Source organism: Ptiloglossa arizonensis, chromosome 8 (genome assembly GCF_051014685.1).
Source record: "Ptiloglossa arizonensis isolate GNS036 chromosome 8, iyPtiAriz1_principal, whole genome shotgun sequence".
NCBI classification, from domain to species: Eukaryota; Metazoa; Arthropoda; class Insecta; order Hymenoptera; family Colletidae; genus Ptiloglossa; species Ptiloglossa arizonensis.
In genome coordinates this window covers 5450830-5730439 of record NC_135055.1, presented here as the reverse complement: position 1 = coordinate 5730439, position 279610 = coordinate 5450830, and the positions used below count along the sequence as shown (strand labels likewise).

At 41.0% G+C, this 279610-nt stretch overlaps 3 protein-coding genes and 1 long non-coding RNA gene across 14 annotated transcripts; 2 read left to right on the top strand and 2 right to left on the bottom strand.

The window, feature by feature from the left end:
• Positions 1 to 36714: 36714 nt before the first annotated feature.
• Positions 36715 to 95287, bottom strand: LOC143150554 (uncharacterized). 4 transcript variants are annotated; one of them, XR_012993098.1, is made up of 4 exons: positions 95020 to 95207; positions 82859 to 83023; positions 63360 to 64914; positions 54720 to 57172 (listed from the first exon to the last, which is right to left on the bottom strand). It is a non-coding gene; the product is annotated as an uncharacterized LOC143150554 (long non-coding RNA). The 4 variants fall into 4 exon arrangements; XR_012993100.1 differs by lacking the exons at positions 54720 to 57172; positions 63360 to 64914 and adding an exon at positions 36715 to 37038 and having other exon boundaries at positions 82811 to 83023; positions 95020 to 95287; XR_012993097.1 differs by lacking the exon at positions 63360 to 64914 and having other exon boundaries at positions 54721 to 57172; positions 95020 to 95198.
• On the top strand, positions 42589 to 129362 carry LOC143150551 (sodium-coupled monocarboxylate transporter 1). 7 transcript variants are annotated; one of them, XM_076318921.1, is made up of 7 exons: positions 42589 to 42815; positions 49637 to 49807; positions 107470 to 107867; positions 112455 to 112629; positions 114763 to 114914; positions 116041 to 116181; positions 125297 to 129362. In XM_076318921.1, the coding sequence occupies exons 3-7, from the start codon at positions 107509 to 107511 to the stop codon at positions 126441 to 126443; spliced, it is 1974 nt and encodes a 657-aa protein (XP_076175036.1). In that variant the 5' UTR covers positions 42589 to 42815; positions 49637 to 49807; positions 107470 to 107508; the 3' UTR covers positions 126444 to 129362. The 7 variants fall into 7 exon arrangements, with proteins under 7 accessions (XP_076175036.1, XP_076175034.1, XP_076175033.1 ...); XM_076318919.1 differs by lacking the exon at positions 42589 to 42815 and adding an exon at positions 43745 to 43793 and having other exon boundaries at positions 107465 to 107867; XM_076318918.1 differs by lacking the exon at positions 42589 to 42815 and adding an exon at positions 43745 to 43802 and having other exon boundaries at positions 107465 to 107867.
• LOC143150552 (uncharacterized) lies at positions 77585 to 81369 on the bottom strand. Its single transcript, XM_076318925.1, has 2 exons — positions 78042 to 81369; positions 77585 to 77969 (listed from the first exon to the last, which is right to left on the bottom strand). The coding sequence occupies exon 1, from the start codon at positions 81353 to 81355 to the stop codon at positions 80963 to 80965; it is 393 nt and encodes a 130-aa protein (XP_076175040.1). The 5' UTR covers positions 81356 to 81369; the 3' UTR covers positions 77585 to 77969; positions 78042 to 80962.
• Positions 129363 to 132557: 3195 nt separating the features above from the next.
• On the top strand, positions 132558 to 158930 carry LOC143150351 (putative aminopeptidase W07G4.4). 2 transcript variants are annotated; one of them, XM_076318545.1, is made up of 7 exons: positions 132558 to 132744; positions 134888 to 135169; positions 141471 to 141579; positions 149367 to 149514; positions 154654 to 155006; positions 155601 to 155879; positions 156625 to 157163. In XM_076318545.1, exons 2-7 carry the CDS (start codon positions 134892 to 134894, stop codon positions 157030 to 157032), a joined length of 1575 nt encoding a protein of 524 aa, XP_076174660.1. In that variant the 5' UTR covers positions 132558 to 132744; positions 134888 to 134891; the 3' UTR covers positions 157033 to 157163. The 2 variants fall into 2 exon arrangements, with proteins under 2 accessions (XP_076174660.1, XP_076174661.1); XM_076318546.1 differs by lacking the exon at positions 132558 to 132744 and adding an exon at positions 157624 to 158930 and having other exon boundaries at positions 134316 to 135169; positions 156625 to 156864.
• The last annotated feature ends 120680 nt before the right edge of the window (positions 158931 to 279610 follow it).

Genomic DNA, 279610 nt, shown 5'->3' with positions numbered 1-279610 from the left:
GTTCCAGGTGCTCGATCGCTTAGATTCGTGGTCCCAAAGGGATTCAGTTGCTACCTGTCTACACGGGAGTATTTTCAACAAATTACGTTTCCAAGTTACACGAGTTTTCAGCGTTGAAAGTCGAGCGTTTCGACGAGAGTAACAATTGCGGTATGGATTGCAAATATTAGAGAGGTCGTGGAACTTTTTCAGTAGGTACCACTTATGTGATTCGAGTGACAGTTTGTTAAGTTTCTCGCGAAACGAATACCGATGAGAGCAAATAAAATAGAAATTCTCGAAAATGAACGATTTCGATAGAATGAATCAAAGGTGAGAATAAAAAATGAATACAGAGTTTACTTACGGTAGAATTTATGAATAAATAAGTGAAACTCTCGGGAAAGATTCTTCTGCAACTTGAGAACGTATTTAACGACAAATGTTCTCTTCTGGTCAACATTTCTCACGAAAATATAAATAACTTATCACTTGCGCGTCTTTCGCTCGAAATAAACACATAAAGAAAATTTCTAACGCGAGAGAATAGAAACAATTTAAACGTCCCATTAATATACATATCTTCGTTTTCGAATTTCGATAAATTATCAAGGCCAGTGAATTTTTCATTTCCTCGAAGAAGGGCTCCGAAAGATTGTGGAAGACTCTGCTGTAAATAGCAAAAGAAAAAAAAAAGAAAAAGAAAACATAGATTTCTCAGTCTCGAGTTTAACTCGAACTCCCATCTTCTTTAATCCGATTCAAAAGGGAAACCTTCGTCTCGGTAAATATTATTTCAGAGCGGATGTTTCGCACTTCACGGTCTACTATTTTCCCGACAAAACTCTCTTCCGCGCAAGAAGCGTCGGTTCGGAAATTATATGCGCAACTTCGACGACTCGAGAACCTCCTAAATGAGTCGAGAAGTTCGTTTCACCCCCTCGTCCTTCGGAAAGACGAGAACGCAATATTACCAACGCAGATTCGTTGTTTCGAGTTTCACTTTGGAAAGTTGCGATCGTTTGATGTCCTCGAAGAAACACGTCCGATGACTTTGCGATCTACAGCGTCTTACCACTGCTTCTTCGACCCTTCGACCGCCCTCTCGCTTCGGGGGGAAAAAAAAGAAAAAAAAAAGGGGGAAGAAATTACGTGACGGAACGCCGAAGAAGTACGAGTGCCGCTTGCCAAGACACGAGTCGAACATGGCCGAAGGTATAATTGAAAGTAGCGCGGGCGGCAATTTCCGACCCAGGGGATGAATAATTCAAAATAAGGGAGACGCGTGGAAAAAGGAGACCGTTGTTCCCGCGGAAAATAATTCAATCGGAATATATTACCGAGCTGGGCGGAGGATTAGTTCGCGGGAGTGTCGAGCGGGATACACCGGCGCGTTTGGAATTAACTTTGTAGTCAGGTTTTTCTTTAAGCGGAGAGGACTTGACAGGGGAAGGGTTAATAAGTAAGCATTTCTTCCTACAGAAGCGACTCGCAACACCTAATTTGCTTGTACGAGTCCCGGGACAAGGTTCGCTGGATAATACTGTCAGCAACCTTGGACAATTTCCCGAGTGTTTTTAATATCTGGTAAGGTATACGGTAGAATGTACAGGGTGTGTTTTATCTCAACAGGGTGGAATATCTCGCGAAGAAAAAAAATCAGAAAACACGCCACGAATGTTGTTTGGTACAGAGGCCGGTGGATAAATTATTTATATCGTAAATGTCCAACTTCGTACCGAACAATCTTTTTGAGAACATACTTACGAGATCAAAGTGACACTTTGTAGAAATACTTATAAGAATGAAACATAGAGGAAGAAGGAAGTGGGATTAATTTATTGAGGAATTGTTTATGGAAATTGGTCAAACTTGAGTGTCCATATCACACCAAACTATCGTAAAGAAATCTTTCATTAACTAGGTCGATATAAACAGATTTTTCCAAAAAAATGTTAATATCGTTAAAAAATCGTATCGTATTAGTGCATTGGTTTATTAATGAATTGCTTATGGAAATTGGTCAAACTTGAATGTGCATAACACTAAAGTATCGAGAAGGAATCTTTGATTAACTAGGTCGATATAAACAGATTTTTCCACTAAAATTTTAATATTGTTAAAAAATCGTATCGTATTAGTGCATTGGTTTATTAATGAATTGCTTATGGAAATTGGTAAAATTTCTGTGTCTCCATATCACACCAAACTATCGAATAAGAAATCGTCTACATAAAAACTCGAGTAACTAATTAACCAGTTGGGTAAAAAGCGATTTTCCCACGAAAATTATAATATCGTTGAAAAATGAAGGACGTAACTGTCGCGTCAATTGCCGTTAAACGCTTCGGTGCGTAAAAAAAAGGTAAAGTTATAATCGTCGATCACGACGTAAAAAGATTTCCCTCCAAAAAGTCCCTGCTGCATCGTACGCGACCGGTATTCAATGCTCCAAAACTCGTAACGTCTTCCTTCCCGCCACACTGCAATGAAAACCCGGGGACAGTTCTCGAAAATTCCGGCGGAGAGAAATCTGTGTCATAAAAATGGCTCAAAGGAAGCGGAACTGGGATCTCAAAATTTTCCACCGGTGGCGATCGCAGCCGTCTCTCGGCATCCATAAGGCAGACGTCGCAGCGTCGGTTCCTTTGACGGCGTCGCGTCAACGTGGCCATCCCCTCTCCCCTAGCCCAAGTACTCACCCCCCACCCTCGAGCGCGCCGACCGTCAGAGCTCCTCCAGCCCCGCAAGCTGCTCTCATTCTCTCCGTCTGTCTCTTTGCCGAAAGTTTGCCGTTGGTAAGTTTGGGATATTGTCGTAACTCTGACGTGCAGGCCTCTTCCACGTCGAAACGGCTGCGTATTTGTGAGCCCCGTGTACGTGTACCAGCATTGTTCCCATCCGGAGGACATGCACTACGCTCCGCGGAGAAACTAGTTACGAACTCCTTCGTTTCGGCCTCAGTGTCTCTGCGTTGAGATACGGGCCCTGGCTATTCCACCACTCCGGATTCGAGTGGCATTGTCCGTCAATCGGGACGAGACTACGATGTCAACGATGATCCCACCGATGATTCGATCGGTGTAACGCGCGGATACTCCGAGCGCAAGCTACTGTGCGCAACTGAGAAGATTACCTGCGGTTGAGATTGCCTTGGATCGGAGCTACCAGGTTCCAGATGGTTCGAGACCGAGTGAAAGTTCCTGGACACTGTCCATATTCACTTTACACGTGGTACGGTATCTTATTTTTCCTAGATTCTGTAGGAAGTAAATTTTGTATTCATTTTTTTACCATTTATGATTAATTCTATAGAAATTTTCCATTTTCGAGAATTTGTATTTTATCCGTTCACATCGGTATTTCTTTTGCGAGGAATTTGAAAAAGTGTCGTTCGAATCGTGTAGGTCCTCTTGATTCAGGAGTCATCTTCCCATTTCCCAACTGTACATGCTAGAACGGTATATTTCAAATTTGTTCGATCATGGTGAAATTGACCCAAACAGGACTAAAGGGGCCTAGGTTTTGTCCTTGAGAGTGTGGTCAGAGATGAAAAATTATGGACTAGAAATATTTGGAAAATTGGTGTTAAATATAGGGTGAGCCTTCAATCTAGAACTTTATATTCATCTGTATAAAATTGCTTAAATCAGAATTAAAGTGCAAGTGGACGAAACTGTAGCTCGATGTGCAAATTATCGAGAAAACGACCCAGTCAGGTTTGACACACTCCACTCAGTTACATCGCACTGATCAATTGTTTAATATTACTTAGATCACGTGGAGATGAAAAATTGTCGATCCTTGTAAAAATTAAGCAAGAACTTCTAGTTACGTCGGTTTGGCGCGATGTATCGACAGGAAACCCACGTGACCCTCTATGGAGCTGTGTAATGTACTTTGAGAGAGGCTGGATTTGAATATCGCGCTCAAAACTGAGGCTGACTATTGAATCGGTCACGAGGACTGTGGTTTTCCAATATATCACGCGGTTTAGGGCAGGACCTTGCTGCACGAATTAACATTAGATTTATCAACCAGTCAAAATAACAGATTTCAATTGATTTTACAAAGAAATTTACTTTAAATTTCATAGCATATTTTCAAAAGACGTTACGATTGTTTCAATTCAATACACATAATCAATTTCATAAGTTCCTCGTTTTCCTCGATCATCGATTTTCCTGAGATACATATGAGGAATACCTCAGTATACTGGAATCTATTGGTAGTTCTAGTGTTGAGTATACGACAACCGTGACGTTCCTTGCATTCGGAGATCACTTTATTAGCTGCAAAGTTCTTAACTGGGGTTCTTGGTAAATTCTATATAGTTGTGAACACATTCCAATCAGGTGTCCATTTATAAAGATGTATATAAATTTTCACGAATAGCATTGTCACGATAGAGAGTAGCTGGATAATACGGTGGGGAGAAGTTTGATTTTTTAAATCGGGTTAAATGATTTTTAGGCTTCGATGCTCGACAACTGGTAACACCTTAACCTCGTCTAATATAGAACTATACGTTCAGTTTTCAAATTACTTGAACTACCATAAAATAAAATTAACCACTTAAATTGTGAATAATTCATGACTCAATTCTCCACCGATATTTCGGAGAAAATAGTTAGTCTATAAAAAAATTCACGATAGCCTGAAAATATCTAGTCTAAAGGAATATTAAATTATAGACCTTGAGTACCTTATTCCCCGGACCGTATATTCTAATAACGGGGTCGGTATACACTGACCCAAATGTTATCAGCGTGTAACATTCTATCATTACTGAACGTCTTTATTACAAAAATGTGGGGAGTATATACACGAATACGACCGAAGTAAACCTGCAGGAAGCTAGGTGCAGCTGAAACCGCTGTCATAAAAACCTAACCTCGACTATGAAAACCTAACTTCAAGCTTCCGGCCCGAACCCTCGGAAGAATATTCCGAGGGAACGCGAGCAACCAATTTATCTTTCGAGAATTTTAAACAAGCACGTCGTATCAGCCAGAACGTCATAAACCTCGTGCAACTGTTATCCGAGCACATTATTCCGCGGGGGTAATAATATTAATGTAAATCAAGGCAGTAATTTCAAATGTCTTGAGAAATTTACCGCGGAAATTTATATCGTAACCAGCGTGGAAACATTTGGTACGTATGCTGAAACGAAACATTAAGTCGACGTTGGGTTACCAGAGGAATTTCGATGTTTAAACGGGGCGTTTCGCAGACACGTAGCTCGCGTGGGGATTTTATTTCTCGCCTACCAGAGGGCTGGGGAAACGGAGGGAGTTTGCTGGGAAACAGCGCGCGGGAATACTTGCACACGGAGACGCAACGCGTATTGACTTTGCCCGCCGCGCGTAATTTGTTCGCTGGTACGTGTTTCGAGATTCACGCGCGACTCACCTCGAGCTGGTCTACGGTTTTCGAACACGTGCTCACGTTTTGGGGGTTAATCGGTGCAACGAAACTCACCGGATGCACGAGACCACACCACTTTCTGCTGGAACCGAGATGTGTTTCAATACTTTCAATACGATACATTTCGGATTGCAACTGACGTCCCTGCACGAAACCCTGTGGCGTCACTTGCAACTCTTGGGCCCACGTGTTGAAATAATGATACCTTTCCGCGTTAAAATTAATTCCTCTTCCCGAGTCTCGTTCTTCGTTAGGACACGATAAAGTTGCGCGTTTGTACAAACAACATTTGTAGAGCAATATTCATTAGATCGAACAGAATTTTAAATTAATTACACGATTCTGTTCTCGACGTCTTAACGATACATTTAGAATTCTTCCTACTAAATTTCGTTTATCATTAGGAAATGATAAGTAAAATGGTCTTCTAATTTTCGAAGGAAAGTAACCAACGAGATTTGTAGGGAAATATTTATTAAGTGGAGAGAAATGCTTGGCTATAGTTCGTTGAGATCTCAAAGGCACCTGATGCTCGAATTGTACACATGTTGCAAACGATGGCAACAAGTAGAGCTTACTAATATCAAACGTATTAGTGTCAAAGTTACATCGAGGCTTGTTTGATATCCAAACGTAGTGAGAATTGATACATATCACTATTAACGAGACTGTCAGTGGATTGGTTCCATCGCTACCAACAGTGTTTCGCGAGTTCGCCCCTGGATTTCGATATCACGTCGGATGCAAATGTTTCCATCGACCGACAAAAGGAAAATTTCTCTCTCTCTCGTGCGCGCACGCGTATCAGAGAATTTTCCTCCTAACAAGAACTGCCTGCACCCTCGGACTGCGAAGTAGCTCACCCGATAAAGCCGCGTTTACGAGGTCCGCGGGAAGAATGATTTCTATGAAGTCGCGGGTTCGCGTTATTTATTGAGCCGGCGAAGAAAAAGAAACGAAGAAAGGAGTGGTCGTCCCCGTACACTGCAATAAATTTCGTCGTTTACGGTCCCTTTTACGACCACCGCTACCGTAAAATTGCCCCATTAAAATTAGCCCAGAGGTTTGCTTAGAATTAACTTACGCGACCCCTATCGGCTCTCGGTCGAATCGAGTGCATGGAATAAAAATCTCCCATTGGAAGGGTCGACAAACCGGCGCTACGGGGTTCGCGTGCACGGACGGTAGCGCCATCGTTCGCGTCCGTGCACGCGAACCCCGTAGCGCCATGACTGAATTATTTACGGGCCACGTGCACGTTGACGGTCAGTTTAGCATTGTGGGAAAGAATTTAAGAATCCTCGCTAGTCTTCCAGATCCAGGAAGTAAATAAAATTATCGTCATATTTTTCGACGATCATCGTTTCGAATTATAATAAAATATTCCTGGTGTTATTCAGTGTCGACTTTAGAACGTTAAAAGATTCTCCATTTTACGGAGAAATAGGTTAGTGAATAGATTAGTTCGTTTGAATGAAATTAGAGTAAATTAAGGGAATTAGAATTAATCATTTCGAAGATAAATTTCCTTCTGAACAGTACTCTTAATTCGGTAGAGAATTGATCGATTATCTTCGACCATAACTCCATTAGCCTCTTTGTAATCCAGTCCATGAATTTTTAAAGTTTCCCCCTCGAATGTTACCGAAATAGGTGACAGTGAATGTTTCCGGTTCCGCTGTCGAACGAATTTGATTACGTTTTTATATAAATTTTGTACTGCAGCAGAATTCGTTGAGTGACACTTTTGCGTCGCGTCGAAGCTTGTGCCCTCCCCTGTTTTCAATTGCGTCAATTTTAGCTGCGGAAGCTTACAAATTTTTTAAATATACCTCACCATATTGCGAACGTAGAAATAAGAGAGAAAGATGAAATACTCGGTAGTTGTCGGCCATATTAACTTCTAGCTACGAGCTTGTAATCTCTGGCGAGAAAAAAGAACGTGGTCCTTTGAAAAAGTTGTTAGCTTTTATCATTTTCCATGAGATACGTAAAGAATTCCACGAACAACCAGCGAAACAATTGTCAGCCGTGTACACGGTCTCCGTCGAGACAAAATTTCCATCGTGACGCGAATCCACGCTCAACGAAGACAAGAAAGTAATCGCGCGAGCTCTTTAAGATCGTCTGACTGTCTAGTCATTATACATGAATGACTAATTCAGCGCAAAGAGGAAATGCCTCGCGTAAGAATGACGTCTGGCGTCCCTATTACGTGTTGTTACGATAACAGCCGCGGCAGCGATAAGAGGATGAATACGCAATCCGCGACGCGTGTCTCCGATCGAGCTGCGTAAATTCTCCGTCGTCTGTCTGTCCCCTCTCATTCGCTGTCTTCGAGTTTCCGGCTGATCAGCCGCTTGACTGTTGTCACGCCTTGCTCTACTTAAAACTGTCTTCTGATCAGACCTACTTCCACTTGTAGACGCATCCGCATCAGCTGGCCCTTCAAGATCATCGATGTGCTACTCCCACTGTGACAAAATTACGCCTCGCTCTTGTACGAATTATTTACTTACGTGTTTTTATAAAAGATATGAACGAACAACTTTCGTATATTAAATATAAGACTTGAAGAATAAACTGGACTGTTCTGATCTTTAGGTAATGAAAATTCTATCAAATATGGTAGACATCGTTACTATTAATATATGTCTATATTTTTCTTGTCATATTCGTAATAAATATTCTAGTATATATATAGTTATATGCATACCATAATATTTATTAGGAATATAACAAGCAAAATATAAACATACATTAATAGTAACGATGTCTCTTATAGTTGATAGAATTTCCTTTATCTGAAGATCAAAACATAGAGTCATTAAATAAACACGAATAAACTGTGTTATACGTAAAGTTTACTAATGAAACAAACACTGTCTCTTATAGAGAAGTAATCATTGAAACTCTTGCAGTCGGCGATTGGATGTTAGGATTCCCGGTTACCGAAAATTTGAGGTTAGAAAATTCTAAAAATTCATCTGGAATTCGAATGTGCTCCGCGAGTAACGTGTTATTGTTCCACCTTAAGGCTTTTTCACGTTTATCCAACGATGCGACACAATATCGATCGATTCGTTGAAATTTTCAGTACAACGAAAAATTGCTCGGTGTATTCCCGCGCGGATCGAGGAAACGGTAAATAAACTGCACGATGAGAGAAAACGCATGCGCAGTGGCCACTCGTTAATTTCCTGTTTGCAGAAGGTCCATCGGGACCATTGGCGGACGAAACTACACCATCAGGTAGTCGCTATCATGGTCAATGTTGCGGCGCTTTAACATAACGAATGTTTAAAAGTCAGCAACGAAAACGCGCACCGAATCGAAACCAATTTCTAATTTGACTCTTTCGTTGAAAAAATTTCTAATTTGACCCTTTCGTTGAAAAAATTCACTCGTAACGAACGCTTTTACCCGTATAAGAGATCGGAATTGAAACTTCGCGCAAAATTAAATTTGAAACCGTTTAAAAGCGTACATTTATATTTTAACCATTTTTGTTTAATTTAAATGGTTGTCGTGCCAAAAAATGACCATATAAAAATTAGAGAACTCTCCCATCGGTCTTGTCCGTGATTTATTTAATACTACTTAATGATACATTTAATGAAGTGGAGGGAATTCGTGTTTTTCATAAGTTTGAAATGTTGTGGAAAATATTTTTTTATTCCAAAGTTTGAGAAACACTGAAATAGATTAACACAAGCTGCTGCGATGGAACCGCAGAACATTTGGAGGAGAGTTCGTGAACTCCATTTTGGTCCCCGCAGGAAGTTGTTTCAGCCTTCCTCCCTCCTCCCTTTCCCCTCGCGAGCCCTCCTACGTTCGATTTAAATCGATCCCAATCCCTGCGGATATACGCGAAATGGTTGTTTATGGGATACCCCGGGTTCAAGAATTCTCAGCAACCAACTCTCCCTACCCACCTTTACTTCCCTATGTGTCTGGGTACCCCCAGCGACCGAAGAACCACGATTTTCCAAGAGCTCTTCTCTGGTTTGTTCCACGCAGGAATTTCGAGGAACATGCACGAAATTCCGGGAACCCGGTTGCAGGAAGTTTGAATTTCCCCCCGTTTTACTTACCGCGAGACTAGACCTGCTGAGTTTTGATTTGGAAATTTTGAATTGGAATTAATTTTCGACCGATATGATAGTCACTTTAAAATCGGCGAAATTAAAAATTCTCCTTACGGGAGGAGAGGATTATGAAATAATATATTTTGGAAATTTTCTCGTTTTATAATGCTTTTGAAAAATTTAGTCCAACTTTGATGAGATTCGAACCCGCGACCTTTAAAACCGCAGGAGAGAACACTACTCGCTGGACCAATAAGACTTGCTGACAGAGTTCGGTAGTAATTGATTATCTCGCGAGAATTTTGAATAATTGACGAATAAAATTAAAGCGTAATTACAGTAAACATTAATCGATTAATCGTCACAGAAATTTCTCTATAGTTATAGTCAAAATTTGCAATTTGCAACCGTAGATAAATGATATTAAGTTGAATTATATTTCAATGAAATATAAATTTAACTATCGCTAACTTTTATTAACATTTTATTAGTAGCTATCGATTCGACCACAATCAAACGTGTAATTCTTTCGTGATTAACGAATAATGAGTCACTCGCGTCCGATAATTACATTGGCTTGATTACCCATGTTACTCATTGCTCGTAATTATTGATTACTTGGCAATCATAATGATTGATCACTGACTTGATTGCACGGTAATCATGATCTAAAACTAATAGTATCTCAACCCTCCACAGACGTTGTAATTTAGCAGCTTACCTGGAGTAAGGTACCCACAATGAATCTTTTAGAATCAACCTACTTTCAAAATTGCTTCAGTGCTTCAAAAATTGTATTGAATTTTTTACCAGTTCATCGGGGTTCCCCAAACTCAATTTTATCTACTCACAGTTTTCTAGTTTCAGATTTTTCAGAGTCTTCGAGATTCAATAACAAAAGTTTCAATAACCCTCGGCAGAACCGAGTGGAATATATTCCACTTCTGGTAATTTTTCGGCGTTAAAACTCTTTGAAAATTTGGAATGATTAACAACAATATTCCCAACCGATCCAAGAGCTAAAAGCCCGCGATCCAACTCGAGATCCATGCACGGAACGCGACGCCAGCCGTCTGGTATTCCAGCTCGCGGAAGATCCAGGTCACCGGAAACAATACTTTAAACCGATAGTATCGTTAACTTCCTGCGTCGCGGGAACGACTCGTATACGATCGTCGAAAAAAGTATGGTCGACGAGTCAGCAACCCCTGGCTCTTCCAGAGGATGCTCGAGGAACGGGTCCCTTCGGTGACTTTTGGCCGAAAAATCGAACACGATTTACTCAATTCCTCTGACCTAAGTGTATCCGCCGAGACGGAGAGCGAAAGGGTACGCGAGATCCGAGCGGAAATTCAAGAAGCTTTTTAAACGCGACTAGGACAACCCACCGAGCGAGTGGGCAGGGGGTACGCGGGGGTCTCGAGAGTGGCAGACGCGCGACAGTCGCACGACCCCTTTTCCACGTGTTGCTCGCCCCTTCGTCGTTCTGGTGCACTGGTGGAGTGCCGCTAACGAGGACCCCGCCCTTGTGACGTCACATTGCCCTGCGCTTGCGTGTGCGTGGCCGTGTGCACGTACGCACACTTGTCCGCGACACGCATACATGTTTCGGGGTCGTGCGCGTCGCACTCTCAGCCTCTGGCTCAGTTTCATGTGGTCGTTTCCCCTTTCTTCTCGTACAACTCTTTCCCAGATCTTGGCTCGGTGTTCGTTGCTCTTTTTACTATGTTCGCCTATTGTCTGCCGTTGGCGTTCTTGAATGCGTCATCAGTACCAGGGCTGGAACTATTTGAATAATTCAATACTGGAACGTTGCGCGACTATTAGAACGCTGCGGGAACATTTCAGAGTATTTGAGTATCATTATCGGGATATTTGAGTATTCGAATATTCGAGTACTCCAGTACTTGACTGTTCGGATACTCGAGTGTACCAATACTTGAGTATTCAAATACTCGAGTGTTCCGATATTGGAGTATTCAGATACCCGAGTGTTCAAAAACTTGAGTATTCAAATACTTGAGAATACAAATACTCGAGTGTTCCAATACTTGAGTATTCAAATACTCGAGTGTTCCGATATTGGAGTATTCAGATACCCGAGTGTTCCAAAACTTGAGTTTTCAAATACTTGAGAATTCAAATACTCGAGTGTTCTAATACTTGAGTATTCAAATACTTGAGAATTCAAATACTCGAGTGTTCCAATACGTGAGTATTCAAATACTCGAGTGTTCCAATACTTAAGTATTCAAATACTTGAGAATTCAAATACTCGAGTGTTCCAATACTCGAGTGTTCCAATACTTGAGTATTCAAATACTCGAGTGTTTCAATATTGGAGTATTCAGATACCCGAGTGTTCCAATACTTGAGTATTCAATTACTTGAGAATTCAAATACTCAAGTGTTCCAATACTTGAGTATTTAAATACGCGAGTTTTCCAATATTTGAGTATTGTATTACTTGAAAGTTCCAATATATGAGTGTTAGAGCACTTGTAACTTCTCATATTTGAATATTATTATATTTGAGCATCCTACTACTTGAACATCCAAATACATGAGTATCTCAATACATGGGTATTACAATACTTGAGTATCCCATAACTTCAGTATACCAATACTTGATACCATCGATACATTTCTACATCTTCATACGTGTCGTTAGAATGTATATACAAAGACCATCGAAAATGACGTCACGGTAGCCTAAACATCGCCGACGTGCACACCGTATTCTACAAGGCGGTAACGAACACGTTAAACGCGTTTAGTTTGCCAGGCTACAATTACTTACACTTTCCCGCTTCCTTTCGCGGATTCCATTAGCCGGTTAAAACTTTGCATATACTTCCGATACACCCCGTGGAGCGGGTTTCATAATAACACCGCGATTACGTCATACTCGAATGAGTTTCGCGAACAAGGAGTACTCGGATGGAACTGAGACTATCGTACTATAGTAACCCGGGTACTGCTCGGCCAGATCGTGTCAATCTTAGGGTGAAAAAAAGAATTGGGTTGGAAGGGATTAATAACGCAGAAGGTATGCAAAGTATGCTATGTAAGTGTACTGTACCCAGAACAGTGGGTGATTCTGGGACGTCATCCCTATGAACGACCCAGCCGACGTTCCAACGTCAACTCGTCATCCCCCTGTATTCTCATCTCAAGTAGCCACCCTCGTCTCGAGATCGTTTCCAACTGTGTCATGCACAACCCCCCGGCCCTTATTACCTCACTTTCCCTTCGGTCCTGTCTCCCCAGCAGGTCCTACGCCTTCGAAACCAACGCCGTTTATTTGTCTCTGCTCCCCGCCACTCTGGCCATCGCACTCTGTCCCTTTCTCTCGCTCGTAACACGTAACGTGTGCACTGTTCAGTGGCGCAGGCACCGGTGGACGCGAGAAAGAACCGACGGGTGATGCACGCAGGGGGATTGGCAAGGTATAGGAGAGAACCGAGGGGAGGGAGGTGAAGATAAATGGGGGAAAAAAAACGAGAAGGCGCACGAACAGGGAGCGAAGACCGTGGAAGAAGAAGAAGAAGAAGAAGGCACGGTAAGAGGAAGTGGAAGGCCAGTGGAACGTTCGGGGGCGGGTGGAGAGAAGGGTGTATCGACCCCTACCAGATTCTTTCCCAGGCGGAACGTGGAAAGGGTCAGGAGAGGGGGTATGATGCAGGAGCGCGGTTGTGATGGTGAATCGGTGCTAGGGGATGCGGTGACGTCATGGATGCGCGCAAAGAAAGGAGGAAACGGGCCACGGGGACGAGTGGCGGGGGCGGGGGGCGTTGGGGTGGGGGGAGAGAGTTGAACTTCGCAGACTAGGCCGACGCACACGCGCGTACCCCGCTTACGTAGACGGCGTGTATCCTCCCGGCGTCCCGTCGACGCGACTCTCGAACCTCGAATCCCTCCTCCCCCCCTCCTATCGATTCTCGTCACTCCTCCCGCCACCCTTATCGCGGATATACCACCGTATCGGCCGTCCGCGAACCAGAGATCCCGTGACTGCTTTTTCATGATTGAAACAACCGGCTCGATTTCGAGAGATTCTCGCGGACATCGCTACGGATAAAACTCTGATGACCGATAATGGGAGAGATCAGCGCGACCGCGCGCGAGATCGACGATGAAAGAGGAAAATCGATCGAATACGGTGAGGCGTTCGGTGCTCGCTGAAGGATTCGAAGGAGGGGGGGTTAACCGCGATTTCTCGTCAATTTTTCGCGGATCTGGATCGTTTTCTCCGAACGGACGGTGCGCGATCGAGAATCTCCAATTTTTATGCAACTCGGCGCTTATTGAAAAATATCGAATGTGTGTATCTTTCGGTTGCACGAATGTATCTGGTTAAATTTCGCAGAAAGTAACGTCGAGTGTGGAAGAAGCGTCGAACGTGGAAAGAATTTTCGTTTCTTAGGATAACGCAACATCGAAGGAAGCGACACTGTGAGCGGATCGGATCGCTTCTTCACACGTGGAACCGAGCGAGTTGTTATTCGACATTTTTCGTTTAAAATTACCGGGGGTATTAAATATAAAGTGACAAATTGTTCTCGACTCACGTTCAGCCCTCGATACGGAATTACTTCCATAACGGAGGGAATTTTTATTTCCTCGTTAATTTGGCCTACAAAGGAGACAATTGATAAGAAGTGGGGAGTGCATTATTTTCTGGAGGAAAGCGTCTCGACGATGACTCTCGGAGTTCTCTTAACTACCATCGCTGCCTCACGTCGTGGTAATTCAATCCTTTCGACGAAGAAACTTCCTCGGGACCTTCTTGGAAGTATCGCGATTTCGGAGTCGCGTCTGAAAATGCACTTTCGCGGACGCATTTCCGTCTGTATAAATGCATTTCGGCTTCTTCGCACTCAGCTGCCTCCCCCCCCCCCCCCCACCCTTCATACCCTGGAGTCATACAAATATTCATTTAAATTGCAGAGAGGAAAGAATAACGTTTATTATTTCTCGAGAACGCTTTCAACGGATCAGTTATAATTAGAGGGGCAACTCATTGCCCACACGACCGAGAACAAACGTAGTCTCCGTGGTGGCGCGAAATAGACAACATCAGTGCATTAATTGTTTCTACGAAGCGTCACTGGAAAGCACGGAAGATCGTTGATAAACGTGGATTAAACACGATCATGGGAAACTAGCGAGGGGTTTAAGTGTGCCACAAGTAGAATTGCAACCTGATGAAATACACTCGTATCGTATCTGAGTACTAATGAGAAGAAAACAGAGTACCTCGAAATCCGAAATTTTGAGGTTAGAATTGCGAGGTTAGGTTCGAGTGAGTACCAAAAAGAGAAAAAGACAGAGTATCTTGAAATGTGAAATGTTGAGATTGCAAATGTGAGGTTAGGTTCGAAGACTGTTTCCAATTGTGGTATTACTATTACAAAATTATACAATTACGCTATAGTAATCGAACTTTTGAAGTGTATGTTGGAACTTTATTTTTAGGTGATAATTGTGAGATTATGTTCGAAGACTGTCATCAGCTGTAGCATGCTTTTACGAAATTATATAATTACCTATTCTGTAGTAATTGAACCCTAATGGAATATAATCGAATCTTATTCTTTGAGATTATGATTGTAATGTTTGGTTTAAAGACAGGAGCTCTCCTTTACGAAATAATACAATTACGTTGTATTCTTGCAAAGTACCCACATTGTAACTTTATATTTTGAGGTTACAATTTTGAAATCCACAATTTTGACAAATACTCAATTACCGCGATACAAAATTTATACTTTATTTCGAATTTACGTGATAAAACCGTTATAGGTTAAGTATCTGGAAAATGATAGCAGCAATTACAAGCAGACGGAAAACCTAACCGTACAATTGCAACCAATATTGCAGCAAGTTGCTATTGAGTTAATCTCCCAAATAGTTCGCACACAACATTTCATTGGGTGTGTAGTTCGATTGCTATCGATTCAGTGTTTCGAGAAAATTTCAATGCATTTGTAAATGCAAAGCTACTCACCCGTGTTATTTAATATTTTCAAACGTATCGGAAACTTCTCTGTCACCGTATGGAAGGATATAAAAAATCTCTAAAATTCGGGGACGAAATTTTTTTTCCATATCCCTCGAGATCAAAATTCACAATTCTATTCAGGGTGTGTTTCTATCCCTCCAAAGGGATCCCTCTTTATTCTCCGTTACCAAAAAACAATCACCTTATCAGCACCACTGGAACCATATATCCGCGAAGTTTCGAAGTTTCTCGAATTTTCATATTTCATTGATCGATCATGTTTAACGGTTGCATCGATCGAGCTCGATCCCACCACTACGGAGAAACTCGATTCTCGACGAGATTTCGAGTCGTCGTCGCGGCGCGTGATTTCGCGAAATCGATTCGCCACAGTGACGCAAGGCGGGCCGCGCGCGATGCCTCTCTTTACGTTACGCGCGTAGCTCTCTCTCTCTCTCTCTTTGTGTGTGTGTGTGTGTTTGAGTGTACTTTATGCGCGTGTGTATACCTTGTGCGCGCGTGGAAACGACGGAAGCGTTTCTCGATTAGCTTCTTTTCGCGGTAGCACGTCTATCCTCGCGAGTTCTTCCTCGCCTATCGTTCTCGGTTACTGACAGCCAGTAAAAACGCGGCCAACAGACACACTCCCCGACAACCGGAACTGGAAAATTCGCGAACAGCTGCAGCCGTGCACGGGAAATTACCTCTGTCGGAAACGAAACTCGTCTAACGCTGTCCGGTAAGAAACTTAGCGATATTTTAACACATGGGCCGCCATGTGCATGCACGCACCTACGCCACTGCACCGGGCATGGGACGTTTCGATGAGTTGTGCGGTAAGTTATGGGACGCGAGGAGTCGATTGTACAACCTAAAACAATGAACAAAGTTCGCATAAACGCGCAAATGGGTGTGAATAATGTATGTTAGAAATTTTGCTCGAACAAATGATTTTTATTGTTTGGAAATTGCTATAATTTCGTGTTGCAAATTGAATACCTTCTCGTTGTTGGATCATTGGATTACTTTTCAAAGTGGAAGACAGGTGTTACACCAGTTTCCTTGATTACTATAGTGAACTTGTTTTCAAATTTTCCTACGCATTTGTAACGTACGTCCTTTAGACACTCGTTTATATGTAATACTTGCCTTTGTTTATCGGATACAACGAATTTTGTGTTATTCGACTCCCATTAAAGAAGCTATTTAGATAAAGTGGAGCTGACTCCTCGAGTGTTACGAAAATTTACAGACTCGTCTAACGGTCACATGAAAAACATCAAGTATTGTTTGTAAACAGAGCAATTTCTTGCTTACGAGGTACAGTGGTTTACTCCTGTTTACAGAAAGAGGATCCTCACTGTTTACAACATTTCTTGTATCTCGTAAACGAAAACACATAGGATGTATGTTCGTATAAACTTTCTTTTATTGTTTTTAGACGTACATTCGACACCGGAAGTGTGTTGTTTCCTAGGAACACTTGGTGAGAATATTCTTAGCTTGCTCGTGAATTTTCCACAATTCTGGCGACCACGTGGGACTATTCATATTCCCGCCTTTTTTGTCCTTGATAGCCCAGTGACGTCCACGATAGACTGCGACCATGATTAACATTTTTCGGTATCGATTCGCTCCGCCTTTGCGACGAGAGTTTATATTTAAACTAAAAATTGACATAGTCGGGCCAGAAACTAGTTTGCAAACCTCGAGCTATCGAACTATCAAAGAGGTATCATTAGCTCCATTTTGGTCCTAACTTGACCCGTGCCAGTTAATTCAACTACCACTTAAAATGCAAACTTTTCGAATTATTTGAATTTCTCACGATCACTTGGAAAATATCCCACCGTACGTACATGGACATCAAAAGGATGGGTCATTTTTTTAGTTCGAATACAAAGTTCCAATATGTGTATTACACATACTATGAAAGAGTATGTATAATACTGTTGGTGAGATTCTTTGAAAGAAGTACTTGAATCTATTAATCTGCAAAAAATCCGATAGAGAATATTTCATCACGGATATTTAACGAACACGTGTCGCGCAGATGCTTCGACGACGATAATGGCGGCGCGTCTTCCTGTTGGCGGTTGCAGAAGCCGCGCCAAGTTATTTCGAGCCCCTTTGGCGGGCAAAGTTCAGCGAGCGATACGCGCACATCCTTCGAAGCTGCGACAATTTGTCTGCTGTCGTTCGGGGACGTCGTAAAATGCACAGAGTGTTCGAAAGTAATCGATGCATCGTGTATCAACGTAGCAGGGAGCTACGTGAGTCGTCGAAATTCGCGAAAATTTTCTCTGACCACCGTGCAAGATTTTTTCTTTATTTTTCTTCTTTTTTTTCTTCCATCGTAAATTATACTTTCGAGCGCGAGCTCGATCCGAAAACTTTTCAAGCCGGTATTTGCCACGTTTTTCGAACACGCTCGTTGGATTTCCAGACGTAATTCGTGCGCGAGTGTCAAGTTTTGAAAAATGATGTCCGAGTCACCGAAACATTAGTCACACGTGTATGCATCACGCGGCTGTCAACGTTGTTAAATGACCGGGTACACTTAATCGCCGCAGGTAACGTTGAGGAGATCCTCTAACTTCGCGGAAGGAAAATATCTGCAGATTCACGGTTTCGTTCGACGCTCGAGGTGGATTATGCAGCGGAGTACGAATTGCAACAACCGTGGCAAAAGTTATCTGCATTTATCGAAAACGTACCGAATGGAAGTGTTCACTTTTTAATCGAAACATCGACCAGAAATATTTCCATCCGTTAGAACTCATTTTCTATGAAAATTCGTATTAATATTCGGCGACAGACACGCATTTCCTGTCACAATAACCGGGGTTTGTATTTTGCAGATAGATGTAAATATTTATCGTCGGGTTAATATTTTGTTCGAATAAGCTCACCTCTTGACATTCTACTCCTTTCAGAAATTTATTTATTCTACGATGATCCAGTAATTGAAAATTATTGCATTTTAAATTTTTTAGACGATACTGTACAGTTTTCTTCAGATTCTTCTTTTTTCTGGATTCCATCGATCCATGATCAATATAATCACAATCTTTTTGCATAGCCAACGCCTAACGATTTATTCCATTTAACAGTTATATTTTCATACGTTTATTTTGAAGTATTCCATTCCACGATTCGAGTTTCGATTTTTATTTCGTATCTAACGACATAATAAAAAATTGTCTACTTTTTATTCTTTACTCCAAATTTTTATCTAGATAATTTTATCCATTTTCGAAGCCACGATATACCGAGGTTAAATCTAATCGTTGTATTTCAAACAAGGTTCTTTACCCCTTTCGTGAAAAATGTAAGGGGGACACCTCTTTGACGAGTCAAAAGAATTGAATTCTTTTCTCTTATTTTCTTAAAGTTTGAAGTGTATAGAATGTTATGTCAAAAAGATGTTTCGAAATTCAAACATTTAGCGAAATTTCTGCAACTACACATCCGACTTATTTCAAATTTTATACAGATATTCTGCATAGAGTACCCTATAATGTATCGTACGATTTTTTGTAATATATTAATTATTTAATTTTTTATAATCGTATATATTGTTTTTCCTTCGAACTTTGACCATTTCTACAATTATTAAAATTTTCGAAAAATCTTACGTTATATTTTAGATAATAGTCTCTAGTTTACGAATTGCACAACATTTTTTTATTTCAGACCTCCCAATTCTTGTCAACTGTGGCGACCAACGAACAATGTTTCACCAGTAGGAGTTCTGGGAATAACGAATAACTTCGCCATTTTGTACGATTTTTACTTAACGCAAAATTGTAAAACGAAGCTGAAAGTTATATTTATATTCTCCGAGAAAGGCTATATTTTTTATTTAGTAACTACTTGTAAAAGAATTCGCAAAGTTTACCCATTTTTTAACGTCTCGGAGTGGTGTCCCTCCTTAAGAAAATAATTAAGCATGTCCGCGATCAATGTCGCCGTGGATCAAGGTATTGGGAAAGGGGTCACTGAACTCGGAATTAAATGGTCGATCGAATCGGTAACACGAAATGGATCCGTTCTCGCATATCGATCGTGCTTGCACACAAGAAATTGAATTGCTAATTCGGGCAATTATTCGCTCCGGTTTGTTGGTCACGTAAAATTTGAAACAGAGTAGGTGAATATTCTTCGATAATATAAAATAACTGTACTGAGCAAATTATTATATATTTCGTTTTATTTACTTTCAACATATACAAGTAAAAATAAAATATAGGCGATAATATGAGAAATTAAAAATCCATGATTGTCTCCACTTACAGAAACTATTATCTAAACCTGATCCTTAAAGTTTATAAACACTGCCTCTCACTAAGTCATCTGATGGTTACAAATTACAGGATACCGTAATTCTCCAAGTCATCGTGTCTCTGGAAATAATCCAATTCATCGATAATATATTACTCTTAATATTATTAATACTATTGTTTAAATATTATTATTTTGAATCACGTATAGAATCTTTAAAGTCTGATTTCATTCATACGACCAAGAAGACAAATTACGGTAAACTCGATTTTAATAATTATGATCTAACCCAGACCTAACTTTCAAAAATTCTTTGGCCTCGTAAAGTGTAATAATTATATTCCAACTACGCAACTTGAAAAGGAAATACATAATCGTGGCTCTGAAATACTTGGAATCAAGTATTTATATATATATTGGAAAATTGTAAATTAATACAAATTCGTGATTTATTATATTATCATATTTTCTCGTACAGTATATTACTTCGTATGCTCCGCATATTCTGTTGTATATTCCATAGAGATTTTCTCTGAACGCGAATAAAAAAGTATATGGTAAATCCCACGGTACAGTTCTCCCGGTGCTAAAAAATATTCGCGTACCCGGTCAAGTTTACCGCTAATTGGGAGGGAGAAAAAAAATCAGTACCAGAATACATAAAATTCAAACAGTCGGTGCGGACTCGTCGCCAGGTCGCCAATAAATTCGCCCTGCTTCGATCTCGAATCGAATCGAGATGAGGGGGATGGTAAAAAAAAAAGAAGAAGGAAATAAAACGAAAACAAATAGCTTCGCAGCGAATTCTCCGCTAAGCTACCATAAAAAGTTTATCGCGCGATGTGGCCTCCGCGGCGTAGATTTTTACATCGTCGAACGTTTTACGAGATTTTTACGCGAAGGTGTTTCGAGAGAAGAAACGGACGCGTTTTCACGGTTCCCCCGACGCGCGATACCTCTCAAAAATTAACGCTTCCGGTTGCGCGAACGAGCAAGCGAGCAAGCGAGCGCGCGCGCGCGCGCGCGCACGCCATCGACGTTGAAACGCGCGCCTGTAAATAGAGAGAACGCCGTTACCTAATTATCCGTAAAGTTTATCCATCGATCATGCCTGCTCACCCGTCATAAGCAGCACTCGAGGAGCCTCTCGTCCCGGTTTCCAAATTTAGAAAAAATTCTCGTCGACCACTTTCAAGAGCGAGCCACGCGCGTGTATTCTTTTTCACTTTCCAACCTGTAACGGAGGCGAGTATTGCGACGACGAAAAATAAGGAAACGTCTCGTTCGGGAAAACACGTTTCGCGACAGCTTGACCACGTTTCAACTGTCGAAAAGAAATTTCTTTCTTTGAATACTGGGTCGTTTTGTAAGTTTTGTCGTCTTTGTAAAAAAGATACTATGGTATTTCGACTTTGAACAATTTTTAATAGACGAATTAGTCGACAAATCTACACGAAACTTTGCACATGTTCATCGAATGGTAGTACCATCTTTAGAAAAATAAAACAACGAACTTAATATCTCAATTTCTTATCGAACGAGAAAATTTATTTAACGACCTATTGTATGTATCACAGGGATAGAGAAACGTTGATTCTGGTTTGAAAAAATCGTGGTATCGTTAGTAAGTAGAACACGAGCAATTTTGAGTAATTTTTCATCGATCGCGAAGTCTGACTTGCAATTCTTACTAAGATTGATTTTTCTTTCCATTTAAAATACATGTGTTGCGTTAATATTGCGTCTAAACGGTTTAGTATATCTGAATTGTTATCGTGAGATTTCTTTAAATTTTGAACAAAATCAATCTATATTTAATCATAGCTCTTGAGAGATTTTTAGTTTTTTTTTTATATGTACTCTTCATTTTTAAACGATTTTTAAATCGCTTGAAATATATCTTAAAGGAGGTTAAATTCTTCGCAAGGAATTTAAATATACTTTTTCCCTAGCTTCTCTGAGAAATTACACCTTTTGTGGTAAACAATTATAATGTATGCGTCTCTGTTAATTTTCTCGATAACTTCGGTCAAAAGCGTTCTCACCCACGAGTTCTCGAATTCCGTTTCGAGAACCCTTCTACCATTCGAAGATCTTCCGTTTAAAGGAACTTGCGAAACTTTATGCGAAATTAGAACCGAGCTTAATGGCTGCTCTTGCCGTGAAACTTTCTGGCCTCTACTTATAGACGTTTATCGCCGTTTCCCGTGGACCGATGCGTTCAAATATTCAAGGAAGCCGCGAAACTCCCCCCCTCCGATCGTTTTGTACAATAAAAATTACCCAAACATGGGAAAAGAGCAACAGCCTTGATGGAACCGTAAATAACCCTGCAGCAAGACAAGTTCGAGCTGAAATATCGATGGGCGAGTGTAAATTCTTAATGTCGCGAAGACTATGAAAAACTTATGACGAGGATATTTGCGACTATGCGAAGGACCCTCTCGAAAGAAACTGTCAAGGATATGTGCTGAAACGGCACACCAAAAATATATAATTATACAATATTTTCAAACACGGAAAGTAGTTTATATAATTGTGCACGATTCTGTAGAATTGGTATAAATAATACTTTTTCCACCGAGAATTTGAAATACTGAAACTGCGATCCAAAACTATGCCAATAGAATATCCAAGAGTGTCAAGTATGCCGTTTTCAGACATTATTTCTCCGTAGTGAAGGAAATTCAATATCGGTAAATTTTCAATGGAGCAATAGACACTTCCCTTTTCAGTGAATTCCAAATATTGAAAAGAAAATTCACCGGGCTGCAATTACATTACCCAGTATATATCGCGTCGGGAGATTTTCCCAAAATACTGGTCGTCGCGTAAGAGAAATATATTCGAGAAAAGTTGATTATTCAAGCGAGCTCGAAATAGGTGAGTGCACTACGTTCTTGGTTACCAAGCGTAGAGCCGAGTTTCAAATCCTCGATGGGTCCCAAAATTTGAATTTACTTTAAACATACATTTTCTTTAAAAAAAAGTTGCACAATTTGTGTATCCATCGAAAAACAAAATAATTAATCCTCATGAAGAAAATTATTAACAGTTAGAAATGGGAAAAAATTATGTCTGGATAAAAGAAAAAGAAAAATAGTCTTAGAAGGTCTTTTAAAACGTGCACAAAACTGAAGCATGCATAGAAATGCAAACATATTCCGTGTATAAAATTAATTAATTAGCTATTGAGAAAACAAACGATATTTCCTTGTAAGACAACAATACACTCCACCGATTTTTCTAAACAATTTGTCTACACAAAGAACGTCCGTAGATTAGACAATGAACTCATAGCTGTGTAACTAACACTCTTGGTTACCACGCAGTGCGCCCGAGTTCGAATCTCGATGGGTCCTAAATTAATTGGTCGAATATAATTTCATTCGAAAAAAAAATAATAAATCTACACTTTTAAAAACCAAAACAATTCTCGAAGAGCCCCTTTAATTAAAAATGCCTTAAAATTTGAATTTTAGAATTGTGTTCGAATATAATTTCACTCGAAAAAAGAATAATAAATCTATACTTAAAAACCAAAATAATTCTCGAAGAGCCTTTAATAATAAAATGCCTTAAAATTTGAATTTCAGAATTGTGTTCGGATAAAAAAGAAGAAAGGTGTGTAGTAGTTGTGAATGAAATACGATCACTAAACGCGAATGAAAAAATGCACCACGCATGACATATAATACCCGTTATTGTAAGGAAGAAAAAAGGGGTCAGTTCTGGGTCAAGGGAAATGTTTTGGTACCACACACAAGTAAAAAAGTAGTAGAATGAATTGGACTAAAATTTTTGACGCAAATATTCTCTCTACAGCTCTACAGCTCTCTACCTTGTGTGCTACTTAAATTGATATATTTTTCTACTCTATGATATATAATATATCAATTCACTATTATGGAGACAGACATTTCGGTCTGGGTTAGGTCTGGGTTAGTATTTTCCGAAATACTACTTTGTTTAAAGAAAACCCTCGGAGAACGTAAATCATTAATATGAGCTCGATGATCGCTTGCACAGCATCCTTGACTTCGACTCTCAGTTGATCCAAAATTGATTCGAATATATTTTCATTCCAGAAAAAATAACCTACTACTAGAATTCGTCCAAAAACAGACAACTTAAAGTAGACTGGTCCTAAAAAAATTGCATCCAACCAAAAAAAGAAAAGTTATAGAGATATGCTGTAAAATGTGATCACCAAAGAATGAAAAACGTAGATAGTTTAAATCCGTCACTTACGATGACAGAGCATACGTTCTATATGCAATGATTTACCTATTGAGAAGGCAGCAAAGAACCATCACCTGTCACGATGCAAATTGTTTAAATTCATGCGATACTGGAACCTTTCGACGTCTAATGACGCACCCGGGCACAATGCATCGACCCGATCCCAGGCACGTACGTCATAAATCTTGATGCATTGCGTGTACACCGATGGCAACGCTGCGCATCTGAGGCAAACAACTATTCTCATGGGGAAAATAACTATAATCGAAGTAATTTACCTACCCCGCCCACTGTAGCAGTTTAATACCGCCGTGGAATCAATGGTCGCACACACACGATTACTCTGCAATGCTGATATTTCACTCGAACGCGATTCGCGTCGTCTACCTCGCTCGAGTTTCTATAAACGATGCTGCAATTGATTCTTCCCATGCGTCGCGTCGGCGACTCGCGAATATCGATTACAAAATATCGATTTTCGCGTCCAATATTTTTCAATGCACGAAAAAAAAAAAGATTTTAGAAACCAACAAAAGCATTACGATTTCTGTGATTGAACCGATCAGACATTAATGTTTTCGTGACATCGATCTTTCGTGACACTCTACACGAAGAACAATTTTGCAGATGTTCCAACGAAAATGGAAATGAATATGTCAGGCAATGTTCGAGGGCGAATGTAAATCTTTCAATGCTGGGTTGCATTATTAACAATTCTTCAGCCGTGCGCTGACCACGGATGATTGCATTATTAACAACTTTCCCAACCTAGCTACAGCTTGCAGTGGCATTAGTATTATTGCGTCCGTTTCTTTTCTTTCTTGATACCGAGTACCACGGAGCGTACTGTGGAACGTTTGGAATATTTAAAAAAATTCTGATCCCCGAATCTGAATTGCACTCAAGTGCAATCTTCGCTCCTCGGTGTACGTAGCTGTAAGCCACGATTCAGAGATAAAATAGTAGACGGTTAAAATTTGAACCCAACTCGATCCAAATTGTCAGATGGTACTCTGTTCGGAGTTTTTCCTTTTCTAAGAAAATAATTAATCGCGTATTAGCGGAATCGCGCGACTATCTTGAAATTTCACCGAGCCTCACAGAGGAGTCATCCTTTCACGCGGACGCTCTTCACCCTTTGTTGGCGGAACGCGTGGCCGGCACGCGGATATCCATCGGTATCCGGTAAACATCACCGGTGTCCGACACAGACGTTTATTATACGGCCGAACGAGTGGCCCGAATGGATGCCAATTTTCTGTACGGATGCGAATCGGAGAACCTTGTTTGCCCACCACGCCGGAGAGAAAGGACGTCCGCCTCTGCCCGTGATATCTCCACTACCTCCAAGAGATTACCATCCATAAATCAGGGAGGTGAATTTTTTTTCCCCCACCGCCTCCTCACCCCCTCGTTTCGTGGCTCACTCATCGTTTTCTCTTTGCGAGCGCGAACGAGCGTATAGCTCGAAGTTGATGCAACTTACCGCCAAGATGTATACGTTCAAAATAATGCGCCATAAATCCGAGGTAAAGTTTAATGTACCATTATCCCACGACCTGGGGGCGTTGAGGGGAGGGGAGTGTAACGCTCGCAGTAAATCAGCTTTTCGTCCGAGTATGCACGCGGGAAAACGAATCTAGGTCGACTTGCGTTTTGTCATCGTTAACGGTGTCGTTCTAGCCTCGTCAAAGTCGCTTTTAATGTCCATTGACGATTTTCGGGGAGGGAATGTAATAGATAATTGAACAATTGGTAAATATACGATGTATTTACAAATTCCGGTTCGACCTTGGGCCATGGGTCCTCGATAAAAGAATCTGATGGAGAGATTTCATCAAGAGTGATAACTTTTACCCCTGATTCAAGTAACGCGATCATCAATCAAGCTGTTTATGCTTATGCAGCGCGAACAACCTGTCGACGTAGATATTGATCTTAATTCTACGTGAAAATCGCCACCTACCCCGCTTTCAAGGCGGTACCCGGTCATAACTACCCTATTCTTTACGCGACGACACGAGTGCTTACCGTGGTGGTGAGCATTCGTAATCCTTTTCCCGCGTGCACATACGGACGAGCCGGAAATTACGATGTAATCCTATTTTTGCACGCGTAACGTGTTAATCTTTACCGGGCACGGGGGACTCGTTGCAATAAAGTATCCCCGTTCCTATTGGAATTCTCACTCGTATTCCGCGCGTGTCGTAAATCAGCCCCGCGGACACTTTGGATTGCTCGTTTGGCCGCGCGCGGCTATACGTCGTTTGCTTTGAAAAAGTTACGCTGTTTTCCCTTGCTCGGCTGCAATGATTGAACGCCGGCAACTGACGAAAATTGACCTTCGGATACGGGCCAATAACGGCTCCCTGTACGACGATATTTCGACTTTTCCTACCCTTTCCACTTTTACAATCTTGCAAGATTGGCAAAGAACATTTTGAAAAATTTCATTAACGGGATTTGTGAACACTCTCTTTGAATTTTTCCGTTTGAAATATACCTTAAACGAATTTTAGAGAGAATTAAATTCTATCTAAAGAAGTTAAATAAACTTATTTTTTATCTTTTCTGGTGAAGGAGAAATCCATAATTCCTAAGTGGGGCAGTGGAAAAACGATAGTTACCTTGGAGAATCGTTTTCGTAGAATTAAAGCACTCTCTCTCTTGGAAAGTATTATGCCATACATCTCTCTGCGAAAATTTTTTACGAAATAGAATTCACTCACTCTGGGTCGAACCGAAGTAATCAGATAAATGTCACGTGGTCTTTGTAGATCCTGTAACCTCTCTACAGAAATTGGTCTTGTAGTTTCTATCGTGATTGGTCTCGTACAGTCAGCGCCTGTGGCGGCATATGCCACAGTTGGCTTTCACGAGGAATCCCTATTCTACCACAGATCCTGGATTAGCGAGCTGTCCCTTCATGATGAGTTACCCAGTTTTGCACGTACTTGAACCTGTTTGGCAACTGTATCGAGGAATCTTCCAACTGGAACGAAATATCCTGAAAAATTTATCAGGAAGAGTTAAAGTACTCAGTACCTAGTCCTGTACATCAGAATTCAGAATACTTGTAATCTTAATATAATAGAATACATCAAGTTTCTAACTTAAATTTACTACAGGAATAGAATAATTTTAAAAGCAGGTTACAAAAAGGCTGAACACTTCGATTGGTGCAATTGCATTTATTTATTTTTCATAAAATGTGGAAAAATTAACAAGTGCGGAGCTTAGAGCAAGTGCCCTGTCTACCCAGTGCTAAGTTCAGTGGCACCAATATATAATACTATCCCAAAAAGCTTTGACCTTGAATATCTCCCAAACTATTTATCGACTACGCCTAAAACCATGTATCATTGTCTTCAGTATTTCAGGCACTACCACTGTGCAAAATCCCGCCAAAGAGTGAACATTACACTTGGGCATATGCCCATGTGCCAGGTGCTAAGAGCAATACTGCCCTCAGAAATCTTCAATATCAAATATCTCTGTAAATGTTCACTGTGTACGTCTAAAACCATGTATCATTGACTTCAGTATTTCAAGCTCTACCACTGTGCGAAAACCCGCCAAAAAGTGAACATTACACTTGGGCATATGCCCATGTGCCAGGTGCTAAGAGCAATACTGCCCTCAGAAATCTTCAATATCAAATATCTCTGTAAATGTTCACTGTGTACGTCTAACACCATGTATCATTGACTTCAGTATTTCAGGCACTACCACTGTGCAAAATCCTGCCAAAGAGTGAACATTACACTTGGGCATATGCCCATGTGCCAGGTGCTAAGAGCAATACTGCCCTCAGAAATCTTCAATATCAAATATCTCTGTAAATGTTCACTGTGTACGTCTAAAACCATGTATCATTGGCTTCAGTATTTCAGGCACTACCACTGTGCAAAATCCCACCAAACAGTGAACATTACACTTGGGCATATGCCCATGTGCCAGGTGCTCAGGGTAATACTGTCCTCAGAAATCTTCAATATCAAATATCTCTGTAAATGTTCACTGTGTGCGCCCAAAACCATATATCATTGGCTTCAGTATTTCAGGCACTACTACTGTGCAAAATCCCGCCAAAAAGTGAACATTACACTTGGGCATATGCCCATGTGCCAGGTGCTAAGAGCAATACTGCCCTCAGAAATCTTCAATATCAAATATCTCTGTAAATGTTCACTGTGTACGTCTAACACCATGTATCATTGACTTCAGTATTTCAGGCACTACCACTGTGCAAAATCCTGCCAAAGAGTGAACATTACACTTGGGCATATGCCCATGTGCCAGGTGCTGAGAGCAATACTGCCCTCAGAAATCTTCAATATCAAATATCTCTGTAAATGTTCACTGTGTACGTCTAACACCATGTATCATTGGCTTCAGTATTTCAGGCACTACCACTGTGCGAAAACCCGCCAAAAAGTGAACATTAGACTTGGATATATCTGCTCATTTGTCCGATGTTAAGAGCGGTAATGTTTATAATAGCATTCTTTTAGCCAAACCTGTCCTCGTTAATCGTAATTACGGTGACCCTATTTTAAAAAGAACAGTCCATTTGTGTCCAGTATGTTTTTCACCGTCCTGAGCACTTAACAGTTAGCGCGCGAGAGAGGACAGTGAATTTCACGCGAAATTCTGCAGCGTCGCAGTATTTGAACAGCTCGGAACACGTCGTTGGTCGAGTAAAATCAAAGGTCCGATGAATAATCGAGGGGACCGTGTATTCGACGCCCGAGCCCGACGTTTCCTCTCGGGGTGAAATTTCCAATAAACATTCTGGCAACGTCGGGAAGCCACGGTTCCTCTTTTCTTCGGAGTCGAGAGTTCAGCCTTTAATAGGATTACTTACTGTCTCTACATACATTCGAGCGGCCCCTCGATTCACGACGAGAGCTTCCCTCCGAAGTGGTACAATTATTACACGGAAACACGGATTAGCGGCCGGTTCGACAATGGAGGAGCTAGTTTAACGAACTACTCGAACTACCGAGGCTTGGGAACTTTCCATCGTGGTGTCTATAAAGGCATCGATTCATAATGCAGCCGAGGTTGCGATTGTGCCGCGAGAAGGTGTCTCGAATTAATTCATAATGCTTCGCGTTAGAAAGAATCGTCCCCGGGACAATGAGAGACTGGTCGGAAACAAGAAAAAGGTATGATCACCACCTCCGTGTTTTCTACTGGTGTTTATAATTTTAGATCAGTTCAGTTTCTTTACTCCGAAGATGAAAATAATAATCGAAACTTGTGCGTGACTGTTATTCATTTGTGACAAGCTATGAAAGATTGTCCCTTGCCACGTTTACTATCACGTGACATATATGTGCAACATTTTATATTTTATGTCTCTGTAAACAAATCTATGATGTACAGGCTCGGTGACACATTATGCAGAAAGGTGATTTGATCGATACATTTTATGAATCTGGATTGGATCGAGTAATATTACGGTAGGTCCCGCTTTCAAGTCACAAAATCAGGACTTGAAAACGGGCTATTTGGGAAAACCAAGTTTTCCGAGAGGATGAAATGTCGTAAGAGCTTCAGATTTTGCTCGATTATGTAGAAATATAATATCTACGATGCACCGATTCGTTTTTCTTAAATAAACTAAGCGAAATAATTTTTAAGCGTAAAAAACGGCCAAAGTAATATAAATTTAGTACCGTTTCTTCGAACTTGTGTCCGAAAATCCAAAACGCAATTATTTTCAAATCCGCCCAAATTTACCATAGCTACAAGTCTATAGTTCAAGAATACAATTAATTTTTTTATTTCCATTAAACCGTTACAAAGTTATGCTGTCAGTTAGTCTATCGTGTTTATCTGAGAGGTCTGTTTCTAGCGACACCTATCTTTAAATTAGAACAAAATTTGCAACCTTCCTTTCCTCTATATTGCCTTCGAAACGTATACTATTACTACACCAACTAACGATTTAATTACGATGAATACATTTTCTACAAAAAATTCACAAATATTGCCCCTTTTCCACCCTCATAGTCGAGTAACCCCTTAATATCTCTTGTATTTTGTCTTTAACATCGTTGTATGTCTTTCTAGCGAATGATTTTCCAACAAAAAGTAAACAGAGAATGTCTAGAGGTTAGAAACAGTGGAACAAGTGTGACAGGTTGCGAACAAGAAATTAGAAATGGGAGAGCAGGGGTAATGTTGAAAGAGGAGTAGAGACGAGCAGAGACGATGTTCTCCTATACCACGTGACACGAAGGGATTCGTGAGGTTGTAAATTACGTCGGTAACAGACCCCACTCGATACGTTTACCAGGACGATATATAGGGTGGTGCCCTAAGTTTCAGTCCTGCCAATTATGATGTAATACCAGCTACAGGGAACACCTTCTTTCGTGGAGATTTATCCAGTTTCCGTGAAAAGAAAGAAAGCTTCCCGATGAACGTTTCTCAGTGAACCATAGGTAACACCTTTTATGGCACGTACATGTTTAATCGTAACCTAAGTTCGCATTTCAGACGGAATCGTTGGCTGTCGGGGAAACAATACGCGCTTACATTCCATTGGCAACATATACGACATTAAATTACAGAATCGAGTAATTGTGCAGGTCACTGATGTATAGTAACGCTAGACCAGAATCGATAATTGAAATTTTCGACGTCCCGTGAAATTGACTGTTACGGTTGAGTCAGTGGCTTGGAAAACCGAGGAAAATTTGATAAAAGAAAGGAAATAGATGAATCTTCGACGAGTGATTCAATTTTTTAACATTGGATGGGTCGGTCAGAGGAGACCATTTATTGTTCGATACTTTTGATTTTACTTTTGAAGTCGTTTTTAGGAAAATGTGGTTGGGTTTGGTTTCGAAGCATAGATGGTGCTTTCGAGTGTGTACAGGAATATTATTATTATTATTATCATTTTCATTTCTCACATTTGTGGGTTCTACTATAGGAGGGGATTTGTTCCCTATCATATACATACTTATTCTTCACTGTTCTAGTGTTTTCCTGACTATTGTTGCTGTTTCCAATACTGCGTTTTGTATGTTTGTGTGTTCTTGCGAGTGTAGGCCCATTGTTGATAAATGTTTTATGAATTTTGTTAATGCCTATTGTATATATTACTGTGGATACTACTGTAACTATTTGTCGATTCCATACTGTTTTTATTTCGTTCGTTAGTGATACGTATTTTGTATTTTTTCCCTTGTTCTCTTTATATTATGTTGTTCTCTTTGTATTAAGTATTCTTTTTTATTTTTGTCAATTATCGTAATGTTTAGTCTATTACATACGACAGTTTTATTTAATGCAATGTTGTGTCCCAGAGTAGGGTTGCATTCTTCATTTTCTTTTATATATTTAAGTACAAAAGACACCCCTAAGGGGTACTTGTGGTACGGTACACAGTTTACATTGTATCGGAAGTTTAATACTATTAATATTATATTTATAATACACAGTAATTATAGCGTCCAAGATAAAAGAAACTAAATCTTTACACCCACGTTCTAGAGATAAATCAGTTAAACAGTAAATCGCTCGTTTCAACCAGCGTCGAAATATATAATATCTCAAATAAGAAAAGAGATTCTTCGTAAACTCACGATAAGAGCGATAAGCTCTAATTCTTGTACGAATAAGAAATTTCGTAAATCATAAAGCACATTACAAACGATTTACGTCTCAATGTTCCGAGTCGTCTTCCACATTAAAAAGAACCGCGGCTTCGAAGCTAATCTACGGGAATTCCATTAAACGAAAATCAAATTTAAACATTCCTAACTCGAGTCGTCTGCCAAGATGTGATTCGCAACACGACCAACGATCCGACACCGCTAACCTCGTGTTGCACAAAAACGTTCAAAATTTCCTGGAAATTCGAAATGCGTGGTAATCTAATCACCAACTGGGAATCCCATTGTTTCTTCCACCCCCTCCAGCGATCACTTTGCAAATGGTACGAAGCGACGTGAATTATTTCGGACCAGCATGGTCCGTCTTGAATCACTTACCGTACCATAAACCGACTCCGGGCGCTTTCCAAAGCGCCACTCACCCTCCCTTGAAATACCGAGCCACCGGGCGAGAAAAACAACGAGCTGCTTCGGTGGGGCCAGCATCCAATTCTCACGCGGGTAGCTGTCGCTGGCACGTGCGAGATTCGGTGACGGTGGAGACAATTCCGTTTAAACCTTGCCCTGATATGCGCGTCGGAATGTGTGCCAGGAATTAATCTTTGCTTTCGGTCGGGAACAGCTCGAGCAACGGGCGAGTGTACGACGGGGAGGATAGTACGGGGGATAGTTGGATGCCACGGCAAGCGAATCGAAAACAGTGACAATTGTAGGGAAACAGGAAGCGAGCGGCGGGGGGAAGGAGGGGGGGGGGGGGGGAGTCCACGCGCGAAACACCGAAATTCAACGGCATGCACGGCTGCATACATTTGAATTAAACGCGAATGTAAACGCGCCGTAAGTTCGTGTACGGTGCTTGCTGATTCGCCGAGGGAAAGTGTCTACCTCTTTGCGGGAATGGGGAAGGTCGTAGCGGAAGCGTGTGGCAAGGGGATGGGAGGTGAGGCGGTGGAGGAGGAATGAACGGTTTGAAACGTCTCCCTCGTGTGTTTGCCAGACTACTGTTCCGAGTGGCTCTTTTATTGTAACAAATTTATCGCGTTCAATTGCTTTTGTTCGTAACGAATTTATCACGATGAATCGTTTTCGCTTGAGAAATATTTACCGATAGAACAATTGCTTTCGTTAGATGAAATTAATGGTAAATTGTCTCTGTTAGACGATAGATTAGAATCGTATTCGTGGTGAATTTTTTTGGAAGAAATTGTCTATCGGAGGAAATTTATTGCGATTAATTCGTTGTCTTCTCGATGTTGAATCGATGAATGTTTGGTGAATAACATCGGTGAATATTTGACTTGTTTCATTTTGCTCCGCTGGTGTCGAATCATATTTTTTCTAGATTATACATATTTATTGGACATTAGAGCATCGTTGAATAAATATGTAGAATATTTTCGGTAACTCGAAACCCGAAGTTTGTTGTCCTGTATTATTCAGGTGGTTTGTAACGAAACGTAATAAGGAACGAAATTTCAATCGAGAGCAACAACGACGGAAGAAATATCTAAAATTGTACTCGCAAGTGGGAAAAAAGAACAGAACGAGAAATTGTGGATTAAACTTTTCGTCGTAATAATTGAAATTGAAAATAATGAAAAGTTGCCGCGGTCAACATTGATAAACGTCCGTGTGAAAATAATGCAATATTTTAAACGTAGCAATATGCATGCTAGAATGAAAATACACAAAGTCTCTTGTTTGCGGGCAAACAAGAAGAATTAATGAAAAAGTATAAAAATCGATAGACAGAGTGTACAGAGTATACACTTGGTGCCTGGGAAAATTTGACGAATTTATCGACATTGCGGACCTGTACTCGTCGTAATCGAAGACCAATAGATTGTTGTGTCGTCGATATTGTCGCAGATCAAACATAACCTATCGACCCTTTTTCTCTTTCGACACTGGTCCTCGTCCAGTCCATCCGAAAATCGATTCCCCCGGCAGGAGTCCATACCCTCGGGCACGGAATTCGCTGAACACCGTGTACGTGCACATAACTCATTGGTCTTGAAGTTCGCGCACCTGTAGGCGACGATGTCTCTCACGTGCGCGGATTGTACGTTGCTTGATTACGCGAGAACGCACTGTCTCCTCGGACATAACTCATCCTGATACGTGCGCGTATCCGTGTGACAGGGTCTGACGTCAAACGAGCGTCTTAATCTGCCGCGTCTACGCATGTTTCGCGCACGAGGATCCGGAAATCGTCACCAAAATCTAAGAAAAAGAACCGAGAGCAAAGAAAAGGCGAACCGCTGATTTATAGCGGGGGATTTCAGTAGTCTGGCCAAATATTATTTAGCGTTGCCGGTTCACGTTCCGGTCACGTTCCAGCGCAGCGAGTAACCGACTGGAATCGGTCGGTGACTGCGTGCCCATTGTAAATCACGTTCTTAAGGTTCGCGGAAACCGTCTAGCGGAAATTGATCGGGCTAAATATCTTTTCGAAATCCTGAAGAATTTCTAAGCTACCGTGATGGAGGGCATTGTCAACCTTTACGTCTTCCTGTTTCCGAGGGCCTCGTGAGAGGTCATATATCACAACTGCACGATTAAGAATGGTACCTTCGTTTGACATAAGTAGCTTGTTGACTGTCAGTTTTCCATATTTGAGAATATCCACAACGTTTCTTCAAATCGTAAGTATTCTTCAATTCGAAAGTAGAGATACTCGATAGTTTATCGATGTACCTTGTATTTTATGGCACCGCTAACGATAGTAACGTTACTCGAAAGTTTAGAAATATTAGGGTCGATCCATCACCAGTGACCACCATTGCATTCGACGTGTTAAACGATATTGTCCAACCTGAACATGTGCTTGCATATATTTAGTTCGACTCGAAGATTCTTCTGTGACGAAGAACACAGTTGCTCGACGAAATTCCTCGAAACAAAAATTACATATAATTTGGAATATAACTTTCTTAGTTCAATATTTCGTACATGTTTACATTTGCCGAGATATAATATACGAACGCGACGTCTTGTCATTTTTCACGGCACAATATGACGCGAGTTATTGTGCTAAATTTATGGCGACTGAGAGTCGCATTTTGAGTGCAAAGGATTAACCTCAAATGCCTCGACCTTGTTTCGTTTGGGCCCTGCTCGCTAATAATTGGGGGAGAGGGATACTGTTTCAAACTCAAACGAACTCTCCCGTCGAATATGTTTCGTATTGACCCCGGACAAAGAAAAAATATTTTACCGTGCAAGATTAATTAGAATGTATAATCCGTGCCTGAAAAGAATGCAGCTACTGACGTTATGTTCGGACGATGGACACAGAGGCATTCTTTTTGGGCACTCACGGTACTTTAGAAGGATTAACTTGTATTGTATACTTCTTAAGATACTCTAACTTTCATACAGGTCGAGAACAACATTTACTCCAACAAAACAAAATTTTACTTCACAAATTTAAATAGAACCAACATCTGCATTCTTCTCGGGCACGGATTGTAGATTCTAAGTAATCTTAATCCCCACTTTAATTTCCATGACGAGTTGCCATAATCTTCCATTGGAGGTGGACAAAATTCACTCCCAAGTAAATTTCTTTCTTCATAGAAATTTTCTTCTAAATTTATAGGGGGGATCTTCCAAAAAAAGTTTGCAATTCCCACTTTAATATCCATGACGAGTTACTATAATTTTCTATTGGAGATGGACAAAATTCACTCCCAAGTAAATTTCTTTCTTCATAGAAATTTTCTCCTAAATCTGGGGGGGGGGGGGGGATCTTCTATAGGGGGACATCTTCCAAAAAAAGTTTGCAATCCCCACTTTAATTTCCATGACGAGTTGCCATAATCTTCTATTGGAGGTGGACAAAATTCACTCCCAAGTAAATTTCTTTCTTCATAGAAATTTTCTTCTAAATTTAAGGGGGGGATCTTCCAAAAAAAGTTTGCAATCCCCACTTTAATTTCCATGACGAGTTGCCATAATCTTCTATTGGAGGTGGACAAAATTCACTCCCAAGTAAATTTCTTTCTTCATAGAAATTTTCTCCTAAATTTATAGGGGAGGGGGGGGGGGATCTTCCAAAAAAAGTTTGCAATCCCCACTTTAATTTCCATGACGAGTTACCATAATCTTCTATTGGAGATGGATAAAATTCATCCTCAGAAAAATTTCTTTCTTCATAGAAATTTTCTCGTAAATTTGGAGGGGGTGGGTGGGGGGAGGTGAATCTTCCAAGAAAGTTTGCAATCCATTCCACGGGCTCTACGAACGGAATCTTGGCCGAATCAGTAAGCAAATCAGAATCTGAAACGAAGATCAAACGAAGCGGAAGCTCGTGCGTCAGTTTCGAGTAAAAAATTGCGCGTCACGCGGTTTGAACGGCGCGTTTGTTTACGAGACCTTTATCGGCCGCTCGAGATGAATCACTTTACGCGCGGCTCTGTCGGGAGCCGTCGAGGCTGAGCCTGGAGTGCACGCGATTACGTAAGCGAGGGGCGCGGAACCGGGCGGTGCGAAGACGCGTACGTGACGCTGCAGGCGTCGTCACGCTCGAGAACAGGCGGAACGCGATTAACTGAGGCTCAGGCTGCCTTCTCGGAACGATGTAGAGCCATGGAAATTCGCACTCACTGAGAGAAAGATTAGTTACGCGTGGAAATAAAACTACGAGCTCATCCGTTCGTAGTTAAGAAATATCGAAGACCATTGGGGCGCGTTCCTTGGGTCCTTTCCGACCCATTGACTCCCTACCATACACCTCATTCTTCCGTAGTTAAAGCTACGGTGACAAATGCCCCTATATTTCTTTAGACCTTTCGTTGTATTATAAAGTTAAATTTCCATACGTTCTCAGTATTACGTATACAGTTTACCGAGTCTGAATTAACGCTTGAGTATGTATAGCGATGTGAGAGAAATGTCGACATGAACGTAAAGGATCTCATGGGGGAATCGAGATTTATGAAGTTGAGGAATTGGGAGCAATGAAGTGGTATTAATTATCTTGATAAGGAAGAGTAAATTAAGGCACGGTGCTCCTTGAAATGTCAATTTATTGGTAATACACTCGGAAAGATACAAAGAGAAATATGAAAATTGATATTCTGCATCATTGTATGTAGTGCGAGGCTCGCTGGCTGTTGCTCCATCTCTCTCACTCTCAATGAGCTCCGTTCACTTTCTCCGTTAGACGATTCACACTCGACTTACTACATCTTGAAAACTGCTATATTCAGAGTAGATTTATCTAATTATTTTTCTTTATTAGTGTATCGACACATATGTCGACACCAAGAACGAACACGTGAAGTTCTTCAAAATCAATGTACAGGGTGTTCAACGATGAGATAGTATAAAAATGCAACAAAACTTTCATCATCATTTTCTACGTAGAATCTTACTGTAAGGAAAAAACAAATCATTTACCTTCAATTTTTTGAGATCATACCGAGATTATTTCATGTTTTTTAAACGATGTACTATATTTTTGTACAAAATCAAATTATAATATCAAGTTATTATAATACGCAAAGATCTCGAGCATTCAGTAGTATAACGAATTGTAAATACAAGAATATACAGTCAAAAATATATAAAGAAATGTATGGCGATACAACTTAATATTAACTGGAATAAAACTTAAAGGAAAATAGGCAGTCCTCGAAACTACAATAATATCAGTCATTGGCTAACGACATCTGACACGCCTGACATTATCGTTGCATTCGTTCCAATATTTTTTATCCGGTACTGTGCAGAAAAGAAACAGGTTCACCATATGTCTTTAAAATGTCTTTGAATTTTAAGTAAATGTTAAACCCTGAACATTCTTTCATACATATATCCCACACTATTGTGACAGTGGGAATTCTGTCTAAATATTGTACGATTTAAAATATTTAAAACAATGAAAAGATACAATTAGTAAGAAAAGTGTGTAGAGTTTAAAATGCATTAAACAACGAAGCAATATACTTAATTTCGAACGTTACGTATTCGTTTCCAGTCAGAAAGGCAGATCATAATGAATTTTGTACGCGACTTGAATGGAAAATTCAGCGCGAGGCTGGTTTCGTGTTTTCAAACTAGTCGCTCCCACACACAGCGTGACATCTCCCTTAAAGCGCCCTGTACGTCTCGTCGAGAACTGAAACGAGATCTCGTGAAAAAACCGAAATTTGCTCCGAGTCCCGAGGACGTCGTTCAATCATTCATCGCTCCTCTGGCCTTCAGATTCGCAGCGGATTCCGCGTGGTCGATACCGCGTCCCCCTCGATATCCCTAATGTTTCGGGGCGCGGAATTATTAATCAGTCGGACTAAGCTGGTATTAAATACCCGTGGCACATCCGGATCCTCCCTCCACCACCCCCTGGTGGTGGCCTGGCCCTCCCCCTCCCTCCCACTGGGCGGAGGAATCGATACCGCGAGCCAGCGACCGCAACGATTACCGGCCATGCGGGACATCTATTATCGGAGCGCAACAAACGACGCGACTCGCTCGCGATCAGGACGTGATCCTGACGGATCGTCCCCACGAGGAAACGACGCGTAGACTCCTCCCCCGCTGCCCCCACCACCACCCTACGAAGACTCCGTCGCGAGCGAACAACGAACATCGAAAGATCAACCGCCTTCGACTCGTTGCTCGCGCTCACGGGTGATCGATGAAAGGCTGGTCCACGTGAGCGATCGCGAAATTGGGCTAACGACGTCCTTCCATCGGTTAATCGAAGCAAACTTTCCGCGACTGCAGCTACGTCGATTGGCAAACGAAGCGAGAGAACGAATCGCTGGACTTATGGATTTCTTACGGAAGGAGCTTCTTCCAGCCAGACCGTTTTTAGGCAACAGTGAACCTGTTGTTGACGGACCCTGATAGAGAGATCGTGACTCAGCTTCGCCCCTTTCGTAGGAACGTTCCAGGTGGACGTGGAGTGATAGAGGGTGTTTTGCTCGTAAACGGGAAGCAATGGTGAACGAGGAAGAATCGACTTGGAGAGGGCTCGAGTAGTTTCATTGTTTGGGTAAAGTTTCCTGGAAGGAAGCTGGCAATTGATAGCGTTTAAGTCGAGTCGGGTAAACAACCGAATCCGTGATTAGTGACCGAAACGATAGAGAGTATTGTATGCTTTCTTTATTTTTTTTTTATTTTATGTATATTTTTCAGCTTAGATTGCAACCGGGGGGGGGGGGGAGATTTTCTGGCTCGAGTTGCTTCTGTAATGATTTTCTTGTATCTTGTCTCTCGGAGTAAGCGAATGTCTACTTTTTGTGTATGATATTCGTGTACTTTGCGCGATATAGAGATTAAATTTACAGGAAAAATAAAGAAACTATTGTATAAGAAAAAGGAACAGAAAATTTAGATATTTTAAAAATATCCTTCTAACGTCGAATATCTAAAAAGTGGATGGGAAAAAGTTTATGTTCGTGAGCATATCTTCTGAACTTGCTTCCAAAATATTTCTGGACCTAAAAATAAATCGAAAATGTGAAATAACGTTGTTTAATACGAAAAGTTTCAGAGGAAAACGACGTTGAATATTAACGAGGTAACCACGAGTGTCACTGATAAGTCTCGACGTTACAGATCCCCCTGCTGGTTTTAATCGTGTTTATAATTTCGTTTAAACACAATTAATAATAAACAGAATAATATTCGTACTTATGAATTACCACTTCCAAACATTACGTAAAAATAATAGTGAATCGAGCGCACGCCCCGAAAAAAGTTCAAGGCCAGCTTTCTTGGGAACGAAGCCACGTAAAAGAAAACGATATTCCAAGTTTTCTATTTATTTTTCAACGATGAATCACTCACACGTCGTTATACCGCTCGGTAATGAACATATCGCGTAAACAATACTATTTCTGATAAATGCAGGTGACTGTAATAATCATCCCCCCACTTTTCGATTATGTTCTCAGAGGAGATTATTCGTGTTAGCGACAGCTGTCTTGCAACTAGGATAAGCACTTGAATTCTTTGTTATCCACAGTGATCGTGTTCAGGTAGGGAAATTATAGACACCGCTGACAATGAAAACGTTTACACCTGTGCGGATGCAAGTTTCAAGAAGATACTCGGCCTTGATAATGCTATTGTATTCATAAAATGGTTACGTGCGACCGATAATTGTGTTTCAACAAGTGTATTTACTGGCGCCCGTAGGCTTTTCAATTGTCGTACTGCATTGCAGTGTTACAATGGCGATGTTTTGTGCAAAGAAAAATGCATCGTCGGAACGATTATCATCCCGGTATATGACATGCATTTTTTTCTTCCATTTAAATTCATTTCCAACCGTAATGCACTTCGATAGATCCATAGAATATTTCAATCAATAGTATCGATGAAAATATTATTAAATATTGACATTTGACAATAATAACGTCTTTATTGCTCCACGCAGCAAAAAAAAAAAAAAAAAAAAATACGTACACAAAGTATTTAAATCATATTTCCGCTTTTAATATGGCCAATAAAATCGTTAAATGAGTAAACAAAAAAGTAAACGTACCATTTCGATGAATTTATTATATTGACTCTGTCGTCGATTTCGTTGGTTGATTTTCAATTTTTCAAAAATGTGTCCGTTTATCAATTTCAACGCTTGTCGAGAGACTCGAGAACGGAATCGAAACGTCGTCTAGATTTCGCCGTTTGCGCTGATAACGTATACTCGCACCTGACTACATCACAATGTTTTTCGTTCCCGTTGATCGGGAGTCGCGTTAATGCAAAGCGCGAGCGAATAAAATTAGCAGGAAATTTCTGCCTGGAAACGTGTTACCGTGGGCCGCCGAACGATGTCGCGTGTACGAGTTAATTAATCGGTCGGTGAAAATGGAAAGCAGCCTCATTTATTCGAGACATTCCCGGAAACTACATTTTTCTTTTTTCCCTACCACCCACACACTCTCCCTCCGCCCGCCCCGTTACACAATGCGAGCTCGCCTTCGATTTTTCATTCGACGCGTCCTCGTTTCACGCGGGGAGGGGGCGAGCGAGGAGGGGAACAGGGGGCGGGGCGGAGGGGGTCGCACAATGCTCGCGCGACGAACGTATCGTTTTACCCATTTTCACGTGAAGCCGTCGCGCGATCGTTACGCGCGCGAAAAAAGCTTCGTCGCGCTAAAAATCGCGCAAAAGGCACGGACATTCGATTACAGGTGTTTGGTTTCATCGTAGCCGCAATTCATTGCGAGCAGCGTGTCCGTTATCCGGTTTCCCTTTATCCTGCGAGATCGGACTGTTGTTCCCTCGTGATTCCAAAAACCTCACGGTTGCCCAGAAACCGGAGACAATGTCGTATTAATTCATCGCGGTGATATCTTTATCTCGGGTGCAGATGCCCGAGTGGATCTTTCCTCTTCCGGACCCCGTGTCAACGAAACTCTGTCATCGAATCCTTACTCGTTGCCCGGAATCTAAATCTTGCAGTTTAAAATCTTGCAAATGGATTCAGTGAAATGGTTATTCTATCCCTATAGCTGTATTATTAAAAACGGGAGGCTTGGGTAAGTTAGATGTCGTGTAAAGGATGAGGAATGGTACAGTCGGACAGCAGGTGGTTCTACATAAGAAGGTATATTGAAAGGAGAGAGCTTTTTTTCTCGGACGAGGGCTGGGAATACTTGTCGAACCTTGCCGTATTCGAGTATTCGAACAGTTGAACGATTCGAATTCTGGACGTGTAACAATTCGCATTCTACTCGGATACTGATTTTAATACTTTATCAATTCTTCGGTAATTCAAGCGTTAGGGAAATATAAGTCGAATAGTACTTAGACACGTAGATCAAGTATTGGACGAGTACAATTCGAATGTTACCCAAATACTTGGCTATTTGAATACTATTCTAATACTCGACTGTTCAAATACTCGAATATTCCAATACTCGACCGTACGAACATTTGACGATTCTAATACTCAACTGTTCGAGTAATACTCGACTGTTCGAATACTTGACTATTGGAATACTATTCTAATACTCGAGTCTTCGAGTACTTGACTGTTCGAATACTTGACTATTGGAATACTATTCTAATACTCAAGACTTCGAGTACTTGACTGTTCGAATACTTGACTATTGGAATACTATTCTAATACTCGAGTCTTCGAGTATTTGACTGTTCGAATACTTGACTATTGGAATACTATTCTAATACTCGAGTCTTCGAATACTTGACTGTTCGAATACTATCTTAATACTCTACTGTTCAAATACTTTACTATTCGAGTACTGTTATAATACTCGACTATTCGAATACCATTCAAATACTTGACTGTTCGATTGCTCCATACGCCGATAGGTATTTGAATATTCGTACTACTTGAATAATGCAATGCGAACTACAAATCAATTTCAGAACAGGTTCTAAAATATATTCAAATACTCGAATACTCGAGCAATGATATTCGAATACTCCAATATTCGAATAATCACATTCGAATACTCAAGTACTGGAATAATCACATTCGAATACTCAAGTACTGGAATAATCACATTCGAATACTCAAGTACTGGAATAATCACATTCGAATACTCAAGTACTGGAATAATAATATCGAAATATTCCATTATTCGAGTAATGATATTCGAATTTCCCCGGTACTCGAACACACGAATACTCGGATACCGAATGATTCGTAAGATTCCCGGTCCTATCGGCGGTCACGAAAGACCAGAGGCGTGCCAGAAGAGAGTTTCCCGCGCGGTCTCCATCGGGTCTTTATTTTTAACTTCCCGCGGTGGAAACAATACACGCCGGGAGCATGTGCTCGCCGCGATCACTGCCAATAGTATTGCACCGTGGCTAGCCTGTCAACGTTATACCTACAGCGGTCCGGCGTAACGCGGATGTTTCTGCTTTTTAAATATACCAGCCGAACTCTCCTGTCTTCCCAGTATTACGTCGTCGACTGACCACGGCGCACGTCTTGCAATTCCGCGACGGGATATCGTACACGACCGCGGCCACAAGACGAATACCAACCAAGAGTGCCTCGCTGCGTTCTATCGATCGTGCCTTGTTTCCTATCGTACCCCTGGTGCGTCCCGACGTCCCTCACTCTTTCTCTCTCTCTCTCTCTCTTCTCTCTCTCTTCTCTCTTTCTCTCTTCGTGACCAGTCGTCTCTGTAATCGGTCCGGAGTTATCAATCTTCTCTGGTACGTAATTTCTGTTTCGTCGATTGGAAACCCAACCGACCCAGGGTATAACGGGACCGCGGGTACTCGAGTCACGAGACCACCTTGGATTTCGACGCGCTCGGCGAGACGTATGATGCGACTGTTATGTCAGTGGTGGTGGCGTGGTGCGTGTGCGGGTAGGGGGGTGGGGTGGGGGGTTCGTGCATCGTCGTGAAACTTCACGAGCATCGAGTCAGCCGTTGAACCGTGACAATGAAAGAAGTCAGACAGTGGACAGACGATGACGGTTCGGTTCGATTCGGTTAGGGTCGGGACGAATCGAATTGAATCGTGCTTCCGTGTATCGGGCTTCGTGGAACCACTGACGTGGCCCAGCTGTAAAAACATTCACTGGCTCGAGTCCACGTGACGTTCCAATGACTCGTAAATATACCGGTGGGTCGACGCGATTGCGGTGGTGGGGGGTTCCTCTTGTCGCGTTTGTAATTTCGAAGGTGTCGCGCTCTCTCTCTCTCGCTCTCGCTCTCGCGCGTGCTCATCGATGGTAGAAGGAGACGGTTACGAGCGGCGCGGTGACGCGTTACTCGCGCGGATTGAGCGGTTTATCGGGCAGGTCGCTTCGTAAATTACCCGCCGGCGTAGCGATCGATAATGGATCCCTTTCTCCGATTCGAGGCGTCGTCGGGAGCTCGGTGCAAAGTGGGCCTCGGCTAACCGGCGATTAATATCCGTCAAATTCGTCCGGGGCTTTTCTTCCAGCGGAAAATTTTCCGTCGATAGACTCCGCTCGGAGAGCCGCGGAATTTCGCTCGCCGGGGTATTCGTCGAATATAGAGTGACCAGTCTCGGGAACTGTGGATTATTCGCGGCAAATGACGGGGATTATTCAAATTTTTGGCGACCCGGACCTGGGATATCGGGCAACTATTCGAACATCTTGAGCAACTCCCCTCGCTCGAAGAATGGTGATCGTTCGGGGGATTCCGGAGGTCTTAGGTTCGATGGGTAATCGATAAAAGTTTTTACGATTTCGGAACGTGTACGGGTATCTTGCGCGTTTACGATTTCATTTTATACAGGTTTCAATGCAATTCGATCGAATTCGGTTACGAATTAATTTCAAGTCGAATGAAGCGTATTTAGTTCGGTACTCGTTTCTCGATTGATTCAATTAAATTCGATACTCGATATATATTTCATTAAGTAGTCGATTCGAGTCAATTCTATGTCATCAAGTATTCGATTCAGTCAATTCTATTATATTTCGTCGAGTATTCGATTCAGTCAATTCTACTTTGTTAAATATTCGATTCAAGTCAATTCTATTCCATCAAGTATTCGATTCAAGTCAATTCTACTTTATTAAATATTTGATTCAAGTCTATTCTATTCCATCAAGTATTCGATTCAGTCAATTCTATTTCATCAAGTATTCGATTCAGTCAATTCTACTTCGTTAAATATTCGATTTAAGTTGATTCTATGCCATCAAGTATTCGATTCAAGTCAATTCTACTTTATTAAATATTCGATTCAAGTCAATTCTATTTCATCAAGTATTCGATTCAAGTAAATTCTACTTTTTTAAATATTTGATTCAAATCAATTCTATTCCATCAAGTATTCGATTCAAGTCAATTCTACTTTATCAATTATTCGATTCAAATCAATTCTATTCCTTTACATATTCGATTCAAATCGGTTTTATTTCATTAAGTACTCAATTCAAGTACTCAATCGAATTTCATTTTGTGGTTTAACTCAATTCTGTTTTGGATCGAATTGCATTTGGTTTTCAACTGCAGCCCACTTGGACTCCAATTCGATTCAACTATGTGTCGATTTCAATTCGATTCAATATTACTAATTTTTCAATTCAAATCGAGCTAACAAAATTCAATTATAATTGAATTTCTATTTAATTCCACTCTATCCAATTACATTTCCACTCAGCTTTCAATTTAGTTCGATTTGTGTATTCAATTCAATTCATTTACAAATTGAATTCAACTTCTGCTTCGACTTGTTCGGTTGTTAATTGATCACAATTGACTTCATTCCTATTTAATTTTTACGTTGACACAACTTTTGAGTTCAATTTCGGTCTTCGATTTTGTTAAATATTCTATTCGGTTTCGAATACCGTTTACTCGAAACGCGAAAACTGCGGAAACAACGAGTAAAAATGAACTAGGAACGAACTAAACATACGATCTTCGAGAAAAAGGTCAGCCGCGTCCCATAAATCAAGCGTGTGATATTGAATAACAAATTAATTCTAGATCTCCTTGCTCCGTAGAAGAAAAATATTGCTCCCTGACCCATGACACGTGTCTTGATTCCCGCGGAACGGAGCAACGACGACTCGAGATTTTTTTTGCGATCGCGATCGAATAATCGAGCTGCAGAAATGATCGGGTTCTCTAAAACGAGTTACTCCACGTCTCGAATTTCAAACACCTGGACACCCACGCTAAAGAAATCCGTCTCACACGCTCGATGACATCCGTTTCTTCTTCTCGAGGTTCCGCAAAAACTGTCTCGACTGTTCCCATTAGCCTAATTACGCTGTTTGGTGCCATTACAGGGATTGCAGTGACGATAAACGGAGGGTATACGGTTCAAATTTTTGCTAATAATTAGAGATTGCAATATAGGAAAATTGGCGGAAAGTTTGTTATTAATGTTTACCAAGGAATAACAAATAACGGTAACGTATCGGTAAACCGGCACTGATTAACAATTTTACCAATTTATCCGTAATTAAAGTAACGGTTAATTTGTAAATTTTCTAAAATTCTTATAACGGTATTCTCAACACGTATTTACTTTGTCCTCGATACAATTCAGAAAAGTCAAGCTTAAAAAATATTAAATTTTCTTTGTACTGTAAGTAACAAAAGGAATCGTTTACGTGTTACATATATAATTAATTTTCAATCATGGTACTACAACGACCTTGAATAACGGTATATTTTTAAATCTCCTTACTATTTCTTACCCATCGAAACGCGTTTAATTATTTTCAAATTATTAAAAAAGTTTCCGTTATATTCGTTTTACGTAAACTCGTATACTCTTATTGTCATTCGCATCGACAATCGAACACGATACACAATGAACGATCGAAGCACAACCGATCGAAATTACTCCCATTAATTAAGAAAAATTGGCCAGCGCTTTTGCTATTTATTCTCGAATTAATTTTCTGTAATATCAAGGTAGTCATAAATTTGCAATCCGTGGTTGTTGCCCGTCCGAGCAATCGTTCCCAGCAATTCACCTCGGCAGGTTCCTCTTTGCCCCCTCTATAGTTCCCATCCCGACGCGACGGATTTCCCAACGTCGAATGGATTTCGGTGGATGGAAATGGGATTTTTTCGCAGTCAGTCTGGGTAAAAGGTTCTTTGTTGCCTTTGAAAATAACCACGAGCCGCGATTGAAAGCGTTTCCCGATAAACACGCTTCCGGTCACGCCGATTCTTGGGGCCGCGTGCGCCTGCGCACGTGCGAGACTGTTTATTGCGATGCAACTCGATCGAGCTAACGAACCAGTCGAGCACGTCTGTCGAGCGAATTAACGAGTACGAGTCCAGTTTCATCCTTCTCCTCTATCCACCGAATAGTCGATCGTCTCTCCATCGCTCCGTTTCTCTATCTCTTCGATGCCTCCTCCACCTCCGAACCTCCCACCACAACCTTCGGCCCCCTGTCATCGCGTCGTCTCTTTTTCGCGCGTCTACTCCTTTTTGTTCCAATTCTGTTCCGTGCGTTCCGTTCGCCCACGCGCCGAACACGGGCTGACGCAACCCTTCTAATCTCTCCGAAATTTTTCTACAAAGAAAGTGAATCTCGATTTTTGGCGCGATCGATCCCCTTCTTTGGAAATTATCAAAAGTGTTCATGGTTTTTTTTTTTTCTCCGTCGTAATTAATATTTCGATCAGGATTGATACGTTGTGTTCGATCTTCAGTTTTTTTTCTTTTGTTAATTTTGCGATATAAAATGCATTGCGTAATGTAGCACTTTGTAAAGTATTGCGATATTTTGCGGAGTATTGTAATATTTTGCAAAGTTGAGTGTTGCAATAATTTGTAAAAGCGGAGTATTGGAATAATTTGCAAAGCGGAGTATTGTAATTCTTTGCAAAAAGGAGTATTGTAATACTTTGTAAAGCAGAGTATTGTAATACTTTGCAAAAAGGGGTATTGTAATACTTTGCAAAAAGGGGTATTGTAATACTTTGCAAAGCGGAGTATTGTAATACTTTGCAAAAAGGAGTATTGTAATACTTTGTAAAGCGGAGTATTGTAATACTTTGCAAAAAGGAGTATTGTAATACTTTGTAAAGCAGAGTATTGTAATACTTTGTAAAGCAGAGTATTGTAATACTTTGTAAAGCAGAGTATTGTAATACTTTGTAAAGCAGAGTATTGTAATACTTTGTAAAGCAGAGTATTGTAATACTTTGTAAAGCAGAGTATTGTAATACTTTGTAAAGCAGAGTATTGTAATACTTTGTAAAGCAGAGTATTGTAATACTTTGTAAAGCAGAGTATTGTAATACTTTGTAAAGCAGAGTATTGTAATACTTTGTAAAGCAGAGTATTGTAATACTTTGTAAAGCAGAGTATTGTAATACTTTGTAAAGCAGAGTATTGTAATACTTTGTAAAGCAGAGTATTGTAATACTTTGCAAAAAGGGGTATTGTAATACTTTGTAAAACGGAGTATTGTAATACTTTGTAAAACGGAGTATTGTAATACTTTGCAAAGCGCAGTATTGTAATACTTTGCAAAAAGGAGTATTGTAATACTTTGCAAAAAGGAGTATTGTATTACTTTGTAAAGTGGAGTATTGTAATACTTTGTAAAGCGGAATATTGTAATAATTTGTAAAAGCCAATTATTCCAATAATTTTCAAAGCGGAGTATTGTAATATTTTGTAAAAAGGAGTATTGTAATACTTTGTAAAGTGGAGTATTGTAATACTTTGTAAAGCGGAATATTGTAATAATTCGTAAAAGCCAATTATTCCAATAATTTTCAAAGCGGAGTATTGTAATATTTTGTAAAAAGGAGTATTGTAATACTTTGTAAAGTGGAGTATTGTAATACTTTGTAAAGCGGAATATTGTAATAATTTGTAAAAGCCAATTATTCCAATAATTTTCAAAGCGGAGTATTGTAATACTTTGCAAAGCAGAGTATAATATAAAGTACGTATTACAATGCTTTGTAATTTCTAAAGTAAAATATTACAATGTTTTGTAATTTTTAAAGTAAAATATTCCATGCTTTGTAATTTTTAAAGTAAAATATTACAACGCTTTGTAATTTTTAAAGTAAAATACTACAATGCTTTTTAAAGCGAAGTACTTCTTTTAACGTTTGTAGCATCAAAGTCTTGTAATGCTTTGTATTGTGCAATTGTTTTATTGTTACTGAGTTGAGCAGTAGATTATACGACGAAAAATATTTTATTACCATTAATGGTCTACTTGGATACTGCAGTATATTTTTGGAAACGTTTCAAGAATCCGGTTCCAGCATAAGTTGACATTATGATGAAATAAATTTACATATTTGTCCAATTATTTATGTATATTGAGGAGCAAAGAAAAAGACACATTTATTTTTGAATAATTGAATCATTTCTTAACAACGGGAATTGTAGATTATACGTTGGTTATAATGTGCGTAATTGTAACAACTTGTACATTTATTACATATGATTCCCTTTGGTTTATCGTCAGCTTCCTTGAGGTTTTTATTAGCAAAGGTTATAGCCTTCATTCTTTGTTAGCCAACAAACATAAAAGTTATTGCATTCTACAATGGTCTTAATCAGACAGGCCAAGTTAGGTTAGGTTGTAGAACTCTTCTTCTACTTACAGCCTGTTTTATTTTCTTGCTCCTTAATACGACGAATAACGACCTTAAACAAATAAAATAAAAATCCACACATCGATAAAGTATCTCTGTTGCTATCTAACTCGTTTATTACATTAACGTACCGTAAAAAACAAATTTCTCTTCGTCTACAGAAGTTGCCAAACACGTAGATTATTGTTTGGCAATCCTCAAATCTGACAAACAATCTAATCAGTCTTAAGTTTCATCGTAAGAATAAATAAATTCCCCCGTCAAAGATTTCTGGCAGTATGCATTCTTACGACGAAAATTACCAACGATTACATTGTTTCTCATTGTTAGAGAGAACTGAAATAAATAAAATAAAAATCCATAAATCGATAAAGTATCTCTATTCCCATCTAACTCATTTGTTACAGTAAAGTGTAATCATTTATTACCGTGTAGAATCATTTCTCTCCGGCTGCAGAAGTTGGCAAACACGTGGACCATTGTTTGGCAACTCTGAAATACCAAGAAACAATCTAATCGAAGCTAACGAATAAATTCCCCGTGACAGGTCTCTAGTTGAATTTTATATATTCCCTATTCGTATAAGCGATTCTCAAGGTTCCTCGAGCGAGGAAAACACAACGTGTATGATAAACGCGAACGTTCCTGACCTCTGATAAACACACCTGTTCAGTCCTCCTTGGAATTCGAGCCCAGTAGCTCGTTGTTGTACACTCCGATAATTAACTTGTCAACTCGCGACGGGGGGTCGAGCATCGTTCGTATTGACGCGCAATTCGGGCATTTCGTGGAAAAACAAGGCAAGTGGGAAGCTACGACGACCACCAGTCGGTATATTCGAATCGTAGAGGCAACACGCATGGCGCGGTGCGGCCGGTCGTCGTCTCGGCTTCTTTTCGCGATTCACGATCGATCGAACGTGTCACCGGGGCTCCTCGATTTCTTTGTGCAGGGACCTGGAAGGTCGACGAAAGACACCCGTGGCGTGAAGTTTCTAGCTGCTGCGCTCGCAAGTTCGCGAGGGCCTGCCAGTCGAACGGATGCTGGACACGCGGCGCGTTCGGGAATGAAAGGATCGAGAGCACGGTGACACCATTGAACTTGGATCGAGGGGACCCGAAAGGTAAGTGTATCCTTTCCTAACCGCGAGCGATGTGTACCTTGTTCGTTGAAAGTTCAATTCACTCGTTGGTCAACGATTTTTATACAAGGTAGGTTTCGATCCTTAGTGAACCAAGATTCGATTGTTCGTGAATCGACAGGTGCAATTGTTCGCTTTAAACGTTAAATTCTGGCTTGTTTGTTTCGCGTCGGGTACACGTACGTATATCGGGATAAGTGTATTATTATTTATGGTAATAAGCATTTCGAGCTTGGGTTAAGTACACATTGTGGGTTAGTCTTCTTTTCTAGATTCAGAATAATTTATACTTTGGATTGGGATTGGGATTAATATTTTATTTTAATTTAGGTACACATCGCGTGGAATTCTTTCTTTTAGATTTGGAATAATTTATATCGTGAATTAGCCTAGGTTCATACTGCGTTCTAGCTACTTACATTTAGGGTAATTTATATTTTAGGTTAGTTTAGGTGCACATTGTATGCAATTCTTATATCGTGAATAATTTATATCGTGAATTAGCTTAGGTCCATACTGTGTTCTCGCCATTTACATTCAGGATAATTTATATTTTAGGTTAGTTTAGGTGCACATCGTGTGCAGTTCTTTCTTTTAGATTTGGAATAATTTATATCGTGAATTAGCCTAGGTTCATACTGCGTTCTAGCTACTTACATTTAGGGTAATTTATATTTTAGGTTAGTTTAGGTGCACATTGTATGCAATTCTTATATCGTGAATAATTTATATCGTGAATTAGCTTAGGTCCATATTGTGTTCTCGCCATTTACATTTAGGATAATTTATATTTTAGGTTAGTTTAGGTGCACATCGTGTGCAGTTCTTTCTTTTAGATTTGGAATAATTTATATCGTGAATTAGCCTAGGTTCATACTGCGTTCTAGCTACTTACATTTAGGGTAATTTATATTTTAGGTTAGTTTAGGTGCACATTGTATGCAATTCTTATATCGTGAATAATTTATATCGTGAATTAGCTTAGGTCCATACTGCGTTCTAGCTATTTACATTTAGGATAATTTATATTTTAGGTTAGTTTAGGTGCACGTCGTGTAGAATTCTTTCTTTTAGATTTGGAATAATTTATATCATGAATTAGCTTAGGTCCATATTGTGTTCTCGCCATTTACATTCAGGATAATTTATATATTAGGTTAGTTTAGGTGCACATTGTATGCAATTCTTATATCGTGAATAATTTTCATCGTGAATTAGCTTAGGTCCATACTGCGTTCTAGCCATTTACATTTAGGATAATTTATATTTTAGGTTAGTTTAGGTGCACATTATGTGCAATTCTTTCTTTTAGATTTGTAATAATTTATATCGTGAATTACCTTAGGTCCATACTGCGTTCTAGCCATTTACATTTAAGATAATTTATATTTTAGATTAGTTTAGGCGCACATTATGTGCAATTCTACCCACATACATGTATGATAATTTATACTTTGTGTTAGGTTAGGTTCACATTGGGTATAATTCTTCTCTTTTAGATTTATTATAATTTCTAACGTGAAAGATCTAAACCCAAGATCGAAACGTTTATTATTATAAATAATACAATACTCGTATCGAATATTTTCCTACTGTATTTGGTTATCTAACCCCAAACTTGAACAGTAACGATCTTTATCATTTCCGTTCATGATTTTTCGTTTTTCGAGACAAAAGTTTGATTTTTGATACACAAACCCATTGAAATGTTTGAAACATTATAACCTCCAGTTCCAATTCCTGCGTTGGTCCGTTTGGCGGTTACAAGTTTAGATAAATTTATCACATTGCGAGCGAATGATTGAACAGCCACTGTATAGAAACTTTCGGACGTCGATCGATGGCTATTACCAAAGACCTTTTATCGCTCGAAAAGCAATTTTAAATATCCATACATTTGGCCAATCACAAACTTTCTCGACCGAAGGTCATTAGAATGTCACTACACGTAGGTCGTTGAACTCGTCCGATAGTTTGAATCCCCCAAAAGTTATGAATATTTTCAACGAAATAAATTCAACGGAATTCCCCTTTTTTTTATCCGGAATTTTCCCCGGGGAATTCGCAAACTGAAAATTCGTAAAAACGATAAAATTACAATCTATCCTTGAAAGCATTAATATGTTTCCTTTTTTTTATTTTCGCATACATATTGTCTCTGAAAAGTGTCAAGTTTGTAAATAAAAAAAAACTTTTCAACGAAATAAATTCAACGGAATTCCCCTTTTTTCTATCCGGAATTTTCCTCGGGGAATTCGCAAACTGAAAATTCGTAAAAACGATAAAATTACAATCTATCCTTGAAAGCATTAATATGTTTCCTTTTTTTTATTTTCGCATACATATTGTCTCTAAAAACTGTCAAGTTTGTAAATAAAAAAAAACTTTTCAACGAAATAAATTCAACGGAATTCCCCTTTTTTCTATCCGGAATTTTCCTCGGGGAATTCGCAAACTGAAAATTTGTAAAAACGATAGAATTACAAACTATCCTTGAAAGCATTAATATATATATTTTTCTTTTTATTTTCGCAAACATATTGTTTCTAAAAACTGTCAAGTTTGTAAATAAAAAAAAAAAGAAATTTAATCAATTCCGATGTCCGTCGTGGATAACTAATTTACAAATTTTTGAATAATTTAACTTGGAAAAGGAACAATTGCACCGGTTCTGTTATAATTTCCGTCGATGCCCTCTCGCGTTTCCGTATTAAACCGGGCCGGCTATTTAAATTCGGAACGCTCGATTTTCACGAGGAAACGCTGATCGGTTTCCATCCCGGGATTCTTCCGCGTGCGCCCAGCTATTTCCGTGCGCGCATTACTCGCGTACACGCGTGTACGCGTGCACGCCCGCCTCTTCGGGACGAAACGAACGTACCTACGGATCTCATTATACTCGCAGATTCGTTCGATTGGTAGATACGAATTCCGGGTAGGAAACGCTCGGATATTAACCATTAGCATCGAGAACGCGATCAACCGTCGCGATTATTAGCATCGCGTGATTTTCTATTGTGGACACTGAAATTCCTCTGAAAATGTGGGATATTGTGTCTCGAGGAGCCAACACTCCATCTTCGTCATTTTTTCACCCAAAAATCCGCCCTTCGTGTTCGAATGACTCTTCGAATCGTCACGACGAGTGTCTGCAAGAATAAATGTGACCGCGCGATGACTAATAATATTATAATAATACATATCGCGTTTCGAGTGCACCCCGCTTTCGAATCATGAAAACTATCAGTTTCTTCGAAAGTGGAATGTTTGTTAATTGATGGTTGAAGTAACTTACCTATTAATTAGTATTACAGAACCGTTATTTTTATTATTCTTCACCGGAAGAATTCTTTGGTGAGAAATATGAGATAGTGTTAGTTGTTAAATTAAAGCACCGGGGAACAAATATAAATAGTAGTAGTCATCGATATTAATACGCGACAAAATTCGTCTAAGTTGAGTCGTGAAGAAGATTGATAGCGTCGTTATTAATAAATTTATACATTCGTACGTAACGAAGATAGTAATGAAAAGATACAAACCTTTATTTTGCAACAATAAACCTCGATAGAAATCAAGAAACAGACAACGTTGACTGTAAACAAGGACGACGACGATTTTGTTACTTGAATCGGGGGTAAAAATTGTCACTTGATAGCGGGGAGTTACTGTACACTGAAGAAACGGTCAATCGTTTCTTTTAGGATCAGGGTTAAACAAACGGAAAGCAGTTCTTAAGAATATCTTCCTGGTGATTCAATTGCGTCGAAAATTTGGTGGGTTTTAATTTTAGAGTTATGATTCTGTCAGAAGAGATGAAAGAGCAATAAATGTCGAAGAAGGCCAATTTTATTACGCTCGGTATCTAACCGTAAGACATTCGTTGAAATTTATCGTCGAATTATTGAAGACAGATTTTCAGAGTCAACATTCGTGAAAACAAAAGTGTTCTTTGAAATCATCTTTTACGTTATAATGTATTCATTACCACGTGATAAAGTTACACCCAACAAATCTTCCAAGTAATTTTTCTCGAAAACAAAGTTCAAGTTTTTTCTCACGTTTTTCGTTTTATTTATTTTTTTTATTTTTTGGCACGAATTACTCACATCCCAGTTGTATCGTCAATAAACTGCAGTGAAATTTAGGTTAAGTTTCCAGTGACCTCATCTCTTACATACATGTATTTCCTATTTTATTTTTTTTTTATAATACCAAGGTTGGGTTTTATTTTGTTCTTGTAAGCGTTCGAGATTACGTAATCGAGACAATTATTTCTCAATGACAGCATTTGGGACTATTAAATTGCATCATCCTCTTTAGATATATAATAGCTTTTACATTAGATCGAAACACAAAGACTATAATTGCAACGAATAATTATTTAATTTGTATTTATATTCGTTCATTTTAATTATGTTTTTAAATTCGAACAACTTTTGTATCACATAAACAGTAAACATTTCTTTACTTCAAAAAATTAAATATTGTAGATAGGCTGTCTGCAAATGTGATGAGGTTATAAATTAACCTTAATTCAAATTGTGCCCCTCCACGAAAAAATAGCATACCTTGTGTATAAAATTTAACATTGAATAGACACTTTTTCCATATTTAAACAATTTTAATCTCCATTCAGATTATTTTACGAGATTCCTATATTTATTCTAATATTGGTATTATATTTATTATCTTTGGTATATAGAACTCTTTCGTACGAAGATATCAAATACTATTATTCGTTGAGGAATAAAAATATAGCCCGGAAGATCTTGGAAAAAATTTTTATTTAGAAACTAGGCAAAATTCTTTAGTCACTTATATTCTTTAAAACAAGATACATCGAATCTACCATAGAATTGCTTCTCGAATGAAAAATTCTTACATTTATTCTAATATGGTCACTATATTTATTTTCCTTGGTATATCTAATTCTTTCTTTCAATGGAACAAGATACATCGAATCTACCATAGGATTGCTTCTCGAATGAAAAATTCTTACATTTATTTTAATACGATCATTATATTTATTTTCCTTGGTATATCTAATTCTTTCTTTCAATGGAACAAGATACATCGAATCTACCATAGGATTGCTTCTCGAATGAAAAATTCTTACATTTATTCTAATACGGTCATTATATTTATTTTCCTTGGTATATCTAATTCTTTCTTTCAATGGAACAAGATACATCGAATCTACCATAGGATTGCTTCTAGAATGAAAAATTCTCACATTTATTCTAATACGGTCATTATATTTATTTTCCTTGGTATATCTAATTCTTTCTTTCAATGGAACAAGACACGTCGATTCTACCATAGAATAACAGAGGGGCAAAAACTGCCCCCCAGAAAGGTGTGGAATCCAGTTTCGCCAGAAAGTTGTCGCGTTGTCCTGCCCAAAACGGCCGATAAAATTGTGCAGCCTCGGTTAGCTCGAGTTCAAGATCGTCGCCAAACGAACCGACGAGTCTGCGTTCCGAGTGTAAAAATAGTTATCGATATAATATGCTCGAGAAATAGACGGTCGAGTTTGAAACTTCTGTCCTTCGCGCGTCACTTGTTTACCGCTCCGCGGAGGCGCGTTCCACCTATTGGAAAACAGGTTTGCGTGGAAACGAACTTCCCGGCGACGACGCTGCGTATAGCGCTGTCCCACTCCCGTGGGACAAATCGGCTCGTTTGTTCCCATGAACCGCGGCAACAGGCGTGTTTGAGAGCGTTTTGTACCTGCTGCGAGGCGTTTGACCGAGATGTCTCATGGTTCCTCCCCATGGTGCCCGAAGATCTTGACGATTTCGCTTAATTCGAAGCCAACTTGGCAGCCATGTTCTCTTCGTTACGAGTCATTGTCTCGGTGGAATAGTTTGTTGATGTCTGTGACGAGTAGCGACGGGCTCGAGTCGCGTCGTTTCGAACCAGAGACGAGTCCATTTTTTAAACAATAGGCAAGATGAACTATTTACTCTCTTACACGACGAATAAAAATTGAAAGTTCAATTGGGAAGTGAAATACTCCGCATTGAGGAAATAGAAATTTGACCTGTACGCTGGTTTTAATCGACTTTTATTCCAATCGAATTTCACCTGTCTCTACTTCGAATGCATGACGTGAGTCTTGAATAATTTTGAATAATGTAAGAAAGAAGTTCCTAAAAGTCACGAACGAAGGAAAATATTAATATTCGTAAAGTTCTATGATTGTTTGAATGTAATCGTACTCGTATCTATAGTATCAATAGTATCAATAGATAGTTATACTAAAATTTTAATGGTTGCATGTAAACGAAGTAAAGTGCTCTCTAAATATCGAAGACTCTCGAGATATTCAAGACATTTATAATTTTCTAAGATACTTTGAATTGTAATTCATCAATTCTTGAAAATATCCCGAAAATTAATCATTTCTTGCCACGATTCCTTAACAATCTTTCACGTAGAATGAACGGAAGAATAAAACCGTGCTGCAAAAGATATGCATTTCTGTTTAAAGGAAGTATGCAATTCTCAATTGCACATGCACAGTTGAATTTGAAAAGAAATCTAAGGTCCCACAAATGCAGTTCTTTCCTTTGATATTTTTTCGTAAACGCATTAACAACGGAGTCTTGACCTGAAACAGTTGCGCGAACCACCCAGTATGTACACACAAGTACACACGATCGAACAAAAAAGATAGTCCTTCGAAATGACCAACAATAATACCGCAGATGTTCGAGGAGAATCCCTAAGTTATTACACATTTTTCCCTAGAAAATACCACACTGAAAATTCTTTCCTTGGAGCCCGTATACCCCGTACCGTTTAGTTGGAAATTTCACGGTACAACAAATATTAATAAAAAGAATTCTTATAACGCAATCCGGGCCAGATTTCATCTTCTGGAACGCAGCCTCGTTAATATCTATACTTTCCGAAGCAGGCTTTTTTCTCGGCAAGTTTCAGCCGCCGTAAACGCCCGAAAGAACGAAGGTGCGGATCCTTGCTCTCGCCACCCTACCCCCCGTTCCTCTCGAACCCCGAAAGTTTTCGCAATAATCGTCCATAAAAAGGTGGGCATCAGACGCCATCAGAAAGTCCTTAACGCGCGGCTGGAAAGAACGCTGTTACACCCACGTGGCTTCCCTCTACCTCTTCTTTGTTTCGTGCCAAGAAAGACATCCTCGCGGTCCTTTTTTCGGGAGGTACCGGGACGCCGGGTTCTTACGACGACCTGTCCCGCCAGACTGAATTTTCGCATTATAAAATTCCCACGATGCGGACAAAACGATTCGGGCAATTGTCTTTGTCTCCGGTTCGAAAATTTCCAACGAATATAATGGGTAGGAAAAAGTTGTATACTTGCTGGAAAATCAAAGATTAGAACTGTTACGACACTGTCGATTGTAAACGTTGGTTAAGGGAGACACAATTCCGAGAGGTCAGAAAGTGGGTCAATTTTGCGAATTTTTTGGCTAAGTAGTTACTATGTAAAAAATGTAGCCTTTTTCGGAGAATGTAAAGATAAGTTTCAGGTGCGTTTTACAATTTTGCGAATGTAAATATCGTACAAAATGGCGAAGTTATTCGCTATTTTCGGAACCCCTTCTGGTGAAACATTGTTCGTTGGCCGCCACGGTTGACAAGAATTGGGAGGTTTGAATTAAAAAAATGTTGTGCAATCGTAAAGTAGAAAATATTATCTAAAATGTAGTATAGGAATTTTCGAAAATTTTAATAATTGTAAAAATGGGCGAAGTTTGAAGAAAAAAGAATCATTTTTATAAGAAAAAATGACTTTAAACGTTTATAAAAGATTAAATAATTAACGTATTAAAAAAATCATACGCTGTATTGTAGAATATTCTATGCAGAATATTTCTATAAAATTTGAAGTAAATCGAATTTGTAGTTTCGGAGATTTCGTGTCGGCCAGATTGAAAAATATAGTTTTGAGGAAACCGTAAAACAAGTTTATTTAACGCTGCGACTTCGCTAAATGTTTGAATTTCGAAATATCTTTTTGACATAAAACTCCTAACACTTTAAATTTTAAGAAAATAAGAAAAAAAATTCCGTTCTTCTTACTTTTTTATAAAGAAAAATTTATCTCCGTGTGTAGATAATTTAAGATTATTATAGTTATAATATAGATACTTTGATACAATGTCGGTACAATTTATAGTACAATGATTTTTACATTTTTCTGTCGGTACAATTTATAGTATTGAAATATGACAGTTCCTAATTTTTTTTCAAAGAGCCTCCAACCTAGAAGAAAGAAAATTTGTCCTATAAATAAGTGACAGGCTTGAAACGACACAAGAAAAATGTACTAAAGTTGTTAAATATTTACGATGGTTTATTTTGACATAGATTAATAATTTTCTCTACTACCCCCAATTGTACTGTCAAATTTTTCCTATTTTGGAAAACATTTTTACTCTCACAATGACTACTCTTTCCAACTCTGCCAAATGATTGTTCCTCCAAGTAAATAAATCACAGTTGACCTTCACATTCCCTTTATACCACATTCCAAAATCCAACCAATAAACCATATTAAACACTTCTGAATACTGCACAACTCTCGTCAACGATACTTTTTTCCATTTCGTGAAATAGCAAATTAATTCAAGTAAAGTGTTTGTAGAATTGAATTCAGAGTCCCATAATTTTCGAATCACCCCATGGTTTCTACAGGATAACGCTTTCGAGATCTCCAAGAAAATGTAAAAAGAACACATCGTCTTTTTAGCTCTGAGCTAGCCAGAGCCTCTTTAAGTCATTTTAAAAATTACTTCTTGCGTAACGAAGTTCTCCAATCGCGAGCTAACCGTATCTCCTTGTGTTTCATTCGGTGAGCGCGGAATTTGAAAAGAATTTTGTCCCTTGAAGCGAGTTTCTTCACCCTCGTACCCTTTATTCGCTGTGTTCCGAGTGATTAATCGTTCGTGTAGGTTCCGAGTGTTTTCGGACGTTTTCATAGTTAGTTAATTCTGCTATTGTCCTGCGCTTTTTACACGCGGAACAGCAGCGCGTTTTATTTAGTCGTTTAATTAGAACACTCGCTTGTTTCTCGTCCGACGAAAAGAGGGCTACGTCAACTTTGGAGCAAAGAGCTTCGACACCGGGGGGGGGGGGGGGGGGGTTATTTATTAAAACAGGGAAGCACACTTCGCCGTCATCTCTGAGTTACGAGAGTTGACGGATCAGAACAACGCCGGCGATTTTAGCGAGGGACATGTACACTAGTTTCGCGAGGACGAAAGGGCGCAAAACGTCTGGTCTTAACTTTTTAGCAACTTTGTTGAGAAAGTTCTCGAAATAGTTGGAGGATCATCTACTTGGATGAGTTTCCCGCCCGGGATATTCGACGCTTTAAAAGCTTTACTATACTAAATACAGAATATTTCTTTCGTATCTGACCTAAATTCCCTTGACGTATTTAAAAAGTGGTGTAACAAACGACATTCTAAATGTAGGACTCCGATCGTATATGTATAATATGATATTCGTATATATTGCAAGATTCAAATGCTAGGAATATAAATACTTCAATTGGTACGAATACAATTTCAATATTTGTGTATTCGCGTGCTGCGAATATATTTCGAATATTTGAGTATTCGAATGCTACAAATATACTTCGAATACTTGAGTATTCGACTGCTACGAATATATTTCGAATACTTGAGTATTCGAATGTTACAAATATACTTCGAATACTTGAGTATTCGACTGCTACAAATATATAATACTTCGAATACTTGAGTATTCGACTGCTACGAATATGCTTCGAATACTTGAGTATTCGAATGCTACGAATATATTTTGAATACTTGAGTATTCGAATGTTACAAATATACTTCCAATACTTGAGTATTTGACTGCTACGAATATATTTCGAATACTTGAGTATTCGAATGCTACGAACATATTTCGAATACTTGAGTATCCGACTGCTACGAATATTCTTCGAATACTGGAATATTCGAATGTTACAAATATACTTCGAATACTTGAGTATTCGAATGTTACAAATATACTTCGAATACTTGAGTATTCGACTGCTACGAATATACTTCGAATACTTGATTATTCGAATGCTACGAATATACTTCGAATACTTGAGTATTCGAATGCTACGAATATACTTCGAATACTTGAGTATTCGAATGCTACGAACATATTTCGAATACTTGAGTATTCGACTGCTACGAATATACTTCGAATACTTGAATATTCGAATGTTACAAATATACTTCGAATACTTGAGTATTCGACTGCTACGAATATACTTCGAATACTTGATTATTCGAATACTACGAACATATTTCGAATACTTGAGTATTCGACTGCTACGAATATACTTCGAACACTTGAGTATTCAAATGCTACGAACATATTTCGAATACTTGAGTATTCGAATGCTACGAATATACTTCAAATACTTGAGTATTCGAATGCTACGAACATATTTCGAATACTTGAGTATTTGACTGAAATGAATATACTTCGAACATTTAAGTACTCGAATACTTGATTCATAATCCAAATTGAACTATTCAAATACGAGTATCTAGACACTCGATCAATGCACGAAATATACAAAGTATTCAAATTATTTTCACCGAAGTGTTCGAATTTTCGAATGCAGAAAAAATCGCCAATTATTCTCAGTCCTGTCTGAATTCATAACCTCCAAACTTATAGTAAATGTAACAATATTTTGGCCGCTCGTTTCATTCTACCGTATCCAAGAATTTTATTCGCGACAACGAAACAAACTACAAGTTCATGATAGCAAAGAAAATTTCTCAAAGTACCTTCGTTTCGATAAACAGTCTTCGCAAATAATTCTTATTTGCTTTGATTGTCTGCCAGTAGTCACTTCTGTAAATACTTATCGAACAGACCTGTGTTTTCCTTATCGTCCATCGAGTAGTTTATATTATTCCCCCTTAATATATTTTTCTTGCGTATTTGTACGCCAGATAAATCGATAAAATGTACACGAAATTTGCAATAACGGTCTATTTAAATTGTATCGTACAGAGAGAATTCACACCTAACGAGTTTATTTTGCTAAACAAAGAGATCCAGGCGTGATAATCGTATTAATTATATGACATTACATTCATTAATTACGCTTGTTTATTTCCATTATTCAACTGCCCATAAAGTCGATTATTTAATTATCGGATAATCGATGTTGAAACGTTATTTGAATTCCACGTTATTTATCAGCGAAAAGAAATCCTTGCGTTTCATTGAAAGGAAATCTTGTGCAAATAACACGTAATATTGTCAGGATTTGAATTAATATACGATAGATTTTTAACAAATACAGTACAAACTTCACGAGCTGTATGTAATTCGCTTCACGAATTGTCTATGTATGTCGATAACTATATAAGACTTTGCAGCTCTTATTTGTAAAATAAACAAAGTCCACGGGAAAGTGTACAAAAGCACCGAAGCGGAAAATCGACGTGCACGAACAATAAAAGCGGACCACCTATTGGAACTTGCGTTCGCATCAGAAACGGGTTCCAATCTTAATCCGCTAAATTTGCATTGTAAAATTCGCACCGTTGAATTTTCACCTCGCTCGACCAAACGCGGAGTCCTCGCGAAAGTTCCCGGCGTTTGCACCCCGAAACTACCCCCCGTTATCGAACCGTCAACCCCTCGAGTGCCCTACGCGCCCGTACGATCGCGGGAAATCTACGCGAGGCCAACGATTAGGCAAGCGGAGCGCGACGAGCCACTTTGCCCGCCATCTTTCCTAGCACCCGCTGCTAACTTTGACCGGCTCGAAACTTTTTAATTAATCCTCCGGCTTGTTGGCTAACTCAGGTCCCCTGGGGACACGAACGGTCACCAGGGACGAATTTTACGTGTCGTGAACACGCGTGATTTCTGCTCGGTAGTTTCACGCTATCATCGAGATTTACCGCAGGAGTGGTGACGGGAGGGGTGGGGGCGCCACGATCGTTCATCGCGGTGGGTTAAGTCGGCCATTTAAAAAAAAAAACGCCCGGACCGATGTGACCGGGGAAGTCTCCCTCAATTTTCTCGAAGATTTGTACGAGGAGAGTTTCTTTCATTTGAACATAGCTCTGGTAGATATTAGATAGGCGTAAATTGGATTTATGGTCGAAGAGAATTTGTCTCTGAACCGATACGACTGGAATAAATATTTATTTCTCTTTGAGAGGCGAGACACAGGAAGAGAAAATGGCCAGAGAGTCGACGTAGAAACTATAGCGTTGTTTATAAAACCCGATCTCAAACCGACATAACCGGACAATGTTACTTAATTTTCTCGTAAATTTACTAGCCGGTTTACAACCTTTGCTCATAAATTTACTTCATAATACTTTGTAATACACTCAAGATAGTAGATTCATAATTAATGAGAATTTTATCTTCAAACCGATGTGACTTTTATTTTTCTTCTATTTAACGTCTTTATTACCAAAAGCATTTGTGTCATTACATATGTATAAAGTAAACATTTACTGTGCACGGTAAAATACAAAGAGATAGTCCTCTTTTCGAACCTAACTTCAAACCGATGAAACTGGAGCAGTTCCGTTTAATTTTCTCAAAAATGTTCTCGCGCCAACATACATAGCCAGACAGCTGAATTATATTGATAACGTTGGATTCGCGATCGCAACGAATTTTGTCCGCGAACCGATGTGACTGGAAACCAATACACCGCGAGTTCAATTTTCTCTCGACTTAACCCTGAGTTGAAATCAGCTCAGAGGTTGACAATAAGCGAGGCCAGTTCGCGATCTTACAGACGGGAGCGGTATTTATGGGTCTTGTTCGAGAAACTGAAACAATAGAATTTGAAAAAGGGATGATCGTTGAGGGGAGGGGAGGGATTTATCATGCGTAGCAACGCTCTCGTTACGCACAGGTTACGAGTCTGTGAAGAGGTGTATTATTGTTTACTTTTCTATCGTGCATACACTGTGTTCGTTTCTGACAGTATTGTCGGTGCGCGAATTGATTCGCAAAACGCACAGCTACGTAAACAGGCGCGGCGGTGTTTGCATTCTCGAGAACGGCGGGAATTTTTCTGTTGTTCTTGACTTCTAACATTCGTGTTCGAGGGCATAAACTTCCGTAACGATAAACAGTTCGTTACCTAATCGGAAATACCGTTCGAAAATAACAGCTCGTAGAGGAAGGGGCAGTGAATTCGGTGCGCGTATGCAACGATCGATGAAGAAGCACACAACCGGTGCGTGCATCAAACGGTAAATTTTTCAATCCATTAGACCACTCGCCCGGAAAACTGAATCCCGTCAGGGTTTCGAGAATTATCCACGACTCCTTTCTCCACCACGATAAAGACGTTTAATTGCGCAAACGAGAATGGACGTGAATTAAATGAAAGTTTCAGACGTCAACGGTCTTAGAATACCATTAAGAAGTTTAATTAAGTCGGGCTGAAACGAATTTCCGTCGCGGAATAGTTAAGTCACGTTTATTCTACGCAACGGATCATCTATTTTCGTTTCATAATTACCCGGTTTCGAGTTTCATCCCGCTAGTCCGTTGGAGGAAGATTCTTGCTCCATCGAGCTGACTCGACTTTCTTCGTTACCTGGTATACCATCTCGCGGAAAAATATTGTCTTTGATCGGATGTTCGAAGCATTCTGTACTTCGATCGAAGCGTTTTATGAAACATTCTAAGCACGCGCGGTATCACGAGTGGATCCTTGAAAGTTCCTGCGTGTAGACCCCAGAGATCCGTGCGCGTGGACCCCGGAGATCCGTGCGCGTGGACCCCAATTAGGCGCCCTCGCAATTTTGTATTCTTCACCGTTGATTCGTTGATTGAACCCTGTCGATATTAACTCTTGGCGACCGAATCGTCCAATTTGAATCTCGACGTTAAGTAACATTAGATTTCCAGCCACGTCGCGAGAATGTTTTCATTTCCCGTATCGGGTGGGATACTTTCAACGGGGCCGCTTAATTACGATTACGAAACTTGTTACCGAAAACGGGCCACCGAGCCTTTCCCCACTCGTTTCATAAAACGTTCACAGTTGCCTCTCGCGCGGCGAACGATCCATCAACGAGTCAGAAAGCTGCGAAATTGATGGTCGACGTGGCGGTGGGGGCGTTCCATGACTCCTTTTTTCCATTCGGGAGCGGTGGGTCCTGCGGTGGAAATTTATTTCGCCGTCGATCGATCCGCGCGGCTATATGCAAATCACGGATTCATCTATTCCGTGTACAACGAACGCGCGATGCCTTCAGCGATCGATGGACTCTCTCGTCGAGCCGTGGATCGCGCACGGCGATCTACGAAAGGGAAACAAAGAAGCGGCGATAACCTTGCGCCTCGGAGAACTCCAATTACACGTTCAGCGCGGCACGCGACGGAACGCTGGTCGCTTCGAGCGGATTTCATCGCGAGTTGCGCAACACTCCGTATCTGACCATTCAGCCCACTGTTATTTCTCGACAGAGCGGAATAGAGCGATTAGAATATGAATAGTTTGCACCTGGTCGTTTTGCGGTTGTCGTCGCAACGAGCTGAAAGGATTTTTGTCAATTCCTCCTGGTGCTTCTTATTCAGAGGTTCCCTCGTTAAAAGTTGACACGGCGGTTCATTTAAAGAGGAACCTTCGCGGCGAAAGAAACAGCTGCTATTTGGAAATTTTCGCCGACGATACGGAATGTCCAATATAAATATTTCGTACTTGCATTAAAAATGTATACTTTGAATGATAATTTTCTCGATTTTCATCGAAAAATGTTAATCCATGTAGAAAATATGATCGTTGCTCGAACTTCTTAGTCGTCACTTGCTATATATAATTCTTCGTTATTACACTTGTTGTAATTGTTTCGATACTGTGGCGTAACAAGGATCGCAGATACTATGATTGTTCGATGTGTCTCTGCTACGAATATGTTCGTTGGGGATATTTTCATTCCTTCGCTTTTTCCAAAAGTGGCATCGACAGGCACTTTTACCTAATTTAGAAATATTCTGGCGCCGGGAACTTGGGGACATCGCTGAAGTCTAGACTACCTTGATGGATCACGACTGTCTGACGCGTGTGCCTGCGAAGAAGATATACTGCTGAAAACAATTAGGGGATCACGCTTTGGAGGCAATTCCCCCAAACGAGTCAAATAACAGGGATGAAAGAGGCATCGTACCATTGGTACGATAACAATCTGACTAAATGTCGTCACTAACTGAAAAACAAAATACTTTATTCTGGCTAATCTGGTATGAAAATATGACGTCCGTAGCTAATACAAATATCAGAAAATTAGTATTATATTAAGTACCAGATGCTAGATTAAAATCGATACAAGATACAAAATGATATAATTGTTTGGACTGATTACAATGTCTAATTTATTAACTTTAAGCGATACGATTGTTCAAACAATTCCGTTCAGTGTCCATTGTTAATTGTCCGAAAGACACCGAATAACCAAATCTAAAATTGAATCCACGATCGAAGAGAATTTTGTCTTCGAACGAATACGACTGGAATTTTCATTCGACTTGATCCTTCATCGGAATCGGTCCAGGACTGACGATGATTGTAATATTTGCTAATCCACAATTTTACACTTACGAGGCACCATTTGTCATTTCCGGTGATGAAAAATGACAGGGAAGGTGTTAGAAGACGAACATTGTCATCTCGTTGACTTATTTCCAACTAATCCGGAGCGAAAAAAGTTTGAGAGACACTGCTCCAATAAAGAAAGGTTACTTTGTCTTTCTTTTGTTAATAAGAGTCTTTAAGATAATATGGTAGGATCTTTTCTGGGGAGATTAGATTATCATATTTAATTATTTAAGACTTAACTCATTATCGAAGCATCGCAATAAGGATATTGATTGACTCTACTGTACCGTTCTATTCGTACTTGTAATTAGTTAAATAAAATGTAGAATTCGCGTGTGAAAAGTATACTTAAAACGACATCTATGGCTTACAGTATACTAATAGCGTAAATCTGCGAACGACTTAGTACTTAAGGGGGGCCAGACTCAACGAATACGATCGCTTGACCTTCAGATGCATTCTTTTGGCGCGCGAACAATACATTTCGTCTACTCTTTCGAATTTGGCAAGTAGCCTCAATAGTTGAGCGTTCGCTACGCTATATCGTCGTTATTACCGAATACGTTACAATATTGTGCAACATTTATAATTAATAAATGGAAAAATGATCGACTATTTCCTCTTCGAGGCCCCCTGCCACCCTTCTCGTTCCCCCTCTATTATCGAAGGCAACGTCTCCCTCGACTCGGGTCACGTAATACGATAATTTGCAACGAGATGTTGATAACAATACGCCGATCCTGTTCAGCGATAACGCGCGGGTTCACGTGCGCGGCGAATCGTTCTTCACGCGCTATCGACACGATACTTTATCGGTCGTCGAAGTCACAAATAATAGCGAACTCTCGAGCACACGTATCGTCGCTCTGACGTAAAACAAGTCTCCCGTTTATCTCGCGTTGAGCGATCGCTTCAGACGCGGCAGCGAGCGCTGCTGCAAAATACATACTTCGAAAAGTGAAATCTTGTTACCGCACTCGTCAGCAGCTATTCAAGCGAGCCCCGTCGCCTCGCTATTTTTCGACTCGCGTCGTCTCCTCGCGTCAGAATTTCCTATCGGGATCACTGAACCTCTGACCGTCATGAAACAAGCCCCTGATGCGGATTAACGTCTGATTGAACCCTTTGATTAGCGAAGAGAGCTACAAATCTTTAAAGAGGACCGCGATCGAATTTATTTTATCTTCAAATTATATTTTCAATTTTGCTCGATTATTTGAAATTACAGTGGTAGATTTACGGTCGTGTTTTTGTTAATTTAGAAGGAAAAAAAATTAGAAGGAAAAGAAATTATATCTCACGAAATAGGAATTCGAAAGATCGATAGAATTATAGGGAAAGTGCAGAGAATGGAAAGTAGTGGGGTCAGTGGGAATCTGCGTTCCATCGAGATAAATTGGCCGCTCAAGGTCACTGAGTAACCACCCCCACCACGCTGTTTATCTTCTACGCTAAGTACGAATCGTTTCTGAAGCGATTCATGGTAAAGAAAGTGGCCAGGTGAATTTAATTCGACTTTGGTAACCACGTCTGTAATTCAATTGACCAGACGTGAAGTGAAATTACTCTTCGAAATACGTTGACGTTGTTTGGTGATTCAATTTTATTCAAATTATCATAGAACTTACAGTAATGCGAAATTATCCGAGGTTCAACTGTATTTGCACTTTCATATTTGCGTAACGAGGAGGACGGTCAATAATAGTAATAATTACCATTAACGGAATCACTGACATTGAATGTAGTCCAAACAAGTCATTTGTTATTCGCGAATATTCGTGATCGACTTCGAACAATCAAAATATAACGATCTACGCGCAAGGGAAAACTATATGCCAATTTGCATGAGAAATTAACGAAGCGAAAAAATTAATTTGTTTAACTAGTTCGAAGTGTGAAATAAAGTTAAAGGGAAACTATAAAATACTTACTACGATTGCGTTCAAAGTCTTCGAATTTCAACGCTACAAGCTTGGCTCTTAATCATTTTTATTAATTGGTTCTCCCTTGTGAATAAATAAATTCTGTCCAAACGCTTGGAACGGAAACACTGAAAATAGTGAAAAAAGGAGGGGAAATAATTCCTACTCCGTTGGGAGTGAGGGTGGCCAGATTTAGCGTTCCTCCGGAATTTCGTGGTGTACCGTAGCGAATTCGGGACGGCAGCGGCCGATCCAGCGCGATAACAACGGCCGCGACTTATCTCACGCTTCTCCGCAAATTACAGCGTGGCTCGCGGCTTCTCGGCCCGGGGCTGATTAGATCTAGGCGGAGGCCGGAGAGTGGCTATTTCACGAGGAACTCGCTAATTTCGGAGTTAATACCGCATGCGGCGGAGCCCTGTTCGATCGGCAGGATGGAGTTCGTGGGACGGGTGGCACGGTTCCCGCTTACGTGAACCCTCCATTTAAGGAGGGGGTCCCCTAATCCAGAATCCTAAAAAGGGCGTTTCCTTCGAAATTTTTTTACTCAGAAATAATTTGTTACAATCTTCTCGAACTTTCCATATTTCTTTGTATATATATATTTCGCGAAAACGTATATTTTTTCATTAAGGTGTATGAATTAAAGTGACCTCTTTGTTAAGAAAACGCTTTCATTTAGAATTTTAAAAAGGACGTTTTTTTTTTAAATTTTTTACTCAGAAATAATTTTTTACCATCTTCTCGAACTTTCCATATTTCTTTGTATATATATATTTCGCGAAAATGTATATTTTTCATGCAGGTGTATGAATTAAAGTGACCTCTTCGTTAAAAAAACGTTCTAATCTAGAATTTTAAAAGGGGTGTTTTCTTCTGAATTTTTTACTCAAAGACTATTGGTAACATTTTTCTTAAACTTTGCATACTTGTTTGTACATATATTTCGCAAAAAAGTATATTTTTTCATGCAGGTGTATGAATTAAAGTGACCTCTTCGTTAAAAAAAACGCCCTAATTTAGAATTTTAAAAGGGGTATTTTCTTCTGAATTTTTTTACTCAAAGGCTATTGGTAACATTTTTCTCAAACTTTGCATACTTGTTTGTAAATATATTTCCCGAAAACGTATATTTTTACATGGAGGTGTACGAATTAAAGTGACCTCTTCGTTAAGAAAACGCTTTAATTTAGAATTTTAAAAAGGACTTTTTTTTTTTAAATTTTTACTCAGAAATAATTTTTTACCATCTTCTCGAACTTTCCATATTTCTTTGTATATATATATATTTCGCGAAAACGTATATTTTTTCATGGAGGTGTACGAATTAAAGTGACCTCTTCATTAAGAAAACACTTTAATTTAGAATTTTAAAAAGGACGTTTTTTTTTTAAATCTTTTACTCAGAAATAATTTTTTACCATCTTCTCAAACTTTACATATTTCTTTGTATATATATATTTCGCGAAAACGTATATTTTTTCATAGAGGTGTATGAATTAAAGTGACCTCTTCCTTAAGAAAACGCTTTAATCTAGAATTTTAAAAGGGATGTTTCCTTCTGAATTTTTTACTCAAAGACTATTGGTAACATTTTTCTCAAACTTTGCATACTTGTTCGTACATATATTTCGCGAAAATGTATATTTTCTCATGGAAATATATAAATTAAAGTCACCTCTTCGTTAAGAAAACCCCCTAATTTAGAATTTTAGAAAAGGGGCGTTTTCTTCTGAATTTTTTACTCGGAAATAATTGGTAACAATCTTCTCAAACTTTACAAATGCATAATTAATAATTGTAATAATTAAATCGTTCTAAACGAATTTAATTTACAAATTATAATTGTAATAATTATGCATTTGTAAAGTTTGAGAAAATTGTTACCAATTATTTCCGAGTAAAAAATTCAGAAGGAAACGCCCCTTTTCTAAAATTCTAAATTACGAGGTTTTCTTAAGTAAAAATATCATTTCGTTCTTAAATGCACAATTTGGAAGACTCGAAGACGCTCGTGTAAAATTGTTACCGTAACGAGTGCTATGGTATTCAATGTCACTGTTTTGAAAATCGTCAGTTTTCGTCCCTTGAAATCGACCTCGCGCGTCAGTCATATCGAGTCAGTCCCAAGGGGAAGTCGAGCTAGGAAACTCGCGGTTCGGTTCGAGTGCGGTCGTTATCTTCCACTGGCTTTTAAACGTCGCTTGCACGTCATCCGCGCGGCCCGATCGGTGAATCATTCCGTTTATTTTTATTGCCGAGAAGGCTGATAATCGCTTTAACCGACTGACGTCCTTTTCGGACGAGCTGTTGCGTGTAGGACTCGGATTGTGCGGATTGTGGAACACTGTGATAACAGATTCGCGCTCGAAAGTGGGGGTAACGAAGGTGGAAGAGTCATCAATGAGAATTTTTTGCTGTTCATTAGTGATTGTATAAAAAGAATAATTTCACGAGGAAGAATTTTTGTAATATTTTTAGAGCACTCTGGAAAATATTGTGTATTTAAAAATTTTAAGTTAGTAAATAATTACTAAAAAAAAACGTTCGGGCACTATGATCTGCGATTCCTTTAAAAGCAATTTTATTACTCTATGATGACTTCTAGTTTTTTGGTTACGACATAATATTATTGAATCGCTTGGAAAAGTGAGTCATTACTTGAACGAAGAGCTCTCCGAAGCCAAGGATTAAACTACATAGTAAGTAAATTGTAGTTTTAATTATAGAGTTATAGTTTTGATCCAATAATACCCAGAAAGCAAAGTTAATTTATTACCATGACGCAAACAAGTATAAGATACATTTTTGTATGCAGTGCAAGATCGATATAATTTAACGACGTGAAGTAAATTGACAAGGAAACATCAAACTTGTCAAACTGACAAGTTTTCTGATAATATCTCGTTAATAGAAATTTCAGAAAATATTTGTATCGTTATTAAAATTTATTTGAATGAATTTATATGCTAGGATAATTTTCGAGACACGAAGTTGAATCGTAAATGAATAAAGTAAATTTGTAATTAAAAAAGTATTTTATTTGGCAACAATTGAGTTAATTTTACTAACATTGAACAAAAGCGTTATATTAATTCAACTAGTTTCGTCCTGCATTATTATAACCTTCGACGAACAATAGATATTTGTAAAAGCACACAATGCTGTTGCATGATAACGTTTTCAAAAATATTTCTATACCGCGTATACAAATATTAATTAAATGTGACTGGCCTACACGTGTAACGTTCAGTGTTACATATAGTTTCAACCGACCAATATTATCAATACAATTTAACAACACAGTGCAGCTGTCAGTCGTATACAATTTAATGTTGTAACCTCACATGGGAAAACTTTTTCCATGAAAGAATAATCTTTCGGTTCGAATGAAGTATTCTTGAATAAAAATCGAAGAAAATACACAAGAATATAAAAATAAACCACGCACGCGTAAAAAGTGTTATTTCGAAGCTTATTCTCGGTAATAAATTAATTTCAACCGGGCATGTTTCTTTTCCCCGGTCGAGGTGGCTGTTATACTCATTGCGCTTATGTCACTTACTCGAATCCATTCGTTTCTTACTTCTCGCGTTCAATATTCCAGAAAATGTTCAATCCTTCGACTGAACCGACTCGACAGCTGCTCGAGATTCTTTTCGAAAATACCAGTGTATAATTTCGAAGCTCGGTGAGCTTGAAAAGATCGATCAATCTTTCTGAAAACTGTGCCCCGGACAAGGAGGTGTTACCGCAGATGTAGCCTCAAATAACAGATAAATTATATAATTCCTACACTGCCCCGATCTCCATACAAAAGCGCCCCTCCAATCTCCGCCCCGAAATAAAACTCCTAGCGCTTAATATTCTCCCAGGTGTCCTGAAGGATCTGAAATTCAGATGGATTCGTTCCCTTAAAGACGCGAACTGTCCAAACAAACCCGCTCGGAATTAGCACGTTAAACGAAAGCGTGGAAAGTTTCGGTCAGAGAATCCCGGACTTCGAGCGGACGTGGTTCGATTAAGGCGTTCAGGTGGTCGAGATCGGAACACGACGTTTCACGTGACTGTGTAATTACACTGATTTTTCGTCCGAAATAACAATAATAAAAAGTCTTCGTCGCGCCAATGTGATACACGTTAAGACGAAAGAAAGAAAGTTCAAGTATCGTGGTGACGCGTGAGAATTAAAGGGATTGCGCGCGGTCCGGAGAGAATCTGAAGTATTTCGGATAAACGAGAGAGCAAAGTGTGAAAGAGGAGCGATTGAGATAGCGCCAGACTGGGAAATTTTCGGCGTACGTGATCAGACGCATGGAACGAGAGAGATTAAGAATTAGAATGAAAGGGAACGAATGCGTGCAAGGATATAAGATGCGAAAGATGAGTGTTTAGGGTAGTTATTGTTGGAAAATCGAAGCGTGTCGTGTGGTGTAAAATAAGAATAGTCTAGTTAGCGTAGTAGGCGTAGTCGACGTAGTTAACACAGGTATTAATTGTGTGCTTTGTTAATGTTTTTTTCCTATTACAAGATTATTTTTCCTAACTTTATTCACCCTTATTTTATAACCACCGGTATTAGATGATTTCTACAGTATTGAGCGAAGAAATAAAAGTACAATTAAATATACAACTATAAGGTGTTATTTAACCTAATCTTGAGCACGATTACGAAATTTTAGTTTCGATTATGATATTTTGTTAGATTGTAAACAATGAGTAAAATTCGTGGACGAAAAAAGAAATTCCACTTGAAAATATTGACGTTTTAACTATTTTTAATGTTACAGAGCAAGTTTTGTAATTTAATAATTTTGTGCTGGTTTCTGAGACGCCTTGGAAATACCAAATTTTAGATTCGTGTCTTTCCTTGTTTCCTTGAAATGAAACTGTTGAATGTTACTATTAAGAAATATTGATTCAGCGCTTCGAATCAGAATAATCTAAATGTTGAATTAATCTATTCCCCGTGTTGTTTTCTACAACAGTGTTTGAAAGAATAATGGAGTCTGGTATGAAAGCTCGTATTGCGTAAAAAATGACAGTAAATCTGAATTTGTGTTTGCCAAACGCGATGGAAGTGACATTGCGTCTTGACGGTGTTTCGTAATTAATGCCAAATATTTGCTCGAATGTAAATAGTCGGGTAGCTTTATTGCCGTGACCTCTTTACAATGCCTAGATTAATATTTGATCTGAAAAAATGTCACTTTCTGGATGGTGGTGCTTACATAGCCATTGATATTTATTAGCGTCTTTGCTTAAATGACATTTAAGGTTATTTTGAGGTTATGTTGCAACGTGTGTGTGTGTGTATCCTGTTTGTATTGAGCAACACGATGTGATAAATAATCGAAAAGCAATAATCAAAGTTTTAATACAACAACCATTCGTTACAATCAACAATTCGTTTTAAAGTATTTCTTACCCAGACGGAGAACAATCTTTGAATTTTTCGTGTGTTCCTTTCAAAATATTGAAAAAATTGATTTGTTTAAATCCCGAAGAAATTGTATAATATTGTTTGCCGTATTAATTGAAACAGAAATCTACCACAGCGGTGTTAATGAAAAATGTACAGTCTGCATTATCAAAGTATGACCTTGGAAAAACCAAATTCTTTTACCAAATCCTTATTCAATTATTAAACCGGGAAAATGCTTGCAATAATCTGGACGAAAGAGTGTACTTGATGACATCGAGTGTCGAGTGGTTTGCGACAACAAAGTAGCAACACATCGATGATTTTCGATGCCTCTAAGTGATCTCGAAACGTTTGTGACGCCATTAGATGTTTATGAAATGTCCTCGACGTCCTCGATTGATCTTCGAATGACCTCGACGCCTTCATATGGACTCGATAGGTGTCTTAACATCCCTGGTCCATCTCGAGACATCTTCGATACCTCTGGACAAACTCGAAATAACTCCGTCACCTTCAAGTGACCTTGGAAAGTCTTCGATGCCGGCAGATTATCTAGAAATAACCACGACACCTTCGAATGAATTTGAAATCTCCCCCACGTCTCGAAATGTACCCGAAGGGTTCTCGACGCCCCCGCAGACAAATCCACACCCCCTCCCCTCCAGCTTCCCGAAATTCTGGTAACGTCGTAAACACAGATCGGTCAGGGTTAGCCAACAACGAAATCGTTCGGATGATCCGGAGGAAATTGAGAAAAGCAGAAGGAAAGGTCAGGATGATGAAATCGTTTCGTCGAGAGGCCGTCGCTCGTCAAGTTGCGGCGTAAAACGAACGTAAATCAACGAAGATCGTTATTAAAGGTGGACAGAAGGGTGAGACGTATATCATCGTCCAATTTGGTCCCGACCCTTTATATTCTTTTGTCGTTCGTGGCGCCGCGACGTTGTACACGGCGCGGTCCATTTTTATCAATCCGCATGATTTACTCTTGAAATAACTGTAATGCAGAGAAATGAATGCCACGAGGAACTTGCGAACGGGGGGAAGGGGGACGCGCGTTGAAACCGCGTTCTTAGGGAGTTCCATCCAGCTATACTTCGCGAAACGTAACGAGGAATCCATTTGTTTCGTTTTGTGTTTATTCTCGAGGTCCTCTCACCCCATGCGAGACCCACACTTTCGTGGATTCGAACACTTGAAAAAGTTGAAACGAGTCACGGATAATTCGTATTACAGCGACACGACGTGTTTGGTTGCGCGAGAGACTCGGTACTGCTCGGAATAGTCGTAACAATTGCCACGGCGTGAATTGAGATTAATTATTACACGTGGAGAGAGTAAACTTGAGGGAGCACTCGGATAATGTCAGAGAAAAACATCGATGTTTTTGCGGTTGTATAATAAAAAATACACCGAGTAAGCAAAATATATGAAAACGTAACAATGGCATGCTTGTTTATACTGTGGCTCGTTTAGTTCCTCTTCCTTGTAATTGCGTAACATTTGTGTCAGGTTATTTTGTTTAATTTGTATTTCTGTCTGTGACGTATATTAGGTTGTTCGGAAAGTCATTTCGTTTTTTTTTTTTTTTTTTTTTTTGATGAGAATGAAACACGATTTTTTTAAAGCGTATAAACATTTTATTGAATTGTATATTCTCTATTTTGGAAAACGAAATCACTTTCCGAACAAGTCAATTTTTTTTTTCATATTAGATACTCGTTTATAATAATTGAGTTATCGTATCGTGCTTAGAAGGACAAGTATTTGTCTACGAGAAAGGTTTATTTCTAGAAGAATTGAAATGATGGTTCACAGACATTTGAATCATACTGTATAATTCAAACTCGTGCACTTGTTCCAAAAGTAACCAGCTGTCTGCTTTGACACACCGTAATTGCGAAACCGAACCTGTGTCGTGCAACATACTAAGAACTGAGGGATTTAATGGCATTCGACAAGATGAGCGACGATGATTAGATCAGAGAAACCACTAAGTTTCGCGGGACTGTGACTCGTCAATGCGTCCGAAACTTGCGGCCAAGTGCTCGTTAGCTCATCTCCTAATGACGAATCTACTTCGGGAATTTAGTCCCGCGAGCCAGTTGTCAGGAAGTCGACGTGTCTTCGCAGGAAACGCGTCAGCGAATTAGGATCGATTTCGGAGAATGGTAATTTGTTTGACGAGTTGCATTGTAACCTAGAGCTGGAACTATTCAAATAATGTAGTAGTCGAATACATTAATTGGCATTCAAATACTACGAATAAGTTTGGAATGTTTGAGTATTCGATTGCCACCATTTGAATATTACTAATCAAATACTTGAGTATTCTTCTTGAGTAATAATATTCAAATAATGATATTCAAGGAGAATACTCAAATATTTGAGTATTATTATTGAGTAATAATATTCAAATAATGATATTCAAAGGGAATACTCAACTATTTGAGTATTATTATTGAGTAATAATATTCAAATAATGATATTCAAGGGGAATACTCAAATATTCGAGTATTATTATTGAGCATTCAAGTAGTTCAAGAAGAATACTCAAGCATTCGAATAGCATTATTCAAGAAGAATACTCAGGCATTTGAATAGCGTTATTCAAGAAGAATACTCAGGAATTCGAATACCGTTATTCAAGAAAAATACTCAGGTATTCGAACAGCATTATTCAAGAAGAATACTCAAGCATTCGAATAGCATTATTCAAGAAGAATACTCAGGTATTCGAATAGCATTATTCAAGAAGAATACTCAGGCATTTGAATAGCATTATTCAAGAAGAATACTCAGGAATTCGAATACCGTTATTCAAGAAAAATACTCAGGTATTCGAACAGCATTATTCAAGAAGAATACTCAAGCATTCGAATAGCATTATTCAAGAAGAATACTCAGGTATTCGAATAGCATTATTCAAGAAGAATACTCAGTCATTTGAATAGCATTATTCAAGAAGAATACTCAGGAATTCGAATACCGTTATTCAAGAAAAATACTCAGGTATTCGAACAGCATTATTCAAGAAGAATACTTAGGAATTCGAATAGCGTTATTCGAGGCAAATACTCAGGTATTCGAATAACACTATTCAAGAATACTCAGGAATTCGAATAGCATTATTGAAATTGAATTCTCGAGTATTCAAGTATTATTGTTGAATAAAAATACTCGAGTATTTGAATATTATTATACAAAACTAATACTTAAACATTCAGATAGTACTCGAATAGAATTCGAATAATGTGTATTCACTCACGTATTCGAACATTCGCGTACAAAAAAAATTCACGAACCAGTTTCAGCCACAGTGTTGACGTGAATCGCTTGTTACCAGGGGTCTGTGTAACACGTGTTGCTTATCGATCGATCACCGGCAACAATGACGTGCGCGTAGATCAGAAAGCTACAGATAGTGGTCGTTTCGTGGTCATTGGGACGAAGATTACGAGTTCGTTCTATCTGTGAAACATCAAAGAAATTTAGGATAACGGACACCTACAGGTGAAGTTCCTCGTTGTATATGTATTTGCGCGCGGAACGATAGAAATTTAGAACACGAGATTGATAGACCGATAGATTAGAAATACTTGTGGATAAAGAGATGAATCTAAATGGAATGGGTCTGAAATACGTAGACTCGTGATAGGTTGATAGAAACTTATACATTTGACTGATATTTATGGATACGAGGATAGAAATTTTAGAACAATTGGATAAATTATTATAAAATTTTCAAATGTTGGCTATTGGACCAGTATTAGAAAAATTAGTGTCAAAATAAATTAGTTCCAATACTAATTAAGATTAGATTTTAGGTTTTATAAAAATACTTTCAACTACACTTCGCCTTCTTGCGCATTCACGTATTTACTTCAGTTATATTTTATCTATATAGAAATTTTTATATACAATACTTCCACATTTCCGTACATATTGATTTTTACAAGCAGTATTATAACGTTCTCAACTTTTAAATTTATATCATTTTCGGTACAACGAAAAATACAAACAATTAATTCATAATTAATAAAAACAGTGTAATATCAATAAAGTAACGTAAAGGTAACAACATTTAGAAATATATTATTTTTATGAAACAAATATTGTAGTATGCATAGTCTGAAAAAGCATTATTTAATATGCACGTTTCGACCCTCAATTTGGGTTTTCAATTATACAAAAGTACGGGATTCTCAAATATACAGGGTGTTTTAAAACAACTCAAAGTATGCAAATTTCTCGATAGAAAAAAAAATCGAAAAGCCTTTGATATTTTGTAATCTGAGGCTTCGTCTTCAAGACTTGAAGTAATTAAAATTTAATTATGTGATTCCCGGTGATTCTATTTATATCTCAGAAAAACGCGCCCATGACATTGACACACGTAAAAATCTTAATTGCTTATTATCTCAAAAGCTTGAGATTACAAAATGGAGAAGATCTCTTCAATTTATTTCACGTGACATGTTTTGCACGTGGATTGTCCCGTTCTTTTGAAACAACCAGCATGTTCATGAACGTACTTCCATACACGTATGATGAAGACAAATAATATTAATAAAATTATTGAAACGCAAGAATATCGATTTTTTCCTAGTTTTGGGATCACTTCAAAAATACATCTTCTACAATAATATATATATATATATACATAAATTGCAAAATACTTTTGTACAAGAAGGAGAAACACACCAATTATTGCGAATTATAACGATACTTTCTACATTGAATAAAACAATTCGAATTAAAAAAAGAAGAAATCTGTGTCACACCCAAGTTAATAACTGAAATTAATAGATAACAGTACAGTATTGAAGAAATAATAAACACCAATGTGTACGAAAATTATTATTCGTGTAGAGCAAGCTTGGATACAAATTATTGTACAACTATCGATGTTCACATCGGTGACGATACTACATTCGGAAATTTAAACAATAAAACATGCATCAAGTACATGAAGTGTCGTCCCACTTGACTCGAGAACTTCAAGTGTCTCTCTCCATTATTGTTTACGATACGGAGAAAATAGGATTATACACCGATGACCTTGGCAGCTGACCTTGAGGAAAAATTTTTCACATTGTCCTCTTCGAACCAAATATTTTTCTCGTTTCTCCGTGTCGTCAACAGCAACGGGGATACTTAAAACGCCGAAGCTAAGCACACCTAGAATTTATTTCGAAATATCAAACATTTCCCCCGCGACGTCCCCGCCATCGTTAAATAAGAATTTCTCACTCGTCACTTTTCGAGTAAATCCGATTGCTCCGGTATCTGCGCAAATGAAAAATCGTTAACGTTCGCGGGCTCGTCGGTCAACATACTAATTTCTTCGCGGGGAATCGTGGTCCCTAGTCGTGCAAAACTAATCCGACTAGTTACGAAACGGTAAAAGACGACGATGATTTCCGTACAAACGCGAATTCTTTACGATTACACTCGTTTACAAGATTTTGACACTGTTTGCGAACACGCTATTTGCCAGTATAGAGGAAGAGTGGGTACTGTCGTGCAGCAAGGTTTTATTTGACTTACTCGCGCCCGGTTGTTTGCCACCGCGAGATTTATTGCCACCTATGAGAACCGATTGTTGACGGTATAATGAATTAACGTGTGTATTTGCTCGTGGATGAATTGGTTAAACACTGTGATCAGCAGTCTACCATAATACGTCAAACTTGCATAATATTAAACCACAAATGCGGCCGGTCTGAGCAGACACGGGGCACGAAAACTTTCCACTGGGCGGCCATTTCTACTTACATCGCGACATTCCTCGAACACCACGTGCGCCGGAATCTAGGAATTGTTCTTTATTTTTTGTTACAAAGTGTATTTGTACGTACGATGTCTCGTCCGGAGCGTAAAATACGAGTCGATTGTATAATTACGAGTGCAACTTTTATCGAAGAAACGCAATTTTTATCGATAATTGTTTACCTTTTTTTTTTATTCGTTTGCTTTATTCTCTCGTTCTCGATAAAAATTCTGCACGTTTCTAGTTTATTGGCCAGAGCTAAAAATATAGGATTTCTTTGTGTATTTACTCACGGATCTGTCGGTTTCAAATTTTTGACACACTTTAATTCTTTAAATATTTATATTGATTACAGTCACGTGGCAATCAGCTGCTGGTGGTTTCTGAGATAAAATTGGAAAAGATTCTACTTTCGTGTGATTTTTCACTCCAAGCTGATTCCTGATAAAACGAATTGGAAAAGATACGGTGTTGGTTATTTCTGGAGAAGAAAAATATTCTTAGAAAGGTTTTTTTAATCAGAGGTGGCCCATTGTACGGTACAAATAATTTTGTTTGCGGTTGAAGCGATAGTCCAGGTAAAATGGACTCCCTGTACATTTGTGTATACGTGTTTCACATTCCTATTTTTGAGCTGAATAATTATTAGCAAAGGATGAAACATGATCGTTTGAATCGTTTCGAAGTACACATATTTATTGCAACCTTTTGACACGGGCAGTGAAAGTTTCTTATTCAGCGAAAAATACAAAAGTCATCGACGTTACGATGAGATACGCGAGTACCATTCTTAGAAGATCGAAGGCGTTCCGTTTCACGTGACTTCGCTCTCGCGCAATAAATCAATATTGTGCGCTTCTCGTCGATTTTAAATTGCAAATTCACCACGAGCACAGATAAGACTTACCGGCTACCGAGAAACCGCGCAAGACGCAACGTGGATTGTTAACAACATCCAAGAGAGTCGCGAGTTTCAGCTTAACAAATAACAAAACACGAAAAGTTGTACAAATGTCATCTGGTCCTCGAAACTTGCGTCGTAAATCAACGTAGTTCGTTCGAACGATCAAATAACGCAGCTGTCGAAAGCAGTAACAGGAGCAACGATCTTGAAGAGCAGAGTGCCCGTTTACGACGTAAAAGTATAATACTTTTAGACGAAAAAATTTGGCGTATGAGATCTCGTTTAATTTCTTCTTCATTGGACCAGATAGTGAAACGTTTTACAGGTATCTTTTTACGTAGAATTTAATTCCACGTAAGATTTATCTTAAACGGTTTCCAAAATTTCTACAAATACCGAATATATATTAGAAGAATCATCAAGAGATAACCATTATCGTCCTGATTGTGCTCAAAATTGAATCAGATTTTCAAAGGAAAATAAGAAACTTAAATATAAAGTTTTCTTAAAATCCATCGAGTCGTTTAAACGTAATCGTGATCAGAAACATATATACTTCCATCGACATTCCTCTCGAGTGTTCATAGTATATATATATATATATGGGTAATCGAATCATTATGAACACTTAAAAATTACGTCTCTTTTGTTTGCGTTGGTGTTATATCCTCAATAACGGTAAAGTATACGGTTTCTTTTGTTCTTCTCACGTATATATGTACAAATCACAAGTATATATTTGTTTTTCTTAATGAAACAAAAGTATCAGTTTAAATGCATTTTCATTCATGTCCGAACTTCAACTACGCGTAGTAGTTTCAAAGTGTTTGTAATTATTTTATCGCTCACTGCGCGTACATAAGAGAACGTCGTTAACAGACGAAACGCGAACCGGGGGTGCTTCAAATCTTATCTATCCGTAAAAAAAAAAAAAATTTAATTCGAAATTCTTCTCGATTGCTACGTTCAGTTTTTTCTCGGAACAGAAAGCAAATAAGTCGGTAAACAAGATTGCCTCAATGACTACATGGTCTGAAATTCATCGTGCAAATTATGCAACGAAGCTACCGTACACGAATGTCTTCGCGCATGGCAAACAAATATTTGCAGCGACGCGCAGGTCGACACGTTCGTGGTTCCTCGCAAAATGTTAGTTACACGAGCTACGCTCGATGGGTACCGCGTCGCATAATTTTACAATTCTAATGATACAACGGCACAGGTTTTCCCGGAACCATCATCGTGAATCCAATGAAGATCCGCGATGATCTTCACTTTATCATCCGGTGAAATCTTGACGGGTAAAAACGGGGATTGACGTGATTTAAAATGAAAAGAAACACGTGAGGCGCCTCCATCGATCGTTATCGCGCAAATGATTATCGCGACCACGGAAACAGAAACGGTTAATCCGCTCGCGATCGACGGTTGTGTTCTAACTCACCGAGTGAAAAACTTGGCGTGTCCCGTGAGGCGATATTACGGATTCAAATGCATTTATATGCGGTCGACGATCATTGCACGAATGCAACTGTCGACGCGCGTCAGGTGTTGCGGGAACAGATTGATTCGATTATCGGCGGACGATTGAATCGCGAGAAATTCGAGAGCGCTGGTTAAGTGGCTGATTTCTTCTATTGGCTTTCGGGAATTTACTCTATGACGCGGTATAATGGAAACATCCGTCGAGGCATTTGGTATTTCCACGTGTATGTACAGTCCGCGAGCAAAAATAATGCATCTGGTGATATCAACATATGGCGCCATTGTGACTGTAGAAAAGAACAGCCGAATATTTGACCTTACTGAATCTATAAGTCGAGATGTTTGATATCTACACGTGTATGTACAGTTCGCGAGCAAAAATAATGCATCTGGTGATATCAACATATGGCGCCATTGTGACTGTAGAAAAGAACAGCCGTATATTTGACCTTACTGAAACTATGAGACGAGATGTTTGATATCTACACGTGTATGTACAGTCCGCGAGCAAAAATAATGCATCTGGTGATACTTACATATGGCACCATTGTGACTGTAGAAAAGAGTAACCGAGCAGTTAGCCTTATTGAAACTATGAGTCGAGATATTTAGTATTTCTATGCGTATCTACAGACCGTGTGCAGAAAAAATGCATCTGGTGATACCTATATATATCGTCGTTGTGACTGTAGAAAAGAACAGCTGAATATTTGACCTTACTGAAACTATGAGTCAAGGTATTTAGTATTTCCATGCGTATGTACAGTCCGCGAGCAAAAATGATGCATCTGGTGATATCAACATATGGCGCCATTGTGACTGTAGAAAAGAACAGCCGAATATTTGGCCTTACTGAAACTATGAATGGAGATATTTGATATTTCCACGTGTATGTACAGTCCGCGAGCAAAAATAATGCATCTGTTGATACTTACATATGGCACCATTGTGACTGTAGAAAAGAGTAACCGAACAGTTAGCCTTATTGAAACTATGAGTCGAGATATTTAGTATTTCTATGCGTATCTACAGACCGCGTGCAGAAAAAGTGCATCTGGTAATACCTATATATATCGTCGTTGTGACTGTAGAAAAGAACAGCTGAATATTTGGCCTTACTGAAACTATGAGTCAAGGTATTTGGTATTTCCATGCGTATGTACAGTCCGCGTGTAGAAAGAACGCATCTGGTGATACCTATATATGATGCCATTGTGACTGCAGAAAAGAACAGTTGAGTATTTGGCCTTACTGAAACTATGAGTCGAGGGATTTGGTATTTCTATGCATATCTACAGTCCGCGTGCAGAAAAAATGCATCTGGTGATACCTATGTATGGCGCCATTGTAACTGTAAAAAAGAATAGCTGAGCATTTAGCTAGTTATTTGATATTTCCATGCGTTTATACAGTCCATGCGTGGAAAGAATGCATTTGGCAATACCCGTACATGGCGCCACTGTGGCTGTACAAAGAAAACTAATCGAACGTCTGGTGATACTAAAAATGTAGGTCGAGGCGTTTAGTATTTCCACAAATATATACAGTTCACATGCAGAAAGAATGCATTTTGTAATACCCATGTATAGTGCCACTGTGGCTGTACGAAAAAGACTTGTTGAACCTCTGGTGATACTAAAAATGTGTTAGTGCTTCCACGAATATATATAGTCCGCGACAAATGTGCTTGATTATCAGATGCATGCTTTCAGTGTGCGAACTATATATACAAGCTTGATTTAACCGAAACATATTGTAGTCCTGACGAGTACCAGAAATAACAGAGTAAAATAGTAATCTACTTAAATCGACACTCAACATTTATATATATGTAGCAATTATTTAAATGGTCAGATTTACCAGATTGCAAAGTATCAGTTTCACAAGCACATTGCACATAGCACGTACCCTACGTTCAACTTTTCATCTACGCGCCGGGTCCAATTTTTCATTTTCATCTCACGTCACAAGGATACACTTCATTTCATCTGTTAGACGCAGCGAAGCAACGTAATTTTCTTCCGCCTCGAGGAAAATATTTGTAGCCGAAGACAGCTGATAAGATCTGGAAACCTAATTGCAAAAGAGAAAGTATTAAAAACTGTAAAAATAATCAAGCAGAAATTCGTACTACTGATACAATTGCCCAAGTTCAAATTCTGATTCAAGTAGTGAAAAATATTCGATATTTCTTTCTTTTTATTCATAATGTTGAAAAGATCTAACGTACCAAAAACAATTAATAAAAATTCTGTATATATCTAAATTCGTGCTTTATTTATGCTCTCCTAGAAATCTGTTAAGTATCGTTAAAATTGATCCTTTAAATTAATACTTCGAAATGGTACAAAGATAAACTTACTTCTAATATCACATCCTCTTCAGACATCAACTGCCGAAATACACTATTATGATTAATGGTATTAATAAATAATTGATAACTATGTTCGTGGATATTCTCGAAATTCTACGAACCGTAATTAAACGCGGCTAATTATAAAGGCAAAATCTCGTGGCTCGAAACGATTAATTGCACGACCAAAGGACTCGGTTATCGACCAAAGTAAATGATGCAAAATACGATCTCCATGCGCAACCTCGATAAATTGAGTCGCAAAAATAATCCATGCGCACCGACAAATTAATTGTCGATACGGTATACTCTCGCGCAATCTATGTGGTCGAGAGAAGAAAAAAAGTCACCGCGCATAATTAACAACGTCATCGGTTGGATAGAACTTCCAGCTCTTTCTAGAAACGATTCGAAATTACACGCGCCTACGGGGGTCGTGTAATTCGCAAAGATGCAAATGAAGAGAACAGGTTCGAACAATGCTTGGAAATCGTGTCCACGTTCGATACGAGTTAGAGTAAAATTGAAGAATTAAGAGTCGAAACAAGCTCGAACTTTTCTGGCCCGATTCGACCACTGTCGGTACCCCCGGTGCATCTGGGGGACAGCCAAGTGCAGTGTGACGCAGTGATGCGCAATGACGTGCCGTGGTGCATCGTAAGGATTAGAGGAGGTTAGCCAACTGTGGGGAAGATTTGAAGAAAGAGGCAGTGATCGTGTTTCTCTGTTTTCTTCGTGGAAAAAGTATACGTTGTGATTAAATTATCGGTCGACGTATTAATAATGCACAATTGGAAGGTTACACCATTGTGAAATCATATTTGGGAATACGAGAAACGTGTTTGTGGAATATCGACCTTTTGGAGTAAGTTGAAAGCCCTCTTCAAGGATAGTTTAACGTACGAACTAAAAATTAACACGAGTGTGAGAGAAAGTTAGAGGGTATATTATAAATTCATGTTGTAAGTGGGTAAGTAACGGGAAATAGAGATGAATAAATATTACTTACTTAGCTACCGTTTTAATTTATGACATGTGTTATAACTGAAGTTTTGGTTGTATTTATTATTATTTTAGTACAAAATTCGAGTAAAAAAAAAAAATGGTTAATATATTTTTAGAATATTTTACAGTGCTATCTATATGTATTTAAATTCAAGTTTTCTAGTTTCTACCAAAAGTATCATTATAATAATTTAGAGTTACTTTAAGACGAGTATCGTTTTATGTAGACACAGAATGAAAGTTATCGGTTAAAAAGTCGGTACAATTGCTCTCTTGAATATTGCACTTGTGGATAGAGTCAGATAGAAAGTTATATCTCCGTAAACAATTCTGCAACTTCCTGCACCATTTGTTTCTATCTGCAACCGAAGAAGAGATACGACTTGTCCCAGTTGTCTGACTCACCCTGTTTACTACAGTAACCCTAGATTGATAATGCATACAAATGAGATATTAGTGTTAAACCCTTCTAAAGTTTACTTACGTTCATTGAATATATATTTTCACATGTGTTTTAAGAAAAATTTTTAAAATACGTCCTGTGACATGAGAAACATAAAATTTCATTTTTTATATAGTTTTATTTTTCATCAAACAATGTTTTGCGTAAAAATATTTATTTTATTTTTTTTTCAAATCAAAAAATTAAAAAAAGTATATACAAATATTTACATAATTCGTGCGCTGTAATTATATTCGGAGACGAAATGTTTCACGGTCAAGAAAATTTGGGAAACGTGATCTGTACTATTTTAAGTATATTACACTCGATTATAGCCCGCACTCGAGCATATTTCGCGCATATACATCATCTAAAATGCTTAGCAGTGCAAAGAGTGCCTGTTATTACGTTACACTTGCTCAATCGACGAAAATAAACGCCTCGTTCTGGCAACGATATCGTCACGTTACAAGTCGAAACACGAAGTCACTGCATTCGCTAGTGAGTGCATACATTTATTGTCCACATTCAGTAAAACAGTACATTTCGTAAAAATTTCGTCGAAATAGCAGAAAGAATGTCATTGGTCCGTTGAGTCTTTGGTCAGGAAACGAGAACAATGGAAACATTCGACAAATGTTTCATAAACCCGATTGTACACCTTCTATTGGAAAATATTAACATTCATAATATTCTCCTAACAAGCTTTAAAAATAATGAGAATAAAAATACGAATCTTCTACAATATTACCTATTATTGGTATTAAATCGAAGGATAAATTGGTAATTTTTAATTTATTATAATCATATCTTTTCTATTCTTATAAAAATATTTGTAACGAAGAGAACACAGACTGAAATTAAAAGTCTTATACCATGCAAATTTTGTTAAGTCATTACGAATTTGAATATATTTACATAAAAAAACTATAACTCCAACTAGCATTGCATTAGAAAATTGTTGTACATGTTACAGCCTTCAAGTCTACTATAATACATAAATAATAATTTTCATACATTCTATCGTATCTGTATCTATTCGGGTCATGAACCCGGCCGTTTCAATCCTCTCAGAGTCACATGGTTTTGTTTACTCCGAGTGTCCCGTATCGCTGGACAAAGTATAGAATACTTTCACTAAAGTATATAACATTCACTGATAACTTCATACATTTTCTGGTCATATAATAAACATTCCAAGTTTCAGTCTACATTTCCTAAATTCCCTAGTAAATGTACACATTCCTTAAAAACCCTAGCAAATGTACACATTCTCTAGAACCCCTAGTAAGTGTTTACAGTTCCTAAAATCCCTAGTAAATTTACACATTCCCTGAAAACCCTAGCAAATGTACGTATTCCCTAAAATCCCTAATACTTGTACACATTCTCTAGAACCCCTAGTAAATGTATACAGTCCCTAAAATCCCTAGTAATTTTACACATTCCCCAAAATCCCTAGCAAATGTACACATTCCTTAAAATCCCTCGTAACATTACACATTCCCTAGAACCCCTAGTAAATGTATACAGTTTCTAAAATCCCTAGTAAATGTACACATTCCTTAAAAACCCTAGCAAATGTACACATTCTCTAGAACCCCTAGTAAGTGCATACAGTCCCTAAAATCCCTAGTAATTTTACACGTTCCCTGAAAACCATAGCAAATGTACACACTCCTTAAAAACCCTAGCAAATGTACACATTCTCTAGAACCCCTAGTAAGTGTTTACAGTCCCTAAAATCCCTAGTAAATTTACACATTCCCTGAAAACCCTAGCAAATGTACGTATTCCCTAAAATCCCTAATACTTGTACACATTCTCTAGAACCCCTAGTAAATATATACAGTCCCTAAAATCCCTAGTAATTTTACACATTCCCTAAAATCCCTAGCAAATGTACACATTCCTTAAAATCCCTCGTAACATTACACATTCCCTAGAACCCCTAGTAAAGGTGCACGTTCTTTAAAATCCCCAGTAAATGTATACAATTTTATCGAGTGACCTCGTACACTGTCTGGTCGAATAGCGAGCATCACATGTTGCAATGCACACATTCCTTAAAATCCCTATAAGTGTATACATTCGTTACTTACGCCACGTTAGACCCATTAAATAGGGGATTCGCGGTTCTAGGCACCGAGAATCGATTCTGCTCGTTTCGCAGAAATCGTCGTTCACGGTAGCGTGTCGGCTACCAGCGCGGAGGTCATCGATTGTCCAATGAATTTCATTAGCCTGTGACGCAAAACTACGCTGCAAACGACACGACTCGAATTTTCTGGCCGTTTAGAAGACCCATTATGAGCCATATCGGTAAAAAGGAACGACGTTGGTAAATACACACTATCGGCCAACAACGAACAAAATCGTTAATTGGTTGGTCAGTGTTTATCACAGCAGGGTTTCGACTTCTCGATTAATGCGAACTCAAATCCCGTGATTGATAAAAGCAAGTGACGCAACGAGATCCTCGATCTCGCACAGACACGATGGTGCTCGAATAATATTCTTATCAGCGTTAATGAAGTCTCTAATTAAACCGATATGTTTGTTTGCCGCGAAGATGTTTCATCAACAGATGCAACTCTCTACATCGAGTTCCGTTGCATCCGACTTTGACGATTTTTTAGTAATTATTACTTGTTATTTATTGAAAATTAATCGAAAGCTTCGTGATTGAACGAGCGTAGTTTAAAAGGTTCTTCGAAAGACCATTTATTTATGTTTCGGTCTTCTTCAGTGCACAGAAGTCCAGTCGTCTTGCATAAATGATAATCAGAGGGAACATGCAAGCGTGGGAAGAACTATTATAAAGGAATTTAAAGAACAAAACAAATTAAATGTAGTTGGATATTTCAACTCAGTTTTTCTTTTAATTCCTTTATATTAATTCTCACACTCTTACACTGTATTCGTAACAATCTTGATTAAACGATACGGCGTAATTTGAACAAATGTAACTGTTCTTATTAATTTTTTCAAGAAGTTCAATTATAGTAAATTATCTTTTTCGTTGAAATTTCTTTGCATTAGCTTTTATTCTCATTTATACAGGATAACTGAGACTTTGTGTATCAAAGATGACAAATAAATAAGTGATTGAAACCTTTAAAGCAAAAGATCAAACTACTTCTACTTGTTCAACCACGAAATTATTTATTTTGGACAACTTTTACGAAGAAAAATTTTCCGAAAGTTTGTTTAAACCTTTCCCTCGAAATCGAGAATATCGACGTTACGCTTTTGTCGATTGTCACCAACTCTGTAAATTTCCAACACTTAAGCTCCCAATTAAGAAATGGTCGGTTAATTTCCGGCAATACGTCGTTTCCACTTTGTGACGCGCGACAAGCTAATTCAAAGAGTATTTTCAGGTACTAGATAGAAATTGGTCATAGTCCACGTAGAACGATTCGCGTCGAGACGTATTTTTCCACTCGTTTATAATCCCCGTGGCGGTGATAATTACATTATTCTAACACGAATATTGTTCATTTATAAGGTAAACGAGGGAATTGCTCCGTGGGAGTCATTTACAGACCGATGTTTGCTTTCTTATCCGCGCAACATCTGTTGAAAGCCTCGTTACGAGTCGTTTGTTTTTCCCCGTTTTTTACAAAGTTTGTAACGCCGCCATAAACTTATTCTTCGACGCAAGATAGTCGGAACACCCGATAGATTTATTGCATCGGCGTCTCTACTCAAAGTTAATGCAAACGATAAGTGATTTAACTTGTTTGCAGAGAGTTAAACGTTGAATGTTGTAACTACACGGTGTAGTCTAGACTCATCTAGTTTATTACTATTGTTTCGGAGAAACTTCTTTCAAAAGTATTACTATCTGTTTTCTACGAAGCGTGAATTTTAGCTGAAAAATTTCGGGTATTGCATTCCTCGCTGATAAGACAAGATTGGAGAACAATTTTGTACAATCATGCTTCGTCATCGTAGTGTTCACAAAGAAGCTTAGTGCGAATCAAAGACTATGCAACACTTTGTGCGAAATGTATCAATTTTCATAATTATCACACTTTCTAATTAAAGTTACACGAAAAAGAATAATTCATTCAACTTCTTTCCAAAGAAATTCTAGAATATCGAACAATAATAATATAGATCAATGTGACAGTTGATATTCAGAAGTAAAATTGCTTCATTTTGGAAAATAATATAAAACATTCCCTCAAGAGATAATACACTGGGAAGTACAATATAAAATAAGCTACTTTTGCTAGAAATTTTAGTTCCCTCTTCTAGAAAAGTTATATCACATTTTAAGAAGTTACATCGAACCTACGATTGTTCACATTTATTGTCCTTCTAAAAGAACTAAATCGATACTACAATTCAATTCGCTGCACTCGAGAAGCATTTACCCAAAAAAAATTGCAAAACTTGAAACTCCAACGTTACTTCTTGTAAAATGTAAAAAGCCCTCAATATTTAAACATAGATACAAAATTATACGTACGTGTAACCAAATCGATACTATAATTCAACTCACTGCACTTGAAAAGCGATTAACTAAAAAAAATTGCACAACTTATAATTCCAACGTTACTTCTTCTAAAATGTAAAAGTTCCCCCAATGTTGAAACAGAGATACGAAATTTTGTAAAATATAAAAAATTCCTCAATATTGAAGCAGAGACAGAAAATTACACGTACGTGTAACTACACCGATGCAAGAAAAATATTCCGAGTGAATATTTGAAAGGTTACATCAAACCTATGATTGTTCACATCCATTGTCCTCCTCATAAAACCGAACTAAATCGATACTACAATTCAACTCACTGCTCTCGAAATGCATTTAACCAAAAAAGATTACAAAACTTGAAGCTTGAACGTAGTTCTCGTAAAATGTCAAAAGTTCCCTCAATATTGAAACAGAAACACCAAATTTTGTAAAATATAAAAATCCCCTCAATATTGAAACGGAGGCACATCGTTACACATACGTGTAACTAAATCAATACTGCACTCGAGATGCATTTAACCAAAAAAGATTACAAAACTTGAAGCTTCAACGTAATTCTCGTAAAATGTCAAAAATTCCCTTAATATTGAAACAGAAACACAAAATTTTCTAAGATATAAAAATCAACTCAATATTGAAACGGAGGCACAACATTACACGTACGTCATACGTTACAACTAAATCAATACTACAATTCAACTCACTGCACTCGAGATGCATTTAATTCGATAAAAGTTAAAACTCCAACGTTGCTTCGTATAAAATGGAAAAGTGCCTTAAATGTTGAAACATGGACACAAAATTTTCTAAGATATAAAAATCTCCTCAATATTGAAACGGAGCCACAACATTACACGTACGTCATACGTTACAACTAAATCAATACTACAATTCGACTCACTGCACTCGAGATGCATTTAATTCGATAAAAGTTAAAACTCCAACGTTGCTTCTTATAAAATAAAAAATTCCCCTAAATGTTGAAACATGGATACAAAATTACACACACGTGAAACTCGCCCTTAGCAAAAACAGATTCCGAGTGCGGAGGATTGAAGGGTTCCCTGACGCAAATTCTCGAAATAATGATCGATTCGGTTATCGAAAATGCTTTGAATATACACGTACGTCGACGAAACTTGCTAAATCGCGGCCGTGGCACCGGGCGAAAAAAAGGCCTAACCTCATACAATATACATACAATTCAGCGAGCAAAGCTTCGAGAGTGTATGCTTTATTATTAATCTTCGCGGGGCCAATTACAAACACCCGTTATCGCGCGTGCGCGTCACGCGAGGATTTTTCTGTCGTAAGAGAGAGAGGCAGTGTTGTCAGACGTTGACGTTACGTGCCAGAAGGCTCGCAGACCTCCGCGGATAAGCTAAGAACGATCGAAGTAGTCTTCTCGTATTTTCGAGCGATTCAATGAATCTACTTGAAGCAAAACAGACGAGACATACCACGAGAAACGATGTCTCCGATGAAGCGTGGCGCTTCTTACCTGGGCCCCTTGTCAGATTGTAAATCGACAGAAGTGAAGGGGGAAGAGATCGGTCTACGATGAAAATTTCATGAAACGCGAATCCGTGTCACGTGCACCGCCGATCGAGAGATTGGGTGCCAGGGTCGTTGAAGCATTTTGTAATTTAGCTTCGTAGTTTGTAGGTTCGGACGATTTTTCATAGTTTATTGACCGAACTTTTTTGGCCAGACCCCCCTCGGAGTACACACCAGTGCACTCTTGTATTGTATGCAGTTAACCCTTACGTGCATAGTTCTTTTTCCAAAAGTCACAGATAAAATGGTAGACAATTATTGTGTATTCCTTGCAACGAGTCGATATTAATTGTAACTGAGAAATAAATCGAAATTGACAAAAATTGTTCTTAGAAGCACGTCTTGGTACCTACTTAATAACGTGTATATAAACGAGAAATAAATATGTCGCAATTTTGAAATCGTATGCATTTAGAGGTTAAGAAAACAGAATCTGTCCCTTTTTATATTTACGAAAAATTCCTGAGAGTTGATTCCACTGTTGAAACAATGAATGAACTTGTTTATTGAAATGTAGTGTGTACCGCGGTGAATCTAGCGAGTGTTTGTTGCTAAATAAATTAAAGAGATGGATATTTCGAACCAGAGTATTTGAACTCGAAAATAAATTTAAAAAATGTATACTTCGACCTAGATTCTTTTTAAAATACGTTTAATATGTAACGTAAAAAGAATTTGGAACGATTATTACACGAAGAATCTTTGTTAAATGCACAGATCTTTTCCTCGATAAAAGTTTCAGAATCACCTCCATCACTGTTTATGTTTATTCAGCGCGAGCGACCTGCCGCCACGTGCGGCCGACGATCTCAGTCGAGAGTGATAAGGCACGCACGCGGGATCGAATCATCTACCAGTGAAAATAAAAATTTTTACATTTGTTATTGTATGTTCACGAGTATTATCAACGGATTACCGGTGTTTACCTGATAAGAATGAATCCAAACAGGATCTGTTTATTTATTTGCGTAATCGTGCGTAATCGAAAGATTTTTCGTGAATTAAAAATAATCCGAAATAGGTAGTGTTTGGACTCGATTTCATCGAGGAAACCTCGTCGATCTATTGGTAATAGTCTCGTAATGAACTAATGGAAATTACACAAATTATCGTTATTTTTTATTGCAAGTCACGTTGCTTTCAAGTTACCTGCGACTCTCAGCTTCGAATTAAGATCATAAATGTTTTTTAAAATGTACAGATGTACGTGTAACATATAAACACCAATATAATTGCGGTTGTACAATCACTTTTATATTTTTTAATCACTGACCAAAGATTTGTATTAATGTACACGTATGAAAAATAGATTATTGTAATGAATTTACCTGGATGTGGTTTAAATTATAATTTTATTCGCATTCTTTACGCTAAATGTAAATGTAAAGAAATTTGCAACTCGAGGAACTGGTAGTGAGAGATAAATTGTACAGGGTGTTGGTAAAGTAGCTTCAAGGTACAGTTGCTCATTAATGAAATATTGACACTCGATTATAAGCTGCTTACAAGTTCAATGACCCTTATGCGACTGTGACGCAATGGTACTTTCCTAACACTGTATATACATAATGGAATCAGAGTGCGTACCGTGTTACAAATGTTTGTGACAGTTGTTGAGAGAAATTATCGAACAGGGCCATGTTAAGGTTAGGTAGGTTTTCCGTAAACAGAACAATAATAATTTTCGTATCTGATAAATAATTTATGTATATATGTTTGTGTGTGTATATATATATATATATATATATATATATATATATTACAATTAAAACATAAACTGCAATGAATGTATACATTTACAGACTGAAGACTTTAGTGAAAACTAATCGGAACTTAATCCTACTCGAAGCAAACTCACTAGTGAATATATAATTTACAATAACCCAAGTTCACCGGTGCATCTCTGTAAATTCACCAAGTGCACTATTCCACCGTAACATATAAATATTTATACCCCCATTTAAAACCGATAAATTTGTACACCAAACCCGAACCAAGCACACGAGTGCAATATACATGCACTCGTTAAGTACACAATTTGACTGTGACGTATAAATATTTATACTCCCAATTGGTGGAAATAAATTCTCACGTCGCACTTTTTCCGTTAAATAATGAAAACGATCGATACGTACAAACCGGTGGACACCGTAGCCACCGTGAAATCGAGTAATTAAAAAAGAAAGTAGCAGACCATTTTCCAGCCATGCGTCGGTTTGTATGTGTGTTACGTGTTCATAATATTTGTCGAGTAGATCGCTCACGGTGATCACGAGCGTTTCAGATGCTGAAACATTACTCGTTACGTAACATGATTTTAACTGACACTGTTCGCTGTACTCTCTCCCTAGCAGATAACGTTTTCGGAAATAAACTTCGATAAATTCGGGCCGCGAGCCGGGTTACTGCGAAACTCGTGTCGTTATCGGAGCGAAAATTTTCCCCTTTTTTTTTTTCCATTCTATCGGAGGAACGCAACGGTTTGAAAACCGACGCTGCCAGAAAAGCTTCAATTAAATTTGCAAGCAATCGCCGCTCAGAACTACAACATTCGGCCGAGCGTGGTGGCGAAAAATAGGAATGTTTAAAAGCGAAATACTGTAAATCGCAACGATCCGTTTCGCGGTATCGAAGTTCACCGCGTCGAGAGGGTGGGTCTCATTGGACCCCCTTCTATTGTTCCCGTTTCGTTTCCACTTCAACGGATATCCACTTCGTTCGAGCAAAAAAATTCGTCCGCGAATCAGCGAACCGTGGAACCACAAGTCGAGCTTATCGGTAGCCGCGGAGGAGTAGCAACAATTTTGAAATCGTGAATGTTAACTCGAGGGTACTTCCGTAGAGAGATCACGAGGGCTCGAAGGAGTTTGGAAAATATTTCGAAAATTCTCCACGGCCGGGGAAAATTTCCACGAGTTTCCGCGAGACCAAATATTTTCATCCGATTCGATGGAGGATCGAAGTCGCGCGGGAAAATTTCCATACGCGGAAATTTCCAGCGAATCGGGTCTAACTAGATTCCTGTACAAAATTTAAGTCCGATACTCGTGAACTGGAAGATCGAATCGAGTGTGAGAATGATCAGTGCAAGAGTATTATTATTTTTAGTAAACGAATTGAAGTTAAGCCTTTGGTACGAGTGTTTGCGAAGCTGGGATGGAAATTATGCTAATATTAGCGCGAAATTGTTTAGATACACTGAAGAATTGTGTCACGAGGAAGCCAGTGTTTATATATGACAGATATTATATACAACTTTTGTGAAAATATTTTTTTTAATAGCTCAAGTTCTTCGTGAGATGCTCCACTGTCTTCGAATTAAACAAACAGCCTGTATAAACATTTTTTGCAGAAGAAGACATTATTGAGCACTCTACTATTGTTATCATAAATAACAAAAGACTTTAAATACCGTCTTCAGATACGAAGAGAAACGAATTTTTGGTAATCTTGCATAAAGGTGTACACTTCATCGATTCTTAGGAAGTTTAAATATTTTCAGAACTTGAACGTTTCAAAAACTCGTAAATTAGAACCTGATAGTGGTTATTTTGTAGAAAAAAATTGAATTTTACAACGTATTTAAATTATACTCGAATCGATAAGATTTGAAGGCCCTTTTATGCACAATTACCCTCGATTATACTACATTGAAAATTTATGCATTCATTAACGTACTACGTTTCGATCATTGTTTCCAGTCCTTTTCAAATACACTTGTATAGAACAAAAAAAAAAAAAAAAAAAAGATTAGGAATTAATGATGTAGATTAAAACACTAGACCAAACCATAAGACGATAGTACTATATTCTGATATTACAGTGCTAAACAAATGGAAATCTTTTTCATAGTTTTACTATTTTTATCGAACTAATAATTTTTTTTTCTTCGTAAAATATTTAATTACCTCGACAATAGTATATTATTTCTATGTATCCTTAAAGATGATTGAGAAAACAATGTTCGAGAGGTCTAGAAACATGCTTACTAATAATTCTTTTTTCTTCGTAAAATATTTAATTACCACGACAATATTATATTATTTCTATTTATCCTTAAAGATGATTGAGAAAACAACGATCGAGTAGTCTAGAAACATGCTTACTAATAATTTTTTTTTCTTCGTAAAATATTTAATTATCTCGACAATATTATATTATTTCTATTTATCCTTAAAGATGATTGAGAAAACAACGATCGAGAGGTCTAGAAACATGCTTACTTGTTCGAAGTAATGACGGATCGAATTATTAAGTACACGTTCACACTTGTGCGAGCTGTTGTGCACCCATCGCCACGTCTACGGTCCACGGTCTAAGAACTCTTTGTTCGCGTTAGAAATTACTTTTGAGTACTCTGCACGCTACACTGCAGAAATTCCACGGTGAAGCTGGTTACGATACGTCCTTGGGTGGGTCGATAAAAATTTCATTGGTCGGTCTGGCTGATCGGAATCACGCGTCGCGAATAAATTTGCACGCGGCCGCCGTACCCGTCAGCAATGAATCGCAATAAACATCCAGGCGCGTCGAAACGGGCAGCGGAGTCATCGATTAAATTTGCGGCCCGCCAATTGTTTGTCTTGTGACTACCGTTCTCGTGATCGACCGGCTTCCGTGAACCCGAAACACGTGCTCGCGGGCACGTCAGCGTGGACCGAGTGGAAATGAACGTTTGCGCAGTCCCTGGGGTCTTTTACACCCACAGCTTATAATAGTAATAGATCCCGTTTCGCAATCCAAACTCAAAATAAATAGTCCAGCGTTTGGAAAGTATGTGTCGTAATATCCAAAGAAATTTCTAACCTCGAAACAGTGAAACAGTCCAAAGTTTCAGAAACGACACTTTGCGATGCAAGTAAGCAAAAAGATCTAACCTCAAAATAGGGAACCAGTCCAATGTGTCGATAATGCACTTTGTTCGAGAACAATAATTGTTCAAATTTCATATCCAAACGAATGATAAAATCTAACCTCAAAATAATGAAATAATCCGAAGCTTCGATAATTCGGTTTACTCGAGAGAAATAACAGTCGATATTTCATATTAAAAGTTTTTGATAATACGCTTTCGTACGAGAATAATACTAGTCTAAAATTCACGTTCAATGGAATTTCAAGATATAATTTCGTATTACTAGAATAGTCCAAAACTTCGATAACGTACCTTGCTCGGGAACAACAATACTCAAAATTAAACATCCAAAGGAAAATTCTTTTTTCTTTAAGGGTAGGATTGTAATTAAAAAAACTTTCATATATATGTACTGTGCAGATTTGAAGAGAATGCTTCTGAATGAAATTCAGATTTAGTGATAAAAGAATTTGGTGGAAGGTTCTTTCACTGTTCACATGTATGCATATTATCGATTAATTGCATTGCTATCATAGGAACGCAACTTATGGACGAAAGTCAGATGCATTCTTTATAGCTCGGCACAGTACATTCTCAGATTCAGGAGAAATTCTTTTTCGTATCTTTCAATAAGCAAAATGTTTCGAAATCTTTCTCAATTACAATACTTTCCTTTATGAAAATACGAATATACGTATCTCGAATTGTTCTTTCAATTTATAACCTCCCTGAGGAATCTTAAAACATGTTGACATTTGAAATTTACCTTCCAGACTAAAGACAATACCTGATACAACATAGTCTATGGACATAATCTAGAAATTTTGTCTAAATTGTTACACGATTAGTATAATGTACACATTGTGAGCCCAGATAGTTTGGTAAACCTAACGACACTCGGGAGAAAATGTTAAGCGAATTCAAAGATTGGGAAGTTGTATACACAATCGTTGAGACTGTATACACGTCGCATACATAAATTTGTCTTATCTCCTAAAGCACGCGTGATATTTAGAGGTTAGATTTTGTAACAGTACTCACAGCTGAGCCTCTTACCGAGCATAATCCATTTACATCTTATTTCTATATTTATCCATATTTCGAGATATTCTATACATAATGAACGCTAAAAGCGTCTCGATGTTCTGGAAGATTAAAACGCGGATCGAAGCCGTGATTCTTGGGTCTGGAAAGACACGATATCGCGATCGATCATTTTCAACGGAACGAACGTTCCGTGAGAAATGTGTCTCGTCATCCGTGGTTCTTAATGGGTCTTAATCGGTGGCCAACTGAGCCAATATTTGCCGAATGAACACGGTACGCGCGCGTAATCTTCCGGTCTGTTCACCCATGGCCCCTGACACTTGTGATAAGAATAGTGGAAAGTTACCCCGCTAACGATCCCGTCCAAATAATCCTATTAGTCGGTAATCCGAACGGAAATCTGGAATATTTTAACGGTGACGGGAAAACAACAACAAATTTGTACTCCAAGCACGTTTTATCGCCGATGATAAATTGGACGATCTCTTTTTCTCTCTCTCTCTCTCTCTCCCACTCTCTGTCCGTGAATCGTATAGTTTTCAGTATATCACGTGATGCGAAAGAGACAGCGGTCACGTGCTCGAGCTCTCTCTTTTCATCACGCCGCGTGCTTCCTGGCGTCTACCTCCTCGGGACCTATCGTTTTTGCTCGAGGACGTTCGGGAAAAGTGGAGGGGGATAATTAAAAAGAATGGGAGGGAAAGGTATGGGCGCCATCGGTGCATCAGCGTCGTCGAATTAATCTTCGTGTTTGTTGTTTTCTTACTATTTCTCGGAAGACGTACTCATCCTCCTATCCAAGTAATAGACTCGTTCGAAGAATCTAACGCCGTCAAAGAAGCTCGGGATTCTCGATGATCGGAGACATTTGGGAAATTGAGAATCTCGGGTGATTATTAATTTATATTCTCTTCGTGATTGAATGGAAAATGATTACGGAACATTGTGTAACTATTTTGGAGCTAGAAGCGGAATGTGCTGATTTAAAAGGAAACAAGTAACGAAAAAGTGTCAAGATCTAACCTGAAAATAGTGAATCAGTTCAATGTGTCGATATTGGGCTCCATTCGAGAACAATAATCGTCCTAATTTCATGTCTGAACGAATTATAAAATCTAACCTCAAAATAATGAAATAAACATACGTATGGCTTGGTTGGCGATCGTCTATTTGTAACAGTCGGTAGAATAATTATGTCTTTTTTTTATTATTTAGACCTAGAATAATTATGTCTTTTTTTTATTATTTAGACCTAGAATAATTATGTCTTTTATTTATTATTTTTTATAAGAGAGTTCAAGAAACAATTTTTGAACAGTATATGAGTTTTCGTTACTGTTATAAATATTTACAACTACCGTTATGATAATATTCTTACTGAAAAAAGAATTTTTCCATGCTTGTTAGAAATACGTTCTTTATTTTTGGTTCGAATGTGACAAGCAATGTACTACGATCTTTAAAAATTTCCAAATTATTGGGTTTCATGAAGATAAGACATATGGGAAAATTAGGGAAATAAGTAAAAATATGAAAGTTAGGAAAATTTGGAAATTGTAGGATACTCGTGGAATCGGGTGATTTAGGAAGGATTGAACATTTTCAAAAATTAGGAAAGCGAAGAGGAACATAAATCGTTAAGAAATCATGAAGATTGTAGAAAAGTAGGATATCTAGGAGATGCAGGGAGATGGTAAGAAAATGGAGAAAATCTTCGAAATTTACACTTTCCATTTTCTATTCGGGAGAAAACAGTTTCGTGCGATTCTTGCGGGCAAATTTGAAATAATCCAAGGAGTTTCGCAAACGCGATGCATTTCCAGCGTTCCGGCGTTTTTACGCCACCACGATCAAAGATCGCACGAATACGCTACTAGCGCCGATACACGCCGATAGTCGTCGGGAAACGTTTCGCTCGACTTGGTGGCCGGTGAAGTCCGATGAGCTGGTCGAGTTCCGACAGGGCGGCTCTGAGAACATTTCGTTGCGATTTGCACGCTCGAGCAAATTGCTTTTGATCTAATCCTGATGCGCGCGCATTCCATACGAGCCTCGCCGTTTGCGTACCTTTGAACCTCCCTCTCGAAAATGACTTTCGTGGGGTAAAAAAATCATAGTACTCTTCCTAAAAAAAAAGAAAAAAGAATTTTGTGAAATTGGGAATATAAGGAACGATCGAAATTGGTAGAAAATCGTTAAAATAAAGCAGATTGGGAATCTGTGAAAGTGTCAACGAATATAGAATTGTAGGAATTGTAGGAAATTGGAAAAATGATGTACAGTTGACAAATGAAAAAAGTGAAGTAATGAAGTAGATTTCAAAATTTTCTAACACTCCGGATCTCACTTGCAGTTCGTCTGTCCGTTATTTATAATTTTCTTAAAGTCAATTCATCGATTTAACTTCTCGGGACGTTTATGATCTAGAGTTCCTGCGAGCGAATAAATAACTTCTTGGTACGAGTGGTTTCAAGGTACGACGATGTAACTATCGGTTACACAAATCACAATTATATTCTCGAATCATTTTTAAAACAAACTTGTTCTTTGATTATACTGTATTCCTAGAAGGAGAATGTCGTACGTATTCTATAAGCATAATCTTGCCTCTACGTCACAGTTAATTGTTGGTTCAGTACTCAATTATATCTGACTAAGCGGTTTTTCAAAGCTTTACACATATTCTTTTCCTAACTGGCTGGTTATTTACAACTATAATAACGGTTATGATTGTCGTGTACATAGACTCATGTCAAATTTCATTAAAATCGGTAAGGTTCGGTACGTATACCGTTTGCAAGAAGAAAGTTCACGAGTGTCTACATGCCCACTCTAGTTCATAGTCAATTCCCCCATCATTGTTGCTATTGCCTGTCGATCTTCGTCGCGTCCTCGACCAACAGTAACAATAATGGTATAGGATCCTAGTAGACCAGTAGTTCAGTCTTCTTAGTCTTCTTCTCACGAACGAACAATATTGACATACCTCTTGCTAGAAACTTCGAACACATCTTAAACTTGCCAGAGGATGTATCAAATCAATTTCGAGATAAAGCAACCCAAACGAGAATGCTATCTCGGTTCAAGATTATTCGTTTTCTAAGTCGTCGTTCATTACTCTCGGAAGCTTGAAGGAGTTCTTAGACAGGTTTGTAGAAATCGGTTTGTCTGCAAAGTAACCTAAGAAAAATGACATCAGAATTATCGCGCATCAGCCATTCTACTTTTCTCATCTCTTACTTCAGTCTCTTGTTTCAACCGCACGTTACTTGGCGCGGCCAGAAACAATGCGAGTCGTACAATGCGGTACGTTGACGAAAGATTCACATGGGTGGCGACGTTTTTAGCGAGGAAGCAGCCAATGAGACGACCAACCGCGGCGCTGGTAAATGCGACCGGAGGCTCATGCTCATTGTGACGTGCACTTTGGAACAATGAGACGATGGCCTTCCCTCCTTTGCGGACATTTATCTCTTCCTACCTCGCCCCCTTTCGCCCTTCGACACCTCCCTCGTGTAAAATTTTTCTTGCACCCTTTGTTCCACGCCTCTTACATTTGACACGGAGACAAGGGACCAGAAACTTCGCGCTCGCTCCGATAGCGCGCCACTTTGCCGCGAATCGGTCTGCGAAGTTTTTTGTCTCACGGCGAGCGAGCTTTTTTCGTTCACGCGTTTATACAAGGTGAGCCACTCGAAACGGCCGATCCGAGCAACTCCTTCAATTTTTTCAAAATGGAAAAATCGGTACAAGAGTTGTCCAGTTTCGAGGACGCGTCATTTTTTGATCAGTGAACGCGTCGTGGCCATTCCAAGGTCGTCGATTTTTTTCTTTCGGTGGAATTGTATGTAGATATATTTTGATTTGCCTTCCAATGGAGGCAATATATCGATTGATTTTTGGAATCCGGTAATTCTTGATCAGAAACTGAACCAGCCCAGGTGTTTCTATTGAACTATTGTCGTGTACTGTTGGACTATTTTGTTGTATATGTTGAATTAGAGAGTGATAAAATTTTAAGCACTTTTATAGAGGTATTATACATACCTGTACATTACTAGAGGTTGTTATAGCTTTGAGATTGAGATCAAACAAGGCACACTTTTGTGGGAACTTTTTTTTTATTGCTCTTGTATCTCCAATCTATCATTAAAGTATGTTACGTATGTTACTAGGCACTCTGTATGAAGTCAGTGTATTGTTCGCGCTCCGAAAGAATGCGTTGGGTGTAGTACAGATTCGGTGATCTCAAATTCGATCAGGATATTTATGAAATAGATTTCTTATCGAAGAATTGTACGAAAATATAATTTAAAGACGCGAAGAAGGATTTTCTCAGCGTCATGCAACTCATTTAGAGCCATTCTTCACACGTGCTTTCACTACATATAGCGTAAACTATATGCCAGAAAAGTGAGTACTGATGCCAAAATGAATATGGAGTGTTTCCAAATACTTGTACCTGTTTCAGCAGCACATATACTAAAATTGGAACGATACAGAAATACTTCTCTACGGTATAAATTTTCTCTAGCATCGTAAATCCCGGTCAGATGCATTCTTCAGACCTGCCTTCAGTACATATAGCGCAAACTCATCAGGAGAGTGAGTACCGATGCCAAAAAGAATATGAAGTGTTTCCAAATACTTCTCTACAGTACAAATTTTCTCTAGCATCGTGAATCCCGGTCAGATGCATTCTTCAGACCTGCCTTCAGTACATATAACGTAAACTCATCAGGAGAGTGAGTACCGATGCCAAAAAGAATATGAAGTGTTTCCAAATACTTCTCTACAGTACAAATTTTCTCTAGCATCGTGAATCCCGGTCAGATGCATTCTTCAGACCTGCCTTCAGTACATATAGCGCAAACTCATCAGGAGAGTGAGTACCGATGACAAAAAGAATATGAAGTGTTTCCAAATACTTCTCTACGGTACAAATTTTCTCTAGCATCGTGAATCCCAGTCAGATGCATTCTTCAGACCTGCCTTCAGTACATATAGCGCAAACTCATCAGGAGAGTGAGTACCGATGCCAAAAAGAATATGAAGTGTTTCCAAATAGTTCTCTACGGTACAAATTTTCTCTAGCATCGTGAATCCCGGTCAGATGCATTCTTCAGACCTGCCTTCAGTACATATAGCGCAAACTCATCAGGAGAGTGAGTACCGATGCCAAAAAGAATATGAAGTGTTTCCAAATACTTCTCTACAGTACAAATTTTCTCTAGCATCGTGAATCCCGGTCAGATGCATTCTTCAGACCTGCCTTCAGTACATATAACGTAAACTAATCGGAAGAGCAAGTTCTTCTAAGTTGAGAACAATGTAGATCATTTCCAAGTACTTCTTCGTAGTACATAACCTTGTATAAATGAAACAATCGGTAACGTGTCTCGACGAATACGATTGGTGGACCGTTCAGACGCACACTCTCGGCGCGCGAACAGTAGCACGGGCCAGACGGTCGCGAATTAGTGTTTTTCAAGGTAATTTCCACGCGTCGGCGTCGCGTTGATGGTCGCTAAGTATAAGGCAGGCGTCCAGTTCCTCTGTGGGTGAATCTCGAGCTCTTGATACCCGACAACGAACGAAGGAAATTGACTTCAGGCGCCATGCGTTTTCACCGTGCCTGCGTCTTCTCCGCACAAGCGGCTCGTTTCATTCCCTGTGATTTCACGTGAACACCGACCAACGGCTGAGATCAAGACGAAAAAATTAAAGCCTTTCTCTTCGAGCTCCATAGAAGTTTCAAGGTTTTGGTCCAACGATTTTCAAAGACGATGGTCGAGTTTCCGTGGAAAAATTGCAGGCTTGGAGTTAGGTCCTGATCCTTCTCATCTTCCATGGGGGGAAAGCTCCAGGCGTTTCTCGTGATCGCTCGAAACGATGTCTTTCTCGATGATTCATCCGACGTTCAGCGACTGAGAATTAATTACCATGCTAAACGAGTTTCGATAGGCACGCAGAAAACAAGTGGTTCGCGTGTCACGTGCCACTGGCGATATTTGCCGCGCTATTTATGAGGCCGATGTATCAGCTGAACTGGAGCAGATGAATCCAGTTACGGTATCGATGTTTGCATAATTCGTCACGTCTTGGGGATCGTCGTATCTGCGTCGCAGGGGGTGGAGGACGAGTTACGAGAAACTGTTGAAAGAAAATTATGCCTTTTTGCATATATCGGCCCTTTTTTTCTTCTTTTTTCAAACGCACTATGTACCGGTGTCGTACTCGAAACGATTTTTTACGCGAAATTTATTTCCTTCAATTTCATTCGAATGTTATGCAATTTTTGCAGACAGTAAACATCAATTTTTGACAGGGAAAAGTATTTAGTTATTAATGGGTTAATTTACATAGAGTGATGCGCAAAAATTCATTCGTGGAATGAATCAACTGTTTAAATATTATATTTCTCGGGAGTGGGAATTTTTTAATGTTTCTGGAATTTTGTAAAATTCTTAGGAATCAATTTTTCGTATTAAGTGCGGTAATTGTTTTTTTAAGTGTCAGACGATAGTAGGGGTTAAATGTGAACAAAATTTTATTCGAACGATAGAAGACGAATGAACAAAATTTATAACGTGACGGACATTCAATTAAACAAATTGTAATTTTATTCTATAATTAAAATTTTAATCTATACTCAACTAGTAACAAATACAAATTGTTTTATCCTTTATTCGTTCTTCGAAATTTTCATCTGTGTAATAATAATTATGCTTATACTTTATTGCATACAAACACGATTTTCTTACGAACGGTCGTTCATCATCATTTGTGCACTTCTCCTAAGAAATTCACATAGCGAATGAAGTCAGCATTCTGTTTAATATTCATTGATATAAATTAAATTTACATGCACGCATTATTCCAATGTGCAAAACAATGTCTAAGAAAGAAATTGTTGTTTTTTTTCAAATGCACATTACCTTGTTTCCTCAAGGTCAGACTTCAAAAATTTCAAGGTCATCAGCAATTTTTCAAACGAGATAATATATTTTGATAGCTCGACATGTTAACTGACAACGCAGTACTTCCAGATATGCATTAACCTTCAAATTACCTTCCAAGATACCGCGTATTTAAACAAATTATGGCGACCTTGAAATTCCAGAAAACATAATCTCTCGTTATCAAAAATTTTCATTATCGTAACATTTGTTTTTTTCGTAACAAAAATTCATTCGTAAACACAGTTTCTCGTACAAAGATACGAGATTATTGATCGCTGATGTAAAAATTCTAAGATTACCGTAAACAGTTACACCAACAAATATATCGCACAGTGACCCAGTTCTCTATCTGCGATAATACCCTCTGCCTCGTTAAGACGCTAAACAGATGAACCGAGATGCAAAAGTATTCTCAACTCTCCAAAAATTCAGCTTCCTCCGATAACTGTACCCTCGACTTATCTCCAACAGCGAGAAACTTCTCGCAAAAATGAAAACAGCTGTTCTCGCTTATCGAAGTTCGGGAAATAAGCGACGAGTCGTCTCTGCAGATTCAAGGAGTTTGTCTAAAATTCTCAGTCGAAACAAAATCAACAGTTTCCAAATTTCCTTAAGGTTCCAAGCCTCAAAATTATAATCTAAACGTGTCACGATGAACATCGTAAAATTGACAAATTCTAAATACTCCTAAACAAACTCCCTAACATATTCGAACACCGTTCATGTTTTCGGAACAATATTTTTCAAACTCGATCGTTCGATCGTTCACAATGAAAATCAACTAGTTATCTCCAATTATATTTTTACCATTAAAAAGAAAATTCGAAATCAAATTTTCCCTTTCAAAGCGTTGTAATTTTTTAATTATCGATGCTCTTCGTTCTCTTCGCGCGACAAATAGCCGTACTTATACGGATTAAGAATCTGTTTCATTTTTTCTTTTCTGATAACCAAAGCCACAGTTATCGCATTCTCCGTGAAGGCAAATATTTTGTCGATCCTCTTGTGCAACGTTACATAACTTCACCAAAATCGATCGTTTCCATATGAAAAGATTCTCCCAGATTTTCCAAACACGTACGATTAAACGTACCTACAGAATTTCAAACCGATACGTCGACTAATTCCCTCTGATAAAAGATTCTCAAATATTATCCAATGTTTATCGGGAAACGCAGCCCGTGCTGTTACGCGCGTGTCTACTATAAAGTCTACATTATAGATTCGCGGAAATTCTTCGTTTCGCGTACGAAATATCCACTGTTCGACGGGGCAACGGTTTCCAAACACTCGTTCGGTCAATCAGCCGAGCGAAATGGGTGAAACGTAGCAAGGTAAATAGCCGCAATTGATTTCGCATTGTAACTGCGGAAACGAGGAGGGCCGAGTTGGAGGATGCACGTGCGTGCATGCAGGTATATCGTTGAGGACAGCAACAGTGGAGTGGAAAATTTTCGAACACCCCTCCCCCTTGTTCCCCCTTGGACGGTAATCGCCTGCCTGGCCGAATTTCGGAAATGACCCGTGACGAAACAAAAGGGGTGGGGGACGAGCCCGAAGGATTTCAGCCCTGGGTCGCTGACTCAAATCCGAATTCGATGGATTAATCTTGGAAAGTTTATTGCACTGGTATCGTTCGATCGTGTCGATCATTTTATCATCGAAATAATCAATGACAGAGAAGAAACCATTTTAGTGATTTTATAATTTTCTTTTAACAGTATTCTTAGAAATACTTTATAAATACTTACGTTTTGAGAAAAAGTGAAAAATTTGTTGAGAATTTTTTATGAATGTTTCTACACCTTAATTCAATTTTATAGATAGGAATAAAGTGTGGGAGGTAAACGAGGGAGAGGGCTGTTCGATGAACAGGAAATGTATATTATAAACAATTATCTAGGGAGAAAACAAGCACTCGACAGAAATATATAGTTAAGAAGGGAAATTAACATATCAACGTCAATCGGCTTTAAAATTTAAATATCGTTGTACGTAATTTATAATGCCTGTAAACTGTCAACGAGGTTTGCTTGTTGTTGAATGTTAAACATGTGACTCACGGTAATTATATCGAAGGAATAAATTCGAAAGAGAAGATTATAAACGATTGTTCACTGTACAGAAACTTAAATTATTAGGCATATTGACTAATTTCGATAAAAGAATTTCATCTCTTGGCTTCGAGCCTCCATTGCTGTACAACAAATTTTGGAAATTCTCAACTTAGATTATCCGCGAGTAATTAACGAGGCTATGGACACACTGGTCTTCCAGTTTTTTTTTCTAGAAGAAAACTTCTGAGAAAGAAGTCTCCCAGAAAGGACGTAAAAAAGGCTATCCGGTAGATTGACTAATTTTAAGAAATCATTTTCCACCCCCCCCCCCCCCCCCTTGGTATCTCCTCCGCTCTATCATAAATTAAAAGAAAGGCACCCGATCTAGTCTCTTCTCTACCATAAATAAAAAAGGAGAACTCCATGTGGTTTCTTTTCTACCATAAGTAAAAAAAAGAACTCCATCTAGTCTTTTCTCTACTATAAATAAAAAAAAGAACTCCATCGAGTCACTTCTCTACCATAAGAAAAAAAAAAGAACTCCATCTAGTCTCTTCTCTACCATAAGTAAAAAAAAGAACTCCATCTAGTCTCTTTACTCTATCATAAGTAAAAGAAAAGAACTCCATCTAGTCTTTTACTCTATCATACGTAAAAAAGAAGAACTCCATCTAGTGTTTTCTCTACTATAAATAAAAAAAAGAACTCCATCTAGTCACTTCTCTACCATAAGAAAAAAAAAGAACTGCGTCTAGTCTTTTCTCTATTATAAATAAAAGAGAAGAACTCCATCTAGTCTCTTCTCTACCATAAGTAAAAAAAAGAACTCCATGTAGTTTCTTTACTCTATCATAAGTAAAAGAAAAGAACTTCATCTAGTCTCTCCTCTACCGTAAATAAAAAAAAGAACTCCATCTAGTCTCTCTACTCCATCATAAGTAAAGAAGAAAGACTCCATCTAGTCTTCTCTCTACCATAGAAAAAAAAGAACTCCATCTGGTCTCTTTACTCTATCATAAGTAAAAAAAAAAGAACTCCATCTAGTCTCTTCTCTATCGTAAATAAAAAGGAACGCTCCACAGCCTCGCGTTTATTATTGCAAAGAAATCACGGTTGATCGTTCGAATCCGTTCGTGAGTTGGCGAGAACCCGCAACGAAATCGTCGCTCCGTACCGTGGAGATGCTACGGGCGTCCGCGCGCGAATAACCGCGACGACCGCAACGGAGCGGCGATAAACAATAGCGCGATAGTAGATAAGGAAAAGCTCGACACCGGGCGCGTTCTTCTCGGTTCTAGTCCCTACCACTCTCACCCCTGGTGTCCCCTACCCCCACCACATCGTGCCGTTCACGGAAGATAGTCAGCGCACGGTGTCCTTGTCACTCACGCCGCGGTGATCGTCCCGTCTCGCTTCGAGTCTAGAGCATAATAACGTGAAGTGGTTAACGGTCGGCGTTAGTCAGTACCCGTGCCGTCGCGCCGATCGCGTCGCATCGATCGTATCGAGAGGGCCGCGAAAATTGCGTAACCAGTCAACCAGTCCCGCACGAGAGCGGAAACGTGCGCGTGCGCAAAAGAAAAGCTCTGTACGTGATCGACGATCTCTCGATCCCGCGTGAACCGCCGACTCTCCAGCCAGATATCTCTCTCTCTCCAAGGGGGTGGTTGGCTTCAGAATCGCGAACTCTTTCGCGTCGCCACCTCTAATTAACATCGACACCCTCCGTTTTCTCGGTACCACGAAGGACAGAAGGGACCAGACGGTTACGGCACCTCGGGAGAGTCCAGGATGACGATTAAAGCGTCGTCCATGGTGACGGACTACCTGGTGTTCGTCGGATGCATCATCGTCTCGTTCGTCATCCCCCTATGGGGGAAGCTGCGAGGCACGCGCAAGGAGACCACCAAGGCCGACTATGTGTTCGCCACCGGAACTGTGTCCATGGGGGCGATGATGCTCTCCATCGCTAGAGGCACACTAGGGGTAAGGTCGTTCCTGGGTTATCCATCGGAGCTCTACTACAGGGGCAGCGCCATGTGGGAGACCATATACGGCATGGTACTCGCGTACCCCATCGTGTGCTTCGTCTTCGTTCCTGTTTACTACAGCCTTGGCATTACGTCCGTCTATCAGTACCTAGACATGAGGTAATTATCTAGTGGAAATAACGTTGGTCCTTTAGCTTGTTTCGGGGGTTGTCGACGCTAGGATAATCAGGGAGGGGGGTTGGGCATGCGTTCGAGACACGAGAAAATATTCCAGTCTTGTTCGAATACGCTGGTAGATTTCGACGTGGGGTTTTCGAAACGGGGAATTTTTGGCACTTTTTTCGCTTGGGGGAAAATAAAATGACGGATGTGTAATTTTAACGCTGAAGAATTACAAACGTATTTTTCTTCCCCTCGTTTGGAGCGGAAATTGAGGAAGAAAAATACGACTGTAATTGTTTCTCAAACGTCTAATGAAAATGTTTCTTTTCGTGTATTATCGATTGTATCGAACGGGGAAACATTTAGAGTCTTTGTTCGTGAAATTTTTTTACCGAGAAAATACGTCGGGGAAATGGAGATTTTAATTTCGAACGAATTAAGCAGAAGTGTGTTTCGCACGCTTAATGTGCAATTTAATACGGTAATATTACGTATCAATAGTATGTAATTTCTTTTGGAAAAGATTTTTCGATATGTCGTTTCGTTTGTGTAATTTTATTTAGCGAGCTTTACAGGTGGTTTACTTCGGTCTTATGTAACTTTATACGCTCGTTTTTTTTATTAGATGTGAATTTGTATCCTGTTGAAAAGTTATTTTTGCAGATATATTTTTGTTGGATTTTTGGTTAAAATTAACTCTTTTTTCGAATCGAAAAGTTTACGAAGAAATAAACTATATTTTGAATACTACCGTGTGCTAGTAGCGAGAGCAAATTTGCCGTTCATCCTCGTTTTTGATCTAATCTAGACGCTCCAACACGTTGACTGAACAAATTTTCACACATAAATTGCTCGGGTGAAAAATGAATACGTCTCTTCGTTAATTATTTAAGCCGTAAAATTCAATATCGTTTTTGAACAAACGAAATATTTAAACAGTAAATTTAACAGTTTTGACCAGAATTTTGATGCTCTTCCAATTAGTGAAATATAGTATATTTTCTACGAGGTAAGTAATGGAAAACGAGGCACATATGGAACATAAAACATTAAAAAAAAAAATCAAAAAATATACCATAGTAGAAATTAGTCAAATATCATTCCAAAAAGGAAAGAAATTTTAACGTCATATTTAGCAGAGCAAAACGCAGTATAATTTGTCTTTATGTATCTATTATTTATATTGTATTTAAGACAAAAGATATTTTATTTTACTGAAAATGACCGAATGCGTAAATTTAATGTTTAAATAAATTATTCGTTCGAAAAGAATAATAAAATTCACGATTTGTATAACCAACGACGACTTGTGTTATTATATCAGGTAATTTCATAAGTCTTTGCGTATTTAACTGGCGAACTTCTGACCGAATGTGAGCATACATAAACATAATTTAACAAGTTGAAATTATATGACGTTCATCACTGCTTCTTACTTAGTGTTCTGTCAGTCGCTAAAATCAGTCTAAGCAGGATGATTAATATTTTTCAGTCAAAAACTAACGTAAAGAAAAATTCATATTGCGCGTACACAATTCCTCGAATTTTATTGAATTTTATCAAGATAACTCATTAATTGAAATGTGCAATAAACGAATTTCTGAAAATAAACCGATCGACTTTTGCGAAGCAAACGTGTGTAAATCACTTCGGTAGCAGGAAAGAAACATGAAAGTACTATACATCATTAATTTATGACTCATTAATGTTTTTTTGCCTATATCTTAATATTTTCCTCGAATACAACTTACGTAGATAAAAATACTTAGAGACTTCTAAGGTGACTGAGCACTTTTAGACCAGTAGCTCTACTTTGATCACTAGATTGATCAAAGTTAAAGAAATCGTTTGTACTATATTTAAACCATATTGGATAATTAGTCAAGTCCGTGAATAATTTATTAAAGACCACGACGTTTAGGTTTCTATCGGTAAAAATAATCGATACAAATTTAAAAGTATTATTACAATATTTATAGAAAGAAAGACTTTGAAATTGTGTTGAAACTCGTATTAAGAAATATATAGACGAAGGAATTGTCATTACTTAGTTGGCAAGTTACTTATAAAATGAAATAAAAAATATTTCTTGAAATCAAACAAAATACAAGTACTTGTTAAGATAAGGACATTGTACTATAATACACATGGAAATCTTTAATAAGTTGTATGTAAGCTTCACTAGTTACATAATATGGTTTAGTTTGATCAATTTGACAAAAAGTATCTATGGAGGCTATGATTTCTACTTATTCGTATTTTAATAGTATGTCTACAATATGACGTCACAGTAGCCGAAACATTAGTTTCATGCATATATGCATGACATGACAGTCAACGTGTTAAGGAGTTACGTCAGATTGGCTGGACTGAAAAATAAAGTAGTCTTTGAATTTTTTTTTTTACACACAAATGTATATTTTATGCAATATTTATTCGTTATTCAACAGTGTATATTCTGAGCTACAAATTTGCTAAATTTTACTTGAAGTATGTTATCCGTATAAACGTTGCGAGCAACTCGCAAACAGTTCAATATTCAACTTGCAAGTGTAATCGTAAAATAAAGATAAAATAATTTCCCTATGTTTAACGATACGATTTCTTTTAAACGTTCTAAGTAATTGATCGTGTTTTTTACACGAGTCAGGAATATTTCAATAAAATTGAATATACATACCTTTAAACGGTAGATAAACATTTCATAAAATCGCGTAACACATTTTTAAAAATAATTTTCCAAAGTTATATAATATTTTATAATCTGTCATCCTGAACGTATCGACTTCGTGGCGCGAAAAATAAATTCTCGTAGAAAAAGAAAGTAGAACGTCTAACAGGTGTACCTACTCTTTGATCACGCGTCGCGACGACGTCTCATTATAATTTGCCAGTAAAATTGATAAGTATTGGTTTTTTCTTTGTTTTTCTCGTTTTAATGGCGTGAAGCTTGGCCGAACCTGAACCCATCTTCTTTAACACAATTTTTCGTTTCTGGCTATCATTGAATCCTAATAACTGTACGACACTAGAATTTTTTAAATAATATTTATCGATAATTTCGAAACGTTCATTTTATCTTGTTATGTTTAAAAAACACAAATCCCTGATCTGATGCAATCTACAACATTTGTCGTTAATACAGAATGTAATGTAGAGTCACATCTGTCGAGTCTGTTATCTTATTTCAATCTGAATATATTATACGAAGTTTGATCGATACTATAATTACATGCAAATTAATGAAACAGTACACGGTACAGTTCGCATTCTCTGACATAATTTACCACACAAATTGCTTTCAAACTTTCCGTCTTTAAAATCCATCGAAAATCCGATTAATATCAGTACGAAAGAAAAGAAAAAAAATTAATGGACAAACGTAACAAATTTTATTTCCTCTTAAAATAAAAATTTCTTCTCATTCTTTGATTTTTTTCCCAAGCTTTATAATTTTCTATTTCCAAAATATCGGAAACTAATTCGAGCCGAAGGAAATCCTAATATCGTTCGTTCCCAGAGCGGAATACCGAACGAAATATCAACTTTCGCGAGGAAAGGAATCCCCCCACCATCGCTACATGTTTTTCTATCGAAATGACGACACGTGGCGGTTCACGAAAAAATTTACATTTGCCACGTACACGGTGCTCGAGCTGGTCGATACGGTTCGGTTCTCGAAAATCGAAACTGTTTTCCATTTTCCGTTCGCCACCCAAACCCGCCATAAATCGAGCCAAGCTTCGCGTTGGGACGTTATGTTTGCGCAGCACCCCCCCCCCCCCCTGATGAGGAGATTGGTTCGTACCGATGCGTCGCAATGGAAAAATTAACAAAAAGAATTTCGTCCACATATTGGATATGTCCATCTTAATTTTCATTCTAAATTATTACCAACTTTAGTGATTTATGAGTTTTTTTATATTTATTTTTCGATTAACATTTTTCGAACAATATTTATTTCGATCTTTCGACTCCTTGGGCCTCACTCAGAACAGATAAAGTATATTGTTAATAGTAAATTATACAGACACTTAGTAGATACAATAGTATCGGTATACGATAAAGCTACAACATATGGCTAATTATGTAATTATTCTCATTTATCAGAACCAATTTTCCAAGTTAACAAAATAATACGTAATTTCGCGCTTTGTGTATTTTTACCACTGTATAAATACTTTCCTTTTTTTAAATATTTTAACTATATTTTCTTTTAATTTTTTTATTTCGAAGGGCCATTCACAACTGTTTGCGTAAAATATTAATTTTCTTTTTTGTTGAAAATAATAGTTGCACCCGTTTGAAAATGTAGGTGCAAAAGGAATTCGAGATCGATCGTCGGAGTATTATTACTTTCTTTTCGAAATAAAATAATAAAAGAATTCCCATGTATCAATGGATTAAGATGACCGGTACTCAGTGTTCAATTGAGACAGGCAATTGACTCGGGTTATTTAAAAAAATGTCGCACTTTCGAAAATTGAATGGGGCTTCGATTCCGCGCGAGCCTTGAGATCATCTTCACGCTTAACGATTATGTCCGGTTGGAGCAGACCTCTTGTAATTATGCTAATTTCCCAGGTTCAAGTCGAAGCTAGTCAGATGTCTTGCGAGCTTCTCCTACGTGATACGCAGCCTGCTGAACTTGGCCGTCACGATATTCACGCCGTGTGTCGCTCTGAAGGCTGTGATCGGGCTGCCATACTGGGCCAGCATCATCGGGATCACCACGATCTCGGTCATCTTCTCCGTGATGGTACGTACGGCATTGAAAAGATATATTCCCTCGCGGAAATCGAATCGCATCGTCTGCATCGGGAAACTTGTTCCACGAGCGTCCCAGACGTTGACGCACGCGACAATTTTCGTAGCGTGTCGTCGAAACGACGGAAAATCTTTTCTCTCTGTTCCATGGAACGCTTGAAAACTCGTGAAGCTTCGAATTCGTGACGTGAGAAATTTAAAAAAGATTAAACGTGTAAACACTGGAACTGTCATTTTCCAAAGTCGCGCGAAATAAACATTAAAATGGTTTCATCGGAGATAATAAATATTTACCAGTATTCCAGGAACACGTTTTCATAGAAACTCGATTATTTACATCTCGACAATTATCGGGTATCTACGTTTAATATTGCACACATTGTGACTAGGATCCTGTCTTTTATCATCCCGCAAACGCGTGTTAAAATCGGAGAGTAACAGTTAAGATATTTGTTTCATATAGGGCAAGTTATATATATAAATTTAATTATTTATATCTGGACAATTATCGAGTATCTACACTTAATATTGCACACATTGTAACTAGGATCTTGTCTTCTATCAAACGTGCGTTAAAATCGGAGAGTAACAGTTGAGACATTTATTTCATATAGAGTAAATTTCATATAAACTTAATTATTTGTATGTCGATAATTATCGGGTATCTACGCTTAAAATTGTACACATTGTGACTGGGACCATGTCTTCTATCATCCTGCAAACGCGCATTAAAATCGGAGAGTAACAGTTGAGACATTTATTTCATATAGAATAAACTTAATTATTTGTATGTCGATAATTATCGGGTATATACACTTAAAATTGTACACATTGTGACTGGGACCATGTTTTCTATCATCCTGCAAACGCGGGTTAAAATCGGAGAGTAACAGTTGAGACATTTATTTCATATAGAATAAACTTAATTATTTGTATGTCGATAATTATCGGGTATCTACGCTTAAAATTGTACACATTGTAATTAGGACTCTGTCTTCTATCATCCTGCAAACGCGCGTTAAAATCGGAGAGTAACAGTTGAGACATTTATTTCATATAGAATAAATTTCATATAAACTTAATTATTTGTATGTCGATAATTATTGGGTATATACACTTAAAATTGTACACATTGTGACTGGGACCCTGTCTTCTATCATCCTGCAAATGCGCGTTAAAATGAAAGGGGTAAGTCGGTGTTCCATTCTTTGCAAGTTCTTATCGAAGAGTGGAGAATCTAATCGATAGCACCCGATTAACGCTGTAATTTCGCGCGCCGTGACGAGACGGAGAAAGCTTTCTCGGGTTTGAAACTTTTAAATCGTCCTCACGAGGTCCACCACATTTACAGGGCATCAATTATTCAGAATTTGAGAGAGCAGGCTGTTTGCCCGTTCGAAGCACACTTCCGGCCGAAAGGATCGTAAACACGACACGCGTGATCGTAAAGTTTCTCGTAAAGAGAGGGTAGGGGAACACGACGCCTGAAAGCGGCGCCATTAATTCGCGCGCGTCGCGGCAAGGTCATGTTTTAATTCGTCGTCAAATCGGTGTTTACGCGCGTCATCGAGAGTGGTTATCAATCGCTGTAATCCAATTAGGATCGAGTTACTTGTAATAGGATTTTGTTAGATTGATCCTATCAGGTGCGTTGTAAATTACTTTCCGATCGAGCTTTCCCTTCTATCAAATTGTATTATAAACACAGTGACAACAGAAGTGAATTCTGTCAAAATGCACGAAAATTTCTCAAGAGTTTTGAAATATTTGAACGTTTTTATTATTTTCTTTTTGCGTATTATACACGAATTGAAATACCTCATAAGAATCAATTATATTCCATATAATGTATAGAAAATCGATATTTGAATTATAAATGATTTGTGAAGTACTTCATTTGTAAAAAATTACATTGTAGTTACATTGCAGTGTAAACACCAATGGTAGTAAAAACTTCCGCATTGTATGAAATAATCTTACAAAGAAATCTCAAAAGAAGAGATTAGAAAATAAATGATATAAATTTAGTGACTCGACTTCAATTCAGTTACACGTTGAAAATGTTTCGATTGTTTATTTAGTAGATCGAGGATAAGTGGAAAAAATTATCGTTTCTCGTTTTCAGGGGGGACTCAAAGCAGCCATTCTCTCAGATGTCATTCAAGGTGTGACGATGATGATGGTCTCGTTGGTGATAATCATTCGCGGAGCAACTGATATCGGTCCCGATAAAGTTTTGAACGTGACGTACGAGCGCGGTCGATTGGAGTTTTTCAAGTAAGTGTAAACATTCAAATCGAGCTTACGAAACCCGAGATTCGATGTTCACGAATATCGATCCATTCGAAGCTGGAGGTCATTTCGTTCAAATTGAATACAAATACTCCGTTTCGTGTACTTGCTAAGTATTTGTTATTCGATTGCATTGAATTTACTGTGTTTCGTATTCCTCTAGTGTTTTTAAATACGTCAATACGTTGACTGCCATGTTGTGCACATTTAAGTGGAGGGAAATATAGTTTTCATTTTAATTATTTTTTATTTAACCATTTCATTCGCCGTATTATAAAAGATACTGGATAAAGTTCAAGAACATTGCATTCCGTACAAACAAGGTGAAAGGGTAAGGGTCAGCGAATATGGTTGGTCTACAACTTAACCTAATTGAGCTTGAAAGATAATAAATACGATAGCACGTCCAAACTTACTAACGTATTAGTAATAAATAATACGAAAATATACGTAATAAATAGTACGAAATAAATAATACAGTGGTTCATAAATAATATTCATGGTTATAAAAAGGTTTTAAATTGAACACACATATATATCAAATTCTATTTCTCGATCGTAAAAATATGCTGGGTCGAAAGTATAAATTATGAACAAATCGAGATCGATAAAAATTGAACGAAATCGGTTTGCTAGTCGACGTGTTAAAGCAAATACTTCATTATTCCGCTTGATTACTCGATTATCCTGCGCCGTGGAATAGGGGGATGTAAGTTGAGTTTAAATGTAGGAATACCGTGCTGTAAACGGGGTTACTTTGCACTTCAAGGCGACCCAGTCGTTCCGTCATTTAGCTACGGAAAACCAGGCGGCAGTAGTAATAAAATTACCCTGACATTCATCACGTCGTTCCAATTCAAAACACCGTTCGTATGAGGGAACAAAGGAGGAGGAACAAAGTAACCCCGATTTACGGCGCGGAAATGAATGAGGTACCTGTAGATTAGCCTCGATCTACATTTACTTCGAAACTTCGTGAATGGATAACGCGGTGCCACCTTTCTCTTCGGAGTGCTTCCTGTATCGGGGGCACCTCAAGAAGAACAGTTGCGAACTCTCAAGAAAATCGTCCCAAATTCTCGCGACTAATTGGCCCGATATTTGCTTTCAGTATGGATCTGGATCCCACACTACGAGTGACAACTGTGTCGGCAACGTTGGGTCAGCTGTTCATGAGCTTGTCCATCTTCGGTTGTCAGCAGAACTTCGTGCAGAGGTACTGCAGCATGACTAGTCAACGGAAAGTCATTAAGTGAGTACAAATTTGGCTAAACACAGTTATCTCTGTACAACTGATACGAAATTGAGCTCACTAGTTTATTCCCTCCAGTAACGAAAATTAATATTTTTATACTTATTATTCTACCGTCGTGAGAGCGACACCGATCAATTGGTGGCATTCTTGCGATTAAAATGAGTCCAAACACGACTACAATCGGAGTATTTTTAATTATATCTAATTGGAAAATTTTCGAAATTTTGGTTTTGATTCGAGTAAGATGCGATTAAAAGTAGTGCGATTGTGGTCGTGTTTGGACTCATTTTAATCAGGAAAATATCGCTAATGTGTTGGTTGTTCTCTCGTGAAGATATCACGAGATGTAAATTTTAATGTTAATTAAAAACACTCAAAATTCGATTTTATCTCAATTATCGCAAGATTTCTATATTCTCCGATCACTGATTTTTGAAGCAGTCTTAATTAAGATTACATGGAGGCTTTAGGATTTATAAAGTGTACACTACTCGCTATACTGTGAGTGAGAATTATATAAACAATATGGGCTGTAAAACGTAGTGAGGGCTTTAGATTTTCTTTGGTACTCGACGTGCAAACAATTGATCGATCTTTCGATATTTTTCCTTTGATGTTCACGAAAGCTATTTCAGGTATACTTTATCTTAATATCACAGAAAGTTGAATATTCTTTTGATGATCCTCGACTTTGCTCGAGTCGCTTGATGGGCATATTTTACTCGGAAAAATAAGAAACTATTTTACTGCCTGTGGTACCGTAATCGCTGGAGTTAAAAACCGATATTATTACCTGGATAACTGTTTTACTTTTATTAGCAGCATTTGTATAATAAATAAAACATTTCGTTTCTACCTGCTAGAAAAAAAAAGTCCTCATCCGTTGTTACAGGAAATATTCGTGTATAATGCCGAGAGTATGTTGAATAACGAAAAGTGCAGTTTGAACGAATGTGAGGAACAGCTAATGTGTATTACAAGCGTGCAGGTTATAACACACGGTGGCAAAGTATTGGAAAACGAAAGAAATGAAACATTTTTGTGTAGAAGATAAACAATACTCCGCTCCATATTTTATAACCTACACACACATAATACATATTAACTGTTCCCCACAATCGTTCCAACTGCACTTTTCGTTATTCAACATACTCTCTGCATTCTATGCGAATATTTTCTGTAACATCCGATGAGGGCCTTCCTTTTTAAATAAAAGGCAGCGAAACAAAATGTTCCGTTTGTTATACAAATATCGTCGAGAAGAATATCGTTTTCAATGATATTGTAATAATAATAGCGCGTATTGAGTGGAGGAAGAAAGGAATGCATAGTATTGAAGATAAGTATACGTTACAAAGGCAAGGTACATTTATATTCTATTATTGACCTAATCTCAAAAGAGTATAATAGGAATAAAGTAGCGTACGATAAGAGAAGAAAAAGGAAAAGGTATGAATAAAAAGTATGAATACGAAGGTTAACTAGTTCATCATTACAAGACGAGGGGAAAAAATGTCTGCTATTGATCTAACCTCAAAAAGAGTGACAAAAGAATAAAATAAAATCTGTGTAAAAAATTTTTCTACGAAGATCAACGAATTAAACATTTCAACAAGGTTATGAACAAATTTATTGACATAGTAAGAGAGAAAGAGGAAATTGCTTTAGATATAATTCCATTCTGTTTGTTTATAATATGTGATCGATGTTAGTAATCAAAAATCGTTCGCAACTCCAGCACGATTAGTTTTTCGACCCATGTCGACTATAAACATTTCTCACACCGTTCAACGGGAACCGAGTGCACTATCGCGTACACTGGCGTATACATTAGCAGTAAAATTGCAAAATTCTTCGAGGAACCGGGCGTTTATCCGAAATCTGCACCGTCCTATCCGCAATTTCGCCCGAAATTACACGGCTTTCGGGACCCGGCTGTGAATACAGAAATTTCCAGAACCACGGTCTCCCCTCGTACGGCTTCGAAGCACGCACCCCATTAGCATTTTACGCGTCAGATATGTAAACAAGTATCGCGGAGATAAACCGACGCGTTACGACGTGCAAAGATTAGCCCCGGAACACGCACGAGAAAACGCCCATTTCGGGAAGGTTTATAGGCAGGTAACAAAACCGGAGAACAGACCCCTCAATTTATACACGAAACCGGACAATCGTTTGACACAATTACGATATCAACGTTGCTCCCCTTTCTCGACCCTATTGGACAGTCTGGTACTTTCGCTCGAGTATCGAGAATTTTCTCGTTTCTTCGTTCCGTGAAGGAATAATTGAACGAGAATGGCGAGTAGTGGGCATGTATCTTGTCTAATGTAATTTGATTCGAATATCAGTATTCGAGTAATGCTCGAGTTCCAGTATTCAAGTCTCGTGTACTTGAATATTATCATTTGAATCTTACGTGAATCTTACGATTCGAATATCAGTATTTGAATATTGTTAATCGAATAGAAAAGTGTTCCTGTACTTGCGGTAAAATTCTATACACGCACTAGTAAATACTGGAACTACTTGTTGAATCGCACAATTCAAATGCTAGTTCAGAAGACCGCGTTACGCGCCTAATATTCGAATAGTCGAGTACTCTAATTACGTTCGAGTAATCGGCTACTCGAATTATATTCAAATAGTCAAATAATCGAATTATATGCGAATAGTCAATACTCGAATTATATTCGAATAGTCGAGTACTCGAATTTTATTCGAATATTCAAATAATCGAATTATATGCGAATAGTCAGTATTCGAATTATATTCGAATAGTCGAGTACTCGAATTTTATTCGAATATTCAAATAATCGAATTATATGCGAATAGTCAGTACTCGAATTATATTCGAATAGTCGAGTACTCGAATTTTATTCGAATAGTCGAGTACTCGAATTTTATTCGAATATTCAAATAATCGAATTATATGCTAATAGTCGAGCACTCGAATTATATTCGAATAGTCGAGTACTCGAATTTCATTCGAATATTCAAATACTGAAATGATACTCGAATAGTCGAGTATTCGAATACCATTCGATCTGTACTCCCCCGGTACATTCGAACCCTCGAAGTGTCCAGAATATTCAAATACAAAATATCCGACAATCCGCCTTAACCCTACTTTAAACTACACCAACCCTCTGCGCATCTAAACCCTCGTTAAAAGTATTCTACAATTCCATTCTCTCATCGAATTTCGCAACGAAACTTCAGGGACGCATTTTGAAACAGTCGATTGTTCGAAAACTGTATCGAGAAGTTTTCCATTCCATCGACCACCTACACGCCATGACTATCCGCCCTTCAACTGTCACGTTCCCGAGAATAAAGAAAGTCGTCGGTCAGATGTCGCGCGGCCCGTAAAAACGGGAACGCGTCTCGCATTCTCGAGTGTCCCGTATTTGGAATCGGGGCTTCGAGTTGTATCTCGAGAAGTAAGGGGCATGTGGAGGAGAGGGTCGTGACGAAAGTTTGCGAATCACTTAGTCCCCATGTATACACGGAATAGACTGTTTCCCCTTGAGGTAGACAGACATGATGAAATCCTTCCGGGGGTGACCCTCGAACGAAATTCGGACCCTCTGTGTCCCCCACCCCACCCGTCATCGATCGTCGGTATCTCCTCTCGAATTCGTTTCATTTTCTTCACCGAGTTTTCGCGCTTCTCCTCGTTGCAGAAGAGTCAATTGTTCCCGCGTGACTCGAGTAGTCAGTTGACAGAGAGTACAGTGGGGGGCTGCCGCGCGTTTCAATTAAAAGGTCAACCGTGCAGGGAGTTCTCGGTCGTAGTGAGTGAGTCATCGTCACGCTGCTCGAGACGCAGAATTTTTGCCTGCCACTTGTTATCTTATCGGTTATTATTATGATCCGGTGGCATGCGTCGCGTGACGGTGCATGATAACCAGTCACTCGGCGTTATGCAAATCGTTACACTTATCGGGCCCGTTATTTTCATTTCTGATTGGTCCGTAATCGCTCCCTGCCAACCCCCCTCGATGCTGGTCGGTGTTTATCGAAAACGCGGACAAACAGTTCGTTTCGCGATCACGTATCGATCGGCAGGAGGGTTGGTTCGGAGTTAAAAAAAAACTTTTCATTTTCCCCGGGTCCCGAATGCATACAATCTTCGTAAATATATTAATTTACGATGTGTACATTTTTCGAAATATCTGACTAAAATTTTCAAATTCCCACAGATACTGAGTGGATTTTTCATGAATATACTAATTCATGGTGTGTGAATGTTTATAAATTTTGAAAATCCTCCGAACAAATACGATTTTTATGAATATATTACTTCGGGCAGTTGTGAGAGATAAATTCGAAAAAATATCCTCGGATAAAGTTTTGATTTTTTCCTTGGATTCTGGATAGAGAACATTTTATTTACAGGGGAATCTAGAGTTTTGAGATTGTTGATCGATCGTATAACGAACGTTCCCCCGACGAATGAAACCTGAGAAAGACTCGGAATCTTCGTAAATATATAATATTAATTTACGATGTGTACATTTTTCGAAATATCTGACTAAAATTTTCAAATTCCCACAGATACTGAGTGGATTTTTCACGAATATACTAATTTATGGTTGTGAATGTTTATAAATTTTGAAAATCCTCCGAACAAATACGATTTTTATGAATATATTACCTCGGGCAGTTGTGAGAGATAAATTCGAAAAAATATCCTCGGATAAAGTTTTGATTTTTTCCTTGGGTTCTGGATAGAGAACATTTTATCTACAGGGGAATCTAGAGTTTTGAGATTGTTGATCGATCGTACAACGAACGTTCTCCCGACGAATGAACCCTGAGAAAGACTCGGAATCTTCGTAAATATATTAATTTACGATGTGTACATTTTTCGAAATATCTGACTAAAATTTTCAAATTCCCACAGATACTGAGTGGATTTTTCATGAATATACTAATTCATGGTGTGTGAATGTTTATAAATTTTGAAAATCTTCCGAACAAATACGATTTTTATGAATACATTACTTCGGGCAGTTGTGAGAGATAAATTTGAAAAAATATCCTCGGATAAAGTTTTGATTTTTTCCCTGGGTTCTGGATAGAGAACATTTTATCTACAGGGGAATCTAGAGTTTTGAGATTGTTGATCGATCGTACAACGAACGTTCCCCCGACGAATGAACCCTGAGAAAGACTCGGAATCTTCGTAAATATATTAATTTACGATGTGTACATTTTTCGAAATATCTGACTAAAATTTTCAAATTCCCACAGATACTGAGTGGATTTTTCATGAATATACTAATTCATGGTGTGTGAATGTTTATAAATTTTGAAAATCTTCCGAACAAATACGATTTTTATGAATACATTACTTCGGGCAGTTGTGAGAGATAAATTTGAAAAAATATCCTCGGATAAAGTTTTGATTTTTTCCCTGGGTTCTGGATAGAGAACATTTTATCTACAGGGGAATCTAGAGTTTTGAGATTGTTGATCGATCGTACAACGAACGTTCCCCCGACGAATGAACCCTGAGAAAGACTCGGAAACGATTCGCGTTTACCGAGGTTGCGTGAACGAAAACGTTGATAACGAGTTTATGACCGATCGCGTCGGTACTCGACCTTCCTTAGATCGCAAACGTTGGAAATGTGAACAGGGAGTAGCATGTCCTTTGGATCGAACCTAACTATCGCGTTCCATCAACTGAACTTGAGGGCTGTTTGACGCGGCAGATGAATCTTTCATTTTCATCAAAGTTAATGGCTGTTTACTCGGCGTTAGGTGGTTCTAAAAAGTAAAACGACCACTTTGTGTTTTCAACAAAATTTTGAAGTTTCTCAAGGTTCTGAATAGACCAAGTTTACATAAATATATAATTCGAGCAAGTTGGTGTACACGGTTTGAAAACTATCTAAATAAAATTCTAAAGTTCCTCCACCTTTTCAATAGAGAAAATTGGTCTACAGGAGAGGCTTGAATTTGAAGATTTAGTTTAGTCAATGGTTTACTTTTCAGAATGTTGTTACTGTAATCCAATCTACAAGAGAGACTTGAATTTTAAAATTTAATTTAGTTAGTAGTTTACTTTCCAAAATGTTGTTATTGTAACCCAATCTACAAGAGAGACTTGAATATTTTAATTTAATTTAGCTAATAGTTTACTATTCAAAATGTTGTTACTGTAACCCAATTTACAAGAGAGACTTGAACTTCAAGATTCAGTTTAGTTAGCGGTTTAATTTTCAAAATGTTGTTATTGAAACTCAATGTTATCGTACACTTTGTTTCACAATTAATTCGTCTTCCACTTTTAAATTATCGAGCTCCCTGCAATTTATGTACGTCGCGGGAAAAGTGCAGCTATTAAGTTCCTTCCCCTCCTTCCCTTGCAGTACATAACTGTAAAGTATTAAACAATTTTAAAAGCTGCAGTGTAAAACGTATTCGATGTTCAGCGCGCGCGAGAGTACCGACTCTTTTCATTCGATATCGCGGTGAATTGCACGATTGTCGTGGTAACGAAGCATTGGAGCTCGTTTTTCACCAGTGAACACCTGCGGTGAAAAGGCAAACGCTCTCGTCGAAAATGATTGGCGAAGTTACGTCCGGTCATGACGCGCGATGAAACGAGAAAATTCGAAACGAAGGAAACTCTCCCATATGCCCGCGAGCCGATTATACGTACTTCCGCGGTTTTGGAATTTCGAGCTCGTGAATGACAGAAATTAACAGAAACTCGTCATTCATTCGTGGTTGCAAATTAAAAAAAAAAAAAATGAAAACTCACCAAATAGAAAGTTCGAAACATTTTGGGCCCGAAACAGCTCATTGTTCGTTCGATTGTTTCTTTATTAAGAATGATAAAAAAAACAAATACTTGGACTATTTTACACAAAGTTTTAGTCCCTCCCAGATTGATTTGAAAGCTTTTCTCGTATTTTTATAAATAACAATTCTATATAATAAAGACGGAAAAAGGTACAAGAGGTAACGATCATTATGCACGAGTCGATTTGACTCGAAATTTAATCAGATATACTAATCACGAAGAAAAATATAAATATAATGTTCCGTTGATATCTTCTCAGCCATTTCGACGTTATCGTGTCAACAGACGTACACATATCTACATAGATACATTTACGAAACGATATATTCTTTTAAATAGTCGAAACGTGACCAGCAGATCATAAAACGTATTTTTCCGGAATTTCTTGGCGATTGGAACGCTTCTCTTGTAAGCCCGATAGTAAAAATCTCGCGGCCACGTGGAGGCGTCGCCATTATTCGTGGTTTGAAAGTCTTCGGAATGGAGAATAAAAATAACGATCGAATACAATTTATTTTGCCAATTCGAATGAAATATCGACGCCGCAGAGCCCCGCGGAAATTTTCCCGCGCGGACGTTTATTAGAGTGTAAATCCGAAAAATGTCGCAACACGGTGTCACGACAAAAACGTTCGGACAAATGAATTTTTATTAGAATATAATCGCGGCACGTCGCGATAAAAATGTCCCAACGAATGGATTTTTATTAGACTATAGTATAATCGCGGAAACGCCGCGTGTCGAGCCACGCCGGAATGGCCGCATTTTGTCATCGTACCGCGAGTTTATTGCACGGCTTGGAAAGACACGCGTGTCGAAACATTTTCAGATAAAATTTTCATCGGGAAAATGTGGCGATAGAAAACGGAACGTTTCGCTGTACTCTTCGTTGCGCAAAACTCTCGATCGTTGCATCACGATCTGGAAATCTGAGATACTCGAATGATTGATCGAGAAGTGGACTTTCAATGCCGCTAGGATTTTATTTCACCGGTGAAAACAGTTACGAGTCGTTTTTAACAAAAATCCCTCTTAAATAGTTCACTGAGTAGAATTATCAACGCGTAGAATTACGTAGACAATTCGCTAAGAACGGTTCACTGAGTAGAATTTTGACAAAAGTGCTCATCGGAGTTACAAATTCCAATTAGAGCGGATAAAAAGAAGTACTCGATAATAAAAATTTCAACGGGCATAGAAATTGTAAGAAATAAAAATATTATTATCTAACAAGAAAAAATAATTCGTGCTCCAAGAGGCTGATATTATATACAGTGCTCAATGCAAATTGAATTGTCCGTTCAAGGTTACCGAAGAGTTACCCTCGTTTCTCTGTTTTTTTTTTGTATTTCCTTGCAAACTATCAGACACGCGTTCTCCGTAGTAACAAACCTTCTAAAAACGATACTAAAATTATTATTACATTGTTCCTGGGGAGCCCACGAAGACGTGCTTACGACCCAAGGCTTATTGTTATCCTGGTTTTGCATAAAGATTTTTCTATCTTGAAATGTTTTCCAATTCGCGAATTTTTGTTCCGCACTTCCCGGAACCACATAATCAATGAGTCCTTCCCCGTAACAGAGGGGACGGGGTTAAATGGCACGCTGCCAAACTTTTATCGATAGATACTCGGCCCTGGCTAAGGTCAACACTCATCTCGTATAAGGAACTGGCATACGGTTCGCGTTGATAAAATCTACTCGCCTCGAGAGTTCGTCCGATTTCTTACACGAAAATAAACATCGATCGACGAGTGGTAGATATGAATTAATTAAATCGCTATACGATCCGTGAATATCTCTCACTTAAAAACGGTCCTATAGTCGATCAAGAGGATTAGCGATTGATGTCCGGAAAAGGAATGGACAATATATGAGATTTTTTTTTAAGAGAACCACTCGATCTATTGAACCAAAATTTTCTGCGTCTGTTAATATACTTACGAAAACACTGTATGAATTTTTTGGTGCAGTTTACTTTAATAATAAACGAGTAGTTAACAATATCCCAGAGCCGTGTTGAAAATATCATCCTAATCGGTGACTATCTTATCTAGTGGGCGTTCGAGTCAAAATTAGATTCAAATTAGATTCGATTAGAATCGAAAGATACTGTTTATTATTTCACATGAGAGTAGTCTTTGCTTCGACTGGGAGAAGTATAGTAATGTTATAAAAAAAATTCGTAACGGTACCGCTAGATAAAAATAGTAGATGATTCAAGAAATAATCGTTAAAGAACTGAGCATCTTTCAAATATTCTAATCGAGACGTTCATTAATTGCAGAACGATGCTGGCCAATATGCCGATCATTTTCATCCTGTTCTCCCTCTCCTGGGTGGTGGGGATGTCGATCTTCGCAAACTACGCGGACTGTGACCCCCTCTCTCTGGGCTACATCTCCAAGTTCGACGAGATCGTGCCTTTCTACGTGGAGGACAAGTTCCTGAACGTGCCGGGTCTTCTCGGTTTGGTGATGGCGACTTTGTTCAACAGCGCGTTAACACTGGCAGTTTCGAACCTGAACTCTCTGGCCACGGTCACGTTCGAAGACTTTCTCGGTCAGATACCTTCGCTGAGAGACTTGAAAGATAAACAACAGCTACACTTCATCAAGCTGATCAGCGTTATCTACGGAGTGCTGATAGTGGGCGTGAGCTTCTTGGTGGCGATGCTGTCCGGAGTGATCGAGTCGTCGATGTTGATGACGTCAGCCACATCGGGCCCGTTATTGGGCGTCTTCCTATTGGCCATGCTGGTACCGTGTGCTAACTGGAAGGGGGCTGCCACTGGGATGATCTTCAGCCACGTGACAACGCTGTGGATCACCTTTGGGCATCTCACGGTCAACACCAAAGTGGAGACGTTGCCACTGTCCACGGAGAACTGTCAAAACGACACATTCTCACCGTGGATCACCCAACCGGGGCACCTGGCCTTCGAAGACCCCTATATAAACGTGAATCAAAGCCAGGATCACCTGGTGGTCGAAGCCATGGGCGAGACGTCCGCCATGAGCGGCCTAGAGTACCTCTACAGAGTGTCCTACATGTACTACGCGTTGATAGGCAGCATGTCCACGGTAATCGTGGGTATTATCGTGAGCCTGATCACCGCTGATCCGAAACGAGACATGTACGAGGAGCATCTGCTTCATCCGCTGGCGGTGAAGATGTCGAGATTCTTCCCAGGGAGGCGGAGACTGTACGCGAGTAGCACGCGGCTAAGGAACGAGCGGAACACGGCCAACGCGACCTCCTCCTCCTCGGTGACCTCGATCGCGAACGGTGTGGAAAAGACCTCCACTCTCCAGGGAATCGTGGATGATAATGGGAAGCTTTTCATCGACAACGGTTACATCGAGAAACTCAATGCTCTTAAGGCTGTCTCGTTGGAAGTGACCAACGAGGTCAACAAAGGTACCAGGCTCTGAGCCGACACCTGGTCGTCGTTAATTCACGAAGGTGACAAGGTGAACGGTGATTTAGAGATTCTTCTGTTCAGTAGTTCGGGCCGTGGACTATCGATCGACTGAACTTTGTTAATTACTTACGATTTGGTGAGTGTCAGCAGGCTGAGAGAGCAATTCGATCTCTAGGACCTGTAGAATGAGGAATGACCAAGGAGTGCCCTTAGCTTTAGTTTCCTATAGAGTCAAGATATTTTTAGATAGCGGTACAATCTTTTTTCACGATTTTACCAACACGATACTCGATCATGTACAGGATGTGAAGAATCCAACGGTCACGGATCTCAGAGACGAATCTATCATCGACGAACGAGTACTTAAGATTCTAGATCACGGTTTTTCGATTCTTCAAAGTATTCTACTCTACCAGTAAAATATTCAAAAGGAACTATATATCGCGAACAAATTGTTTTCTCAGGGTAGTTCGTGTAGAATAGCTTGGAACATTATACGGTTCCTTCCGAAAGTTTTATCCTTCCATCGAGTAGAATACGTAGAAGCGATGCAAACCAATGACCCAGAATTTTAATACAGGCCATAGACGTAACGATTTATTGTACAGTGGTGCGTCTAGTTCCAACGATGGTCGCGTGGTAGCGCTACGCGTTCATCCAACATGGCCGCCGTACACAGACGGTTGTACTCCACTTTAGAGTTTCCTAATAATCGTATCAACGATAGCGGTACAAATTACTAGCTCGAAGAATCGTTACACATCCTATAGGAAGGAAAGAAGTTTTACATTATTTTTTTTTTTATAAATCCAATCTCGAAATTTGCAACGGTTACATATTTTTTTATATTTTAGTCAACACGTTTGTTACACGAGCGTAGGGGCACAGATTCGTGGATACAGAACGAAGCAAAGAAAGAACATTGAGATTACGTACGAACCTAACCTCAAATCTGTTCTCACCGTGTACCATTCTTTTCTTCCACAGCCTGTATACCGTTGAATCGCTCTGTAGATCTTGTCCCGCGTATACAGCCAAATCCATGCGGTTACTTTAATTCGTTATAGAAAGTATATCGTTAGACACGTTCGAGCACAATGTTACAGGGTAGACGCTAGTACAAAGTCAGGCTCGAGGCCTCATCGAGCTGCTTGAGGAATGACACGTGCGCGTGCATACGATGCTAGAACGATATACAGACACATATACGTATACTTACACAGAGTAATTGCGCCAAGTACAATAGATTCCAGGAAGGATGCGTTCTAAGAATTAACCTTGCTTGACTCGGTCAGTTATCTGGGATTGTTTCCCAGAAAGATAGTTAAAACACGAAAATAATTAGTTGAAGCGTATCGGTATTTCTAATAATAAACGTTTCTCCAGTTTCACCTTCTTCGATACGATTTATCATAAATCTAAACAAGAATTGTTTGCATTCACAGAATTGCATTCACCTCGAGAGGTCAAAAGTGAACTCATATTAGGTATAAAATTTCGAAACGATTATCGTCGTAAACATTGATACGCTCATACTGACCGTTTTCGTGGTTTAATTGGTTATCCAATACACAAGCATCAATTGTAATTTTATTATTGCTTCCCGGAGCTGTATAGATACACGGTGGCATTTATCGGCGCGCGCAACAGTGCACTGCGCTGCGCCGCAACTACCGCTGATTCAATCCCCACCACTCTCTCTCGTTTCCTCTTCCTTCGACTTCCTTTTATTCGTCTGGGCAACGAGACTGACGGCCACTTCGATCGACGAACTTCGTACGCGGAGCACTTAAAGTAAACGTAGTTTCGAGTCCACGGAACTTGGCCCTAACGTTTGCGAGCCCGTTTATATTTTCGTTTTCGCAAATTTGCCATACGGATACTGTACGTTATACGTACACGCGCGTGAAATACTCATTGTTTAAAGTCGGGGGCGGGACCATGGGGGACTTCCGGCAGGGCTGAGAGGATTTCTGGTGGGGTGGACTCCCAGCGAAATTATCGGATCTGATCGTGAATAATTTTATTTTATTTTTATCGATTGAACAGTCGCTTAAGAAAAAGGTAAATTACGACGAACGATAATCGTGGACGGTCGATGACTCCGGCACGAAACTCGGGGAGACGAATTTGGTATTTTGGATCTGTTATTTTCAAAATTGTCACGTTTCGACGTTTCTCACAAATGCTAGACTATTCGCAAAATTAATAACAAGATCGCCGCGACGATTGATATTATTTACGATTCGTCCCGATATCTTCGCACCCCCCCTCGAGATACCGATAGGAAATGAAATAAGTAATAAAATTTGCACGAGGATCGAATCGAGAAATGTTCCAGTAACACTGATTTCCCCTTTTTATTGGACGGAATAAATGTTCGCGCGCGTTTGAAAGCGTTTGATGAATCGGATACGAAAAGGATTGACATTTGAATTAAGGTCACCTCGGGGCACGGAGGGAGGGGGGACGGAGATTCTCGACGCGACATGCGCAGTCCTCTAAAGGAACCGCCTCTGCGTGTTAGCGTGTAATGAAAGTATTAAATCGTGATAGGGTTTGCGAGGAATCAAGAGGATGTTAATGCGTTCGTCGCGCAGAGTTTAGGTTCATAATGTCAGAGTTTCTCGCGACGTACGAATCGCTGAACGAATGCAAAAGATGACTGGAACGTGTACGCGTGTGTCTCGCGTGTGTGCCCACCGCCCCGCCCCCAAACCCCCTTACGCTAACGGCGGGGCACCGTTCTCACGATGTTAATAAGTTTTATATGTACTTCGTAGACTAGGCATTATTTTTATAACGATAGCGTGTAGCGGCGTTAACGACGTAGATCGCGTATGGATCTGTATAAGATACTGTGAATATTTATTTTTGTTCTTTTTTTGCATACAAATATATAACGTTTTATAAGTGTTCTGTTGAAGAATTCCGGCTACTTGTTCTTTTTACCACCCGTCGAGTAACTTTTGCGAATAAATTTCACGGTGCGCGGGATCTTTTCAATTTCGCGCCGGTGGCTAGTCATCTCGGTCGATAACGAGGTCCCGCTTGGTCGGTAATACTAACGCGACTCGAGAATAGGGGTGAGTATACTTATTTGTACTTTCTCGAATTTATTCTTATTCGAATGTAATTCAACAAATCGTGTGCATCGATCGAGTAGTTTGGTAGTCAGAATGTTTGAATGGTGTCACGTGGACTACATTTATAAATTACGTTTCTTAAGTTTGTCGTCACGTGGACTATATTTATAAATTAAATTCTTTAAGGTTTATCGTTCTTTTTCAAATTTTATCTTCGTTTAATAGAGTCGAACGATTGTGTTCGAGTACTCAAGTATTCGAATATATGAACAACGGTGTTCGAGTACTCAAGTATTCGAATATATGAACAACGGTGTTCGAGTACTCAAGTATTCGAATATATGAACAACGGTGTTCGAGTACTCAAGTATTCGAATATATGAACAACGGTGTTCGAGTACTCAAGTATTCGAATATATGAACAACGGTGTTCGAGTACTCAAGTATTCGAATATATGAACAACGGTGTTCGAGTACTCAAGTATTCGAATATATGAACAACGGTGTTCGAGTACTCAAGTATTCGAATATATGAACAACGGTGTTCGAGTACTCAAGTATTCGAATACTCGAATACCAACATTCGAATACTTAAACGTTCGTCATTCTTTAGACATCTAAATTAAAGATCTGTTACACCTTATCGCGTACATTAAATCGCTCGACTAATGGTCGAGTATTCAAATACCTCGGCGTGTAATTACATTCTCGTTACGGATTCGCACATTAGATATCGTTATCACCTATCCTCGCCACGTGCATTTCATATACGTTTCACACGGTATAACAGAGACCCCTGCGATCGAATTTCTTCGAAGATTGTTGTAGTGAATTTTATGCAGAAAAAACATCGATTAAAAATCAACGTCTATTCGTCGAGGGGGGAAACCAACCACGAACTCGCATCAATCTCGCGCGCTTTATATCGGAGAACCATCGCCTGAAGTTCGCCAGAAAGTTTCTCACCGCAAATCTATCGGGCGCGTTGGTACCGATAAATTTCAACTTGCAAATTTAGTGTCGCGATTGAAGGATCGAATTCAAGGTGGTTTACCAGGAGATCGACGTTCCTTGAACTCCTGAAAACCAGCCATCCGTTAGATCGACCAATCTGGTCATGTTATCGTCCCTCGCAGGTGTCACGCGAATAATACTTATCCGAATCACGAAATACTTAATAATGTAACTTCCGTGTCGTTTATTCATGAAAAAAATTAGCCATAAACATTTGAACGACTGAGATTCGGGCATAAAAATTATTACAATATTACCTGGACCACCACCCATAGTGACGTCTAAATTTTGACCTTTATTGTTTTAATTCGTAGCTTTCGACCTTCGGTGTAACAATTCTTGTTCAAAACAGTGATTCGCGACGTAGTAAAATTTTGAATAATGAAAGTGTACAAATAGTCGATCCGTTAGTTATCGTGGATAATTTAGAGTACAAATATTTTACTTGCACTCTGCGTGTTTACAGTTATGTTTAAATTATCGATTGAACAAAGATCGGAACATTTTGTCGACGATTTGAATAAAATTACGAATAGTAGAAGTAAAATATTGAAAATTGTAAAAAGAAGAAAACATTGAACAAAGCTCCGTAAAAAATTGGCAAAATTTGAATCGATCGAAATCCAGTCGTTGAATTAAACATTCCATGTGTTGCATCATTGTGTATTTATTCCTTCGAACGATCGTGGCCGGAAACGGAAGGGCAACGCTATCGAGGTGCGATTATCAGTCCTACCTGAAGCATGGGGCGAAGAGGGTCGATTCGTCGCTGCTCTGTTTACCTCCGTTCAAGTCCACGTTTCGACAGTTCGAGACGGAGACATTCGTGTTACTCGACGTCGAGGATCGTCGCCGCGCTCGCCACGGTTTCTCTATCGCGATCCACGGAGATCACAGCTGTGATACGCTCTCGCGGAGTGGTCCAGCGGCGATAGGAGTACAGGTTGATTCTAAGAAGCAGAGACGAGTCTCTTGGCGCGGCATCGATGCCACAGTGTGGTCCATTATGGCGGTGGAATCGAGGTAAACGTGTGGGAACAGCGAACGATTCACGTGGATGAGTGTGCGCGTGGGTAGTGATGGGTTCGAGCAGTATCGAATCACTTGTTTCGTACGAACAAGAAGTTTCATACTTTAGTGATCTTTGACAAAGCAACTGGTGTACTTCAATGGTTTGAAAATATTCGAGCCAAAGATTCGATTATTTTCGGTAGTGATGGGTTCGAGCAGTATCGAATCACTTGTTTCGTACGAACAAGAAGTTTCATACTTTGGTAATCTTTGACAAAGCAACTGGTGTACTTGAATGATTTGAAAATATTCGAGCCAAAGATTCGAATGCCCATCACTATGTTAAAATGTTCGTCAATGATAATACTTTGAATTTATTTTAATCGGGGTGTAGGAACAACAATACTTTAAATTTGGTTTCATTTGGTTTTATTTGGGTGTTTATAAGTATACAATAGCTTCGATACTGAGTTACATAATTCAAATTACGTACATTTAAAATATTCTATCTTATATTACGGGTTGATGAATATCTTTCTCAAACAAGGACCGTAAGCAGGTAATCGAAACATGTCTGAGGAAAATGCGTTTGAACTTATGATCCTATAATGCATGTGTACTGTTATATAGACGCCTGAGAATATGGCCCCTGAACGAATAGAACCCGCCACAACCCAAACGCAATCTTCTCACTTGCGTATTATACATACCAAACCGCATATTATTATAGCCAACGTCTCAATCGCTTCTCCTGATACGGACAAACAGTTTTAGCATACACAGGCGTTATTCGATACCTTAAATTGTGATATCACTCATGCTGGACAAAATATTTCGAGATTAAGGAAATCGTATAGTGTCTCCCGTCAGAACAGGGTTATAGTTACATCCAGTTTCATAAGACCAAGACATGATTGAAGTTTTCGTGTTTTCTTACTTGACGAAGACTCCCCGGATGGGAAATCTTACTCGCGATTGACGGTGAAGACAAAAATGTTTTAAATGCAGCGAACGGAGGCGCGATTTAATGTCTTTGCCCTCGGGACCGATCCACCTGGCAAACTTGCACCACGCAAAAGGACGTCGCGACCCCCTTGGGTGAGAGGATGTTCACGGGCCGCGAAAATGTCCCAGGAAAACTTTCTTTCAACGTCGCCGTGGATGTCTCCTACCTCGTCACGTGGGATTCGTTCCGCGAAGGTAGATGGGAATTCTTTTGAGAAGCTAAGCATTCCCGCGAAATTTCCTCGGAGTAGTTCACACGGAAACAGAATCGTCAATTTCTGCTGGCGAAAGTTTCAGAGAATTGATCGTACTGTAGTCCTCTTGCGTTCGTCGAAAAACGATCGATCAAAGCTAACAATTAAACGTTTCGGACACGGTAGTTCCCGCTTTCGTGTAAGAAAAACTTGGTTTCGCTTGAAAACGGGGTAGGTAGCGATGTCGAGCAGTGGTCAAGCGTTCCTAGTACTGTTTTACAAGGAAAGTGAGTGTATTAGAAGGTGAGATAGCATAGTAGTGAATGAATTTCGTATTATCCGGTTGACAACAAATGCAGAACAACGCTTTTTATATTATTCATTGTGTCTTTTTGGGAATATTATCAATCGCTCTTTACTGTTTGTAAATTGTCCCCGTTTTTTTTAAATATTGTAATATGGTCATTCTTATTATTATTATTGGTCAATTGGCGTGGTTTTCTCGATAAAAATGTGCCCAAACACGACCCTGTTCAAACGCTCACGTATTTACAAAATTCAGAAACGACTGAGTTTTTTGTGTAATTCAAAGTAATTCGAATTAGGCCATGTTTGGACTCGTTTTCATTAGGGAAACTTCATCAATTCGTGGGTAGTACGATCTTGAAGATACCATGAAAAATATAAATAATTTAATTTGCATTATTCGATTCCAACAATTCCGTTGCTCGAATCCGAGGTTGTAAAAATGATCTTCTAGAAGACAGAAATCACTGCAGAGTTACACGATCGAAATTTTCTTATATTGTTAATATTATTATTATTATTATTGTTATTATTATTATTAATATTATTATTATTATTCAAAAGTGACGTTGTGTGTAGACTATACCACAACGTCTGGTGATATAGGTAATTAAACCCATTCCGTTCGTTGATGCAAATGGGCTAAAGAGTATCAGGTTTTTCGAGGGAGAACGTGGTATGGAGGATTCGAAAAGTTGGAGGATATGTACCAAAAGTGACGATCGCCCAGAGTTCCCAAGTGACGCAAGAAGTGCACGACTGGAAACGTGTTTCGTGGTAAATCTTTGGGCGATCCTTTCAGCCGAACACTCACTTAGCGAACTGAACCACGAGCTACCACCATCCCCCCTTCCTCGCCCCTTAGATCGCTCGAGAAATACGTGGGATTTATGTTCCGCGAAATTCGTGTCGAATCGTCGAAGTTGGGTGAAAGATATCGTTTTAACGTCGATGTCGATCGTTCTGCCGACTTTCTACCTCCGTTTTTGTTCCCTGGTCGTGTCAATGTTCTGTCGAAAAACGAGAAGTTGCGAAATGCTCTTTGCACGGTAACTCAGCTGCCCTTCTACTTTGACGACGAGTCGATACTCCTCTACGATCTCCACTTTAATTCTAATTTATACCTTTCAACCGAATCAAACTTCTCGAAACCTTTTTGCCTGGTTCAATCAACCGGGCCATCGACCTGCTAGGTATCTACCTTCTATGTAATTCAAACGCTGCAAAATCTGAAATAAAAATGGTCTAAAGAGAACGGAAATAAAATCAGGTGCAAAGGTACGTGGAGTAAATCTCAGTTCTTTGGATTAACTGTACGGGTCGAAATGTTTACTTAAGAAGGGTGTACTGCTCCGCTCGATCGACCTAGTCAAGGGAATCACAGTCTCAAAGATAGCTAGTACAGTTATAGGGCTCGAATCTTTTAAACAGTTGCGAAGGTGTAGAGAGTGGATCGCAGTTCTACAAAATTAGTTATGAAATTTAAAGCTTCGACCTAAAACTCTGTAGTACGATTCCACTGATTTGCCCATGTTACACGACACCTCGTTCCAAGCCTAATATTGCATGTATCTGTAGTCTAACTGGGCTGAGACACCAGAGATCGTGACGTTATACTCTGCTAAATGAAATTCAAACCACACGGTAAATCCTATCGCGCGAAGGGTTAATCTCCTTACATCTTGCAGGAGAACTACGTACCATGACTCCTGTGCCTCCAATTATCTGGTTCAACGAAGTCATCCGGAAGAAGAGCGGAAGTCTATAGCGATTCCACGCATGGACGAATAGTTGTTTCAGCGGACAATCGGATTAACGTGTATCGTGTACCGTTTCAGATGGATGCCATGTCAGCTGAAAATCGAGCTGAACATCTGCAGCTGCGACTACGATGGTATAATCCTGGTGTCCGGCTGTGCTCCCGGCTTCGACGAGCCAGAACCCTTCAAAACCGTGCTGTACGCCGCTGCACAGATCGATTCCGCTCTGGGCGTGATCGGCGCGGTTTTGCCCATCAATCTACCAGCGAAAAGACTCATTTACAGTCCAACTGGTCCGCTTAACATGGATTACCATGACGTACGGAGCTTCTCCGAAGCGGCCACCAAGGGCATCCAAAGGTACTTTTCAATTGACGTGTTCCATTGAGAATTCCAATCTAGTATCGACGCCTATGGGCGTTGAGTTTTCTTGCGATCATTTTATTGTGGAGAAAGGATTCCGTGCAAGCACCATTTTTATTGCAGTACTGAGAGAATTAAAAAGAATATTGTGGTTATAGTTGCGACGCAGAATTGCACATTGTATGGTATCGACGCCTATGAGTGTCAAATCTTCTTGCGATCATTTTTTTTGGACAAAGGATTCTGTGCAAGCACCATTTTTATTGCAGTACTGAGACAATTAAAAAGATTATTGTGGTTATAGTTGCGACGCAGAATTGCACATTGTATGGTATCGACGCCTATGAGTGTCAAATCTTCTTGCGATCATTTTTTTTGGACAAAGGATTCTATGCAAGCACCATTTTTATTGCAGTACTGAGACAATTAAAAAGATTATTGTGGTTATAGTTGCGACGCAGAATTGCACATTGTATGATATCGACGCCTATGAGTGTCAAATCTTCTTGCGATCATTTTTTTTGGACAAAGGATTCTATGCAAGCACCATTTTTATTGCAGTACTGAACAAATTAAAAAGTATATTATAATTGCAACGCAGAATTGCACATTGTATGGTATCGACGCCTATGAGTGTCAAATCTTTTTGCGATCATTTTTTTTGGACAAAGGATTCTGTTCAAACACCATTTTTATTGCAGTACTGAGAGAATTAAAAAGATTATTGTGGTTATAATTGCGACGCAGAATTGCACGTTGTATAGTATCGACGCCTATGAGTGTCAAATTTTCTTGCGATCATTTTTTTTGGACAAAGAATTCTGTTCAAGGACCATTTTTATTGCAGTACTGAGAAAATTAAAAAGTATATTATAATTGCGACGCAGAATTGCACGTTGTATAGTATCGACGCCTATGGTTGTTGAATTTTCTTGCGATAATTTTATGTGAACAAAGGATTCTGTATAAGGGCCATCTGTATCGCAATAACAAGAGAAGTAAGAAGTATATTGTGCAGATTAAGTTATAGTCGCGATGCAGAATTGTACATTTATGGTTGTCGACGCCTATGCGTGTTGAATTTTCTTGCGATAATTTCTTTCGGACAAAGAACACTGTGACCATTTTTATTGCAATAATGAGAAAGGTAAGGAGTATATTGTGCAAATTGAGGTTATAGTCGCGAGGAAAAGGTGATAAGTTATAGTAAACGTTTGTTTAGTTTTCTTACGATCATTTCTGTTGAATACGTTTAATGGTGCATCTTCTTGCATCGATAAGAGGATCAAGAGATTCGGTTATACGCGCGAGACACGTCCCGTTGTAATACATTAATAAATAGTTTCGCAAATTCAACAACTCTACTCTAAAATTTCAAATTTCTACAAGGAAAATTTACATCCATTTGTTCCATTTCTTTATTATTCTTATTTTTCATAGATATATAGCTACAGAGTCTGTTCCTAATACAAACGGGCAAAGAATACATTCTACTTGTTACAAATATATACGACACTATTGAAATTACAATCTAATTAGCAACATGTTCTCAATTTTAAAACCACTCTATATATTGATCATACACCACCCTTAAATTTAACTGGAAATGCACATTTGTGTCCCTTCGTCCTGTAATTAATGATAAAACATACCAACGACTCAATAATAAAACTTTCACTTCGTTCGTAATTCAAACTCTTTCGTTCTCGGTGTAAATAACATATTAAATATACCGAGTGGTCAGGAAATAGTCACGAAACGTTCAAAGAATTCACCAGCCACGGCCTCTTGTTTATTCATGCAATCAACGAAAAGGTCCGATCAATCCCCGCCTCAGGAACTTTAAACAAATCCGCGACAGATTAGCCGAAGCTAATTCGCGCGCAATTGCTTATTAATTGCGCAGCTTAATTGGCGGAGAGGAGGGGATCAGCGTGTTGGATTATTAGACGAAACTGGGGATTACTTGTTCGCCGAATAACGAAGGAGATTTCACCCGATAACGCGGTTAGCTTCGCCTCGAATGTTTGCTCTCCGTAAAAGGGCGTCATCGTGCCCCCTCCCCCGCATGGAAGGGCGTATTGGGGGTTCGTAATCACATTCAGCAACAAACCGACGTCTAACGAGTCGCGAGAGAGAGCGATATTTCGAGGAAATCACGCCTTGATTCGTCCAAACTGCGCATCCCCACTCTTCGTCGGTCTGTTGCGGGAAGAGTGGGGAGAAGGTAGCATTAACCGCACTATTTAATCCGAGCATCGTGTTATCGTTCAGTTTCGACCTGTTCTCTGCGCGAACAACTCGGTGGTTACCTTTTCCCCCCCTCCCGTTTGCGACGCCTATGATCGATGTCCGCCGAAGAGGAGATAAATCGAGGCGTTGAATATTTATAAGAACATACACGGAATAGTTAACCCCGAATCGTGGAAGGGTTGACCGTGCTCAGGGCCGCCTGAATGATTCATAGGAGCTATCGGTTTTTAACCGGAGATCGAGCGTGTCTATTTATAATCGCACGCCCGCGGGAGGGGCAAGGTTGATCCGGGGAGAGCCCGGTAATAAATTCGGAATGGAGTCGCGCGAAAACCAACGGATGAATATTTATCCGTGATTAGGCCACGCGGTTTGCCGCACGAACTGTTTAACCCGAGACACGGAATAATTATGGAATCTTTTGATCCGTGCACGTGGAAACACTGAACCAAAATTCTTCTCATCGACTGGTACTCGTTTTTTTTTATTTAACACACCGTAAGGAATATTAAATAAATTATAAAATATACTTCGCCATCTGAATCTAAATACTCATGTTCTGGAGGTGATAACAACCCTCGATGTTGGTCTAGACGATCAACGAATTGCAATTTTATTTTTTCAGTCGTAAATTTTTAGATTAGTATTATTCCAGCTGTTTATCAAAGAGATTAGTATTTCCGAGCACGTGGAAACACTGAGCCAAAATTCTTTTCATCGACTGGTGCTTATTTTTCTTATTTAACACACCGTAAGGAATGTCAAATAAATTATAAAATATACTTCGCCATCTGAATCTAAATACTCATGTTCTGGAGGTGATAACAACCCTCGATGTTGGTCTAGACGATCAACGAATTGCAATTTTATTTTTTCAGTCGTAAATTTTTAGATTAGTATTATTCCAGCTGTTTATCAAAGAGATTAGTATTTCCGAGCACGTGGAAACACTGAGCCAAAATTCTTTTCATCGACTGGTGCTTATTTTTCTTATTTAACACACCGTAAGGAATGTCAAATAAATTATAAAATATACTTCGCCATCTGAATCTAAATACTCATGTTCTGGAGGTGATAACAACCCTCGATGTTGGTCTAGACGATCAACGAATTGCAATTTTATTTTTTCAGTCGTAAATTTTTGGATTAGTATTATTCCAGCTGTTTATCAAAGAGATTAGTATTTCCGAGCACGTGGAAACACTGAGCCAAAATTCTTTTCATCGACTGGTGCTTATTTTCCTTATTTAACACACCGTAAGGAATGTCAAATAAATTATAAAATATACTTCGCCACCTGACTCGAAATATTCGTGTCCAGGGGTGGTAACTACCCCCGAAATTGATCGAGACGATCGACTGATACCCATTCTTTAATTTAACACATGGTAAAAAAAATTAAAATAAATTATAAAGTATATTTCGTCACGTGAATCTAAATATTCACGTTTAGGAGGTGATAACTACCCACGAAGTTGGTCGAGACGATCGAATGGTACTCATTCTTTAATTTAACACACCGTAAGTGTGTTAAAATAAAATGTAGTATATACTTCACCATCTTAATCTACAGATTCGTATCCAGGGGATGATAACTATCCTCGAAGTTGATCAAAACCATCGACTGGATCTCATTGTTTACTTAATACACCGTAAAGAAAATTGAAATAAAATATAAAATATCCTGACTCTACATATTCGTGTCCAGGGGGTGCAAACTTCCCTAGAAGTTGATGGAGACGATTGACAAACTGTAATTTCTTCAGCCGTGAATTTTTGGATTAGTATTGCAGTAATGCGTGAGAATGAAAGGAATTGCGCGCGATCCGGAGAAAATCCGAAGTATTTGAATTAGACTAGCGAGTGAAGTGTTTTCGAGGCGTGAAAGAAGAGCAATCGAGATGGCGCCAGAGTGGGAAATTTTGAGCGAGCGTGACCAGATGCATGGAATGAGAGAGATTAACGATTGGAATGAAAGGGAATGAATGCGTATGAGACTATAAGGTGTGAAAGAAGAGTGTTTAAGGGTAGTCATTGTTGGAAAATTGTCGAAGCGTGTTGCGTCGCGTAAAATAAAAACAGCGTAGTCAGTGTAGTTATTATTTCTGTGCTTTGTCAATGTTTCGCTCCTACCGCTAACTCATTCGAACCACGCGTATCCTAGAACTTTATTCACCTTAATTTTCTAACCACCGGTATTAGATCATTCCTACAGTATTATTCCAGCTCTTTATCCACTGAAAGGTACACTATTTTTAAGTCTAATTTCATAGCTGGTCCTCGTACGCGCGAAGGGTGAAGAATTCCGCGCGACTCGCGTGTCCGATTCACGGGAAATTCGGTTGAAAAATGAAATTCCGCGAGCGGGTGTGGGGAGTGGATGGGGAGAGGCGTTCTGCTGTCGTGATCTTGCACGGGATTCCACGCGTATGTCGACGACACTCGCTGCTACGTTGACAGCCGCAATACCGCCCGCGAAATGAAGAGGAAAGAATAAGTTTCCGCTGTTCCGCGATGCCGCGTCACTTCTTTCTCGATATTGGTTGCGTCTTCTGATTCCGCGACTCGACTCTGAGCGATGGGGAGGAGTGACATCTGGTATTGTTGGTCGTCTAACCGTCGAATAAAGTATCCTGGAGAAGACAGTGTCTTTAGGGAGAAGACTGGCTTGTAAGTTTCCGTCGAGGATTGGATATTGTTTTATTTATAGCGCGTGTTTTTATAGGAAATGGACGTTCAGCGTTACAACCATTTGTGGAACGCCTCGGGACGATGGTTAATATTACTCTAGGTCTTTCGATCGTACGAAACATGTGGGTCGAACAGGTTGAGTGTTCGTCGAATAACAAGAGAAATAGAAACAACGACAATGATAAAAACAAGTACGAGTACAGCAATGTTTAGAATGAAAATGACGAATAGAGAAACAAGAATGAGAATACAATGAGAATTTTTTAGGGATTTCGGGGTTGGTTGGGTGAATAGAGTCAGGATTCAAAAGGGAATTTGGATATTTGTAATTTGAGTTAATGTGTTGGTAAGAAAAACAATAACTACGTAAATACGTAAACGTCGTAAAAAGTGACATAAAACGTGTGTTCGACGAGGGCTGTTTCCCAAAACGCACTTGGATCTAAAATCTGAACAAAAAGGCTTCTTAAGGCTAAAGTAAATCAAAGCTTACTTCATACTCGTATATTTATTAAAAATTACAGCATAAAAAATGTCAAGTACATTGCGAACGACGATAAGATCGCTGCTACACTGACAACTACGAGGACAACCATCGCGACGATAAAAACAATAATATATCACTTTAATTCAAGTTTGAACGTCATGATATCCCGTAGCTCACGGTTAGAAGCTCGTGCTTTCATTTTGCGATATCTTCTTGAGGAACAGGATCCCCGAGGCTCTGTTTGCCCAGGTTCTCGCAATTAAAATTGTTGAGGTCATGCAAGGACTGCAACCTACCACGGACCTTTGACGACGTTAATTGCAATACCAGCGAAATGTCGGAAACATTTCGCAAAATGATACCGGGGTTACACACACACACCACGTAACGGTAGTATCACACTTCGATGACGCAAAACAGTTCATCATTCTCGTTCACTGTTCGCGCGAAGTGAATTCCAAATGTTTCGTTTTTTTTTTTTGTTTTTTTTTTCCGTACAACGTAATTGATGGTTCGGTAATCCGGAATGCTAATACCAGCCTCGTTCCCTCGACAAAGATTGATTTCGTTTCCCGAATTGATGGATATCGAGATCGATCGTAATTTTCGCATAATTGACATTGACATCGCCATTGATGTACCGGGGTTTCATTTTTGCGTACGAAGGATGCCCTTGGCAGGTAAATTATACACATAACGGATGACACCGGTGTTTCGATGTCATAATCAGCCCATCGGGACCCCGTTACTCGATTATCCCCTCTCGATCTCCCGTTATACCTTGAAATTCAATTTCGTTGAATTTTTGTCAGCGAGAGACACCTACGAGTAAACGTCAGCCAACTAACCAAGAACTCCTATCGACAGGGCACTGAAAGCTGGCGTCAGGTGTCCGTTGCTCGCGCTTCTGCCGGACATCCGCTTCGAGAACGTCGAACTCGTCACGCTGCTCGGAGCACTGGAGGGTCTCTACGTGGTGAGTGTCCAACTTAGATTTTCAACACGCGGTAGCCCCAATTATATTCAAAACGAAACAGTTATCGGATATACATGGATTCCTGGGACATTGCTAGTCAGAGTTTCAACCGAGTTCTCTATTATCCCTAAACATCGTAAAGTCTCTGAAGCACGAACGACAACGCAACCGGACGATGGGAACGAAGAGTGTCTCCTATTGTCCACCGGTCCTCGGTTAGAGTTAAAAGTAAAGGGTTAGCTGAGCGGAGATTCCGCAGATCGAACACTCCGGGCTCCGTGGGTATATGGAACGGATGTAGATTAGCGAACGTCAACGTCGCTGATAAACGCGCGGCGTTCAATTGTAGGCAACACAGCTGGTTAAAGCGTTTCCCAGATAGTCGGTCGAATTGCGGTCGCTGACGCAACATTTAAACCAATCAAACGGTGACAACGCGGGTCCAGAGAGCGCCACTAGGCTGCGCCAGGCTAGGCTACATTTGGGGAATGGAGAGGCGGTTGGTGTCCCGGAAAGGAATTTCAGTCTCAATGTGCCTGGACTCGGGCCTGGCAGGTGTGATCGGCTGGCCAGAGTGGTTCCCGCCTAATCGACCTAAATCCTGAGAGCACCGTGTCTTCGGTCGAATCGCCAGCGGTGTCTTAATCTATAACTAATGACGTCAACGTGCTCCCGAATCACCTCGTACCATCCATTACGTAAAATAGTAATACACATTGCAAACTTTTTGGTCAAGCTGGTCAGTTCAATAAACGATCCTAACGAACGAGTGGCGAACACTTTGGTAGTCACTTTGTTACCATTGAATCGTTAGGTCTGGGTTAGGTCTGGGTTTGGTTTCATTAACCAATGAATAGCTACCAAATGGTCGGTGTTAATCGTCAAGTGGTAACCAATTCAGCGAGAAACCTCGATCCTCCTTTTGTTTTCATCTACGGGGTAAGACACGTAAGAGTCACGGAAAGCCAATCGTACACTCGTGGTAAGATACCCGTGATAAATTGATTATTCCTTAAACAAATTTCGAAAGCTGCGAAAATGGTAATTTAATCCCCACCTCTATAATTTGACGTGGACTGGGTCATATTTCAATGTCACAAAAATCCTTGGGAGAGGCTGCAAGAGGTGATCGATTCAACTTGGGTAGGAGCTCTTGAAAGCTGATCGAGTAGCTTTTGATAAGAGGTTGTTCCGTGGCAAATTGATTATTTCTTAAACAAATTCGGAACTTGCAAAATGGTGACTCCGGTCCCCTTAATTTTACGCGGGCTGTGTCATATTTCAATTTCGCAAAAATCTTCGAGAGAGATTGCAAGAAGTGATCGATTCAGCGATGGTAACTGTGCTACCCTTCATCAGTATCGATTACGGGGCCCTCGGAGTTACTTTCAAAGGGATGATGTAGAAATTTATCTACTTCATTTATACGACACTTTCGTCACAAAGGATCCTGGTGAGTTCGAGGGAAAATAGCTTGTAACGCTTGTAACAATTTTTCTTAATTTAATGTATCGCAAGAAAAGAATATCGCGCAAATTTCGAGGCGAATGACTGTAAAGTTTCATTGCATCCTGTTGGAGTGTGAAAAGTGACACAAAATGATGCTTTTAAAAATTGAATTTTAAAAAAATTGGGCAAAACGTTCATTTATTTTTTTTTTATTTCACATTTCCAGTATTTTAGCTGACCTGGACTAGGTGTTACCATTCCTCCTTGACAAATTCCTTCTCGAAACTCCTCAGTCTTCTGGTCGTAAGGTTTTCACGGTGGAAGTAGGTCATCGGGACGAACGAAATCCCGCGCGCGCACAGCGCGGTTCGACGACATTTTGAGTAAACAGCGGCGCGTGACAGGTATCAGCGGCGGAACGCGCGGTCAACAGAGCTATTAAACAACACCTGTCAGCTGCATAGCCGCCACGACCTGCGGCTGATGGATAAGTGTGTCTTACGAGCGGAGACCTGGCCGACTCCGACTGCCCATTGTTCATCGATGTCTTCGCAGCTGCGCTCTGACACGGTCCATTTCAAGTTGATGCCCGCCAGATCCTAATAATCGAGATTGCAATTGAGAATCAATGGTGACATTCTCAGGAAAGATATATACGACATTGGTCAAACGTAGAATCGTAATATCTTGTTCTAGAAATTAGCAAGGAGACCTAGAATGGCACAGATGAGGTCATTAAATGGGACGAGGATGCAGAATAGGTATTTATAAAGTATTGGTGTCGATCTAGTAAAAGTACGAATCAGTGTATATATTGATCTAATAGGAGTCCAAGTTAGCGTAGATGTCGATCTAACAAAAGAACAAGTTAGCGTAGATATTGGTCCAATAAGAGTCCAAATTGGTGTAGTTGTTCATTTACTAGGAGTCCAAGTTAATGTAGATATTCAAGAGTCCGAGTTGGTGTAGTTGTCGATCTAATAAGAGTCCAAGTTGGGGTGTTCTGATACTTTTAGAGGAGCAAAAATTTGTTTTCGTGGAGTTTATCATGCATATCGAACGTACTTCTGAATCTAGAATTGTAAAATTGACGATGGGGTTGGACAGGTGCGACGGTTCATTCTGTAACCTGTAAGAAGTTCGAGAAACCTGATAAAGAGATGGAGGTAGTTAAAGTTTGATGTTGTAAGTTACAACTTGTAACAGCATCTTAGCTGCACCTTGCCTCTTACGCTTTTCAGTCATATTTCATCTTTATATGCATTTGTGCATATACTTCCACACATTCGTAGCAAAATGATTTAATAATAATAATAATATCGATATTTCTAAAAAACTCTTAATTTGCATCGTCTACTTATGACTCAATGGCGATACAATTCTTGTACATGGAGTGGATTTTTAAGAAACATTTTTTATACACAAGTACGTAGATTCCAGTTGTTGGTTTCGTATGTTAGCGAACTTCTTCCTTGATAGTTCTGAGAGAAATCCTCTTACCAGGAGACAACACCACTTACTACCACCACCAAGTCCCTATTATCATTTAGGAATACAACGTCGAATCGCTTGCCATACTCTAAACATACTTTCCTCGGATAAAAATGCAATTAGTCCCACAACACTCGATACCTGAAACACCCAACATGGTCATCAGATTGTTCAGTCTCGCTCTTCCTCCCTCAAGACCAAATACAACCTAGAATCCAGTTATAAATTCATCCATGGCAGGCCATCGATAATATAATAGCTTATAATCCGATTCAGCGAAATGGGATCAATCACAGACAATTAAATCCACGAGAAACAACCAGTGCACCGAAAAAATAGAAAGCGTAATTACTCTAAACATACTTTCCTCGGATATAAATGCAATTAGTCCCACGACACTCGATACCTGAAACACCCAACATGGTCATCAGATTGTTCAGTCTCGCTCTTCCTCCCTCAAGACCAAATACAACCTAGAATCCAGTTATAAATTCATCCATGGCAGGCCATCGATAATATAATAGCTTATAATCCCATTCAGCGAAGTGGGATCAATCACAGACGATTAAATCCACGAGAAACAACCAGTGCACCGAAAAAATAGAAAGCGGGTACATAAACAACTCCAGTAATCCCAACTACCCTCGCACACTTCGATGACCCCGGAGAGAATAGAGGTTTCGGTCAGAATGGAGTGCTTTAAATTCAGACTTCCGTCTGAATTGGAGAACAACGAGAACTTCCGTCTCGTCTTCGCGCTTCCAAAGCCACCAACATTGCCGACAAATAGCGTCACAGATATAGATCTCCACACCCCTAAAATTTCTACCTCCGTCGTACCTAATAAAGGGATTAAAATGCCTCTATCGCGGAAAGCATCGAGCTCCCTTCACGGGAAGATCAGCGATTTCTCAATAAACTTCCCCCACCCTCCCTCCCGCGCTTCCGGTGAACGTACATCCTATGCATCCCTCCTCCCACCCCGAACCGGGTCCGAAGAACATTCCACGGGACTTTCATCCCTTATCTTCGACACGAAGCTCGTCTCCGCGTGCTTCGGGGCTGTAACTTTAAGCTGTGCCCCCGCTTCCTTCGATGCACGAGAAGGATCACGGGAGGAAGGCGCGCGTGCATTTTCCACGATGAACAGCATCGTAAGAGAGAGGAGGGGGCAGTGGGGGGGTTGCAGGGCGTACCGTCTTGCCAAGAGTAGCGGGATGCCGCGCGTTCCTAAATCCTGACGGCCGGCGGGGCGACCTAATTAGCGAAATACTCGAAGCCCCCCTCCCCCGAAACCCCCGGGCCCCCCGTACCCCCACTAGCTGAGACTGAGACGTTGACGTCGGTGCTCGTTCCTTCTTTCCTCGGGCCGCGTTTCGCTCCGTCGCTCTGCGCCCCTCCCCTCCACTCCTCCCTCGGTCCACGCCCCGCGGCTCTGACGGGCCTCGCGAATGCGGGCCATCGTTTTCCAAATACCGGAAGACGCCCTCGGAATTCCGACGCCGCGTAATCGGAACGCCGTTGCGAGCGTCGCCTCTTCGTTCCCCATCGTACGTCCCGACCGAGCTTCCGTTCTCTCTGTCGCTTTCTTCCATCACTTTTCTACCCCCGCCCCCCCCCCCCTACAACCCACTACTTTCGGTGCAGGGGACACCGATCGTGTCCCCCTTTCTATCTCGTGCTGCTTTCACGATGGATTTCCCCCTCTTTAAGGGAAGTTTGGAAAAAGTAGCGACGGAAACCGAAGACAAACGTTGTTGAGACATCATTTCAGGGAGGCTCGGAGGTGTCTTCCATTGTTTTGCCTTGGGAAATGTTGGTTCGGTAGTTCTCTAGTGACTCTGATTTTTTTTATTTTATTATTCCGAAAGAGAACGCGGAATTAAGTACGGAAAGGAATTTGGAGAAAAATAATGCAATTTCACAATAAATATGAAACATACTTTTAAATAGAAAAGACAGTAATGGAGCAGTTCCAAGCACGACGAGGGAAAGATAACCGTGTGACAATCTGAGAGACAGTACTGTACCAGAAACTAAATCTTGATTGTGGTTCTGGAATTTTCGTATAATTTTTAGCGCGAGGTCTTGCCTCGCGATGCTGTCGCAATTTCTGTTTCTCGAGTTGTCACAGATCAATCTCTAAACTTGTGACAACGTCCGATAAATATACAGTACTCTATTCGAGACTTTTGAAAGGTACTAGGCAAGTTCCTCGAAACTATCGGAACTCTTGAGTTTTTTAGACACCTTCGCAGGGTGAAAAAGAGAATTGAGTGTCCATCATTCATGAAACTGATTCCTGGGAATATCACTGTCTATTGCCCTTCTTTTTATTTCTTCCGAACCTTCTGAATGGATGTTGCGCGGAATATTGTTTCGCTTCTCGTTTTGCTACTCCACTACCTGGTCGCGTTATTATCGAGGGAGACGCGCATTCACCGACGTTTCGTTCAATGTTCGTCGAGACAGAGCCAGCCTGGATGTCTGGGGCTAGGCTCTTGGTTACGTCGGCAATAATCGGCGGAGATATTGGTTTCCCGAGGACCACGATGTTGTGGGTACTTCCAGTTGCGCTCGCGGAAAGCTGCGTTATTACTGCGATTAACGAGCCTTATTCGTTCAACGAGTGTTCAGTGAAATTACAAGGAAATTTTGGTTTCAGTATTTTCCGGTTTATTCGCTCCAACAGATATACAAACGATTTCAAAACATCTAAACTTAACGTCTCGTTGATCATTAATTAAAATACCGTGTACTCTTCGGCAGCGGTTATCGATGCTATACAAGGTGCTAACGAAAGACCTTCCCCTCGGGATCAAATCTTCGTGTTAATACAAATCGAAAAGTCCTTTTCCATTTTGCAATCCGAGGTTTCGTTGTCGAGATACGAGCGAATACACCTTTTACTACCCGCGCGCGCGCGCGTGTTAATATGCGCGTGCGCGTCCGCGCGATCAGCTGACCGACAAAAATGGCGCACGCCGAGAGACCCGACGGAGTAAACTTTCACTTCGCGTATCTCAGTAACGGAGCGTTGGATTTAAAAACGGCAAAGGACTTTTCGATTCCTTTTTCTACAAAGAATTAATCCTGAAAAGAATTCTACTTAATACCCTGTTTATCTGTAACGTTAGCTGTAAAAAATAATTATTCCGAGTATCTTGGAATTTTTATAGAATTCCGTGTGTAGTCGTTCGTCTCCCCGCTAAACTGGAACATTAAAGACTTTTTATTAGCGCAGGCATTGAACTGTCGCAAAATGTTCCTCCTCGCGATTCCAGGCTTTCACGTTATATCGTCGCTCTGTATACGGCGCTGAACTATTCACCTACTTCGAAATAATAGCTATCGAGGCACCGGGTATCTATACTGCGCCTGCGATACGAGCGACGAATACATTAACGCGGAACTATGCCCGGCGTTCGGATAACGAAGATGTGCTGAAATCGAGAAACGCGGGGCGTCTTCGATGCTCGAAGCTGCGTTCCACCGGACGAAAAAATAAACGCCGAAAGGGGAGGGGGAGAAGGAAGAATGAACAGGAAGCGAAATGTAACGCTGACGCGACACTGAAATCCCCTACATTTATTGGGGATATATTCCCTGATTACAGGGCAAATAAAAAGTAACGCGTGGACAAACGACGAGCCAGCTGAATTATTAAGGGAATTAATTCGGACGAAGACATTCGAATGAAACATACATCAGCTGGTGATCCCGTAAGCGGATTATCCGCTTTAATATTTTCTGTACGCTGGAACAAAGTCGCTAAGAAGCTACGTCGAGAACTCGACTTGGTCTGAAACGTGGGCGATACGTGGGAAAAGCAGCGAAAACTTGGTCTCCCAGGTTCGTGAAATATTCCAGCGGAACCGATGTCTTCCTTGATGTCCTTCGTAGTTTTCTCTTGTTCCCGCGGGGTTAGGTTTGAACGTACGTTCACATTTACCCGGTGACAGATGCCTTTCGTGGAATCGATTTTTCTGGTTTAGTTAACAGCGGTACGTGGACAACGTTTCTTTCCATATAATAGAGAAAATAAAATGGCAGATACCTGATAGCGTTATCAGGTTGTTTCGTAAAACGTGGCTATTATCTTCAGGATTAATTCGCTGTACAAAGACGATCGATCAATGGTCGCGTAAGTGTTTACGACGCGCAATGAATGTGGATTTGAAGATGTAGTTATATTTTATGGAACAACCTGTACTTTGCCCAAATGAACTCAAGACTTTGAAAGTAATATCTAAAAGTCTCGTTATACGAAAACGTTTGTCTCACACTCAGATTTATTCAAGTATTGAATACCTCTCTGAAACGAAGTTCACATTTCACGAACTAACCTGTAGTTCCCTGAAAGAACTCCGGTACTCGATTACTGATATTACACTTTCTCTTCTCGCTACTTATTCGTTACTTTCACTCATTTCCTCGACCCTTCAATCATTCTCCTTCATCTCTGAAGATGCGAGATAAAAGTATCTCAAACAGGTTCGTGCAACCACATGTCTAAGTATCGAATACTTCCTCGAAACGAAGATTACATTTTCCAAATCAACCTATAGTTCCCCGAAAAGACCCTCTGCACTCTCATACCGATATTTTCTGTTACTTTCACTCGTCTTCACGACTTTACATCCCCTAGTGCCCAGTGTCCAGCCACTGAAGGTACGATGTATAGGTGGTTTGATAAATTTGATTAACGTCTAAATAAATGAAATTAATTCAACGCTCACATCTTATGAATCGAGCTGTAGTTCGAGCCGAAAGACCTCCAGCAGACGATTACCAATATTCCCCGTTACTTTCGCTCGGCCTTGAATCTCCCTCCTTCGTGTGTACAGCCACTGGAGGTGCGAGAGATATGCCCGGACCGTTGCTACAAGGCGTGCCAGCTGGCCATCTGGAGCCCGATCTGCAGCAAGAAGCTTCAGGGAATCGTGAAGCTGGCCTCGGCGCTCGAGAGCGGGAGATACGTCGCCAGGGATATCGGTAAGTCCTTCCACTGGCCCGACGGCCGAGATTCCTGTTGCTTTATCGAGCGGAATCGGCGAAGAATAGACCGTGGAACTTCCGTTTCGCGGACACCGCCGGCGTCGGATGGAACTAGGACACGTGGAAACGAGAAAACTCGCCACGACTCGCGGCTGGTCGAGCGTAAAGCTCGACACCTCGCCACGTCTGGCTTTCGATGAAATGGTCCTTGCGACCGTGGTGGTCCTTAACACGGCCACTCGAAAGTTTGATTCGGAAGGAGGGGGGAGGGGGCGATGTTACCCACGACCTTTTCGACGCAACTTCCCTCCGAGCGTTGTCCCGGAAAGTGGTTTGTTTCGCAACTCGCGGGTCAGTCGACGTTGGCCCGACGGTGGCTGTTTTACAGCGTCTATATTTGTCTCGATTCGGATACGAACTTCCCGAGAAGCAGCACGTAAGTGGCAAAGAAACAATCCCCGCTACGTGGAAACTTTGCTGTTACTCGAAACCGGGATATTTATTACGAAAACTGACCCGGAGAACTCGCGTGTCGACCCCATTGAGTTGGAAGTTTTTTTTTTCTTTTTTTTTTTTTTTTTCTTCTTTCGCACGATTCGAAGGTAAAAATAAATCGTACAAGTATTATCGGGAACGCGGTATTTTCATTTTGATATTTTCCAGGTATTTTTATATTCCACGAAATAAAATATTCGAGTAGCGATATTTTTCCGAATTTGAAATGTTGGTCGAGGGTTGGATAATTATAGAAATTTCAAGGATGGGACTGGTAACGAATCGAGGTGTTTTTGAATTAAGGCTTTTTATCTCAATCGCATTGGCGATTGGTGTTTCATAAGGTAAATTTGAAAATAATTCCACGTTTCGAGTTATAAAATAATGAGATACTTTTGGAAGTATTTAAAGGGAAATTATTGGTCTGTTTATTTGCGATATTGCACGCTTGAAATAAACAATTAAAATTGCTCGTCGATTATTTTTCTCATATTTCATATTATTTGTATCCCCGTTTGTTTTCGAGAAAATCAAATAAATATGTTATTCATAATTTTGATGCCAGTTTTCATCCCTAAAATATAAATTTCAACTCACAAGGAAACATACGTGTTCAATGTTTTTCAATAAATATTGTCCAGCTGTTTAGAAAATTTAGAAGTTGTCACTCTTTGCAACCAATAATATTATAAAACGATCGATAAGTACAATTCTAGGATTTCGAATATAAGAAAAGCACAATAAATATAAACATATATATATATAGTTACTCAAAAATATCCACCCACTTTATAAGTGTAACATATTTTACTTATTTAATTAATGTTATATTTAGAATCTTTTCTTTTTTTATTATGCAACATTTATTCTACTCGTATTATATAATTTTTAACGTTCACAAGATATTCTTATCTCTACCTTCATCTTCAATTTTTTTTCTTTTTCTTTTCTCCTCTCTTATTATATAATTCTTAAAGTTAGATCAGATATTTTTATTTCTACCTTCATTTATTAAGTTTCCATTTTCCTTTTTCCCATTCTTGTTATATAATTCACAAGGTTAGATTAGGTATTTTTATTTCTATCCTCATCCCTTAATTTTCCCTTTTCCTTCCCTCCCCTCAATACTGTATTCCTATTTAGACAATCTTGACGCAATACTTATTATTTTTATACAGTAGACTCTCGTATAACGCGAATTCCTATAACGAGACAAAGATATATATTTTCACATAACGCGATTCTCCGTACAACGCACCGAATAACAAAACACAGGAATTACCTAATTTAAAAATTAAATCTGTTTCACTCGAGCATTGGATTGTTCCCTTCATTTATACACAAATTTGTACAATTACAATTCTTTTAAATTTCAAACGAAATAAAAGACTTTTTCACATACATTGACAATACACTTCCTTAATCAATTTTCCATATATGCTATTTATTTTTAAAATAACGTTCTCTTTGGTAAAATAAAATTCGTCGTAACAATAGTCAATTTCAAATATATTACATTACATTGCACGCGTTACACGAGAAAAATTCCTATAACTCGAATTCCTACAATACTGCACGCGTTAACCGCGTTACACGAGAGTCTGCTATATTTCGTAAAATACGCATTTCGCTGTGTCAACACTCGCAACGAACAAATGTATATAATTCACTCGGCAGGGTAATCGAGCCGCGGTAATTATTCCATTTTTTTCGTCATCGAGCCAGGCAGCTTCCGCATTCGTCGTACATGCGCCAACTGTCAGAATCCGCTGGCAAAATAGCCAGATAATTGGTACATTGTAACTGTTCCGTTTCCTGAAAAGGACGTTTAAACAGATTTTTCCCGCGTGTCTTTTGTTCCAGTCCGGCCACCGTGGAATTTCGTGTCTCGCATAATTTCGCGACAGACGATTCTCCACGAAGTTGTCGTCCGAATTCTTTTCCTCGGAGGCGGACAGTTTGACATTTCCGCGCGTTCTGCGAGCAATATGGGGAATGTAAATTTCAGCTCGACTACGGGTAGCACGTTCTCCTCAAGAATCTCGGGCGTTTAATTAAGCGGGGAAAAAGTTGCGTACAGTATGCATTTCCTTGTTTCCACGACCAATGCGCTTTCCGCACCGTTTATGAAATACGCGGCCGTAATATTCCGCGCGGAACGCGCGAGACAATTAACGATCGTTCGCTGTGTTCGTTAACGGAAATTTCGAATATTCCGTTACTGCAGTTATTCGTTTCAATGTACAGCTAATGAAGGTACTGTATTTTCGATTCATTTTCTGATCAAAATAGTCGTAGAATCGAATACACTTTATTCGCGAAACTGAGAATTTTTTTTCAGTAACATTTACGGTTGGTGTACTACGTACAGACGAGTAGAAATGTTCTTTCGATCGGTGAAAAATTTTCTTTGTTAAATCGACGCAATTGTACTGATCGCGAGCGCGAAGATTACATTTGTACAGTACGCGCGTGAGAAGATTGCACGCAGAGCACTCGTCGGCCGCGTATACTGTGTATACGGGTAGTTTTTGTGTCCCAGGGACAGTAATTTCGTTCCTGACGCTCGAGAATATGATAAAAAATATATTTCACGCGTAAATAGGTTAATTCCAGAGGGAAAGTAATATTAATTCAAGATTCAAGAGTTTCGGTGCAAATTAAACTACGAACCTCGTTTAAAAGTGTGAATGGGGGAAGTGGGGATCTTAAGAGAGTGGTATTGTACATCTTTCCGGACCTTTTGTTCATCTAAAACGGCGTTAAAAATAATTAAAGCGTGAAATGTTACGACACTGATCCTTTCTACCGGGACGCACGAGAGAGGCGGAAAATTAAAGGGGAAACGTCCGTTTGTGGTCAGACACGTGTTCCAGCCAGGACAAAAAAGGATTGTGTTTCTCCAGAATTTTTTACACAGGGACGGTCTCCAAGACCAGAACGTGAATCTGCCAGCGACTCTAATTAGTTTTAATATGATACTGAAGGTTCTCTTTATGCAACGGAATTCAAAAATAAAACCACGGTACGGGGAAACGCTGCTCGCAGATGAATCGGTGGTTTCGCGTAAATTCGAATTCTCGCGTCAGATTCTTAACCGAAAGCGTCGTATCGTCGCTATCACTTCGATGTATAAACGTAGATGAGTGATTAAGGAAAATTTCGAAAATTTTTTTCTAGAGAAAAATCAATTTTCTTTCATTTTAATTTCACGCGAGAAGATGTCTAACATTTTTTTTTTTCCATCTTCTCTAAGAACGGACAAACTAAACTAAAGTGTTTTATTCGCTGTACAATTGAAACATATTTTGTTCGTGGAAAGTATTACTTGTACGTATTCGTTTCTGTTAATTCTTATTTTGTTCGGAATGAGAGAATATAGGGTAGAATTGCACGGACATTCAAGGAAGAATGTACCGTGTGGGTCATTGGAGAAGTTTCGAAGCGTGAAGAACGCTGAGCCGCGTTTTATTTTCCAACGTGTCCTGCTCTCAATTGAATGCGCTTCTACAGTTCTTCTTGCTACGTCGCGGCCACCGTTCGATAAAAATTTCCGCCCAGTGGCCGAGAAAATGGCGGAAAAAAAATTATCGATTCTGTATCTGGGCGCAGATGACCGTTGAATTCCGTTGTTTGCTACGACATGAGAGAATACGACGACAATCGACATCGTTAACGATGACTTGAGTTCCCATTTCTTGCAATTAGAATGACTCAGTTTATCGTGGTTCTTAGGATAATGGTATTGGAAACATTCATTGTCCATAATTACGGTTACTCAATCTTTTCTACCTGTTACTATAACAATAAGTCGTCATCGTATTTCCAACAATTATAATTACCGAATCTTTCCCTTATATTTTTCACGAAAACGTTGACACGAACTTTGGTTTCTCAAAATTTCGATAACTGTAGTTTCTTAATTGGATGGGACGAAAATAATTGACATTTTAAACTCGCGTAGTTACAGAAACCAATGTATATTATTCAACGACGATGATACAATACACTTTTTACAATTAGTAATACAATGGCGCTTCTTAAAGTAATATAATAGAATGCGTTTCTTAGAATAATGTAATAGAATGCGTTTCTTAGAATAATATAATGTAATGCCCTTCTTAGAATAATATAATATAATACACTTCTTACAATTTAGAATGCAATAAGGTTCTCACAATTAATAATACAATTAACGTCTTCCAACTAATAATACAATACATTTCTGACAATCAATAATGCAGTACTAAGATAAATAGCAATAATTTCGATTATTATTTCATTATTATCATTCATAATTATTATTCATTATAATCATATTGATATATAATATATATCATTCTAAGTATTAATCGTTTCATTATTATTATCTCATTACATTACCAAACACTTTATTTTCTTTTCCATACTGATAATTCGACGATTTGTTCTTTTGCTCATAACGATCATTCAACCTTCCCGTAATAACAACTCATCTTTGCATCTCCAACGATAACAAACGATTAATCCATCCCCACGTACACTTTCGATAAATCAATTTCCCGTGTTTCCCACGATACTCGTAACTCAACCTTGCATTCCATTTCCCAACGATAACCGAACCCTCCTGTTTCCTATAATTGCCTTGATCTCTATTGGTAGGTGGCGCAGACCCCGAGAGGATGGCGCCACCGAGGGTCGAGGAGTACCTGGCCGAGCTCTTCTGCGGCTCGAACGTGACGATGCAGGTGGTCTCCGATCAGGACACCCTGCTGCAAGAGTACCCTCTGTTCGCGTGCGTGAACCGGGCAGCCTCGATGATACCCCGTCACGCTGGCCGAATTATCTTCCTGACCTACGAACCGCCTAATCCAGCCTGCGTTCTGGAGACGGTGATGCTCGTGGGAAAGGGTGTCACTTACGACACCGGCGGCGTCGACCTCAAAATCGAGGGTGAAATGTTCGGCATGTCGAGGGACAAATGTGGGGCGGCAGCGTGCGCTGGATTCATGCAGGTACTTCAATATCATAAACGTCGTCGATCATCGTCGATGCCGTAATACCGAGTGCGAAGCGTTCCACGACATCGCTATTTCGTCGATAGACCCAGCCAGTATCGGATACGCGTTAACGATCATCGTGATGCATATTTTTAACCGAAATCGAGCCTTTCGTTTCTCGAAAAGATTCCCGATCTTGATCCACGCGAATCTGGTCGATGATCTCTGTGATCGAACACAAGTGTTCAAAGTGTATCGAGTGTTGTAACTGCAAACGTGTTGCAGCTTCATTCGAGCCAAGGGTAACTTGGTTACACTTGCCAAGTGATAGTTACCTAGGAAGCAGTGTGCATTGTCACGCGTCAACTATCCCGTTGAAAGTTAAGCTACCTGGGGCGCACAGTTAACGTCACAGTTGACACCGGTAATTCGGATCACGCGCGAAACAATGTGTCCCCGGGCTACGCCAACAACGGAATCGGATGCAGGCTGGGTGAACTGGAGAAAAGAAACGATCTCAAGACGCCATAGTCGACGGAGTACCTCGGGAGCGCGCGGTTAATCGTCTCCGTGTCCTAGCTGCTAAGAAAGGAACTCCCGTTCTCGCAGGTGGTGAATTTACTGCAACCGCCCACGGTTAAGGCAGTGGCGGCTTTGTGCGTGGTGAGGAACAGTATCGGTGAGAATTCTTACGTCTCGGACGAGGTGATCACAGCGAAATCCGGGGTCAGGGTACGTGTCGGGAATACGGACGCGGAGGGCAGGATGGCGATGGCCGATGCCCTATGTCACATCAAAGAAATGGCCCTGTGCTCGGTTAATCCCCACATCTTCACCGTCTCGACGCTCACCAGTCACGCGGCGATGACCGTGGGACGAGGGTACTCGGTAGGTTCATTCGTCTCTGCTGGTATCACTTGGTTTGCCTGTGAAAACATTTATCTAGGAGCTTATTGATCATTTTCATGATTCGTGGCGATGAACACCGGCTGGGCTTGGTCCTGGTGAGATCGCGTCGAGCTCCGGGGGTAAAAGCGAGCCAAGAGTAAATCTTGCGGGTGTCAGAAACCGGAGTACAGGGATCAGAGTATTTTAAATCGAACCCTCCGGTAGACGTAGCTGCGGGGAGGGGGGATGTAGATAATTCTGTTTGTGGTCTCCGGATCAATGCGATGAAAAGCTTCTAGATTCATGACACGCAATAGCTCTACTCGATGATAGAAGGTGTGAAGAGAACACTTGTCAAGGTTTTTAAAGGCGACTCTATTTTCTCTGTTTTACGTTTCAACTGACAAACCTTCACCGACAGAGATACCTGGATTCAATCCGATTACATCTTAATTACATCTTAATGCACAATTTCCTATATTTGTTAATCGTACGATACGTGGTAGACCGACTTTGACCTGACTCTTAACTGCACTCTTCACTGGACTCGACACGATCCAATTTTTATATTTATCATTAGGACAGACACCGCATACTCCCTATTCCTGTATTCACTAGATCCAAATTGACGAAATACACATCTTAAACCAATTAATTACCGATCCTTAATCGTACTCCTTAATTCTAATCCTCAATTGCGCTCTTCACTGGCCACGTGATTCGATACTCGATTTATCGTTTACAGATCGCCATGGACAACGCGGTCGCGCGGCTAGTCAGCAACGCGGAGAAGCTTCAGGCATCCGGGGAGACGATGGGCGATCCATTCGAGATATCAAGGATACGTAGAGAAGATTTCCGGTTACACGAAGGTCTAACCGAGGGCGACGATGTTTTCCAAGCAACGAACAAGCTGACGACTCGAATAAATAGGGGACATCAAGGCCCATCCGCGTTTTTGATCCTGGCGTCCGGTCTGGACTCTGTACGCAATTATTTAGACATTTTTTTCACGGAGTGTTTGACTCGTTGCTCTTGTGCAAACGACGATAACCGGGTAGCACCGAATTGGAAACACCAGCGAATCGTCACTTGGACGTTGCGGGTAGTGCTGGCGAGATTCCCGCTCCGCCAACAGGTGCTCCAGTTCTGACGCTCGCCAAAAACGACTCCTCCGCGACGCGGAGGAGTCGTGGAACCTTGAATTCGTGTTCGAACGTAGCTTCGTTCCTGGCTTTCGTGACGACGTTTCGACCTGGCCACATCTTCCACGTCAATATCGGAATAAATATCTAACGATCCCAATCACTTTCTTCGTCATAGATATAGATCTCCATTTTTATCCTGACCTATCGGCAGAACCTGGTACAACAATACGGATGCCCTTCGACTCAATTTGTCGTTCCGTGAATTCAATTTCACTATCTCACGCGATGTCCCCGTCCATCGTATTGGACCGTAAGAACCTAGGATAAACGCGATAGCCAAACAGAGTTATATAGCCACCCTGTTAGATTCCACGCGGGTCAACATATTTTTTCCCCCCATGAGAAGACGATGAATTTTTTATAGGCGATCAGCTTAGCACAAGTACCGTGAGAAAACATTAATGGCAGATTAAAAAGCTTTTCCATTACAATGACGTTTAAATGCACTCGTTTCCTCGTGCCTCTCGTTCTCTCCCTCTCTCTCTCTCTCTTTCTCCTTCCTGTCCTGTTTCTCATCCCCCTCGTATCGATTTCAGCACGGAGCCTGTAGCTGTTCCCCCTTAAAATACACGCACATCGACATGTACGGACATCTGCCGAAGCCTCATCATCTACCCTACAGCGGCAACCCAGTCCTGGCATTGTCCTACTGCTACCTAATTCAAGGCAAGTGTCTGACAGTCCGAAACGACCTACCCTTCGAGATGCAGTACGTCTACGAGGTGGACTGCAAGCCTGTGTGTCTGCAACCCTGTCAACCATGCCCACCTTGCCCAGTCCCATGTGAGGTGAAACTCCCCTGTGGTCCTGAACCCTGCAACACCTGTTGTTTACCAAACTGTCATCAACCACCTCCCTATCCAACCTGTGTTATGCCGCCAAACTGTCAACCATGTGGTGGTGAACTCATAACCGGCAACGAACCCATATGCAAGCCCAACGTTCAGAAGAACGTGTGCAACTGAATATATTTTGTAGGGTGGTATACTGACAATAAAGTACCATGAATGACACTTTTCTAGGATTTGGTTGCAATTGTTTCCTAGTCTTTGCTAGAGATCTGCGTACCGAGTAGTGTGATTTTTAAAAGAGGTGAAAAATTTGCCTGTGTAATGCATGGTTAGATATCTTTGTTATTTTCTACTTTTGAACGAACAACTTAAACCCTTGGGTAACTTGAAAGACGGCTGTGAAAGGGGGAATCTGTAACTCTTGCTTACCAACAGTTGCGGAGTTAGTAACCGGTAGTTTTACCGATAGCCAGTGTTTACATCAGATGACAAACGATATATAGAACAAATTCTGACCGATAACTCGTGAGATTATAGAGTTAGAGACAAGGTTTAGAAGTGGGTCAATGCTGTTTCCTATCACACGATTTTGGGACCCAAGAATCCTATTACCACTGTAGTACCATTTTATTCGGCTCAGCTGTCCGATACTATCTCCTGGATATCGTTACAAAAATATTATACACTATTAGATTAATCAATACTACTTTCACGAGAACGAAAAGATTTCCTTGTACACAGCATACTTCGATAAACATGAGGCTACTCCTTGGCTATCATGTTCTCCTGATATCAAAGTTCCAAAATCGACGAAAAATTTTAGCAAAAATTCAGAAACTCAATCGAAAGTCCCACAAAATTTCAATTCGCGGAAATTCCTAGAATTTGACGTCATTTCTAAGAATCTACGGAATAAGAGTACCTTCTCGAGTATCATGTGCTCCTGATACCAAAGTTCCAAAATCGACGAAAAGTTTAAGCAAAATTTCAAAAATTCATTCAAAAATCCCGCAAAATCTCAATTCGCGGAAATTCCTGGAATTTGATGTCATTTCGACGAATCCACAGAATAGAAATACTTCCTCGGCTATTATATGCTCCTGATACCAAATTGTGAAAATACGACAAAAATTCTAGTAAATATTGAAACATTGTGTAAGCAATTTTGGTATCAGATTTTCGAACTTTGGTATCAGGAGAACATAATAGCCGAGGAGGTGGCATCATTCTGCGGATTCTTGGAAACGGTGTCATTTCGAAGAATTTCCGCGTATTGAGATTTTGCGTGATTTTCGAATGAATTCTTGAAATTTGGCTTAAACTTTTCGTCGATTTCAAGACTTTGGTATCAGGAGCGCATGATATGCGAGGAGGTATTCCTATTTCGCGGATTCTTAGAAATTACGTCAGATTCCAGAAATTTCAGCGAATTGAAATTTTGTGGGACTTTCGAATGAATTTCTGAACTTATGCTAACATTTTTTGCAGATTTTGGGTCTTTGGTATCAGGACAACACGATATTCGTGTAGGTATAGTTTTATGTAGTTTTAGGAATGTGGTAGGATCGGGTTAAAAATATTGACGAAAATAATGGATGAAATGGAAACTTTTGTCCTTACACAAAATGAATTTATTGAAATACATCGCATCAGAAATACCATCGCATTCTTTCATTTTATTGGCACACTCAAACATTCATACATATCGTAATAATGTTGTTTCTAATGTAATGTACTTTTTCTATTATCATGGAACTATTCTAAATTCGCAGCCAATTAGCTCGGCACTACCCGCGACGAAGAATTGCTTTCGTCGCGAATAGTACCGATTACCAGGTCTCACCACGTGGAGGTTGCTGCGAGCGGAGACCCAGAGAGAGATAGATGGAATCAAAGTTCCATCGATCTCCCTCGACACGCGATACAAACAAAGATACTAAAGCAAAGAGATGGAAGGAATCAATGTTACTTCGATCTCCTCGTTTAGTTCTGCCAAGCAATTACATTATGGAAAAATTAGGCAAAATTGGAAAGGACGCGACACGAACCGTGCAGTTGGTCCTACTAGGTCCATCCCGTTTCCCCTCCGTGGTTCCGATTCCAGAGAAAACGAACGACGCCTACCACTCCCCTAGAGGAGTGCCCCGTTTCTCCATCTTTACGACGAGAGGGTCTTATTTTGGAGGCTTTCGCAGGGACCAGCAAAAATGCCTGCACCTGTGCTCGCAACATGCCCCCTCTGGAAGCGGACACACCGGAAGAGACGGCGATGGACCGTTCGGACTACTTACACGGCCGGCCACTTGCTTGTACAAGAAGCAGTGGTGACCGGACTGAGGAACGAGGAAGCGAGCAAAATTAAGCTAAAGATTGGATAATTGCTTGGCAGATCACAGCCTTAAAACTAACTTATTCTAACTGCAGAGATAGAAGGAATCAATGTTCCTTCGACTTCCTCGTTTAATTCTGCCGAACAATTACATTATGGAAAAATAAGGCAAAATTGGGGAATACGCGACGCGAACCGTGGAGTTGCTCCTACTAGGTCGGTCTCGTTTCCTCTCAGTGGGCCCGATTTTCAAGGAAATGCGCGACGCCGTCCACTCATATAGAGTGCCCCATTTCTCCCAACTCCGCGTCAGGAACCACGCAAAGCGTGGACCTGACTTACGAAGGATGACGAAGAGAGGGTCTTGTGGCACAAGGGCTTCCGCAGGGACCGGTGCGAACACCTGCCCCTGTGTTCGCAGCATGTTCTCTCTCAAAGCGGACGCACCAGAAGAGACGACGATCGACCGTTCGGTCCACCTCCACGGCCGGTCACTTGCTTATGCAACAAGCAGAGGTGGCCGGACTGAGAAACGAGCAAGCGAGTAAAAATAAGCTAAAGATTGGATAATTGCTCGGCAGATCACAAATATTTGTACATGGTGGCCTTAAAACTAACTTAGTCGTTCTTCGTTCTTCGTTCTTCGTTCTTCGTTCTTCGTTCTTCGTTCTTCGTTCTTCGTTCTTCGTTCTTCGTTCTTCGTTCTCCTGTGTGCCTATCTAAGAGAAACCTAAAGTCAAGGCATGATAGAAAAATGATAGAAAATAGAAATGAAGTTGTTTAGTGATTAAATACAGTCATGCAGTAACAAAGGAAATAAAGGCAAGAATAACAAAAAAATAAACATGGAAAAAGAAGTACAAAGTAAAATCAGAGAACAAATAAAATAAATTACACAAAGAAACAATTAAAAACCAAGGAAAGGATTGAGAGAATGGTCGCCAGTACTGACTACCGCCTACCGGCGGCCAGTACCGGTTACCAAGATGGGGGGGCCCCGCTTCCGTAAACCTAAAACGAAGAGATCCGTCCACCTCGGAGGCTCCAGGAAGAATGAAATTTTAAACAACCGGGGGCTCCTTATATACCCTTCGCAAGGTCACTTACCGTTACTTCCATTGTCTTTGTTCGATCTAATCGAATATTTCAACAAATTGATGGCTTTTTAGCCATTATTTATACTAGAACAATGTTAATAATTGTTTAATCTACGGTCCTACGACGGTTGATAATAAATATGATAAATAAATATCAAGATATTGCGAAATTTTCGAAGGCGAACGGTTTTTGTGAATCGATAATCGATACCTGTAGCCTTTGAAAATGTCAGTTGGATCTCAGCGAAAAATTCCTTCGCGAACAAAGAATATTTCAACGAAATGATATTTTAAGCCATTATTTATACTAGGACATTGTTAATAATAGTCTACAGTATGGTCCTACGACGGTTGTTAATAAATATGATAAATAAACCTCGAGATATTGCGAAATCTTCGAAGGCGAACGATGTCGGTGAATGATTGTTCATTTCTGCAATTGTTACTAACATTTGTGCATGTTCCCAATCTTAATCGAACAATGTGCATCTTATTTATGCATTAAAAAAGATCGATTCTCCTACAGCAATTAATTTTGATCGAGCTTCGAGGTATAAACGTGTTTCTTAATGTTTCAAAGCATGAAAAGTAACAATTGTTTTTTAAATACATTAGTTTAGCATTTATTTAATTTTTATAATATACACAAGACGCGAAGAAGTTGCATTTTTTACTTAAAAGCGACGAAATTCAATTAGTTGCTTTTCTAGATAGAAACATCATCGCGATGAATACTCGTAAATCGATAATCGATACGTGTAGCCTTGAAAATGACAGTTGGATCGCAAGGAAAAATTCCTTCGCGAACAAAGAATATTTCAACGAAATGACGTTTTAAGCCATTATTTACACTAGAAAATTGTTACTAATCGTTTAAACTACGGTCCTACGATGATTGTTAATAAAAATGATAAATAAACATCAATTTGCGAAGGTAAACGGTTCCGGTGAATGTTTGTTCATTTCCGCAATTGTTATTAACATTTACGCATGTTCCCAATATTAATCGAACAATGTGCATTTTATTTATGCACTACAAATGATTAAGTAACTTATAGAAATTTATTTTGATCGAGATTCGAAGTAAAAACGTGTTTCGTATAGTTTTAAAGCATGGAAACTAATAATTGTCTATTTGGTACATTAGTTTAGCATTTGTTTAATTCTGATAATTTACACAATACGTGTAGAAGTTGCATCTTTTACTTAAAAGCGTCGGAATTCAATTAATCGCTTTTTTAAATAGAAAAATCGTCCTGATGGGCACTCGTGAATCGATAAACAATGTGTGTAGCCTTGACAATGTCGGTTGGACCTAAATGAAAAATTTCATCGCGAACGAAGAATTCTTCAACAAAATGATACTTCGAGCCATTATTTATATTGGGACATTGTTAATAATTGTTTCAACTATGGTCCTATAACAGTTGTTAATAATTGTGATAAATAAACATCACGATATTGCGAAATCTGCGAAGGCGACCGGTTTCGGTGAATATTCGATCCTAAACGCGATTGTTTTTAACATTTACGCACGTTCCGAACATTTATGTTAGAGAATGCATCTTAGTTGTACATTGTAAATGATTGTTTTGCTATAGAAATTAAATGTGATCGAAAATTAAAGTAAAACGTGGTTTTCATATGTTTTTCGATTTTTAATCGAAATTAATATTTACAAAGTAATAAATGATTTACAATATACAAACAAGGTGCACATTGTTCGATTAATATTGGAAACATGCGTAAATGTTAATAACAAACGCGGAAATGAACAAACATTCACCGAAACCGGGCGCCTTCGCAGATTTCGCAATATCTTGATGTTTATTTATCATACTTCTTAACAATCGTCGTGGGACCGTAGATTAAACAATTATTAACAATGTTCTAGTATAAATAATGGCTTGAAAGTCATCACTTTCTGGAAATATTCGTTAGATCGAACAAAGACAATCGAAGTAACCATGCGATAAAATAAATGAATATTTCTCTACATATCGAAAGAATAGTTTGTATATATGCATATATATATCGAACGCTCAGTGACACACATATGTCACACGGCAATGAAGTGAGTTGCCATCTACTGGAGAATAGGTAAACTACACTTAAGGTGTGAAAACACCTGGCGGAGAAACGCTCAAGTTTGTTGTGGAATTGTTCTTATTCCCACCAATAGAAAGCGCCACCAGCATAAATTTACCGACATTAAAGATAAGTAATTACATTTGTATGATATTCCCTACCATGCGATAAAATAAATAAATATTACTCTACATATCGAATTATTGTTTGTATGCATGCAAATATATTCGGATTGCGCAATTCCAAACATTTGTATCGTGGTAATTATATGGGTTGCCGTCCCTTGGAGAACATATTTGTTAATTTTCGCGATTGTTTCTAACATTTATGCATGTTCCCAATATTAATCGAACAATGTGCATTTTATTTATGCACTACAGATGATTCAGTAACTTATAGAAATTGATTTTGAACGAGATTCGAAGAAAAAACGTGTTTCGTAAAGTTTTAAAGAATGGAAACTAATAATTGTCTATTTGGTACATTAGTTTAGCATTTGTTTAATTCTTATAATTTACACAATACGTGTAGAAGTTGCGTTTTTTACTTAAAAGCGTGGGAATTCAATTAATCGCTTTTTTAAATAGAAAAATCGTCCTGATGGGCACTCGTGAATCGATAAACAATGTGTGTAGCCTTGACAATGTCGGTGGGACCTAAATGAAAAATTTCTACGCGAACGAAGAATTCTTCAACAAAATGATACTTCGAGCCATTATTTATATTGGGACATTGTTTATAACTGTTTCAACTATGGTCCTATAACAGTTGTTAATAATTGTGATAAATAAACATAACGATATTGTGAAATCTGCGAAGGCGACCGGTTTCGGTGAATATTCGATCCTAAACGCGATTGTTTTTAACATTTACGCACGTTCCGAACATTTATGTTAGAGAATACATCTTAGTTGTACATTGTCAATGATTGATTTGCCTATAGAAATTAAATGTGATCGAAAATTAAAGTAAAACGTGGTTTTCATATGTTTTTCGATTTTTAATCGAAATTAATATTTACAAAATAATAAATGATTTACAATATACAAACAAGGTGCACATTGTTCGATTAATATTGGAAACATGCGTAAATGTTAATAACAATCGCGGAAATGAACAAACATTCACCGAAACCGGGCGCCTTCGCAGATTTCGCAATATCTTGATGTTTATTTATCATACTTCTTAACAATCGTCGTGGGACCGTAGATTAAACAATTATTAACAATGTTCTAGTATAAATAATGGCTTGAAAGTCATCACTTTCTGGAAATATTCGTTCGATCGAACAAAGGCAATCGAAGTAACCATGCGATAAAATAAATGAATGTTTCTCTACATATCGAAAGAATAGTTTGTATATATGCATATATATATCGAACGCTCAGTGACACACATATGTCACACGGCAATGAAGTGAGTTGCCATCTACTGGAGAATAGGTAAACTACACTTAAGGTGTGAAAACACCTGGCGGAGAAACGCTCAAGTTTGTTGAGGAATTGTTCTTATTCCCACCAATAGATAGCGCCACCAGCATAAATTTACCGACATTAAAGATAAGTAGTTACATTTGTATGATATTCCCTACCGTGCGATAAAATAAATAAATATTACTCTACATATCGAATTATTGTTTGTATGCATGCAAATATATTCGGAATGCGCAATTCCAAACATTTGTAACGTGGTAATTATATGGGTTGCCGTCCCTTGGAGAACATATTTGTTAGTTTCTGCGATTGTTACTAAGATTTATGCATGTTCCCAATATTAATCGAACAATGTGCATTTTATTTATGCACTACAAATGATTAAGTAACTTATAGAAATTTATTTTGATCGAGATTCGAAGTAAAAACGTGTTTCGTATAGTTTTAAAGCATGGAAACTAATAATTGTCTATTTGGTACATTAGTTTAGCATTTGTTTAATTCTGATAATTTACACAATACGTGTAGAAGTTGCATCTTTTACTTAAAAGCGTCGGAATTCAATTAATCGCTTTTTTAAATAGAAAAATCGTCCTGATGGGCACTCGTGAATCGATAAACAATGTGTGTAGCCTTGACAATGTCGGTGGGACCTAAATGAAAAATTTCTACGCGAACGAAGAATTCTTCAACAAAATGATACTTCGAGCCATTATTTATATTGGGACATTGTTTATAACTGTTTCAACTATGGTCCTATAACAGTTGTTAATAATTGTGATAAATAAACATAACGATATTGTGAAATCTGCGAAGGCGACCGGTTTCGGTGAATATTCGATCCTAAACGCGATTGTTTTTAACATTTACGCACGTTCCGAACATTTATGTTAGAGAATACATCTTAGTTGTACATTGTCAATGATTGATTTGCCTATAGAAATTAAATGTGATCGAAAATTAAAGTAAAACGTGGTTTTCATATGTTTTTCGATTTTTAATCGAAATTAATATTTACAAAATAATAAATGATTTACAATATACAAACAAGGTGCACATTGTTCGATTAATATTGGAAACATGCGTAAATGTTAATAACAATCGCGGAAATGAACAAACATTCACCGAAACCGGGCGCCTTCGCAGATTTCGCAATATCTTGATGTTTATTTATCATACTTCTTAACAATCGTCGTGGGACCGTAGATTAAACAATTATTAACAATGTTCTAGTATAAATAATGGCTTGAGGGTCATCACTTTCTGGAAATATTTGTTAGATCGAACAAAGACAATCGAAGTAACCGTGCGATAAAATAAATGAATATTTCTCTACATATCGAAAAAATAGTTTGTACATATGCATATATATTTCGAACGCTCAGTGACACACATATGTCACACGGCGATGAAGTGATCTGGCATCTACTGGAGAATAAGTAAACTACACTTAAGGTGTGAAAACACCTGGCGGAGAAACGCTCAAGTTTGTTGAGGAATTGTTCTTATTCCCACCAATAGATAGCGCCACCATCATAAATTTACCGACATTAAAGATAAGTAATTACATTTGTATGATATTCCCTACCGTGCGATAAAATAAATAAATATTATTCTACATATCGAATTATTGTTTGTGTGCATGCAAATATATTCGGAATGCGCAATTCCAAACATTTGTAACGTGGTGTTAATTTCCGCGATTGTTACTAAGATTTATGCATGTTCCCAATATTAATCGAACAAGTTGTATCTTATTTATGCATTATAAATGATTATACTTATAGAAATTAATTTTCATCGAGATTCAAAGTAAGAACTCGTTTAGTAAAGTTTCAAAGCATGAAAAGTAATAATTATCTATTTAGTGGAATAGTTTAACACTTATTTAATTCTCATAATTTACACAATACGCGTAGAAGTAGTATTTTTTACTGAAACGTGCTGAATTTCGATTAATCGCTTTTCTATATAGAAAAATCATCGTGATAAACACTTGTGAGTCGATAATCGATATGTGTTGCCTTGATTTCGAGGTATCAAGGATTTTTTGAAATGTATAAAGGAAGGCTAGAATGCAGAGAAATTTCATTACGCTGATTTCGTTTAACTTTACATTTATTTGAAAGATGATACATACGAAACTTTGTACAGAAATATTTATTTATTTTATCGCACGGTAGGGATTACCATACAAATGGAATTACTTATCTTTAATGTCGGTAAATTTATCCTCGTGGCGCTCTCTATTGGTGGAAATAAGAACAATTCCTCAATAAACTTGAGCGTTTCTCCGCCAGGTGTTTTCACGTCTTAAGTGTAGTTTACCTATTCTCCAGTAGATGGCAACTCACTTCATCGCCGTGTGACATATGTGTAGCACTGAGCGTTCGGAATATATATGCATATATACAAACTATTTTTTCGATATGTAGAGAAGGATTCATTTATTTTATCGCACGGTTACTTCGATTGGCTTTGTTCGATCTAACAAATATTTCCAGAAAGTAATGACTTTCAAGCCATTATTTATACTAGAACATTGTTAATAATTGTTTAATCTACGGTCCCACGACGATTGTTAATAAATATGCTAAATAAACATTAAGAAATTACGAAATCTGCGAAGGGGAGCGGTTTCGGTGAATGTTTGTTCATTTCCGCGATTGTTACTAACATTTACGCTGGTTCCCAATATTAATCGAACAATGTGCATCGTATTTATGCATTAAAAATGATTGATTCGCCTATAGCAATTGATTTTGATCGAACTTCAAAGTAAAGAGATGTTTCTTAAAGTTTTAAAACATGGAAAGTAATAATTGTCTATGAGATATATCAATTTAACGTTTGATTAATACTTGAAGCATCGAAATTTTTGGTATTTTCCTGATACCAAAGGTTGAAATTCAGGCATAAATTTTAGAAAATGTTTGATTTTGGGACTCTTGGCGTCAGTATACGATATGCGAGGAAGTGGCACGATTTCGCGGATTCTTAGAATTGATGTCAAATTCCAAGAATTTCCGCGAATCGAAATTTTGTTGGACTTTCGAACGAATTTCTGAATCATGGATCCCGATTTTCTTTGTATCAGGAGAACATGATAGTCGAGGACATATAGTTTTAAGTAGTTTTAGCAGTTTGATAGGATCGGGTTAAAGAAATGGAAACAAATAATGGACAAAAATAAAGTTTCTGTTGTCTGTGAAATTGATTTTATTTCAATACATCAATTCATCGGAAATACAATCGCTTTTCTTCGATCCATTAACATATTCGCACTTTCATACTCATTACAGAAATGTTGTTCTTTAAAGTACTCTACTTGTGGAAAGTACTGTACCGTAAAAATTACTATTCTAAACTCGCAGCCAATTAGCTCGGTACTACCCACGACGAATAATTATTGTTCGTCGCGAGTAATACCGATTACCAGGTCTCACCACGTGGAGGTTGCTGCGAGCGGAGACCCGGAGAGAGATAGATGGAATCAAAGTTCCATCGATCTCCCTCGACACGCGATACAAACGAAGATACTAAACCAAAGAGATGGAAGGAATCAATGTTCCTTCGATCTCCTCGTTTAGTTCTGCCAAGCAATTACATTATGGAAAAATTAGGCAAAATTGGAAAAGACGCGACACGAACCGTGCAGTTGGTCCTACTAGGTCGGTCCCGTTTCCCCTCAGTGGGCCCGATTAAAGAGGAAATGCACGACGCCGTCCACTCCTTGGAGTGCCCCGTTTCTCCCAACTCCGCGTCAGGAACCACGCAAAGCGTGGACCTGACTCACGAAGGATGACGAAGAGAGGGTCTTATGGCACAGGGCTTCCACAGGGACCGATGCGAACACCTGCCCCTGTGTTCGCAGCATGTTCTCTCTGGAAGCGGACGCACCAGAAGAGACGGCGATCGACCGTTCGGACCACTTACACGGCCGGTCACTTGCTTATGCAACAAGCAGTGGTGACCGGGCTGAGGAACGAGGAAGCGAGCAAAAATAAGCTAAAGATTGGATAATTGCTTGACAGATAACAGATATTTGTACACGGTGGCCTTAAAATTAACTTATTCCAAGCTTAACTAAAGATCCCACGGCGGTTGCGACGATAGTGTCCTCTTCGTTCTTCGTTCTTCGTTCTTCGTTCTTCGTTCTTCGTTCTTCGTTCTTCGTTCTTCGTTCTCCTGTGTGCCTATCTAAGAGAAACCTAAAGTCAAGGCATGATAGAAAAATGATAGAAAATAGAAATGAAGTTGGTTAGTGATTAAATACAGTCATGCAGTAACAAAGGAAATAAAGGCAAGAATGACAAAAAAATAAACATGGAAAAACAAGTACAAAGTAAAATCAGAGAACAAATGAAATGAATTATACAAAGAAACAATTAAAAAAAAAAGAAAGGATTGAGAGAGTGGTCGCCAGTACTGACCACCGCCTACCGGCGGCCAGTACCGGTTACCAAGGTGGGGGGTCCCCCTTCCATAAACCTAAAACGAAGAGATCCGTCCACCTCGGAGCCTCCAGGGGGAATGAAATTTTAAACAACCGGGGGCTCCTTATATACCCTCCGCAAGGTCACTTACCAGTGACTTACCGTTACTTCCATTGTCTTTGTTCGACCTAATCGAATATTTCAACAACTTGATGGCTTTTTAGCCATTATTTATACTAGAACATTGTTAATAATTGTTTAATCTACGGTCCTACGACGGTTGTTAATAAATATGATAAATAAACATCAAGATATTGCGAAATCTTCGAAGGCGAACGGTTTCGGTGAATGTTTGTTCATTTCCGCGATTGTTACTAACATTTATGCACGTTCCCAATATTGATCGAACAATGTGCATCTTATTTATGTATTGCAATTAATTAAGAAACTTATAGAAATTGATTTTGATCGATACTCGTTGTTAAAACGTGTTTCGTAAAGTTTTTAAGCATGGAAAGTAACAACTGTTCATTAGATATATTACTTTAACATTTGTTTAATTCTTATAATTTACACAATACGCGTAGAAGTGGTATTTTTTACATAAAAGTGCCAAAATTCAATTAATCGCAGGTTCTAGATAGAAAAATCATCCCGATGAATACTTGCGAATCGATAATCGATACGTGTAGCCTTGAGAATGTCAGTTGGATCTCAGCGAAAAATTCCTTCGCGAACAAAGAATATTTCAACGAAATGATATTTTACGCCATTATTTATACTAGGACATTGTTAATAATTGTCCAAAGTATGGTCCTACGACGGTTGTTAATAAAAATGATAAATAAACATCAAGATATTGCGAAATTTGCGAAGGTAAACGGTTCCGGTGAATGTTTGTTCATTTCAGCGATTGTTATTAACATTTACGCATGTTCCCAATATTGATTGAACAATGTGCATGTTATTTATGCGTTCAAAATGATGGAGTAACTTATAGAAATTGGTTTAGATCGAGATTCAAAGTAAAATGTGTTTCGTGATGTTTTAAAGCATGGAAAGTGACAATTGTTTATTAGATACATTAATGTAACATTTGTTTAATTCTTATAATTTACACAATACACGTAGAAGTAGCATTTCTTACTTAAAAGCGCCGAAATTCAATTAATCGCTTTTCTAGACAGAAAAATCATCGTGATGAACAGTTGTGAATCGATTATCGATACGTGTAGCCTTGACAATGTCGGTTGGACATCAATGAAAAATTCCTTCGCGAACAAAGAATATTTCAACGAAATGATATTTTAAGCCATTATTTATACTAGGACATTGTTAATAATTGTCCAAAGTATGGTCCTACGACGGTTGTTAATAAAAATGGTAATTAAACATCAAGATATTGCGAAATCTACGAAGGCGAACGGATTCGGTAAATGTTTGTCCATTTCCGCAATTGTTACTAACATTTATACATGTTCCGAACATTTATCTTCCAATATGCATCTTATTTATGCGTTAAATATGATTGATTTGCCTACGGCAATTAATTTTGACCGAGATTCGAGGTATAAACGTGCTTCTTAATGTTTCAAAGTATGGAAAGTAACAATTGTTCTAAGATACATTAATTTAACATTTGTTTCATTCTTATAATTTACACAATATGCGTAGAAGTGATATTTTTTACATAAAAGTACCGAAATTCAATTAATCGCTTTTTTAGATAGAAAAATCATCGCGATGAAAACTTGTGAATCGATAATCAATACGTGTAGCCTTGAGAATGTCGGTTCCTTCGCGAACAAGAAATATTTCAACGAAATGATATTTTAAGCCATTATTTATTCTAGGACACTGTTAATAATTGTTTAAACTACGGTCCTACGACGGTTCTTAATAATTCTTAAAACTTTTACAAAGCGACTAATAACGAGCAATAATAATCGCGGAAATGAATAAACATTCACCGAAACCGTTTGCCTTCGCAAATTTCACAAAATTTTGATGATTATTTATCATAATTATTAAGAACCGTCGTAGTACCGTAGTTGAAACAGTTATAAACAATGTCCTAGTATAAATAATGGCTTAAAATATCATTTCGTTGAAATATTCTTTGTTCGCGAAGGAATTTTTCATTGATGTCCAACCGACATTGTCAAGGCTACACGTATCGATAATCGATTCACAACTGTTCATCACGATGATTTTTCTGTCTAGAAAAGCGATTAATTGAATTTCGGCGCTTTTAAGTAAGAAATGCTACTTCTACGTGTATTGTGTAAATTATAAGAATTAAACAAATGTTACATTAATGTATCTAATAAACAATTGTCACTTTCCATGCTTTAAAACATCACGAAACACATTTTACTTTGAATCTCGATCTAAACCAATTTCTATAAGTTACTCCATCATTTTGAACGCATAAATAACATGCACATTGTTCAATCAATATTGGGAACATGCGTAAATGTTAATAACAATCGCTGAAATGAACAAACATTCACCGGAACCGTTTACCTTCGCAAATTTCGCAATATCTTGATGTTTATTTATCATTTTTATTAACAACCGTCGTAGGACCATACTTTGGACAATTATTAACAATGTCCTAGTATAAATAATGGCGTAAAATATCATTTCGTTGAAATATTCTTTGTTCGCGAAGGAATTTTTCGCTGAGATCCAACTGACATTCTCAAGGCTACACGTATCGATTATCGATTCGCAAGTATTCATCGGGATGATTTTTCTATCTAGAACCTGCGATTAATTGAATTTTGGCACTTTTATGTAAAAAATACCACTTCTACGCGTATTGTGTAAATTATAAGAATTAAACAAATGTTAAAGTAATATATCTAATGAACAGTTGTTACTTTCCATGCTTAAAAACTTTACGAAACACGTTTTAACAACGAGTATCGATCAAAATCAATTTCTATAAGTTTCTTAATTAATTGCAATACATAAATAAGATGCACATTGTTCGATCAATATTGGGAACGTGCATAAATGTTAGTAACAATCGCGGAAATGAACAAACATTCACCGAAACCGTTCGCCTTCGAAGATTTCGCAATATCTTGATGTTTATTTATCATATTTATTAACAACCGTCGTAGGACCGTAGATTAAACAATTATTAACAATGTTCTAGTATAAATAATGGCTAAAAAGCCATCAAGTTGTTGAAATATTCGATTAGGTCGAACAAAGACAATGGAAGTAACGGTAAGTCACTGGTAAGTGACCTTGCGGAGGGTATATAAGGAGCCCCCGGTTGTTTAAAATTTCATTCCCCCTGGAGGCTCCGAGGTGGACGGATCTCTTCGTTTTAGGTTTATGGAAGGGGGACCCCCCACCTTGGTAACCGGTACTGGCCGCCGGTAGGCGGTGGTCAGTACTGGCGACCACTCTCTCAATCCTTTCTTTTTTTTTTAATTGTTTCTTTGTATAATTCATTTCATTTGTTCTCTGATTTTACTTTGTACTTGTTTTTCCATGTTTATTTTTTTGTCATTCTTGCCTTTATTTCCTTTGTTACTGCATGACTGTATTTAATCACTAACCAACTTCATTTCTATTTTCTATCATTTTTCTATCATGCCTTGACTTTAGGTTTCTCTTAGATAGGCACACAGGAGAACGAAGAACGAAGAACGAAGAACGAAGAACGAAGAACGAAGAACGAAGAACGAAGAACGAAGAACGAAGAACGAAGAGGACACTATCGTCGCAACCGCCGTGGGATCTTTAGTTAAGCTTGGAATAAGTTAATTTTAAGGCCACCGTGTACAAATATCTGTTATCTGTCAAGCAATTATCCAATCTTTAGCTTATTTTTGCTCGCTTCCTCGTTCCTCAGCCCGGTCACCACTGCTTGTTGCATAAGCAAGTGACCGGCCGTGTAAGTGGTCCGAACGGTCGATCGCCGTCTCTTCTGGTGCGTCCGCTTCCAGAGAGAACATGCTGCGAACACAGGGGCAGGTGTTCGCATCGGTCCCTGTGGAAGCCCTGTGCCATAAGACCCTCTCTTCGTCATCCTTCGTGAGTCAGGTCCACGCTTTGCGTGGTTCCTGACGCGGAGTTGGGAGAAACGGGGCACTCCAAGGAGTGGACGGCGTCGTGCATTTCCTCTTTAATCGGGCCCACTGAGGGGAAACGGGACCGACCTAGTAGGACCAACTGCACGGTTCGTGTCGCGTCTTTTCCAATTTTGCCTAATTTTTCCATAATGTAATTGCTTGGCAGAACTAAACGAGGAGATCGAAGGAACATTGATTCCTTCCATCTCTTTGGTTTAGTATCTTCGTTTGTATCGCGTGTCGAGGGAGATCGATGGAACTTTGATTCCATCTATCTCTCTCCGGGTCTCCGCTCGCAGCAACCTCCACGTGGTGAGACCTGGTAATCGGTATTACTCGCGACGAACAATAATTATTCGTCGTGGGTAGTACCGAGCTAATTGGCTGCGAGTTTAGAATAGTAATTTTTACGGTACAGTACTTTCCACAAGTAGAGTACTTTAAAGAACAACATTTCTGTAATGAGTATGAAAGTGCGAATATGTTAATGGATCGAAGAAAAGCGATTGTATTTCCGATGAATTGATGTATTGAAATAAAATCAATTTCACAGACAACAGAAACTTTATTTTTGTCCATTATTTGTTTCCATTTCTTTAACCCGATCCTATCAAACTGCTAAAACTACTTAAAACTATATGTCCTCGACTATCATGTTCTCCTGATACAAAGAAAATCGGGATCCATGATTCAGAAATTCGTTCGAAAGTCCAACAAAATTTCGATTCGCGGAAATTCTTGGAATTTGACATCAATTCTAAGAATCCGCGAAATCGTGCCACTTCCTCGCATATCGTATACTGACGCCAAGAGTCCCAAAATCAAACATTTTCTAAAATTTATGCCTGAATTTCAACCTTTGGTATCAGGAAAATACCAAAAATTTCGATGCTTCAAGTATTAATCAAACGTTAAATTGATATATCTCATAGACAATTATTACTTTCCATGTTTTAAAACTTTAAGAAACATCTCTTTACTTTGAAGTTCGATCAAAATCAATTGCTATAGGCGAATCAATCATTTTTAATGCATAAATACGATGCACATTGTTCGATTAATATTGGGAACCAGCGTAAATGTTAGTAACAATCGCGGAAATGAACAAACATTCACCGAAACCGCTCCCCTTCGCAGATTTCGTAATTTCTTAATGTTTATTTAGCATATTTATTAACAATCGTCGTGGGACCGTAGATTAAACAATTATTAACAATGTTCTAGTATAAATAATGGCTTGAAAGTCATTACTTTCTGGAAATATTTGTTAGATCGAACAAAGCCAATCGAAGTAACCGTGCGATAAAATAAATGAATCCTTCTCTACATATCGAAAAAATAGTTTGTATATATGCATATATATTCCGAACGCTCAGTGCTACACATATGTCACACGGCGATGAAGTGAGTTGCCATCTACTGGAGAATAGGTAAACTACACTTAAGACGTGAAAACACCTGGCGGAGAAACGCTCAAGTTTATTGAGGAATTGTTCTTATTTCCACCAATAGAGAGCGCCACGAGGATAAATTTACCGACATTAAAGATAAGTAATTCCATTTGTATGGTAATCCCTACCGTGCGATAAAATAAATAAATATTTCTGTACAAAGTTTCGTATGTATCATCTTTCAAATAAATGTAAAGTTAAACGAAATCAGCGTAATGAAATTTCTCTGCATTCTAGCCTTCCTTTATACATTTCAAAAAATCCTTGATACCTCGAAATCAAGGCAACACATATCGATTATCGACTCACAAGTGTTTATCACGATGATTTTTCTATATAGAAAAGCGATTAATCGAAATTCAGCACGTTTCAGTAAAAAATACTACTTCTACGCGTATTGTGTAAATTATGAGAATTAAATAAGTGTTAAACTATTCCACTAAATAGATAATTATTACTTTTCATGCTTTGAAACTTTACTAAACGAGTTCTTACTTTGAATCTCGATGAAAATTAATTTCTATAAGTATAATCATTTATAATGCATAAATAAGATACAACTTGTTCGATTAATATTGGGAACATGCATAAATCTTAGTAACAATCGCGGAAATTAACACCACGTTACAAATGTTTGGAATTGCGCATTCCGAATATATTTGCATGCACACAAACAATAATTCGATATGTAGAATAATATTTATTTATTTTATCGCACGGTAGGGAATATCATACAAATGTAATTACTTATCTTTAATGTCGGTAAATTTATGATGGTGGCGCTATCTATTGGTGGGAATAAGAACAATTCCTCAACAAACTTGAGCGTTTCTCCGCCAGGTGTTTTCACACCTTAAGTGTAGTTTACTTATTCTCCAGTAGATGCCAGATCACTTCATCGCCGTGTGACATATGTGTGTCACTGAGCGTTCGAAATATATATGCATATGTACAAACTATTTTTTCGATATGTAGAGAAATATTCATTTATTTTATCGCACGGTTACTTCGATTGTCTTTGTTCGATCTAACAAATATTTCCAGAAAGTGATGACCCTCAAGCCATTATTTATACTAGAACATTGTTAATAATTGTTTAATCTACGGTCCCACGACGATTGTTAAGAAGTATGATAAATAAACATCAAGATATTGCGAAATCTGCGAAGGCGCCCGGTTTCGGTGAATGTTTGTTCATTTCCGCGATTGTTATTAACATTTACGCATGTTTCCAATATTAATCGAACAATGTGCACCTTGTTTGTATATTGTAAATCATTTATTATTTTGTAAATATTAATTTCGATTAAAAATCGAAAAACATATGAAAACCACGTTTTACTTTAATTTTCGATCACATTTAATTTCTATAGGCAAATCAATCATTGACAATGTACAACTAAGATGTATTCTCTAACATAAATGTTCGGAACGTGCGTAAATGTTAAAAACAATCGCGTTTAGGATCGAATATTCACCGAAACCGGTCGCCTTCGCAGATTTCACAATATCGTTATGTTTATTTATCACAATTATTAACAACTGTTATAGGACCATAGTTGAAACAGTTATAAACAATGTCCCAATATAAATAATGGCTCGAAGTATCATTTTGTTGAAGAATTCTTCGTTCGCGTAGAAATTTTTCATTTAGGTCCCACCGACATTGTCAAGGCTACACACATTGTTTATCGATTCACGAGTGCCCATCAGGACGATTTTTCTATTTAAAAAAGCGATTAATTGAATTCCGACGCTTTTAAGTAAAAGATGCAACTTCTACACGTATTGTGTAAATTATCAGAATTAAACAAATGCTAAACTAATGTACCAAATAGACAATTATTAGTTTCCATGCTTTAAAACTATACGAAACACGTTTTTACTTCGAATCTCGATCAAAATAAATTTCTATAAGTTACTTAATCATTTGTAGTGCATAAATAAAATGCACATTGTTCGATTAATATTGGGAACATGCATAAATCTTAGTAACAATCGCAGAAACTAACAAATATGTTCTCCAAGGGACGGCAACCCATATAATTACCACGTTACAAATGTTTGGAATTGCGCATTCCGAATATATTTGCATGCATACAAACAATAATTCGATATGTAGAGTAATATTTATTTATTTTATCGCACGGTAGGGAATATCATACAAATGTAACTACTTATCTTTAATGTCGGTAAATTTATGCTGGTGGCGCTATCTATTGGTGGGAATAAGAACAATTCCTCAACAAACTTGAGCGTTTCTCCGCCAGGTGTTTTCACACCTTAAGTGTAGTTTACCTATTCTCCAGTAGATGGCAACTCACTTCATTGCCGTGTGACATATGTGTGTCACTGAGCGTTCGATATATATATGCATATATACAAACTATTCTTTCGATATGTAGAGAAACATTCATTTATTTTATCGCATGGTTACTTCGATTGCCTTTGTTCGATCGAACGAATATTTCCAGAAAGTGATGACTTTCAAGCCATTATTTATACTAGAACATTGTTAATAATTGTTTAATCTACGGTCCCACGACGATTGTTAAGAAGTATGATAAATAAACATCAAGATATTGCGAAATCTGCGAAGGCGCCCGGTTTCGGTGAATGTTTGTTCATTTCCGCGATTGTTATTAACATTTACGCATGTTTCCAATATTAATCGAACAATGTGCACCTTGTTTGTATATTGTAAATCATTTATTATTTTGTAAATATTAATTTCGATTAAAAATCGAAAAACATATGAAAACCACGTTTTACTTTAATTTTCGATCACATTTAATTTCTATAGGCAAATCAATCATTGACAATGTACAACTAAGATGTATTCTCTAACATAAATGTTCGGAACGTGCGTAAATGTTAAAAACAATCGCGTTTAGGATCGAATATTCACCGAAACCGGTCGCCTTCGCAGATTTCACAATATCGTTATGTTTATTTATCACAATTATTAACAACTGTTATAGGACCATAGTTGAAACAGTTATAAACAATGTCCCAATATAAATAATGGCTCGAAGTATCATTTTGTTGAAGAATTCTTCGTTCGCGTAGAAATTTTTCATTTAGGTCCCACCGACATTGTCAAGGCTACACACATTGTTTATCGATTCACGAGTGCCCATCAGGACGATTTTTCTATTTAAAAAAGCGATTAATTGAATTCCCACGCTTTTAAGTAAAAAACGCAACTTCTACACGTATTGTGTAAATTATAAGAATTAAACAAATGCTAAACTAATGTACCAAATAGACAATTATTAGTTTCCATTCTTTAAAACTTTACGAAACACGTTTTTTCTTCGAATCTCGTTCAAAATCAATTTCTATAAGTTACTGAATCATCTGTAGTGCATAAATAAAATGCACATTGTTCGATTAATATTGGGAACATGCATAAATGTTAGAAACAATCGCGAAAATTAACAAATATGTTCTCCAAGGGACGGCAACCCATATAATTACCACGATACAAATGTTTGGAATTGCGCAATCCGAATATATTTGCATGCATACAAACAATAATTCGATATGTAGAGTAATATTTATTTATTTTATCGCATGGTAGGGAATATCATACAAATGTAATTACTTATCTTTAATGTCGGTAAATTTATGCTGGTGGCGCTTTCTATTGGTGGGAATAAGAACAATTCCACAACAAACTTGAGCGTTTCTCCGCCAGGTGTTTTCACACCTTAAGTGTAGTTTACCTATTCTCCAGTAGATGGCAACTCACTTCATTGCCGTGTGACATATGTGTGTCACTGAGCGTTCGATATATATATGCATATATACAAACTATTCTTTCGATATGTAGAGAAATATTCATTTATTTTATCGCATGGTTACTTCGATTGTCTTTGTTCGATCTAACGAATATTTCCAGAAAGTGATGACTTTCAAGCCATTATTTATACTAGAACATTGTTAATAATTGTTTAATCTACGGTCCCACGACGATTGTTAAGAAGTATGATAAATAAACATCAAGATATTGCGAAATCTGCGAAGGCGCCCGGTTTCGGTGAATGTTTGTTCATTTCCGCGTTTGTTATTAACATTTACGCATGTTTCCAATATTAATCGAACAATGTGCATCTTGTTTGTATATTGTAAATCATTTATTACTTTGTAAATATTAATTTCGATTAAAAATCGAAAAACATAAGAAAACCACGTTTTACTTTAATTTTCGATCACATTTAATTTCTATAGCAAAACAATCATTTACAATGTACAACTAAGATGCATTCTCTAACATAAATGTTCGGAACGTGCGTAAATGTTAAAAACAATCGCGTTTAGGATCGAATATTCACCGAAACCGGTCGCCTTCGCAGATTTCGCAATATCGTGATGTTTATTTATCACAATTATTAACAACTGTTATAGGACCATAGTTGAAACAATTATTAACAATGTCCCAATATAAATAATGGCTCGAAGTATCATTTTGTTGAAGAATTCTTCGTTCGCGATGAAATTTTTCATTTAGGTCCAACCGACATTGTCAAGGCTACACACATTGTTTATCGATTCACGAGTGCCCATCAGGACGATTTTTCTATTTAAAAAAGCGATTAATTGAATTCCGACGCTTTTAAGTAAAAGATGCAACTTCTACACGTATTGTGTAAATTATCAGAATTAAACAAATGCTAAACTAATGTACCAAATAGACAATTATTAGTTTCCATGCTTTAAAACTATACGAAACACGTTTTTACTTCGAATCTCGATCAAAATAAATTTCTATAAGTTACTTAATCATTTGTAGTGCATAAATAAAATGCACATTGTTCGATTAATATTGGGAACATGCGTAAATGTTAATAACAATTGCGGAAATGAACAAACATTCACCGGAACCGTTTACCTTCGCAAATTGATGTTTATTTATCATTTTTATTAACAATCATCGTAGGACCGTAGTTTAAACGATTAGTAACAATTTTCTAGTGTAAATAATGGCTTAAAACGTCATTTCGTTGAAATATTCTTTGTTCGCGAAGGAATTTTTCCTTGCGATCCAACTGTCATTTTCAAGGCTACACGTATCGATTATCGATTTACGAGTATTCATCGCGATGATGTTTCTATCTAGAAAAGCAACTAATTGAATTTCGTCGCTTTTAAGTAAAAAATGCAACTTCTTCGCGTCTTGTGTATATTATAAAAATTAAATAAATGCTAAACTAATGTATTTAAAAAACAATTGTTACTTTTCATGCTTTGAAACATTAAGAAACACGTTTATACCTCGAAGCTCGATCAAAATTAATTGCTGTAGGAGAATCGATCTTTTTTAATGCATAAATAAGATGCACATTGTTCGATTAAGATTGGGAACATGCACAAATGTTAGTAACAATTGCAGAAATGAACAAACATTCACCGAAACCGTTCGCCTTCGAAGATTTCGCAATATCTTGATGTTTATTTATCATATTTATTAACAACCGTCGTAGGACCGTAGATTAAACAATTATTAACAATGTTCTAGTATAAATAATGGCTAAAAAGCCATCAAGTTGTTGAAATATTCGATTAGGTCGAACAAAGACAATGGAAGTAACGGTAAGTCACTGGTAAGTGACCTTGCGGAGGGTATATAAGGAGCCCCCGGTTGTTTAAAATTTCATTCTTCCTGGAGGCTCCGAGGTGGACGGATCTCTTCGTTTTAGGTTTATGGAAGGGGGACCCCCCACCATGGTAACCGGTACTGGCCGCCGGTAGGCGGTGGTCAGTACTGGCGACCACTCTCTCAATCCTTTCTTTTTTTTTTTAATTGTTTCTTTGTATAATTCATTTCATTTGTTCTCTGATTTTACTTTGTACTTGTTTTTCCATGTTTATTTTTTTGTCATTCTTGCCTTTATTTCCTTTGTTACTGCATGACTGTATTTAATCACTAACCAACTTCATTTCTATTTTCTATCATTTTTCTATCATGCCTTGACTTTAGGTTTCTCTTAGATAGGCACACAGGAGAACGAAGAACGAAGAACGAAGAACGAAGAACGAAGAACGAAGAACGAAGAGGACTGATGTATTGCATCCTCTGCGGGACTGTCAATTCTAAGTATAGACTAAGTTAGTTTTAAGGCCACCATGTACAAATATTTGTGATCTGCCGAGCAATTATCCAATCTTTAGCTTATTTTTGCTCGCTTGCTCGTTTCTCAGTCCGGCCACCTCTGCTTGTTGCATAAGCAAGTGACCGGCCGTGGAGGTGGACCGAACGGTCGATCGTCGTCTCTTCTGGTGCGTCCGCTTTGAGAGAGAACATGCTGCGAACACAGGGGCAGGTGTTCGCACCGGTCCCTGCGGAAGCCCTTGTGCCACAAGACCCTCTCTTCGTCATCCTTCGTAAGTCAGGTCCACGCTTTGCGTGGTTCCTGACGCGGAGTTGGGAGAAATGGGGCACTCTATATGAGTGGACGGCGTCGCGCATTTCCTTGAAAATCGGGCCCACTGAGAGGAAACGAGACCGACCTAGTAGGAGCAACTCCACGGTTCGCGTCGCGTATTCCCCAATTTTGCCTTATTTTTCCATAATGTAATTGTTCGGCAGAATTAAACGAGGAAGTCGAAGGAACATTGATTCCTTCTATCTCTGCAGTTAGAATAAGTTAGTTTTAAGGCTGTGATCTGCCAAGCAATTATCCAATCTTTAGCTTAATTTTGCTCGCTTCCTCGTTCCTCAGTCCGGTCACCACTGCTTCTTGTACAAGCAAGTGGCCGGCCGTGTAAGTAGTCCGAACGGTCCATCGCCGTCTCTTCCGGTGTGTCCGCTTCCAGAGGGGGCATGTTGCGAGCACAGGTGCAGGCATTTTTGCTGGTCCCTGCGAAAGCCTCCAAAATAAGACCCTCTCGTCGTAAAGATGGAGAAACGGGGCACTCCTCTAGGGGAGTGGTAGGCGTCGTTCGTTTTCTCTGGAATCGGAACCACGGAGGGGAAACGGGATGGACCTAGTAGGACCAACTGCACGGTTCGTGTCGCGTCCTTTCCAATTTTGCCTAATTTTTCCATAATGTAATTGCTTGGCAGAACTAAACGAGGAGATCGAAGTAACATTGATTCCTTCCATCTCTTTGCTTTAGTATCTTTGTTTGTATCGCGTGTCGAGGGAGATCGATGGAACTTTGATTCCATCTATCTCTCTCTGGGTCTCCGCTCGCAGCAACCTCCACGTGGTGAGACCTGGTAATCGGTACTATTCGCGACGAAAGCAATTCTTCGTCGCGGGTAGTGCCGAGCTAATTGGCTGCGAATTTAGAATAGTTCCATGATAATAGAAAAAGTACATTACATTAGAAACAACATTATTACGATATGTATGAATGTTTGAGTGTGCCAATAAAATGAAAGAATGCGATGGTATTTCTGATGCGATGTATTTCAATAAATTCATTTTGTGTAAGGACAAAAGTTTCCATTTCATCCATTATTTTCGTCAATATTTTTAACCCGATCCTACCACATTCCTAAAACTACATAAAACTATACCTACACGAATATCGTGTTGTCCTAAGGGAGGTTAATTTGGCTTTCTTTAGGATCTTTTCCGCTCAACATTATTATAAATAATCCATTTTTCATCTCCCAGCACTACTTGGTTCAAAAGTTGTGCCTCCTTGTTGCGTTTAGAGAGCAAGTTGCAAATGGGAATAGGGTCCTTTAGATTTTTTTTCGTTAGATTGTGGGGAATCGATATATCGAATCAGTTTATGTATCTAAGCTTTCCAAAATGCTCATGGACAGTGGTTTTTTATGTCTTTAACACTTCTGCTAATTCACGTGACATGTAGGGTGTATTATTCTTGATCAGTGATTTTTATATGAACTTCATCAGTGGTGAAATGTCTACATTTGCGTTTTTGATTATCAAAGTTGAAATTACCAGCTTTAAATCTAGCAAAGCAATTCCGCACAATTCTTTCAGCTATCGCACCTTCACTACAAACAATACATTCTTTTTTGCTGCTTATGTAGCAGTTTTGCTTTTCCAGTAAAAGAAGAGCATCAAATGCTTATAATGCATTTTGTTTCCTTCGATATTCAAAAGCGTATAAAACTTACAAAAATTAATGTATCGTAACTGAAGGTTTTTCTTAAATATGCTTGACATATCACCTTTCAGAATATGCACGTATATCAATTGTTTTCAATCATTCTAATATATTGGGATCTGTGTTAATGCCACCTACTGAAAATCGCCACGAACATTCCAAACAACCCCATATTAGTATAATATAAGCTAAATTATATATATATTTTATTTGTCCTTAACAATTATTTGTATGTTATCGATAATAATTTATGCACTTACATAAAATTATGTAACCACCGATCTTGAAGGTATCGACCAATTCCCCTAGGAATTATAATATAATAAGTAATGAATCTATTCTGTCTACAGAATAAAGCTTGTAAACTGAAGTTATCGATTCCTAAACTTAAACAGATGTGAAATTATATATAAATATAGAAAAAAGTAAAATGGGAATGTTTGATCTGTAGAGTCGGTATTTAGATATAGTGGCACCTTTTAGAAGCAATTTCGAGAACTATTTTGCTACAAATTAATCTGTGGTAATCTTTCTGATTAAATTTTATCATTGGGGGTAGTAATAATATCTGTAATAAAGAGACCTAGTGATCTACGAATTTAAGTCTTTTGCTGCAGATGGTGGTACCGTCTTTGTACTAGCAGCATCTCGATAACTATTAAGATAATTATCATTGGACTTGTTCTGTCCATAATATAAAGTTTGCAAGCTAAAGTTAACGAACATTATGTCTAAACAGATGTAAAATAATGTGTAAATGTAGATAGAAGTACAATGTTTGTGTACAATTTGTAAAGTCGGTATATAGATTTGGTGGCGCCCTAGAGATGCAAGTAACAGAACTATTTCGCTACGTGCTCTACTATTAGAGTTTACTGAATAATCGTAGTATGATAATTAAACTTCAACATTAATTAAACCTAATATTAATCCGTGACATACTCCCTGTTTAGACTCTATCGTTAATGGTGGTAAAAATACCAGTGAGATACCTACGTGTTCGTTTACAAACTTATGCGTTTTGTCACAGATGGCGGTTCTGTCCTTCGATTAAGAGTACCTCTTTGTTTATTACAAAGCACTGGATTAAATACATAAATAAGTAAATAAATAAATATATATATATGTATATTAATAGATAAATCAATAGATCAATAGATCACTTAATAAAATCGCTACAAAATGAAAATCTTTAAATAAACGACTTATTTTCGCCTTACCGATTTTATAATTCCTAATTGCATTATTAATAATTCTTTGTACTGGCTAAGTATCAAAATAGATGCATACCACGTGTTTCATATGCATCTGATAGTAGGAACGTTCATTCTTATTGCGGAAACGAGTTGTTTAGTTCAAAATTGCATAATACATTTGAATCAAATTTCAGAAAAAAAGTAATATAACAGTTGCAACATATTAAGAAATTAAAAACATATAAAAATGTGATTAAAAAATGTTTAAGTATTTTTACCGCTGACTTGAAGTCTCATGGCAGCAATGCGAGAAAAGTGGAAGGGGTGTACCTATTCTCATGCACATATTCAATTGTTTACAACAAATTAATCTCGATAAAAATCTTTGCCATTATGTTCTATGAATGTAGCTACGGACCTCTGCTACGTATTGAAAATCTAACAGCCCAACAATTTTGCGGTGTAAATGTACTAAATTAACATTTCTTCTCTTTCGCGTCACAGTATCAAAAGTCGAAAGACCTTCTTGGTTATTCTGTGTTCCTGTTACCAGCGCCTGATATCGGGAGTATAGAAATGAAAGTTAGTTGTCTCGCTTATTCTCCATTCCTCTCGTACAATGTTCTTCTCTCTCTCTCTGACGTCCATTGAGTCCCTCCACTAATTTCTGTGTTCCTGCTACCAGAGGATAATATCGGGGAGTCATTGCCAGTATTAGTACCAGAAAGTATAAACGCCAAAAAGAAATTTTTCTCAAACAATAAATATTCATATGGGATTAATGGGAGTATACAATCGATATAAAATATGATTTTTGTCATAGTGTTTAAATAAATAGAGTTTTAAAATATGGAAAGAGTTCAATGTTTATTAGATATAGTGATTGAACGTTTGTTTACAATTTAATTCGTAAATACGAATTATTAACAGCAGTCGATAATGAAGAGAAAAAGCGCGAAAACGATTTAATTGTTTCACTCGTGTTGATTAAATTTATAATTAAAAGTGTATTAATATTAGACGAAACACTGATAGGAAGTAAGAAAAGTATTAGGAATGATAAGAAATTTGTCTGTCTGGAAAAGTAATAAATTAAATTTTGGCGGCTTTATGTAAACTATATAGATTCTACGCAAATCTACTACTTATTCTAAGAAAAGAATAAACGGAACTCGAACAATTTTATGAATCTAAGTGGAACAAATATTCTTACAATTACTTTCATATTGCTAGAATATTTCAAGTTCCATCGATAAAAACGAGAGTAACATATTTTTACATTTTTTAATAAATTTGATCAAACCACAGATGGTGCATAGGAATGATTTATTCGAGTGTATTACCTTCATCTACTTCAATGATTCATTGAATATAGTTCCCAGAATCACCGTTTCTGAACGAAGAGATCGCTTCATAATCACTTCTACTCAGCAATGTCGGTATTTCAGATCGCTCGTAAGATAAAATATTTATTCTGTTTCTCGTTTGTGTTTTTCCTGTATACTTTCACTTGTATCATTGTAATTTTCAATTTCCATCAAATGTGAAGCTATTAGAATGGTTAAAGTAAATTTTTTTATGATCTTGTAAGTCATGCTAAGTCTGCCAATTTTTGGCTGGTGTTGAATTTGTTAATCACAGTCACCATCCTCGCTCGTATAATGCTCTACGGAAACTTTTGTTTCTTCCATAATACGCTATATCTCTCCTACACCGTTCAATACTCCTCCGGCACCTAGTCGGTGATCATGCCGGTAAAGAAATCTTCTCAGCGAGTAAAGTAGATTTCTATTCACCAACTGAAGGTACAGCAGCACGCGAACAAACACTTTTACCCAATAAGCAATGCTTCCTTGGAATCGTTCACAGGAATGTCCTACTCTCCAACAGACGACAGCACCGACTAAATTGACACATCCAACGTATTAAAACGCAAAGTTGCATCGCGCGGTATCACACGATTCAGCAAAAGTAGCAGCGTTTGAATGACTTTTTACCCTTTACCCCCAGTCTCGGGCAACGTAGCAGACTCATTGTCAGTGGCATCGGTTTTCTCACAAGACGTTCGCGGTCACGTCTGACAATTCTCACAGACGATCTCCGATGGAAAAACACCCGAGCTGGTTGAAAAATCGTGAATCGTGGACGCATTCCTTTTGGAAGTCCGCGACACCGCAACGTATGACCAATAAACATACCGTCCTCTTCACCCAACCGAGATTGCGTGTCCAACCCACGGAATGCGATCTAAGCAACCGAGCGCGGTCACAGGAATCATCGAACTTTCTAGACTGTCGATCACCACGTGTCAGTGCAGCCACGAACGCGTTTCCGTGCGTCTAAAACCCGCGCGACACTCGTGGCCGCGATAACGCGCCGCGCGCGGTGTTCTTCAGGTTGAACCCCCTCCCTATCAGGAAGTCGATCGGCCAGCCCTGATAAACGGACAAGGACTACAAGCCTGAACTCGACGGACAGAATTGTAATATTATCTGGCTGATTGCTAAATTAACGCTCCGCCAGACCAGGATAGCCTTATCGCGTCCGGACTGCTCGATAGGTTCTGAGAAGCGGTGATAAATGCATGCCATGGGACGATAGTGATCGCCTTTGTTTCTTGGAATTGGTCCTAAACTTTCTGCGCCAAGTTCTACGCTGTGATCACACGGTGCTCGAGCGATTTTTTTCTCCCGAATAAACCCCGAGCGGAGCGTGCAGCCAGGTTGTGACGAGTGTTCGAGTGGCGTCCGATCGATGAATCGGTGCCGTTTAAATGCAAAGAGTTTCAAGGAGTCGTCAAACCGATTCTCTGTTTTGACGACGAGCTAGGCAACGTAATGCACGAGCCTGAAACCAGCAGGTGAATAACGTGGAAGGGAAACTTAATTACGGCCACGTCCTTTCTTAATTAAGAGAAAATGTTTGGCGTATCTTGCCGAGATTACCGTGTACGAGTCAAGCTTCCGTTTGCGCTACCTGCTCGCCTGCTCTCTCACGATCGAAAGCCCGATCCAAAACTAATTCTTCCATTCTTTCCACGCGAACGAGCGTGTCCGCCACGTCCCTGTGTCTCCGTTTCTTTTCACCGGGGCCTCTGTGTATCGGCCGTGGATGCACGCGCTGCCTCGATCATTGACTCCCAAAGGGAGCAACAGATTATCTACCATTATCGTGTATCGACCAGCGCGAGCGTGAGCGTGGGTGTCTCCCCTCTGACTTGGTTTTCCACGATTACTCGCGGGAAAGAGTCGTTCGAGGAACGTGAGAAATGGAGCACCTGTTGATGGGTCGTAAACGAGTGCCTACGAACGTCCGTGGTTGCTGAAAGAGTGCTCATCGAGAACGTAACCGCTAAGGAACTATGTCTCCCAGGGTCTGTTACCGTATGCACGGCTGTACGATGATAATTCATCGTTCCGTAAAAAGAAGCCCACCGAAGCCTGCTTCGGAAGTAGATATTGCAAATAAGTGGTATCCGCGGGATTCCTAGTATCGAACTACCTTGGATTTTATTGTTCCAACTCCTTGAATAAAACTATCGACAATAGTAAATAGCCTCTAAGTCCCTTAGAGGCCAATAGCTGCGAAAGTAGTCATCTGTACGACTCGTTCAGATGCCTGATATTCTATTGCCTCTGAAGTGGATACTGTAAAGTTCGTTACCATCGAACCAAATCTTCTCGTAGTTTTATCATCGTTGTCACGAAACAACAGGCATGTTGTAAAAATGACGTTTATGTATCCAACGTTGCTAAACTGAAATATCCCGAAACACTTATCGTCTTCATCGTCGATATCCAGTGCTCTTACAGTGTCCAACATTGTCAACGAAAGACTTCCCAACAATTGATCGTTGCAGAAATACCGTTCCCCAAGTACCAGTTCTATCAGCAACGAAGCTTTCGAAATTCTATCGCCTGAAAACAATTCATCGTCCTTGATACTAAATTCCTTAAAGACACCTATCCTCCAAATACCCATTGCGGTGTGGAACAAGAATCCTCTAAAGCAACACCGCCCAATTATCATTCTCAAAGCAACTATGCAATCATAGAATCTATCATCGATACGATATCTCTTAACAATTGATAATCTACCTATCGTTACAAATGCCTGAAATCCCCCGTGACGCTCAAAGCAAGATTTTTCCATCACGAGCTGTTCTCACCGTTAAACCACGCAAGCTTCCAAATCCTCATTGTAGAGTCGAGCAAGACACCTTCGAGCAAAAGCCACCCTAACCTCCATCCTTAGAGAAACTAACCAGTTTCAGAATCTACTATCGAAACGAGATCACCTAGGAACTTATCATTGTTCGACTAACGTACACCAAGTGCCCATCGTAGGAAAAAAGAAAAAAAACAAATAAACAAATGCCCTTCGCGTTGAAAAGCAAGTCCTTTCGTCCAGTGGACGTCAGGTTCTCAATAGTTTGCATCAAAGTTTTGCATCGATCCATTATTGATAGAAGCCAATAGTAGCCTCGGAATGCCCCGATCTCCTAATTTCTCCTAATTAATAATGTGCCCCGAGTATCCATCGGCAAAGTGCCTAAACGCCCTCGTGGTTCCACGGAACAAAGTTCTCCCGTCGAGGACAACCGGTCGTCGTTGGTTTGTCTCCCGGAACAGGGCATCCCAGGCACCAGCCGGCGGACCCGTGTTCATTCTCACCGTTAAACCGTGCGATCGTTCCGTGCCGGTGGTGCAAGACACGCGAAAACGTCGCCCGCGGCGGGACGACGGCTCCGGGTAGCATACAGCCTCCGGCCGGTAAACATGGTGGCAGCGGTGGCATTATCGGGCCGGCGCGGTCGCGCGCTGCGGTGCTACACGCGAGTTGACATTGTTTGAAGAACTTGAAGCGAGCAAAGTCGTCGCGGAGAGTCGAAGTGGCGAGAAAGGTTCGCGAGGAGGGAACCGCTGGCCGTGGGGCCTCCGAGGGGTACGGCCGGGTGTACTGGAGGAGGAGGAGGAGGAGGAGGAGGAGGAGTGGGAGGGGAATGGTGGTGGTACGGCGGGGCGGCGGCCCGGGAGGCGAAGGAAGCGCGACAGAGAGGCGCGCGCGAAACGCAGGGGGCAGAAGCAGGAGGGACGGAGAGCGGGAGAGGAAAAGGAGGGGTAGGGGGTGGTAGGGGGCAGTGTGGCGGGTTCGACGGCCGGCTGGTGGCCCAGTGACCGGGACCGGTTCCCTCCGCGGTTCCTCCTTCCGCCTTCCTTGCAAACGCACAACTGCATCATCTCGGCTCGCCTCCGTCGTCCCGCCGTACCTCCCCCCTCCCAGACCTAACCGACCGCCTTCTGCAGCCATCCTTCGGTCTCTTCCTCTGCATGTTCCTTCGCGCTCGTTCCTCAGCCGGCGCGCCGTCTCTGTCCACGTACCTTCCTCGTCTTCTTGCACGCCCGTTTCTTCCTCGTCTTCTTCGTACGTTCTTTATCAGCGGTGCGTTCTGGTTGTTGTTGTTCCCGACGTCAACGTCCTCTCCGTCTCTGTCGATCACGCGAAAGCCGTCGCCACACGCGCGAAACAACCCACCCCGCGCTTCGCAAGCGTCCTCGTATTTTTTTACCTCTCTTCTCTCTTTCTCTCTCTTCTCTCTCTCTCTCTCTTTCTCATGGTTCTCGTGGGTTCCTCGTCTACTTTATTTACCGGCTACCATCCGGGGCCCGGTATTGTCGCTTTTGCAGGCCGCGTGTCCCTGTCTATCCCTCCCTTCGTTCTCACCCTCTCCTAGGACTCCGACCACGCTCCACGCAGACTGCGCCGCTTGCCTGCTACTCTCCTCGCGGAACGACCAGCGGAGAGGTCACGCCGCGCGCGCGTTCCCTCTTTCATTCTTCCTTCTGCTTCGTCCTTCTCCTTCCTCCTCTTCCTCCTCCTCCTCCTCCTCCTCCGCGCGCGGTTCGTTCAGTGATCGAGCGGCAATAGCCGCGGCTGGACGCAACTATTTATCCCACGCGTTTACCAATCCGCGTGATAGCAGACAGGAAGGCAGGGTTCCGTTCAGAGACGGGAGAAACGGAGATCGGAGATTGAAAGATCAGCTCCGGGGAACTATCGTGAATATTGGGTCAGAGGTTCCCACTCACGACCCGTGGATTCACCAGAGATTACCCACTGTACGGAATCCGCTCGGGTCGATTGGAAACGTTTCTTCGAACGTTTGCCCCTATCCCTCTTCGATCACTTCCGTTCCTCACCGGGATGTTTCTGTGTTTCGATATTCAACATCCCGAAAACGTATCCAAGAATCGTAACTACGATCGAGTCTCGGCAGCTGGCAAATTTTCACGAGACGGTTACGTTTCGTCCCACCGAGTATACGGCAGTCCTCTCAACCCGGAACTGATCTTTCAATCTCCCGCCTTCACATGCAAGTTTGAACCAGTCGCGCCGGGAGGATCCTCGGGATTCGTGATGGGCATGGTCGGGTATCCTCAGTCAAGGGCTTGAAAGGAAAAGTAGTTCTATGTCCGAGGGAGAAGGTACCCAGGCGGGGGGAGGAGGGGGGAGGGGAGAGGACGGAGAACCAGGCGTCCCGGGGAGGAGCGAAACGGTCGAGGGAAGGTGAGAAAGAGGCAGAAAAACAGTGGGAGGCAGAGAAAGAGAGCTCGAGGGAGAAAGGAAGTGAAAGTACGAGAGGTGGGCTGCGTTACCGGCGCATCCCGAGATTTTGTGCTGTCGTTCCTCTTACCTCGTCCACAACCCCCCACCCTCTCTGGTCTCCCACTTTAACCTTTTTTCCGTCGCGCGTTCGCGACTCGACGAGGCACCGGAGTCGATAATTTGTCGGGTTCGTTCGTAACGAGCTGAGAAACCAGGAAGAGGAGCGAGCCCCGCGTAGGGAGGTAGGACGGATGGGCGCATCGTTGCCTCGCGTCACGGCGGCTCCTTGGGAAGGAAAGTGATTTTCTTCAGAAGCACGCTGACCCCGAGAAAATGATTGAGATCCGGATTACGCAACACCCCCTCTGGTCGAGTCTCCTTCGCTTCCTCGTTGCAACGTTCGACCCTGATGCGACGATTGGACGCGTCCGTTGTTTGAATTATCGTCTATTCATCGCCTCCGCGGTACAGGCGGAATCGATTCCACGCGCACTATGAAACCGAGTTAATCCAACGGTCAGTCGGCACACGGTGCTTCGCGGAATTCAACGCCTAAACCAGTAAAACATAGTAGTAAACCTACACCAGTAAAACTAATGTAAAACATAGAAAAATTCGATAGTTTATCGATGTACTTGTTAGCCTATGGAATAACTAACCCAAACCTAATGTCAGTTTTCTATATTCAAAGATATCCTCGACATTTGTTCGAACCGTAATGTAAAATATAGAAAAATTCGATAGTTTGTCGATGTACTTAGTCTATGGAATAACTAAACCAGACATAACGCCAATTATTTATATTTAAAGACATCCTCGACATTTGTTCGAACCGTAGTGCAAAAAGTAGAAAAATTCGATAGTTTATCGATGTACTTAGCCTATGGAATAACTAAACCAGACCTAACGTCAGTCTTCCATATTTAAGAATATCCTCGACATTTGTTCAAACCATAGTGCAAAAAGTAGAAAAATTCGATAGTTTGTCGATGTACTTAGTCTATGGAATAACCAACGACAGAAACGTGAGCTTAAAGTTCACAAGTGTTACGGTTCATTCTTTACGAATCCTTTGGAGATACGTTGTAAATTTAGAAGGCTGGTCACCAGTGATCACCATGGCATTCAACGTGTTGATGACACCTGGTGAGAAGGTAGCCTTCCTCGAACGATCTTTCGAAACTTTGAGAAATGTATCGTTCATCGGGGAGTTTTTATATCGATTTTTCCGACAGAGTTGGGCCTTAACCTGCCAGTAATAAGTGTTGCACATTACTGGACTTCGCTCTGCTAATTGGGAGTTAATAAGCACTGATTCTTGCGGGAATGCCCTTGTACCTTGTTAGAGTTGCATAAGCTGGTGGAGTATTATACATACATATGTATGCCTTGGGGTTGATTCGCGCCTTATTACCTGCCTCAATTTCACACTCCTCCATTAGCTATCTCATTCAGCGTTGAAGTTGGTAGAAGTAAAATGTTCAAACATTTTGTCAACAATTAAGGTATCTCTGATTGTATATACCTGCTGGTTTCGCAATACGCACTTCTTCGAAGAGACAGATAATACATTTCCGGTTTGTAGATAACGAAGTGAGCATTATCCGAAGGAAGTGTAACTGGAACTACTTATGTATAAATAAACTGCACGACCGTTCTTGTTTATCAAGAAAGACGCGATATTTTTCATGGAAAAATTCGTTTCTCATATTCCTCGATTATATCGCGACTGTTGAACAATAATTACACAAATACGTAACAGATACATATTCTTAGTATATTGAATAAAACTCGGCGTAACTTTGAATGCATTTCCTATCGACGAAACTTATACTCGACTTCCATATTCCAGTACCTAGCACTGATTAACCCTTTGAACTCGAGAGGAGACCCTCGGTCACCACACAATTCATTGTACTTCTTCCAATTCGGGAAAATTTCGTTACTTGAAATTGAAATTGGAAATTAGTTATTACACTCTTTTAAGATATAAACATATGTACGTCAAGTATTGAAACAAAAATGTTCCATTGCGTATTAATTTTTCCGATTGAAAAGATTTCATCGAGGCGCCAGTTTCAAGTAGCAAAAACGCTTCGAGTGCAAAGGGTTAAATCATATCATCGAAAACGAACCATAAATAACGGTACTTCCCTCTTGTACTTTTCCCATTCTTCTCGTTCGAATCTCTCGTTTTTTAAATATCGTACAAAATACATCGAACGGATCTCGGAGAGGATCGAATTCCACCGAAGAAGAATCTTAAACACGGTTTATCTTCGCTCCCGCGGACAAAGTTAAACGAAACCTATACCAGTTGGCCCATCTTCTTCGGCTGGAAGAGGCCTTCTTCGTTTAATTTTAAATTCCAATTCCAGCCAGAGACCAGCACGCAACCGGCGCCGAAATAATTCGACCACGGGAAGTAGTAGCGATCCTCGAGGAACGAAACCGATCGAACGAAACCGCTTCGTAATCCAATGAGAGGAACGCGCGGCGCTGGACCAATGACGACGCTTCGTGCAGCAGGCCAGGCTCGCGAAGTAGGTGAGGAGCCAAGCGGAAGGGAAAAAAAAAATCGGGCTCGCTCGATCGCGGTGAACTATTCGTGGGCAACGTGCTAACGGTACATACCCCTTGCCGCGGATCCGCCGTTTCAGATTTATTCGGTGTCCCCCCCTCCCCCTACTTCCCACCACGGCCCATCGAATCTGTTCTTCTGGGCCCGGTTCCCGTGGTCCCTCGAGCGTGCAGCGTCACGTGCACGCGTCTCTGCCTAACCCCCCTCCCCCCGTCCCGGAGCAAACCGGCCGGCTTGGCGAATTAGCCTTCTTCTCAGGAAAGTCACGAGACCACGTCGAAAATTCCCGGCCCGAATGGAACGTGACGCGAATCCTCGAGATCGATGAGCAGGGACCGGCAAGTCCCCGGTATCGCGTCGATAATTGATCGTCATAGAGCTAGTTTGCAGCCGAGTGACTCGACTCGCGTCGAATTGAGGTTAGGTTGTCACTTTGTAGCGGTCGCGTAAGTCAGCGCGGTCTGGCAAATTGCAGCGGGATGTAGGTAAATCGTAAAATAATATTGGGTAAAAATTTGTAAGGGAGAGAAGCAGAGGGAATGTTTTTGTTGATGAAAAATGGAAGAAACATCGGTAAGGAAATATTAGTAGCGAACGGGGATGAACATTTTTAACATCGATGGGAAAGTGTTATTAGTGAGGAATAGGATGGGAATTATTGTTAGCATCGAGAAGAAAAGATTAGAGACGAAGAGAAGGATGATTTGATTGTTGTTCGATGTAGGTTGGTGCAAACGTGCGGTTTGTGTTATTTCAGTCGTAAGAAAAATTAGTACGGCGCGAAGTATGTCATAGTGGAATTGATTTGGGCCTAGCCGATGCGACTGGCGATTATCACGCATGTCATCGACCAGAAAAAGGTTCCCTGTCGTGTGTTGGCGAATTAACATTCAGGGACGAAGTCGAGAGAATAATTCATGCGTGTTACGCGCTTGGACCGAGGATCTACGGGGTCCCGGAGAAGAGAAGTGGGTCCGTGGCTTGGAATTCATCGCGTTTTGTTCGCTGAGCTCGACAGTAGACAGACGGGTTCGGAAAGTGGAATACTTGATTTGTTTAGTCATGAGCTTAAATCGCTCTTTTAAACACACGTGCCCATCGTTTACGAATATAAATTTCATTTATTTCGTTTGTATCGATACGAGAGATTATATATAGTTGTTGCGATACCGACTGTGTTGCTTTCTATTATGCATCGTTCTTTAAAATTTCATCGTTCGATGGTGTCTGACACAATCCGATCCATAGATTAAGGTAGATCAGGTTAGGTTCAAGTTGGATTATTTTGGGGATGGGAGTGTAGGCAGAGCCTCTTTCCGCCAACGCGTTAGATTTTTACACAAAATTATAATTCACTGTTATATTCAGTCGATATGAACGAAGCATTGAAAATTAATCCACATTTTTTAAATATTTTTAACGAATCAATGACAGTTAAAATCTTTCGTAGGTTATTCGAAAGAGTGCTCTTGACAACATATGTCAAGATCAAGGACATCGGAGCTGAACTCCCTAAACTGTATAATTACCCAACAGAGAAACAATTATCCGAAGATGAAGTCTTAGAAAAATTCAAAACTGCTTTTAACAACCGTAATTATTACCCTTCGTTTGTAATTATTGCTCTTCGATTCTAACAATTTCCAAACGAGAGAAATCTTCGGCGAATTTAAACTTAATTACCCACGAAAGAAGTTATTGAACGAATTACGTATCTTATGCAAAACGAAATACAGGCGATGGAATTGGACGAAAGAGGCGGCGTTCCGAGTCGGTGGCATAGTTTTTCAGCTCCCGATCCTCCCGAGCGTCGTTCCTCCGGTGCCTCGTTCGTAGCGAGCATCGAAGATCAAGATCTCGGACCTTGAGAAGATCGATTGAGTAACCGAATCATTAATCGGGCCCACGAGGCGGCAATTATTTTCCCACCTGCTGCGCCGGCGCGCAGAATTCGAGGATTCGATGTAATTCAACGAGTTTAATCGCCGCTCACTTCTCACTGTAGATACACGCGAGCGAGCGAGCGAGCAAGCGCGCGCGCGCGCGCGCACACAGTTCGTTCCTGTATTTTCCCCGTCCTCTTATCGGCGATCTCCCCCACTTAGCTTTCCCCGGGAGCCGCGCGTACAGTTGAATTCCATTCTCATAAATATTTGAAATTCGCAGCGCGCTTATTAATCGCGCGATTAATTAATCCCTACACGGTATAGGGACCGTGGTACGGATAATAACAGGGTGAAGCAATTCCGCGATATTTAACTGGGAGCTGCTGTCAGACATCCCAAAGGGAACGGCGTGAACACATACTCGGTACGGTACGTAAATATCTATAGTATATACATGTGTGTATACATACACATACATATACTTTATACATAAATATATATATATATAAAGAAATGTCTTTATTGAAGAACGTTTACGTTTGTTTGTTTACGTTCACAACGTAGTCATGAAACGTTTGAGCGTCTTCTTCGATAAAGATATTTGTCGAAAATTTTTCGAGAACTAGTCATTTTCTTGCCACGATAATTTAATAATTTTGTCACGTAGAACGGACCGGGGAATGGATCTTTACAACAACAATAACAACAACAACAACAACAACAACAAGAATACATTTCCATTTAAAGAAAGAATGCAATTCTTAATTGCACGTGCACTGTTGAATTTGAAAAAAAAAACTCCAAGGTTCTACGGATGTGATGCTCTTCGAGCCATTTACCTTTTTCCTTTGACATTTTCTCGTTGATGCATTAATAACGGAGTTGTCACCTGAAACAGTTGTGTGGACCACCTAGTATATATATACACATACATGCATGCATACATACATATATATACATACACATACATACATACATAATACATATATACATGCATGCATACATACATACATACATACATAATACATATATACATGCATGCATGCATACATACATACATACATACATACATACACAATTCATACGTACATGCATGCATACATACATATATATATATTTATCAAAAGTGTATGTAAATATATATAGGTATATTTATACATCAATATTTTTTTTCTTTCCCTTTCGTTATCGTTCCCCCGACGCGCTAACGAGAATAAAATCTAATCGCTCGAGACGCTGAATCGCCGCCGCGCGTCGCTGTGAATACGCCGCCGCTTCAAGATGACTTGTTCCCCGCCGCGGAGTCAGAGAGTCTACGTGCTATTGACCTTTACGCTCAATGATTCGCCCATAGGCTCGCGTCAGTTCCGAAGTAATTGGCCGAATAAATTTATCGCGGTTTGCCGCGGTGCCGGGACGCATCGCGCGAGATCGACGCCCGCGTACGTGTCCTCCTCTCGCACCGCGCTGCGTCTCTAATTAGCTGTCTCGATCGGCCCAGACCGGTCGATTATTCGGGGTAAGAGGGCCCGCGCGGGACCGCCCTGACCCGCCTCGCTTACGTCGCCGCGTGAGAACGCCACGAGGGTGCGCGCGGACCGCGATCGATCATCGGGGGAGCGGGGTGGGGGTAGAACGCGCAATCGTACGCGGAATGCTCGATGGTGGTAAGATAGTTTCAAAGGGGAAGAGACGATTCTATCGAGGAAATTGAGGAAATCTTCAACGAAAGTGAAGAACGAAACGAGTACTTTGCGAAGGAGACGATCTCGAAGGGCCAGAAAGGACTTTCTGGAGGAAGATTTCGCGAATGGATGATCCGAAATAGCAAACCTTGATAGTTGTGAAGAGCCATAACTATTCTCCGATAGTCACAGGAAGATCAATGGTACTGGACACGTAACAGTCGAGATCAAACTGGAAACGTTATCGGTGGTCGTAACGAGTCTTTCGGTTACTTTTGCAGTTGTATGTATTGTACGCACGCGAGAAGATTGCACGTGGTGGTGTGTCTTACGGGTTCAGAGATCTCGGACGCGAAATGGGTGTGTATTTTGTACCGTGCACGAACTGAAAAGATGATGAGCCATCTTCCACTGTTTGTCTATAAATTTGCAAATTATTCCGCATGGATTCGAGATGTGTAACTTTTTCCACTTCTAAGTATAGTACGCGTCCGGGAAGATTGCATATTATCTACTCAACCATCATCGCGAACGAGTAGGACAGGTATAATGTGTACCCATATCCTTTTCGCGCTCGAAGGGACGATCCATGAACGAATTGGATCCACTATAACTCCACACGCAATCTTCTCGCGCGGGTACAATACATATTCTCGTTTCACGTGGAGTCGTTCGATGCTTTTGTGCAATTTTCACGGCACAACTCCAGTTGTGAAGATTATTATGCGCTGATTACCTTTCCTGTTCCCCATTGTTATTTAAGGTTAGGTTGTAAAACAGCTTTGCTCTACCTCGCCCATTTGCCGTGGCATAATGAGCTTCATATATATCTTGTGTTCATTTTTTCTTCTCGCATCGTTACGCATCGGACAAATTTATCTTGAACTTGGTTGAATCCACGAATTTTCCATATCCTTTTCTTACATTGTCGATTGAATATTTAATTATACACACTACCTTATTTTGCCATTTAATGGGATACAAAGTCTATAATCGTTAACGACCATTTTCTTCTCAAGTTTACAATTATTCAATGGGATCGTTTCTTCGAAACTTGTCACGAACGGATCGAGAGTCGTACACGGATGATAAATAATTGTCAAAAGGGAGGGGGGGATCTGTTCTTCTCTTCTCTGTAACGATCGCGAGCCAAAAACTGTTCAACAACCATGCAAGATTTCCTTCTCTGTGTCACGTACGCCAGGTGTTCAGATTCGCGGCACAAGGAAGAAAGTTGCAAACGGTTGCTAAGTGAACTACCCTGTTTGCCCAATCACGATGTGCCAGTTTCTTTTTTTTTCTTTTTTTTTTCCTCCAAGATCCCGCGTTCGCAATCGTTCCTTCCGGTAATAAAATGGAAACTCTCGCGCCACGTGGTTCAAGCATCCCGTTCCCAACGACGCTGATACGGAAACTAATATTACCTCATTATGCAAATGTCCCCCGGTTCGAGAGTCCCTGGAATTTAGGTACGCGATTAATTCACCCGTGAAACGAGGTAGCGATCGGCGTGGATTTCTAGCACTTCGTAAAATACTCGAGGAAGCGACCGTTTAAAGTCGATCTCCGGCTACCGCCAATGGTGCACACCGAGCAGCGTCTTTGAGGAATCCTCGATTCCATTCTTCGGGCGCGCGCAAGAACACGCCGGCTCGCAATCGGCCAGACGCCTCGAGGATTTATCTATTACCCGGGTTGAATCCGCGTACCCGGTGATCGGGCGTTCATTATCGACTTTCCTCGAATTCTCTCGCGGCCGGTTAGATTCTATCTCGCGGTGTCCCGTGTTCCGAGCGTCTCGTCGATTCCTCAAGGAAGGACACGGGGATTATATAAGAGGCTCTCCTCCGCTTGGAGAAGGAGAGACGGTCCACGGGATAGGGACGCCGGAACGGGAGAGACAGACGGATAGAATGTAATCTATTAGTCTCGGTCCGAGGCTGCCTGGCACAAAGAGGAGTCATACCGATCGCGGAACATCGCGGAACCGGTCCCGGTCTCGAAGATTAACGAGAAGGAAGGGAGAAGCCTCGCGGCCCCTGGCCGGAAGCAGTTTTCATCGGGACCCTCGGCGTCCCGCGTCCCATCGCCGAATTGCCGCCAAGCTGATTCGGAGAGAACCTGCAACGTTCAACGCCTACCTGGAAGTTCTAATAAAATCCTACCTACGGGATAGATGTGCCTTCGAGTCGAGTAACACGGTCTCGAAATGTGGGAAAATCGACTCTGGTGTGCACCGAGCGTGGGATACTATTTTCAATATACACCTCTAACGCGAGAGTAGTCGTTTTAGAGAATGACACAGTTACAATGGGAAGACATGGAAATCGCTGGAACAGGATTCGCGGAGTTCCAAGGACACGATCGAGCACGACTGTGGGAGTCCAATGGGAACATTTCTGGAGGGACATTGTTGGATTAGTTTTCTCTTTAGAATCTAACGAGAACGTTTACTTATTGCAATTGCGGATCGAGGATTGAGAAGACCAGCTTACTCGACGAGGAAGTTTCCATGTCGCCTGACCGAATCTGGCCGAGTCTTGGTTCAGGAGACCATAGACATGGAGGGACTGGAAGGTTCACTGGAAGGTTACCCACAGGTTTGATAGGTCGCGAAGATCAAGTAGACCACCTTATAGCTGAATCGAACTAGCTTAACTCGTATACCTCGATACACGTGGTGGTTTATACGTAGCCTCGTATTTCCAAATGTCGATTAAATTCGACAGTCTTTTTCTCGAGAAATACGGTCGAACCTGGAGGCAAGTCTCCGGTAAATCTCTACTGCATATAGCCTACTGGTATAGACACAGGGCCCGAAGTACAGTAGTTCCACTTTATGACTCAATCACACTCACTAATCTGTATACAGTCCCATACACACGGAGGTTTATCAGTAGTGTGTCTACAGGTTTGGTCGATAATCTTCTCGCTAGATTTTTTCGTGACGAGGATGGTCGATCAAACCTGCAGGCAAGCCGCGAGTAGACCTCTACATATAGACCTACAGCCTGGGGTAGAACAGAGCCATTTCACTTGATGCTGTGTTTCATGGACCGCTTTTCTCCTCGACCTTTTCCGTGAAAAAGACGAGATTGCACACACAGTGTCGAGTGCAATTGAGTTGCAGAGGCCCATATACGGTCGAAAATCGTCCATCTTGATCAATCATCTTCCTCGAGTATAGGATCAGCGATAGACTCTCCACCGATCTTGTGTACGTTCAAGGTGGATCTGTTCTACCTAAGCTCAACTAAGATTTGTAAGGCTATAGGTCCACTGCACGGTACAAGTTGTCAAAGGTTTACCCATGGATTTTAATCGATCATCTGTCACGGACGAAAGACTATCGATAAAGACCCCAAACCTTCGCTAAACCTCCTCGTGTATCTCCCATTTGAAGTGTCTCTACCAAGACTCTAGGTCTACATCGACAGAGCTCGTTGCAACGTAGAAGCGTGTTCGCAGATTCGATAGATGGTCTTTCTCCTAAAAAGGACCACCGAGAAAGTCGTCCAAACGTGTTTAAATCTCCCTTGGCCGAACCTGCTCGAGTATAGGCCCGATTCGGCTAGTCGCGCAAGACAAAGGCACCCGATCCGTCCCAGAGCCAGAAAATCGCGGATCCTCGCGAGGATCCACGACTTCTCGCTTCGAGCACCCAGTATACACACCGCGAGACGAGGAACCAGGGAACACGCTCTTTATCTTCGTTCCTCCCCCCTCTCTCTCTCTTTATCTCTATCTCTCTCTCTCTCTCTCCTCGTTGCTCCGACTCCTTCCTACTCCGGCTGAGCTCCCTCGGTCTCTGTCGCTCGTTCCCGCTCGAACCACGCCGCCACCTCCCGCGGGGGCCCTATCCTTCTCGCTCGCACTGTGCAAAGTAAAGAGGAGCTCTGCCTTGGGTCGTTGGCCGCAACTCGCCGTGACCCAGTGCGAGCGCTAGGACATTGACTCTGCCATCGCCATCGCCATCCGCGATACTGACTTCCCTCCGTCCGTGGCCCCGCGAGCCCCCTCCCCCTCCTGGCTCCCCCCCGCGCCACCACCGTTCCTCGTCCCCGCGCCCGAACCGCCGCCTCCTCCCTCCCTCGCACGCTCGACCTCCCCCGCTCCCGTATCGCCTACCGATTCCTCTATACCACGTTCGGTTTGCACCGACGATTCTCGGTGTGCGCTTCTCCTCGTCCTCTCCTTCTTCCTCGTCTTCTCTCCGGCTCCCGTCTCCTTCCTTCGAGCCTCCACCACCTCCTCCACCACCACCTCCTCCTCCTCCTCAGCTTCGTCTTCTTCTTCTGCCGCCGCCTCATCCTCTGCGTTCGTCTTCCCGGTTTGCTCTTTTTCGATCGTTCGCTTCCTCCTTGCACTCCACTGTCCCATGGCCGATCGATTCGCACGATTTCGCGCGCCGGACGAAAGAAGAACACCAGGTGACGGGGAGGACGAGAGGCAGGGTGTCCACGGTGACGAACTCTTCGATCGAATTTGGCCGAGTTCCATCCCGTCATCCCTTGGCTTCTCGGCGAGATTCTCTTTGGAGGATAGGGTGCAACCCAGGAGGGGAACTGTTGCATAAATTGGGGTCTGTTTACGGAAGGAGCATGGAGGTACGATCGCACGATCCGAGTCGGCGCGCGTTCCTCACGGGAAGCGGCGCGTTGTGGTTTCTTGGTTTATGAACCGAGGCCGTGGTAACGATCGGTTTCTCTCCGAACACTTTGTTCTGGCTGGACTATTAATCGACGATGGTCCTCTAGTTGTTTCGTTCGCTTTCGAGGTGAATCGAACCAAGGGCGATCGGCACGGTTGGATGACGATGGAGAGGGAAGTGCTTTGGGTTTAGAATTTCGGGGGGGACCATTAGGTGGTGCGATGAGGAATTGAAGATTTTCTCGAGACATTCGCGGCCACGGCTGAACGATCCAGAAGTCGAAGCTCGAGGGGGTGGGGGGACAAACAGCGAAGAAAGTAGGGGGGAGAGTTGACCCGTGCCGGGCAACACTTGAAGTCAGCTGACTTCGACCGCCTCTCAGCTGAGACGGCATATCGGAGTATTGTGGGAGACGTTTATCGAGCTCGATCCTTACGACATCGTCGACTACATTATCACCAGCTAGTTCTTCAACAAAATTCGAGACTACCGAAATCCCTGTGACACGCTACGAGCGTTAGTTGATAGGAAAATCACTTTTAGTATCTTTATGGGATAGAAAATTTTGTTTCAAGGTATAAATACAATTGTGGTAAACAGACCAACTACCGATTGTTCCAAGAAATGTCAGACTGGGTTTACGATACATATTTTGTTTATTCGAGAAAAAGTAAAAAATCATCGTTTCGATGACGAGAGTCCGTTTATATGCGGACCATACAGGGACCGAGATTAAGGTTCTAATAATAACATTTTAGCTACGTGTGGCTCTCTTTATACACTGTGCATCTTCCTCCTTGTTTTCCATTGTTAATTTTATATTTATACTGTCGTAAAAAATATACAATACTTTAACAACCTATAAAAAATAACGTGCGTTGATAAAAAATTACGTGCGTGCTACTGATTATACCTGTCCGGTAGACCTAATTTTCTGGATTCAAGGAAAGAAGTAATTGTTGAGAAATTTCATTGTGGGGGTGCATATATTAATTAGTTTGTTAATCTTTTCTCCTTTCCGTATTACGTTTATCGTCGTTATATTTATTCGACAGGGAAGAATATTCCCTGAAAAAAATATTCAATGAATCATGTATTCGAATAGAAAAGTAATCAATGTATCATGTATTCGAATAGAAAAGTATTCAATGAATCATGTATTCGAATAGAAAAGTATTCAATGAATCATGTATTCGAATAGAAAAGTATTCAATGAATCATGTATTCGAATGGTATTCGAAACTGTACTCGAATCATCGAATTATTCGAATACTAGAATACTCACGAATACTCGACTATTCGAATTACATTCACCTTATACCGAACTCACTGGATGATACGAATAATATTCGAATACTCAATAATACTTGAGTATTCGAATTACATTCACCTTGTACCGAACTCACCTAATGATTCGAATATTCGAATACTCAAGAATACTCGAGTATTCGAATTACATTCACCTTGTACCGAACTCACCTAATGATTCGAATATTCGGATACTCAAGAATACTCGAGTATTCGAATCATATTCACCTTATACCGAACTCACCTAATGATTCGAATATTCGAATACTCAATAATACTCGAGTATTCGAATTACATTCACCTTGTACCGAACTCACTGGATGATTCGAATATTGGAATACTCAAGAATACTCGAGTATTCAAATTACAATCACCTAATACCGAACTCACCTAATGATTCGAATATTCGAATACTCAAGAATACCCAAGTGTTCGAATCATATTCACCTTATACTCAATTCACCAAAGTGTACGAATATTCGAGAATACTCAAGTATCCGAATCCCACTAATTTTGGATACTGATCAGCCAAGTCTCCGAATTTTCTAATACCAAATTCACCGAATAACCCACTCCCATCTGATACATGTCCTTCGCTAGCTCCCTCCCCGTAGCTTATCCAACACCTTATAAGAACACTCGGCACCTAAAAGCAACGCGATCCAGGGTCTCTCACCGTGTCGGCGCGTCGAATCGCGGGCAAAATCATCCGATCGACGTCAACAGCCGCTCTCCGCGTTCCATCCGCGCGGTTGATAAAAACCGCGTGTCCCTGTTCATTGGATCGCGTCCAATCGACGGCGCGCTCGATTCACCGCGCCGCTCAGCGAGACAATACTCAACCGGGGCTCTATCGGCGTGTCTCGAGCGTCGTCCAGGCGGTGGTTCGAAGGCTCGTCTTCGAAACCTGATTTTCTCCGTTTCACTTTCACGGATGCGCGGCGAACGCAGGCCCGCGACCGCGCCGCGCCGCGCTGGCGTTAAAGCTACCCATCCGTCGGGTGGATGAGGGAAGGCGAGAAGGAAGGTCGAGGAGAGGAGCGGAATAACACCGACTGCTCAGGGTAGGGCGGGAGCGAGTGGACTGGACAAAGAGAAACACCGTAGAACGACGGAGGGGAAGCGGCGAGAAAACGAACACGGAGCGGAAAGTGGCCGCGGCTTCCTAAGCGCGACTGGCCACGAAAGTCGAGGGGTTGCCCCGAGTCAATCGTACCAGGAAGAGGAGCCGTCCAATTAGGTAGCCGCCAACAGCGGAAGCCTCCCCAACTTCCCGATCGTAAAATATATCCATCCTGATAAGCGACAGAGGTCCTGGCTCCCTCGGGTGTCCTAATGAGATGCACAGGAAAGGACTACGGCTTTCGCGTCACGTTTCCTCGTGCGCAAACGACCGGTCCTACCTCGTGCATATAACACCGAAACCATCGATGCTCTCGGAGACTCTTAAATTCTGGATTCACAGGGGAATCGTCCTTTTTCTTTTTTTTTTCTTCTTTTTTCCGCTTTTTTTCTTCTCTCTTTTACCCAACACCGGTAAAGAGGACGGAGGGATCCCCGAGCACGGTGTTCACCAGAAACCTCCCCCACGGTCACGCGTATCCCTTGTTGATTGATGGAAGGAAATGTGACGCCGTGCGTGAGGTTTTTTTTTTTTCTTTTTTTTGTTTTTCACGTTGTTCTTTTCTCTTTGGTAAATACAGTGGGATGTATCCGAATACTATCCCGGGTAGGGGATGGAGCGACGAGATGGTCAGGATAGCGGTTGGGTTTCCTCGTTAAATTAATTCATCCGCTTGATACGAGAGAACTGTTGGTTTCTCTTTGTTTCTCTCGTTGGTCTGTAATAATTTTCGAGATATGTATTCTGGAAATAAGACCTGGACAATGAGTGTTGCGGTAATAAAAACCGGCGAGCTTCCTTTCCCGGGTGGGTGTTTGAATTAACATCGCGTACGGTCGGTGTAATCTCGAAATCAAGAGTTTCACTGTTTCCGGTATTTCCCAGGCGTCTTAAATCTGACCAGAAGTAACTAAGTGATGCGAGCCTCGCAGAGGAACGAGAATTCTCGACAGTTCCTAGTGATTACTCACCACTCACCGGGGAACCTTGGCGGCCGGCCGGGTTGACGCATCGATTCCACCTGTTTTCCGATGTGAAAATAAATCGTCAAGTTTTGCAACGCGCGCGTTATTCCTGGCATCCGCCATCTTGACACCAGGTTCCTCTGTTTGGAATTCTCCGCCTTTGTACGACAATCGTCTTTGTGCGATTCTACATCCCTCTGATCGTCTATCGACGAATTCACTGCGTTTCTGGATGGTGATACAATGATTTATCGATCGATTGCCGGCCGCTGTCACGCGTACGTGACTTCGCGAGTCGACTCGCCGAGATTCTAAGGGAGTGGTCCTTGAACTGTTGTTTCTGGTATCTACGATGCGTATAGTCTCCTAATACGTATAGTCTGTCACGATAATATTATTAACGTTCTCGCATTCCTCGCATTTTGGGAACGGTGATTAATTAATTCATCGATGCGAACTCGCTCATCGTTTGAAATTTTACGGAGAGTTTTAGATATTTTGCGACAGAAGCTTCGGGACGTAACTAAAAATTGATAAAATTGAGCATCGATTTAGTTAGAAGAACACGAAATAAGAATGACAGATGATCAACCTCCCCCACTTATGTGAGAATCAAGAAAAGAGTAAAATAGTTAATAGTATATTTAACGTGTTTGATCACAATCTGGTCATTTTTTAATATATAATATGTCTATTGCCCTACCGTAAAAGACAGTATGTACCTTTTTCTTATATTTTTCCTAATAGCAAGAGTTCGAATAGAAGGGGGGGGGGGCAAGAGGGCGGATGACCTCCCACAAATGAACGAATTTAAAAAATTGACAGAATATATTTCAATCTTAAATTGAAGGCCAAGAGGAGTGTACATGACCCCCTTTCTATGAGAGAATTTCAGAAATTTTAAAGAACATCCACAGATATGAATAAAAAAAGCCTGGTAATTATTTTTATACACAAATAAGGTCAGAAAGAAAGCTGGACGACTTTCTTTGTTCAAAGTTTGCTCTCATTATCGCGGCGGGGTTAAGCGTGAAAATTGAGTTCGCAGATTCCAAAGGGTGATAATTCGCGGGGACGCGATAATTTCACGGTAACCCGGTTCTTCGAGTTCGGAGGAACGTTTCGGGGAAGAAGAAACTTTTTTTCGTAAACTGAGCTCGACTGGGATCCTTATCGTTGCATACTTCGCGCGGAATCGTAGAAATCCGTGAAAACATTCGTGAAACCGGTATAATTATGTCGTGCTTGTACCACTGCGACGGAATGTTTACTTATTGAAATTGTAGGCCCACGAAAATCGGTGAGGATTATACCGAAACCGGTTCCGATTGTGTAGCTATTTTTGGAGGTTCGTAAACTCATAAAAGTCTTTTACGAGGACCGATGGCCTGCCGTGTCCGCAAAACTGCCTGCTGGACGAACGTCCATTGAAACATCGTTTGTTTCCGCCGCGCGTTTCTGCGTTTACACCGCGCTCAGCTGCGGGGAAACTCACCCCGATGAGCAGGGAAAAAATTCGGAAGAAAAAAGATTCATTAGGAACCCCTGTTACATGCCTATCAACGTTTACCAGGCAGTAAACGAGGTAGCAAATCTTTCGAGGCTTTAAAAATACCCAGAAAAACACACCCCTGAGGGGTAGGAGGGTGATTATTTAATACTGTACGAAGAGAGAAGGGTGGTTTTTATTTTAAGTACGTGTAAAGAGGAGAATGAAGTGCTTGCGAAGGTAGAGATGGAAATACGAAAGGTGATCGGTGCAAAGTAGTTATCAGCTTCGAGCTTAACAATTTTAATCTTTGAATGTCCTAAACAATCCCACAAGTATTCTGTAATTAAAAGCTAAATTTAGTCTTGCTTCACAAATTCATTGCAATTATTTAATCTCGAGGGAAAACCGTGTGGTTGGTTTCTTTCTTTCGAGGATATCTCTCAAACATAACTGAACATGGTTTCATTTACTGAAACGTTTTCAATCCTTTGTCTTGGGTCGTCTTAGATAAGAAAGTACTCAATGCATTCAATTTTTGCATAAAATCTTGGAAAATATATACTTCGATGTAATATACTGCATTCTTCAAATATAAACAAACCTCGTTTTACCTATTAAAACTTTTACAACACTGTCCTTTGGGTACTCTCCGATAATACTCTTCAAATTAATTAAGTAAATTGGACTTCGATTATTAACGTCTTTTGCGAAAGGGGTTCGAAAACAAAGGTTTGGAAAAGTTCTTATAAATAAAACAATGAATCACGAGAATACTCTCACCTCTCAAGATGATTTCTAACCCTTCGTTGAATATCCCTGAACGATTAAACATCGTCAAACGAATCCAAATAATTCCCACCTGCACCCCCCACTTTCATCGCACCTCTATTCCGGCCAGCTCCTTCTGTTTCTATTATATCAAGCAATTCGGGATTAAAATCGCGTCCAATGTACCGTAACCTTCAAACATAAACAAACCTCGTTTTACCTATTAAAACTGTTGCAACACTATCCTTTGAGTACTCTCCAATAATACTCTCCAACTTAATTGAATAAATTAATTCAGTTCTTAATCTTTTTGTGACAGAGGGTCAGAAACAAAAGTTCGAAAAAGTTCTTATGAATAAAACAATGAATCACGATGTTTGAACGAGAAAATTCTCCCCCTTGAAAATGATTTCTACCCCTTCGTTGATCGTTCTCTGAATGATCAAACATTGTCAAACAAATCCAAACAACTCCCACCTGCGTTCCCCGTTTTCATTGCACCTACGTTCTTGCCCCCTGTCTCTACTACGCCAGCAATTTGGGATTAAAATCGCACCCAATATACTGTAACCTGTCCTTCGAGTATTCTCCAAAAATACTCTCTAACTTAATTGAATAAATTAATTCAGTTCTTAATCTCTTTGCGACAGAGAGTCAGAAACAAAAGTTCGAAAAAGTTCTTATAAATAAAACAATGTGTCACGATGTTTGAACGAGAAAATTCTACCCCTTCGTTGATCGTTCCCTGAATGATCAAACATTGTCAAATAAATCCAAACAACACCCACCTACGTCCCCCGTTTTCATTGCACCTACGTTCTTGCCCCCTTGTCTCTACTACGCCAGCAATTCGGGATTAAAATCGCACCCAACATACTGTAACCTGTCCTTTGAGTACACTCCAATAATACTCTCCAACTCTAAGTTGGAGTACTCCAACTTGAGTACTCTCCAACTGAACGAATAAATTAGTTAAGTTCTTAATCTCTTTGCGACAGAGGGTCAAAATTCTACCCCTTCGTTGATCGTTCCCTGAATGATCAAACATTGTCAAACAAATCCAAACAACTCCCACCTGCGTCCCCCGTTTTCATTGCACCTACGTTCTTGCCCTCTGTCTCTACTACGCCGACAATTCGGGATTAAAATCGCACGTCCAGGAGCGTCCCGACGCCGCTGTCGATCAGGGGGATGCGGCTCGGTCGAAACGTTGCACGCGCCGGCCGCGTAACACGAGATTCTCGTAATCGAATACGCGAGAGAGCGCGCGTACAAAGGGGGCCACGGGACATGGGGTAAAAGAGGGGGGTGGTGAACGAGGGTAAAAAAAAAAGCACACACGACGAAGAAGAACGGATAGGATGTTACGGTAGGAGAGAGTATTCGGACTGGCCGGCCGATCGGACGGTATCCGCGTTACCCGAATGGGTGCCCCGTGAGGTCAGGGCACAGGATGCACCAATTTTTTGCCAGCCAGGGATTTTTTCTTTGCCGTCGTTTCTCCTCGGTTCCCTCGTTTTTTTCCTCTTTTTTCGGCCCGCTGGCCACCTTTCTCTCCTCCCTTTTCCCCGATGGAAAAATGCATAACGGGATGCGTGGGGCACCCCACGAAAAATGGAGGGGGGCAACGTGCGTGGCATCGTCGAGACGGCGGGAAGTTCGTCCATGGTCCTGTAACAGCGATGCCTTTGCAATAAGAAATGGAAGGACGAGGGGGCAGCTTTTGATTCGAAGCAAGAGATCGGAGATCCCTTAGAAAGAATTTCTATGGGGGCTGAGTGATACAAATTTGGAGTTTAACGGGTAATGAATATGGAGGCAATTGTCCATACGGGTGTAAAATAACATTTTCGTATAAATAACACGAAAAAACGTAGTTTAATTTAAAATACTTTAGATGTTGTAACCGGGTCGCTTTTGAGGTTAGGTTAGAAGCTACTTTCCCTTTATTTTGCCTCTTTTGTACAAGTATTGGTATTTTATTTTTGTATCGAACGAAGAGATTTAATAAAATAAAAAATAAAGGATTTGTATTGTGTTTAATAACTACTGTAGTGTAGCCTTCTTTTACATTTTATAAATATTGAAATATTACCGTTAATTATATTTGTTATTAAACAGAATTAAAGAATCGTTAACTTTTTATTGTTTGAATTATGTTGCACATAAATATTTATTTTTAGCTCCCTCCTATCAAGTAATTAACGTTAAATGTATTAAATAATGTCAAGAAAAAGCCAGCTTATGACATTTTCATATACGTTATCGATGTGATGGTTGATAATACTAAAATTCTCGTAGGTATACTTGTTTATAGTTTTGAAACTACGTTCCTTGGCTAAATAGTCCTACTTTAATATTAGTGTATCTAATAAAGAAAAGTCTAACAAAGAGAAGAGTCTCTACATCATTATACAATTTTATTAAAAACAAGTATCCTATGATTTTCGAATGATAGTGTATATTTTATATCCATTACCTTGAATATTGCGTCTGAAAGAAAATAAATATATTGTTAATAACACAAGAACTACCAAGAGGGAAGGAATTGTCCAAGACTTTGGAGCTGTATTCTTTTCGTAATCCATTACCTTGAAAATTCTCTTTTCTTCTCCCCAAAAACTGTTCTCGGAGACAAAAAACACATTGTTAATAACACAAAACTTACAAAAAATATTAATAACAAAATTTACCAAGAAAGAAGAAGAATCCCAAGACCGTCGAGCTCTCTTTTCTTAGTAATCCATTACCTTGAAAATTCTCTTCTTTTTTTCTCCCTAAAAACTGTTCTCGAAGACGAAAAATACATTGTTAATAACACAAGACGTGCAAAAAATATTAATAACACAAAGCTTACCAAGAAAGAAGAAGTATCCCAAGACGGTCGAGCTCTCTTTTCTTAGTAATCCATTACCTTGAAAATTCTTTTCTTTTCTTCTCCCTAAAAAATGTTCTCGGAGACGAAAAATACATTGTTAATAACCCAAGACGTGCAAAAAATATTAATAACACAAAGCTTATCAAGAAAGAAGAAGTATCCCAAGACGGTCGAGCTCTCTTTTCTTAGTAATCCATTACCTTGAAAATTCTCTTCTTTTCTTCTCCCCAAAAACTGTTCTCGAAGACGAAAAACACATTGTTAATAACACAAAACTTACAAAAAATATTAATAACACAAAGCTTACCGAAAAAGAAGAAGTAATCCAATTTCTTAGTAATCCATTATCTTGAAAATTCTCTTCTTTTCTTCTCCCCCAAAAAAAAAGATTCTCGGAGATGAGAAACACATTGTTAATAACGCAAGACTTTCCAGAAAAATTCTCCGGCGAAAAGTACGCGCAGAAAGCAGGGTAAATGGTCGACAAAACAGAAGAGAAGAAGCAGAAACGAGAAACAGGAAGTGCTGGCGCGAATCAAATTCCCGGGTAGGGTCACTGGCGATCCCATGGCGATGGCGGCAGTGGTGGTGGTGGAGTATGGGCGATCGGCGGTTACGGTCAAGGACTCACTGACGTCACCTTCGCCGGTCGTTAAAGAATTTAGGTCAAAAAGTCACTGTTGTGTGCTTCGCCCGTTCGTCGCGGAACTTGGCGAGCGAACGACCCATGTCCGATTTTATCCACGAACGGACGCGTCTTCTGATGGCGCGCGTTACCGGAGACAGGTCGTCGGGACGACCGTTTTTCGCGTCGAGTTCGCTAATTATTTGAATTGCAAATTCGCGGCGCCGTAAAAGAGGCGTCATCCCGTTACTGGGGCATTAGGCACGGCCGTGCCTCGAAAATCCTCGCCGTCATTTTACGCGGCCATGATAATTAGGAACACCGCCGGCGCCCGGGGTCTACGAGATTGGCTACCATTTTGTGTTAACTTTTCTGTTCCACGGAAACGAGGGAGATTCGTGCTTCGACGAAGCCTGGAAGCTTTCTTCGAAGTCGATTTTACCGAGTGCTTGAAATACTCGTGACGATCGAAGGTGTAGAACAGAGTGCCATTTTTTTCTTCCAACACTTCTTTCTGAAATCATATTTTTCGAGGTCTCTGTTTTATACGAGATACTAAATAATCGTAGATTTATTTACTCGTGGATGGATACATTTAGAGAAGAATATTCTCGACAATGTTCAATGCAATTAATTTTACAGTGTATGCCACTTTCGTCATCGATGGAAAACAATTTATAATTTTTCTCTACACTTAATCTTGTATCATAGATCGTTCTATTTAAGGATTAAAATGCTGACACATTCAAACATTGAGAACCAACCCTAAATGTATTTCTGAAAAACGATTGAAGTAAAAGACTATAAGAGACTTCTCTAGAATTTTTATTTATACGACCTTATAGACTTAGTCTTATACTGTAATTAAACGGTTTGCTTTTTAGAGGAAAATTAAGAACCGCTTTTAAATCAATATTTTGACCGATCTAAAAAATTATAAAATCGTTCTTTAGACTTTTCATTCACTTTGATCAATTTTATGTAATAGAAAGTTACGCGAAATACCTTACAGTCTTAGTCTTATACCATAATTGGAATGATTACTATTTAGAGGAAAATTGATATTTATTTTCCGACACCCAAAAATTAAGAACCGCTTTTAAATCAATATTTTGACCGATCCAAAAAATTACAAGATCGTTTCCTAGAGTTTTCATTCACTTTGATCAATTTTGTCTAATAGAAAGTTACGCGAAATACCTTACAGTCTTAGTCTTATACCATAATTGGAATGATTACTATTTAGAGGAAAATTGATATTAATTTTCCGACACCCAAAAATTGAGAAGCGATGTTAAATCAATATTCTGACCGATCGAGAAACTTACAAGATCGTTCCTTAGAATTTTTGTTCGCTTTGAAAAAATTTGGGACGATAGAAAATTGGTGAAAATGGATAGGGTGAGGGGGAAGGGGGGGCTAGAAATTTCAGTTTGCAAAAACTTTCTCGTAGGAAAGTCGTGACTCTCGAAGCGGCGATGTCTTCTCGATAACGAAAAGAAAGGAACGACGGCCGGCGTAACGTGAAAATAATGGAACACGGAAACGGCCGGCACGTGAAAACCGATGGCAATTAGAATTCTTCTGGCCACGTAACATCTGCGCCTAATACAAGGAACTATCGCGTGGGTATAATCAGGGACAACAATCGCGCGAAACTTATTTCGTTCTGCGTTACGGAAGAACCTTCGCTCCGGCGAGTCTTTCGCCGTGAAAAGGTGGAATCAATTTGCCGGTCTGACGCAAGAGGAGGATATAATATCCTGCGAGCGCGTGTATGCGATTCATTGTATCCTCACTGCGGAAGTTTATCAATGGAATGCAACCTCCGTCGTGTGGGCGTCGATTTTGAAATACACAGATGGCATCGACTCGCGGGAACGATTGCTCCCTTCGACGGACCGTAATCGTAGACACTTTTTTCCGCGTTTCCGGGTGAAGGCATCCTCGAGATCCAAAAAATCGAATAACGTGCGTCGGTGTGGCGCAACAAGAATCACATATTTCCTTCTGGGGACACTTCGTGCAACGAAAGTGAAAGTAAAGAATTGTCAACGAAAGGAAAAACAATTTTTCTGTAAATTTCGGTGAAGCGAAATGCGATAATATTCGTTATAATAGAAATTTCAAAATACCCAAATTTGCACGAAAATTTACACGAAAAATTATTAACTTTCGATGCGTTGTCTTCTTCGTTGAAAAATATATAATTTTTATATTTCGACTCTTCTCTTACACGTAATACCATAGTTTCCGAAATATCCAACCAAATATGATTTCGAGGGTAGTTCCATCCCCCAGGTTAGGGCAATTTCGCAACGGGTGGGAGAAAACGGTACACGATTATTTTTCTACGCCCCTGAGTTCTACACTCGTCCAGTCGGTTCGTAGGTTTAACCCCGCTGGAACCCCGCGCCTAAAAGGTTAATTCCATCCGCGGATCGCGATGCTGCCTCGGTGAAAATCCAGCGGCATGATCCCGCTCGTGACTGGGCACAATTAACCTTTTCCCTGACACGAATCCATCGTCGATAAGAGGTGCCCACGGAGACAATAAATACCCCGGGCCCCCGGTATCCGCGCTCGAGGTCACATAGAAGCGTTTGCCACTTCCACGCGGGCGTTGGAATGACGAACTGCCATTTCAGACGACGGAGGACAGTCGCGCGACGCCGACGACGACGCAAAGGCCAAGGGAGAAAGGAAAAAGAGGAAAAACACGAGGCGCACGTGGGCAGACCGGCACCTATTTTCCTCGCCCAGGGGTCACGGTGGCCCCCTCCCCGCCCACCCGACCGCCACCCCCCTCCCACCCGTCCCCCTGCAAGACCGCCCGAGTGGTTTGCAACCCCCCTCGAGGCGCGAACGCGTCGGCTCGCGTACCGCGAAGCGCAGGTTACATAATTATTCCGGTCGTGCCTCGTGAGCGTTTCTTGGCCAATGGGATTGTGGTTCTATGGGACAGTGGACGGTGTCCCCATAGAAGCCACGCCTCGTGACCCAGACTCCCACATAACTGTTCTCGAAACATCATCGGCAGTCCGAATGAATCGACGAGGAAAGAAAGTAGCCGACCGGGGCGGGGGAGGGGCCGGGTGGCGGGTTGGAAGGGTGGTGGGGAGGAGGGGAGGAGCGAGAGGGAAGCGCGAAACGAAAGGAGACGGACAACAGTGCGGTGAACAGAAGGACGAAGACAGACGGTTGGTGTATTAACGATTCCCGCGACGCCTCGGCGACGAGTCGCGTAAGTGTTCGAAATTAGACTTCGCCATAGACGTCGCCTTTCTTGTGTTTATATCGCCTGGGCTGCATCGACCAGCCCCGTATCGACATTCCCGGCTTGACGATCCTCGTTGCCGGCAAGTTTTCGGTACGTCTTGGGGAACGAAAGTCGAAAGTATGACGAAAGCACGAGGGGGAGAGGGAGGCGCGCTGAGGGCACCGGGAAAAACGAGATTCGGCGGAATATCTCGTTGCACTTTCACATTGTTACTTTCTACGCTCGAATCTGTCTATTACTTGCCATTGTTGTTACTTCCCTGATTATATGCACACTTGACTCGTTGAAAATTTCTTTCGCGTTAGCGAATTATTGAAAGTAGCTATGTATATTTGTATTCTTCGACGAGCGAAGAGATTTATTACAGATCGTTACCTTTTTTGTAAAAAGAGCGACCTGGAAAGTCGAAAATGAATGAATTTGTTCATTTGTTCATTTGTTCGCACGCTGAGAATAAAAATAACCGATTGTTTTTTCAACCTCGGTTTTTGGTGTTACTTTACATTTATTCAGTTTTCAGAGCAAATTCGCCACCGACCCTCGAGTACCGATAGCTGGCGATTCTGATTCTCGATCTTTAAGCGAGGTTCTTCTGTGCGTATCTTTCTGTGTAGGCATTCAGCGACTATGGAACAACGAGAATGAGAGAATGTTCAAGTTACATGACACTGATGAGACAATATTCTGACAAAGAACGAATCTCGAGCTTGAAAGGAACACTGATAGTCGCAGAATTTCTCCTGCCGTTTGTGGCAATCGAGGAACCGATTTATCAAGCGGCCGTGACAATAGCGACGTCGCATTAGGAGCGAGAACGGTAGGTAGTGATGGGACTGACGTTTGAACTCTGTTCAGTATCAATACGTGCTGGTTATGTCAAGTTTCGTGACTTCGATATAGATACGTGTTCTGGTTATGTTTTATTCTAGCATATCCATTAGTGTATCTCTATGTATATATGTGTCATAATGATATTTAATGAAATTAAATTAAAACTTGAAAAATTCATCTCTTGGATCTGTTATTTCGATAATTGCACGCAACTTTATACTTGCATGAATATTCCACCCCGCTTTCTTGCACTCATGAAACTCTAAGAAATTTATCTCTGTGAACCAATTATTATTTTGATAAAATGTAGACGATCATCCCGTTTATTGCACAATTTTTCATACTTGCACAAATTTTCCTACCCCGTTTTTCTGCATCTATCGAGATTACACTCTACTGAAAAGAATTCTAAGAAAATTATCTCGGATGAACCAATACTAATTTCAATGATAGGTAGATGGTTTCACTAGAGGACTAGTTTATTTGTTTCTTCTTATTGTCTGTGTTACTGCAATTATTGCACGATTCTCTATATTTGCACGAATATTCAACCCCGCTTTCTTGCACTTATCGAGGTTCCATTGTACCGTAAGAAATTCTATGAAATTTATCTCAGTGAACTAGTAATAATTTCGATAAAAGATAGATGATGACACCAGAAGGCTTTTTCTAATTATATTTCTTACCCCGATTATTGCACGATTCTCTATATCTGCACGAATATTCAACCCCGCTTTCTTGCACTTATCGAGGTTCCATTGTACCGTAAGAAATTCTATGAAATTTATCTCAGTGAACTAGTAATAATTTCGATAAAAGATAAACAATGACACCAGAAGGCTTTTTCCAATTATATTTCTTACCCCGATTATTGCACGATTCTCTATATCTGCACGAATATTCAACCCCGCTTTCTTGCACTTATCGAGGTTCCACTGTACCATAAGAAATTCTATGAAATTAATCTCAGTGAACTAGTAATAATTTCGATAAAAGGTAAACAATGACACCAGAAGGCTTTTTCCAATTATATTTCTTACCCCGATTATTGCACGATTCTCTATACTTGCACGAATTTTCCTACTCCGTTTTCCTGCATCTATCGAGGTTCTGCTCTACCGAAAGAGATTTCAACAAATATGTCTCAGTGAAATAATAATTTCGACGTCGCAATATGCCTAAAAATTGTTACGTATCCGTATTAATGGGACGCGTCATTGGATTGGTCCCATCACTAGCGGGGTAGGTAATGGCCGATACGTCTTGCTTCTCTTTCAGCCGGAACGGACGAGCGCCACGTTTCGAGAATGAGAGGAACGTCGCGTAATCGTAGAACGCATAGATCACCCTGAGTAAAAAGCGCGATGTATGCGCCGGGTAGACGCACACACCGTGGTCGGTGCCAAGTGGCCGCGTAATGGCAGAACGGAGGTGTGCCCGCCGCAATTCAAGGTCCGTGATATGCTGCCTCGATTCTGTTATCGCTTCCTAAGCAAGCGCTCCTTCCCATTGTTCGTTCAACGATATTTCTCGAACCGGTGACCGCCGCGCGTGTATAGCAGCGCGCGCCGGAGATATCGCTTTTCCGGGACCAGCCTCTTTTCTACTTAGAGCGCGTGGGCTTGTTTGCCTCTTTCTCAAAATTTTGGTTAAACATACACGAATCAGTTTCGAGACAAAAATCTCGACCAGTTTCGAGAAAGTAATTCTCCACTGACCCCCGTTTAATGGCCACTAGCGGTTTTCGGTCTTTGAGCAAGGAACAATTGCGTGCACTTTTACACGTGCGTAACAGAAACGTAAAATAACAATTATCTCGAAAAACTTTGTTTATCACGATGCTCCCGCTTGAATAACGATCTATGCGGACCACCGATGGTTCAGTTCGAGAGTTTATAATTTACGCTCCATAAGTGGAGGTATCGACGAGCGAGAGAAAAAATAGAAAAAAATATTCTTGTCGAATAATAGTATGGGATGTTTTGTGATAATATTTTTGTTAATAGCAAAGATTATAAACGGGCCGAGTATTGATACATTTTTCGATTAGTTGAATTTAGTTTATTCATTTTCATGTAGTTTCTTAATTCGTGAAAAGACGTTTATATTCTCCTCTTTGTGCGAGGGAAGGATTAGTACAATAATTCTTGAATAACAGATCGGATCCTACACCGCTTAACTGTTCAAATTTTACCTCGCACGACTGGTACATCTGCATCTTGGATAAGTAATGAATCGAATTTTGCCTCGTAGAGAATATCGAATCCTACTCCGCTTAACTGATCGACTTTAGTACTGGATAACTGCTTCAGATTCGAGTCACAAATTGAATTAATTACCATCTACACTACCCTCCCCTATCATTGCTACCACTAGATCCTGTTACTACCAAATTCATCGGAACCTGTCGCTATCATTGGACCCAGTCGCTAAAGGTTCGATGAAACATTTCGTACCACCCGGTACACCGGACGTAATAAATCCAGCAGAAATCTCGCGAGCGTAGTTTCGTTTAATCGCGCGACACTCGTTTATCGTTAAACAGCCGTCAAGTGGCCGGACGTCGTCAAAACTTTCGCCACTCTCGTTCGCTTAGCAAAATTTCTCCCGGCGTTGTTGGTTCACCGTGAAAGCGAGCACGAACAAAATGGTGCGCCGGCATGTAAAATACGACGTCTCAAAAGGCTACCAGCTTCTGAATACACTACCAACGCTTTTCTGTCCCTCGCCCAATGTCCACTACACGAGAAAAGAGCAAGGAGGCGCACGCCCGTCCGTCAAATTAGGGGATGAAAAATGCCCATGGTCCATCTCGTTTGCCTCTCGACTCCCTCATTCTTCGTTTTTCGCCGCTTCGCGTGGCCACTCGTTGGGAAAATACACAACCGCGTGTCCCGAGGATTAAAAGAAGAATGCTTGGACATTCTGTGCGGGCTTTTTAGTTAACCAGGGGGCTCCCATTCACGCGAGAGGACACTCGGGGGCGGTCCACGATGAAAGATCACCACGGTCAGATGACAGATGCGAAAGGGTACCACGACGCGTCTAATTGCCAATTAAAAAGACATTTTTCCTCTCACGGTTGACCAACGTTTTTCCATCGTCCAGGAACACATCTGCCCCCTCTGATTTTCCAGAATGGCTGGACGTCGATGGTTCTTTCACTCGTCGATCATTCTTTGGGCGACCAGACCACGGGGGTGGGTCATTCGAGATCTGGACCCTGGGTGAGCAGAAACACGCTTTTTAACTGCTCGTATTGTCAAGCTCGACATACTATGTATGGGTACAATTTTGGAACAGTTTCGAGAAAAGTTTTGCAAACGATAAATGGACCTAATCCGTTACATTTCCAGAAATGTTCACAGATACGTTTCTAGGACACTAATTGGCCCTTGGGGAAAGATAATGTCTTCTCCTGACATTGTTTCTCATTGTCAAAGACAAGTGAGACTTCCGTAGTAAGTATATATACAACGAAAGGTATATTCTGCAATTAAATCTACAATCTTCTTTCTAATGCACACGTTTGAAGATGCATCAACTGCCCCATGTTAGAATTTATTTACCAGACTTGTATCTTTGAGAAAAGATTCTTCCATTGTTCTTCGGTATAGTTAATAATTTCTTCACGATTCAAGATCATATGTGATCGAACGGATTTCAATGTTTTTTCTTACATCAAATATTTACTATTCTTCGCTATAGAATTTAGATATATCAAGTTAAAGCATACCTCCTATGTAAGATACTTTAAATAGACCAAGTTAGAACATGCTCCGTATATAAGTACGATACTTTACCTGACCATGTCAAATATTTACTATTCCTCGCTATAGAATTTAGATATATCAACTTAGAACATACCTCGTATATAAGATACTTTAAATAGAGCAAGTTAGAACGTGCCCCGTATACAAGTACGATACTTTACCTGACCATGTCAAATATTTACTCTTCCTCGCTATAGAATTTAGATAGATCAAATTAGAGCATACCTCGTATATAAGATACTTTAAATAGACCAAGTTAGAACGTGCCCCGTATATAAGTAGGATACTTTACCTGACCATGTCAAATATTTACTATTCCTCGCTATAGAATTTAGATATATCAAGTTAAAGTATACCTCGTATATAAGATACTTTAAATAGACCAAGTTAGAACGTGCCCCGTATATAAGTACGATATTTCACCTGACCATGTCAAATATTATTCCTTGTTATACAATTTAGATACACCTAGTTAGACCATATCCTGTATATAAATATATTTTATATGAGCCAACTTAGAACGTGTCTCGCATATAAGTACGATACTTTATCTGACCATGTCAAATATTCCTTGCTATACAATTTAGGTACACCAAGTTATATCATATCCTGTATATAAACATATTTTATATGAGCCAAGTTAGAACATGCTCCGTATATAAGTACGATACTTTACCTGACCATGTCAAATATTTACTATTCCTCGCTATAGAATTTAGATATATCAACTTAGAACATACCCCGTATATAAGATACTTTAAATAGACCAAGTTAGAACGTGCCCCGTATATGAGTAGGATACTTTACCTGACCATGTCAAATATTCCTCGCTATAGAATTTAGATATATCAACTTAGAACATATCCCGTATATAAGATACTTTAAATAGACCAAGTTAAAGCGTGCCCCGTATATAAGTACAATACTTGACCCGACCATGTCAAATATTTACCATTCCTCGCTATAGAATTTAAATAGGCCAAGTTAGAACGTGGCTCGTACATAGGTACGATACTTCACCTGACCATCCGTGTGCAAGACTTTATGCAAATCTGTGTAACGAAATGTCGCGTAACCTCCTCGCGAGACATTTACACCGGAGGGAAACAAGAACGTCGGTTCGCAACCGTGTCCGAGACACGCTCGTGAAAGCGGAACGCGTTCGATCGAATATCGTCGATGATTATTCCGCCTCGAGTGCGAGGGGCCTGCATCCCCGCGCTGGGAAGGTCTCTCGGCGTCGCGTGGGTCGCGGTGGCCAGGCAACATCGACTTCCGGGTCTCCGAGCGCGGTTGTCGATCACGTGGATCAAATTCGATCGTTTCCAGGAAGGAATCGATCCGCGTATAGCAGCTCGTCGAGCCGTCGAGGCGTGGATCGCCATATGGACGACAAAGCCGACCGAAAGATCGTTTCTTTCCCCCTTTTCCTTTTCCTTCACTTTCATCCCACCCCACCACCGGCACCAGTGGCCACCAGTCCGATGCAATACGAGATACCGAGATCCCGGAAGAAGGCCTCCTGTCTTCACGGACAGAAAACTCCGTGAAAGGGTTCTTGAGAAAGCGAGGGGGAGGGGGAACAGCTGCGCCCCTTTTTCCACGGGCAGGATGACGCGTCGCGGAAAGAAAGGGGTGAATGAAGCGCGGCTCGGACGAGAGAAGGGGCCAGTGTGTTCCAGGGACAGGATACCTTTCTCTCCGTCCGCGCTTCCTGATCCTCCTGCGGATCGTGGGGACCACGGGAGTCACGTGTCGCGTGCCACCGGCACGTGATTGTCCCCGCGGCACACCTCTGCGCCGGCGCTCGTCGACGTCGATCGTCGCGCATCGAGGAACGATCCGACAATGTCCGAGGAATCGGGTAGGATTATGTCGTTCATTCATGGACCCTTTCAACGACAAGTTCCTCGGGCTTCTTTTCTTCACGGCCGAGGAACGGCCGCGTTGCGTCGCGTTGCTTGATCCGGGCTCGTTGCCTCGTTCACTTTCGTTCGATCGATTCGTGGAACATTTTACCCTTTAGAGTCGAGAGGCGACTCTCGGTCGACGTAAATTTAGCACAACTCGCGTCGTATCGTTCCGTGGAAAATTGCAAGACTTCGTGTTCGAGTATTGTATCACGCAAAATGTAAAAATGTACGAAATACTTAGCTGAGAAAGTTGTATTCGAAATTGTAGGTAATTTTTCTTTCGGGAAATTTTGTGACGCGACAGGTTCCTCGTCACGGAAGAATCTTCGAGTGCGAAGGGTTAATTGCGAGGAACATTTATTCGATTATGTGCCGAAGTAGGTACCGTGCGAAGGATTCGAGGAATCGTGGTTAATGGAAGACAGTCGTGTCTTGTTCTTATCGGGACAGGATTTTGTATGTATGAAAAATTGAAATTAAAATTACTGTAGAAATATGAAAATATGTGTACGGTAGGAAGAAGTATATGTAGCTATTGACCTAACCTTCGGCTGTGTATTGTTTTCTTTTGCTCGAGTGAGTATTCAAGATAAATTTGAGTGGAAAATTGTACATATTTTGGTTAAAGACTCTGTTAATTAGTATCTGTGTACTTAGGACCGCAAATAGAAATTAAAATACATCCTTTATCTCTCACTTAAAATTCGATCATTCCTTACTCAGTTACGATGAAATTTTTCATCGTAAACTCATTCTTTTCCCTTCTCTTTCCATGGAATTGTAGGTTAGGTTTCGTAGAAACAAATAAGAAAGACATTATTATCGACTGAGAGTTTCTTCGTACAAAATTGATCTTCATTTCTGTCATGCTTCGTAAAAAGTTATTTCTGGAACAATAAACGAAATTATCTCAAAGAGAGCTTTCATTTCATACCGAAACGTCAATATAAACAAAACTGAAAATGAAGTCTCCATTACTCCGTTTCTAAATTAAAAAATAAATCAGACCCATGAAACTACCCATTATCAGCCAAGTTTTAACTCTCGTACTTGAAAAATAAGTATTAATATATCTTTTTGGTTATATTCACCCAGCTCTGATGTTAAGAATTTTAATTTTTATACCCAAGTTTCATAAGTAATGGTCTCCCCCTACTAAAGGGACAAATCTTTATCCATCGTCATCGTCATACTCCCAATCTCGTACTTAAAAAATAAATGTTATTGTTAATATATCTTCTTGGTCATATTCACCCAGCTCTGATGTTAATAATTTTTATTTTTATACCCAAGTTTCATAAGTAATATGAACTATTACTTACTAAAATACTCTCCTCCTACTAAAGGGACAAATCTTTATCCATCGTCATCGTCATACTCCCAATCTCGTACTTGAAAAATAAGTGTTATTGTTAATATATCTTCTTGGTCATATTCACCCAGCTCTGATGTTAAGAATTTTAATTTTTATACCCAAGTTTCATAAGTAATGGTCTCCCCCTACTAAAGGGACAAATCTTTATCCGTCGTCATCGTTACACTCCCAATCTCGCACTTGAAAAATAAGTGTTATTGTTAATATATCTTCTTGGTCATATTCACCCAGCTCTGATGTTAATAATTTTATTTTTTATACCCAATTTTCATAAGTAATGGTCTCTCCCTACTAAAGGGACAAATCTTTATCCATCGTCATCGTTACACTCCCAATCTCGTACTTGAAAAATAAGTGTTATTGTTAATATATCTTCTTGGTCATATTCACCCAGCTCTGATGTTAAGAATTTTAATTTTTATACCAAAGTTTCATAAGTAATGGTCTCCCCTTACTAAAAGGACAAATCTTTATCCATCGTCATCGTGATACTCCCAATCTCCAGAATCACCCCCAATCGCGTGTCGTCTTCTCACGAGCAATCTAAATTCTTGAAAAGATACGGTTCGAGGATGCTTCAGAGGAGCGACCCGGTGTCCAGGAGACGGCGAACGCGGAAGAAGATCGCGCGTAGAGGAGACGAGAAGAAGAAGAAGCGTTAGGCAGCTAGTCCCTTTCCGAGTAAGAGTGGGTTAAGGCCCAAGGTCCTGCTGTCGTCTCGGAGGCGATCCCCCGGATGCGAAGGATATACAGAGTCGGTCCGCGCGTCCCGCGGCTCCGACCTACAGAGTCGAGCCGGTGGCCACCTTCCACCTAACTGTACCTACACTCACGCTGCAACGCGACCAGGAACGGCGAGCTGAACGCACACGCTGAAAACCGCCTACCTCCGCGCGTCCCGTTTCGCTCTCCGTGTTCCGGGTTCCTCGTCCCGGTGTCACCGTTCCGCGCAGTGGGACAGATTCCCCGAAACGTGGTCAAAATTCAAACGATCGATTTATAAATATTCCAAACACCGACATCGCTAATTGCCAAAAAAGTAATTACATCCATTGCGCGTATGAAATAATAAATATCTACACGGATACATATTGTTGCGTCGTGTCCCGATGTTGAATAAATTCCTAAACATTTCGATCACATTCACAGCCCGAGACTCTATCTTACCTATTTATTCACCACTATTCAAGACAGTTAGTATTTTTCGTTACTACAATCGGAAACTTTCGTTCGAGGTTAAATTTTAGGTTATGTACGGAGTTTATATTTCTTTGTTCGTTTCGACGTCCTTGTTGCAGACCTTTGTAAACATACACAAGAATAGAATTGCCTCACGACTGCGCAAGAGTACAACTAAAGTATTCTTTCTAACCTAACCTCAATTTGCACCAAACGTGGCCCACAGTCTCCAATTGAAATGTTTGCTAAACTATGCCGTTTCAGCAGCTTGTATTTTTGTACCTTTTCCGAATCCAGCGAGTAACGTATATTATTCTTAATCGATACTGTAACAGTCTAGCCACTGTCGAGCGAAACATCGAATCAACGACGGTCTTGTCGTTTAAAATCGTCACGCGAGATACCCGGGCTGCCGGAGGGTGAAGAATTTAAACGATCGTCCATTTCGATCGTGTTTCGGGGATCTCGCCCCACTGTGCCAGGGTACGGGTTCCCCGTCTCTCCTCCCGTGGACATCCGCGTCCACGGCGGTGTCGTTTGGCGGCCGCTGGCAGCGGTAAACGCACGCGGACGCCCGTGTCCGCACGCACCAGCACACGCAGAGAGCCGCGGGGCCGGGTTACGCGCGCGAGAGCGCCTTTTACGTAGGCAGCTTACACGCGTAAAGGCCCACGAAGAGCGTGGCACCGAGATATGGGCCCGTTACTCCGGGGTGTCGCGCGCGGTGGAGCCAGTTACCGTGTTACCGCAATTCAGGCCACAAAGTCAAAATACAGTTAGCCGCGCGAGCGCCTGGCGCGCGGAGTTCTCCGCACGAAAAAAGAAATCCGGCTGCGCCCCGACGCGCACTCCCTGTCTTCGTTACATCTGCGCTCGCGACCTCGCCGACCGTCGCTGCATCCGGCTGTAAACCCAGTTGCACGCACCTCGACGGGGGTATAGTCCGTGGAACAAATATAGCGATCTCGCCAACACCGCAGGATACCGAGGGAACTCGGTGTCCTGGACTACAGGGTGTTGACGATTCTAGGATCGACTGGAGGTGTCTGCTTCTCGGATGATAGAATTTTCGGGACCTGGGGCGATTGAACTTTTCAGCCTTGGAGAGATTCCTCTAGAGCTGCTCGAAATCGAAGAACTCGGAGGGATTCTTCCGAGGACTCTGGAACTTGGCAATCCTGGAACTCAGGGACTCTGAAACTTTAGGATCCTGGGACGTTACGGGACGTTAAGATGCTGGAAGTTTAAGAACTTGGAGGGATTTTGAGAAAAATCCTAGAATTTCGGGGCCCTGGAACTTTCAGGTTCTAGAACTTTGAAAGTGTGGAGCTTCGAAACTTCGAGGTCTGGGAAGAATTATTCAAAGGATTTGAAACATCGAGACACCGGTGAGACTCTCCTGGAGGCGATAAAATTTCAGTGAAGAGACCTGTTGTGGTGCTAGAATTTTAAAGATCTGGAGGAACTTCTTCGATAGCGTTACAATTTTCGGAACCGTGGAGTAATTCTTTCGAGGGATCTGGAACGTTAAGGACCTGAAGGAATCTTCTTCCAGGGTTGCTAGAATGTTAGATATGCTAGAGTGTTAGTTGCTACGATGGAATTCTTTCAGGGGCGCTGAAACTTTCGGAATCCGAATATTAGAAGCAGAACCCTGCAGTCCATATTCTTTTGTCGTGCGAGGGAAATCTATTTAGTGGTAAATGCCCGGCAAATGTATCGTTTACCACACGAATCCGACTTAAGTAGATCGCTATATTTGTTCTACCAACTATACATCCTTCGCGAGAGAGATCACCGCTCGCCTGGCTCGCCTCTGGGTTATCCGCCGACTGACCGATCGTGAGAAAGCCGTCGTAAAGGAACCGGCTGTTCGATACAATGGGTTACCGTTGCTCGCTCCTCCTGATCCTCCGCGGAGATTTTAGAGGAGCTTCTGCCCCCTCTTGCTCGGTCGACCTCTCTCTCTCTCGCGATTTGCATACACAGTCTGTCTGGTAAATGGACGACCACCATCCATACTGAAAAGCACAGTTATTTCAGTAGTTTGACACAGAAAATTCCACCAAACAATTCCAGAACCGTCTTCTTGTTATTTGATTCTCTCAGGTCTGATTATTGATCATCGTTTCAACGACTCTACACTTTCAACTTTAATTTCATCGAAGGCTCATCGATGAGTATAATATCCAATTTTTCTCTCAGCTGTCGATAACATTCTAAGACTTGGAACGGAAGCACCAAGAGTCATGTGGATTAGGCAAGAATCCCGCATTTCGGAGAAGTTTCGTTCCTAACGAGAGAGACAACTGGTGCTCCGATGCCCACTTGGTGTCTTAGAATCCCGTATTCCCTGTGGCTGTGTTCGGTAAGTCACTGATGGTTACTATCTAAATTCCATACCTGTCATCTGTAGGGAACATACAGAAACACATAACGGTTGTTATCAAGCCTGACGGACATGTCCAATTCGTGTCGTTGAACCCAGTGCCCTTCGAGTAGTTCAGCACTTCGACGCACACCGTGACAGAGTTTATTAATTCTTGATCGATCGATCCGGATGTCCGAGTCCCGAATAAAACGAGACGCGGATAGCGGAATCTCCTGTTCCTCGATGAGGTAAATCTCCGAGTAAGTAGGACAGGAAGTTCAACGGTCGATCCGCGAGCTAATAGAGCGATCAGTCGCGGCGGCTACGGACCCTGACACCATTGATCAGGGCCGCGAGTTGGTACACGTTACCGCGGACAACCGAGCTCGTCTCGCGTGACGTTTCTGCTACACGATGGTGCACGATGCGCCTCTAAACGAACTACCGTTTTCAAACGGCCGGGGAAATAAAAGTCCTGTGTATTTACGTCTGGAGAACGAACAGGCCAGGCAATAGGTCATGCACGGGCTACCCATTTGTTAGAAAATTGTTGGCTCACGAACTCTCGTTCCATTGGGCTGAAACGTAGGGGTGCATCATCGTGCATACATCACATGGAAAACGCAGCATCACTTGGGGCTTCTTTTGATAGGATTGTTCAAGAAATTTACATAGGATTGACACAAGTTTGATAACCTGTTCACATCTATTGGTAATTTCTAATTAGTCTAGTCTATGCATTTGCACTGAATTGTTGCTGGCACCTCGATCGAAGAATGTCATTTCGTTTAGCCCCAATGATAAGTATTACAAGCATGTATTACTATATACACTGTCTGGGTAAATGCAATAGATTCATTTACAAAAATTACTACAGGGTAGATGTGTGCACGAACCATTTTCGTTGCTTTCGCGTAACTTATCATTGAAGCGGGTTTCACATGTTACGGACACACCGTATAGATAGTCCTCCTCGACTTCCACGTACCTTGGCCAACGTTTAGCAAGTTCCTTGACTGCATCAGAAGAAAAATGTTTTTTGGCTGTACCGTTAACCGATTTCGAAGCGCATCAGTGACTTCTTCGCCGACCTCTCCCCTCCACACAAGAAGGTTCCGTGTTTGGAGCAGTTTGTTACTCAATAAATCGCTACGACTGTGAGCTGAACAACGAACCTTTTCCACGAGTAGTTTCTTAGGTTAAGGTGTAGCCAACAGCTCAGCGAGATCACTCACTACACGCTTTCCAGTATTATTTATCTCGTGGACGTGCAAATAACCAAGAAGTGGTCTCGTTTTTGAAAGATAAACTAAAATCTATACAATAGAGGGTTAATCGAGATTGATATCCGCAGAGCTGTAAGTGCACCCATGGAAAAACACCGTACGCAAATCCTGTAACAGTTTTCGGTTCCCAATCATGTATATTATGCAATAGGAAATTAACGGGGACACAAGAGTGACAGGTCCAGCAAACTGCGGGAGACCAGATGAAATTGAAGAAAGGATACCTAACGGTATCCCTATCGTCGGGTCTCCTCGCTTCTCTGCCGTCTCTGATACCCGAACTGCTAATATACCGTTTCAAATTAAGTTCAAAGCCGCTGACGACGTACCGAAAGCTCCGATAGAAGCTGTTCCAAGTCAACGTTCCACATACGGCAGACCTCGAACGATAATCTGCGCTCTGACACGCCTTCGGTAATCCGCGAGTGATTTACGTCACCCAGCCACGTAACCGAGCACCGATGAATCCGGAATCGCCCGGTGACCCGAACAAAACTGGGTAAAATCCTCTTATCTGTATACTAATTGTAAATTACGAACAAAATTTCCTAGATAGAATATACAAACTGAATTGTAAACGTAGCAAATAAATCAGCGTATGGGGTTACCCGTCCATCGTTCGATATACTTTCATTCCATACGTAGACAAGATATCACCTTCGTGTTGATTCTTTTAACTGGAACCTAATTGGAAATTAATTCTAGCCGCTATCGCTCCAGCACTCCACTTCCCTGGTTCAGAGACTATCGGTAGAAAATACTCTTCAGGATCCGTGGACCATTCTCCGATAAGAATAAAGATAATATTCGGTAACCTATCGATTGAAATGCCTAATGTATTCTCTCGTTCCTTCTTCGATTGTTATTGAGGTCACGTTAGTCTTGCGCTGAATTCGTCATAGTTTGCAGCCTACGGAGATCAAGTTTAGACCAAGTAACAGTAAACCACAATTAATTTCAACGACCGTTAAGATCGAAGAGGTCAACGCGAAGTGTGATATCCAGACAAACTAAACAATAGAACGTAGCTTGCGAAGGCCAATAGAGGGGGGGGGGGGGGGGGGGAGCAGTCCCTGAAAACGAACGCCATCGCGTATGAATGTATCGGTCATCCTGTTCACCGTGAGAAATCATGCGGTAAACGATCCGTGGAGCCACAGGAGGAGCGGGGGAGGGGTGGGGAGGGGGGCAGAGTCATAGAAGAAGCGGAAGCCTCCAACAGGATTGCAACACTCCCAGAGTCCACGTGTGTCCCTCGAATTTTCAGAGCACCGGCTCGCGGTCCAACCAGTCGTCTCCTCCCGTCCCCCGTCGCGCACGTCATCGAGTAACGCAATGTATTCCGCTCCCCCTCGAGGGCCCCACCGAAAAAGGTGGGAGGAAAAAGGTTTTCTCGGGGGCCCGCGGGTCCCACGTGGCATTCCACACGTGCTCGTCGCTCGACCTGGCACCGGGAGGAAGCAGGCGGAGGCCAACGCCCAATTTGCAACCTACGGGACACCGGAGGCAGCGTTGAAATAGTCCCCGGGGAGTGGGCGTCCCGATTGGGCCCCACTAGTCCTAGAACGGACAATTGTTTCCCAACTAGCCGGGGAACGAACCGCGCGGGAGGTTAACGACACGGCCTGTCGAAACACTCGGCTGAATATCATTTCGTGGCACCGCGGGGCCGAGTTTAACGGGGGTCCGCGTCGCTGTCTTCCCCCACCTTCACTGCCACGGGCCCCGATGCTTCGCGACGTGCGTAGAAGCGCCTGATAAGCGACCTAGGTGATTCTTCGGGTTGGACGTTTCTGGACGAGGAACGAAATTTTCGCGGAACAGTGTGCTCGTAATTTTGTATCAACTTTTACCAATTTAGAAGGGAGCTTTGGAATTATCCCCCCCCCCCCCCCCCCACTACCCTCGCCCGTAATAAATCGAGAAACAGTTACGAGTGATTTCGTTCGGGACAGGGGACGTTACCGATGATAATGGATAAAGAGAATGGGAAAAGTTGGTAAATAAAAAATTACAAGAGCACCGATTGGGCCTTATGAAAGGGCCCGCCAGTTTTATTTGGTAATTTGAACTACTCGCGTTGCATTCGTTGGACGAAGAAACAAATTCCTTTTTCTTTTTCTCGATATTCTTAAAATTTTTACCTACCCCCTCTCTCTTTCCTTCCCTTTTTTTTCGGGATCGAAACGTGGATCGTGCGCATGTGAAACCAGGTGCCGCACCTGCAATTGCGGGGAATTTCGTCCCCCCTTGTCGCGGTTCTGGGCCTCGAAGGGACGAGGAAGTCGCCTCGAGTGCTTGCCTACGCACGCTCGTTCGCTATAAATAATGGTTGAGTAATGGGCCGGTGTAATTTCTTTATGAATGACATACCGGTACGGCGACCGGAATGCTTTAGCGACGGTACACGGAAGAATTCGATTTTCGAGGACGTTACGTGACTGCGTTACGGAACGCGGTCGCATCCATCGGCATGTTTGGATATGAATTTTTTAGCAGCCGCGCCAGCGGCGTCGCGATAATTGGCTTGTTTAACGCAGCCCGAGTCCATCCGGTGGAACGGCGTCCCTTTAACGATAACCGTCCCTACGTTCTGTTTCTTAATAGCAGACCTTCGAAGTCATTTCGCTCGGTACCTTGCGTTGTATATTTGATGATGCAATTTTGGCGATGGGGAAGGGCCAACCAGCATCACTTAGCACCGATCGACTTAACAATAACGACAATCCGTTTCTAAGTACTCGTAACTTTCAATAACCCCTTATCGAAATAATGTATTACTGTGTTTGGTCACGTTTTATTGAAAGACTCGGTCTAGTTTGTCCATCACTCGAGTCAGAAGTGACAGATCGGTGCCACGGGGCTTTGACGAATCTCCCAAATAACCTATGTGCCAACCCGATGCAACATCTTGCAATTTTAACATTCTATAAGCATTTACTGAAATACGTGGACAGATCCCCTACTTTGGTGATGCTCTTCGATGGACTCGATCCATTCTGTCTACAATCGTTCAGGTTAGAAGTTGCACATAGATTTCGAGAGAAGACTATCACGTGTCCCGTGGTTTCAACATGTTTCCCAAGTAGCAAAGTCTTTGAGTAACGAGACTCCCTTCTGGGAATAATGTAGAATAGAGTTTGGTCACGTTCTATGGAAGACTCAATCTACTCGGTCTATCACTCGCGTCAAAGGTAACAGATCAATGTCACCTGGCTTCGATGGATCTCCCAAATGACCGACTACCCATGTGTCAATCTGATGCAACATCTATTATAGAGTTTCAATATTCTTTAAGCATGCCCACTTACTGAAATATATAGAACAGATTCCCTACTTTGGTCACGCTCACCGAAAGACTCAATCTACCTTGTCTATCGTCGTCCAAGTTGGGAGTTACACGGTAACGTCGCGAGTCTTCTGATGAACCTCTCGAAGCCCTGACTACCATGTGTCAGCCTGATGCAACTCCTTTTGGTTTCAACACGATTTCCAGGTAGTGGCATTCCCGTCTCTAACGAAGCTACCAACACACCTTACACACCTTGTTAGTACAAGAGATGCAACAGACTCTAAAGCCAAGCCGAGGAGCGTTGCCGGAGAACCGACAAATCGACGGATCCTCCGACCTGAGCCACCTGATGCATCCTCGAAACGGTCGTCTCCATCGTGCCAACACACTGGGAGTCGTTAGATTTTCAACACAGTTCCCTGTCAGCATTCCAAGCCACCTGAGCCCGGCGTCCACTCCCCTCGGGCGAAGTATTACAAAACGAAAGTAAGAAAGTGCAGTGGGAGCCGGGACAAGAAACGCAAGGCGAATATATCGCCTAGGCCGGAGAAAGGCGTCACCGGAACGCGTCACGGGGTTTTCATTTCCATGGAAAATCCATCGTGGACGCGTGTCGTTCCTTTTGCCTTTCACCCCGGACACGCTGGTAGGAACGAGGCTCGCGCTCGCGCTCGCGCACTCGCGCGTGCGTGCGCGCGTGCGTGCGTGTCCGCGCGCGAATATCTCGGGCGTGTTTACGTGAAATAGTGGCACACGATCGCAAGTCGGCCGCGAAAGAAGAAAGCCTCCGTGAAAGTCGGCGAGAACCGAGCGAACCAGCTCCAGCCAGCGGTGAAACGAGGAAGGAGGAAGGGCGACGGACGCACCAGCCCCCCTCCTCGCTCCGTGGCCACGCGACCCCCTCTTTCGCGGTTGCTCGCAAATGTGCCCGCAAGGCACCTTGACACTGTGCCAGTTTCGCTAGACTGGACGGCGATCTCTTTCTGCACCTCCTGACCGCGGCCGTTCATTTTTCTTTCTCGCTTTGCGTGCGAGAAATCTGCGCACTTTCCTTTGGTTTCTTCCAACGATCTCTGCTCTGCAACTACATCGATCCTAATGCCTTTCAAATGCATCCCTTTGCATGCCTTTCAAATGCATCCATTTTTCCGACTCGAGAATAGTCCAATCAAAGAGTGGACGCACTGGATTTAAATTGCACTGCAGACTATTTTACAGTCTCTACCGGTTTCTGTATTTATAGGTTAGGTTGCCTCGGCAGTTAAATTCCATTTCACGAACCGTAGCTATTTTTCCGACTCGAGAATAGTCCAATCAAAGAGTGGATTTAAATTGCACTGCAGACTATTTTACAGTCTCTACCGCTTTCTGTATTTATAGGTTAGGTTGCGTAGGCAGTTATATTAGTTTCTACTTCATTTTACGAACCGTATCTAGTTTTTGGACTCGATGATAGTCCAATTGAAGGGTGGACGTACTGAATTTAAGTTGCACCACAGGTTATTCCACAATCTACCGCTTTCTATATTTATAGGTTAGGTTGCTTCGGTGATTGTATTAGTTTATATTTTATTACACGAACAGTGTGTATAGTATGTATTCGTTCGACTCGAGGATAATCTGTTTTCATTTTACAATTTATGAACATTGAGTGAAGATTTATGTCTCGGCAATTCTATAACTTAAAATAGTTATAGAAGAAGATACAGATTCTCATGCTTGAATAATCCTGTTACTGTTAATCCTGACTTTAGAACTATAAGGTTGGGTTCTATAACAGCACTGCCCAGCTGCACCTCTTACGCACATAATTATTCTAATTGTATTTCATCCACGTACACCTAATGAAGTCATTTAGTAATCAACAGCATACAAGAGCAGATGTTACGTATGAAACAATTGAACAAACTTTCTATAATACTTATCGAATACAAAAGAATTTTACACGACACTCATAGAAATAACATAAAATTTTTCTTTTAAAAGAAAAATATTTTATTCATCATCGTTAGTAATGAAACTTATTTTTTGTTCAGATACGACTGTTCATACGGTAGTTACTTCATCATTGACCTTGTTCATTTCTGATGGTACGAAGATTGTAATAAGTTAAATAATACATACTCTCGTAACTGCCATTGTCCTTTTTTATTTCAGAATTCGAATACTCGGGTATTCAAATGGTCAAGTATCCAAATACTCGAGTACTCGAATATTCAACTATTCAAATATTCAACTATTTAAATGGTACACCATTCGAACATCGAAGTATTCAAATAGTTGAGTATTCGAATACTCGTATAGTCAAATAGTCAAGCATTCGAATACTCGAGAATTCAAATATCATTCAAATTGTACTCGGCGAAAACCCAAAGCGCTATCTTTGAATATTTAACGAGCGGTCTACCACTACCTGGCACCTGTCTCTTCGTTCAATCCATCCTCGTGAGAACACTGATCTTAAAAGCGAGGAGACTCGCGGTCTCGCATAGACGTTATAACCTAACTTCGATCGCGCGAATTTCTCCCGTGACCAGGTTCCCAGCTAGATCGCGCGTCGCCAGACAAAACAGACTCTCGATTCTTTCACTCTCGCATAATGGCGATCGTTAGCGGCGTGGATCGCGAACTCCTCGCTCGCGTCGACCCTGTTTCGCGGTCGCGTAGCGAAGCGCACGCGCGCCGCTCGATCGGGATTCGACTCGCGTGCCGATCACGCGTTCGAGCCGATCGACCGAGCGCACGCACACAAACGTCGACGCTGATTCGCGCGTCGTTGCACGCGACCGACTACGTCCGCACACGTGCACGCCCGCTCCACACACGCTCGGTGAAAATGCAAATGCGCGCCGAGCACTGCACAACAGTTCTGCGTGCGTGACGCGCCTTCGCGCGGACGTGCTCGAAAGGGCGGAGGGGTGACGTTCCTTGACATCCTGCGGGTCTACCCTCCGTCATGGTGGTCAAGTTTTATTATGTGGCTCGAGTACTCCCGGGTGTACGAATTTCGTTGAGCGCTCTCCCTATCGGTTCTAGAGCAATTTGGTGGGGTTATACGAGATCCACTTCTCTTAATTGCGGAGTCCAAAAGTGGACCGATGGGTATCTGTTCATGGGATGCTAAGTGCTGACAATAATCTAGAGAGCCATTTGAAAAGGCAATGTGTCAGGGGAGAAGTACTGTTCCCTTGTTAAACGTGATTTTGTTTCAGTTCTAGTAGCAACTCAATTAAGAAGTAATTTCAATTTTCCTTTTATAATTGGGGTACTAGTATCTGGCACTTTCGTTCTACGGTTGTTCTTCGTTTAAAGATACGTGAGAATTTAGCTGTAAGAGATGTTTTACTCCATTACTTGGGGTTAGTAATACGCGGATATAGCTTATCAAATATTTTTAAGTTATAGAAACACTTGACCACTAGGTGTACCTAGCAGAGAATTTATGAACTCTCATTTGTATAGTATGATCGATCGGGAACTTAACGAAAAAAAAATCATCGTGAAGTTCTCTGATAACTATCCAGTAACTTTGTAGGTCCAGTCACTTATTTAGTTCGAGTATTAATTTCTCCACGACGCATAAAAAAGCTAAGGAATAATTTCTTTCAATAGCTTCTTCAGAATAAAACAAAATTCATGTAATAGACGGTTACGTATTTTCCATTAATTTTGCAGTACATTGAATACTCGGAGTTGGTAATTCTATGGAAATGACTATCCAGTTTTTGTTCCTTATCCTCTCTTTAGCTTCGCAGGAGTCTCGTTCGGTAGCTTCTTCGACGTACACTGTTGCTAGTTCCACCGGAATGCGTGATCAAGTTTGGTTGCTCATTCGCCAGTAAGTTGATTACTCGCTATGGGAATACTCGTCATGGGAAAATTCGAGTTCTTCGAACGTATGAGCGTTCGGTGTTCGTTTTGTGGGAATGGCGTTAGGCAAAGGTGTTATGTTGTCCAGCGGCGGAGATAAATGGTTCTGGACACGCAAGAGGAGATGATTTCGGAGGATGTACGATGAATGTGACGGCTGTCACGTAACACTCGTTCATCGAGTGGGGGAAGGGGTTGCTTAAATTGGTATCTGAAGATACTCCCACAAGGAAATATTCCGGATTTAAGAAATTAGGTCGATGTATCGTTTGTTCTTTGGTTATCAGAGTCACACAGCTACTGGTTCATAGGTGATAGATGACAACATTTTGTGAAGAAATATTGTACCGAGATGAATTCAATAATAATAATATCCTAACACTCTAGATGATACTAATATTAATATCATAAAATATATTACTAAGTAGCTGATAGAGACTCCAATTTGCAGACAATTGGGTAGTTTAGAAGCTATTTGCTAGACATGAAAATGAAAAAAAAAGGTGGTACAAAGGTAAGAACTACAAAATGAATAGTATCGGCGTTAGTTGGTCATAATTCTTAATTAGAGTCAAAATTGATTAAACTCGAAAAGAATATATACACACAACCGTAAATCGCTAGACTGATTGACTTTAATTAAGAATAATGGCTCATAACTTTTACGTAAAAACCAATTAACGCCTAAACTATTAATTTCCTGGGAATAAATTTCGATACACCTTCCCGCTCTTGTTTCAGCTATTTTCTTCATTTTTCGATTTCGAAACGAAATTCGTTATACACGAATCATCCCGAGGACTTGAAATTATCCTCGATAAACGAACTCGCGTTTATCACGACACGACGAGCGTTGCGTATCAAACATACAACAGTCCCTCGATGTAACGACAGACTCGTCCCTCGATATAACGACACGTAGACTTTTCTCGTTCGTTACTCCACGTTTCGTCGCTTTGACGCTTTTCTCGATAAAAAAAAAAGAAAGAAACGAAGTCGACGAAATCTCCTCGCCGTTATCCTCCCCCCACCCAGTCCCCCGATCGACCATCGCGTTTCAATCGCATCTGATGCCCCTCTGAAAAGCTCAGCGCGCTGCCCGCGAGACTCTCCCACGCCCCGCACTTTCTCCCGAGCTTTTTGTATCCACGCGGGCTCGTAGGTAAATTAGCGCGTTCCATTATTAATGGTAGCATTGGCCTGGCCGCGCGTCTGATTTACGCGACAGGTAAGAGCAAACGGGCGAACAAGGTGAGCACGCGTGCAGGCGTGCAGCAGTGCAGGCGACCGATTTCACTTTCCCCGACGTTGGAAGAGTGCCTCTCTCCCTCTATACAGTGTCTCTTTCTTTCGTTTTTCTTCTCTCTCTCTCGTCTCTCTCTCTTACAGACCCACTCGCTCGCTCTCTCGTTTCTCTCTCTTATATACACACGCATACACATACGCACACTCGCTCTCTCATCTCTCTTCTCCACGCGCGGGGAAAGTAAAGGAGAACCGTGAGAGATAGACGGTGCGAGTGCGCGAGGAGGGCGTCCCGTGCGTTAAAAGTCCATCGCGGAACAGAACGAAGCGTTTTCTCTTTCCGCGGAGGGCAGAAAACGCGCCCGACTTTCCGACCGCCGATCGTTTCCTTTCCGGCCGAGGAAGGCGCGAATCGCTCGTTTCGACAAGACCGCGGCTAATCGCTAGAAAGTCCCCGCGAGTCGAACGGATTGCGCAACGCCACCGACCGATCGCGTTATCAATTTTTACATCGAGCCACGCTCGTATTTCGTCGCGCGACGGATAACGACCCGATGGAAAGAGAGGGGGAATGAAAAAAAAAAAAAAAAAATTGAAAAAAAAAGCGACGGTTCGCTAATTTATCGTGCCTATCGCTCCGCTTGCCCAAGATCCCGCGCAAGAAACTGCGACTCGATTGCGAATTCCAGGAATCGCCGGCGATCCTGATTTTCCTCGCGATCGCCTGGGCCCCTTTACCCCTACCACCTCCCCCCCCCCCCCCCCCCCCCCCACCAGAATCTGTACCGCTTGATCGCCGTGTCGAGTGGCGTGACTCATAGCGATCCAGCCTTTCGGAGCGATCGATTCCGACCGAAGCTTGTTCGTTGGACAAGCTATAGTTCGACGAGTTTAATAAGATCCCCTAGGTAGATGTCTGAGAGTGGAGGTAGCGCGACTAGGCGATCGGTACATCGTGTAGGCCTGTAGACAGACTGACGTGGTCGTTGGAAGGATGACACGTAACCGGGTTCAGGAATCATATTCAACTTGTTGAGATATACCTCTCTGAAAGCTTGCATTAGGCATGGCGGATTTGTTACCATACGGGACAGTTTTAAGAGTATAGATAACTTTGGCACGTCTCCTTGGCGGGCATACTCTATGATTGTAAAGCAGGTCAAGCGATGCTAATGACTAAACAAAACGTACGCAGAATATATTTTGTACACTGGTGTACTACTGTTAATATACCATTTCACATACAAGTGAATACATTGTGCAGGGACTTGGCATTGTTTTCTCTCTTTTCAATATTGTACGCGCCAGAAATGCATAAAATCCACTAGTACACTGATAACCTACTACTGAATTCAATCCAAATTTTCGAAGAAATTACTTCTCTTCCATACTGTAGGATATAAAAAGCTTGAACAAAATTTTAACGATACGATAATACGAAAGCTTATAATTTGGTCAATTGCAACTTTGAAATTATTACGTACGATTCTCGATTCAATGATCCTGAATTGCGAGAGAAAAGAAATTTTACCTAAATGCACAAAGTGTGGGCAAATTGCACCGAGCACAAGATGCTGCATCCCCACCACTGCGAAATTTTCGAAGAAATTACTTCTCTTCCATACTGTAGGATATAAAAAGCTCGAACAAAATTTTAACGATACTATAATACGAAAGTTTATAATTTGGTCAATTGCAACTTTGAAATTATTATGAACGATTCTCGATTCAATGATCCTGAATTGCGAGAGAAAAGAAATTTTACCTAAATGCACAAAGTGTGGGCAAATTGCACCGAGCACAAGATGCTGCATCCCCACCACTGCAGTCCATCCCTACTCCTTCGTATCTCCCAGTGACGTCACTTGCCCAGCGCTGACAATCGATCACTTGAAATTGTTACGTACGATTCTCGATTCAATGATCCTGAATTACGAAAGAAAAAAAATTTTACCTAAATGCAGAAAGTGTGAGCAACATGCACCGAGTACAAGATGCTGCATCCCCACCATTGCAGTTAATTTCTGCTCTGTCGTACTTTCTCGTGACGTGACGTGTTTAACGCTGACAATCAATCACTTAAAATTGTTACGTACGATTCTCGATTCAACGACCCTGAATTGTAAGAGAAAAGAAATTTTACCTAAATGTACAAAGTGTGGGCAACATGCACCGAGTACAGGATGCTGCATCCCCACCACTGCGATCCATCCCTACTCCTTCGTATCTCCCAGTGACGTCACGTGTTCAACGCTGACAATCGATCACTTGAAACGATTCTCGATTCAACGACACTGAATTGTAAGAGAAAAGAAATTTTACCTAAAAGTGTGGGCAACATGCACCGAGTACAGGATGCTGCATCCCCACCACTGCGATCCATCCCTCCTCCTTCGCATCTCCCAGTGACGTCACTTGCCCAGCGCTGACAATCGATCACTTGAAATTGTTACGTACGATTCTCGATTCAACGACCCTGAATTACGAGAGAAAAGAAATTTTACCAAAATGTACAAAGTGTGGGCAACATGCACCGAGTACAGGATGCTGCATCCCCACCACTGGGATCCATCCCTCCTCCTTCGCATCTCCCAGTGACGTCACTTGCCCAGCGCTGACAATCGATCACTTGAAATTGTTACGTACGATTCTCGATTCAACGACCCTGAATTGTGAGAGAAAAGAAATTTTACCAAAATGTACAAAGTGTGGGCAACATGCACCGAGTACAGGATGCTGCATCCCCACCACTGGGATCCATCCCTACTCCTTGGTATCGTCCCCGTGACGTCAGTTGGTCAGCGGTGGGCTTTACGGGGCATCGACGAACACCAATATGCCCGCGAGGAGCCCGCCCCTGGCCTACACACCGGGCCCGAAACTCCTCCGCGAGCCACCAGAGAGAGAGACCGAGCGAACGGGTGCAGAGGCTGCTTCCTGCTGGCCGAACAGGCCCTGATAAGGCCAAGGTACCGCGTCGTCGTCGATAAATCGCATCGAGGAAACGGATCGTCCAGCGAGTAGACGCGTGCCGGTCGCCGGGAGAACCGGTGGCCTCGATCGTGACACGATGACCGTATCCCCCGGAGAGTTGGGTCGAACGTGCGAACGCCGGGGCCCGAAAGCGGCCGGGGTTCAACGTTCTTTGTTCGGTTTTCGGCTCGAACGATCGCCCGCGGAAGGAGGATCGCGGACTTGACGTGTTGGCAACCTCCCCCCTCCTCGCGACTCCTCGCCCTCTCTCTGTCTATCGCTGTACGACGGATCCCACCGTCTCGTTCGCTCTCCCCCGCCTCGCTCACTCGCTCTCTGCCTATCTGTCTCTAGCTGAACAGTGAACACGCCAGGCGGGTCAACGCACCTAGCCTAACGAGCGACCAGCCAGCCAACCTATCCATTCTGCCTACCTACCTACCCATCTACCTACTTATCGTCACTTATTCGCCAGCTCCTCGAGCCGCTTTGGCTCGTGGAATCCCGAATTGGTGAATCGTTGTCGCGGTCCCCTCGCCCGACGCCTGGGACCTATCGGGCCCGCGGGCGACGATACGTGAAGTTCGTGAAGCTAGGCGAGACGGACCGAACCGTGATCGAGGAGTGGGGGAAAGAGGTACCGATGATAATTCGTGTGCCCGTATCGATGGAACACGGCACGGTGCCCCGCGTCAGGTCACTGATCCAGCTGAATCGATTCGCAAGAAACGGGCTCTGCTCGCTGGATAGCGGGGCACGGGGGCGGTAGTACTCAGGGGTGGGGGAAAGGTATCACACGGTCAGGAGCTTTTTTACCTTGAAAAAGAGTAGCGGGCCCTGATTAACCGCGGAGCGGGTCAGTCTCTCTTAAATAGGAACTCGTATTGGTGGATTTCGATTGAATCGGGAACCTCTTGATGTAAAGGTGCTAACCTTTGGACGAAGTCGTTCGTGAGATCAAGTTTACCAGGTTGTCAATTTTACAGGATTCGTTACGATTGTTGGAACGATGCGTGTCTCGCTTTCAATTGAGAATTTTTACCACGGATTCGAGTGAGGATTCGATACGAAGGATATGCAATTGCGTATTATGAACGATTGACACGGTGAAGATTGCCCCGCATAGTGCTACAAAGGTATTTCCTATTGGATGACGTTATTTTTCTATCGGGAGATCGAACGAGTTTTTTTTTAGGGAGACTCACAAATTAGAGAGTTGAAGACTGATTTTAGTTGAACATAATTACGGATTAGTCTCGTTGTAATATACATAATTATTATCTGAACTCGTTGTGCAACTAGAATCCCTACAGTATCTGTACTCCGATTTCAAGTGAGAGCTATTACTTCGGATTCAAGTGATAGACATCTATCTTCCACACTCTGTACGTCTATTCCACCTCATCTTTTAACGAAGATTAAAGTTTATATATATTGTTGTCTTCGTGCAAGTAATAGAGATAGCAATTGAGATAAATAGAGCAAGAGAGATAAATGTAATGGGAATCTTTCGACAAGAGAGATCGCGAAGTAGGAAGTAGAAACCGTGACGAATCGTGTATCTAGCCTCTGACGCGTTCGATAAAGTCTTTAGTAAGAGTAATTAATTCCTGGAATTAATGAGTTGAATTTTGTGTCAGATTATTCGATTTTGCTCCCGAGGCACTTTTACGAGAAATGTCGAGAGCGATTGTAGATGTGGCTGTATATAAACTCGAAGTGTGATTCATCCCGTACTACAAAATAGTGTCTATAGCTAGTCATCGAGGTCACGCACGATAGGCCCCTCATTATTTGTAAATAAAATTAGTTGTTCCGTCTGAATTTGCCGAAGGAGTTAGTGGAACGCAAAAGTACCTGACTCACGGTCACGAACGAGGTCAAGTATATGTTAACTCGTTTCGTCCAAATTTTAAGGTACACCCTGTATACAGGTAACTTTACGCAACTGGGACAGATTGCACATACGGTTCCGTTTAGGATAGAAGACAGTAACGGAATGAAAAATTGGTCTTTTTGTAAGCCTCACTTTTTTCACAAACACAACAAATTAACACTTTTCACAATTCTGTTGAAAAACAAATATTTCCCGAGATATTTCAAAGACGTATACATTACGAATATTCAAATGTTCCGCCACTAACGATCATTCGAGGTTAGGTTTAGAAACAGCAATCCAGGTATAGCTAGCCTCCACTGCACACTTCATATTCCTGCAATTTATTTCTCCCGGCAAACGACTGTTTACCTTATACGTACAACGCTACAAAGTTTACGCCATAAAGATGTTACATTGAAAAATAAATAAATACAATTCCCCGAGCCGTTTCCCTATAACTTTCGCATAAAGTCTCTCTTGAAATATTTATATCTCCAACACCATTCTCGATACCTCTTTTCGTGAAATGGCGAATAATTCACCTGCAAAGGAATACAATTAAAGTTGCATTTATGAAAATATTCAACTCACGGACTCGTCAATTCCCTCTGTTATTTTCTTTCTCATCTCGAGAACCAACGACTCTGCCGAAAGTTATCTCGTCACGCACATCCATCTTCCACATTACAACCAAGTTGGATCCTCTGATTGTGAGATCCAGGTGTCCCTTCGTCATTATTTCGTTCTCATCTTCATCCAAATGGGACCAATGATCCTTCCAAAAAGTATCTCAACGCGTATACCGATACCATGTTAATCAATATGATCGTTTACCCAAGAAGAACCCAGTGCTTGTAGTCGTTCGATGATTTATCTTATTGTTAGACTCTTGGGGATCGAGGTATCAATGAGCAGGGCCGCAGAGGCGCGAACGAAACTCTAATTAGGAAGTAGAGACCGCGACGAAACGTCCGACCGCGGTGTTCCATGACGAGCGTTTCTCAGCCGCGATGATTCAGGCTCTCCGCATTCGTTTAGCGACCCGTCAGCCGCGAAAGTTTCTCGTCCGCTGGCGACTCCTCCTTGAATCCTGGCTGATCGCATCTCATTAATGACCCATCCTCGATCGATTCCCCTCCACCGGTTACTGGGAAACGACTGATTAAAAATGACGACGAAACGACCAGTCTTAACACGGATTCAGCAGAATTCTGAATCAATGCTGTCGGGATTGAAAGCTGTCGCCTTCCGGCCGTGTTCGCTATGAACGATTGCTCCTTTTTCCTAGGCCGCTTTTCCCGGAAGCGAGTTTCCCGGCGACTACGCGGCGAACGGCGAACGGCGAAATTCGATCGAGTTTCAACATTCCCGGGCACGAGTCTCGGGCGGATCGTCGGGACAGGGTGAACGGCCGACCTAGAGGCTGCGCGTTGCGTCTTGCTCCGCGCGAGCTCTCGCGGGAGTTTCGAGCGAGGCGGGAACCGAGCGGAATGAACACGTACCGAAGCGAGGTTGCAATCTTCGTCAGAGGATGCCCACTTGGGCCTAAAACTCGCGGAACCCGAGCTAACGAAAGCGTCAGAGAGGGAGAGAAAGGAGAATATTTATTGCAGAGGTTGTGGGACCGAGCCCCCCTCCCCTCTGGAACATTCAGCCAAAATACCAGGTGTACGCGGTACGTAAACACGCAGACAGAGGATAATATAACGATTCGAGTTTGCACGACGTATAACTCGATACATAAATCTAAGGATTAAGAATTGTTTCGTTTTTAACGAAGTCGTTGGATAAATAATAGGGAAGGAAACTGAGAAAAATGTGGGATGGAAATTCGACGGGTAATGTGAAACGTGAAATGTAACGTTGTGGATGAAAATGAAAACGAACGGGGAGAATGGATGTGGTTTGAAACGGATCAAATGTAACGAAAGGAGTGGAACTGTAAAAATGGAGAGAAATATCAGAATGCGATGTGAACGTTAAGCGAAAAGGGTTTAATCTGTGATCTCTTGCCAGGACGTTCCAAAGGACCAAAAGACTCCAGAGATTTTAAAGGTCTTCTTACAAGTCTCAGTTTTGTACGATGGTATCGAAAGAAGATATGCGCAAGAGTGAGTCCGACTCTCATGTGAGACTCGTAAAACAAGGTGCTCATGTAAATACGCTGACATCCCTTGATTCATTGCGGTGAAGATGCAGCCCAGGTAGTACTTACACCGATGCTTTCCTTTAACTGTCTGTGTCGCTTAAAGTAGGGTGTACTCATTCGAAGAGAAGTATTTATTCAAGGCTTGAAGAGCTCATAACGTGTAGCTCAGTAAACCTTCCGATGTCTTTCTATAATCATCTACATCCTTCAACGTACGGTGTGATGCGTTCATTAGACGAGAGACAACTATTGAAGATTTCCAAGGATTTTAGGAACATCGCTATTGGGGAGCTCATAACGTGTAACTCATGCAGCACACCGTTTAATATTTTCTTTTAATCATACGTCCCGCAATACTTAAACTCCAGTGTTGCGCTGACGCGACTTATTAACGACTTCGAAGGATTTCGATCCTTGATCGAGGAGCTTATAACGTGTAACGCACGCAGCATACTGTTTAATATCTTTTTTCAAACATACATCCCGCAATAATTATGAGTATACAAACTCCACTGGTATGCTGATGCGACTTATTAACGACTTCGAAGGATTTCGATACTTGATCGAGGAGCTTATAACGTGTAACACACGCAGCGTAACATCCAATGTCTTCTTTTAGCCATACGTTCTGCAATACTTCAACTCTATTAATGTGCTGATGCGACTTATTAAAAACATCGAAGAACTTTGATTCTCAATCGAGAAGCTTATAACGTGTAGGTCGGTTTTAAAAGACCCCGAAAAAGTGACTCAAAAGCGATGAAGTGCGAGGCCGAGATTATCATAGACTATCACCTAGGCTTCTCACTTCTAACTATCATCTAAGCTTTTAAGCTAATCTGATCCCCTTCGACTCAAGACTACAGGGAAGGTTAACAAGCACCGATTCCAAGGATGTACGACTCGTCTTAACTCAGAATTCTCGCCCGACGAAATCTTCAGAAATGGAATTAGGCTATTGTAAGGCAACTGGAAGGTTTTCGATTCTTGATCGAGAAGCTTATAACGTGTAGGTTGGTTTTAAAAAAAGAACCCTAGAGAATGACTCAAGCGCGATGAAATACGAAGCCGAGACTATTGTAAACTATCATCTGAGCTTTTAACTTAGTCTGATCCCCTTCGACTCAAGACTACAGGAAAGGCTAACAAGCATCGACTCGAAGGTTGTACGACTCGTCTTAACTCAGAGTTCTCGCACGGTGGGATCCTTGGTGATGGAATTAGGCTATTGTGAGACAGCTGGAAGGATTTCGGTATTTGCCAGACGGCGTCCAGGAAACGGCTGACCAGTCAGGCCGCGGTGGCGCGCTCGAGACGAGTCGAGTCGAGCCGAGCCGAGAGAGGCGGAGTGGTTAGGTCAGGGAGAGCCCGGCGCAAAACTTTGCCACGCACATCGGCACAATCGCCTCGACAACTCGAGCGAGTGACTCTCCTTCTCTTCCTCCCGGCCATCTATCTCCTCGTTCCTTCTGTGAACCCTCTCTCTCTCTCTCTCTCTCTCTCTCTCTCTCTCTCTCTCTCTCTCTCTCTCTCTCTCGCTCGCTCGCGTGTTTCGCGCGCCTTCTCTCTTTAACTCGCTCCAACAGGCACCCCGTCTCTCTCTCCCCGTTTGGCTCGCTTCCTCCTGTCCTCCCTCGCCTTCGCACCTTTCCAACGACGTCACCCTCCCGCGTCGTCTCCTCTTCCTCGTTCCCTCTCTGTCGGCCGAGTCGCGATTGTCACCCCTCCGTCTCTGTCCCGCGGGCTCCCCCCACCCCTTGATCTCTTTCTTTCGCATCCTCCTCTCGTAGTGTCTTTCACTTTTTCCCAGCCGCTAGTGGAGCAAGCGGAGGCTTGCACGGCTCAGCGTGACGGCGTTACCGCGCGCCTCGACTTCCGAGTCCTTCGACGACCTAGGATCACGTCCGCGGCCGCCGCGATTAAGATCGCTTCTTCTTCTTCTTCTTCTTCTCCTTCTTCTTCTTCTTCTTCTTCTGCTTCTTCTTCTCCTTCTTCTTCTCCTTCTTCCGTTGTCCCTGCGCTCCGGGTCGTTTTTTCCACACAGTCGGAACACCTTCGCGAATCGCCGCTGCGGTCCACGCGGCCGCGATGGCACGCGGAGCTTCCTGATACGGACAAACGCGAGCGTTTCCCGTCTTTTCCACGTCGCGAGCGATTAGGACGCTCCTGGACCAAGGAAGGGGGAAGCGACTGGGTGAATCGCGCGATGAGAGTCGGTGAAACGGTCCCAGAGAGTGAATGGAACTGTCTGTTTTTTCTGGACAAATGTTGGATCGATTACTTCGTCGATGGCGTTTCGATTGTGAGAGAACGTAGCTGTCTTTGGGTATCACTATGTGAATTTAGCAATCAGTAATTATATTTTATTGATGTGTTGTATATCAAAGTAGTACGAAATATGAAAGTGGAGGTAGTTACAATCACAGAGAGTGAATGGAACTGTATACTTTTCGTGGATAAATGTTGGATCGGTTATTTTTACGATGTTTCGATTATGAGAGAACGTGGCTCTCTTCGGGAATCAGTATGTGAATTCAGCAATCGGTAATTGTATTTTACTAATGTATTATATTACGGTACTATGAAATATGAAGGTGGGGGTAGTTAGTTACAATAGGAGAGGGTGAATGGAACTCTTCAACTGTTGAAAAGTCTAGTTCTAGAGTACACATTGAGCCGAAATAATAAAATTAATTTTCGAAATATACATGCTACCTGTTCGTAACAGTAAATGACAATGTATCTATTAAATACGCGTGGCTGGATCATTTTGTTAGAATATTTGGTTTGAATATAACGGGCACATGACTTTGTTTCAAGGACATTCTTTTTCTAGACACGAAGGTCATGGATGGGTTTTTAAACGAGATTACACAATTTTTGTACACGGTGATCGTGAGACAAAGTCAACGACCTGTAATATAACCTTCAAATGATATCAACTCTACGAATTTATATTACCAAAATGTAACACCCTGAACTGACACTTCGAAAATCGCTGGTAACCGGTTCGACATGTTGCTCTCTGTCCAACATAACTTTCTAGTGTCGAAAAAGATAATCTTGAAATGTCTGATTAGCCAATTGCCATACCTACTCCTTTGATTCGAACAATTTCTTCCCAAGACAATTTTTCTCATTAATAAAAACGTGAATACATTGAATATCTAACTTTGTACTACAATTATTATCGTCATGCTCGATCTGTTGTTAATTTATATTTTTTCTCCTGTTGTTTACAGTAATACTATTATTTCAAAAAGAAGATATTTATCGTTAAAGTATTCTATCAATTTTATTCGTAATCCTGAAGAAGGTATAGCCGAATAAATTTAATTAGAACACGGCTTGCACTAATACACTTCGTGTTGTACTAATACTATTATTTCAATAAAAAGGTATTTATTATTAAAGTATTCTATCAATTTTATTCGTAATCCTGAAGAAAGTATAGACGAATAAATTTAATTAGAACACGACTTGCACTAATACGCTTCGTGTTGTACTAATACTATTATTTCAATAAAAAAATATTTATTGTTAAAATATTCCATCAATTTTATTCGTAATCCTGAAGAAGGTATAGCCGAATAAATTTAATTAGAACACGACTTGCACTAATACGCTTCGTGTTGTACTAATACTATTATTTCAATAAAAAAATATTTATTGTTAAAATATTCCATCAATTTTATTCGTAATCCTGAAGAAGGTATAGCCGAATGAATTTAATTTCAACACGGCTTGCATTTATCGTCACTGTACAGATTTCCTCCTAACAAAGGAGGCAATATTCCTCTCCTATTTCTTCCCATAAGAGACACACCACTGTCTCGAAATTTGTTCACACAGAAACGTAGAATTCCAAGACGACGAATTCTTCGACACCGTGGTGATTATTCCGCGTCGGGCCCAGACACGCCGTCTTTAATTCCATCATTAACCGTCTAATGGGACCGTCCAGCATGCGTCAACGTGCAAAGTAAACGCATGGAAACGAACCACGGACAAAGGGGCCAGCCCGTAGGTAGCCAGGTGTAATTAAAGTCGTTTCATCGGGATACAGGGATCGACCCCTGGGTCCTCGAAAGGCCCTCCTCAGGGGCGCGCAACCAAGCGTACTATGTATTTCGAGCCACTGTTTTCGACGTCTCGGAATCGAGCAGCTTAATTACTCGCGGGCCAGTCTGTGGTGGGGGAAGCGAGGGCCTCTCTACCCCCTCCACCTGGTCTTTCACTGCACGCGCAGCAGATGCTGCGTTCACCAGAGACGCTCCACGCTGGAACGTCTTTTCGAAACTGTCCGGTTGCGCAAACGACGGATAAGTAGGTAGGTTGTTCGTTTCTTGCACAATCTACCTTCGTCATACGAGTTACGGCACTGACACGTAGAGCCGAGCAAGTTGGAAGGTAGGGGGAGGGGGACAGAAAGAAATAAAAAAAAAAAAAAAAGAAAAAAAGATAGTTTTGAATGGCTGCAGAAGACCAGCGGAGTCACCTTGATCGTGGAGCTATCGAGAGAGGTATAGCTCACCTTTGAACTATGGCAGACGTGAAATTTCGACACACGTTGAGATTTTTGAAAATTCTCGGGGCACGCTCGTAACTCCGTTGACTTTGGCAACTGGAACATTCTTCCTTTCGATTACAAAGCGTTCAAAGAAGCAGCTTTCGCTCACACACTCGTACCGAATTGAATTTTATTTGGTACTCGTACGTGCCCCAAATATCTTCGATATTCGTTATTTCGGAAAGGAAGCCTCCCGCGCAAAATTGTTGTTCTACATTTTCAATTTATTTTTAGACGAGGGATCGCAATGCGTTCAGATTTACCAGTAATTACGAGACATCGTGTACGTACGCCTTCGAACGAATATTTCTACCTTGTGTATACTTTTCGTAATGTCGTGTTTGGGAAAACACTATAAATTGTGCAGTTGCATCGCTCATTTGAGGGGAAAAGACTCGTTGGATAGAAGTTTTGAATGATTGCAAGAAATCAATGGAGTCACCTTGGCTTTTGGGACGACCGAGGAGCATCGTTCACCTATGAACTATACTAGGCACCTGGCAGCTGAAACGAAATTTCGACATTCGATGCAGCGGCTGTAAAATGGACATCGATAACCTGTCAAAGGGCTGAATTATACCACTTCCTGTTTCTTCGTTTACACGCCCACGGTCTGGTGCGGGTAGATTTTCACCACCGCTGGGTGAGATTATCCCTCTTCGAAACAATTGAGGGATTAGGATTGTGGACAATTCGGGAAATCGTACAGAACAGGGATGAAAGGAACGTTGAGTATTTAATGGAGGAATGTTTCTGCCGAGTGTCTAATACAGAAAGTCGTTTAACCTGTTCAGAGATACTGGGCACGTAATGTGTAGTTTTTAATGACTGACCACGTTATATTTCTAATCTTGTATCTACTTTTTGCACTGGAAAACGAGAACCAGCATTTTTTAAGAAAATATTGTTCTCTGATAGATTCTCCTTCATTATCTATTTTTTCGACTCTCTTTAACGAAAGTTATTTCTCATTTCATATGTATTGTATTTTTGGTATATTGTATTTTGTAACAATTTTTCTCTTACTTTATCAATTTTAATTAACGTATACATTGTGCTCGACAAGCAAGAAAACATTTTTTCCATAAAGGTGATGCTTGTCCTTACAAAGATGATTCAACGATAGGAACATGTAAGAGTCTTAGGCTACTTTCATACAATTTGTTAACTTGAGGCTTTACATACGTCGTCCAATTTAAATTTAGATAGGAAAATAGTTGCTGAGCATTTAAATCTAGTTCAGCTGCACATATTCATTCGCTAAGAATTCTAATACACTATAAATTATTATCGAACTAATTAACATAATACTGTAACATGTAATAAAGGAATCTACGTCTTTGTGTGACTCAGCATATAGAAAAATAATTGATTAATCCTTTCCGTCTTGTGTCTGAGTACTCGTGCAGTTGCAACACTGCGCGCCGCTTGCAAGCAGCTCTACCTATGAAATTCTACTTGTCGTCGTCACCATAGAAAAAATTTACCGTCATGAAAAATTCTCTGCGCGTTGCGTTCTCCGACTAAACTAAGTCAAAGTCTTCCATCAAGGTAAACGATTATTTTCACCTTCGAGCGAGGATATCTTCTATCGATCTAATTAAACATTTATGGGCACCGAAATATAAACACATTATCGCAACCAGATTCCACGTGCTTCCGTTTACTTTGATCATCTATTCGTGTACAAATAATCACTGACGACCGTTATACAGGCGTAAACCGTGAGCTCATTTACAGAATTACATAGGTTTATTAAATCGTCGCGCGATCGTAAACATAAGTGAGCTTGTTATTTCTTAGACGCTGGTTCGCAGCTAAGACCGGCACTACTTGAATAATTCAATATTCAAATACTCCGAATATACGAATATCATTATTCGAATATTCGAGCATTCCAATGTAATAATTCGAATACTTGAGTAACCGAAGCAAAACATTCTATTATATTTGAACTATCGAGTGTTCGAATTATATTCACCGAATATTCAAATCACAAAACAGCACTAGAATTATATTCGGTGAATATTCGAATCACCGAATAGTATTCGAATCACGTTCCCTGAATATTTCAATCATCGAATAATATTCGAAGTATACTCGACGGGTGTTCGAACCGCTAAACAGTACTCGAATTATATTCGGTGAATATTCGAATCACCGAATAGTACTCGAATTACATTCCCTGAATATTCGAATCACCGAATAGTATTCGAATCACGTTCCTTGAATATTTGAATCATTGAATAATATTCGAAGTATACTCGACGGGTGTTCGAACTGCTAAACAGTACTCGAATTATATTCGGTGAACACTCGAATAATCGAATAGTACTCGAATTGTCATTCAACGAGTATTCGAATCGCCGAATAGTACTCGAATTGTATTCGAATCGCCGAATAGTACTGGAATTGTATTCGAATCGCCGAATAGTACTGGAATTGTATTCTACGAATATTTGAATCGCCGAAGAGTACTGGAATTGTATTCGACGAGTATTCGAATCGCCGAATAGTACTGGAATTGTATTCGACGAGTATTCGAATCGCCGAATAGTACTGAAATTGTATTCGACGAGTATTCGAATCGCCGAATAGTACTCGAATTATATTCGGTGAACACTCGAATAATCGAATAGTACTCGAATTGTATTCAACGAGTATTCGAATCGCCGAATACAGTTCAGCAATCGAACAGTACGCGAGCAGTCGACTATTCGAATCACTTTACCCAAATACATTCGAATCTGCGAGAATACGTTCGAGTATTCGAGTGCGGAAAAAATTCAACGAGTATTCCCTCAGTCCAGTTCTCCGCGCGTAAACCGCGCCGAGAGTCGCGGAGCTCGCGTTTATCGTTATTATCGTCGGTGGACGGATCGATTACGCCCACGCGAGGGCAGGCTGGCGGTCAGCCGGCGACACTGGGATTTACATTTCCGCACAAAAATCGCTTTAATGACACCGCGCGCGGCGCAGCGAGAAGGTGCACGCAGTCGGCGAATCGAACCTTGAGGATGATCAAGTAATTTATGGTTCCCCTCTCTCCCCCTCCCACCGTCACCCTCGTTTTCTCTCTCTCTCTCTCTCTCTCTCTCTCTCTCTCTCTCTCCCTCACTCTCTTTCGCTCGTTTATTCCCCTGCCGCCCCTGCATTCCCCTTCCCGCTCCATCGTGTCCCGGTGTATCTCTCAGTTAGACTTCGTAGAAGGACGCTACCCCTCCAAACGACGAGCGGGATGCTGCTGGTGGGACGAGCAAAGCGAGTACCAGCGAGTCGTTCACCTTTTATCCCAGTAACACGAAGTCGTAGCCGCGAGCGATGACGGGCGACAAACTACAAACTGCACGTTCTCGCGGTATATCTACACGACCGATGCGCAGGACTGTGCTTTATTTGTATCGGCCGATCAGATGCCCGGTATGTTCCACCGTGTCTACCTTTTTCTTTTTTCGTTGCTTCCTCTGGCTCCCCCCATACTCTCGTCTTCTGCCCGTTAGGCTCTCGTCTCGATTCTGCCCGGCGACTTCTCGCCGCGAGCTTCGTAAAATTTCCGCGACGAATCCGCGGCCCTGACTACGATCGAATTGATGTCCCTATCTCTTGGGTATGCACTCTCGCCCTGAACCGAGGGATAGGACGGCTTTGATCGATAACCGAGGGCACTTGGACTCCTCGAACCGCGGGTCAGAATTTTTCCTTCCGCTCGAAGTACCTATTCGTCTTTCCAGATAGAGACGAATCTAGGACGATCGGAGACTTTTGGTTTTATCGTCGAAACAAAATTTCGAGAGCCTCGACGTTTTCTGTTCTCGCTCGGTTACAAGTCCAGGGTACACAGAGTATTTGGGCAGGAATAATTTTAGGATACGAGTGTTATCGACCAGGAGGATTATTCTTTTCTAAGGAAAATAGGAGATTCTCTCAGAACGGAGAATCAACAAATTGTTGATCACGTTCGAAGAAGAACCAAAGGTTATATTTTATTTTCTAAATACGATTAAATGTGATTAGAAGTTTCAAGTTTCGGCGAAGGTAAAGGATTGGAAATGTTTCTTTGAAAGAATTGAATTTTTGAATACCATTCTGCTATTTGTATATTGAGAAACAGTGCGTCGTGGTCAGGTGGTACAGACATGTTTCACGAATAATCAAGAGTTGTGTTTTTTCTCTTTAAGTATATATATTAGGAACTCCTTGACGGGCAAAAAGGTTAGCACGGTCAAAAGCTCGGGTCTCAAGAAGTTCTCGTGCACGATTAACTGTAATTCCCAGAATTACAAATGATTAAATTGAGGTTAGATTTAAAAACTGCGCCAGCGTCGACCCGTCTTTTATTCTTACATACTGCCGATTAAATTGTACTCGTCTGAATAAATTGCTTAAGAAGAACTTTATTATTATTGTTAGTTTTATAAAATATAAAATTAATACGGGATCAGAACATTCCGGTTCCAGTAATTATTGAACTCGATCGATTTTAAACTGAAATGACACCTCCTTTTTTGACACTGAGGGAAACCATTGTATTGAACTTAAGTAAGACACCTAGTGTATTTATTTAAACACTAATTTTGTAGAAACATTGCATCGTAAGGATTTCATTGTTATTATTATTAAACAAACGTCAGAGCTTCTACGCAAGGAAACTGGGTTTATTTACATTTCTGTGATTCTTGACTTTAGTTTTCCTTTTCTTGAACGATTGAGGTTAAGGTAAACCATCGAATAGAGGTCAGGTTTAAAGACAACTACATAGTTGCACCCCACCTATTACTCACTCCTACATATTTCCATATAAACTCTAGTCTTTGATAGACATTGCACAATAAAGAATTCAATCATTGAGGTTAAGATAAACCTTTCAAATTCAGGTTAGGTTCAAAGACACTTATTTACATTCTACATTCTACATACTTTCATTTAACCTCGACTTTGATAATAATAACGAAAGACGTTATTATTATCGAAGAATCAGTAATTATTAAACTCAGTCGACTCAACAAGCTAGAAATCATATTTTCCCTTCTTCGAGGTTAAGATAAACCTCAAATTTAGGTTCAAAGACACTTGTCCAATTCCTCCATTAACAACTCTACATACTTTCGAGTATCTAGATACTCTATCCAGACTTACGCATTGCCTATAAAAAATTGTTATTAGCATCATTGTACATACGAAAGAAACATTCGTAGATCCTACATACTTTCATTTAACCTCGACTTTGATAATAATAACGAAAGACGTTATTATTATCAAAGAACCAGTAATTATTAAACTTAATTGACTCAACAAGCTAGAAATCATATTTTCCCTTTTTCGAGGTTAAGATAAACCCCTCAAATTTAGGTTCAAAGACACTTATTTACATTCTACATTCTACATACTTTCATTTAACCTCGACTTTGATAATACTAACGAAAGACGTTATTATTATCGAAGAATCACTAATTATTAAACTCAATCGACTCAACAAACTAGAAATCATATTTACCCTTTTTCGAGGTTAAGATAAACCCCTCAAATTTAGGTTCGAAGACACTTGTCCAATTCTTCCGTTAACAAATCTACATACTATCGAGTATCTACATACTCTATCCATACTTCTATCGATACTACTACTCTGTCGATACTCACGCATCGTCTATAAAAAATTGTTATTAGCATCGTTGTACATACGAAAGAAACGTCCCCTCTTCAGTGAAAGGGAAGTCGATCGCGCTCGGAAGGACCAGGCCTCCAGCAACGTTTCGACTTCATCGGGCAGGAATCGTGTCTTCCTCTCCTCGATACAAATTAGGGTCTCGGGGAGTCAGAGCGCGATCGGAAGGTCCAGGCTCCGGCAATCCCTGTGTCCGATATGGGCGCGCTGGAGGTAAGACGAGGAAGGTAGACCCCGTGGCTCTGGGGCCACCGGTCATTGTCTCCCGTGCAAACGAGGAGCCACGGCATGGCCTGTTGTCTTAATGGGGCCAGAACGGTAACTGCGGTGGGCCACACCCTTAATCCGCGGCGGCACTTAAGAATAGCTGCGATGCGCAATAAACGCTTTAACCATTCGCAAGCCGCGATCCTTCCACGTATTCGAATAGCAACGTCGTGAACGTTGCCTTGTACCTGGAAAAGCGTTGCGACGCGAATGGCTTTCGGGTGATCCGTACGAAAAACGTTGCTACGCGTTTATTGCTCAAACGTCACGCATCAATACGTGTGTCCAAGAGGGATTAACGTGAAAATGGTTGCTTCACGGAAGGCTCGTATTTCATCGTTGTCCACGAGAGCCTTGAGGGACGGTGCCACCTCGTTACAGGAGGCACACTGGGACAGGTTTCCAAGAATGTCGAAATTCGAACGGTCAATTTATCAATATTACACCATTCGGTAAACCGCCACTAACCACAATACAAGTGGAGTAATTCTATTTAATAACTTCTCATGATTTTTGCTACGTAGCAATAAAATGTACGAGACGAACGTAACGAGTAATGTGTAACTCGTGATTTATTTCACGGTATCGTTTCAACCGTTTAAAGTTAAAATCTATTCGATCTAGAAACTGTGTTACAATGTAGCTATTGATTTATTTACGACTTTGGTCATTTTGTTCAATACCTTGTCATGATTTTAGCTACGCAGTAAAAAAAAATATACGAAATGAACGAAATGAGTAACGTGTACCTCTTGGTTTAATCGTCAGTATCACGATTTTAATTGGATAGAAATAAATCTATTAAATGGACAAACTGAATAATGGGTAGCTCTCGATACATTTGTTTACATGGTACAATTTAGACTACATATACGGCAATAAAATGTATTAAATAGAGAAATGAAACAATATACAGGTCTTCATTCGCTTACCGATATCGTTATTCGAACTATCTAGAAATAAAATTCATTAAAGGGACAAACTATACGTAGCTCTTAATTTATTCGTTTTATGAAACTGACGAAATAATCATCTGTCGCACACGCGTCACCTCGTGGTAGCGATAGTGTCCACAATATCCTAAGGATAGAATTTAACTAAGAAACAACGCTCGTGACGTATACCGAAATTTTCATTTAGAACGAGAAAAAATTCTCCACCGACCCTCGCTAAGCGACGGAGAATTTCGATCATTAAGCGAGGGTCGGCCGTAATTACCGAAAGAAGTGATGCGTCGCGCGTAAAATATTGTAAAAGAAGTGTCAATAACACTTAAGTCTCGGAGAAACGAGGCTTCGCCGATTTCCCGACATTTCCAACCGATTGCGTAAGCGTCCCGCCGTCCAGTCGATTCGAGATACAGAGCCTATTTGCTAACGAGCTTCCTTATCGAGAGGATTAGGGCTGGAACGAAGGGAAGTCGCAGAATTCCAGTCTGTAGGACGAACGTAGGATGCGAGCAGCTAGGCCCCGCCGCGACGCGATGATTTAATGCCCGGCGAAGTTTATTTTCGCGGCATTAGCATCTTGCGTGTCGTTGAAGCGATTCTGCCACACGGCGTTGCGCTCTGATTTGTTCAGTGAAATTCCCTCGGCCAGCTAGTCCTCGATTCGTCGGGCGGATCGAAGAACACAAGCCCGATGGACAAAGAGTTTCGAAGCAAAATATTTTCTTTCCTCGAGGAAATGGAATTTACAATCGAAATATGTTTGTCCAAAACGTATTTCTTGACCCATTTTAAGCCATTCGAACGACAACTTTTTTGCGAATATATTTCAAATAAATAAAAATCAACGATGGAGAATTCTAGGTAATGTTTGTATACCTGGGTAAATATTTGACGATACGTTTCGTGTTTCAAAATATTTATTTTAGTCAATTTGAATCGTTTTTGGACGTATTTTTCAAGCATCGAGGGGCTAATTATAGGTACGATTCAGGTGGGTTGATTCCTCGTGAAAAAATGAAACTAAAAGGTAAAATACAATATTTTTATCCGAGGCACCGTTCTCGAGATACTCGATTTTCAAAGTTCTTGGGGCACGCGCGCAATTCATCGATTTTGACCACTGGAACGTTTCTTCTTTCGATTCAAGTTACAATTGTTTCGTTTAGAAGTCGAAAGTCAATCATTGAACGTTGTTTTGTATACACTCGCACGTGCCCCAAATAATTTTCAAAGTTCATTATCTCTGAAAGGAAACGTCCCATAGAAAATCTTCATCGTACATTTTCTATTCATTTTTCTACGATGAATCACCCTGTTTGAAGTTGAACCGCGAATTACGAGACACCTTGTATGCACGTTTCGGAAATGGTTTGTAAAATCAACGTTTTCACACGGATCGAATTTCCTTATCTCGTGCACACTCTTTGCAGCGCTCTGTTTGTACAAAACACGATAAGTTTTTAGTTTCGATCGCAGTGTAGTCGAATGGTCGTTGATTTGAGAAAAGAAGTGAGTCGTCGTGGTAAAACAGCGACGATCGCGCCGCGTAAGATGACGGTGAAAAAAAAAAAAAAAATGGTCAAGTTTGGCGATAACGTTCAGTTCCGTGGGGCTGCGCACGCCGGTCGCAAGACGATAACGACGGAATCGATTTTACACGAGGTCAATGAATTCGCTGTTCCGTTCGAGCAGCAGAAATCGCTGCGTTCGAACGACGAGCGACCGTTCCGTTACCGCTGACGTTCGACGATGCAAAATTCTGTCGTTCATCGTCCGCGATACAGCTTTCGCTATGTTTTTCCATTCGACGATTTCGTTCTTCGATCGTTTAATTGCTCCAAATTTTTTTCCCGACACTCTCAATATACCAACGAGTAGGACGGAGAAAACGCGAGCAAGTAGAACGAAACGTAAATGTCTTTGTGTTTTAGAAAACAGAGAACGAAAGATTTACAACCTGAGGTAGCACGTACCCTTTGGTCAATTATTTTTGGAAAATATAAATGAGCGTTATTTTTAAAGAGGCATATCTGTCTCTAATATGTGCAATTTTGTTAAACTTTTGTATTTATATTTAAGTATTTAGTTGAAATAAGAGAACTCTAAACGTCGTTTTATTGATTAATTACACCTATGTTTTCACAAGTTTCATTTGTTTCGGGATAGTAAAAACGAAAGAGTAATAAAAGTTTCCTGTATTGAATATATTCAATTTACAAGGAGGAATCAATATTTAGTATTTTCATTTGTAATTAGGAATATTGTAATTGTAATCTGGAACAGTGTTAAAGTTAATTAAAAGAAAAAAATTGAAAAAATTAAATTCCAATATTCAAAGTATTATCCCTAACAGCTTTTCTTTTATTAGCTTATAGTTTTCTAATAATATTTGAATGATCAAAAACTTGAATATTCAACCATTCGAAAAGTATTCGAACATTCCTCCAAAGTGTTCGAACATTCACGTACAAAATATATCGGACTTATATTCGAATTTAAAATATGTCGACTATCCATATTCGAAATATCGATATTGCACTGTCAGCGTTCCCTTTATTCGCACACGGTATTCAAACAATCAAGTATTCGAGCGGTATTTGCATCATATAACCCCGAAGCGTGTAGACAAATAGAAAATAATTTCAATTATGTCATATGTAGGCCAACTATCAATATTCAGAATATCAATATTCCACTGTCGTTCCCTTTATTCGTAGACAGCATTCGAATAGTCAACTATTCGAACGGTATTCGTACTACGTACCCTTGAAGCGTTCGAGTATTCGAATAAAAAGTAATTCGAATTGTATAATTTCTAGACCGAGTACCGATATTCAGAATATCAATATTCCGTTGACAGCGTTCCTTTTATTCCTGCACAGTACCCGAACGATCATCGAATAATCGAGTATTCGAACGGTATTCGTACTACGTACCCTTGAAGCGTTCGAGTATTCGAATAAAAAGTAATTCGAATTGTATAATTTCTAGACCGAGTACCGATATTCAGAATATCAATATTCCGTTGACAGCGTTCCTTTTATTCCTGCACAGTACCCGAACGATCATCGAATAATCGAGTATTCGAACGGTATTCGTACTACGTACCCTTGAAGCGTTCGAGTATTCGAATAAAAAGTAATTCGAATTGTATAATTTCTAGACCGAGTACCGATATTCAGAATATCAATATTCCGTTGACAGCGTTCCTTTTATTCCTGCACAGTACCCGAACGATCATCGAATAATCGAGTATTCGAACGGTATTCGTACTACGTACCCTTGAAGCGTTCGAGTATTCGAATAAAGAATAATTCGAATTGTATAATTTCTAGACCGAGTACCGATATTCAGAATATCAATATTCCGTTGACAGCGTTCCTTTTATTCCTGAACAGTATCCGAACTATCATCGAATAATCGAGTACTCGAGTAGCCGAGTATTCGAAAAGTATTCGTATATTCCCTCGAATCGTTCGAACATTACAAAAGTATTCGGTAAATTGCCCGAAATCTTTCGAATGAAAACCAATCTCGACGAATGTTAGCCCCCAGTATCTAAACGCTCGTCTTCCCATGGAATCACGGAACTGATGGCGTTTCGCGCGTCCCGTCCGTGGCACAGTTCCGGCTGTTCCGCTTTGGAAACCGGGCGACGCCCGGGGCTGTCCACGGACCGCGAATTTTTTCAATAATCCCCCTTGTCGGAGATTAATAATCTCCCTCTTCTCCCCCTCCAATCCTCCCTCTCCTGTTCACCGTCGGTTCCCCACCTTCCCGCGTTCCACGGCAAGATCCTCCGTCCAATCCGAACCCGAAATATTCTGCTGGAACCGCGGGAGGAGCGTCCGCCGTTCGGAAGTGTTCTCTCCCCTTCCTCCAGGTGACCAACGAATCCCACTTTCCTCCCCACGTAGTGGGCCCCCTCGGGGACAGCCGGCTCGTGGGGGTTGGGCTCGTCCCGACGGGACGGACGATATATCGGGGGAAATTTTCCGAAAGCTTGATCGGAGTGCCGATTGCCGGTGTAGCCGGTGGCGTCGACCAATCAGCGTCGCCCCCGGTCGGGCAAGTGGGGGCCAGCCGAGACTTAAGCGAGGCCACTCGCCGTGGAGCTGTCAGAGCTCTGTGGGGCACGGTCACGCACGCAGTAGCCGGTCTTTTTTCGGGTTCCCTGTGTGTCGCTTCGTCGTTTTCGGTTCGATCATATTTTTTTTTCCACTCGATTAGTCCACTTTTCTCCCGTTTCGACCACGGTGCCCTGTGGCACCCGTGTGTAACGAGAGCCGCGCATTTTTCGGTCGCTCTGGTCGCCGATCCACGAGACCTGGGACCCATTCCGACGATACCCATCATCCCGCCCGTCGGTGCCACGCACGCTTCGGACACACGCGTGGCGGAACGCAACGGTCTCGCGCGCATTTTCACCGCGGTTTCTTCGGCTTCGAATCGCGGAGTTTTTGCGCCTTCAGTGTACCAAAGGGCTCGAATCGTCCGAGAGCTACCAGACTCGGGGGCGACATCACCGAGGATTCCATCGAGATAAACTTTCGGGGGGCACTGAGATTATGGCCCGTCAGTTGGACCCCACCGGGCTCTACTGAACAGAGCGGAGTTCCACGAAGAAAACAAACGTCGTCTCTATCGTTTATCGTACAAAGTCGTCGTCATGGAAGCCGGATTGGACCCGACCGGGCTCTACTGAGACGTCCATAACCGGAGTGAAACGAATTTTCAACCAACAGAGATTTCATTCCCGTATACGCGTACGTAATCATCTCGAGCAGACATGGCTGGACTCGACCCGACCGGTCAGTACTGAACGAAGCGGAGAGGTAGGTCGAGAAGAGGACTCCGGAAGAAACGAGGAAGCAATACAAGTCGAGAGATACCTCAAGGTCGCGAGATGGCTGCCAGTACAGGTCTCGATCCCACCGGCCAGTATTGAGACGACACCGTCCGGTTATCTAAGCTGACGAACAAGAGGACGCACTGATCGACGATGGTGCCCGTGAGGGGAAGGGAGGAAACCTCGTCCTCGAATTTGAGGAGATCGATGTGGAGCATCCACATACGTAAGGGTAGACATCGGCCGTTTGTCGAGGACGAGGCTCGTCAATGAAGAGCTGCGCGGCGACTGTCATTGCCTGCACCCCAGAGGTGAGTCCGTTAATTACTTCTTCTCGCGGCGTATTTATAGAGCGCGGAGAGAGGACGTATCTCTCTCTCTTTCTCTCTCTATATCTCTCTCTCCGTCGCTCGACACCGCCGGCTGTTCATCGATCGCGGAATTCAACCGCCGTCCCTTTCCACCACGGTTTTACTCCACGACTTGTATATCTCTGCGCCGCGCGTTAATTCCAACGTCGGGTTCGCCGGCCGCGATACTTCTTGTCATCGATAGATGCTGCGCGTCGATAGGAACAGGTTCACCCCTGCGAGAAACCACCTGTGCCTCGCGTCGCTTGCATAATACACACGGGCTCCCCCTCGACATATGGCAGCCGAATTCTTACCATCGGAGTGGTCCCCAATCGGGAAATTACCGCGAAATTTGAGAAACTCGCGCGCGGAGGATTCGCGAGAATTTCGAAACGGGGGAAGAGTCGCGTTATTTTCGACGAGGGGTGATTTTTTTTCCAGGGGGAGGGGGGTAGATTTTCCTTCTTCGATCGAGTTTCGTACAGGTGAGCAGAATTGGAAAGTAAACTGAGAACTCGGTTTAACGCTTTATCTTTCTGTGCCTGGTGTGTCTTCGTGGAATTAATAATCGAGGGTCGATTGTACGTAACAAATCAATGACACTATGCTAATGGGAAATTACAACTAATGGATAGCGATACGATCTTAGAAACAATAATCAAGAACGATATATTTCTCTTCAAGATGTTTGTATACCGGAACGGAGGTGTCCAAGTGTTTAAAACTGAGTAACTGATAAATGAAAATAACAGCGGTATTATTATCTTCTTAGATTGTACGTAGGTCAGCAATGTTTAATCCCGGTCTTGCGTTAAATGAAGAAGCATTTCTTTCAGTCGTGGATACAGGTTTGCAAATTTTTGGCTATCCGGTCACTTCCTCGAGAAAAGTTCTATTTTCCGATTCATATCGTATCGGTGGTGTCCTCGCGAGTTTCGCGATCGGATCGCGACTACTTGAACTTAACTCTTTCGGCGGTCAACCTTCCCACCTTCTGCGTTCGCTCTCTCGGGAGTCACCTCCACCTCTACCTTCTTCGTGGCAGTCGCGGTCGCGTTCAGGTTGCGAAAGAAGGGAGGATTCCTCTTCGAAGATTCGCTGACCCGCGCGTGACCGGCGACTCAAAAACAGGAGGGAGGGAGGTGGAGGGCTGGTTAAAAATGAACCCAACGGGGCCGAGAGAGGGGGGACAGATGTCTGATTTCTTGACGTTACGTCACAGCGTCGAATCGATCGAGCCGCGCGTCGTTTCTCGTCGACTGTGTGACGTCGTCGCGCTTCGATTGAATTTTTCGCGTTGAATTTCGACACTCGAAACGTTCGAGGCTAGAGACGATCGATGTCCATCCCTGGCTGTTGCGAACAGGTGTCCAGAACGTTCACCTCTGTACCCTCGGATGTGTCGTTCACGCGTGTAATTAGGGCTCCTGGGAGCTAGGATCGCTTCTAAAATCTTCACCGATAGGCTATCCACACCTCTGTATATTTTCATTTGATTAATTTCACTCTAATGTTTTAGAACGAATATGAAATCGAAAGGAAGAGCATTGGTAAATGAAAAATATCGTAAATGTAGATGTAATAAGATGAAGTAGTATACGAACGAAAAATTTAGAACAAATGATAATAATGGGTAATTTAAAGGAGTCGTAGAAAGATTACTGAGGTAAGGAGACTAGTTAATCGAACAATGTTCGAGTTATGAACAAAGTAGAGTATCGTATAATGGTTTGATTGTAATGAAGTCGAAGACTTCAAGAGTTTTCATCGGTATGTTGTATAATGGTCATGAAACGAAGAAAATAGAGTCAAGAACGTATTGAGAAATGGATTCGTGGATAACTAATCGCGATTTTACGGTTGTAAGTTACTATAGATGTACCCTGGGTACTTTTGCATACGTTCGATGTTGGTCTAGGATCCTTTGAAGGAACTAGAATTCTTTTTATCGAGAAACCATAGATATTACTACTGATAGGTAACTGAATTAAATAACTGAGGTAACTTTTGTTAAATTGAGATTAAATTTAACAAAAGCTTTTGTCTATACATTGTCTCCATGAAATATTATTCTATTGGATATAGTAGATATACTTTTCTCTGTTGCGTAGTAAAGATTATAATAATAATTATAACAGGCAAAAGAGGAGTCCAATTTTTTTATATTGATAATAATTTTAATAGAGCGATAGCCTTCTGCAAAGATCGAATGAAACCAAAGAGATTATTCAAATAATTATACAAAATCGGTACAAAAAGGATTAATTATTGGTAAATCTAATATTATTCAGTATTTTTTACTACATCTTCTTAATTGAATCTACTGCTATGAATATTTCTAGATATTAATAATCAAATCTTATTATCTATTGACGAGAATTGAAAATTGACAGTAAAAGCTTTTACATTAATTAAAAATCTCCTTCATATTATACCATAATATTTCATAGATACAATTACTGTTTCTGTCTCTTTGAATGAAAATTCTCCTTCGTTAGAAACAATCAGTTCTCAAAAATAAAAATACAGGACCTAATTTCGAAGAAAAGTATTAGAAAGTTTCACAAATTACGAAAAACATACCATTCAAATTTTAATTACTATTCAAAAGCTTCGAATGTCCCTCGGGTCTATCGTCGCGCGTGTTACTGCGCTAAATTGCCCAGAGTCGCTTATCGACTACGAATCGTTAGAGAAACGTATCATCGAGAAAATGTCTATCGTCAATATACCGAAAGATCCGCAGGTTGTCGACCACTGGCTTAGCGCAACGCGCCACCGTATTTTTCTCCGGTTGATCGCATTAATTTAGCCCACGTAGCGCGCGCGTCGCGGCGCACACGAGACTAGAGTGTCGCGTCTCGAGTTCCTTTCATTTTCTTCCACGCCGACCGGTCGTCGAAAATAGCCAATCGCCGAGGATGGATCCGGAAACCCGAAAACCCCACCGACGGAGGGTACCCCGATGTTGCGCGGCGCGCTGCAGGCTTTCGCAAAGTCACGAAATTAGTCTCGGTACCATGGGAAAGACAAGACCCCGATAGTGAGTATAAGCCCATGGAGGCCTCGTCCGACTCCTCACATGGCCGAGTTCATTGACACCAGCTGAGTTTTGGGCATTCACCGTCTTGGTCGCGCGTGCGCGCTCTACGATCGTGCCCTCTTCGTCAGGAATAAGCGATCGTTCGTTCGTTCCACCGGTACGGTCGGCGGGGCTCGCGCTCGACCGCCGCGTGCGTCCCCCCCACCGACCCCCTCTCTCACTGGCCCCCCCTCGATCGTTTTCGAAGACAATTCCCTCGCGATCCCCCACCCCATCCCCTCTTTTCGCCGCGGAAAAATCCGCGAAACTCGCTCTCCCGGTACAAGGGGGGCCCCCCTCGATCGTTTTCGAACATCGTTCCCTCGCAATTCCCCCTCGCTCCTTTCTTAAACGTCGAGGGAAGATGCACGGATCGAAATTTATCGAAACACACCCTCCTGGTACAAGGGGGGCCCCCCCGATCGTTTTTGAAGACAATTTCTCTTTTGAGAAATACTCTTCGAAGATACCCTTCGCTCTCTCTTTAATTGTGGCGGAAAAAATCCACAGATCGAAATTTATCGAAGCAAACCCTTCTGGTAAAAGGGGGGCTCCCTCGATCGTTTTCGAAAACGATTTTCTCGTCATTTCCCACCACTCCCTCTTTAATTGTCGCGGGAAAAACTGCAGATCAAAGTTTACTTGAAACACAATCTTTTGAAAACAATTCCCACGCAACCCCCTTCCACTCCCTTTTTAATTTTCGCGGGAAAATCCACAGATCGAAATTTATCGAAGCACAACCTTCTGGTAAAAGGGGGGCCCCCTCGATCGTTTTCAAAAACAATTCTCTTTCGATTCCTCTTCGCACTTCCTTTTCGAATGTCGCGGGAAACTCGACGGATTGAAATTTACGCGAAACATACTTTCCTGGTACAAAGGGGGGCCCCCCTCGATCGTTTACGAAAACAATTCTCTTTCGATTCCTCTTCGCACTCCCTCTTTAATTGTCGCGGAAAAATTCACAGATCGAAATTTATCGAAGCACACCCTCCTGGTAGAAGGGGGGTCCCCTCGATCGTTTACGAAAACAATTCTATTTCGATTCCTCTTCACTCCCTCTTTAATTGTCGCGGGAAAATCGACGGATTGAAATTTACGCGAAACATACTTTCCTGGTACAAAGGGGGGCCCCCCTCGATCGTTTTCGAAGGCAATTCCCTCGTGACCAACCGCCACTTCCTCTTTAATTCTCGCGAGAAAATCAACGCATCGAAATTTACCAGAAACCCGGTCTCCTGGTACAAGGGGGGGCCCCCTTGGAAATTTTTACGAAAAACGTTCACGTAATCGAGAGAAGAGCGGAGGGGAGGAACGGTCGGTCTCGCGAGGCTCTTTTATTTCGTCCTTCCCGCGATTCGTACAATTATTTTTATCGCCACGCTGGTTTCTCGCGCGTGGTGTGTCTCTCCTCTCCTCTCCTCTCCTCTTCTCTCCTCTCCTCTCCTCTCCTCTCTGCGCCAGGCGTTCCAGGCTGCGCCTCTAATCGATATTCATCGGGCGTGTTTAGCAAAAGAGCCAACGAACCGCTCGCAGAAACCATAGAAATCCGCGAGGTAATGCGTCGACCGGTCGTAAATCACTCGCGTTCAACCGATTCCACGACGAACGGACCCCGCCTCCCCCTCAGTCGTGCCCCCCTCGCCTCATCGAGCCCAAGCTCGCGCTACACGCATGATCTTATTATGAGAATGACGGAAAGACGACAGCGACAAGGGAGAGAATGCATCCTCTGCGCTCGCGACGTTTCGACGAGATGAGAGAGAGACGAGAGGAGAGAGAAAGAGAGAGAGAGAGAGAGAGAGAGAGAGAGAGAGAGAGAGAGAGAGAGAGAGAGAGAGTGAGAGCGGGATTACGCGTGACCTAGGACAACATACCGCGCGACCTGCATGCCAATCGTTTCTCTCTTGCCCTCTCGCCGTATATTCGCACATTCCTTCTTCCCTTCTTTTCTTCGCGTTACTCTCTCTCTCTCTCTCTTTTTCTCTCTTCCCTCCCCCAGTCTCTTACTCTCTCCTTCTATACATATATATTTTCGTTTCGATCGCTTCGTCGAACCTTCCCAAGATTTTATTAAAATTCGTCCCCTCGGTGATTGAGTCCTCCGTAAGAGTTTCGAAACTCTCGAAAATGGCGATCGGGGTTAAGGAGTGGGGACCAAGATGACTCGAAACGATATCAATAGTCCCGGGGTGACGCATCGGTGGCCCGATCGTTTCAGAGCGAGGCGCCCGCGATGTTATCGAACCGGGCGCTCGCAGATTTTGGCAGCCAGGCATCTGAACCGATGCAGCTCGCATAACAATGGCGCCCCCGGATTTGAATTTGGTTACGTGCTCGGACACGCCATCCGATTCGAGCCTCCCCGGCCTACGTATCGCATACACCCGCGTTCCACACGGCAACGAAAAACTAAAGCTTGACTTTATTTGGCCCGGGCCAGCGGCGACGTGATCTTTGATCCAGCGATCCTGGTGCGTCTCGAGGGTCGCGATCGATTATTAAAATTTATCGGGCCTTTTTCGCCTATCGATTCAAAGTCCCGAGATCGTTTGCATTATCGGGGATAAAGGTCGTGTGAGTCATTTATTGTTCGAATATTCCAACTAACGTAAGTGTAGCAAGGGGGAAAGATTTATCCGCAACTAGTGCCTGGAAAAGTCGGAAAATACGAAATTAAAATCTTCACGTGAATATTTAGAATTCTTGTTACTTCTTTGTTCCATTATCGGTAAATTTTGGTTCAGTTATTTTCTCTGTCTGATCAATTTTTCTTCGTATGTTCGAACTCGGGTTTTAGCAGAGAATATTGTACAGAGGAGAATTCGAAAATTAGTTAAAGGATATTGAATAGTTTATATTATTATCGTTATTACTTTTATATACGCCAGTTGAAGGAATACGGTGTACAGATACGAAGAACAATGGTTGCATTAAAGTACAGTAAAACTAAGGATAATAGAGTTACATGCATCTTATAAAGGTCATGACCTCTACATCAACGCCAGAGGTAACATTCTTCCTAACAGAACCTCGTTATTCAGATAAAATCGCAAGAGGCCATTTTCTAGTAATTAATATTTAATGAATTGCACCTGTTGGCAAACTTTTCCGTAAAAATAATTTATTGTAGTACTTTGCTTCGAACTTTTCCTTCGATCGGGTAACAAATTTCCCACGTACAGAATTAGAAAGTAGAACTGCGCGTTAAACAATTTTAAACATTCGAGTGTTATATAACCTACAATACACTTCGCCTTGTAATTTTATTAAACCGTACGAGATATTTTCATAGAATTATATATAATTCGCGCCAATTCGCTCTGGAATTCTTACGAACCCGAATTTACAATGAAAATAAAATAATAAGCTTTATTTTCCAAAATTAATGCAATTCCAAAATCGTCGTGCGCTAAGAATCGAACAAAAATTCCCTAGAACAAATATACCCAAAATTCCATCGACCCCGCGAGAAACGAACAGTGTCATCGTTTGGAATATAGTTCACCGGTCGGAGAGTTCGACAAGCTTCGAATCCCCTCTCCCGGTGTCCAGACAGCTAGGCGATCGCGCGCGTGCGTGGATTAATTCACCGGTGCCCGCTCCCAAGTCGCGTCGATTCTATATATCCGCGGCGGGAATTAATATCGCCCCGCGCGTCGTTTTTTCGTCGACCAGCGTGTGTCGCGTCCCCGTGGTATGATTTATGGGTCGTTTGTCGCGCGAGGCCGCGAAACGGTGAACAACGCGCAACCAGCGGCGCAGAGAGAGAGAGAGAGAGAGAGTTCGTGGTCGCGAGCGAGCGAACGAGCGAACGAGCGAGCGCTGATCGGGAACGTCGTTCTTCCGCGGACTTTTCGCTCACATCGATTTCGCAATAGCCGGCGGTGCACGCGCTGTGGCGGCGGCGGCATTGTCTCGACCGCGGGCAAAAACGGGAAGCAGCGCGTTCCTCGTCCTTGAACGCCGTCGTCGCGTTTCAGTACGACGGGAACATTGTCGCGCGCGGCGTTTCTTTTTTTTTTTTTTTAAACACTCCTAGGGACATTTTTGTCTCGTGGAGTATCCTACGCCCCTTCCACCCATGATCGATTTCGTTCGCACGAAACAAACGCACGGTGCGTTGCAATCAATATCGCGAGATTACGATAATCCCATTGGGGGAGCCCCCCTCCCACCGAGGGGGCAACATGCTTCAACGGTTGGAAAAGAAAGGACACAAAGGAACGTATAGGTTGGTTCTACGTGCCTAGTAACGCCTGTCTATTTTTACTTTCCTTTTTCTCGGGCCCCCCTCGTTGCCCCCCTCGATCCACTCTAGTCTCAGGAACATCCGAGACAGTCCTCCTTGATCTCCTACCGCTCGACCGGGCCCTACGGGTGTCCACTCTTTTTTTCGACGCTTCTACTTTGCCCCTCCCCCCTCCTCCGTTAGGTTCCCGCGATACCTCTCTGCCCCCCTCCCGCGGCTCCGACTGTCCCACGTCCAGGAGATTCGGAGGTTCGTTCACCTCTCCCTCGTCTACTCGGCGCTCTCGGTCTCCGATAGTGCGCCATGTATCCGTCTAGAATAACGCGGCGAAGCTGTCCTAGCCCTGAGATCGTGGCCCAAACGGACTTTAATTCGACATTCCACGAATTCTCCTCCCCACCCCTCCCCGCTAGCCCTGGGTATGGTCGTTTCCTTGCACTTCGTCGCTCCGCGGTACGCCAGCCTCGAAAAGTCCTGCCCCTGGCTCCCCTAACGAGTTTTGATCCAGCGTGAGCGTGCACGCGCGCTGCGCCGCTTCACTGGATGTCCTTGTACCACTACGATTCCGTTTGCCTCGATTACGGTCCGCTCGCGGGCCGATTACGTCAAATCGCGCTCGAGGTCTACCGTGTCCGCTGATCGATCGGAAGGCAAAGGTTAACACCGAACCTCCAGCCGGGGGTTTAACGATTTTTGGTGATCGTTCAATCGGGATGTAATTATAGGCCGTTGTCACGTTTCCGTGAGTTTCGTAGATGGGACAGTTAACGGCCGTCGTCACGTTTCCGTGAGTTTGGAAATTCAGCACTTAGAGTCCGCTCTCACGTATCCGTTAGTCGGTTCGTGAGTGTACCGGCTATCGGTTGGCTTTCAACTTTACACGGGGTCGTAGCGTTGGGTTATTTTTGGGAATCGTGTAAACGAGGGAGAAAATATCGAGCTTCGTGATATTCATACAATGAGGGGACACAGTGACGCGGTACCCGTCTGTTAGGCTTTCGATACTTGGTATTAAATACTACATGGAAGTTCTGGAGGGTGTCTATGTTCTCTGCGCGTGGAGGAATATCTCACGGAGAATTAAAGACGTGAACAAAATTTTACCGTGAAAGTTAGCGCGGTACCGAGGGGGACGTATGATGTGTCGGGGGAGATTTCAAGATTTCTCGCGAGATATTACAAACACCCTAGGCAAGTCATTTCGCGTGTACCACTGGAAGTGATGACTGCAAATAGACGCAACTGAAACACCGTGTCAAAATGAAATTGGAAAGTTTACGTGTCAAACTATAGAGGCTAGAAACGTCATATGGAATCCACAAAGTAGAAAATATTAAGTAACAATCATTGAGACATTTAAAAATTCCTCGTCAGATGTTAAGAACACCTAGTATTATATATCTATCGATACAGAACAATTTCGCTAACAGTTTGTCCAAACTCTCGTATCCCAAATATCTCTTTTTATCGTACCCTGGAAAATGAACCGTGTCAAATGAATCGAGTAGAGTACGTGTGAAACCAGGATAGTCCACAGTTAGCCGTACGGATGTGTAGAGAAACGATCGACTATCAACTGTCGTCGATCAAAGTTTCAATCTCCTCAGTTGCCCCCGAGTTGCGTCGCTGCCCCGTGTCATTTGGTTGACCCCTGCGAGAAAATTGTGGAACTCGAGGAGGCGAGCCGCGGAATCCTCGCGGAGACGCGGATCGGGTAACGGCGACCTTTACGCGTCGTGTCGCGTAGGTGGTGAAAACCAAAGGGGGGAAGAGCAGTAGTGAAAAGCACGCGGAGGGTTACGAGTGCTCGAAAAGGCCAATATCGGCGGGTATCTGTTGACTCTGGCAAGGGGTAAATGTGCCAGGGCCGTCTTCGGTGGTTGTCGTCGTGCGGTCGCGCAACACGAAATTCCCTTCGAGGGAATGTAGGGTGAAGGGGTCCCGCGCGGTGTCCCCTCTTCTCATAGACGAACGATATCACGATTACAGCCCAGGCAGTCATCATCTCGGGATGTGTTCGATGCATCGAAGGTCTGGCCTGGGCAAGCGGCATAATGCCAACCAGTGGCATTTACGCCGGTAAGACCACCTTTGCCTCGACTCTACCCCCCTCTCTCTCTCTCTCTCTCTATCTCTCTCCACTCCCCCTATCCGTCTCTCGTCTCTGGTCTCGCTTCCACGAACGTCGAGTACCTCTTTCCATCCCCTCTAACCCTTCTCCGCTTGACTCGCGAGCTCCGGCGAGGGGCCTCTCCTCCCGCAGTCATTCTCTCGATCTTTTTCCCTCTTTCTCCGTTTCCATCGTTCCCAACGCTCCACGGGCCCCCGAGTCAGCCAGCAGCTTCTTTAGCGTTCCGTGGAATGCATCTCGCAACACCTACGACACACGAATCCCGCGGAATCGTTGATCGGGATCGTAGCGTGTTTGAAATTCGAAACAGAGTCCACGCTCGATGATAAACTGGTCGCCAGGGACTGGTCTATTATCGGCAACAGGGATTAGTTTCCGTCCAAGATCTGCGACGATCGACCGTTATCGTCCGCGATCGACTCTCAGCACTCGCTAAGCCGGATACTCACGCGACACACTTCCACGACAGCTGCACGGAGCGGATCGTCGCGCAATCTCCGCGTCGCGGGTGCCAATTAAACATTCAGGAAGCCGCGCGAACGCGATTCCATGGCGACGTGCTTGTTTAGAAGTTGATTCCACCCTGGAACGCTAAAGGGACCACTGAATGATACCTGGTCCGGTGCTGGAGCCTATTTCTTTCCTTTGTTCCTCGTCGATGGTAGAAAATGCTAGCCTCTACGTTTCATACAGAAGCTTCTCGGATGTATGCGAAACGATGACGAGTTCAATTTGTATAGATCCTCGATGCAATAAATAGACGAAGCAATGACACCGTATCCACTTCAGGAGTTTGAAAACTAAGGGGATATTTCTTTCGGTTGCCCAGCACGCTTATAGTTATCGAGGTATGCTTACAGTTTCACGGAACGTCTTTATTACCGATCGAACTAGTTCTTAGCATACCAAAGTCGCGATTAGGAGCAAGAATATTCTCGATCTTGCCAACTAATTCCACGCATCTCATCCCGTGTAATCTACTCTGGTTTCGGTCTCTACAAAGCTTCTTGCTGCTCGGTATACGCTGGTTATGGGGTCCTAGGGGGCCGTGGCGAACTGGTTCCTCGAATATTTCGAAGGAATCTCGGCTCACGGATCAAAGGAATGAAGTGACGTAGGCTGGTCATCGTCCTCGAACGTTAGGCTCTCTCCAAGCTCTTGGGTACTACCCCAAGCTCGTTCCAACCGAGCTAACTGAACATCTACAGTTTCTCTTCTTTTACTTTCATTCATCCTCCTTTTTATAATGGTATTCCTGTCTATCACTTTGGTCGCTCTTTCTGGTCTTACATTTCGTGAATATTGAACATTATTTATCGAATCTTTATTTATTCTTTTTCATCAACTCACTGCACACTCGTACACTTTACATTTTAGCTAAATTGGTGTTAGAAACTTCGTTCCAGTTGCAACGATGCAACTTTCTCTATACAGTGCTATTCCTGTCTACTTCCTCGGTCACTTTTTCCGTTTTATACATATTGTAGATTATTCTTCCAATTTTTATTAATTTCTTCTCATTTTATTCCTACGTCTGTACACCTCGTTTTTTAACCGAATGGTGTTAGGGGGACTTTGTCCCAGATATAGTGATCAAATTTTCTCTCTCTCTCTCTCTCTCTTTTTCTCTCTCTTTCGTTCTCTCTCGGTGGTTGTACGAGGTGATCGTTAACGATCGTGGTGGTGACCTATGGTGGAGAAGTAGCGGCGTGTCGCGCGGAGCGGTGGTGAGCGGATCGCCTTGACGAGAAAATCACGTGGCCGCGGGAAATGACTTGTTATATAAACTAATGATTATCCCGGTACTTGTGCATTGCCGTGTCCAAGCCAATGAGTCCGGGCACAGGTTGAACCGTAGAGCCCTCCATCTCGACGGCCGCGGAAACTTATCTGCGCGGTGGCGCGCGTGCACGGCTCATTATCGCGTAGCTCGTTTAACTTACGGCACAGAGAGATAACACGCGAGATAACGGATAACGCCCCCGAGACGCCGCTCTAATAATAATATATGAGACAGGCCGACGGCACGGCCACCTCGATCTCTTCCCGAGCAGGAAATTCAGCAGATAAGGCCCAAGGAGATCGAGATGTCACGTTGGAACGCGAGATTCATCGTCGCGCGCGCGCACTTCCTCGCGCTTGAATATGCAAACAACCTTATAAATATTACCGGCAACGATTGTAGCTCCTTTCGAGGCGGACTAGCGCTCTGGAACTGTACCGAAGGCTCACTGGGCCTTGATATTCGGTGCACGGTATTCGATTGGACCCACGCTACCGATTCGATCGCTCATTCCGTGTATATATAGAAAGCCTCGTTGTTATTTTTTCAAGAGTTAATAACATCTGTAATTTTACTGTTTTCGGGGAAGAAAATTATTTGTAATAATATACGAGGCCGCGCGCAGACCTTGATAGAAAGGGCCCTACGGACACCCAGGGGAGAGTTTCGTGATATTTGGAAGTATCCATCTAAATATTTTAACGAATATTTCGATCCAGTGGGCATTCTTTTTATATAATTAAGATTCGACATTTTTATTTTTAACAATTAAATTTCCTGTATGGAAACTTCTCGCTGTACGCTTACGGAGACTATTTGCATTCTACAATGCATAGTACTTTATAAAATAATTGCATACGAAGACTTTTGGATTTCAAATATCGATTGTTTATACCGTAGAATGTCTTCTTTCGTTCTCTAGAGTCATCCTCCAAAATATCGAAATACTTTTTGTGAACAGATGCACAGTTCCTTAGAGAGTGTAACGATTCTTGAACAGGTAGTTTTTTGCATCAATTGATCTACGTTAAACGTTAGTTTTTTAATATTCAAAGACTACGTACATTTATTTAGTAAATAGAAATCAAGTTCTCCCGTATAATATATACGATCAAATACTTCTACACATTGGGCCGTTCGGTGAAGACAAATTGGGTGCTGATTAGATGGGAGATTAGCAATCCTACTCGAGTGTCCGATTAGATGTTAAGTAATGGTCGTTTCGGGTCTGATGTAGATTGGAATCAGGTTTGCTAATACTTTTATACGTTCTATCACATTTAACATCTTTTCTATCTCTTTAAATATCGTAATAATATTATGATAAATGGACCTAATAATTATATTAGGTCCATCGGATATTAACAATAATATTAGGCCCATTTAGACCCGGTCATCGTCGACCAGGTCTAAACTTGTCTATCAGCAAACTTTGAATCCCTAGGTTTCACAATATTACATTTCTGTTTGTTCTGTTCTCAAAAGCACGATAATGCGTCATAACGGAACTAGGTCCCATTCGGGCCCAGTCATCGTTGATCAGGTCCGAACGTACCCACCGCCAATCTCCGAGTTCCTCTTTCGTCGCGTATTTCCCGTGCAGTGTCACCCGAGAGTCGATCAAGGAGCTACCTAGTCCTCCGTTCACGAGCGTAGACGACGGAACCGAGAAGGAAAAAAAGTCCCGACCAAGGTTCGACGAAACCTCCGCGAGCGGGTCGGGTGTAATTTATCGTGGTGATCTGGGCCAGTGAAATGCAATCGTCGTATACGTGTCAGTGTTAGAGGGGAGAGGATCGCGGGAAAATCGCTATTCACGGGTGTAGAAACGGTCGAGATATCGGGTAGGCCACGGAAGTAGGTCAACGTCGTGTGGGCAAGACGGAGAACCAAGTTCAGGGGCGAGCTGCAGCGCCGTGCCCGGAGCACGGACACTCCTGGTGGCTTAGGTTAGGTCTTCTCTCTCGTTCCGCGCTCCCCTCGCGGTGGGAAGAGTGAGAAGTCCCACGTGAGCTGGACAGAGACGGCGGAGGCGGTCTAACGGACTTCTCCGGTCTGCCTAGTTTTATTTTCCCCCTGGGTCGGGAGGCGAGCGGTCCCCTGTAGCGTCCCGTTCCTCCCTCGTCGACCTGGTAGACGCTCCCTCGCGCCACCACCGCGTCCAAGGGAGGGAGTGAACGGTCTTCCTCTCATTTTCTCTTTCGCCCGCGTCGAAACTGATCCGTGGCCTAGACGCTCACGAAAGGGGGGAAACCGTAATGCTTTCACCTCGGGAACGCAATGGGTGAAAGAGGAACGGATCCACGTATAACGTTTTCGGATGAACTTGGCCCAGAAAGAGAACAGCTCACTCCCCATCCTTGACGGAAAGTGTAAGTGAAACCACCGTTCCACCAAGGCGATTGCTCTTCCCGGGTCCACCACCTTTTGTCCCTGGTTGCTTCCTGGTGGGTTCGACGAGCTGTAGTTGCCCGATCTTTCTCTTTCGTGATTCATCTTCTGGTTAGTTTGTCGCCCCAGGTGCAAGACCGTGTCTCGAACCGTCTTGGATTACTCACGGCACCGTGCAGCTGACCGTTACCGCGAATTCTCTCTTTCACCTGCGACAAAAACGATATCGAACGCGCAAGTGCCGACCTCGGCGAAATCGTCGCGAAGGCCGTTCGACACGCTCCCGCGACCGCTCCGATCCCAACCGGCCCCGGGAAGATATATTATATCGATTAGCGATAAAGCGCGCCCGTACGCCTCGCGAATAGACGGGGCAGACAACTAGGTTGCTGGGTAGGTGGGTGAAGTAGGTAGAACGTAGGTAGCCGGTACCACGCGTCACTCGCCTGTCCGTTCTGCATCCCTGTGCACACGCTCGCGCTAGCGCGCTCGCGCGCGCGTACACGGGGCCTTCGATTGTTCGAGTTCTTTCGAAACGAGTCTCCGTTGGTTCCTATTGGATTGCTCTTGTTGTTCTCCAGCAAACGATACGTCTCGATATTACAGTTCTCGCTCTCGAGTGCGAGTTTTTACCCTCGATTTTAGAAACTGACCCGTCCCCACTGTTGAAGCGATACTACTCAATCGGGGCCTTATTCTTCTATTTTTCTAGCACCGAAGGTTTCGATGATATTTCGAGGGATTAAACTCGGGAATTTTATATCGATCTTTTGCGAATAATATTGGTAATTAAACTACACTTTGGAATCTTTTACGTTTGAATGCACGTGTGTGTGATTTGACAATATATATGTATGTATGTACAGTATATTTGTATAAATAGAAGGTCGGAAATAGTTACAGGGGACAAAAGCTCGACGAAGCTGTAAACTTGATGAAAGTACTTAATTACTGAAAATTCTTTATATATTTCTACTGTTGGTACGACAAACTTTACCCTCCCAGCTATACAAATTAATATAATCTGCCCGTGTACAATTGTACAATTAAATATATATTTAAATGTAGAAGTCTCAATTTACTATATTTACTTGTGTATTTTGGAAAAGCATCCACCCAACAGCTTCCTCGTCGAATATTCAAACCGATTTTCGCATTTCGAATCTTAATCGTTAATAAAAATATCCCATTCCGCTGGATGTCCTCCAAAAGGTGTCTTTTTCTTGAAAGCGGGAACTACCCGTGCTCCTCGAGGCAATTCCAGTGCGATCTCTAGACCATGATTGTTCTCCGAACGAAATTAACGACCCTGAATCGAGTCAAATGTCAAGCAAAGTAGACACCAGATCGTCGAGTTGGATTGTTGATCGACCATGAAACTTTTGCCGAGATAGACGCCGAAGGTTGTGGAAGGGTGGCAGCGATCGATTTCACGTGGAAATGGCGCGCTCCCGAAGATACGCGATCGCGGCTCCAGCCAGGGTGTGGTTTCCTATGCTGTTTTTGCCCGCCTAGAATGCACCAGACGGCCTTCGCTAGGATCAGGATATTCCGCTGCTATGCCTCGTTCCCTCCTCCGCGTTCCCCCGCTACGTCCCACCCGCCGCGCCCTCTTGACACCCCAAGACCACTCTCACCGCGTTCCTAATTTTATGAGCCTGCCTTGTGTCAAGCTCTTTATCTTATCCGCTTGACAGTTTCTAGATACCGAACTCCCTTCCCAGTTGTCATTGGCTTGGAACCGAGTTAGTGACAACCTACCAGGGTGGTAGACGCAATTCTTTCCGACACTGTGTAACACAATTCCTCGTGGAACGCGAGCGAGGTCCCAGCGGCGAGTCGCTTTTCAGTCGTGTCGGTTCGGCGCGTCCCGTCCCAGTCGTGTCGGTCCGGGAGTACCTTCGTTTATTAACACTCTATTGCGAAGAAAGTCGATGTTTACGAGTCGAAAGATACGAATTTTCAATTCTTAACCCTCTATTGAATGTAAAATTGAAGATGACTCATGCAAGTTGGAAAATGGAATTAAATACTATAATAAATATTTCGATCTTGAACCGAAATATTTCCGGTAGAAGTTTTCGAATGGAAGTTTTCGCGCGTCGATGCCAATCTCTCTATAATTTCGTTCAAGTTCTATCTCGCGAAAATAAACGATTAAATAACACATCGACGGTTATTGGTAACACTTTCTTCTTCTTTTTCAGACAGACCAGCAACAACTTCACTGCCGTCCGAGGAATCCGGATCGTTCCGCGATCGAAGCGAGTCTCGCGACCAGGCGATCCACGCCCCACGAGAAGCAAAGGAACGCGTGAACGGAAGCTTCGCACTGCCATGGACATCGGTCACCTAGTCGCAGCTCCTCCTCGTTCACCCTGCTCCCCAACCCCCAACTGGCGAGCGATTGGATGATAAATCGAGGAAGAGGGCGCGAACGAGGGAACCGTCGACCCCACCACCCTCTTACCGGCGGCCCCACGGGGTTGTTTCCGTCGACGTGTCCACCCTCACCTTTCAGTTCGTCGAACCCCACCGACCCGGGTCTTCGAAACCCGGGGGGGTGGCCACGAGAATGTTACTATTTTTTATTTAAACCGTAGCGTTAAGGGGACATCGTTATGAATTTCTTTCTATATGTATGTATACAAAACGTAGGTGCGGACGAAAGGATCCCGGACGATTGACGCGAACTTCCGCATCCCCGTATCGATTACTCTCCGACAGGTTATCTTTGGTCGCGCGCGCGAAACGACACCACTCGCTCGCGCACCTGTTGGATTTACTAAATACTGACGCGTACCGTCGAGTCGTTCGCGCGCGCTTGCGCGCACGCTAGATAGCAACGACAGGTTGTCGGGTTGGAAACCAGCCGCGTTTAGTAAATTCAACAGGAATTTCGTTCTTTCCGTATGTTACTCACTGCCACCGCTACTACTGCCAACCGTATATCGCCGCCTGTTACACCGCAATTATCCGCTACCAGTACGCCAGCCCATTACCGATAGAGTCGTTACGAGGCGCAAACACGGCCATTTGGGAGAACACACACGCTCGTTCGGATACAACACGTTTTCGGGAAACCTCTCGCCTCGTATTGATCTTACGGCGGACGAACCACGAAGCTGGGGCCGCTACCTTCAATTTCCACTTCGATTCGAATCATTCGAATACCAGTCGAATACTCATATATTCCAACAATTCGAATACCAGTCGAATACTCATATATTCGAACAATTCGAATACCAGTCGGATACACGAGCATTCGAACAATTCGAATACCAGTCGAATACTCATATATTCCAACAATTCGAATACCAGTCGAATACTCATATATTCGAACAATTCGAATACCAGTCGGATACACGAGCATTCGAACAATTCGAATACCAGTCGGATACACGAGCATTCGAACAATTCGAATACCAGTCGAATACTCATATATTCGAACAATTCGAATACCAGTCGAATACTCATATATTCGAACAATTCGAATACCAGTCGGATACACGAGCATTCGAACAATTCGAATACCAGTCGGATACACGAGCATTCGAACAATTCGAATACCAGTCGAATACTCATATATTCGAACAATTCGAATACCAGTCGAATACTCATATATTCGAACAATTCGAATACCAGTCGGATACACGAGCATTCGAATAATTCGAATACCAATCGAATACGTAAATACTCGAACAATTCGAATAACAGCCGAATACTCGATTATTCGAATACGACTTGAATCGTTGTTCTTTTTTTTTCAAACTTTGTCCTTTGTTTCGACATTAGAGTAACGATCTTTTAATACGTTCGAAATTAGAGTAAATCTAGATTAACCATAAAGTATTAAATTACTCGTGCAGTCCCAGCCGCACAGTCTTTGTTTAAGCCCTTATAACGAGCATTCTATACTTCGTTCTAGAATACATTTATTTAAATAAACGCAGAGTGTCTTGTGTACTATCCTCCTATCCTACCATTACGATCCATAGGGAACGAGAAACGAACGAAAGTGACTTGCCACGAGGACGCGAATCTCTCGAACGAGTGTACTGTACGGGAAAGGAAAGATTGCTCCTGGAAGGTATTAAGTAACGAAAGAATTAGTTCTGGTGAGTCTCCACTGCCGGAATGAAAATTACTCGAGCATCCCGGTCTACTGTACGCGGGTTCCCCTCGACACGGGTCTGATCTTTCATTCTCCCCGCAATAGGAAGGATTCCCTATTTTCGTTCAAGCTCTGCGCGCGAGTGTTCGTTGACCCGCCGGTACCCGCGATCGCGCTACGTGCTCGTGCGAGCTGCACGCGAGAGAGAATGCGCCTCAAAGCACGACGACCAACAGGAGCGCGATTTTCTCTCTCGCTGTCCCTCCCCTCCTCCCTCTCCCTCTCTCACTCTCTCTCTCTCTCGCTCTCTGGTCGTCAGGAAGCAGTTACCGCGCAGCCGCGCGCATTGTTACACATAACTTCTTTCCATCGTCGGCGTTGTAACGCGCGAGCGTCGTGCGCACTTTGCATTCCTCGCGTATTGTACGAAGAAAGAAAGATCACACCTGGAGGGAATTATACGAGTCCGTGTATCGTATCGAGAGTTTCTCGTCGAGACGAAAATTACCCGACGCTGTTCCACGTACGATCACCGTGTTCCCGTTATCCCCGGCCGCGATCTTTCCATCTACGTGCAATACAACCCGAACGCACGATCGCTCCACCCACGCGAAGTTTTCGCCAATCGTAGCACCGAGTTACCGTAATCGCGCGAGCGCACACTTTTGTTGGCCGATTCTTTCTTTTTTTTTTCTACTTCTTCGTAATCTGTATACACCACGACGATACTGTTTGTCATTATTGTATGTACTATTGTATCATTGTACCGATATTATATATTATTTTTCTTATCTCCACGATTCATGTTGCGATCCTTTTCGAACCGATCGCGTTCACGATCTCTCCCCCCACCACACTCACTTTGGCGGGACTCAGCGCTGTCCTCTCCCCTCCACTCGCTCGTCCTGACTTCCCTCACGGTGCTCGGTACGGATCGCGATCGCGCGTTGCAAAACGGAGAAGCGAAGCGAGAAGAAGCGGGCCTTCCGAGGAGAGAAAGACGGAGAGAGGAAGATCGAGGAGCTCGCGTTGCGCGGCTGCGGCGAGAGAAAGCCGAATGCACGGGGATAGCGCGAGAAAGGCTGCGCGAGTGAGAGGGAGGAACATTCGTTGCACGGGATAATTTTATACGTGCTGGAGGTACACGTGCATCGTGAAAAACAAACGAACAATCTTCGTTTTCAGGGTTTCCCACTCGTCGTTGAAATTAGATTATCAGAAACGGAAAAACCGTAGGGATTCTCGAAATCCAGGTGGAGGATTATTACTTCCGGTTCGAGTTCCGTGCGTGACAGAGCGAAAATACTCGTTTCGCACGTCTCTCGATTCTCCAGAAATTATAAGGTTAAGAATTTTTTCTTTTTCAGAGCGATCGCAGAAAAATGGACGAAATTTTTCCAAATTTTAAGCAACTATTATCACTCTAGCTTTACAATTCCGTGTAACTACAGAGAGTTATTTGTAACATTTTTCTAGGAATCTAACCTCACTTTTTGGAAAGCGTTTCTTTGTAAAAAGAAAAAGAAAAAAAAATGGCGGGTTTTAGATTAACTATTCTTCGATAAAGCTTGTTTAGTTTTAGGTAATACTTCGTATCGTCTATCATATTAAGAAAATGATCGATTCTCATGAAAAGAATCGATTATAATTAAATAAATATTCAAACAATTCCCAACTTACTATCAAATCGTACAAAATTTGTTTCACTGTTCGACCGACAGAATAGCCTTTTTTTTCGATACTATTCGTCCGATTTGATATTCCACCTTGCAATAATCATCCATTTTCGAAACAGTCGGTTTTTCTGCAACAGAGTGTACCATTCGTCTGTTCGGAATCGGCTCTGTCGCCTCGACCGAGCATTAAGGCGCGCGTACACGCCAGTTTCATGCGCGCGAGCGTGTATCTCTCCTCGTCATGATCCTCGTGACCTTTCTATGGAACGCAACGATCTATAGGCCGATAAGTTTGTTAGCTGAGGTTATGTCCGAAGGACCACGACCACTACGTTTCCACTATTAATTAGCGAGGTCGCGTCCGACCATTACCCCCCGCGCTAAAATTAGTAAAATTTCCAATCAACCCCCGATTAACATCGGATACACTCTGTTGCGTTCCTCGAAACTCGTACCCATTAAATTATTATTATTATTATTTCTTCCTTTTCTTTTTTTTCCTCTTTTTGCCTCGCAGAGGTAATCGTTTCACTTTCCTCCGGTTTCTTCTTTCTGTTTGCGCAATAAACGGCGGCGGCAAAAAAGGAAAGGAAACAGCGTTGGATAGATCGAACACGTTGGTCTCCTCTTGCGCCTCCTCCTTTTCCTCATCGATAACCGCTTCCTGCGCGCTTGTTGCTGGCCTTCGAGGTGGAAATATTTCGCTGACCGTGCGCGCGCACGCTCTCCCGCGATTGAGTCATTTCTAAACGGGGCTTTTACCGCTTTTCTTCTTTCCTTCGCCGGGCGAGCTGCTCCTGAAAACCGATCGACATCGGGCAAATAATCGCAACGATTTTAGCTAGGTAAACAGTTGCGAATATCATTTTCGCAAGCGACGAAAGTGAAGGAACGGTCTCGCCGCTGTTATTGCAAACGATGCAACGCGATGAACACGAAGAATTCAGATATAGACTCGGAACATTTTTCCTCGGGGTATCGCAATAATTCTGTAGCAACTACTTCATTGCGTCAGGGGCGAAATAGGTGTAACCGTTATCCTCTCGTTAACCGTGTAAAAATCGAAAAGGAAACCTGGACTATTATTTTGTAAATTAGGGGCAAGTGAAGGGACCATGTACGGGCTGGAAAAAAGGGAAAGTTAACGCAAAAGAATCGGTGGAAAAATGTTGCGTTCGGAGGCAGGAAACGCTCCTCGAGGAATGAAAATTTAATAAAGGTGCAGGATAGAAATAAATATTCTCCGAGTCTTGCAACGACAATGTTTGTAAAGAGAGACTTATAAAGAAAGGAAGAATAGATTTAGAAAATGTTGCATCCAAAAGCAGGAAACGCTCCTCGAGGAATGAAAATTTAATAAACGTGCAGGATAGAAATAAATATTCTCCGAGTATTACAATGACAAAGTTGTAAAGATAAATTCATAAAAAAAGGAAGAATATATTTAGAAACC

Coding starts and splice junctions, on each gene's coding strand:
- LOC143150351 (XM_076318546.1), top strand. CDS start 134,892: ATGCCATGTCAGCTGAAAATCGAGCTGAACATCTGCAGCTGCGACTAC. Junction 155,007..155,600: donor CGTGCGCTGGATTCATGCAG/GTACTTCAATAT, acceptor CCGTTCTCGCAG/GTGGTGAATTTACTGCAACC. Junction 155,880..156,624: donor CCGTGGGACGAGGGTACTCG/GTAGGTTCATTC, acceptor TATCGTTTACAG/ATCGCCATGGACAACGCGGT.
- LOC143150551 (XM_076318917.1), top strand. CDS start 46,147: ATGGATTTCGGTGGATGGAAATGGGATTTTTTCGCAGTCAGTCTGG. Junction 49,808..107,464: donor GGATCGAGGGGACCCGAAAG/GTAAGTGTATCC, acceptor GGTACCACGAAG/GACAGAAGGGACCAGACGGT. Junction 107,868..112,454: donor TATCAGTACCTAGACATGAG/GTAATTATCTAG, acceptor CTAATTTCCCAG/GTTCAAGTCGAAGCTAGTCA.
- LOC143150552 (XM_076318925.1), bottom strand. CDS start 81,355: ATGTTGATATCACCAGATGCATTATTTTTGCTCGCGAACTGTACATAC.